The following is a 229,972-nucleotide window of genomic DNA, read 5'->3' as shown; positions in this document are numbered from 1 at the left end:
TCCTGTTGGGAAGAAGAACGAAGGAAAGCATTTCTAAACAATTAAGAGCATATATATTTGGCACGGAGAAGTACATATACGTATGCTAGACGAACAAATATCATAAGCATCTTTTGCATTGAGAATCAGAAGAACTCGAGTCTAACTTCAACATCTTATAACTAAGCTAAGCTTTGTCCCTATAATTCGAGGTCCAATTTCATAAGCTAAACTAATCTGCCGAAGAAACAAGAAAACAGCTGCTAATTATATGACAAATTATCTGAGATGCGTCATAGAAGAAAATCTAAGGCCCCAAAATAATAATGTCTGATTCTAACCTTAAGTTTATGCCACAATACTATTCTTATATTTTTTTTATTCAGATCAATAATCAGAATACAGAGAATATGGATGTGATCCAACAAATATTTGGAGGTTAAGGGTCCATGACTTTTGGCATGCGTATATGCACTCGACTTGCCTTTAGAAACCAACTATTCTTTTTCTTACTAATAAAAAGATGGCATTCGCCAATGTAACTCTCAAGATTAAGATTTTGAAAATCTAGGTTTTGATACTTCTTGTTGATCCATAACGATCACTTGACTCGATTTAGACTACTTTGGGCACTAATATAATGCAAACCACTTTAGCCATTATGGATATCTAGATGGATCACCAGACTCGATATAAACAATTTTGACCACAATGGATAGAACTAGATAGGATTCAGAAGCGGAATCTGCAGCATTAGAAATTCGAATCATGCATCAAATTAACTTCAAAAGGTCATAACTTGGTTATAGTCATATTTATTTTTAGCAATCTAGTTCTTAGTTTTTTTCGTAATTATTTCTGTTGATCGTATTTATTTTTGAAAACTAGTCCTATTCAAACTATAAGAGGAGTTTAACCTGAATTGTGCAAAGTAGGACGTAAACCCTACTTTTGTAATTTTTCTATCCTTTTCTAAATTTTCTAAAAGATTCAAATTGAGTGGGTTGAGACAATCATCCTTTCTCCCCAGCCGTATTAGTTGTGGTGCCTCACTGATTTGGAAATTTTCTGGTTTTTTTTTTCTTTTTTTTGGGCAATGTAGTGATTAATTGCCACCGCTCAAGATTGAACTCAGGACCTCTTCTGTGAAGAGTTGTCTGTGAATCCACCAAGCTGACAACTGTTGCTCGAATATTTGATGCTTCGGTGTAGTGAGGGTAAAATTTGTTGCAGGATTGTCTGAAAATTCTTCCTCATTTGCAAGGCAAACTTGACCATATACCACATTAGCAAAATTTGATTAAACAATCTAAATTGTAATATTGTGCTAACCTTGTCTGCTAAAACCTTTTTAGCTATTTAGCCTTTATGCAAAAGGAAGGATGACTTCAATATAAAAAAACCAGTTGTCTTATCATAAATTAGTAATAAAGAAAGAAGGGAAAAGGTATTCAGAAGTTGGGAAATGAGTGCCCTGATGAGATTACTACTATATAGAAATTAGAATGGGAAGGGAAGGTTGAGTATGGACTAGTGTTTCGTCGGTTCTAGGCTTAGAAACTTCATTTCACAGACGACTTCTCATTCAAACAATTAGAACCTCTGATCCAAGAAATAGAATCCAATGTTAAAATTTGGCGGAGTATAATTAAGTTAATGACTACAGCCATATAACGTTAGGCCAGGAAAGCTTCACTTTATTTAGAGGAAAATATGAGCATAAAATCAAAGAAAGCAGCAGGAGGTATTCTGTAAGTCCTGCTTGAGGGGTGAAGATAAAATTCAGCAGGAGGTATCCATCTAAATTTGTTGAACAAGTTGAAAAGTTGGATGATAAATAGTAAAGAAGCAGTAAACTATAAATAGTAAGAAGCAGTAAACTATATTAATGGGAATAACCCCCCTTTTTTTGAATGACCAGGGGACATTTTGTTCCTATATAATGTTCAAAATAGTTTAGCTATACATATTAATTTAAATTGTGCGTATTTTATTACTTTGCGTACTTCTCTGATGAGTTATTAGGGAGCCTGGTTGAATATATAGATGGGCATTCTTTCAGTGTGTGTGTGTTCGCCCCTTATGTGCAATATGATTTCTTCTTTTCTCTCGTCTACTTTGAGTTCCTTTCCATGAAGTTGCCTTTAGTTTACCTATATTTGATGGATATATAGATAGATCTCTTCATGGATTCAAGGATATCAAAGATAATTAGTTGTAAAAACTTCTCCTTTTATGCATGTGATGTATAATGCTTGAAAAGTAGACTGAATGATTTCTCTAGGCAAAAATATATCATAGGCTATATAATTTACAAACCCAAGTCATTGATCTTGATCTAAATATTTTAAAATATATGCATATTAAATTTCAATTGATTCGGATGTAATGTCCGGGCCCACAACCTACTAGGCCCAATAGAAAAATAGGCCCAGTTAAGGGTTGGGCCCAAATTTTACTGTAGCCAGTATAATGATTATTATAAAAAAAAAAAAAATCATACTGTAGCCAGTACGAAGGGATAAGACCGACAGGGAAGGGTGACCCCCACCCCTGCTGGCAGCCGATGCCGGCGCACCGGAGACAGGGGGGACGGCGGCCATTCCCGGAGAGGGGAGGCATGGAACGGATGGGACCTCTCAGAGGGGGGGGTCTCATCTTCTAAACCACTATTTAAGTCCCTGCCGGCAACCCTAAGTCGGAGGCCCCCAAGAACACTGAAAGAGAGAGAGTCGAAGCCCTGGAGCCTAAGGCGGAAGAGCCCTGAAGCTCCAAGAGGAAGGAGGGACTACGAGGGGGAGGAACGGCCCAACGGTAACCAGCAAAAATCCAGGTGACTTAGGACTCGTCACCAGGACGCAGGAGACCTAGGAGAAAGGCGAATCACTGTAAGTAACCTGTCCTAATCCTGTTATGGATCATATTATGTTATTAATGTTTCCTAAGCATTTATTTTAAGTATATATGTTTCATGCCTGATATGTTACAATGCATAAGTAACTTGCATGATCCCAGAAGCTATGGCTATGTATGCGACATGATGATACTGATATTTTAATCATGCATGTAAGTTTATAAAGTCTTAGTTAGCCAATAGGCACTGTAACGGGCTCAAAGATGCTACTGATCGAATGCAACTGAGCTGGCCTTGCTAGTGGCCGAGAATAACTTCGCTGGCCTTGCTAGTGGCCGAGAATGACTAGCTGGCCCCGCCAGTGGCCGAATGGACTTCGTAGTAGCATCCGAGAGAAAAAGGACCACGGCATGCTGGGGGCACGGTTTCATATGCATATTTTATGAAAAATTTTGTGATTTGCACTACTGCTTTGTTTAAATTGCATACTTATTATGCCAGGATGATTTTTAGATAAACATGCATGTCAGCTTCTCAAAACCCTGATTTACATGTTTAGTCTACTGGTTGATCCGGTAGGATTATGCAGGATTACTTACTGAGCCGTGTAGCTCACATCTGTTTATGTTTCGCTTTCTTTCAGATCCTCACCAGTGATCGCCATCAGACATGTTTTTATTTTGTTACAGAGCTTCGTATTTTTGGAGAAGCTTATATACTTCTGTACATATGAATAGCCTAGAAGTTCTGTATTTTTGGTTTTCAAACTTGAAGGTTGTACTGCAAACTTTTAATATATATATATAAGGATAAATCCTTTTGGCTACCTGTTACCCTGTATGAGGCTGCGTGCTACTGTGGGCGATAGTCGGCAATAGCACGGCCGTGTCACGGAACCGGATCCGGGGCGTGACATCTAGTGGTATCAGAGCCTTAGGTTAAACAATAGAATAACCATAAAATGCCTAAGGAAAAGGATAGTTAAGAATGTCACTGTTATAGAAAATGTTATAATATGCTAGTTTATCATAACCTCACTTTAAAATTTTTTTTTTTTTGACTGCTAGGTGATTATTAGGAAGATATGGATGACGACCGGAGACCACCCTCCCCGGAGCCCAGCGAGCGGTCAGTTTCTCCGGATACTCCACGGTCTGCAGCAGGTCAGGCAGGCCTAGCCGGAGTGTATCAACTTATGGCGCAAGTGCTGCAACAGCAGCAGATGATGCAGTTGGCCGCTATGCCATCAGCAGATTCCTGCTATGAGAGGTTCCGCCGACTGAACCCCCCGACCTTTGAGGGTGGGTCTGACCCTATGGCGGCTGAAACATGGATCCGGGAGATAGAAAAGATGTTCCGAGCCCTCCACTTTCCTGATGAGGTGACAGTCCGGCTGGCGACCTCTATGCTGACAGGAAATGCCGAATACTGGTGGGCGGCCATGGAGACGGCTTATGCCGTTGACAGACTCACCTGGAGGGACTTTAAGAGGATGTTTTACAATCAATACTTTCCGGACTCAGTGCACCTGGCGAAGCAGAATGAGTTTTTGACACTAACCCAGACTGACCAGATGTCCGTTCTGGAGTACGCCAATAAATTTAACGAACTGGGACGATTTTGCCCCCAGTTCATGGAGGATGAGAGAAGTAAGGTGAACCGGTTTGAGCAGGGATTGAGGTACGGGATTCGGTCCCGAATATCCTCCCATTTATTCTCAAGCTACAAAGATGTACTGGACCGAGCCTTGAAGGTTGAGGCTGACCTGATACGGTCCGGGAGAGAGAGGGAGGACCTGAAGAGGACCCGGTCATCAGGAGCACTGAGTAGTGGGGCTGGAGGCAGCAAGGGGACTGTGCCCAAGAAGAGACAGAGCAGAAGCTGCCCCACCTGTGGCAAAAACCACAGCGGTACCTGCCCGAGGAAGACCGGAGCTTGTTATTCTTGCGGGCAGACAGGACACATCGCCCGCAACTGCCCTAGCCGAAAGAAGGACGAGCCCCGACATACTGCACCAGAGGACCAGAGATCGAGGGGTAACCCTCGGGTTTTCGCACTGACTCGACAGGATGCCAGTGCTAGCGATCAAGTGGTGACAGGTACACTTCTGGTCAACTCGGTTCCTGCCCTCATTCTATTTGATTCTGGTTCTACGCATTCTTTCGTGTCGGTTAGCTTTTCCAGACAATTACATAGCACATCTGAGAAATTAGTGGAACCATGGCATGTTGCTACACCCCTTCAGAAAACCGCAATTGTTGACACGAAATATAAAGATTGCATAATTCAGATAGGGGAAAAAGAATTAGAGACAAATCTTTTACAGCTTGACATGCAAGACTTTGATATTATCTTGGGCATGGACTGGATGTCACGGTATCACGCCCACATTGATTGTTACCACAAGAGGGTGGTATTTCGGATACCTGGGGAGCAAGAATTTTTCTTTCAGGGCGATATACCCCTTCAAGATGCTCCTACACTACACTTTATTTCCGCCTTGAAAGCTGGAAAGGCTGTGAGAAAAGGGTGTAAGGCCTATCTGGCCTGTGTAATGGATACCCAGAAAGAGACCAAACTGGAAGATATTCCAGTAGTCAGAGAATATCCGGATGTCTTTCCGGAGGAATTACCAGGATTACCCCCAGACCGAGAGATCGAATTCACAATCGACCTCGCACCAGGAGAGGGGCCAGTCTCCAAGGCTCCTTACCGGATGGCCCCTGCTGAGTTAAGGGAATTGAAGGTACAACTACAAGAACTCCTGGATAAAAAGTTCATCCAGCCCAGTGCGTCGCCATGGGGAGCTCCTGTCCTATTTGTGAAAAAGAAAGACGGGAGTATGCGGCTATGCATCGATTACCGGGAATTGAACAAGATAACCATAAAGAACAAATATCCCCTACCTCGGATCGATGACCTGTTTGATCAGCTGCAAGGCGCCCAAGTCTTCTCCAAGATAGATTTGAGGTCAGGCTACCATCAGCTGAAGATCAAATCTGAGGATGTGCCAAAAACTGCATTTCGAACCAGGTATGGGCATTATGAATTTCTGGTTATGCCTTTTGGACTGACCAATGCCCCGGCTGCATTTATGGACTTGATGAACAGAGTCTTTAAACAATATTTGGATCAGTTCGTGATAGTTTTTATCGATGACATTTTGATATACTCAAAGAGCCGGAAGGAACATGAAGACCATTTGAGGATAGTGCTACAAATCCTTCGAGAGAAGAGGCTGTACGCCAAGCTGAACAAATGTGAGTTCTGGCTGGACAGTGTGGCGTTCCTCGGCCATATAATCTCCAAGGAAGGAGTGTCAGTGGACCCCAAGAAGATAGAAGCGGTGGTGGATTGGCCTCGTCCCACCAACGCCAAGGAAATAAGAAGCTTTTTGGGATTAGCCGGGTATTACCGGCGATTTGTGGAAGGGTTCTCCAAAATAGCTACCCCCTTGACCCAGTTGACTAAGAAACGGGCCAAGTTTATCTGGGACGGCAAGTGTGAGAGGAGCTTCCAGGAGCTTAAACAAAGGTTAGTTTCTGCCCCAATTTTGACATTACCGTCCTTAACTGGAGAATTTACCATCTACAGTGATGCTTCCAAGAACGGGCTAGGCTGTGTGCTGATGCAAGATGGCAAGGTGGTAGCCTATGCCTCGAGACAGCTGAAACCCTATGAACAGAATTACCCGACACACGACCTAGAGTTGGCCGCAGTAGTGTTCGCCTTGAAACTTTGGAGACATTATTTGTATGGCGAACACTGTGATGTGTACACCGACCACAAGAGCCTGAAGTATATATTCACCCAGAAGGAATTGAATATGAGGCAAAGAAGGTGGTTGGAACTCTTGAAGGATTATGACCTGAGTATTAAATACCACCCAGGAAAGGCCAACGTGGTGGCGGATGCCCTAAGTAGAAAGTCAGTTATAAGCTCCGCCGCTTTACTCACCACTCAACCACAGATTCAGAAGGATCTCGATAAAATGCAGGTTGAGGTGGTTACCCAAACTACAAAAATTTTGCTGGCCGCCTTGAGTATACAACCAACCTTGATCGATAGAATAAAGGTTGCCCAGCAGTCTGATGAGCACATTTGCCAGCTCAAGGATGAAGTGGAGAAAGGGTTGCGACCCGAACTCCAAATGCAACCAGATGGCACTCTAAGGTTTGGCCACCGACTGTGTGTACCGGCAAATGTTGACCTAAAAAGGGAAATCATGGAAGAAGCCCACCAATCCCGTTTCTCTATTCACCCAGGCAGTACTAAAATGTACTGGGACCTTCGGGAACATTACTGGTGGAAGGGGATGAAGAGAGAAATAGCTGAGTTTGTGGCCCGATGCTTGACCTGTCAGCTAGTAAAAGCAGAGCACCAGAGGCCAGCAGGGTTGCTGGAACCAATAGAAATTCCGGAATGGAAGTGGGAGCACATCACGATGGATTTTGTTACAGGACTCCCCAAAACGGTGAGAAAGAATGATGCAGTGTGGGTGATTGTTGATCGCCTTACAAAATCAGCTCATTTTCTGCCATTCAGAATTGGTACTCCTTTAGATAAGCTGGCCCAATTATACATCGATGAGATTGTACGCCTGCACGGAGTACCAGTGAGTATCATTTCTGATCGTGACCCCCGATTCGTGTCCAGATTCTGGAAAAGCTTTCAGAAGGCCATGGGTACCGGACTGAGGCTCAGTACAGCATACCACCCCCAGACTGACGGCCAGTCAGAGCGGACAATCCAAACTCTGGAAGACATGCTGAGGGCTTGCACTGTGGACCTAGGTGGAAACTGGGATAGTCACATACCACTGGTGGAATTTGCTTATAACAATAGCTACCATTCCAGTATCCAGATGGCCCCATACGAAGCTCTCTATGGGAGAAGATGCCGATCCCCCTTACACTGGGATGATGTCGGGGAGCGGAAAATGCTAGGACCTGAACTGGTCCAGCACACCAGAGACAAGGTACTACTAATTAAGCAAAGGCTTCAGGCTGCCCAGGATAGACAGAAAAGATGGGCTGACAGAGGAAGAAGGGCCTTGGAATTTTTGGAGGGGAACTTTGTCTTCCTAAAAATTTCACCATCAAAGGGTATTACCCGATTCGGAAGACACGGCAAATTAAGTCCTCGCTACATTGGCCCATTTGAGGTTCTTGCTAGAATAGGCAAAGTTGCCTACAAATTGGCCCTACCTTCAGAGCTATCAGGCGTACACAACATCTTTCACGTCTCCTTGTTACGGAGGTACGTTCCGGATCCCAGCCATGTGGTGCCACCTGAGCCTCTGCAATTAAATAAAGATTTAACCTATGAGGAGGCTCCCCTGTGCATCATAGACAGAAAAGAGCAAATCCTCCGAAGGCGCACCATTCCCTACGTTAAAGTCCAGTGGACCAACCACACTGAAAGGGAAGCTACCTGGGAATTGGAGGAAGAGATGCGACAACGCTACCCTCAGCTCTTCGAGAACCAAGGTATGTTTAATTTCGAGGACGAAATTTATTTAAGGGGGGAAGAATGTAATGTCCGGGCCCACAACCTACTAGGCCCAATAGAAAAATAGGCCCAGTTAAGGGTTGGGCCCAAATTTTACTGTAGCCAGTATAATGATTATTATAAAAAAAAAAAAATCATACTGTAGCCAGTACGAAGGGATAAGACCGACAGGGAAGGGTGACCCCCACCCCTGCTGGCAGCCGATGCCGGCGCACCGGAGACAGGGGGGACGGCGGCCATTCCCGGAGAGGGGAGGCATGGAACGGATGGGACCTCTCAGAGGGGGGGGTCTCATCTTCTAAACCACTATTTAAGTCCCTGCCGGCAACCCTAAGTCGGAGGCCCCCAAGAACACTGAAAGAGAGAGAGTCGAAGCCCTGGAGCCTAAGGCGGAAGAGCCCTGAAGCTCCAAGAGGAAGGAGGGACTACGAGGGGGAGGAACGGCCCAACGGTAACCAGCAAAAATCCAGGTGACTTAGGACTCGTCACCAGGACGCAGGAGACCTAGGAGAAAGGCGAATCACTGTAAGTAACCTGTCCTAATCCTGTTATGGATCATATTATGTTATTAATGTTTCCTAAGCATTTATTTTAAGTATATATGTTTCATGCCTGATATGTTACAATGCATAAGTAACTTGCATGATCCCAGAAGCTATGGCTATGTATGCGACATGATGATACTGATATTTTAATCATGCATGTAAGTTTATAAAGTCTTAGTTAGCCAAGAGGCACTGTAACGGGCTCAAAGATACTACTGATCGAATGCAACTGAGCTGGCCTTGCTAGTGGCCGAGAATAACTTCGCTGGCCTTGCTAGTGGCCGAGAATGACTAGCTGGCCCCGCCAGTGGCCGAATGGACTTCGTAGTAGCATCCGAGAGAAAAAGGACCACGGCATGCTGGGGGCACGGTTTCATATGCATATTTTATGAAAAATTTTGTGATTTGCACTACTGCTTTGTTTAAATTGCATACTTATTATGCCAGGATGATTTTTAGATAAACATGCATGTCAGCTTCTCAAAACCCTGATTTACATGTTTAGTCTACTGGTTGATCCGGTAGGATTATGCAGGATTACTTACTGAGCCGTGTAGCTCACATCTGTTTATGTTTCGCTTTCTTTCAGATCCTCACCAGTGATCGCCATCAGACATGTTTTTATTTTGTTACAGAGCTTCGTATTTTTGGAGAAGCTTATATACTTCTGTACATATGAATAGCCTAGAAGTTCTGTATTTTTGGTTTTCAAACTTGAAGGTTGTACTGCAAACTTTTAATATATATATATAAGGATAAATCCTTTTGGCTACCTGTTACCCTGTATGAGGCTGCGTGCTACTGTGGGCGATAGTCGGCAATAGCACGGCCGTGTCACGGAACCGGATCCGGGGCGTGACATCGGATACCTTTTAGTACTTCAGATGAAACCAAAATATGGTATTGCCTTGTTAAAATTATCTATTTTGTATCGATTTGATGAATAGGGGAACAACCTCAAAGATGCATAACTTTTTGCCTCCGATCATTTTATATAATGTAGACCATGAACACTAGTATGGATTTTGATCTAAGAAGTTCATTACTGATTTCACCAAGGAGGCATTTGAGGCCAGATGCTGATCAGAAGCATTTAACCTTACTCTATAAGCATATTTACAAACCTATGTACATAAGTATGCTCTCAGAAGCATTTAACCTTACTCTATAACCACAGATATTTGGATGCCTTAGTACGAATTTGTTTGACCAACTCTTTCCTGAAGTCCCGATGAAGATATCTAGAGAAAAATAAAAGGATTTACACGTCGCTCTTGTTGACTTGGAGAAGGCAAAATGACATATTGCTATGAAAGATTGTTTCGCAGACACAAAGGCATAAAGAGTTGTATAAAATGTACATCGAAATGGTGACGACATGTGTCTCGGGGCTGTGGCGAGTTATAGAGGTGGCGGCAAGAGAAGTTTGCAGTCACGGTTGGCTGCACAGTTGCCAAGTTAAATTGAGGTCATATCTTTCCAAACTAGCTATAGATGAATTTGCCATTTTAACATTCAATAAGGTGAATGATGTGTATGATACTATGATGGGCAACAAGGAAGAAAGGTGCGCACAAGAGGTGGCATGCACGTTGTGGCAATGACGAACATCATAAGTAGCGGAGAGATAAGTAAATTCCAGTCATGCTCAGTTAATTTTTGGAATATTGTCCATGACTTATTGTAAACCTGTCTCCTTTTGTCATTTGGTTCTCATTGACTTTTTTTTTCTCCTTTTTCTGCTGATAGTAGCAACAAGCAGTGCCCAAAAGGATGATCTAATTTTTTTTTTTTTTTCAGGCAAAACTATTCTATATATAAGCTAAAGAGAAACAATAGGAGAGAAAACAAGAGTAATATATGAGGAATTATCATCAATAACTGCCTTTGTGCATCAACCATTCTCATTTGCAGTGTCGCCATTGAGGTGGTTCCCTGTGCAGAATCTTTTGGAGACAAATCGGAGCTCGGTATCCCTTTTAATGGTTCTGACATGACATCGCCAGTAGCTAGGAAAGTTACCACTTCGATGATTGTGATATCTGGAAGGCCTTTCAGTTTTGAGCCAAAACTGTTGGAGATGGATGCTCTGAATGCCGCTTGGCGACATAGGGGGAACGACTTAGATTCTGCTTCCAGATCATGAGTTTGAGGGAGGGTGAGCTGCAGCGACATGGTTTAAACAAATATGTCGCAAACGGATGCTGTGCATCTGTCGACGTATGACCCCCTGTTTTCACTTGAATTTGGGTTGTCAAAATGGTAGTTGGCAACAAATTTCTGTAATAGTTTGCGTTATAAGTAACACAATTAAATACTGGCCTTCTGCTGTAAGATCTCGAATTGTCTCTGAGCTGATTGTGTTTGTCTTCTAATTAATCATACACAAGTTCGTGCCTGTCGATTGTATCAGTCGCTTCATCAGTTTAACAAACCCTTTTTTCCATTTGGATGCATGCTTCTTGGCGATTTTAATTTGTAGTTGATATTTGTACAAGTTGAGATACCACGTACTGGATGGTTAAAAATTTCATGCATCTCAAACCTTGGTTTATGGTGATGAGTAGTAAACCTATGAAGTAGGAGTCACCAGATTTCTCTTAGTGGCCAATGAAGAAAGCAGGGAACCTTGCGTACCTGCGCTCCAGCCTTAAATCCTCAATCATATACGACTGGCGAAACCCATTTGAAGGGCTCGGAATCAGAATAAAACGGAAAGTTAGGACACGATGTTCAAAAGTATAAAGGTGTTGGACCGCATACGTCGTAATGGCCGATCAAAGCTAGAATAAAGTGGAGCGAAGTGCTTTTCTAATGCAAGTTGCAGAAAAGGATGCAGCATCTTTCCAAAAAGAGTGGCCAGTTTTGTCATTTAGGTTGCAGAGGGAACAGGGAAGACCACTTTGCTCATGTTGCATTGAATCCTCCTTTTTATTGCCCAAAGTGTGGGGCCTAAATAATTTGCAAGTGACTCGCTCGCCCAGGCACCATTCTTCCTGATGGTCGCAGCCACAGCAGCAATGGCAGTTTCAGCAGCGAAAGCAGTGCCAGCTGCTAAAAATGGGAGAAAAAAATATGGAAGAAAAGAAACACCAACCACCACCATCACCACATCCACAGCAGCAAGAGGCTCTACTTTATTCTCGTTGTCGCTGTTAAAACAGCCAAGTCAATTAAGAATTGCCGACAGTAGGAAGCAACTATTCTGTAAGATAATATGGTGGAATCAACATTCACTCAAAGTCAAAAGCTCAGCGGAGCCGATAGGAAGACTTGGGTTGGCAAGCAGAGATGATGCATATGACCCTCCTCAGGCATGCAAATCCACAGGTAAACAACGGGCGATTAGTAAATTGGATGATGACAAATCGACAGAATGTTGGATGCTGCATCTAGTAGGATTTCACTCAGCTCGAGTTCACCTGCTCCACTTGACCCACAATAATATGGATTTAGGCTTAAGGTTCTTAGCTTCTTAAGACCAACTTCCCGACCGCATAACAAGGAAAGTTGGTAAAAGAAAGATTTCAAATCATAAAGTGCAGCATGAGGTTCACTAATTAATTGTCCCATGTAGCTTTCCATCATTAGGTACAGTATACATTATACCAAGATACTCTTGCCGTCTGCTCAAGGAAAGCATGTAATTAATTAGATTAAGATTCCAGTTCAGAAAGAGTTGAGAGAACATTTGAGGCCCACAAACCATGGATTAACCCATAACAAACATACATTCTTTGGCACTAAATTACATACTCGGATGATAAGATAGGCTGCATAGAGATTTGATGCATTTTAGCTAGAGGCAAAAATGAAACAACAGACAACCGGAGTAATATCTTGTGTGTGTTCATCCACTTCTATACAAGAGATCAACCTATGTCCTAGGGTGCCTTCCTGAAGAGGATAAAGAGCGGAACCAGGGAAAGGAGAATGGATGAAGCATGAGATGCTTATCAAGTGGAATGCAGACTCAGCACCAACTATTTTTAATGGTCGAGCTCAGTCAACAATGTCATATTAGAGGATTAAAACAGTAAACCTAAAGACTATGGAGACAGAATCTCTGCATGAGGGTCAAATTCCATCCAAAGAGAGCAACCAGAAGCATTAAGTGGATGCACAAGGGAATACTCTCTGAGTGTGACTAAGACAAGTTGAGCAATGCACATGACACGCATAAACTAGTTTAGCATTTGGGGTCAGAGCCTCCACATTTGCACAAAACCTCATATAAAGTGTAAATTGAACAGGATATCATTGCCGTAGAACTCCAGTTGAGGGTTACTGCAAACAATGAATAGAGAATTGGAAGTATTCCACAAATTAGTAACTACTCTGCAGGATAAAATGGATACAGCAGTAAAAATCTGCGGAGACTCGGACACATCTTTTACCAGAAAAGGTATTTATCCATTGTTTTGAATATTGTTTATAAAAGAGCCAGTGAGAGGAAGATGCCGCGTAAAGCTCAAACTACATAACAATGTGACAAAGGTCAATAAGCCATGACTGCTGCAAATACATATGACAGATGAAATAAGAAATACTAACATAGACAGCTAAATCATTTGACTCTGGACTTTCCAGTCTATCTTTATACCACAACAGCTTACATACAGATCCGCTTAAAACATCTGAGAGACAACAAGCAAGCAACATGACATAGGCCTCCAATTCGTACCTCAACAATCGTACCATGAAGTATGCACATTCTCCACGAATCTGAAGCTAGCTTCTTCTGGCCAGCACCCGAACAGGAAAGGCTGCCATAATACTCCTATGCAGATCTCTTGGAAACTAAGCACTTAACCAAGAGAAGTCTTCATAAGGGGTATGATACCTACACGAGCATGGAGCATTCTAAGCTAAGACTATCAGATGGCAATGCGACATCAAGTGAATGTCTTGATGCCATTATATTCTTGAGTTCTGTACCTTAGAATGGCAAATTATACAAAGAAGAAAAAGAAAAATCATAAGGCCCATCTACGAAAATATCACAGTATTGACATATTGACAGCATTGGAAATACATACTCTATCATTCCATTTCAGCCCCAAAAGGCCTGAATTTAATGATCCAAGTAACCCCATCCCCTCCCCACTCCCCACCCAAAAGATGTCCATAGACAATTATTGTCTACAGGAGTGCACATTCTCCATTTTCTTATCCATGAGGGTGCATTTGAAATAGCATACTATGGTCTGCAACCATTGAATCTTGAAGGATGCCTCTTTGAGAATTTTGAGCTGGTAATTTCATCCCATATGAAGTAATTTCATAAGGTGGGTGCATGAATGGATTACCATGTGCCGATGGGCTAAAGACAGCAGCTGCTTCATTAGGCTGATTTGAATCGACTATGACCGAGAACTGGTCAGAGATTCCAGTGGTAGCAGCAGAACTCGATCGCTTGGCAAGCATGGATGCCTGAGATGGTGAAGGAGGCCCATTGTTCAGCAAGTTGACTGTCGTGATGTCATGGATGCTGGACCTCCTCTTATCTTTTCCACCTGAATTGAGCCTGATGAAATACTTTTGTGCATGGCTAGCCACTTGGGTAGGCGTCCTGGTGGTGACAAAATTGCGTGATATGTTTCTCCAATCCCCTTTCCCATATTTCTGGAGACCCAGTAGAAATAGCCTGCCAAGCAAAATTTTTCACCATCAGCAAATATGATCCCAGAAACAAACTAAGCTAGTATCAGAACTAACATCAAACGTAAAAATCCCATTGTCCCTCTTAAGGACTACTTCCTGCATCCAGATCAAAACATAGATGGATACTTAAATGCACATTAGTAAATTATCAAAACAAGGGCAGCATCTGCAAGATCACATCATTTTAGTTTCCAAAAAAAAAGAAATAATAATTAAAGATGATGATGTACATGGTATAATCTTCTCAAACACATGCAATCATGTTAAAATGCCATGACAAACGGGGTTTAAACGGGAGTTTACTTGTGCTCCTCTTCAGTCCAAGGGACTCCTTTCTTCCTCTCCTGATCCGGCCTCCCTCCTGACCTCTTCCCGCCGACGCAGTAGGATGGCTTCAACCGTTCATACCCATGGCTGTTCTCCCAATCCAACGTAAAAGACGAAGAGCTGTAGCCAGGAAACGGGATCAGCCCAGCTTCTATGTGGCTCACGTCGTCCTCCAAGTCCTTGTAATGGGAGATGATATCCCGCACCGACTTCCCCGGGATCATGGCCGCCACCCTCTCCCATCGGTCGGGGGTGTCCCTGTCGAAGCGCGCTAGGGCATCCTCGAAGCGCTTGTTCTCCTCTTGGGTCCAAGCCCCGCTCCTCTTCGGGCCGGGAAGCCAACTTGAGTTGGGGAAGTACGGGGCCCTTGGGGTGAGAACTTCCATCCAAGAGTTCGTCACCATTTCCAGGTCTTCTGATCGTTTATCTACTCAAAATCAAACCTTGGACGGATTCTCCGATAGCAGAGCACACAGAGGGCAGATCCAGTGGAAGCAACGGGGGAAAGTTATAGTTTTTCCCGAAGGAATCGGAACAGATAACCCACCCTTCCGAAACTAAAGAGAATCTATAAACAAATTCTGCAAAGGATAGACCTCGATCAGAAATCAATCGAATACTCAATTCAAGAACATTTCTTTTACTGAAAACAAGGAGAGAGTCTCAACCATCGATGGATTACAAGGACAAAAAACCCAAAATTTCAAGTCCAAAACATGAACCTAAAGCTCCCACGGAGTACCTATTCAAGAACAACGCGAACCCAAAACCCCTGCAAACCCCCGGACCACCCACCAGCAGAGAGAATTCGATCAGGGTAAAAGACCAGAGAGCAGCAGCAATCGAGTAGCCAAGAGGGTATAGACCCAACTTTGGATGTGAATCCGAGGAGAAGAAGCGAAAAAAGGAGGCGCAAGAGCAATCTTTGGATGTATAAAGGGAGCAGAAAGAAGGAAAGAAGGGGAAAGAATAGGGGTGGGGGATGCAAGGAAGGAAGGGATCCAAACCCCGATCTATTCCTCTCCACCGTCTCTTTATTTTATTGTTTTTATCTTGTTTGGAGATCTAAAAACAAAGAAAGTGGAAAGGAGGGAAGGAAGGCTGCGATTGGGCCGTCGAGGAGTTTGTGGCCACTCATCCACAGATTCTCCCCGCGGTTTCTTTACATGCAGACTGGCGGACGATCATCAAACCGCTTGCTCCGAAGACTGAGTATATATTATTTTGGTTAAATAAATCTCAAATCCTCATATTATTTTATGAAAGATAAAAATTATTTCCTTTCTTTCGAAGATTAACTATATATTATTTCGGTTAAATAAATATCCAGTCTCATGTTATTTTGGAAAGATCAAACTAATTTCCTTTTCGTGGATGACTAGACTAATTATAACTAACAATTATTATTGTTTAACTGAGCACATCTACAATTCTCCCATTAACTGAGCTGGAGAGCAAATTATTTGTAGAAATTGAAGTATCATGCAACATTATATAATTTTTTTAAAATTTTATTTTATATTGGCTCAAGTAATCACCACTTTTTCTTTTTTTTTTTTTGTCGCTTGGACAAGCATTTCACACTTCCTCATCACTACTGTCCCTTCTCCCCACCTATTTTTGGCCTCCCCACCAATATGACAAGATGCGTCCATTAATGAAAGCTCTTATGTTTGTCCTTTGTTCGATAAAATTTAATGAAGGACGGAAGAGTGGATTAGCGAAGTTTGTTCCGTGCATCGCTCAGAAGATTTGGACGTTTTGGCTCGGGTCCTCGCAGTTTGCCTACGTCACCTATTATGAAAAAAAGTATTTCAAAATTTAAATGCTTAACCTCCTTTAAGTTGAAAGATGTTGCAATTGCTGGAATTCAATTTTGAACAAGGATAAAATATCCTACAATCATTATATTTATAATTTTTAAAATTATAATAACTATTACAAATATTAATTATTTATATATATCTAAAACTTTCTTTAGTAATGAAATTAAATTCTTTTACTTCTTTTAGTAATTTTTGCAATTCAAACTTTTCTTATCACAATTTTTATGTTAAATTTTTTCATTTGAACAATCAATACCTTTGAAAGAAAGTTTTAATTTTCAAAATCTAAAATGTATGAATAAATAGATAAATTCAGGATTTTTAGATTTAAAATATTCAAATATAATCTGCATTAGATGCAAGCATAAGGATTCATGGCAATTATACATAAATTACAAAATATGATTGCGGATATAGATTAAGTGGTTTCGAAACATACAAATAATTGGATCTCTTGCAAGTAACGTGGCATTTGGAATTGTTGTGCCAAATATTTATACACTTATGGGCCCTAAAATATAATTCAACACCTGCAAAATACAATAACTGCAAAAAAAAAAAAAAAGCTTTATGAATTCAAATGGTTCAGATTTACATGAGCAAAGAGCCATGCCATTGCACATTTTTGACCTAACAAAATATGTAAGTTCGAGATTACAATATAATAATTTTTATGTATGGAATTAAAACATCAGGTATATAATCTAGAATCAATAAAAAGATATTTTTTTTATTTCTCAGGGTGGTAAGATCACATGCTTAGCTCGTTGGTCTTATGATTAAGTCTTTTTAGTTGAAAGATAACACCTTAATTTTGTTTTTTTTTTGAGCTAAACGTAGACACCACATCATGATTTTAATATTAATCGCCATTTTTTGGGTTCCTAATTTGGTTGGAGCCCGTCCCAATGCTCTCAAACATGAAAAGTTGAGAACCCCATAGTTCGAACATGTGGAGTTCAACCTGGACAAGTTTTGCTATAGGAGAGCCTATGAGCTTCAACAAATCAATCTTTACCTTAAAAAAAAAAAAAACTTCAACAAATAAATCAACCCAAACACTTTGGAAAAACATGATGAATACAGGAGAACTTATATCACGCAGACCAACTATTTTTTACAAGATCAGCAGATATATATGGCAATTTGCCCTATCTCTTTATGTATTCAATCCAACCTAATTTTAATAAGGTGGGTTTTATTTGATATAAAATAAATCTTTATAGTCATGTGTACAGCAGAATTATTAGACGATTAACAATATAGTCATGTGCTAGTGAAGTACATAATAATGAAAGGAAGCGTCAAAACCATGACCAAGAACATTAATGAGTTTGCGTCCTTTTTTTTTTTTTTTTTTTTGCTAAAGATGAGTTTGTGTCCTTTGCAGGCACCATTGGCCGCCATTCTGCTTTGGTCTTTATTTACTTATAACAAAGAAAAGGAAAGGTTATGGAAATTTGTACCTGTATATGAAACTGGGTCAGATTTTTTTTTTTTTATGGAGAAAAGGAAACAAAATGCCAAACAAAACGTATTTATTTATTTATTTATTTATTAAATTATAATCATAAAAATCTTTATAGGGCCGTTGGTGTTTTATTTATTTATTAATTATGAAAACTGGTTATAATAATCTGAATAGGGCCCGCGATGGCATCCGCCCAACTTGCAAGTTCACCGCGTGGCTTTCGAGTCAGAGAATCCATTTAATATGTAGAATGGTAGGTCTAACCGTAACCATTATGAGTTCATATTTTTCCAATTCTAGGTATCGATAGAAGTATACATCGGATGATCGGAGATCCAGCCGCGATGATCGCATTTAATGATTCTGATCATGAATCTCCGGTCGTCCAGATCGAACTTAATACAGGAACTGGGCGATTTGAATGCCGTCCCGTCCCATCCCCACCGGTAATTGCGAGGTCCCGGGTGAATAGGTTAAAGGGCGTGAAGCCCGTGGTCTCTAAATTCGTTGTTCTTTAGCGACCCTCTCGTTAACGAACGGTCAGGAAACCATATGCGTGATGCAGCAAAATGGCAGGAGTGGGCCCTACCTTGTTTCCATAAATGGAAAAGAATCTTTGGTTTTCCGCACACTGGGGACGGCCAAAGTGTCACGTTCGAGCGCGAATCCCCTGCGGTGCAGGATTTCAGTGCTGCAGTCGCCATCAAAAAAAATGGACGGTCATCAACAACAGGCACCGAAGACCGCGGCAACACCGCGCCCCGCAGGGCACCCTGGGCGGTTAGCACTTAGCGCGCTCCGCTAGCCGTGTTTCCGCACTTAAGATCGATCACATTTTAGTAGTTAAATCAATGTTCCTTGCCGCCATCTCTGACCTTATTATTATTTTTTTTTTTTGGTGATGCCGATCTTTGCCACCTCTAAGCTGCTGCCATTAACAGAGTTTCAAAAAAACTAATTGAGTCGGATACAGACATCATTCCATCCATTAAGCTGGGAGTTAAGGTACCATCACATCTAATCCAATAAGACGGGGAAAGGAGAAGATTCCCCTTGCCCGTGGGGGGTGCATTAAGTGGAGGAGGCCACCACTCCAGCTATTCAACTAGAGGGGGGCTGGGGACTCGAGGTGGTCCAGCCTGTTCTCGTTATTGGGTTGGGATCCACTTGGGGAAGGTGGGCGTGGGGTTGCTGCCCCATCATCAGAAAACCATGAAGCCCAGCTCATCATCATCTCCCCACTCTTATAAACGCAGACAAAGGTAAAGGCAAACTCAAACACAGACACCCTCTTGTTCACGAAAAGCTTGTTGGACTTTTGGTGCACTCACCAAATTAAGAGCCTTCTTGGTTGGGAAACAATAGAAACAGCTCGCTTTCCTCGATTTGTTTCACTTCACACCAAGAGATGATGTTCTTCTTTCCTTCCACTATTATTAGCGTAATGAGAGAAGGATCTTAGAATCGTGCCGACGAGTGGGCCCGCAATATAAAAAACTATATTCCAGAGGAAGCCCAGTGGACTCATGGGGATGTGGACACCGAAACAATTTGTCGCCCTAATGCACGAACTGAGTTTGAGATCTGATGCAATTTGGGTTCAAACTAGTCCACTAGCGTACCGTTAATCATAAGAATCCATTTTGTGACAGCGATTCAGCACTCCAAGCCCATAGTGGATGTGCAGGATGGTTTGATTTATTAGGTTGCGTCTAGTCACGGAATAAAATTGAAGAGAACAAAATAGTTGTTCTTTTTTTTTTCGATTTAGAGGATGAAAAAAGTTATTGGGGCACTGACTGTAAAAAGGGGTGGATTTATTCTGCAGGATAAGTGCCTTTTGACATTAAGTTGCAGGGAATAAAGCGAGGGAATAGATTATATTTAATATGCTCTGGAATTCGTGATAATTTTGATTTTTGTCGCAAAGACAAAATTACCTTCCCCTTTTTTCTTGTATACCTAACAGTGGAAAGAAAAAAAATGGAGAGATAATATAGCAATTAGCTTATGATGTGGGAGGAAATGATCTATTCCATCCTTTTATATGGAATAGACTTATTCTTCAAGTGTCGGGAATATCTTCTTATGCATCGTAACAAGGGAATAGGTTATTCCACAGGGTCTAACGGATGGTTCCGCTGGATAAGGGAGCGAATAGGGGAGTTATCCCTCTCTCGTTCCCCATCCAAATGCTGCTTTAAAGTCGATGACTCATGATCATGGAAGTGGTTCGGCTATTTCATTTTATATGACGTATGTAGCCCCGGGAGTTGACTTTAGAACACCGGCCATTACACCGAGATCCACAAGCCAAGTCCATCATACATGTCGCAAAGCCAATCTCATGACAGCTGCAAAAGTACATGGTCCGAGCTGACATAAGATGACAGCATTATAAAACTTGTCAACGGAGCTTTGACCCATCAGCTTAATTACCAAGATATCTCGTCTCCACAAATTAGAAAAGCAACTCTTATTCCGCTATCAAATTCATCAGGAAGTTCGACAGGATGGTAAAGCCCATTTGACCGCCATGCCATCTTCTCGGCGCACGACTGCATGTGCCGGATTTCTGAACTCAAACCGGAGAGGCTGCATTTTTAGCATATTTTTCATATGGATTTTATTGCATTTTTTACTTACCTAATTATAACATGCTACAAAATGGTTTTGGTTTTCTGCTGATAGAAGATGCATAGATGTGTTTCTTAGAATCATTACATAAGGATATATATCTGGACACGAGGCCGTAAATCTCCATGGAAACATGCTTCTTTCGTAATAATCCCAAGTTTGAAGTAGATTTCGCATAAGAAGCATAAGATTACGCATTGATGAGTGTCAATAATGTCTTTCATTATCCTTTAAATTGTTGACAATTGCATTCAAACAACGATCAAATTATATTCGTACATAATTCAATCAATCCAGAAAAAAGGAAAAGAAAAAAGAAAAGCACTCCAAGATTAAAAAGGAGTCCTAGATTATTTCACCCTTGGACCTCTACGACTATTCCCGTCCCCCCTCTTTCTCACGGAACTGAACGACTCCTCTTCCGGACATTGGCTCTTCCCCCGATCCTAGCTTGAGAAAATTAGAGAGCATGATTTTTATTAGGTGGGCTTGGGCCGTCCCTAACAAGGTGGAAGATCTTTCGGGGGCGGTAGCAGAGACTCGTTCGGCCCTTTCCCGTTGTCCACCACAAACGCCATCTTTAGCCCCCACGTTGTGTGCACCTCCAAATGGCAATGCATGAACCAAACACCTGCATCCACGGCAAAGCATAAGAATTATATATATCCAGGCTGAAAACTCCTTCACTAACTGATATAACATGATGATTTGCGAACATTTTACAGACCTGGGTTATCCGCCCTGAATCTTATGGCAGTCCATCCCCCAGAGGGGACTCCGATGGTGTTCCTTTCAACGGGATCGACGAGATTGAACTTGGAGGGAGACCTCTTTGGATTATAATTCCCGAGACCCCTTCCGACCGCGAAGAAATTGAAGCCGTGCAGATGGATGGGGTGGTTCTCCGGTGCGATAATCCCCGTGTCCTGGAGAACCAGTTGCACAGTGGAATTGAAAGGAAGGCGATAGACCCGAGTCCCGGTCATGGTCCCCAGGTTCCTGGGGCCGCTGCCGGTGTAGTTGAAAGCTATCGGCGGCTTGCCCGGGAAGTCGTCGGTGAACACCCCACTTACGTTGAAATAATGAGCTTGGAGGATGGCGGTGGTCGGCATGGTGAAGCTCACGTTGTTCATGTCGGCCACGACCCGGCTCCCATTAACGCACGTCGGGCACGGGTTGACGCCCAGACCCACGGTGAAGAGAAGGGAGTGGTCCACCGTCGATGGCACTCTGGCGGGATACTGCTTGGAGTTTAGGCTGCGGAGGGAATCGATGAAGTTGGAGGCGACAGGGGTCGCATTCTGAGGTGGTGGTTTGATGGCGGTGAGGGCGGAGGCGGCCACGGTGTTGGTGTAGTGCACGACGGCCATGGCGGTCTGGTTGTCCACCGCGATCGGGGAGTCCATGAAAGGGGAGGCGGTGACCAGGTACCTGCCGGCCCCCTGATCGGCGGTGAGAAGGACGTTGGTGGTCTGGCCCGGGGTGATGAGTATGGTGTCGGTCTTGAAGGGCTTGGTGTAGGTGGCATCGACCTCGACGACGGTCATCTGGTGGCCGGCCACCCTGAAGAAGAGTTCCTCATTGAGAGCAGCGTTGACGATTCGCAGCATGTATGTCCTGCCGCTGTCCACTTTTAGCTGGAACCCTGCAACGAGGTCCACATCAGACTAAACTGCTTAAGGTGCATTTGCCACTGATGAATGAATCCCTTCTTCCGGGAAGAACAAAAAAAAAACCCAAGCATGCATACTACCTTTGGAAGCAGGACAAGCGGACATAGGGCCTGGATGACCGTTGATCGTGTGAGCATCGGAGACATTGGGTGCGAGACCGGATTTCAGAGCCTGGTTGATGACGGCTTCCGTGTCCGACTTCCACCATTCACCTGGAGTTTGCAGCAAGGAAACCATTATTAGTGGGAAACTGACCTCTTTTCTGCCAATTGTAATTTTATCAGGGAGGATCGGATTCATAATTCGTAAACGATACGAGGTGTCGACTTACCCAAGATGATGACCTCCTCCTTATGTGGAGTGGGGAAGGGATAGGGAACATGGAGCTTGGGCAAGATGACGATAGCACCGTGAACGGTGACCCTGAGCCATAGGATGTGCGCATGCCAGAAGAGGGTGCCCCTCTGGCCCGTGATGGTGAAGTTGTACGCATAGCTGTTGCCTGGCTGAATCGGGCACTGAGTGATGTAGGCCGGCCCGTCGGCCCAACCTGTCCGAAGCTGCCTCACTCCGTGCCTGCAGGCCCAATTTACGACGCCTCATTAGTTCGGAAAATCTTTTATCATCTGTCTTAAGTGAGCCGTTTTGTGATTCGATCCCCACGAGGACGAAGAGTACTCACCAATGGATGGTAACATTGTACTTGACATGGTTGACAACCTTGACGAGCACATTATCGCCTTCTCTAGCATACAGGGTCGGGCCTGGGAATCGGCCATTCACGGTCACGATCGGTTTGGTGGAGCAGAGACGGGTCGCATTTTTCATCACCACCTGCATAAGGCCCGTCGTGGTAGTTTAAAAACGTTGGTTTTAAAGCTGATCCATGATTAGCATTTGAATATGGTCAGATGTTGGGCTGACCTACCGGCCCAAATAATGGATCGTCCCCTCAGAAAGATGGAAAACAGATGTGGGGTCATGAATAAGAATATGTGGAAGACTTTCGTCACAAAAGGTAAAAGATTAGAGAAAAAGTTCAAAAAGTATGGGCATTGTTAGATATAACAGTCTTTTTTTTAAAAAAAAGAGAGTTAATTTTAATGTTTTACTTGGGTATGTAATACTCATAGGTTAACGAAGCATGCAATTATTATAGTGCATCTTCTCCACCACCAGCGACGCAGTCGGGATCTATCGAGAAGTTATTAATGCAGAAACAACGAAGCATGACATATTGTCAGCAAATTTCATGGCTGCACCTTTACAATGCGACCGAGGTTGGATTTGGAAGGCAACTACTTACATTGAACTTGTAGTGTCGAGTCCTCCCATCAACGAGCACTGGAAGCAAGCATGCCGCCAGCACCAAGGCTCTGATAAAGGACAACATCTTCCCTGTTCTTCTCTCTCTGTGTGTGTGTGTGTGGGGTACAATCGCTTTGCATACGAAGGACCGGCCATCGCATCCTTATAAGAGGATGGGGATTCTAGCTGCCAGGTCATTTTTAATTTTAGGTGGCCGGGAACCTTGATCGACAAGGATTTGGTGGAATAACCAAACACTACCTCGGGATTACTTGAATCCCACATAAAGTTCGTATGTATCTTCGCTGGCGCGTGATGTCGCTTTCCATTGGTTAAAAGATCGGCTTCCTGTCGAAGCAATTCATGTAAACAAGTTAGCATTCACGAGACATGGTTAATTTTGATATTAGGAACCCAATTAGTTCGTGGCAAAAATAAAAAAATAAAAACATGAACAACAGAAAAATTTATATTAGACACCGACAAGTCTAATTTTTACCGACTGCAAATTGGAATATAATATAATATTTTCAATCTTTTAGATAAAATAAAGTAAGATCTTTTCATTTTTTTTGAAAATATAATAGATATTTTATCTTTTTTTTAAAAACATAAATGATCAATCAAATATAAGCCAGTATGCCATTTTTATATGGCCAATCAAACATACAAAAACCATATTTCCGTCATCATATTCTAGCAAAATAGAAATTTTTTCCACGTGTAAAACGAGTCTTGGGATGGCTTGTCTTTAAATCTATTCCCTAGCTAGCTTGATGGTGCACTTGGATGGAAAGAACCGACCCGGTACGTATCACTAGCATGAGGTAGCAATTAGGTCATCCCTGGTTAATTAGTGGCTGCCTTCCGGTCGGTGTCGTCTTCTCGATCGGTAGCTGAACGCGTGGGTGGAAAGGATCAATATATCCCGGCCTGCTCTTCCATTCAAGCAATCAATCGAGCAACCGCAACCAAGATAGAGCTATCTTATCCACAAGAATACAATGATGCGATGGCAAATGTGAGGACTAATATTCCTCACTACTTACTTTCATTTCAGAGGTGAAGCATTGCATGCCCACTGGCCCCGCCTGCCGACTTGTGACAAAATTTGCTGCGGACGGAATGTTTCCTGTGGGAGTTTCTAATGGCTTTGTGCCGTCAATGCATTGCTCGATAAAATATGGTTGAAATGTGCCTATCCGAAGTATACGGGGGAGATTTCGTGCTAGTTTCGAAGCTAAGCTATCCATCTGGTGAAAGCTCGGTGGTGAGAGCTCCTCAACCATTGACGCCACTGACAGAAAACTAACTGGTTGTTGGATCTCACGCTTTGCAAATCCATGCTTCTCAATTGAAATTGTTAGGATGCTCGGACTGCTGGCTGGTTGTTGACTATAAAACAAAATCTCAATTTGGTGTTTTCACACCGACCAGAGAACTATTACATTGTCCCTATATGAAACACAACGATACGTCCCTCTTTAGTTCATCGATTATAATATTAGATAACCTTAAATGACAATAATAGTGTTTTTTTCTATGAAAAGATGTTGGTAAGATATATAGCAATGCACTGCTTGGTGAATTTTCAGGGAGCAAGTGCTCTCAAATGTAACATTTTTAAATAAAGACTGACGTCGAAACTAGAAGGAATCCGAGCGCATTGCGTTCGATTCCAGGCAAGACAAGGGTGCCATGCTAAAATCTCTAGCTCAGCAGTGGCTTGATACAGTGACACATAAATAAACAAGTTTCCACACTTACATGGTGGACCCATTTATCTTTAGAGCAAAATAAAATTCTAAAATGCCGTTTGTGCCACTTTCAATTTTTATATTTTAAAATCAGAAAAATTATATTCATCTTTTTTGAAAATTTTAACTATGGACGTGTTGATATAATCTATTATTTTTAGAAACATAAATATGATGGTGGTGGCAGTGGAACTGCTAGTAGTGTTAAAGACAACAAAGACAAAGATGGTGTTGGCTATGGGGGTAGTAGTAGTATCATGGATGTGGCGACGATTGCTACAATGGCACGGTGATAGTGGTTGGGATATCGGTGAAGCTGCAGAGTCGACAATAATACAACAAAATGAGATAGAGGTGCCAATGATGCGGTAAGTGGAGCAATGGTGGCAATAGTGAATATGATGATGCGATGGTAATAGCAATGGTGGCAGAGGTGATGGCTGTGATGGTGTTAATGCAAGATGGTAATGGTGGAGGCGATATTAGTAATGGTAGTGAAAAATAAGTTTCTTGTTTATAAAAATACTAAAAGTAAGAATTTCTTACTTTCAATTCTATAAAAAAATAAAATATTTTTAAAAATAAAAAATAATATTAAATATGTTTTTGGTATTATTTTTTATTTTTATTTTTTAATTATGAACTAAGAAAACCAATTAGAAGATAGGCAGCTTCATCGTTCCAACACTCCACCTCTATCGTTTGATAGGGGCTAACAGGATTATTACAAAAATACGATGATGAGCAATCTAATTCGAAATCATGCATCTCCACGTGCCGCAATCAACTATTTACTTATTTATTTTTTCCAATAGATTAGTCAATGGAAGCATCCGGCATTAGCGATGTGATATCTATCATTGCTACATATTTGGATCACAATAACTATTCTATAAATCTATTGTATCCATTGTACACAACTAAAATAGAAGCTTTATGACTCAATTGGATCAACAAATCAAAAAAAGATTGGGCCACATTGTCAATTTTTTGCGTATCAAATTTAAATTAAATATATATACTTAAATTAGTAAAATATGTTTTAGTAATTAAATTAGTAAAATATGTTGAGTTGTTGTTTGATTTTCAGACGAGAATTTTATAAAAGCGACATGATCTATTTTATAAGAGTTGATATTAATATGATATCATATGACACGATAATATTATTTTTCTTTTTGCCATCTTCTTTTATTAAGAACAACTAAATTGTCTTTATTAAATTTTGATCATTTTTTATTAGATTTTTTCAAGTATATACCTTTCTAAATATGCGTAATTGAATGAATACTTTTGCAAAATTGCTATTTGCATGTATATCCTTATATTTTTTTTATGCGCGTCTACATATAAGGATATTTTGGTCATTTTAAATTTAAATTATTTATTTTTTAACGATGTTAAATGGTATTGGTACATATATAAAAAAATAAGTATTTTATAGGAGTACACACGCAAATAGTAATTCTATGAGAATATTTATATAATTTTGTATATTTTGAAGTGTGTATATATAAAAAATCTTATATTTTTATATTGTATTTTAAGAATCGTGGGAAGAAAAAGAAAAATAAGAAAACTAGATCACATGCATAGGTCATTCGTTAGTCCTAATCTGATCACTGGCTCCATGCCTTCATTATCGTCCAAAAACTTCCACTCAAAAAATAATCGTCCGAAAACTGGAAATAAATATAAGAGATCGGTTTAGTCCGATCACAACCAGCGTCGAGTTAGGCTCAACGATAGAGTGGGAGAGATTTTCAAACCAGTTTGACTTCCTATCAGTTAAGTCCTACACTTTTTTTTTTTTTTGGCCGTCTCACCTTCCTCGTTAGTCGTGACTCTTCCTCATCCTCTGCCTGTGACTGTCGGCACAGCAAACAAGGCATCCTTCGTCGCATTCTCCCACCACTGCCTCACACGGCGATCCAAGGCTACAACTCAACGGACTTCCAATATTAATGATCGGATTTCAATGCTTCCATTTTTTAAAGCACTGGGTTTGACTGGTCAGTATAATCAATTTCCGTCACCGTCCCACCGCTTCATAGGAACACTACGTTCTCTTCAGTGTCCCATATCCGACTGAATGGAAGAGTGTCGCTCAATTTGAAGCTGAAGCCCTTTTAAAAGGCTTAAGCGCTGACCGGACACCAAAATTCTTTCATGGCCCAGGAATCCCTATAAAAGAAAAGACTTAAAAAAAAAATACCACCTCATATTCCACATAGAATTACAGATACTATTCTATATTTTTTACTACTGCAATATCAATCCCGTATTTTGCATATTGCTATAATATAGTCCACCCTTTTTCCAATTTAGATATAGCTCATCGTATGTGCCTGCTTATGAGTTGATATGGAGTAGTTGTCTAATATGGACTCTTTCTCCTTTTTCTTTTTGAGACAAATGGAAGCTGACATGGTTCTCCTAGCGAAATTCTAACAAAAGAGCGCTCTTCCTCCTCCCCACCGCCTCTCCTCTATAATGCAAGTTCTTATTTCCAAAGATGGCCTCCCAAACCATTAGAATTTAGCGAGAATGAGGCTTTCCTATCCAAATGCTCCCTAACAGCTTTCTCATCCATAGCAAAACCTCTCTCCCTCAAAAGTTCTCATTCTCACCAAGCTCCCAACGCCCCACCACCTGCAATACCTATCAACCAAATCGGTTAAGGTTGTCACGATTGGTAAATATCTCATGATGTGGTATATAGTCATCGACCTGGTCTTGATCTTGGTCAAGGTACCTAAACTTGGTATTGCCGACGTGTTCTACGTTAGAGTTAGCTGAAATACCATCCTAGCCAAACTGAGCAATAGGGAAAAGCCATGTGTTTCCTACTTAAGTCCATTATTTTAAAGATAGTGAATGTCTATGAAGGACGTAGCCACGACCTCGGCACAATCGGAACGATTGTTACCATGTGCCTGACTAGGCAGCTGCTATATAAGAGGACACCGACCCTCTCTATGTAAGAGGAGAAATGAAGGACCATTAGGTATATTCTTTTCTCCATTCTCTCTCCTAATATTTTGACTCCCTCTTAAACCATTTACTATTTTTCTAAAAAATCCAACTAATTTAAGTATTGGAGGGTCTCCTGCAAGAAAACTTTCTTTCCTATTTTGAGATTTACTTGAGGTTATTATGCCCGAGCTCAAGTTTATTTGCCACAAAACGCTTCCACCAACTCTAGAGCTCAAATCGATACACTTACTGATCTTAGCTCCAAGTACAGTTCGATTCTAGCGGCAACATCCCACATCTCCAATAATGAAGAACTCGACAGAATCCTCCAATTTCCCCTCTTTGCACAAGCCTTGAATCAGAACTGCATAGATAAAGGCATTTGGCACGATCGTCGTCAAACTTTGCTGCTTTGCAGAACCCCTCCCCAACCGTTGCATAAGTCACAACATCAGGCACTGTTCACCTCTCGCGCGTTAACCCAAATAGCTTCATTGCTTCTTGAACCCATCCATTTTTGCAGAGCCCATCAAGCATGGCAACTGCATTGGGGATGAGCCCCGTCTCCTTTTATTTTCTCGAAAGTTTCATCAGCATCTTCAGGTGGGGACTCAGGCACCGTGGAGTTAGGTCTAGATGATTGTTTTGATTGCTTCCGAGGAGTTTCCTCCACCTTTCTGTATCCTAGTATAAATATATTAAAAAAAATAAAATACAACAAATTTTGAAATGCTCTAAACAAACGAAGCCAAAATAGTATTATTTTGAACCAAAAGATAAAAGCGCCGGCACTCCGATCCACATTCCGGGAAAGCTCAAAACTAGTCATGGTCCGGTGTTTGTCCCCCGTGAACGCAAGAAGTGGGACGATATGGGATGGGTCCATGACCTGGCCAAGTGCTTTGTAATTTTTTTTCCCCGAAACCAAGATTTCAATTGTCAGTGTTATAAGCGTTACAATGGCGATTAGAACGTTTTTGGTACTCATGTTAATGTTAGACGTGTAATAAGGATGGGAAAAAGATTGCTTTCATGGTGACGTGAGTACTCTTTCTTCTTCTTTTTTTTTTTCTTTTTATCTCTTTTTTTTAAAATAGTAATTTACACCCTGCCAAATTAGAAAGTAAAAAGAACAAAAAAAAAAAAAAAGTCTACTGCGGATGTCCAAAAAATCTTCTCGGAGTTCCGGACGACAAGGAAGTCGATCCAGTCTGTTGTCCTATTCGTCTTTTTGAACACATATGCTGCCTAAATATCGCTCATCTTCTGAGTCAGTCTACGCATATATCGGATGAGAGGATGACCATAATTATATCTATCTACTTTCTAGATCCAATCGATCACTAAAAATAATTTCTCTTGAGATATATTTGCTCGGCACTAAATATCTATCTCGTATAAGATAAATTATTATAAGCTGCTCGAAGCTCTACCGGAACCGGCCCTGCCGCATCTATCGCTGTCGCTACGTTGCATTGAGCCGCGTGTTCAGCGATAGACAGTCGACGTCAGCGTCCCCTCCCTTCCGCCATCCCGTTGCCAGCCGCTATCGGTTCCGTTGGTTTTTCATCTCAAACCAAGAGAATCTCCGAGAGTCGACCGGGCCCCAGAACCAGAAGCCAGCAGGCACGATACCCGCACATAGAGTGAAGTAACAAGTCACCGGTCTGGTTAGAGACTCTATATAATTTTAGGATAGACGCAGTGGCGTTTTGGACTTTTGGCTCGATTACGCGTTACCATATCAGCTCTGGGGGAAGGAAGGGAGAAGGCTCGAGCGGATGCGAAGGAATTCGCTCTCATGGGAGGATGTGGGAATTCTGAATCTGGTAGGGGATTTGAATTTTTCTCTCTCAAAAAAAATTTATGCATACTTTCCAGCTTTACTTTCCTATGGCTTCTATTTCCTTTTTTTTCTAGCGTCATTTTGCCCTTTGTTTCCAAATCAGGAGAGTAATTGGAGGCTGCGGTCGGCCCTTTCGAATCGTAACGAGCCTTGAAGGTTCTATTGTCAGGAAGATTTGGAATAAATTTAGTAACTGGACAGCTAATAGTTTCCATTCCGCTTCACAGGCATCACCTTTCGGCCTTGATATGTCCTGATCGCTCCTCTTTGCATCCGCATATTCGCGTAGGGGAGCAGTAGGGAAAAGTAGTGTTCTCTCCGATTCTGTTTCGCCAGTGGTGATCCTTTGAAAGGTAAGCTGTAGAAAGCCTCCTCCCTCTTGCTTTGCAGCATGCAGCTCTTGCGCTCCAGGTTTGATTTTGTTCACTTTTTTTTTGTGTGTGTGTGTGTGTGTGTGTGTGTGTGTTTGTGTGTGGAATTGCATTTACATTAGAAACTTTCGTTCTGGTTTTCTATATTATCCTTTAAGAATTTTACAGTATTCTCTTCTTGATTTGGGAATCGAACCCCTTTTTCATCATTCTTCAAGATCATTATTCATCAGAGCGTTTTGTTCGCTAATGATTTTGGAAGGACTAAATATCTGATGTTGGCGTACTTTTGTCCTCTTCCTGCTTTCTTTTGCATACTTTTCTGCGGTCTTATTCGCACCTTTTGCCCATTATTTTATTTCATCATGATCCGGATGGCCCGTTGAATATTATACGACAACGGAGATGAGATTTCAGGTTTAATAATAATAATAATAATAATAATTCTAAGCCCAGCCCTCGGTTTTCCCTTGGACTTTGCTTCCGTCGCGTCACGTGTGGGTCTTGCTCGCGTCCACGCTTCTCGGGAGAGGAAGGCAGATCTCCTAGCGCCTACCCATCATGGGCTGGAAGTAGAGAACGAGGCCCAATACGCAGCCTGATAACATTGTGGCCACAACGCCAATTTAGCCCCCGTCAGTTTTTTTGGGTACATGGACGGCCATTGGGCTCTCCGCTGGGACAAATCACCTACCCAAATCGAAACCCAGGTTCCTCGGGGGTTGCATTTTCTTGGCTGGCTCGCGTAGAAAATCGGCAATTTGGTGTTCAGCTGGCCCACGATTCCTTCCGGAGTCGTAATCCTCCGGGGAATCGAACCGTATTCCTTGCTAAATTAGAATATACAGTTACAACCGCCTTTTTCCCAGGATTCATCGAATCCATGAGTCCTCTCCTCGCGCGACGGATCCCTATTCCCTGTGCCTACCTACCGCTTCACCACGCGCTCCTTGATAAAAGGACTCGTTAGTGGGAATGCGCGGTCCCAGCTCTTCCTTCCCAGTATTGTTAGTTCCGAAATAAAAACAAAAAAATCTTCCCCACCCCGGAATCTTATCCACGAGATCCCTGATAATATATCAGCGCATATCAACAGAGCGATTTGATCTGATCTCGAGTTAGTTCTTAATTTCTTCAGGGAGGTAAGTTTGGACATAAACTTGTTCTATCCTCCTTCAAAGTCGCTTGGTATTTTTTTCGGTGTTATGCATCTTCGTCTTGCGTCGTTTATTTCTTGCCTTGATATCTTGATTTCAGGATATTTTTTCCCCTTTTGGAAGGAGGTGGTCAGCTTTTTCTCATATGTTAATTCTTTGTTCGTCTTGATTTGGTTTTCCGTAAAATTAAAAACTTTGGACTGCGTATGATCTGTGATTCTTTGCCATGCACCAGTTCATAGGCTACCTTTACTTTGCTGCAATCTCATTAAGTTTCCATTACTTCGATTACCAGCTTGCTACGATAGGTTTTTTCTTGTAAAAATAGGTTCGGCAGTTCAACCCCTCTGCTTTAGGCCAGCAATTTAAATAACGATTTGCGGTGTAGCCTTTCATCAAAGAAAATTAGTTGTTTTCGTTTTATGGATTTAATGGCAATCAAAATATAGAGTTTCTTTGAAAATCTCTTGACGTAATTCAGTCTTACCGACGGCTATAAAGTTTTTATTCCTTGAGTTACATCCTTCTGCTGGGTATATATGGATCCGTGTTCATTGATTTCAGAACTTTTGCTTGTGATTTAATGCAGGCATAAGTAGCATAGTTTCCTCATGAAATTAGCCTTGTTACAGTTTTATGAATGCACAGTTCTATCCCTTAACAATTCGGAAATTACTGAAATAATGCCTTTGTCAACAATCAATTTATTATTGATATTCCGTATATCAGAAGTTTTCTTTGCGTTAACATATGCATGTACCAGCCTATTAGAAGATGATACAAACTGATGCTTCATACTTAAGAATGTAGCAAATACACTTTTCACATTTGGAAACCATTAACTGTTAGCCTAATGACTCATTACAATTTCTAGAATTTTAGAATCCTCACTGACAAAACTGTTAAGACATCAAATAGTTGTTTGGTTTTTTTTAATTGGAAAAGGAAGCAGCCAGCAGCGACACGCCAATTTTATTTAAAGGAATCAGATATTTACAAACAGAGAGAAGAACAGAAGAATGTACAGGGGAAGACTAGATTCCTCAACTGTTGCTGGTGTCTCGGCTGTTTTTCCTGTACATAAACAGTCCCAGCCACAGAATGTGTAGATTACCTGGATAAATGGATCGGTTTCTTCGAAGAAGAATTTTCTCATTCCTTTCTCTCCATATCTCCTTACAAACAGCTGCAAGAAGCTGATTGCCTGCTCTTCCACCCAATCTTTGTCGATGTCTGACTTTCCATTGTGTCCATAATTCATGAAGGTTCGCTGGCCACCCCCTTAAAGTCAACTGGGTTATGGTGGACCAAATGCTTTTAGAGAATGGACACCTCATGAACAAGTGATTAACCGACTCAGTGCTATTACCGCATAAAGAACATCCGATATTACCAGTCCAACCGTTCTCTGCTAAAATTTTGCCTGTGTGGAGTTTATTCCTTAGTGCAAGCCACAGAAAAACTCTAATTTTCTCGGACACCAAATAGTTGTTGTTTCTGTTTTATTTACTCGAGTGTTTTGCACTTTTTGTAGTTTATTGATAAATCATGCTATGCTAATCTTGTTTGTTTTTTGTTATGCGACCACTGTGGTTTTAATGCAATTTCCATGTAGGCTCACTTGGTTCTTTACTACGTTGACATAATGGATGCTGAAATTGTAGGTGAAATAGTGAGAAAAACCACTCTAGGTAATATCTGAACTGCCAAAACCATGAGGGACGCAGCTGAAGATAAGTACACAAAAGATGGGACGACAGATATTCGTGGAAACCCTGCTGTGAAGAAGGATACTGGGAATTGGAGGGCGTGCCCCTACATTCTTGGTATATCTTAAGTCCTTGTGCCATGTATTATAAAGATAACTTATTTTATGTTCCTTTTCTCTTTCACATCATCATCTAAATACCATTGTTTTTTTATCACTTTGCAGCAAATGAATGCTGTGAAAGATTGGCATATTATGGGATGAGCACCAATCTGGTAAACTACATGAAGGACCGTCTCCACCAAAACAATACTACAGCAGCAAATAATGTCACTAACTGGTCAGGCACATGCTATATCATGCCTTTGCTTGGGGCTTTTTTGGCCGATGCCTACCTTGGACGATATTGGACGATTGCCAGTTTCATGATAGTTTATATCAGTGTAAGAAAGTTGAAGAACCCTCCAATCTATTCTTCACTTGAACCCTCAAACATAAAAACTGATCTTCTACCTTGATTGCAGGGTTTGACATTATTGACTATGACATCATCTGTCAAAGGGCTGAAACCTTCTTGCGATAATGGTGTCTGCGATCCAACAAATGCTCAGACTGCGGTGGTCTTTATAGCACTCTATCTCATTGCATTAGGTACTGGAGGAATCAAGCCCTGTGTCTCCTCCTTTGGGGCTGACCAATTTGATGAATCAGATGAATCTGAGAAGAAAAGAAAGAGCTCCTTTTTCAATTGGTTCTACTTCTCAATCAACATTGGGGCCCTGGTTGCTTCCTCAGTGCTGGTCTGGATACAAAACAATGTAGGATGGGGCTGGGGCTTTGGAATCCCAGCAGTGGTAATGGCTATTGCGGTTGTGAGCTTCTTCTTGGGCACAGCATTATACAGACACCAGAAACCTGGAGGAAGCCCCCTTACACGCATTGCCCAGGTTGTTGTGGCATCTTTTAGGAAATATGGAGTGAACCTACCCCATGACAAATCTTCACTGTATGAGATTTCAGAGAAGGAATCTGTGATACAAGGTAGCCGTAAGCTTGAGCACACGGACCAGTTTAAGTAAGTTTACTGAAACAAGCCTATTTATTGTGGATTTCTTACATCCTATGTAGGTTAGCCACATTTACAAGTGCTGCATCCATCCTTTTGACTTAGGATCCCTCCTATCTCCTTGGGTTTGGCTTTGTGAATTCTTCTTGGCAGTCCTTCCAATTAAGGGTTGCGTCCTCTATCAAGGCAATTATCAAATAATTTCTTATGAGTAAAATTCTTTTTTCTTTCCAGGCTTCTAGATTTTCCAATCTATCTCCATTTACTTATTACACATAAATATTTCCTTCTTTTCTGGGGTAGTTGGAAAGCTGGTTCGCATTAGACTCTTTAACATACATTTTTGATGACTTTTTGAATGACAAAAGCACAGTCATTACTTAATTTCTTGGTTATGATGAGATTGGTCATAATTGCATTTCTATTTAAGGCATAGATTGGGCTTATTTGGGGTAGTGTCGCATTTGGTCTTTTGAGTTTGATGACTCTTGTATTTTATGTGAGACTAGGTTAATAAAATCATTTTCTGCATCGATCATCATCAAATTCACACATGGAAGATTTATTGTTTCATTGTTTGGACACACTTCAGTTTGATAATTTGAAAAAGGAAAAAGAAAAAGAAACTCAGTAAGATATAATTTGCATTTTCCTATAGAAAGAAACAATATTTCTGAATTGTTGACTCCTTACCTAGTCAAAATTCAGAGAGCAAAGAGTATGCACAATAATACAACTGATGCATGTACCTTTTTTTCATGCCAGGATTTTTTTCCCTGGAAGTTTTAGAAGAATGTAATTTTCTAGCAGAAAAACCAGTTTAGGATGGAAATATATTGAGTGGAATGGCAAAAAACAAATCAAATTCAAACATGGAAGATTTATTGTTTCATTGTTTGGACACACTTCAGTTTGATAATTTGAAAAAGGAAAAGAAAAAGAAACTCAGTAAGATATAATTTGCATTTTCCTATAGAAAAAACAATATTTCTGAATTGTTGACTCCTTACCTAGTCAAAATTCAGAGAGCAAGGAGTATGCACAATAATACAACTGATGCAGGTACCTTTTTTTCATGCCAGGATTTTTTTCCCTGGAAGTTTTAGAAGAATGTAATTTTCTAGCAGAAAAACCAGTTTAGGATGGAAATATATTGAGTGGAATGGCAAAAAACAAATCAAATTCAAACATGGAAGATTTATTGTTTCATTGTTTGGACACACTTCAGTTTGATAATTTGAAAAAGGAAAAAGAAAAAGAAAGTCAGTAAGATATAATTTGCAGTTTCCTATAGAAAGAAACAATATTTCTGAATTGTTGACTCCTTACCTAGTCAAAATTCAGAGTGGTGCCTCCTTTCAGGCTGATGTTCTAGAGTGGACAGGCCTACCCAGTGTGAAAGATTTTTCTGAGGACAACGAAGATTTGGATGATTCAAGGTGGTTGGGTACCAGAGTCTGGCCATTAGAAAGTGATGATAGAAGAACAAGTGAGGTGACGATTGGGAAAGGCAGGCCAGACTCATGTGCTTGTGCCTCTCCAGGATCTATAGCCTGCATTAGGTCTCATGTAAGTTCTGCAAGACTTCAACTCCAGTCTGACTTGGGTCAAGCTTTCTTCAGTTGGGAATTTGATGGAATGGGTGAAGACGTTTCCAAGTTGTGGACACATGGGGAGCAGATGTCGATTGACCCTCTTGAAAGACTGAATCCTGAGTCATATTGCATGACTTTCTGGAAACTCGCCGAGAAATGTTTCACGTCCAAGAGCAGACAAGATTTGGTGAGGTATTACTTCAATGTCTTTATTCCAAGACGGATGAGCTACCAGAGCAGCTTGCCATCTGCAGAGGTCAACTCTGAGGAAGATGACGATGATGGCAATAACAATGATGCCAACAAAAATGCTGATGACAATGATGACAAGAAGGGCAAAGCTCTTCAGGCCTCACCCTCCAGGTCTTCTCGAAGGTATTGATAGCATATGAAACTTCTTAGATGCGCTCTATGCTCCTGACCTGAATATCATGCCAAAGTCTTGTTTTAAGTTATAGAGTGCAATTTCTATCAACTATATTATGAGCAATCACACTTTTAAAATGTGATATGTTGCATTCTTAAAGTGAAACATGTTGGGCCATAGGTGGGATAAGTGCCTGATTTATGTATGATTAATAGTGGCTTGCATGTATTCTAGTTAAAACTTGAGACGGCAAGCGTTTCTTAAAATTAGAAAGATATACTGCATTTCATTATGATTTTTCAGATTACAAGAAGAGATAGTATTGTCTTTAGAAGTTCTAACCCAGTCAAGGAGTATTATGCTTCTCACATGTTATTTCTTGGCGTTCTCTTTCAGGTCTAAAAATTCAAAGAAGAAACGTTGAAGGCATATTGTCCGCCATATGGGCATGCTGTAGTGGTGCTTCAGCATGTAGGCTACTCTGAAATCAGACATTCTTTGTGTTTCTTGGCTTGGCGATTAAGAGATTCCAGATGGGTCCAATTTTGCTCATTTTTGAAGGTTCATAACCGGTAAGGTTCAAACAAAGAGCTACTTAGGTAGATGATCCTCAACAGTTAAAACAGATTGGGAAAAACTGATGGGAACCTTGTTGAGTCGGTAACTGTCTGGGGATATTTTTAATAATTTGATTTTTTCAAATGCACAGCATAACTGTAAAAAGAGGTATCACACACTGTGTTTCACAATTTTGGATATTTGGCGTCACAATTGGTTTTTGCTGGAGTAATATCATTTTGGCCCCTTCATAGCAACTTTAGAAATGCCAGATTTTACAGTTACTTTCTGAGATTTTCTTGAAGTTCCACATGTCTGCATCATTCATGCAGTCCTGTAGCACTATATCTCTATTTTAATTCGCCTAACCAAACTAGTTGTACATGTTCTTAGCATCTTGCTTCATGTTTAATTTTCTCCATTTTTTTAAGCCCTAACGGTGTGCAGTGTGCATCGACTTCTGGATTTCTACTTTTAATTCACCTTACACAGATTGTTGGATAATGTTAGTCATGCTTCTACCAGCATCCCTTCGCCATAAATTCTAACTAATCCCTTCGCCATGAATTGGGGTGGAATGATTGGTGCGACGTGCTAAATGTCCATGATTTAACATTTCTTTAATTTTGTTGCTGCATGGTATTGTTGGATGGATGGATAATTTGTTGGTCTGCATTGTCCATCGTTTGTTCTTTGTGGGCTTGTTTGACTAATTTTAATCTTGGTTGGGTTGGGCTCTTGTTTGGTTCGTTTCCTGCATGAGGTGCTTCAATCTTGGTTCCAGAAATCGAGAACCAGATAGAGTTGGTTAAGGATTTTGGTTCTGGGTTAGCCTTTATTCTGAACCCATCCGAGCAGCGTGCACCCCCTGTACAGGATGGTTCATACTGCACAAAGCTAGGCAAGCAGCAAAGGCCTGGCCGACTGAATTAGGGTGTTTTGGGAAAGGGTGTGATGATGCTTCGACGTAAAGCCACGATCATAGGATCAAATCACAAGGATTGAGCGGCAAAGAAAAGATGGCACCTTTTTATCTCGCGAGCAGCTTCTACTTTCTCGTGCTCCCTTTGCCAGGGAATATATGTAGTTCGCTGGACAACACCACCGCTTCTCCATCACAGAGAAGCAATAAATGCAGGGCTTCCCCACTTGGAATAACCTTTAAACACTAGGAGCGATGATTTCCATGCAATCCAATCCCCACTTTATCGTAAAATTCTCATACCATGGGCCCCTTCGTGAACTCCAAGGCATGCCCTGAATAATAATGCAGTCCCTCCGGCCATTTGCGGTGCCAAAGCCGAAGATTTCCTTGGCAAACCGTGAATCCCCGAGGAGGTTTAGCCGAGGAATTGTCCTTTTGCTCGGGCTTCTTCCATGCTTTGTCCCCTTCTCACAGCCAGCCGAACGACGCATTCCTTCATCGGGATTCCCCTGTAATGGGATCTGTACTGTATAGATTAAATAATTGTTTATTGTTACTTTTGGGCATTTGCGGCAAGAATGCTGTCAGGATGTGGGGACCTTTTTTAAGTCGGGCATCATTACTCGATCCAGCGTTTCATTAGAGTTGCTAATCCAAGAGCGGAGTTGCTTTGTGAGCGGGGGCGAGCCTTCGTCTCGGTCGAATTTGCTCGAGGGAAAGAAAGAAGGGGCGCCCGCCCCACCGGGATTTGAGTCTCTCACGAATCGCATGGTATGCCGTTTTAGCATTCCGTTTCCTGTTTATGCATCTAAGCTGTGTCCTACCATTACCTGCATTTCTCCGGCTTTGGCTTTTCTCGGCCAAATTGCCGATATAAAGCCCCGTAAAAGTGCTGCAATGGGGACCCCCATCGACCCATCACCCATATGACAAATACCCAGATTCTCCTATCAAAAGCTTTGCAATACGTCCCAACGAGGAGCCCACCTGCATAGCCGAGACGAATAGCCAGCCGATTCTTCACAAGTTAAGTCGTGTCTATGCCCTGCCGAGCATCACAATGTCTCTTTGTTCGCCTCCAGTTACGAACAAAGGAAAGAATCTTCATTGGAAGATCGAAATTAAACTCGATTCTAATGTATCCATTAATGGATGGGTTCGATGCCTGGGCTGCCATGTTTTGCAGGCGAGGGAGGGAAGACGAGACAAGTGGCGTGGGTCAGTTGGGGGAATAGTGAACGCGCCGATCGCTCGGGTTTGGCCCTTGGTCTCACAAAGCTCCAGACTTGCTGAATGGATGCCTATGCCCTATGGTAGAGAATTGCACGAGATTGGAGGGAGAAGAAGGGGTTCCTGGATATGTTCGCCCCCGGTCTCTGGCTTTATGTTTCCTCGGGATGATGGGGAACGATCATGGATCAAGGAAAGGCTGGCTCTCACGCACCCTGCTTCTTTTAGCTATGTCTATCGCTTGGAGGCGAGTAATGTGGGGCTCGATGGATCTGTGAACTCGCTGCAACTCGTACATTATGGGGAAGAATCTACTCTTGTGGACTGGTCATTTGAACTTGATCCCGTACAAGGGGCGCAAGAGGAAACCATCATCGATTACCTGGCCTTTCTCTACAAGTCTTGCATTTACAGGATTGAGGGGGCCATCGATCGTGCCAGCAAGAAAGAGCAAGAGCCATGGACATAAGTCTCAAATGTAGACATTATACCCTGCACTACACTGCATCCAACCTGTGACAGCGCATGCAGCCAATCACAGTCACTCATTTCTGTAAACTTTATTTATCAAGCACTTATCTCGGTGCACCTCTACAGAAATGAACATGCAGTGTCCCGAGATTTTATGTAGTCCTTATGGTCCATCGGGTAGAGAATATTACAGCATTGGCACAAAGTGTTGCAGATATATACACAATCTCTAGCATATAACGTTTTCTTTTCCTTTGTTTCCCCCTTCCTTCGTTGTCTCCGCATAATTAAATACAGGTGAATCATGAGGGCTCTTACATACACATTAGCATGAGTTTTTAACAGAGCAACAAATAAAGCAGGCTTATCCCTGACAGTACATTATAAATCTCTTGCATGCATAGAATCAACTCAAGAATCTGATGCCTGTAGAGGATTGACTATATGCTATGTGAGAAAAAACTTAGCTCCTAGTACTCGCGAGGTATTCTACATTTAGTTGCACTTCAAAACCATCTTCTTCAAACAAGAAAGAACCAAGAGATTTATCATTTCAAGATTCAAGCGGAGGCGGGGGCGGAGGCGAAGGCGAGGATACAGGTCAGCTACTCTGTTCGCTCGGAATGACTGTCGTGTAGCTGTTTACCTCAAACTTTTACCAAAATTCTTTACACGCGGCAAGCAATGGTTGATCAATTGATCTTAAAGTCTGGGTTTTGGTCTTGCAGGTCGATTCACTTTAGGCCGAGCAGAAAGCAAAATTGAAATTAAGGCACATATGAATCATGTGCTATTGTTTGGTTCTAGAAACTTATAGCAGTCAAAGCAATTTTTGAAAGATACTTTGGCTCTATGAATTTCTTGTATTTTGATTCCAGTCATTTCAGCCTGAAAATTAATCCGAGTGTGCTTAATTATTTCCTTCTGCGCATTTCTCATTCTTAATTATTTTGATTATCCATGAGTTATTTTTTACTTTTTGCCGGTCTTTGCAATGTGGTCCTCCTACTATGAAGTTTAGGATCTTTTACCGTGGTAAAGTCCAACCTAGTTTCCCCATCGATTTGCTCGACTTAGCCCGCTAAGGATCGAAATTGTCATAGTTTAGTCTTTTAAGAAATCTTCGTGATTAAACTCTTCCCTTGGGTTTAATTGGGACATATCATGCTTTCTAATCTATGGAGATGAAATAATCTTTAACAACCATTAAACGTTCTCAATGCCTTCTTGTTCTTTTGCCGGTGGATTAAGGGCTGCAATAGGAGTTGTACTTTCTAATAATAAAAAAAAAATCGGAAATATCTCAAAAGAGAAGGAAACAAAGATGTACATATGAAAAACGAAGGCAAAGAAAGTGAAAGTTCGAACCCCATATCCAAAAGCTCCAGAGACAAATCGATGATACTTTGACTACCCTATCCGAATCTTCACCCCAACGATAAGGAATTGGCGACAAAAACAAAATACGAACGGGCTTGTAGATCTTCCAAGCCTGCTTTTGTATGCGCTCCCGGACGGTATGAAAGTGATCTCCTTCATATCTTCCCATCAGAAAACGTAATTTTCAAAGGAAAACTTAATGAGAAAAAAAAAAAAAATATATATATATATATATAAGAGGATAATTAGCACAGCTCCTGCACTCGCCACTGCCCTCCACTTAAAAATCCTTCTTTAGTCACCATCAAATCATAAAGAAGAACACAATTAAAAAAACTCAGGACTACACCATAATAATAGATATAGATAAGAGTAGTTTCATGGCAGCTAGGGAAGGGGGAGGGCGATATCATGACCCGCAATATTCTCTCATAATCCATGCATAATAATTGAATACTAAGCAGCATCATAAGGCGGAAATACATGTTTAAGTAGGGAGGAGCAGGGCTTTGATGGGCCGCGTTCCAAAGGCGGAGAGCCATTTCCCCCCACCCGACCGAGCCAGGTACGGATCCAGCTAATCCCTGGTCCTAACCAACCTGTCTGTCCTTGGCCAGTCATGCATCTTAGATTGCGCTACACTTTCCCCTCCGCTGTGCGTCCATTATAGCGCTTCATGTTTAAGCTCCAAGCCTTTGATAACTTCTAGGAGGAGGGAATCTCTCTCTCTCTCTCTCTCTTCTCTTTTTCTTTTTGGCATTTGTCTTCTTATGCCAAATACCAGTTCCCGTGACCACCCGGTGCACGAACTCAACTCGCGGGCAAGCGCATGTGTCGCTTGATCGGTGGGGACTGGGAGGAGCGCTGCATGTCCTGTCACTGTGGGTGAGTTAGCTCACTCTGTAGCCCACACAGCACACGAGACAAAAAAAACCTCATGGGGGAGAGAGAGAGAGAGAGAGAGAGAGAGAGAGAGGACAAGAAAGAAAGGAGCGAGGGTGAGAATGGGAGGACAGGAGGCGGCTTTTATTACTTCGAGCCCCAAGGCGATGGGGAACCGGGAACAAGAGAGAGAAAGCTAGAACTAAAACATGGTGCTCCTCCTCACGTGACGCCGCACCACATTCCCCGCATAATTTGCGACAAACAGTGAGCCCTGCACTTACTAAGATCATGTGATCTCCGTGACGGACGACCGTCCTTCCGGAATTATGCCAGGCCCTCTCTTCCTTTTCCCGGGATTGGTAGACACGTGTGGCCCACTGCTGCACTTATTCGTATCAGCATCTAAGTCACGTCCTAGCCGTCTGATCGCATGCATAAAACCAAGGAACGGCAGACAGCTGACGGACTGACGGGCGTACCCTTCCTTCTCGGTTACCCCTCCCTCCTCCATACCACTCAATGCACCGATAATAATATAACTGCAAAAAAAATGCATTCTCAAATAAAAAGAGATTATAAAGCCAAAAAATTTATCAATACTTTCCGGACGGCAAACAGTTCTTTCCCATCTCTCCTTGCAGTTGAATGTGTCCAGGGTACAATATCAATACCATGTGCATGCAGCCATTTTTCTCCTTGCCATCGAATCTGTCGAGATAAACAAGTTCAAATACATACTCTCTTTTTTTTTTTTAATGTAATAACGTAGCTTAAATAGTTCTATTAGCTATAAATGCATTGAGACTCCTAAAAAAATTCTTAGCTATAAATATATTGAGATCTCTAAATAAATTTATTATTATTATTAGTGAGTTCGCCTAAGGCTCTAAATTTATTGAGCCACTTCTGTATTTAAGCATTGTAGGTTTCACATGTTCGTAGAATTGGCTAATTTGCCTGGGTGCCTGAGTTGGATACTTCTCTTAGCAGAATATGAATCCGTGATACGAAAATGTCATAGCTACTTGATTGATTGCCATTTCTATATCTAATATCTTATTTATAAATTGTCAGTAACAAAACTTATGGGACAATTACACTTCAATTATTTTGCCCTCTTTGGAAGCAACGCTATAATAACGCTGAAATTTTAAATAGAAGTGTGATCCATGGGAAACTTAGTTATTTTTTTGAATTTCTCTATTCACTAATGGCACATAGCATCAAATACTAATTAGCAATGAAACTGAACAATCGAACTTTTTTTGCTGGGAGATTTAAATGATGCCAAATATTTTTCTAAATGGCATTTGTCTTACGGTTGAAGAAGTACTTTATCCTACACGAGTAGGTAGGTCGACATGCCAAAGAGTTGCTGGTTCTACATTTCGGGCAAAGCCTTTGGGTTCAATAAGACATGTCCTAAATCCTTCCAAAAGAAAAAGCGTGCGGATCAAGTGATAAATAAGGGCCCTTAAAAGAAAGGAAGGCAAAAAAATATGGGGAGAAAGAAATTTGAAAGGAGAAAAAGTGAAAAAAAAGGGAGGAAAAGTAGATGGGGGGGGAGACGGAGCGTGATTGCTTTTGCTTTTTCTCTTTTCCTGATTTTTATTCATTTAGTTATTTTTCCCCCACTTTACGGACACCTCCTCCGAGTCTCTTTCTCTCTCTCGCCCCTCCTTGAAAAATCCTTTACCCAATCCCCTCACCCTCACTCCCACAACCCCTCCCCCCCTCCCTCCCGTTCTCAAAAATCCACGAGCGTCGAAGGAAGAAGAAGAGCTAAGAAGCGAGAAACATTTTGAGAGGAACGCCGATGTTACCATGCCAAGAATATTAACTAGTACTAGTAGTAGTAGAAGAAGGAGAAGAAGGAGAAGAAGCCGAACCGCCACCACCGCATGCAACGGCGAGGAGACGCATCCATGATGAGTCTCGACGTCCAGGCGACTCATCACCAACTCCCACCGCCTCCTCCCCGCCTCCCGGCCTCCTCCTGCCCCCTCCATCCGGACGAGCACGTCACTGGATTCTGCGCCTCTTGCCTCCGGGAGCGCCTCGCCGGCCTCGACACCTCCTCCTCCTCCACCACCACTACCGCCCGCAAGTCCACTTCCTCCGCCTTCAAATCCCTTTTCTACAAGGCCGCCGGCGGCGGCGGAGGAGGAGCGCAGCCCACCTCCTCCTCATTCTTGCGCCCGGAGCTCCGCCGCTGCAAATCGTTCTCCTGCGGCCGCGGCGACGGCCTCTCCGGTCCCCGCGCCTCCGCTGCCTTCGAGCCCCAGCGCAAGTCCTGCGACGTTCGCGTCCGCAACACCCTCTGGTCCCTCTTCCACCAGGACGACAACGAGAGGGATAAGCAAGGAGTCCGGGACCCCTCCCTGCCCTCCTCCTCTTCGGCTGCCGCCGCGGCGGGCGGAGAGATCGAGGCCGAGTGCCGGAATCTCGTGTTTCCTCCCCCGTCCTCCGTCACGGCTCCCGTCCTGGAAACCCGCGAAGAGGATGAAGAAGAGGAGAGGGAGGAGGAGAGAGACAATGTGGAGGATATCAAGATCGTGGATCCCGTCCTGGTAATGGGGACATCGGGGGAGATCGAGGGAGAAGAGCAGGTGGAGGCGGAGCTGAAGCCGATGAAGGACCACATAGATCTCGACTCCGCCGCCCAGGCCAAGAAGCTCCCTCCCAAAGACCTCAAGGAGATCGCCGGTAGCTTCTGGCTCGCCGCCTCCGTCTTCAGCAAGAAGCTCCAGAAGTGGCGGAGGAAGCAGAAGCTCAAGAAACAGGGCAAGGCGGCAGCGATGCCGCCGGAGAAGCCCCCCAAGTCTTCCCGCCGCTTCCGCGACACCCAGTCGGAGATCGCCGTCGACGCCTTCGGCCGGCGGTCCTGCGACACCGATCCACGGTTCTCCCTCGACGCCGGCAGGATGTCCCTCGACGCCGGCCGGATGTCCCTCGACGACCCCCGGTTCTCGTGGGACGAGCCTAGGGCCTCGTGGGACGGCTACCTCATCGGAGGCCGATCCGTGTTCCCCCGCCTTCCTCCCATGCTCTCCGTCGTGGAGGACGCCCCCGCCCCCGCCCCCGCCGTCCAGCGGTCGGACAGCCAGATCCCCGTCGAGGATGACGCCGTGACCCCGGGCGGCTCCACCCAAACCCGGGACTACTACTCGGACACATCTAGCCGGCGCCGGCGAAGCTTCGAGCGGTCGAATTCCGTTCGGAAGCAGGTGGTCGAGATCAACGAGCCGAAGCTAGCATCCAATGCCAAGGTGTCCCCAGCCGGGAGCACCGAGTTCTTTCCCTTCCACCCGGGGAGCCTCCTTGATAGGGATTTAAGAGATTTGAGCTCGAACTCGTTGAGGGATGATCGCTCCGAGAGCTTTGAGTCGGCTTACAGGGACTCCTGTAAAGGGAGTGCTACAAAGAAGTCCAAGAGGTGGAGCAAGGCATGGAACATTTGGGGGTTTATACACCGGAGAGGCAGCAGCAAGGGAGGAGCCAATGTGGTTGAGAGATCCTTCTCGGAGTCGTGGCCCGAGCTGCGGGCTGGTGGTTATAGTGGCAAGATTTTGAGGAGCAACAGCAGTGTAAGCTCGAGGAGCTCATTCAATGGAAATGGTGGGTTTGGGAGCATGAGAAGGAGCGGCGTCGAGACCAATGGGCATGGGAAGAAAAGGAGGGAGGAGTTTGTGTTGGAGAGGAACCGGAGTGCCAGGTACTCCCCAAGCCATTTCGACAATGGCTTGCTAAGATTCTACTTGACACCCATGCGGAGCAGCAGCCGGAGGAATGGAGGGTCGGGGAAGGGGGGGCACATGAGTTCTCATTCATTCACCAGGAGAATGCTAAGATTGTATTGAGCCATTAACTGGCTCCAATCAGGTTCATGTTCGTAAATGACGCATATTTCTGTATTGTTCTATTTGCTGGGAGGAAAAGCATAATATTTTTATTGGCTTACATTTGTCTTTTTATCCCATTTTGTGTTGGTAACTTGGATAATAATATTTATATTTGTCTTTCTTAATTCAATTTCTAAGAAATGGGATTAAAAATACTAAAGGTGAGTGTCATTTTACTTCAGCTCTAGGTTATAATTCTCTAACATGCACCCGAGGATTAGATCTTGGTGAAATTTTTATCGCACGCAAATTTATTGCTTTAGTTTTGGTCTTCTAATTGGATGCATAACCAATGCTAAACTCACGATGCTTATATTGCTGAGGAGGTATTATGAAGCTTGTAGTCCTGGTGACAGATAGTCTGTAGGACTTGTGGGTCAACATCCTGTCCTTAGCATTACAAAAGAAATGCGACTTTGTGGTGAACCATAGGGTTTTATGACCCAAACCAAAGAAATTCAGGAATTTCAGTTTACCTTACAACAGTGTTGTGCTAATCTTTTTCTACCTTGTTTTATTTGATATATGTCTTTTCTTTGTGCATGCTACTAGTTTACCTATGGAAGTTAGCTGTTTCTAAATGGTGTAATATATGCTCTGTTTGCAAGCTTGTTATCTTCCTTCCCATCTATTCACAATATATGCATCCATACTTTACGCTGTGCAGTTGAACTACATTTACAACATTGCCTGCTACTAAATATTGTTGTTTTAAAACTCATTTTTGGTGGGCTTATGAGAACCATCTACCCTATATTTCCCATAATGTTTTGCTTCCAACCTTAGCAGTTTATGCAACTTTCATTTTTAAGGAACCATTTTAAGTTATAGGATGTTATGAATAGTTGATGCTTCAAGTTATAGATTAGCTTAATTTGAATTTACGGTCTTGAACCATTTTAGAGTGCATGGTTGGTACCTTTGTGATCAAGTTACACTAGCTTTGAAACAACAAAAAGCTAAACATCCGGTGCAGGATTGCACTGCATGATACAAGGTTAGAACCCCTGCAGGCAGTTAGAACATGCTCGAATACTAGCAAGCAAGTCCTCTGTCCTGATAAGTCGAACCCCTAGAAGCAGTCAAAAATTGTGATAGGTTCTGACCTTGTATTTTGGCTCCCCATGTCAAGCTACGCTATTTCGAGATTAATGTCTTCTATCTTGAACAAATGGGCTTACTGCTTATCCATGCTTTTCAGGGAGATCATACTTTTTTTCATCAGTCCATTAGTTTGATCAAATTAAAGTATTAGGCCTTTCAGATCATTGTGTACCACAAACATTACCTCGGGCCCCATCTTGGTCCGGTTCAAATCAGTATAGTCTACTGGACCATTATCTTTATGCAATACTGTCATTGCTGCTTGCCTTGATTGTTATCTTTGGATGCTCTGAGCAAGGTCCCCATCCAAAAGATTGACAACGAAATTTGGAAAAAAAGTAACTTGAGAAACTGGATGACAGCATACTGCGGTTTTTTTTTATAGGCGTGACAGAATTCGAATTTTTACACTTGCAGAGGCTTTAACTGACTTATGAGGAGCAAATCATGGATTTTTGACTGTCTGAGGAGCTAATCATAATATCAAAATCAAACTTTGCAGTTTTGCGGGTTCTAGTTAACTGGGATACCAAGTTCCCGAACTAGACATTTGAACGCATATCTGAACCCATAATTTCTGGATTTTAGGGTCTTTGGGTTCAATAGTTAGCATGAACAGTTTCCAGCTATCAATTTAGTGATGAGGTTTTATGTTTTAATTTCAGTCGCAGATTTACTGCTATAGTACTTGTATGAATGCATGACACCGTGCTTTGTTGCCTTCATTTCATTTTTGCAGGTAGACCAATCTACAGGACAATCTCTAGGCATGCTTCAAAGAAGTTTTCCATTTCCAGCGTTTGTTCACAGATCAATGCAAAATTACAAGATCATATTTCAGACGAAATGGCAGCCCTGGCTCTACGATGACTAAAAATAGGCACCGATGAATGTGGCTGGTCATAGTTTTCGAGTCGAGGGGAGCTGGTGTTGTAGGTGTGAAGATAAGCAACAGCAAAGCAAGTAGGGATTCAGAAAGTGCATTCCAGTACCAGACCATAGCATCTGTCCTCAGCAATGACAAGGATGAATGGACCCAGAAGTTGGTGGTGTCGCCTTGAATGCAACTGCAATCTTGCAGATTTTAGTTAGTGCTCAGGCTACTGAATCTCATATGTATGTTCTAGTAAATTGATGATACCAATCGATCAGAGAATTTGGAATCTGCTGTACTGTTTTTTTGTGGTGAGCTACTTGATCAAGTAACAGAAAGTGGATTCTTTTTGAAAGTGGGGGAGAAAAAAAACTGATAATTGTTACTGACTTTGTGAAGGTAATGACTGTGCTATAAGGCAATTCCAATTGTGCACATGCAGTGCAGGGTAAATTCAATATATAATCAGAAGAATGACATGATCTTTTTCTAAAAAAACCCTCTTTTTTAGATTAAGAAACTAATAATTAATATGATCGTTGTAGAAGAATGTCTTTGAGAACTAATTGTTTTTTCTGGAGTGCAATTCATTTGTATTATTGGATGATGTTTGCATGAACCCTCAGGTAAGTGATGATAGGTAAAAAATTCCAAAAAGAAAACAAAAAAATGACAGCAAAGCAGTTCCTTCTTTCTCGATCGAGCCTTCAGCATAAGATCCATATCCATCAGTTGTCTCCATGGCAAATTTATGAAAAATAAGTTCAGATTTTCTAGCTTTAGTTTCAGGAACCTCCATGCTCCTAGAGTGCAGAGCCCTCCAACTACTAAATTCTTACATAACCCCAAGAAATTACTGATCGGGTCTTAGCATGCAATTGGAATGATATTTAGGAGCCAAGAAAATCCCAAAAAGCCTATGCCGTATGCTAAACAGACCTGGATAGGATAATAAATTATAGATCAGCCTGCTGAGCCTTCTGGATGTAGCCTTCTGGATCGGGTTTTCCTTTTTTTTCCCTCTCCCCTCTCTCTTTCTTCCCACTTTCGAACCCCTCTCATTATCTCCTTTCTGAGGAAAGCCTCCTCTCCTTGTATCATTTCATTGGCATAATTTTCTTTTTTTTTCCTAAAAAAAAAATTTGTTGTTACAGTACTGTCTATGAAAATTAAAATTTCTGTAAGGAATAGCTACAAGGATAGATGGTTAGTCCACATCCGTATATCATAATATTCAATTTGAAGATAAAGCTAGAACGTTGTCTTGATTGGCTGTTGATTGATGAGCTAAAGTTTGAAGTGCTGGAACCTAACAGCATATTTGGTTGCTTTAGATTGCAAGCCTTAACTTGGGTTTTATGGTTCAGTACAGCTTTGTTAAGTATCAATCAGAAACTGGAGTTGAAAATGGAAAGCAATTTGGGTTATCCAGCTCAGTTGGCATGTAATAGTCCTAACTCAGTAAATTACAAGTTCTTTCAGCAATTCCTTCTGACAATAATGCACATTGTCGAATAATGCTTCTGTTAAATATAGTCTCATATTCCCTTTTAGCAGTCAGAAGGAAAGCATACATGTAAGTGAAATTTGGGTCTCTGTCATTTTTATTCTGTATGGTACCATGGTTTATTTATTGATATTCTCTATTTGGAGATTTAAATCACGATGTCATTTTATTATTCCTGAATGGGCCCTTTCAATTTGTTTAGGTTCATGTTTGTTCTACTCCGGGACCCTCTTTCAATGAAAGCTCTCCATCCTCAGAAAACTCCGAACAATGGATAGCGTCAGCGAAATGGATCTCACTGCGGAATTGCGATAGCAACCACTGGAACTTGATGTGGCTGGTTCAGTTGCTGCTCATGCACACATCTGGCATAATGCACCAATTTCATATCCATCAGTTTGTGTGGACACTCTCCTCTCTCATCAATAATTTTGACATCTTCCTATTAGCATGCGTTCTTTCAAGTGCATGCTTAAGTTTGTATACCTAATTTGCATGGAAGAATTTTCATCCTGACATCACCGTGCAAGTGTAATTGTACAAATTGGCTGGTCTCTCTGAACTTTACTAACAACGAAACTAGATTTTTTTTTTTTTGAACGTAACTAGATTGCAGGAAGAAGAGTGTGAATTAGTTTTAAGTCATGGTTAAAAAAAGAACGCTACTATGAAACAAATCATGCTGCTGGATGTGAAATTAGTCAAACTGGGCAGGCTGAATCCTATTCTTCTTTAGGTTGATTCATTTTCAGCAACAGGTTCATCACCTTCAGATTGATACCTTTACGGCAGCCATTTTTGTTGCAGCAGGCTTACGTGCTAGCAACAAATCAGTAATTCTTTTGAGACAGAACGAACAAAAATTCACATATCTAAATCTTCAAATCAAGGAAAGCAAACGCCTAAACATCAAGCTGTGGCTAATGGATGCATGATTGTGGGGAGACAGATTGTGTAACGATAATAAACTCCTTAGCTGTCTAAGAAGATATACTAAGCTGCTAGGAATTGCGACCTTTTATGTAGCTCTCTCGGTTTTATGAATATTGCTGTAGCTGATGAACGATGAAAATACTGAACGAAGTTTCTGCTGAGGAAAAGGATATTGGGGAACAAAAATAATGTCATATCGAGCGTATTAGCTAGAAAATCAACTAATCGGAATTCCTAGCAGAAGTGCCATGTGTCACTCTGGTGAACTTATTAATTCTTATCAAATTTGTTTCTCCTGTGAGCAGCCAAAAGAAGTATGAGCATTACCAAGAGGAACTCAAGAAAGGAGACTTGTTGCTTTTTAGAAAAATACGCTTGACAGATGCTTATAAGAGGAAGCTACTCCTTACCTTCTATTGCCCTCCCTTTCCTTTCACTGATGTAAAGTTGGAAACTGAACTGGTTTTCACTACATCACAACAGTCATATTTGAAAATATTGGCAAGGAAGAGGCTGAACAACCACATGCAACTCAGTTCAGACAACGGCCCCAACAGGTGTACCAGCTGCAACTCTAGAGAAGCCATACAGAGTTTCCTCAAACCGGATGATTTCATTCTTGGATCCATAAGCGACCTGCGTGCGGTCATCAAGATTGTTGATCACCTTGTCGAGGATAGATTTTGTGCCATCACTACTATATCCTCCAGCTTTCTCAATCAGGAACCCCAGGGGAGCACATTCAAACAAAAGCCTCAGCTTAGCTTTAGAAGTTGGAGATGTTACGTTTGTGAAGATGCCTTTCTCTTTTACAATGATCTGGAACACAAACCAGTCAAAAGATGAGCATGCAAAAAAGCCGAAGGTACATGCGCTGATTAGCTTATTCTAATGAATCACTCTCATCCCCCTTTTCTGTGGATCTGAATAAAATCAGCTAGTTATGATATGAGAAAAGCTTCCTTATAAGCGAAACGAACCCTACATATATTACTGCCGGCGCAAATAAGTAATTATAATTTCCTATAATGCGCAATATCATGCAATTAGTGATTTTAAGGGATCCATCTACTGTTTCATTATAAGGTAGAATTGCTAATGATGGTCCCTGATGATTCGAAACATTCCATGAGATCTGATGACATAGGAAACAAAGCCTACTAGTCTCAGAATCATTTGCTCAGAATGATGAGCAATGTGAGAGTTATTACCTGATTGACATCTGGCACCATTCCTCCAGTGTAGCGCAATGTGTACTTCTGTCTTATATAGTAGTTGATCAGCTGCAGGGACACATGTTCATTAGCTAAACCTAGATCCAGGGATGTTTTTGTTAAACAATAAGTTGCGGGTGCGAGAAGTGATAGATGTATTTGAATACCTTATCATAGGCAGGATTATCATATGTGGCCCTTAGATTTCCGGGAGAGAACATCTTCCCTTCACCAATGGATGTGGTGTCTTTGACATGCTGCCACTTGCCTAGACCATGGACCAGTAGTTAGAAGGCCTATCTTTATTCTTCAGAAACAGAGGAGACCAAAACCAGCAACGTTAATTAAATAAATCGGTGGATATGCTATATTATAAGAAACCTACCTTCATCCAGAAGAAGAAATTCGTGGGTTCCAGGGCAATCTTTTAGAGCAATGATATAAGTCGTACGAGGTCCATATATTCCCATAGCTGCAGCTACTTGATCTCTTCCTGTCACACCCGTAAGTTTGTCGCCAGGCCAGACACCAAATATCGTGCCAACGGTGAAATTTGTGTCAACGATGCTGGAGCCATCGAGGGGATCAAAGGCCACGCTAAAACCACCTGTGTTTCAGACGATTGTTACAAAATCCATTCTTTTCTTTTGAGTGTGTCATAGCTGATTAGCCTGGCACTTGAATGTTATAAAATTCTGAAGACAAGATCAACATGAATTTGTCAGAGGAATGAAACCATCCCCCAAAACTAGTGACAGAGTCTTATTAACTTACTTCTAGAAGCTAAAAGCTTAAGCTGTTAGGAAATGAATCAGACGATGTATATCGCACCTTAGTAGTTAAGAGTTCTTATTTGTTGGAGGGAGTTCAGTATTTTTACTGATTCTGCTTGAATTCTGTGATTACTTGCTTAACTTTTTTTTGAATGCTTACATGTAGGTGAGTTATCATTTGAAGAATGGTTTGCGAGCAGTAGTCTGATGGGACTTTGAACTAGTATGTACAAATAATGGAGCGAAGTAATATAAGATTTGTAACAAGTGTCTCATGGATGCCTTACCGACCAACTAGGCGAAGTAACAGAGATTAGTACCGGGTCATGGATCTAAAAAAGTAGGATTAACATATCCATCATTACTGTGAATAATGCAGCGCTTTAAACGTGTCATGAATAAGAAATTCTCATAATTAATAAGCAACAATTTTCAGTCGCATGCCTTCAGCTGCCCCGCCCATGTCTTGTAGCTCAGGAACTTCCTCAGAGCAAGCATATTTGCAGACGTGGGAATATTGCAGAGCCTGGAGGGGTTAGAATGACTGCGGTCAACCAAAAAAAAAATAATTCCAAGAACTGAAAGATAAACAATTAAGAATGAAAAATTGATGAATTATTTAGCAAATAGAATCATTGTTGCTAACCTCAAAAAGCAGCTTGTTGGCAACCAAGTCGACGGCAAGCTGTTCATCACCAAATGAGTTAACGCAAGCAGTCCCACCACAAGATGCAGTTCTCACTTTGAAGGATATGGTCCTCAGCGCCTCTCCCATGCTCATTAGCAGCCTGATTAGGTTCTTATCTGGGGTTGCCTTCGTTAAGAACTCCTCCTGCAGCTCATAGAATCCTCAGTAACATGATGTTCTTCAAAAATATCAAAATCTATACAAGTACAGCTGATTTCAACGCATCACTCTAGATCAAAGTAAGTTTACCAAGCTATCCCCAATCTCACACTTGGTGATGAGCGAGGAGCTGCCGGCTCTCTTTGAAATTCTGGGGGAAGACTTTGACATCACCCGCAGAGATTCACCGAAGAGTGAACTGGATCTGAGACCCTGCATGATTCATATATATATTCCAAAAGAAAAAATTAGAAAAACGAAGTTTGAGCTTGAAGTTGTGCATGAACTATATAGATATGCAACTCTGTGTGCCCTCACATGATTCCTATGCGATCGTGAGAAGGAAGGAGCAGAAGATGGTGCAGCCACGCGTGGGATACGCAACACATCGTGCGGAATTGTCCCGCGAGCATAGCTCGCTACTCCAGCCTCCATTTTCACCGGCAAAAGACGAGAAAACGGAGAGCGTTGGTGGAGTCAAGTTGTATTCTTAGCGTTAACTTTGTTTCAGGGAGAGCTCCCAGAGGGAGGGAAGGAGCGACAAACCAGATAAGCAGTTGTTCCCGCGGTGCCGCGTGTCGTGCATTCAGATAGCGTTACAGGGTGAGGCTAATGCTCATCGTTCGTTGGATTGTGTGGTTCTAGAACGAAGCCATGAGTAGGGCCACCGGCTCTTGGAATCTTGTTTAAAATTTTCTCGCAGGCCAACGAGGATGACAGCCGTTTATTTCTGAGACGTCTGCGGTTCAAAAGTCAAAACAGGATCCAAACTCTGCAAAGCAAATGTAAAGATATTGGACTCAGCTATTGTTTCTATTTTCAATTATTCACATGGAGACTTTGGAGCTGCCCTAGATCTAATATATAGACCTTGACATATCGTGGAACCAACTAAGCCCCAGCTGTTTTATTATGAAAAGTTTTTACTATACATTTGTTTAAAAAACACTTAGGCCCAGCTGTTTATGGCGCTTGATGGACGACAACTCGACAAGGCCAGTATCTTGTTTGGGCTAAAAGCATTGCAGGAAGACAGGCTTTGCTGTTAGCGAGACTTCGGCCCATAGATGCAGGCTAGAGTCCACAAGACTCTGTGGAAAAGGCCCAAGTTTGAAAAGCTTGCAGGCTTCGCCTCGCTTGTGCGGTTATCATTGGGCCTCTAATCCCTGGAGCTTAACGGCTAGCAGGCGTCTCCCAGGACCACGCTACGCACTAATATCGCCGAGGCGTTCCCCGTGGGCCGTGGCCCAAGGTTTCGCTTTTACAGTGAGCCCTGTCCAGCTGATCCGCGTCATGTAATTTCCGTTTAGAGATCCTATATATGTTTTTCATGTAATATTTGTATATTATTTTCTCTGTCGTTTTTATTTTTTCCCCAACCGGTGGGTGGGATACCTAAATAGTCAGCGTACGAAGGGGTTATATGTAAAATGTTCTAATTTCCGGTCTAAATCCAGGCGGCGAGGCGAGGCCAGGTCTGGAGTTGGGTTGGAAGAAAAGGAAGAAGAGCTGATGGAGAAAGCGAGGGAGGCCCTGTCCGTAGGAGCAGGAGAATCGGAGAGGGTGGCGAGCCTGGACGTCCGGCCGCATCGCGCCGGAGACGCTGCCAGCTTCTACGAAGGCTTCGCTCTCCGGGGAATCCGGGTCGACCTCATCCAGCGGGGATCCCTCTCGTGCACCTTCAAAGTCCCTCCTCGACTCACCGTGAGTAAATAAAAAGAGAGAAGTTATGAGAATAGAGAAGCCCCTTCGTGCCTTTGTTGTTTCCTTATTATGGTTTTGTGGCCGAGTGTTCGATTATATTTCACTTGTCTGCTTGTTTCTTGAGATCAAAATTTGGGCTTAATCTGGTTTTGATGATTGAATATGATTTCTATATGATACTCAAATGGATATTTCCTATTCGCCGCCGGGCCTTCAGCTTAAATTGCTTAGTTTATAAGCAGACCAGATCATTGGTTTCTTTTAACAGGACGTGAATGGAAACTTGTCGGCAGGCGCCATTGCAAACCTGGTGGATGAGGTGGGAGGCGCTGTAATGCATGCTGATGGTCACCGCATGAAGGTCTCGGTCGACATGTCCATTTCGTACATGTCAACTGCCAAGGTTGATGTAAGTAAGCTCTTTGTTTGGGATTACTCATTCTTTTGTACCAAAGGTTTTTGCTAATATGAAGAGGTTTCCTGACCTTGAGGATATGATTTGTGAAGGCAGACTTATCTTCAGTAATTGATGAAAAGAATTTGTTTGAACGTTTCAACATAGAGCAATTCAATTGGTGTGCTTCTGGCAGAATTCTAGAATTCATGGATAAGAACTAAAAAATCAAGATTTGAAGGGAGATGAGAGACTTGGAAAATGTTAAAAAAATGAATTTTAGGGCCTGTTATGTATCGTTGTTATATTTTGCATTTTCTTCTACAAATTAGTGAAATACCACATGGAGATTAATGTTGAAGATAGCATTTTTCACGAAACTACTTTTATTCTTTTCTTTTATTTTCACTGTTTTTGGAAGCAAGGAATCTTTTCTACCAAAGGCTCTAAATGTTTTACAAAGAGTTGGAAAAAAAAAAACAAGAGAGTTTTGTCATACGTATTGTTCGGTCTAATTCATTTGTTTCATACATATTATTCACCAGAATTTTCAGATGTTTGCAACATGGATATGAATTAAACCTTGAAAAATCATCTAAATTCTTTGTTTCCTCTCCTTCTTGTATATTTGTTTCTCAGAATTTGATTGGTGAACAGGATGAATTGGAGATCACCTCAAGTGTTTTGGGGCACAAAGGAGCCTATACTGGAACATATGTATTGTTGAGAAACAAAACAACAGGAGAGATTGTTGCTGAAGGTCGACACTCATTGTTTGGTAATCTTAAAAGCAAGATATAAGTACATGCTTTGTATCTGATACACTTTTGAGCTTGGCATGAAGTGGTTTGTAGTTTCAAATGGACATATTTGGGGGTGTTATGCATAAATCACAAATGAACTAAAGTCTATTTAAGCAAATGTGAACTACCATGATTTCTCTTCTTTGATCACAACATACGATCCAAGGTTTTGCCGAACCCGTACTGGAGAGGGTACTAGCTGGCGACCAGTTCGGTAAAATACGGCCCATACTGTGCCATTCTAGGGCGTACCGACATAGAGAGAGCTAGAGAGAGAGAGGGAGGGAAAGAAGGAGAGAGATGGGAAGAGAGAAAGAAGGCAAAGAAGTCGTCGTTATGGGGGGGAGAGGGGGGAGGGAGGGAGGGAGGGACCTCATTGTTCGAAGAGGGAGAGGGAGAGAGGAAGAGGGAGAGAGGGGGAGGGAGAGGGTGGAAGGGGGACCTTGGCAGCGGCGGCATCATTCGGCATATTGTTGAGCATGAGGATGGAAGCCATTAGGGTTTCTAGGGAGGGGGACGGGCGAAACTTTCGATCGAACGGAGAAAAAATGGCGTAGTGGGGCGTGTGAATATATACCAAACCGGTATATCAAACTATGTTGGTAGCAAACATGTCTGGTTTAGTATGCCCGAACCGGCCGTTTGTCACAGTTCGATAGACCTTAATACGATCAGCTGATCCACAGAGATTCTTGTGGATTTCATATTTCTTCAAATTTTATTTTTATTTTGTAATTTTTGCAAATTGTCTGATGGGATTTGTGATTTGAGTTTGTTTTAAGTTACTTTTAAATTGTTTGATTAATCCCACTTTACCATAACTGCAATGTTTTCCTTACTCAAGAAGCCTTCCTCATCTATTTGGAATTTTCTCTGCATTTCCTTCTTTCTCTATTCCGTCAAGAGTTAGATCTCCAGTTAATACCCTCACTGAATCTCATATAATTAAATTTAAAAAGGAAGACTCTGTAGTAATTAAATACCCGACCTTGGTAGCTGATTTAGTGGGCATAGAAGCAGACACAGTAATCCCTTCATGAAATAACCAACAATTCTGATCTTGGATAAAGCATGAATCTATATAATCCTTTGTGACTTTCTTGGATCCATTCTGTAATTGTTCTTTTTGAGTCTTGATTTTGTATATGACTATCGATCAAGAGGTGTCACTTTTTGAGTCTTCATTTTGTATAAGACTATCGATCAAGAGGTGTCACAATATTTCTGCAAGTGCAGCTTGCAATCAAATCCATAAACGGATTGTAAAGTAAGAAAATTGGGAAATCTTAGTAGTTCCCCTTCCACAAACTTTAGTAGCAGGCAAGGATGTGTACCGCAGATATGAGTTCTTTGATGATATGAATTTCATATATATGAAATTGAAGAATATATGGGCCGCATCAACAACAACCATGATGAATAACCTTCACACCACCTGTAGCTTAATACTGCAGATAAATCTTTTCCCAGATATTATCCAATTAAACTGGCTACCATCTAGAACATCTATATGGATGGGAAGAGACTTCTTTCGTTCATGAATCCTAAATGAAAAAGGTAACTTTCCTTACAAATCAAATAATCTAACACCACTGAACTTCTTCCTTTTTGTTTTTTGTGATAAGAAAGTTGAACTATTGCATGATAAGTATAGAATTCCAGCAATTAAGTTGGTACTTGGTATGTTCATACAGCAGAATACAGTGTCTGAAACTTTGCATAGTTTTAGTTGTAGTAAGTTTTGCAGTTATTTTGATGATTTAGCTACATGCCTTGCTGATGCGTCTTCTCCCACCACCGAAGCTTCTCTTACCACTGAAGCTTCTAGTTTGCAAGATAACTTAATTTATCCCTTAGCAGCAGGGTATCTGGACTGAATTCTCGAGAGTTGCAAATGGCTGTTAGGTTTGTATCCACTTCTATCACTGCTAGATTTCCGGCAACAAAGCGATGTCATGCTGCAGGCTTTATATTTCTGCAGGGAATGCAACAGGAGTTTACAAATTTCTTGCCTTCTTCCTGTCTTATGATAGAAATGAAAGGTTAGGCATATGTTAATATGGCAATCTTGCTTTCGATGTTGGCATCTGAAGAAATTCAAGGTTTGACGCATGTTAATAGAGTAACTGCTCTCAGTAGCATCATTGGCATCCGAAAAGTTATTCTCCAGTTTTATGACCTTTTGGATACTCCTAGATTTATATTGATCTATTGTTGGAAAACTTCAACGGGAATATGCCCATAGTTTTATAGCTCGGAGCAATTTAAACTGGTGCAGAAATGTTTTTGCTTGTGCATTTCACTAGTGCACTTTTTTGAAATCTTTTTGCTACTGGAGAGCACGCCAATCTCAATGGAACTGGTTAGTATCTCTGACAAGCTAATATTTCTGTTTGATAAAAGTATGTGCTGGTACTCATTTGTAGTATTAATAAGGAAGTTTTAGTTATATCTTTGACAATAAATGCAAAATCAATACATGCACATATGGTGACTTACATGCTCATCCATCACTATTTATAATCTAGAAAAACTATGCCAAATTCGTGGTCGTTGTTCTTAATTCGCCTCTTACAGGGCAGGGCATGGCTATTAGAATGGTGAAATTTCAGAGGTTGCCTTCCATTAGATGAACCTGCTAGCTAGGGGAAAAGTAATGAAATATAGCAGGAAAATAGAGTGCATGTGTTTAATGTGGTTCTCCCAATGGTCTAGCTCTGCATGATCGAACTTTCCTAAAGTTGCTCGAGTTGAGGAATTTACTTCTGTAGTCCATCAGTTAGTAGTTTATAATTTGCTGGTTGGATTCTGACCTGAGACTTTTGTTCTGTTATGGGCATAAAATTGTTATCCTCTGTTTGCTCTGACATCTTCGCCCGCCTTTGTGATCCATAGGCTCTTAAGATATCTCATTTAGCAGCTTCTTCAGCCACATTGGACAAATGGTTTGCCTTGAGTGAATTTGTATTTGAGTGGCATTTGAAGTTCATCCATTTACTTGCAGATCAGGATGATGATGTCTTTTTTACTGGCAGGATGATCAACTTTACTAACAGCATATGGATAGTTTTGCTACCGCAGTCAAAAGAGGCATGTTATATTGTAATGATCTGTAAATCCACTAAAGCATGATTAAGGGGACCAACATATATGTGTGGAAATTTCTTCGTGGATGCAGGTACTGGTGCGTGACTTTAGCAACTCGCTCTCCTCGTGCTGTCAAAATCCAGTTATCGTTTTTGTTTGGTTTGGGTGCGACCTTAGCCACGAGAGGGCAAAATGAGCTAAGAAAACAGGGATAAATTTTGACGGATCTTGTTCATGCCTTCCACTCCAATTGCTTTGTGTCACTTGACCCTGTAAAGCAACTGTACTCGTACATTAATTTCGTAAGATTTGCCAGGAGGAACTTACATGGTGCTCTTAAATCGACGTCGCTCGTATTGTAAAGAAGCATGCACAAACCGAGGCGGATTTTCTCCAACTGTGCTCCAAAAAAAAGGAGGAAAGAGAGAAAAGCGCATGCATACAGACAGAAATTCCCATGGTTATATATATCACGCGACCACGGTACTTAACGCAGTGGGATTATTTGCACTTTGCAGGAACAATTATATGTTTTGGTCAAAAAGAGGATCGACTGTAGGTTGAGCACGCAAGTCAGTATGTGCTTCCGTGATACTCGCACGCGCTTCTCCCCAAAAGGACGCTGGTATTGGAGAAGTAGGTAAGAGATCAGGGAGCCGTCTCGTGCCGGTCGGATGCGTCTTTTTACCTTCGCTTGTGTGCCATCCAACCAACTACCCAAGTATTGTATTGTGAAGGTAATGAACGGACTCGTGTTTTGGAGTTTGGACACGGTCGTCTTGATCATAGACCGCTTCTAAATTTCTGTACTGGGAAGTGCCGCTCGAACATTTTACGCACTGTCGCAGTTCTTGAATGGTATGGAAAAATAAAGCTGAAAGGGAGCGCTACCGCACGTCCTTGAACCACGACATATGGCGCATTTGATAGCTGGTCAGAGTGCTATTTTAGCTTTCCGATGAAAGGGACCTACTGATTGGTAGAAGAAAAGAATTCTGAGCCCTTCCAGGCCGCCACCTTTTATATTTGCAGCTTGCTAAGAGAATACTTTCCCTCCAAGAGAGGCTCTCCCGAGTCACATCTTCTCTTTCTTCATTGTTGCCTTGTTTCGAGAACTTAAAAGAAAGGAAAAACGATGCCTGCCATTTTTCTTATTCTCTCAGTCATTTTCCTAATAAAAAATAATATAAGATAAATAAATTACGAAATTAGTTTTATCATATATTTATATCTATAATTTTTTAAGAAAAAATTATATCATCTCATGTCGAAGATAAGTGCAAAAGTAGAACAAGGCAGCGTCGGAAGAAGAATGACATGCAGGTAGAAGCAAAAAATAAAAGTAAATGCAAGAAAGTACGAGGATAATGTAAATTCTTTTCTTTCGATTTTTTCAATTGATAAATGTAGTTGAGAGTCTCTCGGTGGGAGAGCAGCCTGTTTTTGGGAGACGTTGAGGCCAGAAACAAAAATGCCTTGTCGCCGCCGCAGCCCGTACGTGCAGCGTTATTTAGGTCTACATGCGCGATGCACGTGGGAAGCCCAGCCTTCCTCGAAGCTGAAATCATGTATTGTGCGATGAACCAGGTAGGGTTGTTTCGTGATGCAGTGGTAGGTAGGGATGGTTGGTGCATTGAATAGAACTTATTTTTAGGACGAAAATGCCCCTTGGGCCCCGTATTCACCTTCCCTCGTTCCTAAGTTCATCTCCTTTTTGACCCCTACGGGCCCCGTGGCGACCTTCCCTTCCCTTGTTCCTAATTTCTTCTCCACCTTGATCGACCAAACTCCCCACCAACAACCCAACCCTTCCGAGTCTTTGCCTCCATTCCATTTTGTTTCCCGAAATTTTGATCCTTGTTCTCGGAGCTCTATCTCGTCGTCATGGCGGTGGTTTCGCCTCCGCCTAGCAGATCTATACCTCTCTCTCGTTCTCCATCTCCAGCCACTTCCTCCCCCTGTTCTCCTTCTATATCAAGCTCCATGGTGTGTTCTTCCAAGAGCCGTCGTGGATCCAGGCTCCGGATCGTCTCCGGATTCGGAATCAAGCTACGTAGTAGCCCGGATCCGGAAGAAGGGAGGAATGCATCGCTGGAGTACTTAAGCGGCGGCCATGTTGTGGGTAGCGTCGGAGAGAAAGAAGACGAGAGATGGATAGGGGGGGATGGAGGAAGAAGGATGAGGAGAAAGAGGAGGGTGGCGGTGATGTGCAGCGCCGGCTTGGAGGGGATCGGGGGGAGGAGCAGAGAGCTGGCAAGGGAGGAAGGGTTCGTGATCCCGGAGAGGGCGAAGTTGGTCTCGCTGGTGGCCATGGCCATGTGCCTCTGCAACGCGGATCGGGTGGTCATGTCGGTGGCCATCGTCCCCCTCGCCTCCAGATACGGCTGGTCCAGCTCCGTCCTGGGGATCGTCCAGGTTATTACGCTCTTCCTCCTCTCCGCATTTCTCTGCTTCCATCTCGCTGCTAGCTAGTTCAACTCCATGCATTTCTTTTGCGTGTTGTATATTGATTAGTTCGACTCCAGATTGGGTTTCAATTTGGTTCGAACGATCGATCCAGCCACAGAGATCATATTCTCCGCATAAATTGATTTATTCTGCCCACTTGCTTTTTCTATAAATAATTCTTTATGTATTGCATATATAATTCTATAATCATAAATTAGATAAGAGGAGACGAAATTAAAGCCCCAGACCCATTTCATGAACAAAATTCGTTCCGTGTCCAGAAATATAAAATAGGCAATATTTGCATCACTTCCACAATCATTATAGAAGAGAATGATTAAAAAAAAAGCCATATGCATGAGATATTGTTGGAATAACTCTTCTAGCATTTAATTTTATCCTTACTTTTTCCATCAAGAGCGGTTGTTGGGAAGATACGTCTGGGAAACATGTTTTTTACTTGCATGCACATGGATATCTACTCACATATATATCATATGAAAAAATTCATCACCGAGTAGGTAGATACCATCCACCAACCCGCTGCATTTGATGCCTTCTTGCAACGTCACCAACGCCATCGCAGTCCATTGGACCGGGCCCGCCAAACTACATCGTATTTTTTGTTTTGCGTCGCGGCCGTTGACCGCATCCAACGGCATGGAATGAGACGCTCCTGCGATGGATGCACGGGAGAATTTAGAGACTTCTGTTCCTCATCTCATCGCGCTTGAAAATTCTCAAAATCTGCAGTGCCTCCTACCTACCTACTGTACCATGTAAAGGGCCCGTAGCGGAAGTAGTTTAAAACCGTGTCTTGATGACTTTGAGAGTGGCTACTCGATCGACATCAACGGTGGATCAAAGCATGCTGCAACAGGAACATAACATAAAGCTGGATGTTGGTGTGATACATGGAGATGCATTAATTAATTATGGCTACAATTGCACGTAAAAAATAACTGCTGCATTTTTTAGCAAAACACGTAATTACAATGCAAAACAAACAATTAATAGATAAACAAGAATACAGAATCGTGACTTACTGCGCATTAGTTGGATGGTTGTAATATTTTGGAAGTTGGCAGTCATCATTTTTATGGGGATACCTGGTCTCATCCATCGTGGGAGGAGCTCTCGCGGACAGATACGGTGGGAAGCGAGTGCTGGCGTGTGGGGTGGCCCTCTGGTCCGTCGCCACCTTCCTCACTCCATGGGCTGCCGACCATTCCACCGCGATGCTTCTGGCGGTCCGTGCGCTCTTCGGCCTTGCAGAAGGCGTCGCCTTCCCTTCCATGAGCACGCTCTTGTTCAGGTCAGCCTCCGTCCGCTTGTAGCCATTTTCAAGTTAAAAAAGAATGGGCCCAATGTGGTCCATGTTAGACATGGGCATGGGCATGGGCATGGGCCTTCATCTTTGTGTCGTAAGTCGAGAAAACATCAGTTAAAGGGTTAGGAGAGATTGATCTTTTGATTCTGACATAATGTTCTCTCATGCGTGCATGATGCAGGTGGTTCCCAGGCCATGAACGAGCTACTGCTGTGGCTATTTCCATGGCTGGTTTTCATCTAGGGAACGTCATAAGCTTTCTCGTCTCTCCAATTATATTGTCGAGGGTCGGGGTGAATGGTTCTTTTGCTTTCTTCGCATCCCTTGGATTCATTTGGCTGTCCTCTTGGGTGTTCGGGATCACAAATGATCCTCGTGATAGTCCTCGCATCAGCCAGGCGGAGCTGCACCTAATTCGAGCTGGGAAGACTGACTCCAAAATGGAGGCCTGCACACTTCCATCCGTGCGGCACTTGCTATCCAGGACCCCGTCATGGGCCGTTATGCTTGCTAATGTTGCCAATAATTGGGTAAGCTCAGCTTCTACTGCTGCTGTAAAATAAGTCATGCAAGCTTGGTTCCTCTTCAGGCAACTGGTTTGATGTATAAGCCTAAACCCATCCATTAATTTTATGACTGCAAAAACTGCAAACGCGCGATCAAGGATGTCTCGCAGCCTGATATAAACCAGCCACTCATAGGAATTCATTATGAATTAGTTCGGTCAAGCTGAAAAAAGCATCTTTTTTCAATGTCAAAACCATGCTCTTTATAACATGGTATTTTACTACCTTGCAGGGCTACTTTGTGCTTCTCTCGTGGATGCCCGTGTACTTCAAGACTGTAAGTATTCTCAATTTGTTTGTGGTAATTTATGCTTTGTTTGGCATATGCCTGATGATTTTCTATTCTTTTTTTCTTCATCAATTTTTCTGGCTTTAGGTTTATAATGTGAATTTGAAACAAGCCGCATGGTTTAGTGCTGTGCCCTGGGGAGTGATGGCCCTGTCTGGTTACATAGCAGGAGCTTCTTCAGACTTCCTGATCAAATCAAGTTGCTCCGTGACACAAGTTCGAAAGTTAATGCAGGTAATTCGCTTGTTTTCCAGCAGAGTTACTGTTTATCATACGAAATTAGCTTTTTCCTCTGTTCTTTAGGTATAATCATGACACTTACTTCTGCTCATAACAAGCGCATAAAGAATGGCCTTTTAAGAGCAAGATAATTATGATCAAGACAGCCAAGGAAAACAGTTTTCAACTGACGTATCTTTCGTTTTGTGGATGTGCTCTTGTTGCAGTCAATTGGTTTCATTGGGCCAGGGGTGTCGCTGTTGTGCTTAAAATATGCCCAAACACCTACGGCGGCTGCCGTTCTCATGACTATTGCCCTCAGCTTAAGTTCTTTCAGCCAAGCAGGCTACTTCCTCAACATACAGGTAACTTTCATGTCAAACTTATGCACGTCAAAATGGGATGTTCTTTCAAATTAGAAGATCTCGTGACTGCTATTTTCTACATAATGCGAGCAAGTTGCCCGAGCATGGGTTGGGTTGTTTTCAACAAAATCTAGGCAAATAATGAAACCTCGGCTGAGGAATCAAGGAATATCTTTGATATATAAATCTGCCATTCTGTTGACATCTGATCTTTATCTGACATAAAAGCTTCTCCATTTGTCTGCTTTGATCAGGATATTGCTCCCAAATATGCAGGATTTCTTCATGGTACGTTCAAAAACCATGAATTCCAACGGTCATGTCTTTCAAATCAATCATAATCAGAAACAATTTAGTTTGTATATATACTCTTTGATGCCTCCTCTACTCTTTCGAACAGGGATAACAAACTCGGCCGGCACACTTGCTGCTATAATCAGCACCATAGGGACCGGCTACTTCGTGCAGTGGTTGGGATCCTTCCAGGCCTTCCTCACACTGACGGCAGTCGTCTACTTCAGCACCACCGTCTTCTACAACCTTTATGCGACAGCAGAACAAGTTTTCTTCTAATTTTTTTAATGATTTCATTTTGCATCAGACAGATGTGTCTCTTCACTTCATCCCTCTGTTTGATAGGATGAGCAAAATCAATAAGTATGAGATATTCTGCCGCAATTTTTCAAATTCTACGTTATAGCAAAACCTGGCAGAGTAATATCATAAAAAGGATTTCAAGGATCAGATTCCGAGAGAAATCGGAATCAGACTGTCAAATTTTTAACAACAACCTAGGATAGCATTCCAGAGGATTTCTTAATTTATTGGAACTACAAGGCTTCAATCGAAACAAGGATGGGTATGACTGCCGATTCAATTCATGGCAGGTTGTTATGTGTGGCCTTTGGATGTTAACCAGAGATAAAAAGTGTCGTTTAGATATTACCAGGTTGGTATAGCAATGTGAAATCTTGTTTAGAGGATTGTGCCGGAGAGTTTTTTTTCTTTTTTTTTAATATATTATTGGTAGAAAGAGAGAAGAAAAGAAAGAGGGAATGAATTCAAAACAATAACTATACTAAAGGGCGACTCAAGGGAACACAACAAGAAAATCGATAATATGTACATGGTATCTGCAAAACTCCTTGAACACTCTCATTTGGAGCAAACAATTCCGAAATTTTTACCAACCAGGATGGGATATTGGAAAAAACACGGTTACCAAAAAATCATCGACTTTCTATTGCCCGTCCTTCGTCACCTCTGAGTCAATATAATTTCTTGAGAAATCTCGAGAATAAAACATCGGAATAACTGAAAGAAAGCAAATAAAGAAACCAGAAAAGTGAAGAAAGGAAGTGGAGGCTCAAACTCATGATCTCTTGCAGCACGATGCGAGTCTTTTAACTTTCTGGAACTAAATCATGATCTCTGCAAAATAACAGCAGTATCGTCCTGGGTTCCTTGTTGATTCACAATTCAGCAAACCCTCGTTCCTAAATCATCACCCGCCCTCTTCACATTAAATCTGAAGTCAATGAAACAACACACTGTTGATCTTTCCTGCGAAAGCAATCTAATTCTTCCTATTCCAGCCATTACCGTCGTCACTGAGGGAAAACATGCTGGGAATAATTTGGCTGTCCAAGTATGACCTGAATTAATCCAGGTTATGAATCATATAGTAAATTAATATTCTGCTTCAGGAGGATAGTCTTACATGTCATTGTTGTTTATCGAAGGGGGTTCCTAGTGTTCAAAAACACAAGCAGCAAAGGGCTTCTATCTACAAAATTGCCAATCATACTAGCTGGATCTTGCATGTCATATGTTCTTTGATGCGAGCTGCAATCTATGTTATTGTATGCTGCGCAGGATCAGATGACATCCTCAGATCCTCTTGGCTGATCAGTTGCGAAATAATAAGCTAATATTACTTCCATCTTTATATAATATAATATAATAAATTGAAAACTGCATTATATTTTATGAGTAATGACAAGAGCAATGCGATATTATGATCTTCATATGACACGATTGTAATAATCAAAACATAAACATGGTAGCTATCGTTTTATTTTGGGCGTTGTATTGGGATGTATGAAGTGCATGCGAAAAGAGGCACCTCAAAACTATCATAATAACCAATATAATGTCGCAGTAGTCGCTAATAGCTATAATTTTATTATTATTATTATTATTATTATTGCTAAGGTGGATGTACCATACAGACCGAGTGCAAATACAACAAAAAAATATCAAAAAATAATACTTCCCGGAGGGCACCAGGCAATTCTCTCTCCTCCAGCCAAATAGTATCTCGGGAGTGGTTGGCCATATATGAAGCCATCTAATCTCTTGCCCTACCAGTATACATGCTTCATATGGAAGGCCAACCCACCATGGGCCATAGCCGGAATATCTCTAAGCAGATAGTGAAAGTCGCCCACACCGCCCTCACATTGCTAGATCCAGCCAATAATCGTCGTTTAGTTTCCCTCCAACATAACAGCACTGGCCTACAGAGTCCGCCAAACATACCTCAGGCCGACCTATACTGCCCTCAACTCAGCCCCTGGAGCTAAGGTATCGAAAATCTGGCAACCACCGGCTACAACCACCCTGGAGTCTAGCCCTTTGATAATAAAGCCGGCCCCGCCCCTCATACCACCATTCAGCACGTATTCATCGAAATTGATCTTGAGAAAACTCAGAGGTAGGGGCTTTCAGGTTAAGAATACCGTACGAGATGCTTTACAAGTAGAAGCAGAGCTCTAAATGTCTCGAGCTATCAAAGGTCCGTCCAACAGATGTGACTGAGCAAACTCAGCCGCCTGAAGCCAGTCCTACTCGATAGCGACCCGCGGTGGGGGGTAGCCCTCACTAAAGGTCTAGACATTTATGGTCAACTAAATATGATAAGCCATATATGTAGCCTAAATAGCCACCTATCGGGTTTGTGAGGCAGAAGCCCTGTCGTTTGATAGCCTGCAATAAGGACGCCGAGCGATACCAAACCTATGGTGGAGTCGCAGCAAACTCCCAAATCCTCCTCGTATGCTGGCACTGGAACAGGGCGTGGTCCACCGACTCATCCACTAGCACTCGAGGCAATGGGGAGAATGGCCAGACCCCTCCTACCCAGCACAAGTCTCACCGGTAAGGCCACTCTCAGGTGCAGTCCGAAATCACCAGATCCATACGCAATTCCCCCTGGGTGCTGCTCACTAAAGAAAGTGCTGAAGATATCGTCCCCTAGGGCCCAAACTGCCCTCCTCATCTCGTTCCCAGATATTGCCCCGACCAAAGTTGCATTCTCCAATGGCCTCACCTCGGTGGTCAGCTGCGAGAAGTGGGTGACGCCCTCAACTCCCCCATCCTCCATCCACCGAGATCTGAAGAAGTCAGTTAGCTTTCGTCTGATCGAACTCTCCTCCTCTAGCTGATGTCCTGCCCCATCTTTCAAAAACCGTATTATACTTCTCTGCCTCCCGATCATAGTCGATCGGTGGAAGAAACGAGTACTCCTATCGCCCTTCTTTGTTCTCTGAATTCGAGACTTTTGTCTTCAGAAAACCTCTTGCAACCTCAACAAGGAGTGGTGCATGATGAAACATATATCAACCTCCAGCAACCCACCCAACTGGTCCTTCCTCCCGTGGAGCTCCACGGAGTCGTCCTATAATTTTCTTCGATGGGGGCTATAAAGAATGCGTGAGAAGGAAAAGTTGCCATGTGACCTCAGGACATTATACCCTCTTGCATGCTCGTTTTCAGTTGCTGCCACGTGATCTCGGTCGTCGCCGTGCAGCGGCATGCTTGCGCCCGTGTTTCCCCGATTTCTTTTTATATTTGTTGCTCGCTTTTCCAAAACCAAAATGTCGAAAATAACAAGAAGGAAAAATTTCCTACCGTCCACGTACACATCCATGCCAGTTCATCTTCCCGCACTTTGTTCCGGAGCTCCGATATTTTTTTGATATTTTTTTGTCCCGTTCATTTGGTGTAGGCCCCAATCGAATCTCTCTCTTGCGTCCGCTTCTCCAGGGACCCGGCAGTCTTCCCGCTCCTTTCGGTTTCCTCTTGAAAATATCAAGAAAAAGGTGGTGCTGCTTACAGTGTCTGGCGATGGTTCGAGAATCTCCTGCCTTTCGCCACGTGACCGATCGTACATCTTGTGACGCTCTTCTTGGCATCCATCCCTTCCTTCTCGAGAGATTTAAAATCTTCTGCGAGCGTCAGTTCGAGAAGGAGAAGGGGATAGAAAGGAGTTTGGGGAACGCGTGTTTAGTTCCGTTGCCCCAGTTCAGTTCGATCTCTTTGTAAGTTTTTTTTTTTTTTTCCTCTGATCGAAGCTGTGACGTTTTCCTTATCCGATTCATAGTTCTTCATCTTTTGAAATGGATTGTTAGTTTCAGGAACTGGTCAATTTGCCCCACAACTCGGAGGATTCTATTTTAGTAACTTTTTTTTATGATTCCGATTCTTGGCACACGAATTCTCACTTTTCTTGCCGCTCAATCCAGATTTCGCCCTTGCTTCGTTATGCTTTTACCCTTCTGAGAGCGAGCGAAATCAAGCATAGTATTTATCTAGAATAATTTCTTTCGTTAAATAGTTTATTTGTAGGATGTTAACCGCATCTATGCTCTCTTTTTTTTTTTTTTTTAGTTTGCGGAATTTAAAGAGATATAATCCATGCCCACCACGAAGGAAACCCTAATTACTGCGACAAATGATGGCGCTAAAGTTCCAGCCGTCGCGCATCCTTTGGCAGAGGAATCGTCGGAAATTGCATCCAACATTGCCTACCATGCTCAGTACAGTCCTCATTTCTCCCCTCTCAAATTCGAGCCGGAGCAAGCTTATTATGCCGCAGCACAGAGCATCCGTGACATGCTGATTCAGGTTGAGTCTTTAGGGGGACATTTCCAGATGGGTTGCAGCAGCCATCTGTTTACCATCTCTTGTTTCGTACAGCAGCTTTGCTGGTTCCTTATCAGTGAATCTCCCTGAAAGCACGGTGTCTTCGCTCTCTTGATTTTTTTTTTTTTTAATCCCCCTTCCATGGTTCTTACTTGCAGAGGTGGAATGAAACGTACCTTCATTTTCACAAAGTTGATCCCAAGCAGACATACTACCTGTCGATGGAGTATTTACAAGGTCGTGCGCTTGCTAATGCTATCGGGAACCTCGGCATACTAGATGCATATGCTGATGCTCTAAATAAACTGGGACATGAACTTGAAGAGATTGCGGAGCAGGTATTGAATCATTACTCTTCTTTTCTTCATAGAATCAGCACATTGGGACGGAAATCCTCCCACAGCCATTTATTTGTTGGCCGCACGTAATTAGAAGTTTAGAACTCTCATTTAATTGATGTAATCATTGTTGATAATTGATATTGCAATAATATTTGGAAGAAAAGAGATGATAATAAAACTAGGTTTCTTTAATTCCTAATTGAAGAGAGTCTTGTATTTCACAACGGACCTCGTTACAAAGAATACTTATGGTCAGCTGATTGCTCTATTCCATACCATTGCCGTTTGCTATCCAAGATTGCTCATTTACAGACAATTTGTAGCTCTACAGGGAGTATGGTAGCTATGGCTGCGCTGATTTTTTCATTTACCATCCTAATTGCATCCTATTGTGTGTATATTTGGTTATCATTGCCGTGATTGAAAGTTGGCATATAATGACTTGCAATTGTTATGAGGACAATAAACAGAACTTACATTTTTTTAGGAGAAAGATGCAGCTCTGGGGAATGGAGGCTTGGGTAGACTTGCATCATGCTTTCTAGATTCAATGGCAACACTAAATTTGCCTGCTTGGGGTTATGGTTTGCGTTATAGATATGGCTTATTTAGGCAGCGGATATCCAAGGAGGGCCAAGAAGAAGTGGCAGAAGATTGGCTCGAGGTATCATCTGCACTGCAAGATCTTTGAAACATCAGTTTTTTTCTTTTTTTTCATTCTCTTCGCTAAGAGGTTTTGTTTGCTGATGTAAATCAACAGAAGTTCAGTCCATGGGAGGTTGTCAGGCATGACATCGTATATCCTGTTAGATTTTTTGGCCGTGTTGAGGTCTCTCCTACGGGATCGTAAGTGCAGATCTTTTGGCACATAGCACAATTACATTTGAGTGCAAGTCATATTAAATTTATTTGTCAGCGAAACCAATTTTTTTCATTCTCAAAGGTACTTTCAGTCAAGTGTTAAAGCAGCAAATGGGATAAGATTTCTTTCTAGCGTTTGTCTTGAATGATCGGTGCTGAGTAAAGTAGTGCAGAAAGTGAACATAATGATCCATCTGATGAGAAAGACAGCCAACTGTTTCAAGCACAAGGGGTTAATCTGGGAAAGGATGTCCAGTAGAAACAAGTTACATTTTATATTTATTTTTATGAGCAAAGAACAACTTGATCACTTCTTTCATGTGGGATGTGTTGCTGCACAAGTATATAGGCTATCCTCTTCAAGCAGTTAAAAGAAAAGAAAGAAAATCAGAGACTGTAGTGTGTTTGTTCTTGTTGCACTTGATACTTCATCACCTTGTTACCCACTAGTTTGTTTCTTTTAAATTTGATATCCCAGCCCAATCATTAGCTCTTCTGTCCATGTCACCAAATGTACACGAGATCATCTTGGACTCCTTTTAAGTTTGCACACCATGAATTTAATTTGTTATCTGCTATGCCCAAAATCATACATAGCTCTATTATAACTCTGCTTTAGTGATACAGAATTCAACTTTTTAGGCCGCAAAGTCAAACTTTTTGGAGAAATCGTCAGTTGTTTAATTCTTCATTTTAAATGCTCCAATCTATGCTGCTAAGAAAGCTGTATTCATTATTGATGTTTCTCTGTGCTGGCACTTGGCAGTCGAAAGTGGGTTGGAGGGGAGATTATTCAAGCATTGGCCTATGATGTGCCAATTCCAGGATACAAAACAAAGAATACTATAAATCTTCGCCTTTGGGATGCAAAAGCTAGCTGTGAAGATTTCAACTTATTTCAATTCAACAGTGGACAGTATGAATCTGCTGCTCAACTACACTCTAAAGCTCAGCAGGTAGGTTATGCAGCGATGCATATGATTCATGAACGTTGTCATATTAGCCTTATCCTATCTCGAGGTAAACCCAATTATGTATTATTTTCGACGTTTAAGAACTATGCAAATATTTACCCCTAGAGCTTTCCTGATTTAAATTATGTGGTTATTGTATTGGTTCAAAGGGGTATATGTTAAGTATTCTAAGTATTCTTTATTGTCTTTATTTGTTGTAGGGATGTGTTATCCTTTTTCTTTGCTTCTGTGTTGCATAATAACAAATTAAATAAGCTTTTGATAATTAAAATTTTCATAAGTGTGATTTTCATTGAGCAAATATATGTGAGAGCTAGGTATCCAGCAAAATCAAATGAACTGAAGGTCTCAAACTTTCGATCATTTTTACTGACTTCTTCTCACTAGCTTTTCTTAAGACTTGACTGTGAACAGGTGGTTGCAGCAACATTGTAATAATATTTTTTTTATTTATTATTATTATTATTATTATTATATATATATATATATATATATATATATATATATATATAACTGTCTTACAAAAACCTGATATATTTGTTCCATTGTAGATATGTGCAGTTTTATACCCTGGTGATGCTACAGAAAATGGAAAGATTCTGCGACTGAAGCAACAGTTTTTCCTTTGCAGTGCATCCCTGCAGGTATGCTATAGGCTACAACTAGCTTTATAAACTCCATATTTCTTCTGTAAATTCCATTCCCTCTACTACTATTACACTGGCGCATTTATACACTAATTCTTTTTTGACTTATACAGGGATTAATTAAACATAAATATATTGAAAAAACGTGTACATCTCAATTGACTTTTTATAATACCTATTGAATCTTTCCTGTAAAGACGTATGAGTGAAGTAACAAAAAGTGACAGTCAATATCATCCCCTAAACTCTTTTTTCTGGTGGGAAGTGGGTTAAATGGCAATGTGTGAGTTTGCAACTTTGTGGCACGATGGAGGCACTGTCATTTAGGGGTTTGTTATGGCAGAAAGGAGTGGACCAAGTTTGGCCTTTTCACAGCGTTCATAATTTGTGTACAAGTAATAGCTATCTAAAGGTATACATGATGAGCAGAAGCATTTCATGGGAATAAACCAATGAGACATGTATATGTTGTGAAAGTTCCATTCTCCTAATGAAATTGTGGATGGGCTTATTCGATCTTTTCCATCGATAGATGCATGCATGAATATGTCTTTTTGTGTGGAGCATTATTATAACAGCCATTATGATTATGGTGTGAGGGCATTGTTCATCAAGTTGTTTGTTCTTTGTCATCTCTAACCATAAAAGCTTATCCCTATTATTCCAGCTTGGGTTTTTATATTCTTCTATGCATCCATGTTACTACTAGTTTGAAATACTTTCTGAATTTCTATTCATGTTATCTTAGATCTATCCTTTCTCTTTCTTGACTTTTCAACACAAATCTGAACCCCTCGTTCTACCACAGCCTCTAAAGTTTCTATATCATCAGGTAATTTGCTGCTTTTGCATAGGTAGTCTTTCAGAGTTTCTTCAGGCAATCTTTCCCAGAGATTTTTTACATCAACTGTTGATACTTCATATGATTGAGACTTGTAAATTGAATTTTCCCATACTTATTTTGGAGATTCAAAGATTGCTGGGGTTGGTGATGGATCATTTCTGACGACCACCTGTCAGATATTTGGAAAGCTGATTTTGAACCTAGCAGTGTTAGGGACTGTACTGGGTTGAGATCTGGTCACATCACTAAAGCTAACATGGAATTGCCTGTAATATTGGACTACTTTGTGATGTTTCTCAAGCTTACAGTAAAATGTAGGAGAAAATTCAGTATAGAAAGTGAGACTCTCCAGATGGCTGTAAAGCATGTGAATGGTGGAGCTTCACATGGTTTCTCAAAGTAATAGAAGCTTTTACAATGGTCTAATTTCATTTTATCATCAGTTGTTTCCAAACACTCCCATCATATTTTCACTAGATATTTACCTTTGTGTACTATGTTTCTTTCTTTTTTTCTTCTTTTAAAGAATGAAAACCATTTTACTGATCATTGGAAAGAACGTGTTTAACTTTCCCCATTTTTCAGTTTATCTGCCAATAAAACCAAGTTGATACATAGTGTCGTTGGGGTACAATACATTCTACAGAATATATGATCTAAAGTGCTTGCTTGTGATTATGTAGAACACCAATTCCACCTTATAAAATCCAGAGTCGTATAATTGATAATAATATTTGGCTCACTATTTCAGGAATATTTGAGCTTAAGCTGTTATGGAGATTTTAGTTGTATCTAAATTAGTGGTGTGACTCTGATACTACTGATAGAACATTGCATAATTGAACAAAACAATTTGCAGGATATTGTTGTGAGATTTAAGGAAAGGAGAGCTGGGAAAACAGCATTACAGTGGTCTGAGTTTCCTAACAAAGTTGCTGTTCAACTGAATGATACACACCCAACACTTGCAATACCAGAGCTGATGCGATTACTGATGGATGATGAGGGACTTGGTTGGGATGAAGCTTGGAATGTGACAACAAGGTGCATCCACTGGTTTCTATGATTGCTTTTTTCACTGACATACACTCTTTTGTTGTTGTTGAATACTGGTAACTAATGAGAAATCAAAGCTTTTATACAGGACTATTGCCTATACCAATCACACAGTTCTTCCTGAAGCACTAGAGAAATGGCCACAAGCTATAATGGCAAAACTTCTTCCCCGTCACATGGAGATTATAGAAGAAATTGATAAGCGAGTATGCCCCTTAACCATTCATTGCCTTCTATATGCACCGTACAGTGACTCCTCAGTAATCAGCTTACAATATCTGTTTGCAGTTTATGGCAATGATACATTCCAGCCGAACTGACATGGAGAGTAAACTCCCATCCATGCGGATTCTGGATAGCTCCAATCCCGAAAAGCCTGTAGTGCGCATGGCAAATTTATGTGTAGTGTCTTCTCACATGGTAAGGCAGTTCCTTTGGTAATGAAGGAATCAGAGTCTTGACTGTTATTCAAGTTCCATGGTTTGACGATGAGATTGCATACAGATATTTCTCAGCAAATTCATATGTGCATTTTTTTTTGTTCAATACCTCATACTGATATTCCTAATGCGATCAACTTCTCTTTTTGAGCCAAAGAGCGTATTGATGTAAGGAAGCTTGACGGAAATAATTGCAGGTGAATGGAGTGGCCCAGTTGCACAGTGACATATTGAAGTCAGAGTTATTCAAGGACTTTGTCTCCATATGGCCTGCCAAATTTCAGAACAAAACAAATGGCATCACACCTCGACGGTGGCTCCGTTTTTGCAGCCCTGAGTTGAGTAACATAATCACGAAATGGCTAAAAACAGATAGATGGATCACTAATCTTGACCTCCTCTCTGGGCTTCGTAAAGTATGTCTTATATGTTGCCGATTTTTTTTCTACAGATTGCCTTGTGCCTGTTAATGTGCTTTTCACATAGTAATTTTATGTCCATCAGTTTGCTGACAATGAGGAGTTACATTCGGAGTGGGATTCGGCCAAGATGGCTAACAAATGTCGCCTGGCACAGTATGTATTGCACGTGACAGGCATTGCTATCGACCCTAATAGCCTCTTTGACATTCAAGTTAAGCGAATTCATGAATACAAGAGACAGCTGCTGAACATCTTGGGAGCAGTGTATAGATACAAGAAACTAAGGGTACAGAAGACTTCTACGTTCTAACTGTTTGAAATTTACATCAGCGTCATTCTTTGCTTTCATAGTATTGGCAGTGTTTCTCAGCATCTGTCTTGCATGCACAGAATCCATCCACTTTAATTTCACTTCCAGCGCATAGGTTCACTTAGCTGTTGTAATATACTTTTGAAATGTTCAGTATCAACAGAACTTACTTTCAGTCATAGAAATATTTATATCTGTATTCTCTTGGATAAGTGCATGGCCATATCTCAGCGAGCTGAATTTCGATCATATTATTTCTCACTGATGCCTGATAAACTGAAACTCCAGCTAAAAATTTGATGTAATAAAGAGATTTTCCTAGTTGATTTAGTTGGCTGATGGCCTGATTGGCTCTTTCTTAACTTCATATTGAAGTGATAGAATTAGACTTTAATTCAAAAGAACTTATCTGAAAATTATACTTTCAATACTAAATTATATCATCATGGCTCGCTTATGTTTAACTCTGTAACTAAATTTGACTGTTGGAACTGATATTTGTAGGAAATGAGCACTGAAGAGAGGAAGAAAATGACACCACGTACCATCATGCTAGGAGGAAAAGCATTTGCAACATATACCAATGCTAAAAGAATAGTGAAGTTGGTTAATGATGTTGGTTCGGTAGTCAACAATGATCCTGAAATCAACAATTATTTGAAGGTATGATGATTTAAGTTTCCTATGGAGGCAACATCATTTCTTTTGCATGTGTTTTTTATTAATAAAATATTTAATTCAAAATTTTGAGATTTTGGAATTCCACATTGGATATTTATCTAAACATAAATCTACTTAAATATAAAACCTTATCTTAGACTCCCAAATAACTTGGTTTTCTAATTAAATAAGATTTAGTTTTTTATCTTTATTTCTCTCTCCTCTCTTAAAATTCTACATAAGATTTAGTTTTTTATCTTTATTTCTCTCTCCTTTCTTAAAATTCTACATACACATCTCTAATTGTTTCTCACGCGTTATCTTAAAAAGAAGCGTAAAGATGCTTTCTCTTCTCACAAGACATCCCAAATGGATGCTTCGCAAACGAACTCTTTGGAAGACTTTCGTAAATGAAGAGATACATTCTCACGAAAAAATGCATATGATATGATGATGATCCCAAGGGACACAACCCTTGATGAATGGATGAATTATGTGAAGGGATGTATTCAACGAAAAGATGCCTAAGCATCTAATAAGTGCCTTGTCATTTCTAAATAAGTTACTACCATATTCCTTCTTCCTTCTATTTCATTCTTTTCATATTTATGCTTGTCTCGCTGAGCCTTTTACAAAACTGCAGCAGAAAAACTGGGGAAATTCCCCAATCAATTTTCATCCTCTTTGGTACTCTGAAGCTCTTTGCTTTCAGGATTTAGTATAACATCAAAAATTGTATCCAACAGTTATTCACAGCTATAAAATTCAGACGGTGTTTTTTTCTTTACGCACTTGTCGCAGCTTACACTTAAACCATTATTACTGAATTATGTTTTTCTTGTTCTTTGTGAGTATATGTTGCTGAACTTTGTACTAATTCTGCTGGTGAAGGAAAATAGAACTTTTGTCTGTATCTATCTTAAATAATTACTAATACCCCAGCTGCTCCTGTAGCGATAAACTTTTGTGAACCATCATGTGTGGATGTAGTTTTTTTTTTTGTTGTTGGGGGGGGGTTGGGTGGGTGGGGGGGTTCAGGGGAAGAAAAGATTACAACTCTGGCTATGTATCAGGAAATCTACTTTTATACTGATCTTAGCTTGTGAAACATATTGCTCTATTCGACAGTCTAAAATTTAAATGTTTTGGTCTTCAGGTTGTCTTCATTCCAAATTACAATGTATCTGTGGCTGAAATGCTTATTCCTGGTAGTGAGCTCTCTCAGCACATCAGCACAGCAGGCATGGAAGCTAGTGGGACGAGCAATATGAAATTTTCTCTAAATGGTTGTTTGATAATTGGGACATTAGATGGTGCAAATGTCGAAATAAGGGAAGAGATAGGGGAGGAGAATTTCTTCCTTTTTGGTGCCAAAGCAGATGAAGTCCCATGGCTGCGCAAGGAGAGAGAAGCTGGACTGGTAATGGTTGTTAAGTGTTAAAAGAATCAACTGCTTAAGCAAATACCTTTCCATCTACCTCGTATGAAAATTTTAAGAAAAAAGCAGTGCCATTTGTTGTCATGATTATATTAACACTTTGCTGTCCTATAATTTTGGGGCTCAACAGTTTTACTGACAAAATTTCAGGGTCATGTCATAAGCTAGATGCACTTTTGCTGGTCTGTTATAGTAACACTTTTGCTTGCAGTTCAAACCAGATCCACGATTTGAAGAAGCCAAAAAACTTATCAGGAGCGGTGCATTTGGTAGCTACAACTACAATCCTCTTCTGGATTCATTGGAAGGAAACTCTGGCTATGGACGTGGTGATTACTTTCTAGTTGGTCACGACTTCCCAAGCTATATTGATGCACAGTCCAAGGTGGATGAAGCATACAAGTAAGTTAATGGACACCTAATTTTTATTTTATTTTATTTTAGTTTGGCTGATGTGATTCGCCATTTCAATATGATGCTTCAATCCATTTATTTGCCAAATATCGAGTCTTTTTGACATGCATAGTATCTTATCTCCAACTGATATAACATGAGAAATGCATCAATGATAAAACTTACCTTCATATAATGCGTTATAATATGATCTGAGAAAAACACAAGCTCAGACAAGGTGAATGAAGAATAAATAGTAAAGATGAAAAGCATGGGACATTGTCATTGTATATCTAAGAAGTAGGTATGCCTGATATAGTAGTGGTGATGCATTTCAGTTATAAGGAGATATAGAGAACTAAAAAGTAGGTATTCCAATATTTCAGTAACTGAAATGGAGAAGAGAACTGAATGATGCAGAAGATTTATAAGGAGAAATAGATTCAATTTCAGTTAAAATAAGAAAGGAATAGCTTTGGTAGAGGCACCATGCCAAATAACCAATTTTTACTAAACTCTCAACATTTTCTTTGTGCTTTATTGTTGTAGTTGGTTACTTTTTTGAGTTATGCTCAATGAGACGGGTATCTTTTTTCCCCTAGGCCTGATGTGTTAACTTCTGCCAACTAAGCAGCAAATTGTGGAAAAAAATGTGCCTTCCCTTCTACACCATGCTGATATGTCTCAGGAACGCCTCTTGCATAACTGCTGAACTTATAAGTCTTTACCATATCAATTGTGATCATCCTTTTTCCTTGCATCTGTAGTTTTGTCACTCACCATAACCTTTGGAAAAGCTTTGTTCCTCAGTACTAAGCAAATTGACTCATAATATATTACCATATGGTTTCTTCAAGTTCTAAACATTTCGAACAAACTCTTCATCTATCTCAATTCAAATATCTATGCAAAAATAGGTCGACCAATGGTCATACAGACCATAGTCTTTTGTACTTCATGTTATGTGACTCATAACTTCAATGCAGGCAAATCAATTTGTATCCATGACTTATAGATCCCTATTTTTTTCGTGTTAGTTTATGCAAAATCCATTGTAACTATATGAGAGAATTTCGCTACACATCTTATTATCATGGTATTACAAATCCATGACATAATTCATGGTATTAGGAGTTCCAAATGTTTGCAAGACTTCATCTGTAAAACAGGTTTAAGTACGCCATACAGTAATTTGTCGTAAATTCCATGTCATTGTTTTGGCCAGTATCAAGTACATCGTTTGTTTATTTTGAAGTGTGGTTCTTTCATAATAAATTTATAGAAAACATTGCTTGCCAATTTAATGAAATCAAAAGATACCTAAGTATTCTTCAATCTGTAGAGTTCATCTCCCTCTCTCACATAAAGTATGCTCTTACTATTGTCTGTTGCAGGGATCGGAGAAGATGGCTGAAGATGTCTATCCTGAGCACTGCAGGCAGCGGAAAATTCAGCAGTGATCGAACCATTTCCCAGTATGCAAAGGAAATATGGGACATAAAGGGCTGCCCTGTGCCATAGCTCTAAAAAGAAGGCCTAGCAAGGCAAAATTCCACCCGTATTGGATATATATAATGCGTGAATAACTACAGCCACAAAAAGGCAATATAATGTTGTCCTTTCGTTCTACTGCTTTACGGAGTTAGCACGAGTGGAATAATAAAACAGTTGGTGAGATATCCTACCCTACATGTTCTTTGTTGTATGCTGTGTCAAGAGAGATTTACATTAACTGAATTCTGGTGGCCATAGCTAGGTCACGTCATATTTTCACAAGCGGAATTAAAATTGGCATATCGGTCAGATATCCTATCCTACATGTTCTATTTGTAGAACTGCTGTGTCATAGACATCATATTACATTAGCCAAATTCTGGTGGACATAGCTGGGGCACATGCTTTCGTTTTGCAAGAATGAGATCAGAAACTTCCGGTATCGTGGAGGATAAAAATACAAGGTATGCTTCGTATATCTAAACCTAGGAGACCGCACAAAAATCAAGCAATACAGATGCCGTTAAAAGGAATTTCCTTCATTTCTTCTCCAGCTCACCCTTTTTGCCCGGCGTTTGATTAATGCAATGCAACCTAAACCGATTAATCAGCCTGAAGTTCCAATTGAGGAAAATAAGACTCTTGTACTTCAGCAGGTAGGTTGAGGGATATGCGGCCATGTCTTGACCTACGAGATGCGGTCAAGAAACAAGGACCACCATCTTCCACCTCTCTTCAGGCATGAGAAAGACCACTTTTTTGGTACAATCTAGCATAACCTACTCGAACGATAGATCAGTTCATCTACAGCCCCTCCACTGATAAGACATCACACCAAACGATTCTATGAATTTCTAAGACCCGCATCACCTAATTACAAAATATACCATCGCGTGCTGCATGACACGTTGAATTCCCATTTAGAATCATACTAAATTAGGATCTGTTAAGCCTACATTCATGCCCGCTCATGACCCCCCATGCTCTGAAACACAAAAGCAGCAGCAGCAGCAACAGAAATTCAAAAACAGAACCTGTGTACAGCACATCTTTTATATTACCACCCAGAAGCAGCAAGCAGCATATCTGTATATGTGCTGAGAGCAAGCTAAGACAATGCTCCAACTAAGAACAGATGACCTCCCAAACCAAGTTGGCTCTGTGCAGCCTAATGAAAGTTCAAAGCCCCGAGAACAAACAGCAAAATAAGAACAGCTGGCAAGCAGCAACATAGGCTACCTCTCCGCATCACAAAAGCATCCTTACTGCAAAGCCGATGGGGCACCAGCGGGCTAAAACCCAAGCCTCCCCAACCACTGGTCCTTTCACCTGCAGATGATTCGCATACTGGCTTGCATTGAGTCGGACAGATCGACATACTCGTTAAACAAAAAAACTGCGGGGGAACAGACAAAGCTAGATGAACATAAGCATAACAGTATGTTACAGTCTACCATCGTCCACACAATCCAGATGACTTAAGAAACAGTTCTTAACCAACAAGTATGTAGCACAGAATGGTTTGTCTTTAAGGTCAAGGCGACCTTGCAGGAGAACTTGAAACAGACCTAGAGTAGCTCATGCCGCGACTATGGGAATAACTTTCTCGAGAATATCTCCTGCTTTTCCTAGGCGAAATGCTGCATGAAGGACTTCTCTTTGTCTTATGGCCAATGGGAGAGTATCCGGGCGAATAGCTTCTCCTCGACCTCCGAACCCTCGGAGAGTAGCTACGAGAATAGCTCCTCCTCGACCTCCGATCGCTCGGAGAGTAGCTGCGAGAATAGCTCCTCCTCGATCTCTTCCTCGGTGAAACACTGCCCGAGTAGCTCCTCCTCGAGCCTCTCCTTACTCTTGGGGAAACACTTCGTGAACGTGACACATAGCGGTGGGCACGCCTGCGATAGCGAGGCGAGACAGAGCGCTCCGAAGAGTACGACCTTGAATCACGAGAGTATGATCGGTGCCCCCGCCTCCTTATAGGTGATCGGCCGTAACGACCGTATGGAGATCTAGAACGCGAATGGGACCTGTACCGCCTGTGGTAGGGAGAGTAGGATCGCCGACTGTAGTACGGTGGAGAGTAGGATCGCCGCCCGTAGTAAGGAGAATAAGACCGGTCCCTCTCAGAGGAGTAGCTGCGAGACCTGTATCGACCCCTGTGGTATGGCGAGTAGCTTGGAGACCGGCGTCGCACTGAAAAAGCAACACAACCTAAGTACAATAGAAAAACAACGAGAAGGGACATGCACTCTCACAGGAGCAGCATCTGACATTTGTTTTTCAGTTATTAAAAAAAAAAAAATTGCATCAATAAAACGTTGATTCGACAATTGGAGTGTCGCGGCCTCCACACAACGCTGATGCTGATTTCGAACGTGACTTACAAAGAAGGTGACTTGCAAAATAATTTACATGGTACAGAAGAAAAAAAGTATTAATGATAGGATTAATGACTAAGGTGGTGGGATGAAGAAGCTTACCATGAACTGTTCTCACACCAAGATATCTGCCTGGAGTTGGAGTTCGCCCACGTCGCCTCCTAGCCTGGACAGATATGAAGAATCAATCGAAGAGAAGAAATGCGCACCAGCTGTAAAGCCAATGATAGTAGGGGAAAAACGAAAGCAAGAGAAAAATATGCATAGCGGAGTAATCTAAAAGAACAGTAATGCAGGGCATACAACCCATTGGTTAAATAGTCGGATGTTTGCTTGTGGTAGTTTGATTTGATTGTGTTAAGGTTGTAGTAAGGCTTTTGAACTTTGATGAAGAGCTGCTACACACAGCTACCCTGCTGCCAAAAAACACTTCAGGCGAACAACATATCTCTCAAACCCCCAGAAGTATCAGCTAAAAGTATCAATAAATCCGTTGCAGATACAACTTAACAAACAACAGACAAAAAACAAAGCAAGCCTAGGACTGCAGCACAACATCTGACAGCAATTTTACCTTTTCAACAGTAATGACCCGACCTTCCAAAACCGACCGGTCAAGATACTTGATGCAGCGATTTGCTTCCTCAACAGTGTCCATTGTCACAAATCCAAAGCCGCGAGACTCCCTTGTCCAAGGGTCAACCACAAGGTGGACGTCGATCACCTGCAAAAATACAACAGATCGTCAAAGAATGAAAAATTGAGGACATTTTAATTTTACCTTAAAGGCATAACCAACTAGTGAAGTTCTCACTAAGTTCTCAATGAAATACAAGGTTCCCATCATCTGTTTCTGCATGATACAAAATTATTCAGCAATTTTTACCAGCAAATAATTTCCTAAAAAATACAGCATATAACAAGATAGAGTACACCACTAAATTGCGTTAACAGATACAAAGGCAACAACACTGCAGTTCAATATCGCAAACAATAGAGAAAAGGACTACTATATCCTTAAAGCACTGCAATTCCAACATTTCGATATATTAGTTCCTCTCTGAATCATAAAGAAACAAATAAATGCAGAAATATCTTTACATCATGCATGCCGGTTGTCAACAAGTGCTTGAAAATAGAACCATAAGTAACCTTGCACCTACCTTTCCTTCACTCGCAAAATGCTTCTCAAGATCATTCTTTGTCAACCGAGAAGATAAACCAGTCACGTACAAGTTATTCCCAGGATTCTCTACATCACTTAATTCCCCACTCCTACAGCAATCAAAGTGACAACAAATGTCAATAAAACCACAACCATCTTGATCAAAATCGAATTCATCATACAATCTGCCTTCCTGAGGCAAAAGGGGGACGGCAACGACACCTTGACCGACTCCTCGACCTTGAGGAGGACCTCGAAACAGATCTGCTGTACCGATATGGTGAACGAGAATGAGAGCGGTACTCATATCTGTATTTTAAAAAATAAACCTTTAAATAAAAGGAAGAAAAATCCATGAAACATGACCAAACAGCAAGTTCAAACATCTCAAGATATCATTGAGAAAAAGTATATCAAAGAGAATGGAAAACTGACCTTGATCTCCTTGAGTAAGACATCTGAAACAACAAAGTAAATGCTGTCACTAAGACAATTGTACAAAATTTGGTAAGATTATATATATGTATGTATGTATGTATGTATGTATGTGTGTATATGTATGTATGTATGTGTGTATGTGTGTGTGTGTATGTGTGTGTGTGTGTGTGTGTGTGTATGTATCCTTCGAAAATACGAACGATACAGGACCCGAAGCAGGAGTGGGACTCTACCAAAAAGAAAAGGTGAAACAATATTTAATCAATTCTTCAGTATGAATTTTGATGTCGATAGCTTGCACTAGTTTAGAGGGCATTTAGTTGACAACTCCATATCAAAATTGAAATGTCAGGGCGAAACTAATATATTGTTGCGAAACATGCGTGCATCTATAAGATCTAATGGAACTGACAATCCTTCTAATAGACAACAGAAGAACCAGCCTAACATCAAAACTGCTATTAGAACGCGATCTTTGCTGGATGCAATTAAAGCAAAAGAGTGATGTGCAAATGAAACACCACTATGATCACATCCAATATGGTGCCTTTGAAGAACTTATACACATCTTGCCAGCAAAATGAAGGATTTTATTGGAGAGTACAGCCGAGTGATCAAGACAATTATACAGATCGATGGCATTAATTCTAACCAGCAAATCCTAGGGTTTCCTCTTCCTCTTCTCTAATCCACCTCTAACCATCCAAAAGAAAAAGAAAAAGATCGATTGATTCAACGAAAATCTAAAGAACAGACAATCAAGAACCAGAAGCTATTAACCTCGCCAGAATCATCGCCCCCCCCCCCCCCCCCCCCCCCCCCCCCAACACAACCAAAAAAAAAAAAAAGAAACACAGAAAGAAAATAATTGCCACCTTGAAAAACTGTCGCTATATTAAAATAATAATAATAAAAAACGATCTTGGACTCGTACAAATAGAAATATGTAGACATGAAATATAAAAGAAAGTACGAGATCAAATCGAATTAGTTGAAAAAATAATAAAAATCAAAGCCAATAATTCCCAAGGGTTACGAGACAGCCACATGAGCTTCTAATTAACGGCATAAGAAACCCTAGAAATGTAAAGATGGAGAGGAGAAAAAGAGGGAGATCGAAAGCCTACCGTGGCGATAGCCAAGAACACAAAGAGGATCGCACGCCCTCGCTCCCGCTTTTCCTCTACGCCCAAGTTCCTTCCTCTCGTGCAGGTTAAAACGTTGAAGGTTCGGGAGGAGGTCGGTTTATAACGGGACGACGGGAAGCTTCTGGAGAGGCGGACGTGAATGGGTACTTAAATCCAGTGAAATCCATCGAGGCGGTCCACGGAGCTTGGACAAGGGGCACGGCATCGTGAAAATTCCGCAGCCCGGCGGTCCACGGAGCTTGGACAGGTGGCACGGCATCATCAAACTTCCACAGCCTGACGGACACGTGCTGGCGAACAGCGGAGGAAGCCGATTCTTTGATAAGCAACGATTGGTGCACAAGAATCCACGCCCTCCAATGACGGCGCCATATTGAGTAGGCGCCATATGTCACGTATCCGTGAGTGGGCGTATATCTGGGTGGACGCGAGTTGGGTATTCCTTTATCCATGTTTCGACCCCCCTGGCCGGGCCAACGAGCCCAGTCCGAGAAGAATTGTGTAAAGCCTACGCAACCTTCTTTTTCTCTGATGAACAAACTGCATACAGAGGAAATACATGCAAATTAAAAGAAAAGTTAGATATGCCTATAGAGTGAACTTCTGTAGTTGGTATATCGGCAGATATAGAGTATCTATAAGAGTGAGTTTTCTGATAATCAGCCTACCCTTCAGCCTGACCACGATTGAGGCGGAGCTTCGAACTACCTAAGAGGGTATCTCTTATATGAAAAGTATACTTAGTACAGATAGTGTATGCCTCGAGGGAGACTCCTCTACGTTGATCGATTGAATACGGAGAGTGAATCGGTAGAGGGATGGTCATCCATTGCTTTGTGAGACCTGCAAACTGATCAGAGAGTTGGGCTCATTTCAGACAGCACATGTGTATCGGAAGCCAAATAAAGCTGTAGACTGATTATCTTTTTTGTTGTTTGGCACTTTGGAGAGTTCATCTGGACAAGTGCAGCAGACATACCTTCTTCTATATATCACTTTTTTTTCTCTTGATTTGGTCGAGGAGCTGTATGAGTTGTCGTTTCTAACCAAAAATAAAAAAATAAAGGGGTCAGGTGGTCAGCGCTGGATGTCCTTCGTGCGGTGCAAGATTCCGAAACAGCTTGCCTACCTATTCATCGAATGGCCAGGAAGTATCTAGCATTCTACCTTAGGCTAAAAGGATGCCTCCAAGACTTCAGACCCCCTGTGCAACCTGGAAGAGGAAGAATATATATTACTGATAATTACACTTTACCGGTATATTTGGCATAAAAAAAAACTCCTACATCTTTTTTTTAAAAAAAATTGTCCACACATGTGGTGTTATGCAATTCTTTCGTACCTGCAAATAGAAAAATCTATGCAAGAGAAATTGATATATAGCCATAAAAGTTAATATCCACCCTCTATCCTGCTATCCACGGATGCTCGCCTCTCGATAAATCTTGAAACTTACACTCCTCATTGTTCGCCATTTGCCAATAAATTTAAATAAATATATTTGGGGAAGTGCCTTATTTCCTCCTTTAAGGAAAAAATAAGCAACTTCTCAACACCCTCATCGCTCTCTCTCTCTCTCAATATCTCTCAACCACTTCCTCCACCCTCTCTCTCTCTCATTCTCTCCCATGAACTCTCCATCTCTCCGTGGAAATGGGAAGTTTTTCCAACAAAAAGACCATGTTTGCATCTAAAGTCACGGAAAAAAGGATCCCGATGGTTTTTAAGTCTAAACAAACTACCAGCTTTGTTGATATCACTGCATCTTCAGAGCACTAGGGTAATCAGGGCCCAAATAGCCCTTCCTATCCAAGTCCGTTAGATGGATACTCCTTAAGTTGCAATGAGGATCAACTTTGATGGAGCGGTTGTTCGGCACAAGGTTGGGACTTTGAAGGAAAAGTACTTTATATATCATACAAATTTGTTCGATCATGTATTGTTCCTCTAGCTGAGCTTACAACTTCATGGGAGGGTATTGAGAATTTGAGATGGCAACTACTTTATTTTCTCCCTCTAGAATCTTTGCTGGGGTGGATTCCATTGGCATTTGGGAGCCATATGATAAATTTTGTTGACCCAATTCTCAAAGACATTTGGCATATAAAGGATAGTATGTTTGGAGTTCCATGCACACCATATTCCAACGTATTGAAAATATTTTATCTAAAAATAGCTATATTTTTATTTTATAAAAATATTATAAAAAAATAATCTGCTAAATTTTTTTTTGAAAATTAAAAAGAGTTTGTCTGAATTAAGGCATGTGATATGCACTACTCTAAAAACATGATTCGTTCTCTATGTGCACGTTTGCGGCAGTCTCGTCTTTAAGATATAATAATTCGGCTTAATTCGATTTTCTACTAACGAGCACGATTGTTGGAGAGACTTGACCCGACAGACTCCTCTAGTTGTCCAGATGAAAAAAAAAAATAAAAAATGTTTGGAAGAAGAGAAAAAAAGAATAAGGAAAGTCTAAATGAAAAATGAAATATTTTTAAAAAAATGGAAGAAAACAAAGGGAGAGAAGAATTTTTTGTGTCACGTCAACAAATAGAGTAGTATTATGGATTGAGTTATTCAAAATACTGTATCCAGAGTCCATTTATATACTCTGTTTAGTGATGCAGTGTTCCCGAATATGCGATGTTTCAAAAATATCGCGACTGGAGAAAAAAAAGAGTTTTAAAATTTTTAAATCATCTAACATTTAGGAAAGAAAGTTGATATATTTATTTTTTAAAATTATTTTTTTTCTAAATTAAAACTCCAACTAACCAGCTAGCTAATCCGATGCGAGTTCAAGTAAAAATATAGTGTAATATAAATTTTATTTGATTTGACCTCTCGCATCTTGTAAGGGGCCAAGGGCTGATGCGCATGTATGTATGTTTTTTTCTCTTTCCACAGGCGATAATTTAGGTCTGCCTCCCTTTGTATCAAAAATAAACTGACTTGATATAACAGAAGTATATGCAGGGGTTTATTAGTGAGCCTCGAAGCAATGTCGGAAAGCTGTAGCGTCTTTTTTCATATAAGCCCTTGTCCAATGTGCGTGACAATATAGTAGATATGCAGTCTACAAGGGCCTATTAAGTGTATAGCGCTTGCTCTGGTCTCGGTCGGCGATTGGGTAGCCGACTTTTTATGTATAAACCCCTGCGGATCAGGCATTCCAGTGGAGCACAGAGATCGGCGAGTCCGGTGTCGCAGGAGTTGGCGGTTGGCTGGCAATCGACTCGGCGATACTCTCACGCTACCGGATTTAGAAACTAGTCTAAACACCGATGCTCTCGGACCACCGTCCTCCGGCCTCTCTCAAGTCCCAACTCTCGATCTTTGTTCCTGGGAACGCGTCCGAGATAAGCTGCTGGCGATCTTGAACCCTGGGTTCGCCGTTCGGGAGGAGGATCTCCAAACCCTAGCTCTCCCTCCGGCGCCCTCCGACCATGGCGTCTGGCCAGGACTCCGCCGGGACGACGCTTATGGATCTCATCACCTCCGATCCTTCGGCGGCGGCCGCCAATTCCTCCTCCACAGCCGCCCCCTCCACGCTCGGCAAGCCGGTGATCACGGAAAAGAAGTCGAAAAGGGCCACCTTGATGCAGATCCAGAGCGACACCATCTCCGCGGCCAAGGCTCTCAACCCCATCAAGAGCTATCCACAGAAACAGAAGAAGAAGGTCGCTTCATTCCCCCCAATTTCCCTCGTCCTCCTTTGTTGATCTTTACCTGTCAGCAATTCCTTTCTTTTGTAAATCTTTAATGGAAGAATTGGGTTCCTCATCTTGATTTACTCATTTCCTTGTTACTTCTGCTCCGCAAGTGTCGGTCTAACAATTTAATGATGTTGATCCCGAGCAGCCGGTGTCGTATGCTCAGTTGGTGCGGAGCATTCATGAACTCGCTGCCACATCTGATCAGGTTTCCACTGCTACACTTCTTTAATCTGAATAGTTTTTAAGGTTTCTGTCTAACTTATTCTCATCGTTCTGTTCAGAAAAGTTCCCAAAGGCAGTTAGTGCACCACGTGTTTCCCAAACTCGCAGTATATAATTCAGTTGATCCTTCTGTAGCTCCATCTCTTCTCATGGTATGCCTTTTGCTTCTTGAAGCGTTCTTGTAATTATTCTTCATCTAAGTAAGTCTAATCTATTAAATGAATGCATGAGCGAACATGCCTAAGAAGTTCTAGGAAGAAAAGAAAATAAGTTTATCTAATTACTATTAGCTATGATTGTTGTTTTTTTTTTTTGACTGTAGCATGTTTGCTGCATTACTGCAAAGATCTAGATGCACTGTTGCAGGGTGCAGTGCTAAAACACTTAAGATGATCTTATAATATTGCATCAGTGACACACTTAAGACCCTCTCATACTTGGATAGGATAAGAATTCATTTTTGAAGCCCCGAATAAAGATCATCAGTTGTTCCTCAAATGACCTCAAGTCTAAAGGTGGCCAGTTGGAGCTGAAATAACTTTTTGTCATATCAAATAGACAGTTGAAACATTGCAAAATCATGGAATATTACTGGATTAGCTTGAGGTTTGCAGGCATGCTTACACAAATTTTTATCAAATTTTAAATTACAAGATTCATAGCTCATTATTGTACAACAACCCTGGTTAGGACAGTGGTAGGAGTTTTTATTAAAATGTGCTAGGTGGAAAATCTAAAACTACTGATATGCATGACATGCATGCGGGACTTATACTTTTCCAAGTAATTTGCGTACCACTATGCATGATTTGGTCACATGCATTTCAATATTAAGAGAATGAAATGTATATTGCTTTCCGTCGCTCTACCTATACAAGCAACGATTGAACAAGTTTTTCAAGAAGAATATAGTCAACTAGTTGAGTTAGGAAGAGTGGTCATTCAAAAATCCATTTTCTTCTACGATACAACTAAGGTTCGTATCATTGAGTTTCAGAATCTTCGTTAGCATGTCAAATAGGAGAAGATCCTTTGCTAGATGGATGATCAGTTGACATCTATCAACAATGATGATGTCTATGACTCCTACACTACAAAAAAATGCAGTGGCTTTGGGCATTCAGAAGCTCTTTAAGGATGAACTACAGATCAAGAGTCAGGAGAATGAAAAAACTAAAGTATCGCTTCATGAAGTGCTTATAATCAATGCTTCTCAATGTAAAGAGCATATGGTTAATGTTCCATCATACAAAGATACTGCAATGGAAGATCTGTTGATTCAGGATGCTGCAAATGTTGATCTATTAGGTATTTTGAAGGTAGAAGGTCACAATGATGAAGATTTGTATGAAGAGCACCTATGGAGAGATTGAGTCTCAATCCTAAAGGCAATGATGGAGATCAAGCAATATTAAGATCCATGTATGATTGATTTGTTGGATTCAATGAAGATTGTTATCAAAAGTATGATGCAGAGCTTGTTGATTGTCAAGCAGCGGACATCAGACCAACCAAAGAGTAGTGTGGTTGTGAGAAAATTTTATATGGGCCTTCATCATCAGATCTTGGAGATTTGATGGTGGATCGAGCTTATGAGTTACATCATGAAGATATCGAGGTCGAGATCTTGCGCAATGGAAGCAGCATATGGCGTATAAAGAAAGTATATTTCATTTTTTGTATTGTACGGAATTTTTTTACGTAATTTTTAGAATTGGTTTTAGTGTCCTATTTTAAGTTAAATTGGTGTAAAAGGGTTATATTAATTATTATGTAGGGCTGACAAGTCCTGAAATCATTAAAATTTGATTTTTGAATGTTTTTTAGGTATCTTTCTATATAGTGTGTTGTTTTTTTTAGAAATATATTTTGGGAATTTGTTACCGGCCTATCAGGATTCTTAGTTTGCTTAAGTCTATAAAGGATCTATTAGGATTGAATGAAAATGTATTGTACATGATCTGTTTTAAATGAATGAAATGATTTCATTATGTCAGGTTTGGCCTTGCTTATCCTTCTCTCTTTCTATCTCCATTCTTTTCTCTATTTCTGTCTTCTTCTTCTTCTCCTTCTTCTTGTTCTCTTATTATTTCACTTTATTTCTTCCCTGCTTTCTACTATTCTGTCTTATGTTTTATGCTAGTCTTCTTCTTCACCAAATTGTTGGCATACAGATTGATTTTCTGTAGGTTATTAAATCAGATCAATGCTAGAATTAGCTTTAAACTGTTTTACCTCTTGCTATCTGACATTGCCTTTGATTTTTAGCATGGGTGATATGTAAGTTAAACAGATTAGTTTTTATATATTCATAGTGTCATAAAGCTATTTTGATTTCCATGCTGTTTTATACTTCTACAGCTCCATCAACAATGTGAGGATAGGACTATTCTGCGCTATATTTACTATTATTTGGCCAGAATTTTATCAGATAGTGGTGCCCAAGGTTTAAGTCCAGGTGGTGGGATTCCCACACCAAACTGGGATGCACTTGCTGATATTGATGCTGTTGGAGGGGTCACAAGAGCTGATGTTATACCTCGAATTGTAGTGCAGCTTACTGCAGAGGCGTTGAATGCTGACACTGAAGGTATCTCCTTTCCGGCTTTCTTGACTTAGATTCATCATCATCTCTTCATTTTATGGTTAGAATCCTAGCAATTCCTTCTTTGAGTTATCATTCAGGTTTTATCATCCCTCATCACTTTTTAGTTAAGATCCAGTTGATCATGATTTTACCTTCCTATGAAGCCAATAAAATAACTGCAGCATTTGCTTATAGGCCATCTAGAACAATACAATCTTCAATGCTTTCTATGTTAGGGAATTTGAGGCACAACTTGGACTTTGGCCCTATCTTATAGTCTACAGGATCCTGGCACAGTTTCTTCGAGCAAGTAGCCTTCACTACTCAGTAGCAACTTTAGCAAAACACAAATCTTTGAATTTTTCAGTACAAATTTGCAAGGGATATTGGCTTTATAAGCTTATTTGAATTTTTCAAGCATCAAATATTTTGATGTTATTTTGATGCGACAAACTTCTATTTGTCCTGCCCTGGGCAGTTCTAGATCTTACCAAATGCCTTTAATTGTGAACAAAATGAGAAACTGGTCTTTCCATTCCTTTGTAACCATAACCTGATCCTTGGGGTGCCATTTTGGGTTTGCTACTAAATAACAATTAGGAGTGAATTTGTTCCCATGGGTAATAACTGTGAAAACTCTTGGTGGCATTGTTTTGAGCATGGATGAAAAACTATATTTTTAATGTCAACATGTCTTTGCTTCTAATATAAATTGACATTCTGGATGCATGGGCACCAACATGATCTTTCTCATGGTTGTAAAACAACACAGTTACAAAAGTGACCTTTTTTGTGCAGTTAAATACCAAATAAAAATTGTTGTAAGTTTACTCTTCCTTCATCTCCTATTAGGTGCCACAAAGGATTTATTCATTTTCTACTATCAATGTGGCTAAGTGGAATACAATATCTTACATTCTTACTTGTATTGATTTTTTTAAGACAGACCAGGCCCATGGTCGGCGGAACCATTCCGAGCCGTCCGGTTCGGGGCATCCCGAGCCCTACCGGCGGCAGACCGGGACGGTTCTGGCAACGAAAATGAGATTGACAACGGAGGGAAAGAAGGAGAAAGAAAAAGAGGAAAAGAGAGAGAGGGGGGAAGGGAGGGAGAGGGAGAGGAAGGAAGAGAGAGGCCGGGGAGCCGCGGAAGAGAGGCTCTGCCTCCGGTTTCCTATTTCATTTGAAACAGGAGCCCAAAGGGGGCCCTTTTTATTTTTGTGATCTTTAAGTAAAAGTCGGCAAACCCATTGCTGACTTTAAAATCGCAAAAATAAAAGCACCCCCTCCCCCCGACCCCTTGTTTCGAATGAAATAGGAGACCGAAGGCGGAGCCCCTACTCCGTCTGCTCCGCGGCAGCTTCTCGGCCTCCGCCTCCTCTGCGTGGCGGCTCTCCAGCCTCCGGCTCCTCCGTGCAGTGGCTCTCCAGCCCTCTGCTAGCTCTCCGCCAGCCTCCCTCAACCTCTCCCTTCTCTTTCTTTTTTTCTCTCATGTTCTCCCTCTCCCCCGCCTCTTCTATTGCGTCGGTACCAGCTCGGCATGGGCCCGTACCGACCCGGGCCGCCAAGCAACCGGTCCGGGGTCCAGTACCGGCATAGCTGACACTGCTGATGCCTGTTTCTATCCCAAAGATGATAACTTGATACTTGTTTGTATTGGTACTGGTTGCTTGGTTATCAAGGATAATGCAAGAGAAATCAAATATATTTATGTTATCTACTATAACTACTATGTGCTTAATTCCTTGGGAACTATTTCTGCTTTCTTCATTTTTTGGGTAAATAACTCCACTTGTTGGTCTTTTGAAGTTCATGCACGAAGGCTTGCAGCTCTGAAGGCCCTTACTGCTGCTTCAGCAAGCAATTCTGAGATCTTGGGCAAGTTGTATGAAATTGTATTTGGCATTCTTGAGAAGGTTTGTCCTGTGCGACTACTCAGATTGCTTTTATAAGATGACTGCGAAGTCTGAAGCTTATGTGAAACAACTGTCCGTGTGTTAAGCTGCCTCTCCCACTTTTATGTTTTAAATGTTCATCATATCAGTCTCTCCATTGTTGTAAATTCTGTCTGTTTGTGGTGGATGGGGAAACTTTTGTTTGGCTCAATTTTCACCCTTCAGTAATCTTCAGGTTGCAGATGCAAAAGGGAAGCAGAGGAAGGGCATTTTTAGCAAAGGTGGTGATAAGGAGGTCAGATATTAATTTATAGTGTATATATATAGTTTTGATAGTTGAATTGAAGCTGCATTCATGGAAGAGTAATATTCTGCTTATATATTTTACAATACATGCCTGTAAAATTAGTTAATTCTTGATTTTTAGTGGTCTAGTAAGCTTACCTATATGATCCCATAATTACTCGACCTTTGTTCCATGAACCACATTATACTTTCTAAAAACTCACTCACTTAACTGTACAAATAGCAATCGGGACCCCCCTTCCCCAATAAAAGAAAAACAAAGAATTTTAAATCACGTCTCATATGTTTGTTGCCTTTGTGCATATATTGCTTTTATATTTCTGCCAGCAATCAAGACAAGTGTTATGTTTTTATTCCATCAACTTCAGAATTGAAGGATAATTTGTTGTAGACATGTACAATGAAGACTCTAAGGAGGCTCTAGTAAGGAGAGTTACTTAAGTTTGTATCGAAGATTATATTGAAGATTACAAGGAAAGGAGGAGAAGACCTATGGATGGAGATTGTGAGAAAGGATATAGAGAAACTTGGAATAACAGTAGAGGTGGCTATAAATAGGAATAGTTGGCGAATTAAGATTCATTAGGCCTACTGAGACAATTGAAAAAAGGCTGGATGGTTATGGTTAGTTTATTCATTTAGCTCCATTGTTTATTTTTCTAAAAAAAAGATGGTCATACAATTGCTAGTTGCTTTATAACTACAGTTATGTTATCTTCACAAGTGCGGATATTAGTAGATATGACTCCCAAGTGGAAAAGTATTGCTGATAGGCTCAACTTTTCACTTTAAAACTTAGTAATAGGAATCTTCCACCTAGGGTAATGCATCCACTTTAGAGTCTTCCTGGAAACTTGAACCAGCACCTATTTCCTACCAATTCCTTCAATTGTTTTTAAAATATTCAAACCCACGCCTCCTGCACCTGCTTCTAATTCTGGCGACTAATATTCAAAATAAACAGATAAATGCGGCTGTTGCATGCGAAGAATTGTTGGTACAAACTTTAGTTTAATCCCTTAGTAATTGCTTTTGAAGAGCAGTGTCCAAACTGATGACTAACCGGTCTCTCATAAATCTCTTATATCTGATCCCAGCGCTGTCCCAACTATTTTGGGTGGGCATTATTAGATTTTAAGTCGCCAAATATCCCTTTTTACAACTTCTAGTATGAGGAGATTCCCTACATTCAAGAATATCAAATTTGGATCCATTTCATTGTTTTGGACATGCGTAACACCAATCCACTGCCTTACTCTTCTGGGCCTGAGAGTGGAATTGGTCTTGTTATTTCTTATTTTTGGTGCAATCATTTTATTGATATATACGAATTGATATCTAGTTCCTATATTTGCAGTCTATTATTCGGAATAATTTGCAGTATGCGGCTTTAAGTGCTCTGAGAAGACTTCCTCTAGATCCTGGAAATCCAGCGTTCCTCCATCGAGCTGTACAGGGGTAAGTAGATCTATCATAATTTCCTGAGAGTTTATTGACAGCAGTGAGTTTGTATCTTCTTTGATTTCACCCTTCTGTGATTCAATCATGACCAGACAGGAAAATACTGTTGTTAGCAAGCTGTCAGCTATTGATGAGAAGGAACATTTCCTAAGAAATTTTGTTGATACTGACGAACATGTCATACATACATGCATGCATGGATGTGTCCATAAACTGAAGCTTTGACAAGTAGACTAAAGATACTATATGAAGAATCTGAAAAATATGCATAAAGTAAAGCTTGGACATAATGTAAAGGCTTGACAAGTAGAATTAAAAGATAGAATATGAAAAAAATGAAAAAAAATGCTTAGCAAGAGAGTAGGAAAAACCTGTAAATATAGAATCCTTTTACAGCTTAACCTAAATGTCATGACTCATGATTAGATGTGCTGCATGTTGTAATGAAATTTCAACTCTAAGTTTGCTCGCAAATTTATTACTTGTCAATTTCTTGATTCATAATATCTTAAGCTTGATATGACTGCAGGGTTTCATTTGCCGACCCAGTTGCTGTAAGGCATGCACTGGCAATCATCTCAGATTTAGCTGCAAGAGATCCCTATTCTGTTGCTATGGCTTTAGGTTAGTCTTTTTTTTTTTAACTTGACACTGTTATGAAATTGTTCTTCATGTCTCAAAAGTTCCAACATTTACGTCTACATGTGTAATTGCATGCATGAGGGTCTATCGCTGTGTATCTTGGCAAAACTACACTCAATGTGAAAGGTTATGTCTGGACAAATAAATTATGAATGTCGGTGGTTCTAAGCATAGTATCCTTGTAAGTGCGCTGTATGATGTCCCTTTATTTGTTTAACTAATATTATACTTTTTTTTAATATTTCCCAGGAAAGCTTGCACTACCTGGAGGTACATTTCCAAATCTTGTCTTGTCATTTCCAAATGCTCAAGTTTTCTTTGCTGGATTTGCATAGAAGTTTTATGCTATATTGCTTATTCTGTTCAGTTGTAACTTGTATATGATCATGCAGCTTCGCTATTTATAGTTGCCAAAGATATGCCTATGAATTAAGGTTTTAGATTCTTGGATTTAGAGCGTGTTTAACTCATGCTACAAACTGATGCATATAATATTCAGACTTCTTTCTGAAATTGGAAAAGGTCACTATTTAGATTTTAAAAATGAAAGAAAGAAGATAAGGTTCTAGACTTGGTAGAGAAGATGAGCTCTTTCAATTTAAGACTGTCAAGATGCCACTGTTATGACGTGGATGTACAAGTTATCATTATTGACACCAATGATTTTGCACATTAGAGTTTTCTATGTTTCTAAAAAAGGAGGCATTATAAAGATAAATGCAGGAAGACAAGTGGATTCCTAATCAGACTGAACCAACGAAAGGGGTGGCACTAAACAGCTACTAGTCCACATAAATGAACTTGGTGTTGATATTCAGGACTTAATGTTGGAAAGTAGAAATATGGAGGAAGACTACAACGAATAAGGGCTTGAAGATCAATATAACTAAAAAAATATAGAAATCCAATTTTTGTAATAAAAAAATGAATATTCTGCCTAGTAAGAACTGATGGCTAAGAGATGCCATTTGGAAATACCAACCAAAATCATTACCTATGAAGCTTTGTCATATCTATCCGGGTTTGGCTTTATGAATCCAACATAGCCAATCATTTCTTTAAAGAGTACATTTATTCTAACTGCAAACTTTTGCGACCGCTTTGGCAAAACTTTCACCCGTCTATATTGACATAATAATGCAATGACTTTTTCTACATTCTGGCCTAAACTCGCTACCTACTAGTTAGTGTCACTGGAAAGTTGTTATTGCCATATTAACTGGAAAAAAAAAACTTTCCTGAGATTATGTCTTTCATATTTTCGCTGGTCATGCATCTGCCATTTCCAGTTGATATATGCTAAGCAAAAGCAGGTGTTATATGAAGCAGGTGCATTGCAGGATGTTCTTCATTTGCATGATGTACTTGCTAGAGTTTCCCTTGCTAGACTGTGTCATACATTATCTAGAGCCCCTGCATTGAATGGTATGTGCGTTCAATTGTCTCGCCTCCAAATTCTCTCTCTTTTTATTTTTGTTTTTGTAATTTTTTTTTTTTGGGTGCAGAGAGGCCGGACATTACATCTCAATATAGTTCTCTCCTCTATCAACTTCTTCTGGATCCTAGTGACAGAGTGTGTTTTGAGGCAATACTGTGTGTTTTGGGAAAATTCGACAACACAGAAAGGTGTTTGCTTATTTTTTTGTAATAAATTGGATATTGATTATAGCATGGTAAGTTCAAGTGTGATGAAACAACTTTTTATACTTTGATTTCTCTGTTGTAGGACTGAAGAGCGAGCTGCCGGATGGATTCGATTAACAAGAGAAATTCTCAAGTTGCCTGAGGCTCCTTCAGTATCATCAAAGGGTAGTCAATTGAAAGATGCCCTTCCACCAAAACCAAGTAGCGAGAAACCTGCTTCTAAAGTGAGGCGTCCTCAACCTCTTATCAAACTAGTAATGAGAAGGTTTATGGAATTTTTTGCTTTATGTTATATCCTTTGCCGAAAATGCATCTCCAAGTTTTTGCTATTTGTTAAATGCAACAGCTCACTTTTTACTTGTTTTTTCTTTCCTTTCCTTTTTTTTTTCCATTTTAAAGATTGGAGAGCTCTTTCCGTAGTTTCTCTCGCCCTGTGCTTCATGCAGCTGCAAGAGTTGTTCTGGAAATTGGAAAAAGCAGGGCAGCAGCATATGCATTAGGTGTCCGTGACATTGATGAAGGATCTCAGGTTCATGGATATGCTGAAAATGTTGAATCCCTTGATTCAGATCCACATGATGGTTCACAATCTGAAGGTAGACTTTTAACAATTTTATTATATGCTCATATACCAATCCAAATAACACAGGTGGAATTCCTGTTCAACTTTTATTTATAAGGTTAACTGTGAAATTGAATTTCCTTGTGGTTTGTGAGTGGAAGAAATATTGGATCACTTTGGAAGATATAGACCTCTGATAAGGTCCCATGTTGGACTGAGCAGCTGCAGAACTTTTCTGTCTCTAATGTAGAATGGAAGAAGGTTGTTAAAGAACTGAAAATTACAGAGGAGATTGACACTCATTTATAGGGACAAATCAGGGGTTGATTTTCTTGCTTTTTCACTTTCTCTTTTCCTTGTCATTGAAAGGTTGGGGTCAATAAACTAAGGTACTTCACAATAATGTTTTGTAGCCACCATGCAAGTTAATTCATCATATTGTACCTCGTGATAAAACTAGCAATTTGATGCTGACATCATGGTTATAAGGCTATCATGAGGTTGGGAAGGGGAAGTGAGTATCCTAGGCAATAAATATGGGAATGGGATAGTCCGGTGAAGTCAAGAATGAGGATTTTAAATAGGCATTAGGTAGCGAAAGTTGGAGAATCTACATCTCCAGGGAGCTATTGAAGGCTCTGACATAAGTGACAAATACTTGTTCCTAATTGTTCTTTGCATCCGAATGGGCTAGAACATTTATTGATTAACTTGTTCCAAGTATGACATTCCACACTGTTTCGAAATTTTAAAAAGGGCTTGTATACTGGGTTATGTAGGAAATTAGAAGAATCTGTTGGCGCTTGATTTTCGGAGCTGTAGATATTGCTAATCTTCACAAGTTCCAAATTTTCATAAGTCTGCTTTAGTTTGCAATGTAAGGTTGGATTGCTAGAGTGGGTGAAGATAGAATGAGTAATGGCTTCCATCATGTTGTCAAACACCAAAATAACCAGAAGAGCCGGTGATTGGTGGCATTGTTAGCAGTGACAGTTGCAACACAAGGAATAATGATCAAAGAAATTGTATATAGATGAACATGTAACTAAAATAGCCAATAAAGGGTAGCATGCCACTTATAGGAGGCAGATATTGACAAGTAACTTGTCTAGGGTCTGTCTAGTTGTTTGAACATGGATTAGAATGTGAGATGAATATCTTGTTTTCTGACTATTTTTTAAGGCTAAACTCTTGTATTTGGTAGTATTTGGGGCTGACCTCAATGAGGATTCCTATTTCCTATGCTTCTTGAACCAACATTCTCAGTTTTCCTACTGGAATCTCTTGCATGTTGTCACCTTGTAGGTTAAGATCTACTTTGACAGGACTCTTCATCAAGCGGATGCCCGGTCAGGTTTTACCTTTCAGATTGCTATCATCTTGATCCTTCAAGTTGCTTTGGCTTATTCTCCCATGTGTTTCGTCCCTCAAGTAGAATACGGAGAAGCTAGAGAAACATATATGATGATGGTGGAATCTCTGCATACCACTCCATTTGGGTTGAAGGGGTTTTCACTGCTGTGCTATTGGCCTTTCTTGCATTGTCAGAGCGGTCATGCTTGTGCTCCGTGCCACCCCTTTCTATTAGATAAATCAGTCAAAGAGGTCATGCTTGTGCTCGCTATCCATGAAGCCAAGTGGCTCGTTGATTAGTTCGCTGGTCTTGCTGTGCCGCTTAGGTCCATTAATTACCCTGCTTAGACATGGGACCTTGGTTGGGCAGACCTTGTTAATCAGAAGTCACCCTTGGGGCATCGGTATACTCTGAGTCATGAATAAAGCTTTTATTTCTTCCCTTGCATGCCCTTTTCTTTTCTTTTCTTTTCTTTTTTTAATTCACTTGCAAATCTAACTTCATTTTGGGTTGCTTTACATTTGCATATAAAAAATAGAAAACAGATGCCACGTAATCCTAGGTGCAATATACCATAAGCAAACGATTTCTGTGCTATCATGGGGTCAGCTTAAGGGGTCAAAGTAGGATCTACCAAAGTATGCAAAAATTTTGTTGTCATCTCTCAACCAGATATCAACCATCTAGAGTGGTGAGGCTTTTGGACTGGAGAGTGCATGGCATGAAATGCATGAGCTGATCGGCAAGTGGGGACCCCGGCCTTCTTGATCACATGATCAAGCAATATTGTGAGGTTTGCCTAGGTTTGGAGGAAGTGTTAAAAACATACAGAAAATAGGACAGCTGATGGTCAAGAGTGTTAAGATGTTTACTTTTATGTTGTTACCTTTTCATATGTTGACAAAGATTTTGAAATGAAAATTTTTCAGGGAATAAGAATTACATCTTCTCATGGTGATAACATTCACAATATTGCTTTCTGTTGGCACTAGATTTTTCTATTTAGCATTTGGCAACATCTATTACATGAAAGTGGCTATTTTCTTTCAATTTAATGCAGATGTTGTTCTTTATTTTGTTTGCAGCCACTCGCAAGGCATCACCACTGTCAAATGGGGCAGGTCGTATAGATACAATTGCAGGTTTATTAGCTTCACTAATGGAGGTAGTGCGCACGACTGTAGCATGTGAATGTGTCTATGTTCGAGGAATGGTAATAAAAGCTTTGATCTGGATGCAAAATCCACATGAGTCATTTGAAGAATTAAAATCCATCATTGCGTGTGAGCTGTCTGATCCTGCTTGGCCTTCAGCACTATTGAATGATATCTTACTTACTTTGCATGCTAGGTTCAAGGTACTTTTCACCCCCTGTAATCATTTATATTTGTTCTTTTATCTATGTGGACCGTTGGTGATTAAAAGGAGTTGATTGTTGTGATACCAGTCAAGTGCTTTGTCGTAACCTTTAAGTCACTAACCAATTGCAAAGAAAATTTTAGCTTGTTTCAGATCAGCATACTTTTAATGATGCATTTACTAATGTCTTTTCTTATGTTGTATCTGTTTACATTTTCAAGCATTGCATTGAAAAAGTATTTTGCTGCGCTCAGTGTATGCATGTTGTTATCTGATATAATAATCACATAAAATTAACCAACTATAATTATAAGATATCAGATAACCTCTTACATTTTGATTCCTAGCTTATTATTGTTTCTGGTTATTTACTATATGTTGCATAAGTGTTCCAATTTTAGTTATTTTAGTGAGCTCCAGAATATGTAAAAGATTGAAAATTTGTTGTATTAGACACTATTAGGGGTGGCAATATGCTGTGTTCGGTTGTCAAATTCAGATCAAGTCAAAAAACTCTTAACCCATACCCAGACATTTATAATAGGGTTCAAAAGAGTAAATTCATTTATCCTATATAGATCCATACCCAACCCGTCAACCCAATTAGAGTTTCACTTTTCAATAATACATCTTAGTAATTGAAGAAATGATCAAAAAATAGAGAATTTAAGTTTGAAAATTCAGACAAAATGAGAAAAATTAAAGTGGAGAAGAAAACATGATAAACCCTAAAAACAGTGTTCCCTCCACTTTTCGCTTCAGTATATTTTTTACATCCCCTTAGTCATTAATTCTTCAACCTTCCTAATAATCTGAACCAATTCTTGACCCGGCCAGCGTCTAGCACGCAGTTACCACTATCGTGGGAGTAAGGAAATGGATTTTAAGCAAGGTTCCAATCCCAATCCTATTATTAAAAACTATGGAACCCATTCATTTCGTGGGGTTTTGGGCTGGTTGGCAGGTTCAGCCAGAAATTGCCACCTGTAGATACCAGCCGCTGATATTTTAAATATGCTGCCGGTTCTTGGTTGCATGAAGAAGTTTACTCTATATTGCAGTCTTGCATTTTTTTTTAAAAAAAGAAAGGACTTCAGCAATATACTTCGCGCAGACATAAGACCTCTATGCTGGCGAGGTTTTGATTTAAATTTGAGACCACATAATGCTCATTCAAATTTTCTTAGAAATTGAAAATAGTTTCAGGTACTTGGTAATTCTACAATTAAATGAGCATCTCTCTCTTTATTACTGCTCTCGAACTCAAACAGTTACCTTATCACTGCACCCCCTCTGTAAAGTATGATAAATGTTCAGATAAACATGCCATAGCAGCTTATAAGCAGGAGAAAGTGACATTTCAGCAGATGAAAGTATTGGTCTAAACTTCCTGCAAGTTTTTGCGCTTAGTATTTTGGGAGAACTGGTTTCACCGCATGACATCAACTTATATTTCACCTTTTCTAATCTTTCTTATGCTCTTTCCCTTTTGAATAATTTTCCATGTGCAAGACCATTTTGTTTCTAGATGGGTAGTCTTCAGTCTCTGATGTTTCTCTTTTACATTGTTCTGTATGACATAATAGTGTCTCTTTCATGTTTGACATACCAGGCAACTCCCGATATGGCAGTCACGCTACTTGAAATTGCAAGAATATTTGCCACTAAAGTCCCTGGAAAGATTGATGCCGATGTGTTGCAACTGCTTTGGAAAGTAAGTTCATACTTTGGAATCTCTAAATTTTGTCCAGGGTAAACTATGTTGCTTTTTACTTGCATTTCATGGATGAGTATCTCAATAAAAGTAAATCAATTACCCCAAATTTCTGCTATATCCTCCAAAAAGTGCCTTCAAATTGCTTCTTACTATCTCCATCAAAAATTCTTTCATTTCACAGCTTTTTATTTCCATTCCTCATGCCTGATCTGTCTTTGTTTCATAATCCACATGATGCTGAATGAAAATACTTAAGAAAAAGTTGCAAAAGGGATACGAGCAAGGTTCGCCGTCTTGGTACCAGTGCCACACTAGTACCGAGTGTCGGTACGCCACCCATACCGAGTACCGGTTCCAAACCGGTTTGGTACGGTACGCCCTGAACCGTTCGGTTTGGGCTGGTACGGCGTACTATGGATAGGAGAATATGAAATCTTGTTCGATGAAGGTTTAATATTCAACATTAATTGGATAATTTTATGGAAATGGATTTATCCATAATTCTCTATAACTTGTGGTTTATTTGTGAAGCATGCCAATATCAATCATGGAAAAGGGAGCAAAATCTATTACTTCTATCTGAAATACTTTTGATAGCTTATAGAATTATGCAGAGATGGTGCTTATTTACAACTTGCCACTGTTGGCATGATTATCACAATGTATTAGCAAGTGATTTTGCTTATCATTTAAATGTTTATTTGTACACTAATCTAATGCATCCTTTCACAGCCTTTTGTGCTTTGTATTTCTGTTGAATGATCTTGATTGTTTAGGTGTAATCTTATATTCTTATAATGGACTTCCCAGTGAAGTTTGAGAAGGTAGTATTGCAAAAATTTCTTTCCTGAATTTCTTGTCCATCCTCCTTTCTCCATATGTATGTTATGTGTCCCCTCTCTTTGTGAACATGTAATCTTGTGTTATTTATTTTCCTAATATGATGATGGGATTAAACAAATATGCAGAATATGTTGCATTCACCTAAATTATTTCTTTACGTTTTTTTCCAGACATGCCTTGTTGGAGCTGGACCAGATGGGAAGCATACAGCCTTGGAAGCAGTCACAATAGTTCTTGATTTACCACCTCCCCAGCCTGAGTCAACATCAGGACTGACATCTGTTGATAGCATATCTGCAGCCGATCCAAAGTCAGCTCTGGCATTGCAGAGATTAGTGCAGGCTGCAGTAAGGAATTTTGTCTTTTTTGTGGATTGTCACGAATTCAGGACTGAATTTGTACAAATATTTAACTGCAAATAGTATTCATATTTAGTTGCTAATGTTCTGCACAGGTATGGTTTCTTGGTGAAAATGCAAACTATGCTGCATCTGAATATGCTTGGGAATCTGCAACACCTCCTGGCACTGCACTGATGATGTTGGACGCTGATAAAATGGTGGCTGCTGCCAGTTCGCGAAATCCTACTCTTGCTGGTGCATTGACTAGGCTTCAAAGGTGTGCTTTCAGTGGCAGCTGGGAGGTGCGTATTTCTTACAAATTTCTATATATAGTAAGGTTCGCTACCTATTCATACTGCCCCATACTGGGTGTACTATACCATATGAGTATTGAACCGAAACTTGGTATGAGGGTGTAGTGAGACTTGGTACACCAAACCGACCCCCGTACTGGGCATACCAACATTGTGCCAGCATGGTATTGGTATGGGGTCCCATATCGAGATGACGACCTTTGATCTATTTATTTTTGAGTCCTCATTTATTGGTAGCTAGATGATAGTATGTTTTTCTCTGATTTTAAGATTATCTGCTCAGGTTCGAATAGTTGCTGTTCAAGCCCTAATTACTATAGCAGTCAGATCTGGGGAGCCTTACAGGCTACAGATATATGAATTTTTACATGCTTTAGCTCTAGGCGGTGTGCAATCTCAGTTCTCAGAAATGCAACTTAGTAACGGGGAAGATCAAGGTGCCAGCGGTACGGGTCTTGGATCTTTAATTAGTCCTATGCTTAAGGTTCTTGATGAAATGTATAGAGCACAAGATGATCTTATTAGGTAAGTAGAGAAGCATCAAGTTCCTTTTCTGAATGTCAAATTTTATTTTTATCTCGATATATGTTTTTCTTAATATGTTGCTGTGCAGAGATATGCGCAATCATGATAACAATAAGCAAGAATGGACAGATGAAGAACTCAAGAAACTATATGAGACTCATGAGAAACTCCTTGATTTAGTTTCATTGTTTTGTTTTGTTCCAAGAACAAAATACTTACCTTTGGGACCAACCAGGTAATGTTTCATTATTGATTGTTACAACTTACTACCATGAAGATTTAGAGCAGTTTTGGTACTTTGTTTCATGAAAAAGAAAAGGAAATGTTACTTACATACATGACTTTGAGATGTCTTAAGTCTTATTCATGATTGGTCTTGTGCTGTGCTCTCACATGGAATACTCATTGTAGTGTCTATGATGCTGATCCTTGTTTTTTCATGTCAGATATCAAGTCCTGCCTTGAATTAGGCAAACTATTAACCTTAGAGAAGAGGTTTTGTGGTTCATATCTCATGTTAATATAGCAAAGCTGAAATTAGAAACATTTTTAATCAAATTTCATTATCTATATCTGGCTTATATGCATGCTTAAGACACTTAGAATGATTTTGACATCCCTTCTTCTTCTTTTTTTGAAAGGAAGGGATGATCTGGAATCCACCCTAATTATTGAATGAATGATTTTGATATCATTTTCTTGAAGAGTATATCCCATTTGGGATAAGAGTCCTGCTGGTCTTCCAGGATGTTATGCACATAATGGATGGGAATACTCAGGTCTATTATATGACTATGTCCATGCAATTTTAAGACTTCCAACTGTAATCTCATCAAAGATACATGACCAATATTTTATAAACAAGTAATCGCATTGGCAGGTTATGGAATATTTTAGCTCAATTAAAATTTGATAGTATCAAAAATTATGAGAGAGGAAATATTTTGGGTATAAGAAAATCAAGATATTGTGCATCTGTATAAAAGAAACTTTTGATTAAGCAAGATAAGGTAACAAAATCAAGTGAAATATAAAATTTCTAAAAATTAGTTTGACATATGGTTCTCTCTTATGACTGATGATTCAGTAAAGAACTTTATATTGAGTCCATTATGAATGTAGTGTCTGAGTATTAAATCTTCCTGGTTAGACCGATTGCCAAGAGATAAACCAGCATCTGATCATTGTTGTTATCTTGAATCCATTATGCAGTAGAAAGAAGGGATAGACGAAGGAATATCTAGAATTAGAGATGAATGGATGAAGTGAACATTGGTGTTGGATGGAATGTTGGATGACAGAAAAGGTTCAAGGCTTTCGCTATCCAATACGAACATGACATGGATGAAGATGCGAAGGTGGATATTTGGTAAAAGTAAGGAGGGTGGGGAGGAAGAACTCATGGCATTTTTTATCTAAGGGTTAGAGAAGATAAGGCAAAAGAGTTGAATTAAAATGGGCAGAAATCATGGGGAGGATTTGGAAACCTAGTGGATAGCAATTTTTCCTAATAAGATTGACTAGTGAAGAAGGATTCATGAAGTCAACCTCAAACAACTGGAATAAGGCTTGACAATTATGGTTATAGACAAATGGAAATCACAACCCAATTACCATTACCTGCGCTGGAAGATATTTTGTTCTGATTGTTTTCCATGTCTTCAAGATACTATACTAGATGGTGAATGGATTGTGGAACAGATAATGGTGGTGCTATTTTCCTTTTGGGGTTCAAAAGAAATCCTCTGAAGATTTTGAGGCTGGTAATGTATAGATAAGAATGCAATGCAATGCAAGAGGTCTTGGAGCATGATTCTGATACTGTGTATTTGGTTAAGTGAACTGAAAACTTTGATCAATATCAGATAGCATTCTTTCAGAGCAAGTTAACCATCCTTGTTACCAAGTAACACGTGCCTCAGAGCAGTTTAGAATGTGATCAGCCATGGTACGGAATGTGTGTAGTATTGTATTTGTTTGTGACCTGGCTTGCTGCCCTTATAGGATTTTTTTTTATGATCAAGATTCTTTTTGAATCTTTTGTTGTGCTTAGAATTTGAAAATTTGCATTCTTGAAATGCATGTGTGACAATGTTTGAACATAGCATCTCCTTCAAAGATCCATATTAACACCTCCAACCGTATAAGGATTATATGGTTTTGATTTTGCAACAAAGCTACCAAATTTTCATTCAACTCGAAGTATTCCCAGTTATTACAGTTTTATGCGGGTGATCTTACAATAACAATCTTTCTGATTCAGTCTTATGAATTTTGTTCTTGGATTTTGTTAGTTGTTAGCTTAACCTAAGGTACAGTTCCTCTAAGATTTGTAAAATAAATTGGGAAACATGCTTTGATCCTAGTTCTTGGAAATGTTGCTTATTTTCGTACATGTATATGGGGTTGGTTTGTCATACTCAGTTGGCCAACCGAGACTCCGGCTTGTGCACACCTTAAGGGCCTGTTTGGGAAGTTCCTGCTGGATCCTGTGGGATCAGCCCTACAAAGCATTAAAGCGGAAGAGGGGAGGGAGAGCATGGGGGTAGCTGGAGTCAACCCCTGCAGGATCAAGAAAAAGGACCTCTCAAGGTCTTTTTTAATTCCATGGGGATTGGGCCCTGCCTATTGCTCCCACCCCCAGGCTCTCTTCAGGATGATCCCACTGGATCCTGCGGGAACTTCCCAAACAAGAACTTAAATGGCAAAAATTACTAATTCCACAGGCTTATGCTTCCAATGTGGTGGTCTTTTGGTTATTCAGAAGAATAATAAGTTACTCTAATATATCTTATGGTGTGGAGCAAGTTTTTGTCTTAACCAAAATTTCCAACAAGAGAAGCTGCGAATACATATTTGGTGTTCTTGGATGTGAGTTCATAAGTTTTAGATGGCTAGCTTAATTCATGTGCCTTTCCATGCATACTCCCATGGCCTGTATGTTTATTTTACTTATTTTGATCTCACTCAATGTTTTCGTGGACTTTGATGACAGTGCTAAACTTATTGAGATCTACTGTAGCCGACATAACATCAGTGCATCAACCGGTCTGAAGGATCCTGCTGTTGCTACGGGGATATCTGACCTGGTATATGTATCTAAAGAAATGCCTAAGGAGGCTGAGACCATTGATCCTGATTTAGCAATGGCCTGGGTTACAGGTTTAGAAGATAGTGCATGGGGAAGCAATGTACCGGCAATGGAAAAGGTGAGATAATTTACCTATTTACTTTCAAGTTTTTTATGATGTTGATTTTGCATGATTTCTAATACAAAATATGGATAAACTGGATTAGCTACTTCAGTATGAGTACTGAAAAAAATATTCATGCTTATTAATTTTTTTATACTATAACAACTAGTCTATTTTACTAAGGATGCATTTGTATACCTGCTGCTGGGTATGAGTGAACCTCAGTTGCAGCAGGTGGCCCTTTTTCTAGTGTTTGGATTATTGTAGGTTGACCAAAATCCTGTAAGTCAGACTCATTTGGGGGCTCTTTTATAGTATTGTATTACGGTCAAATTTGCTGTAAGCCAAACTACTGCAATTGGAAAAAGCTTTAAAGGTGTCGGGTTTAAATCCCAATAAGGACAATGGTTGGTGGAGACATAATTAATACTACTTTAATAGTACAATCAAATATGGATACAGCTTATAGGCAAACAAACTTGAGATTTTATTTTAGTGCAACTACAAACTCACTGAACCAAACAGTAGAAATGTAGTTGCGAATGCAGCAGCAACAACCACATGTAACCCCAACTACATGCATTTCCCAACTAAAGGTATCCAAACACCCCATAAGCTGCTTGCATTTTTCCATATCCTGTTGTGATAGGTATTTGTTGTATAGACTATCAACAAGTTATATGCTATTGATACTATCATTGTAGGTGAATGAGTTTCTTACTGGTGCTGGGACCGATGCTCCTGATGTGGAGGAGGAGGAGAACATAACCTCCCGGCCATCTGTCACTTATGAAGACATGTGGGCTAAGACGATTCTAGAAACTTATGAAGCAGAGGTACAAATTGCATGGTCCTTTCAAGTATTGGTCACTGATCGGCATTCTTGAAATAAAAGTTTAATGGTTAACCTATTGGTTTCAGGAAGATGATGCAAGATCATCCGGGACATCCTCTCCTGAGTCAACCGGTTCTGTTGAGAGTTCCATATCTTCCCATTTTGGTGGCATGAGCTATCCTTCCTTGTTCAGTTCACGTCCATCAGGCTATGGAGTTTCACAGCACTTGGTAATCAGTCCTGAAATTCATGTGAATACATCTTTCTTTTCAGTTTAGATTCTGTTGTATTGGATGAATGTAGCTCTTACTTTTCGATCTTGTCTTGGACTAACGCCTACACTACTTTGGTTTACTAATAATCTTTGCATTTTAATAGGTTATTTGAGAAATGGATGTGCATAAGTACCTGCATGCTAACTCTATTACTTGATATCATTGCCTTTTCACCAACTGAAATATTTTATGACCATTTGAATTCTGAAGATACGAAATTCAAATGTGTAGTTCAACAATGAGGGTTTAGTTGCAGAAACCTTGCTGCAAGTGTTATACTTCAGGAACTTGCTCCTGCTTCTGGATGCTTCCAAACTACAAATATTAACATTATATACATCACTCTGAGTTTATGTATCTAAGGTGTTGCATGTGCTCCAAAAACTCGCTTCCAGATTTGGATCCTTCTAAGTTTCCTCCCTTCTTGCAGATGTATCTTGCTTTTAAAAATATTATGTACCCCATATTTTGCCTTTCTAAAAAGATGACATATCATTCTGTTCATGAAAACTATCCAGAAAGCTTTGTATTAAAAAATTTGTTATAATTTTTCCTTTAAATGCAGACATCTATTAAGACCCACGCATGCGTATCAATATATTTTAAGCCTCTCCTATGTCTTCATCTTTATTTATGGCCCTACCTCCAATTAGTTTTCTGCAGCATTTAGACCATGCTTTTTTAGAATGTAATGGTAATGTGTATGTCAAGCAAGAAACATATCAAGTACATAGATGGATGTCCCACCTTTTTTTGTATTGATGATCAATTACTGCTCAACTTGTATGCATCTTCACATTTATGCATGCTAAAAGTCAAGCTCAGTTAGACAAATGGTGTGAAATGCCAGGCTTGTGTTGGAACAATTTGCCCTTCGATACAGAGCAGAAGTATACAAATATGATGTGAATTTCGCCTTGATTCATTGAATTTAAACCATCTTGTGTAGTGAAAAAAAAAGATACAAATAGTGAATTTTACTCGCAGAACTTGTTATATTACTGTGTGAATCACATTCAGTTCTCTCTATGCCCCTACTGTGCTTGGTTCTGTAATCAATTATATTGTCACAGATGCATAGGTAGATCATATGAAAATTTCTGAAGTTTTAAGATTAACCGGCAAGGTTATTATAATTATATGTTGTATTGGCAGCATAATATTCTAACTGTAGCCAACTGCCCATCTAGGATATGAGGGACTTAGGGACTTAGGGACATGATACAGGAATAATGCAAGAATTTTTTTCCAAAAAAACTCTTCATTGTTTTTTTCTTGATGCGAAAGTTCAAATTTCATCATAGTTAATCCTTGCTCGGTTGACCTATTTGCATCTTGTTAAACGTAGAACTAAACCTTGTCTAATCTACATGGCATGAAGCTTGTTTAAATGTAGAACTGAATCTTGTCTCATCTACATGGCATCAGCTTGGTTTGAAAATAGGCATGAACACCTAATTTTCAACCTTATATTTGCATAATGTGAGTACAAGCATTATTTCTTGCAGTTTGGGTAGCTTTGTGATATAAATTCACTGCCATGTGAGATAAAGTTGATACTATTGCGGTAAAATATCAAGCACTTCAATGGAGACTTACCTCATAATTAAACAAAGAGAAATTTTAACCCATCTGAACTTAAATCCAATCAGGAGCAAAAGCCGGCAACCACGTCAAGTAGACTCAGCAACACTTCCTTTGGTGGTCCATCATCAGCTTATGAGGGTCTAGGATCTCCGGTTAGACCTACTTTCAAGTTTCAAGTTGTATCTATCTTTTCATATCCAGTTGAATCGTCAAGTTATAAGTTTGCTCCATGTTCAGATCAGGGAAGAACCGCCATCATACTCAACATCTCTACAGAGATTTGAATCCTTTGAGAATCCTTTAGCAGGGCATGAGGCTCAGACTTCTAGATCTCAGGACGCTGCAGATGGTTCTGAGAATCCACAGTTTGGGAAAGCACTATATGACTTCACTGCTGGTGGTGATGATGAGGTAAGTCCACATTTCGATGGGTAGATTCCTCCAAAATTTCCATCTCAGTTCTGCAGAAATGCGTGCTTCTTAGAGAAGATGCTTGGTAACCTCGATGCTCTGCTTTCTGCCTTCATGCAATAATTTTCTCTTGGTTTCTTATGTGTATCTTGTAGTAGATTAAACACAATTTTCCTGAAAAAGATCGCAATTCTTAAACTGTATGTCACTTTTACAGTTAAGCTTGACTGCTGGCGAAGAGGTTGAGATTGATTATGAGGTTGATGGTTGGTACTACGTAAGTATATAAAAGTCATTTCGTTTTTCTGTGATATGATCTGACACTAAGAATGTAGTGGTCAAAACTAAAGATGGGATCTAAAGCTGGATCATGGTTGTTTTCGTCATAGGTGAGGAAAAAGCGGCCTGGGAGAGATGGGAAAATGGCTGGACTTGTTCCAGTTCTCTATGTCAGTTCATCTTGATGTCTATTAGCCTCTCTGCTGAAGCTGGTACCCTGCTACTAGGATAAATTTGGAATCAGAAGTCCTGCATCATGGTTCTCATAGTCTGGCGTCTGTCCTGCTTTGCCTTTTCTTGGGTCTTATTGGTCAATCCATTGTAACACGTCAACAGAAGATCATAGCTGCACTTTTATTCCTGTTGCCGGTGAGTTCCATATGATGTTTATTGCGGCACACTTGTAAATGAGTTTTTTTTTCTTTTTCATGGTGCCTTTTATTTTTTTTCCCTTAGTGCCCCCATCCCAATGGTCTTTGCTGGATTAGTTCATACCGCTCAGGAGGGGTGCTTCTTCTGAACCTATGATAATTGCAGACGCTTTTTTTTCCACATTAGGGTTTGGCAAAGGTCTGTGTAAACCTTATTCTCAGATTAATCCTTCATGTAACCACCGCAAATCAAATGATTTTTGAACTACTTTTTTGGTACTCTCATTCATTAATTTTCCTGTCTGGAATTTCAGATATAGGGAATGATTGCATGCAATTGATTTTCCTTGAATTTTAAATTATGAGTCTATTCTCTCCCCCAGTCTTTTTTCTTTTCCATCTATCTATGCAGCCTGTTGTGGTGGACATTAGCACAAGGAGCTGAAGGGCGGTAGGGTCTCCAATCTCAGGATTGAAATTTTCTTTCTGGTTGAGATCAACCTTCGTACCTGTGAAGGTTGAATTGGGAGAGAGATAATTGTGCGGCATGGAGGTTTGATAGGAATTGTGTGAGGCAAGTAAAACAAAACTATTTTGGTTTCTAGTGTAATATTCCTAGCAGCATGCATTTAGAAATAATGCGTTTGGATGGTGTGAGGCAACTCTGATAAATCACCGGTAGAGTTGCTATCCCAGGAGGAGGAGGGCTGATTCATATCACCAAACTTTGTAACAAAGCCAAGTCCTACCGCAAGGGGCGCGTAACAATAGATGCAAGATATCGCTCGAGCTCCTGGAAAAGGCGTAGTTATCTTACATGATACCCTCGAAAAGAAACTTGCGCCACTCTTCAATGGGATAGCGTTACTAGGCGGCACCTGCTTTTATGATTCACCATGGCAGCTGCTATGTCTGCGATGCTGGATCTGGCATTCGCCTTGCACATCTGAGACCATACTGTCGCCCATTGTAAAAATACTGGCTGCTACTTGCAATCAGCTACTCTTTGCATGCAGTTGCCGCCCATTGTAAAAATATAGAACATGATGATCTGCATATCACTGCCGGAGCTTTAGCTACAATTCAGATTGGCTTTTTTTTTCACTAAAAAAGAGAGGTAGGGGGGAGGAAGGGACAAGCCCACCCCCGCGTAGCAGCCCCCACTGGGCTTCCGCCCTGCCAGGAGAATGTTCGATGCGGGCATACAAGTTTTACTGATATCCTCTCCATCCAAGGGTGAGTACATTACACCTGGCACCACTAAAGCTACCAGCGGACCAACAAGCGTTCCTAGATCCTATGTCCAAGCAGTGTCACCATATTTTAATTGACGCGCAGGACGATTCGAACTTGGAACCATGCGGTTAGAAGACAACGCCTAGTTTCACTGAGCTATCATCTTAGTGGCATTGGCTTTTTCTTCCATGAAATGATAACCACTTAAAAATAAGTCGGGCAGCACGGTAAGCAGGGTAACATGCCCGAGCCGGAGTCGCAGCCGGAACGCTCGAAGCAAAACGCTCCTCCCGAGAACCGGCAAATTAGCGAAGTGCGACACCAGGTCGTCGTGATGGGTCACGCTCTTAGCGGTCATGCCCAAAACGAGCCAAGACTTTGGGGTGGCTCGAATCTTGGATTTCGTCGACGGTAAAATAACGCTGTCTTCCGCCATCGCGTCAGCAGTCAAACGATGGCTCGTTTACCCGGAAGTCGCGTGTAATGTAAGATGTCCTCAATGAAACCCGAGAGTTCGTCGCAGCGGATAAGGCTTACGGCAGGCAGCCCGGGGTCAAAAGGCGGTGGAGCGAGAAAGATAGGAAAGAAGGAGATGAATTTCCGGAGCCTGGAGGAGTTCTGGGCGTATTATGTGAGCCAGCACTCGAAGGCGTCGACCCGGCGGTGGCACTTCTGCGGCACCCTCTCCGCCCTCCTCTGCCTCCTCTCCTCCCTCCTCCTCCTCAAGCCGTGGCTCCTCCTCCTCGCCCCCTTGTGCGGTTACGGCCTCGCCTGGTACAGCCACGTCTTCGTGGAGCGCAACGCCCCCGCCACCTTCTCCCACCCTCTCTGGTCCCTCCTCTGCGACCTCAAGATGTTCGGCCTCATGCTCGCCGGCCGGATGGACCGCGAGATCAAGCGCCTCGGCAAGAGGCCCGTCCTGCAGGCCTTCTGATCGCCTTCTCTTCTTCTTGGTAATTGTTCGCACTCAAATTGCTGTCGCCCGATCTTCCACCTGTAATTATTATCATATCCGGATTTACTGATTAATTTTGTGCGATGACGACGGCTCTTCTGGAACTTTGATGGATCGGTCTGCTGCATAAATCTTTCGGATGAAGTTTTCTTTTCTCTCTCTCTCTCTCTCCCCCTCGCTGCTTTTGTATCGATTTAGTTTAGATCTTAATAATTGGATTCCCCCCACCCCCTTTCCCTGCCCCAATAACACCATGCCTTTGGTCCCTTCATCTCTGGAGCGAATTTTAAGTGCTCTGCCCTTTCCTTCTTTTCAAGGAAAATAGAACTACCGAACTTGATCGCAAACAAAGAAAAGGTCTTGGAGTCCATTAGCATCCTTGCTTGCAATTGTTCCTGGCTCCTGTTCCATTCCTTCGTACAGTATCTGAGGTTGTCTTCCATTCGTTTCCAGGACTTCGTTATTCTTTTATCAAATTGCAAAGAATGACCGAATGGAGAAAGAGATCTCGACAATGACATAAGCCAGAATAATGGGCTCTTTGTTACAGAAATATAGTATATAGAGGAACTAAATTGCCAATAATATCTATCGATTCCAATAGGACAGAGCAGAACGCATTTATTTCAATCTATCGCCAACGCTCGAAAGTATTGTCAACTTAATAAGAGTTTATCAATAAAGAAAGCGGATTGTTGGCAGCACCATAGTTTGTATGCACTAGTCTTTGAGCAGAACTTCTCTTGTGATATGAAATTTTCTTAGCTGACTTTAGATATATTGACATTGATGAGTTTGGCGCAGCACTGTTAACTAGTGATGGTAATTAAGCCCTGGGTCATTATAATTTTAATATTGCTTTCCTTGAAGCTTTTCAGTTCCTTATCTCAAGTGATCTTGTTGTTCAATAGTTCTCTAGTAAAGGTTGGGTGAGTGAGACGACAAATCTACTTTGTCTACTCTATATCAAAGAAGCAAGATGCAGAGTGAAAACGTTAGACTTCAATGCCTTTTTCCGAGCATTTATAATGTTCTGAAATTGTTTTTTTTTTTTTTATTTAGGTATGGTTATTTAGAGAGAGGGTCTTCTCATGCACAAGCAGCTTGTGTTAAATATACGAGAATATCAAATGCGACTCTCGCAGCTAATGAATGTAATTCTTGGGGAGCATATATTTAGAGGCTTTTATTTTTAACGCGAGTGTTAAGAAAACCTATGATTGGGTGGGTTTGTCTTCCCTTGCTTAGATATTTGAAAGAAAATGTTTGAAACCATTTGATATATCTTGTTTTCATATTTTAATCAGCAAAGGGCTTATGATGATACTTTCAAATGAAATTTTCAGGTTAGTAGTTGTAGATGTAGCTTCAGATTTTAAGAATGCCACTATCAAATCTTTGATAACATGAGATGTGAAAGGTCCTGGCGGGTTAAAAGGCTCATGTACATGAATGGAAAATTTAAGAAACGTTAATTACAGCAGCACTTCTGAATAAATCACACCAAATTTAGAGCACTTCGTCAATCACTTTTTTTTTTATTATTCTGTTATGGCTATTTTTTGCTAAAAAATTCTTATTAATGAAACTTTAAAGTATCAAGCTCCTATGAATCTCTTATCTCTTGTCCAGATGTCTTCATCACCAGTCATCATCTAAAAACTTTAAGTAACACAGTAGGTGGTGTGTGGTCCGTGGTTACCTGTTTTAGTTTGTGCATTAAACTGTTGAAATGGATTGCCCGCTTCAAGCATAGACAGCTGAGTTTATTAGCTAATGTTTGGTTCTCTCTTGTGGCCCCTGGTGTTGCTGCTTTCCGATCTCCACTTAGACAGCATATATAAGGGCATGTAGACTTTTGTTTATAAATATCAACTATTTCCATACTTCGACTTAACCCAGCCTTTGTCATTATATACCTGGTCATTGTGTTTTGCCTCCTATTTTTCTTTTGTAAGGTGAACTAACTGATGGACCCTAGCATTTTATTATACTACCCATTTCTCTGAGCTGATGTTAACATTATCGAGTTGTGATGTGTCCGGATCTGCAACCTGCTGAAGACCTAACGATTTGACCTGCCTGGACCAAAAAGTAGGAACCCACAACTATAATGGTGGAAGATATTGCATGGGTTTTTAACAGTGTGTCGTTTCTCTGTTTTGATGGGGCTTACTTTGGTCTTCTGCTGTTGGCGTTGCATGCTTAAATACCGAGAAAACAAGTATACCACTTGTTCCACTGTTTTTAAGATGAAAGTCTACGTTGAAAAATGTATTTCTAGATCTGTGTGATTTATTATCTCCTCTCCAGTTGGTGATCTCTCTCCTGTTAAGAATGTGGAGGTCACAAGGTCAGTATAGAAGATGCCCTGAGACAGTGAGATGAATGCAGAAAACCTCTCTCTCTCTCTCTCTCTTCTTTGATGAATCGTTTTTGGTGCAATCCAATGCCATTCAAGGGATTCGTGTACAGTAAATGAGGATGGCGGAGTCTGCGTTGCCATTGTTGGTTTGGTTTGGAGATCACTCCTGCCGAGCTCTGACTGTTCCTCAACTGCTACCAGAATTTTGCGGGTTTTTCTTCTTCTTTTTTTTATCGCAACGATATCCTTTGATCTCCCGGCCATGGAATATTCAAAAATCCTTGAAAATACTTATTAGATGATTTGGGAAAATGGAAAAATACTGTCAGAGGCGCCTGATATTAGAATTATGATCTTAAAAAGGCTATTGGTTTAACACCACATGTATCATGACAGGTGGTGCAATCTCTCGTATTGCCCTCAAATGTTTGTTTTTTTTTTCCAATCCAGCCGTTTAATATGACCCAAAAAATCTTTTGATTCTCATCACTAGAGAAAGGTCTTTTAACCTTGCTTTCCTAAATTCTTAAAACTTTCTGTAACAACATGAGTACCAAAACGAGAAGGGAGAAGGCTTCAATCCTTAAATCTGATCGAATACAGAGCGGATACTAATATATCCACATCTATATTTTATTTGACGAATACGGATATCAGTAGAGTACAAAAATTTATATCTATATTTGTTTTAACTAAATACGAATACAAATCAGATACCCAAAATATGAACATACATATAAATATAAATCAGATAATTAAATATTATTTCCATATAATCAAACATATTACTAAATAAATAATAAATCAAGTTATTAGCATATTAATATGATCATTTATTTTTCTTAAAAATTTATGGTACTATATAATATTAAATAAAATTACAAATCAAATATTCAGATATGAATCACATAGATGTCTATCTCCATATATATATATATATCAAATTTTTTTTGATGAATATAGACACATATACGGATATTAGTCCAATGTTTAAATTGCTATCTATATTCAGATAAATTTGGATACAAATACAGATTCAAACAAATATTATCCGATCCACTGTCATCCATAAAAGAGAGGGCTCATAAGAAAAAGTTTTATGCAATTTGTTTGAATTTAAATGATACGTCAGTTTTTGCTATTGTATAATTAGAAAATCAAAAACTTACTTATAACTGCCCTTTCCTAGTATTAACTCTACAAAAAGCCGCTAATCTGCATTCCGTGAGAAGGATGGCAAAGGTGCACCCTCCTGCGGGCGGAGAATGACGAGGACGCCAAACATACCAAGCATTGGCAACACCACAAGCCACTTTAGTAGCTTATAGAAATGCAGATGGAATGTCAATGAGAATTCATCGGAGAAATATAGTCCATTCTTGTCAACCATCTCCACCAGCACAGTACCTGTTGTTCGAACAGGCACCGTTGGCAGCTTCACTCGCTGCTTCCCTGGCTGATCGTAGACCTGATTGACCACTATGCGCCTCTCTCCTTGGTAATTCCCAGGAACTAATAAAGTTGTCTGCATGTTCAACATTAAAAAAGAAAAAGAAAGGCATCATAAGATTATAATGGTCGATTAAACTGAAAGAGAAGTCATTGAGGATAGAAGGATGGATCTTACTGTAACATTGTAAGGTCCTTGAGACCCGGAGGGCACCCTGTATTTGTCTACAATCTCCATCTCCACCCAGAAATGTTTGCCTTCTTCATCACGAAAAGCCCGGGATGAATGTGAGACATAAATTCCTTCGCGATTATATCGGTATGCAGCGTTATTCCTACCCTGGTTTGGTGATCTCCATTCCTGAAAGGACACGGCAGAAATAAGATCCCAAAATATATTGTGTTGCAGTAAGACTGAACACCTGCAAGTTAGGCTACTTTCAGCAGTGAAAAAAAGGCCAGGAAGAAGAAAGGTCCTTTGCACAGGCTAAATAGGTTAGCAACATTCTGAATTTGAATTTTTATATATTATGCCGAGCATTACACTTATTCATTTTCACATGTGATAACAAATGAACAACATCGTCAGGCATACAACAATAGATGGAGATTTTTTGTCATTCACATTAAAGAAGAAACTCCACCGTACCTTTAGAGGATGGTGTGGTGAGGGGGTTGAAAAGCAGAAAACATTGCCGTTCATGGTACTAACAATTAGATCAAGGTCATCTCCACCATCAACATTATCAGCCAAGACCATGCTGTATCTGTGCATTGTAAAAAACAATATCAGTACAGCATTGCATGGATATTATTAAGCCAAGCTTTTTCTTTCCCTGAAAAAAGGGTTTATATAATTGATAGATCAAGTGGAGACATACGATGTCTCGCCAATGTCAACAGCATCTGCACATGCTGTGGCTCCATCAATCAAGTACAAGTAACCATCAAATGAAGTTGTAACAAGAGTCAGCCCCTTCGACTTTTCATCACGTGTGCTTAGATCAACTAAAAGAACTGGACTCATCACCCTCCCATGTGTTCGATACGGGAAGGGACGAACCAGCGAACCATCTCTTCCACTGAGAACATATATATTTCCTGATACTGTTGGGATTACAACATCGGTGTGACCATCTCCATTAACATCACCAATGGTGGGACCCTGTCACCAATTTGAAAAATATCAAGCATAGCTACTAGTGCAATATAAGCAAAATAAGAATATGCTGCAGCAACAACCTCGCTAACGGACATGTTACCTCAACCAATATGCGTGTACAGGAGCATATGTACAAATATGACAAGATGTCCAAAATGATATTGAAGATAATAAGTTCAATGTTAGATGAGTGAAATAATGTCATAAAGGGAAAGAAGATGCATTGCAAAACACCTGCCAAGAAGCGGGTCCACTTGTGCACCCTAGTCCTTGAAGTCTGAGGGAAACCGTACACCCTATACATTGTACTAATGTCATGTAGAAAAGTTTTTGTTCTAGCTCCAATATGTATGCATAAAACCAATGAAAAGGTATAATTTCCAGAAAAGAATATGCATCCATTAGTTGCCAAGTTTGACTAATGACAATGAACGGCACCAGACCTATGAACATATAGTTCAAAAGCAACAAGCAATTTTAGAGCCCTTTTGTTGGATAGGATTTGTTGGTTGCAGCATTTTGCAAACCAAGATCTTAACTACCATAATTGGAGCTATTAATTTGTTCCATTGCAAGAAGGAAATGTGATCTAGGCAAAAGTGGTTCTTTCATAAGAGAAACAAATTATATAATCCAATACATAAGAGGTTATCCAAATTTTAGTTTTCTTTTGCTCATAACTTAGTCACAACTTGATCATATAATCATGCCATGGATGGACTAACGTAGCACTCTATTGGAAGACTGAGACCAATAACTTTAACAAATCTTACTACATCATTCAGTTTTGGAAATCTTGCTTCTCTAATTGTTTTTTGCAAAAGGGCATATCCTTGGCAACTAAGGCATAGTCAAAAAATTCTTTCTCAAGATTAAGTGAGGTAGAGCTTAATTTGGAAATAACTAAATTAGATATCAGGGTTTGGACCAGGCTCATACATAAGCAGCTTTCTCAATAAGCCAGATTGGGTGATATGCTGGTCAAGATTCCAGTTCGTTGGCACATGGTGAGTGAGGTTGTTTTGGACTAGGCTAATCAGTTCGAGCAAGTGGAGTCACATCCAGGTAACAAACTGATGTGCTACATGCAAGTGGAGCCAAATAGGGGAACCAAATGCAGGAACCCGACCATGAATTGACTTATATGATGCAAATGATGTCAGATAATTGTGAGTTATGGCCTAATCAATCCAACTGCTCACCTACTGTTTAGCACTAATTAAGGTTTTCTTGAGTCTCTCCTTTCTAAGCACTAACTAAAATGGCAAATATCATAGCTAGATGTTTATTATAAAAAATACTTGCCTGTGGTATGAGACTCTTAAGATGTACTTCCCAAATTTCATCTCCTTGGGCAGTCCATGCAGCAACATTTCCATGGGTATCAGCTGTCACTATTTCAATTTTACCATCATCATTTATATCTGCTGCCACCACTGGTCCCTGAATCTCAGCCATCTCGAGTGGAAATTTCTCTCTCACCTTACCTAAAGGGATAAACAATATCAGAGATGAGTCAATGCAGTGCGGGTTTTACCTCAGACTACTCATTCATAACACAAGAGGCTTACATCAAGGACTGCAAACAAGCAAATGATCTGAGCTGCTCATTCACAACTCAGGATCAGCTCAACAGGGATTCAATTGAGCTTGGCTCAGCTAGAAAATGAACCAAGCTCAAACAGATTTCAAAGCACAGCTCATTTGCCTGAACACTAGTGGATTGCAAAAAGAAAAAAAAGGACTTCAGCTTGATTAAGGGCATGTTCAGTATTGCTTCTGCTGTGTAAAAAGAGGAGGAGAAGATAAAAGGCTAGGTTTTCTAGCTTCTTCTAAAAGTGGTTTTTGACTTCTTGTCAAAGCACTTTCCAGATGATTTTACCAAACACATTTTTTTTGGAACTGCTTTTTTTGCCTTAGAACTCACAAAGCACTTTTTTGAAGCAATACGAAACATGCCTAAAGCTCAGCTAAGACCTTATACAACATGCGCTCGAACAAATTTTATTAATCTCAGTTCGATCTAGAGCAGAGCTTGAGCAGCCCCTTTATATACTGAGTTGAGCCTGAGCAGCCTAATACTCAGCTCAGCTCAGCTCATTTGCACTCCTACTTACATCTGCAAATTATAAATGAATCACAATTTACCTGTGTGCAATCCAATCAACAGGTGATAAAATCATTCGCAGCTGCAATATTAACAGAAATACAGAAAACAAAAGTTGCATAGTTGACTGAACTGTCATACACAAAACATGACCAAAGCAATGTATAAAGAGATCCAGACAACCTCTAACTGATATACTTTAGCATGAAAGTTTTAAAAGGCAAAAGGCTAAACCAGACTGCATATTGACTATACCTGGAGAAACCATAAGTAGATAATTTTTGTATCGATAATAAACACAACCAAAGCACAGAAATGATTAATAGCAGATAAAACAAAATTATGTCATAACGCCGAGAAACTTACCATGATGATTCAAAATATAAAACAAGCCATATGAAGTGCCAACAAGTATGTCCATATTTCCATCACCATCCAAATCAACAACTGTAGGAGAAGAATATATATAGGCAGGGAAGCTTCCAGTATCCATACTCAGATCAAGATCAGCAGTCCATTTGACTTGTTTCGTATCAAGATTGAAAACAACGATGCCAGTCGCTACATATTTTTCAATATCAATGCCACCCAAATCTGCTGAATGTTCTGGGTTATCATAGTACCTGTCATACAAAATTATTAACGAGAGATGTCGAGGTTTATTAAGGAATCCTGTTGCAAGTTAAACCAATGCATAAAAGTGATTTGCAAGCTGACATAAAACTTTAACAGATAATGAACAGGTAGAATTAACAGTTAACAAATGAAGTTTTGGACATATGGAAGGCCCAGAAAACCTGGAGAAGAATGATGCCTGGCACAGATGTTAACTGGAAATTTTTCCTGCATTAGCTTCTACTTAAGCTTAAGAACTCTAAGGTGATGATTTCAAGGACACATTAGTCATTGAAGAGTCCGCTGATTATCACAGTACAGTCTCTTTTGCAGTTGGCAAGGATGTTTTCAAGATAAAGTTATATCAGAGGTGCTGCATCCCTATCTAGTTTTACATCCTGATTCGTTCTAGGAATTACTTTTACCGATCTTAGTATAAACAGTAAGAGATAGATCGCTCCTTTCCGATCCTTCGAACCCATCCAACACAATTCTTTCAGGTAACCTCAACATGTATTTTTTTTTCCATCCCTAGCCTAATATCCTTATAGACTTTATCCTAACAAAATAGTTATTCCCAAAATCCAGCTTTTAAATCTCTGTCTTTAACTCTATTTGACATGAATAGGCAATTCTGGTGCCACTTTTGGTGTCAAAAATCAAGTTTGATTCTGAAGTGCTGCTCTGCAATTCAGCTTTTAAATCTTCATCTTCAACTCTATTTGACACAACTAGGCAATTCTGGTGCCACTGTTGGTGTCAAAAATTGTTTGATTCTTAAGTGCAGCCATCGAGAGAAGCAAGAACATATAAATCAGTAACATTCCCGCTAATAGCATTAATCAACAAGTTAAATTGTTGGGTTATTAACCTGGAAAGGCAACTCACTGATAGCACTAATGGTGTCAAGTGGGCCAAAACAATCAGCAAGCAGTTCACACAATTGCTTGACCACTCGTAAGGGGTGTATGGCTTTTCATCAGGTTAACAAGTAGTGAGATGCTTCACTCAATGACATCTTTGAGCAAGAAGGAAAGAGTATGTCTAGTTGAGTTACATAAGGAGAACCATAAAAGACTAGATTAAGTAGTGCGAATACACATACATTGCAAACTCAACAAGCAGTTCTGTATCCAATGGATAGAGTGGTAGGTTGCATTTCGATTGGAGCAGCCAGGAATCAGATATCAAGAGCAGATGAATTTGTGACTTTAAGGAAAAGCAAGGAGAAGCTTTTTCCTCTTCAATATAGGCAACATTGAAGTCAAAGAATGCAAGGACAAGATGGACAAGTTTATCGTTCAATATCAACTTGATGGCAATAATAATGATAGGCAAGCTTGACTAACCTTTTTTCTGAAAAAGAAAAGTAGATTGTATTTGATGCATTCCACATGTATCTTCAACATAATCATTGATAGTGGGAGCAACTCTAAAAAGAATAATTTATTACAATATAGTAAGAAGATGATTCTTAAGAGAATCATAACCTAATACCGTAAAAAAGGATGGAGATAAGACACCTAAAGATGACAGATCAATTAGAATGTAGAACTTCTTGTTTCAAGTCCAAAGAGGTAGGAACAATCTGAACTAAACTTATCAGCAAAGATCTGTTAGATTTTGCCAATCAAAATATCTTATAACATTTAAGAAGCAGATTAAGCACATTCAAACAATCTTCAACAATTCAAAGTAGTGATTAACATGTTGCTAAACCGGAGCACTTTCTAAACAATCTTCGTAGATACGAGGAGAAAATGAACTACATCCAACAAACAACATTCTATATATCAAGGATCAGCTCCAGCATTCATTCTTTACCATTTGATTCATATAGAAGAATATTATACAAGTGAGTGGGGTTGGGGGAGTCTTACTCGCGATCGAAGAAGTAGGAGACAGCAACAATCATTTCTTGTGTGCCATCATTGTCAATATCTGCAATTACCTAGAGAAAATAAGCAGAGTTTCAGCAAGATTGCTAGAGACTGGATAAAGTCATTTTTAAATCATTGCCCATTCTTAGTTATGCAGATGACAAAAGCATGTCACACTTACCGGAGTGCTTAGGATGTGCGAATCAATGTTCACATAATCTTCCATTTTCTCATGTTCCAACTCTGTCCATTCTTCATCTCCCCACATGGATTCATCAACGTAATCATCATAATCATATTTATACTCATCAGCTAGATCTTCTGCATTCCGGAATAAATCAAAAGATGAATCAGCATCTTCTTCCAGAACCTCATTGTTTTCCACAGTTGCTGCTCGTAAATCATTATCATTGGCATGAGACTCAGAAGTTCCTTCTTGAGCCCCATTTGACTCAGTGTCTTCAAGAAGTCTCCGTTGAGAGTGTGTTGCATTCTCTGCTATAGCACTTCCCAGTGACTCATTATGCACAGTGGTATTATCCAAATTGTTCACCATCCCATTATCTTGCCCTGCTTGAGCAGGATCGTGTTTTCTTTCATCCTCTCGCTTGGATACATTCATTGATAAGCTATTGTCGCCAACTGTTGTTGCAGCAGAATTATTTAACCCAGATGTGCTTCCATTAATATCTATACAAAAATCAATACATGGACCATCTGAAACATTTGTGTGATAGTTCTATATATAAAAAAAAATCATTGTTATAAGGATAAACTGAAAATGAAGTGATATCCCACATATCCAAATCTAACAGACTAACACACTTTAGGAGCAGAACCTGATGCTAGGTATGGTATTGATTATTGAAACTATTGAGATAATGTTGGTAACATGAAGTTATTGCAGGAAAAGAACACAGAGACACATATAGACTTTCTGGATATGCTTATCCGATATGGAAGCACAGATTTCATGTGTTTAGCTTTGGCAATATCATGCAAATGAGAATGGACAGTGGGGCACTGTTATGATATGAGGATTATGATAGTATCTCAGTATCATGCACACACACAGGCAGACAAAAAAAGAGAGAGAGAGAGAGTGTGAGACATATATATATATTATACAGATAGATATGTGTGATATGTTCAGCAACATATCCACAGAGAAAGAGAGAGAATGTCCGATACATATATCCATATAGATATTTTCAGCAACATCAGGGTCCATGCAAGACTCCATTTATACATGTTCATCAGGCTAAGAAAGTGAGAGAAAGAGATGATGGGAAGTGATATATATATATATATATATATATATATATATATATATATATATATATATATATATATATATATAATGACATCATTATCTCTCTCTTTCTCTCACTTACGAAAGAGATAATGGGAAATTAGATAATTGGATCAGCAGTCAAAATAGAGACATCCATGATCACTCACGAGACATTGCACTCTTAACAGAAGCCTCCTGAACTAGCAAATCATCATGAACATCTGGATGAGAACGGTCCACAGGCTCTTGATGCAATCCAACATACCAGTCCTTACGAACTTTTCTACGAGGCACTTCTAGTTTGTCCATCATCATATAGCCTGAGGCCCTACATAAAAATCAAATCAGGCTTCAAACGTACAAATCCACCAAGCAAAAGATTAGATTCACTTACCTGAAAAAGTTAATGACACCATTGTAAGTAGCCAGAGCTATTTCTCTCGTACCATCCTTATCAATATCATATAAGAGAGGACTCGAATGAACTGTTGATTGGTGGAAGGCAGGCCAGCCTTTAAGAGAAGAGGGAAAAAAAGATTGCAGTATAAATGTTAGATGCCAATCGCCAACCTATAATCAAGATGTCTGATGAATGACAAAGTGTAATTTCAAATAAATTTAATTTCTTCTTGAAATTTAAATAATTTACCAGTAGATGTCAAATGATATTCATAACTTAAATGAAATGCAGAAGGAAGTAACTACAGGAAAATTTTACAAACGAAAGATTCTGAATTCAATAACCATTCATGTGATGTTCAATGATTATTCATTTGGTGTTACTACCAACCCATGCCAAATGAAGGATGTCATAGAAGAATCAAGGCAAAAGAGACATCAAACTGCACCTGGTAGTTTATCTCCATCGGAACCTTCCAGCACTTCCAAATAATGAACAAACGATGGTACCACCACCTCAAGCTTGCCGTCACTGATATTATAGAAAAAGTGTCAATACATTCAGTACACATCTTCAGACAACTAAAACCACAAACATGACAGACTGCAATGTTGGAAACAGAAAAACACAGAGTGGTTCACAGCTCAACATCAAAGAAAAAGATGCAGATGCTCATACGAACTAAACTCGTTCTGATAATATGTGACACATGGGCAAACTGATGTTTATATTACAAATTATATGAAGAATAAAAAAAATGCATACATTTTAGGTCCATGATACAACATCTCTCCGCTTGTGCATATGAACTAAAGCAGCTCATAGACAGCAATAAAGTTATAGAGATTAAACATGTTGCATTGGCTTACATCGGTACAAAGAAAACGGCTGAAAATAAAAGCCAAAATGATTCAAGTAACTGCTTGATGTTCTTATATGCTACCATATAACCACGTAAGAAATAGAAACGAAATAAACAAGAAAATAATCAACAGGCATGTTTCTTGAAATAATCCAAAAAGCAAGTTGGTGCGATCGAAAATTTTGACCTGTTAATATCGGCAATCAAGGGGGTTGCATAGACGCTGGAGCTAACTTCAGCCTGCCATCTCAATTCAACGTGCTTTGGACATTTGGTGTTCAACAAAGAATCTTCATCTCTACGAGAAAGAAACAGCCAATCACCACATTCTTTTAGTCATCTTGGAATCACAATTCTCGATCAAACCAAGATAACTTCATCGGTGCGAAATTGTAGGAAAGACAAGTAAGACAACTGCCTTTGATCGTATTCACTTGGGGGCAAAAAAAAAAAAAAACCCTTATTGCTAAAATTGGTCAGAAACGGAACCAAGCAGCAACGCTAAAGGCTGGATTGCTGCGGAGACAAAATCTATATCCGAACCAGATCAAAAAAATTCCATAGATTTGGAAGGGTGTATCGATCTCACATGTTGGGATATCCAAGCATATCATCGCTGGCTTCGCGTTCCCGGAACTTGTTGGGCTTGTTCACCTCTCCCGAGCCGGAGGCACCGTGGACGAAATCCCGCGATGCGCAGAGCACCAGCAAGGAGGTGAAAAGCCCGGCAAGGAGCCTCATCGGCCCTTCTCTCCCCACGAACCAGAGCTAGGGTTTAGAGATCTTTGGAGATCCGGAGACGAGAGGGGAGGGCCGGAGGGGAGAGTGCCCGAAGGGGAAACCCACCGAACTGCAAGAGGGCCACCGTTTGTTTCAGGTCAGAGTTACTTGATGAACCGGTTCGGGCCAGCCTTGGAAGGTCCGAACAATTATGACGCAATGGACCTCTTGGTCAGTCCAATCAAAATTCTATCCAATATCATGAAAGATATAATTTTTAAATATATATATATATATATATATAACAGCTGAATTATCGAAATATATGCAACCCGGATCCGATAATAAGCGGGTTGTGAATGAATCTTGGGTTGGGTCTGGATTTAAAGTTTTAGACCTAACACAATTTGAAATCGCATAATTATCCAATTTATTACATACATACATGAGTAAATAAATACGGATAATATTGGTATTATTTATATATATTTTAACATCCAGAATCTTAGTATATAAAATTTTCTTCTATAATTTAAAGGTCATAGAGAATAAAAAGTAATAATTAGAATATATTTGGATAGATTTAGACTTGACTTTAAGTCAAGTATATCCTTTTAAAATTTTATTCAAAACTTGTTATATAATTAGATATCGAGTGCTTGTTATTAACTTCTCAAAATATGGATTAATTTAGTTTGATTAACTTTTCAAGATACAATAATTGAAATATGATGGATGCCTAAACATGGTCTCCACTTGGCCCAATCTTTCAATCAACCAAGTATAGAATAAAGGTTAGATTCGGAGGCTCGATGAGTATGAATCCGGAGTTAGTGAAACTCAAATTGGGGTGTTAGTGGCTCTAAATCCATACCACCGTCCAACATCGTCGTCCTTCTTTCTAATAAATCTCATAGAAAGATGATTAATTATTGCATGATTATAGGGAAGATGAGATTGTTTTCTTCCTAAACTACTGCGTTTGGAAATCTCCTGCACCACTTTGACTATTTATAGAGCTTAATAAGAGCACTCTAATCATTCATAATCTAATCCTTTTTCTTTAGAAGATTGTGTCCCACGCAAAAACATAGGCCAATGCACCCATCAACTAGAGCTAGCTATATTGAGTATCACAAAGATAACATCCATGAAGATAATATTAGAGAAGTTATTATTTATTACAAGAGATAGTTGAAAATTGAAAAGTTCATGTTTATTGGAGAAGTTATTTAATACAATAAGTTATTAATTATTTGAGAAGTTTAAAAGTTCATGTTTCTGGATTCAACTTCAGATCTCAAGCTGAAAGACATGGATCTTGCGGAGAAGTACCATGCATATAATAAACTATTGCAGCGGATGGCTGAAAACGATTGCCATGGATGTGTAAAGTTGAAGGAGAACATTATGTTGCTCAAGGAGCCAAAGAGGCACAAAGAAGAAGTCAATGCTCTAAAATATCAAATGTCAGATGAAGCACTTCAGCAGATGCCAGATTTTCAGTGGCGGGGATCTATTTGGGGTGGATTTTACATTGATCCAAACCTGAATCTACTATTAGTTTACAAATCTGAGCACAGGTCAAAATATTGATATAGGAGGGAAAGAAGAAAAAAAAGAAAAGATAGAAAGGAGGGAAAGATGAAGAAAAGGAAAAGTGAAAGGAAAGAAGATGAAAAAGGAAATTAAAAAAAAAAGAAAAAAGAAGAAAGAAAGAGAGAAGAAAATGAATGAAAGGAAGGAAAGAAAGAAGAAGAGAAGGAGAAAAAAAGAAGAAAAAGGAAAAAAGAAAAAAGAAGTAGAGGAAGGGATAAGAAAAAGAAAGAAGAAGAAAAAGAAAAAAAAGGAAGATAAGGAAAGAAGGAAGAAAGGAAAGAAAGAAGAATAAAAAGAAGAAAAAAAAAGTAAAGGAAGGGATAAGAAAAAGAAAGAAGAAAAGGAAGATAAAGAAAAAGGAGGAAAGAATGAAGGGAAAAAAAAAAAAGAAGAAAAAAAAAAGAAAAAAAGTAAAAGAAAGGAAAGGGAAGAAAATGATAGAAGAAGGTGAGAGAGATAGAGAATACCTATAGGATCCTCGTCCGAGACGAGACAAGACAATGGAGCATCCCATTCTATGGGGAAAACAAAACATCCCATCCTACAGGATTTAAAACCTTAGATAAGAGTACCTAAGTACAGCAGATTTGGACAATTTATAGGTACATTTGTTTGTTGATATTTGATCATGAATATTTCTGGAGGTTAGTCTTCAGAAGTTGGAGAGATTTGGAAACAAGTTAATCCAGCTGGTAACCAAATTATTATCTTTTTCTATTATGTTATTATATTCTATTTTGTTTGATACAAACATATTCCAAAAAGCTTCAATAACTGTGTATATATAAACGTTTTCTTTAATCAAGGCTGCACTTCACCACTTAATTGAGTAAGGAATTCCATTGCATTTTAGAGCTTGTGTTGATATTGATTGGGCTGGAAAATCCTTTAATCTTTCATCTGACTCAATTTTGTATAGCTACAATCTTTAAACTCATGTAGTCGGACAAGTGCAAAAAGAAAAAAGAAAAAATGTTGCTACTTTCAAACTGTGTCTAATATTTTTCTCATGACACATGAAACAAAGATATGAACTGGGTAAAATACATGCTTATTCATGCCTATACCTGCATTAGATTGTATAACACAGCAAGTAGATCTCAAGTTTGGCTTGTTGAAGTTGCCAATGAATGGGCAAAGGTTCTTGTCTATGCCAAGAAAGACTTAGCTCTTTGACATCAAGTTAAAATGCTAATGCTGCCTGATGTTTTCTTTTTATCATGTATGCTGCAGGGAGCTCCTTTCGCTGATACTTGTGAGCTTACTGACATACCAGAGGGTCTATCTGTGAGGACTACGGTAAGATTGGATGAAACATGCCTTCAATGCAAAAATGCAGCCTCAGAAATGGGCAACCCTGCACTTCATAAAAAGATGGAGCCTGCATCTAATGCTATCAAGTGTGACATTGTTTTTGCAGCTAGTCTGTATGTCACAGGAGTTTGAATCCGCTTTAAACCTCATGATGCCATCTCTCTGTTGCCTCTGTACTTTGTAGATGATCAAGATAGAAATACACTCTACAATATGGACCATCCCTTACTCTGAGATATCTGGGTGATGATTAGGGATAGAGGGGCCTTTCAAGCCAAGCATGTATTTAGAAAGGCTAATGGGGCTGCGGACTGCGTGGCTGCCTACATGACTAATCATTTCAGAAGTTCCATGTGGACTGGGAGGGGAGTCGACTCGAGCACTCTGCAATCTTTTGTTTTCTAATTTTATTGGGTGTATTCGTACATATACTGTATGAAATACTTGCTTTGGCCCAAAAAAAATAAATAAATACACTCTGCAGCCATTGTTTGTTATGCTGAGGTAACTGTGTATTATGTGATCTCTTGTTAGGGAATTCTGTAGTTCAATGTGCAAGCAAATAGTTTCAGATGCTGCAATATAAGGTGCTGATAAATGTCATTGCCTAAAACAAATTTTTTTCTGACCAAACTTTATTGCTTTGATTTTGGTAGAATTCCTATATTGAGATCCAAATATCCACTCCGGGATCATGCAGGAACAAGAGGTTCTCTTTGATTGCATGAGGGTCTCAGAGCTGAGAACCAGATCAAGTGGTTTCATGACACTCACCCTCAACATTATCTGCAACGCATATATCCACATTATTCTTTGTATTCTGTATTTTTTTTACGATGAAAGGAAAAGAAAAAAGAGAAGAAAATATTACTACGAGACCAACACTTTATCAAATGTAATCTTTTGACTATACATTTTTTATGAGAAGGCCTGTTTTTTAATAAAACTTTTGTTTTTGAACAATGACATAACTTTCCAATTTCGATGAAATAAGCTTTGCAATAGTAATTAGATAACTATTTTTTAAAATATTTTATTCACCACCACCAGGCATCCGGGTTCAGGCGGAATGTGTGAGATTTGATGCATTTTAAAGGCCAATTTATAAAGTTTTCATTCTTTGCATGATTAATTACATGTTGCATGTGGTAGCAGCGTGGTTCTAAGATTTTCATTAGAGATTAGAGGATAAGGGTTGTAGAGAGCTGTAAACTCACCATAACGTTCATTTCATGAAGCTGCTTTTTTGCTTGCTCATGAAAAGAATTACCCGTGCACCCCGCCAATCGCCGATGCCTATTTCCGTATACTAATCGCCAAAATAAATATATGATAAATAAAATTTACACTAATACATGCAATATATATTTTTTTAGATGTGATTTATGGAACCGTAAAATTTTTAGTTGGATCTAGGGCTGTTAACGAGCCGAGCCGAGCCGAGCTCGAGCCTGGGAGAGCTCGGCTCGGCTCGTTTCACAGAAGCTGAAGCTCGGGCTCGGGCTCGGGCTCGGTAACGAGCTCTATATTGGGCTCGAGCTCGGGCTTGCTTGGCAAAGCAAAGGCTCGGGCTTGAGCTCGTAAAGCTCGTTTCAATTACGAGCTCCAAAACGAGCCCGAGCTCGGGCTCGTAATCGGACTCGAGCTCGGGCTCGGGTTCGATAACAAGCTATTTTTCTCTATGTGGTCAGATTTTTATGAATTATGGTGTTGAAATAAGATTTTTCAGTGGGAGACTAGAGCTCGTTTGGGCTTGTGAACTGCTCGGACTCGGATGTAAACGAGCCTCATATTAGGCTCGGGCTCGGGCTCATCTGACTAACGAACCGAGCCCGAGCCGAGCTTTTACTGAGCCGAGCCCGAGCAGCTCGGCTCATTAACAGCCCTAGTTGGATCAGATTCACTGTTAAACTGATTAACCAGTCTCATCAGAAATTAACCATCTTTAAGTATGTTTGTGATCTAACCAATAATTTCTACTTATAATGCAATCTCTGGACGGCCCTCCAATTATTCAACCAAAAGAGCTGTAAACTCACCATCATGATCTTCCCATGAAGCTGCTTTTTTTGAAAAGAATTATTGGTGCACCGCGGAAGCCTATTTCTGTATACTAATCACCAAAATGAATATATGATAAATAAAATTAACAGTAATACATGTAGTAGAATATATTTTTTCAGGTGTAATTTATGGAGCCATAAAATTTTTTAGTTAGATCAGATTCACCGTTGAACTGATAAATCATTTTTATTAGAAATTAATTATTTTTATGTATGTTTGCGATCTAACCAATAACTTTTTCGTGATCTGACATCTACTTATTATGCAATCTCTCGACCGCCCTCCAAATTATTCCACCAATCACGTGGTGCAGGCCTAAGTGCCTAACCTCTACCTCACCACGCATGCATTCGATGCCATGACACGCGGAGGGGAAAACCAGATCAACCGGGCCGTCATACGGTCGAGAATTAAATTGGAAATTTCCTGCCGACGCCCATGCCGGCCCGTGGATGTACTCGCGTTATCACGATGGGCGATTTCAGCACCCACATTAAAAATATCGGCCCCTTCTCTCTCTTCCCCTCCGGGCATGGAGGGTGATATCGAAATCTCGACAACGAACTTCATAATTATAATAGGCTAAACGAAAGCGAAGGAAAGATATTAGTAACTGCAATTATTGCAGCCTAAATCCACACGGAAAAAATATTACCAAAAGTATATCAATAAGGGAAGGGGAAGGGGAAGGGGAAGGGGAAGGGGAGGACAATTCTAGCACCGATGGAAGGATGCAGAGGTTTCTGTTCACGGGCTCTTGTTTCCTCCGGTCATCCGCCTTCGATGTGGTCCGTCAGGGCTCATAGCCTCTTCGATCTTGCTCTCAGGTATCATTTCCGTAATCCCACATCTCACCCTCTGCAAACGTTTTCGAGCAATGACTCTATTGATTTCCTTAGGATTTTTAGGGTTTTTCTTTTACCATGTCTAGATGGATTACCAATTTCCTTTTAAATCTATGTTTTCTGTTGATAATGCTTTTAGAATAATGGATGGGATGAAATATGGGAGGAAATTTTGAAAAAAGAATCAAGATTTCTGCAATTTCCTTTCCGTTGTTTCTATACTTTTTTTGAGTTCCACGCAATCTTTCTTATGACTTCAAGAAAAATATAATTACTACTTTGCTATCTTCTTTGCTTTCTCATGAATTTGTTTGGTTACAACTGACACCTACAGTTCTGATATGACGGACTCTCTAATTTCTATAACTCATCCTCTCTATAATTACTAATTTTTTTTAATAAAATCTTGGTCGACTTTTGCCTCCCTTAGTATAATATATATATATATATATATATATATATATATATATATATATATATATATATATATATATATATATATATAATTACATCAAAGAAACATAAAAGAGTGATAGTGTTATTTTTCTTATTGGTTCTTCAGGAAGTCCATTTTCCATTCAAAAACTTCTGCTTACATCTGTGACTTGATGTTCCTACTCTTGAAATCCATGAGTTATACCTTTTTCAGAACCCTATTAACTCCATAGTGAAATCTCTGTGACTGACTTGTCATGGTTCGTGTTATATATTATTGCATCCACAATCTAAACCAAAGATTATATTTCATGATTATACAGGTAGAGAAGCGGAATAAAGAGGTGATTTCCCACGGAGATACTTCAGCTCTGTCCAAAGAGTTGAATGCTTATTTATTTTGCTCTGACATCGGTTGGTTCCGTGCCTGCTTTTGCTGACCAAATGGAGTCAGGGGACTCAAGCCATAGTCTTTTGAGTGGAAGACATTCTGGTACGAGACTGTTGCTCAGCCTTATGCTTTCTTGCTTTTTGCCATGATTGTGCTGATATGACTTCTTGTGGGCAAGCCTATGTTTCTATGCAAAGTAAAGATTCTCTTTAGTTATACATTTGTAGACCTTTTCGCTAGCTTCATGCTATATGAAGGATAAACTGAATTCTAGAGCTGGGGTGCTATTTTCAGGTGGTTTGATAAGGTAGACATAGTTTACCAATGAATGTACATGTATAGTTTCCATCTTATCTGGGAAGTTCTGATAGTGAATATTCATGTTACACATACTCCCGAGCCCGTAAACATCTTATTATGCAGTGGTCTCTGCTAGTAATTCTAATAGGCTTTTCCTAAAAGGACTTATTGTGGAGAATCATAAACAACTAGCCTGATATGGACATTGGAAGCAAAAATTGCTGATATATGGTTCAGATCTCCTGTATGGGCAGTTCATTCCCTCTGCCTGGCTCCTATTCTCTGTGCCATTTTTTAAATACAACATTGAACTTAACTATTGAATTTCGCTCTTGTTCCCACACCAAATTCCTAGAGAAATAGACAATATAGGTCAATAGATTTGGAAAGAATTTAATCTAGATTAGGAACACAAGATAGCTAACATAGAATATCTCTTATCAATAGTCCAAAGAGGATCAGAAGTAAGATGTTTTGGAGCTAGAAGAATAAGCATTTTTAGCCTTTTCTCTTGTGCTCTTCCATACCTTGCATGTCTGCAGCGTGGATCAGTTTCTGGTCTTCTTTCTGACAAAGAAACTTTTCAGTTATAAAAAAATTAAGTGTGCACGCTAATGGTCTAAACATTAATAGATCTTGGATTCTATGAGGAATCAAGTGCTACAAATCATCTACACTATATAGATTCCTTTTTATGCATTAAAGGGTGGTGATTTTGAATAGTAAAATCTTCCGCATTGGACCATGTCCAGACTTCATCAATTACATCAGTGACAAAGGTCATCCAAGATATGTCCAAGCTGACTGGGTTTAACATCACATGTGTTTCTGCTAATCTATCTTAGTCATCATGTCCTTATCTCCTTGCTTGCGAATTCTCATGATGATTTTCATCAGTCTTCCCACCAGCCCATTTTCACAGCCATCAGGGCATGAGGGCTTGATTTGTGATCGAATTACTTAGACTGGAACTCCTTCTGAGACACCATCAAAGACATGAGCATGTGCGAGTTTACACATGATTTACTCTACTTTTTACTTGGCCTTTTACTAACAGGTGGAAGTCATAGTTTCAATCCTAAAAGAGTAGTAAATATATAGAAATATTTGGATGCAAGTTTAGGTTTTCTGAATCATTTATCAGAATGTCTTTTATCAAACATTAGCTAGCAAGTACCAATAATCCTTGCCATTCTCAATCTTAAATTTCTGTACAGAAATGGGAAGCCGCTACATTGTGGAGTCTGGTATCTACATGTCATCTTTTGCTGCAGCCATCTTTATTGCTGCACTTGTGACCATTGGAGTTCTACTGCTCACTTTGCTGATATCTCTGACTGTTATGTTAGAATCCTGTCAAAGTAGCCACTCTGGAGTCTTTAAGCAAGTTAGAACAAGTGATCGGGATGACTATTGCAATATTTTTGCTTTCCATGCTGAGCTTAATAACTTGGAAGAAGATGAATTTCCCACAATTTGCCAGCAGCATGCTCGCCAATATATTAATAAAGGTCGATTCTTGCGAGAGTTAAATTTGACAGTTCAGGTGGCAGAGAGCTATTTCAATACCATGACTCCCAGTGATGATGGTCTAGATGTAATATTGATGGATGCAGATGACATATTCTTATCAGAAATTGCCTACAACGGAAGTTCTGCTCTACATTGGTAAGCTATCATACATCTTGTAAATGTACACTAGCAATTTTTCAGCTTTTGATCTGGTACTGTTCTAGCTTTTTCTCATGCATGAACTTTTTATATTAGGACTAACCAGGTTGAAAACATGAGACATTTGGCCCACATGATTGTTTCTAGATTGCTCATAAAACTCCAAGCTGGTGGCTGGTCTGTGAGTTTCTTTACAAGAAGGCCTATGAGAAATAAGAATGCCACCATGGCAAGCCTCACCTCTGCTGGTTATGGAGAGTGGTCTTCATTGATCATGAGGTATCTGCTTATTTTCTTTTGATACCTGAAGTTAAATACTCTGCTAAAGGATTCTCACAAACCTAAGAAAATGTATCTGCACATTAGAAAGGCAGTATGATATAATGGTCACCAATTATAAAATGGTGATCAATGATAACCTTACTAAAATCTTGGAGTTTAATGCCTTTATGATTGCATCATATTGCATTTCATAGCAGTACTCTCATAAAGATTTTTCATATTTTTCTTTGCGCAGCAGAAGATTATTGTTGAATGCAAATGATCGCCAATATGAATTCTTCTAAAATTCTTTAAAATTCTATATTTATAGCTTTATTAGTTTGTAGGAAAGAGTTATAAATTTTTTTGATCCACAGTTTTGCTGCCCTTTTTTCTTGAGCAAATTATTTTGCTGTCTTTAACCAGCTTTATTGCAATGACAGATCTATGAGGCACTACTGATATAGCTGTCATATATGGCGTAGAGAAAGCCATTTGTTATTTACTATGTACAGCACAAACAACCTTGAGGACCAGGGGGATCTAGACAAGGTCCCTGCCATGGTGGCCGTATGCTCAGTTTTTCTTGCTTTTTTTCTTTTCCTTTTTTTTCCTCCCAGTTTACCATGATGTTTCTCTAAAAAAAGAACCTGCATTAATAACAACCACCATATTGGAAATATATGAGTGGTAAGAGCGGCCTAATTACAATCATTTTAGCACAACAAAACCTGGAGTTCCTAAAGCTATAGCAAGATGTCAGATTTGACTATGTTTCTTGTTTTAGAAGTTTCTTGTAGTTCCTGTTGTTTTTTCCATTTAATCAATCGCTTTGGATCATTGCCTTGCAGGTCTGATGATGAACTTCTAAAGGAGAACTGGGAATACATCTCTCATATAAGAATGCAGTTGCGGGATCAGGGATTCCGGATTGCGAGTGTGATTAGCAGCCAAATGGATGCCCTACAAGGACCATGTTTAGGAAAGCGTAATTTCAAGCTTGCTAGTCCAATTTGTTACAAAGTTTGAGCAGCCTGAAAATGGTGTATGACTGTTTGCAGAAAGATTATTTTGCCAGGGTATCTGGTTCTATTTCTCCCGAGCGTATAATTGAGATCTTTTTATTCCTGGTTGGGCTATTCAGATTTTTCTTTTTTAAACCAAACGTCCATTGGAGTGCATATTGTCAATATTCGATTGGACCGGGTGCCACGCGTGGACATGTTTGTTTCCTTCCATGCAGAAGGAAACAATGAGATTGGAGGAAAGACATGCAAAGATTTTCATGGCAATGGGCATGGTGGTTGCAAGTTCAGTGTACAGGTTTATGAAAAAAAAGGGAGTACTTAATACATTCGACAAAACATTCAACAGGGAAACATGTGAATGCAGTTGAAGCAAGCAGGTTTCAGCTTTCAGAGTAGACTGTTAGAAGTCAGAACAAGTGAATAGGTAATGGGTCCCCTTGTAAAATTGTTTTATCATCAAAGATTGCACCAAGATCCGTGTGTTGTTATTAATTGGAAGTTTATATATTATCCGATCACAGCAGGAAATTGTAAATTGCTAACCTCTAATGTGATCCATGAAAATTTACCGGAGGTTATTATTTCATCTACTTTAACATCTCTTACGTTATTGATTTTCGATTTTCATTGCTTTTTCATGTTCCTTACACTATATGCTACTCAAACTAATCTCCTTATTACTCCCCACCATTTTGGTAGATCTATCTTTAACTTGTTAGCTTTTTCACTTGATCAGTCAAGATTTTCTGTTGTATGTCTTCATTGCCCGAGATCAGGAGATAGACGGCGCTCCATTTCCAAATCGACACTGTTTTAGGTTTCTGGAAGCAGGATCGTTTTCTGTTTATTCTTAGGTGAACTGCAGCAGACACTAGGTATCAAGGTGATTTAGGCACCTAGTTGGCCCTCGTCTATGGTAATTCTAAGGTTTTCATTTCTCCAAGCTGGTCGCAAGCAAGGGATATACGACCAACATCAACCGTACATGTCACCAAAGAAGCTTGTGCATCTTTGTTAAAAGAAAAGGTGTCATTTTTTCGGAGACAAAATAATCATGAGAGGATGGGGCGTTTAAGCCGTTTCTAGCAGACCAGCGCCTGCATTGCTCGTTTTATATTATTTTATCGATAATTAGGAAGAGCTAATTTTTTAAAAAAAAATAAATATTTTTTAAAAAAAAGTTAAAAATGAATGTTTTTTTTTTTTGGGTCGAAAAAAGTTTCATTTTCATTTCGATTTCAGAAGAAAATAAAAAAAATGCTCCAATTCTTCAAAACATAATTTTTATTTTTTTCCTAATATTCTCATTTGATTTTGATTTCAACTTTTATTGCGGGCCAATTACATTAGAAAATATAAGCACTCTGATTCTAATTTTAATGGACACAAATCAAATGTGCAAAGTTGTTTAAGTTGTTTCACTTGCTTCCAACAAAAAATAGAGAAAAAAGATATTAAGAATTCCCTCGCTACCCAATACTGAGAGAGAATGATTTATTTATTTATTTTTATTTTTTTTAGTGAAAAGGATGCAACAAAATAATAATAATAATAATAATAATAAATTTCAGAACACCGGACAATGATTTATTGATTGCATGTTTTTTCCTCACTCCATTACACCGAACAAAATTTCATCGCTAGATCGAAGGTGAAAGGTGGGATTGTAAAAAGAAAATCAGCTGAATCGACCCCTTCTAGAAGCCAGCGTCCGCAACGGATTCCGCGTACATCAGTAGACGAAGGGCACGACGGCTTTCCTGGACCTGGGGTAGTCCTCCCCGAACTTCTCCAGGTACCACTGGTGATGCGCCCTAGCCCTGGGCACCAGGTTGGAACAAGTGTAGAGAAAGAAGGCCAGCGCCGCCGGAGAGCAGGCCACCACCGCCCATCCCAGCCACTCCGCCGCCTCCCCCATGTAGTTGGGGCAGCTCACCCACTCGAACCACCCGCCCCGCGGGATCCTGTACCCTCCCCCCTCCGCCTTGAGCCTCAACAGCGCCAGATCCGACCGTATGTTCACCGACATGCCCCAGAAGAAGATCCCCATCCCTACCAGAACCCGCAGCCATACCCACAACCCGAAGGCGAAGGCGGAGGAGGCCGCCGGGTACTCGGCATAGTGGGAGGCGGAGCGGGCCTGGAGGTAGGCGTTGAGAAGGTTGAAGGAGAAGGCGACGAGGGCGATGACGAGGGGGAAGCCGGACTTGGACTTGGACTTGATGGAGAGGCGGAGAGGGTAGACGACGGTGCGGTGGATGTAGTGGAGGAGGTAGAGGGCGAGGATGGTGAGGGCGAGGGGGTGGGAGCGGTGGCGGCCGCGGGGGAGGAGGAGGAGGGTGAGCCACAGGGTGGGGCTCTCCATGAGGGCCCAGGCCAGGGCCGCGGGGAGGGCGGGACCCCACCCGGAGCGGGCGTGGCGGCCGTAGGGTGCGGCTAGGAAGCGGAGGGAGAGGACGGTAAGCGGGCACATCACGTACAGGGTCACGAGAGCCGTCCCGAACAGGGTCTCGTCGGATAACGATGATTCCATCCTCCTTTCGACTTCTTCTTCGCCTTGGCCGCCCGAAAAGAGGGAGGAGGGCTTTGGGACTCGGATCGCTTTTAAAATAGCGGAGGATGGGCGAGAATCTTCACACGTGCTGCCTCGTCGTCTGCCGTCCATCGGATGCCGAGACCGTGTTCTAGATTTTGTGGATTGATTAAAAATTGCCATAATCGGACATGCCAAAATTGTCCACAGTCTGTTGGATGAGCAGGGAAGGGGGGAGTTAATCCAATGTCAAATTACTTTTTTTAAGAAAACATAAACATTACCAAATCCAGTGGAAATCATGGTGGAATTAAACCCCTGTGGCTAATATTCAACACTAATTGACACCCTTGAACTCAACTCTCAAATTACAGCTTCCCTGGATGCAGCAGCATACGGAAGAGAAACGCATCCAATGCCTAAATCTTTGCCTGCAATAATGCAATCATCTTTACCATAACCAAAGCGATTCACAGAATTCTGATGAGGAACAACATTTTCATGAACAAGCTGCAAGTTAATGGAAAAGCTGCAGTACACAATGCCGCTAAAATTGAACTGTTCCAGCTCATATTCATATTTAGGGATCAAAAGTGACAAATCTTAGCTGCACATAGGTGTCTGTATCTTTTGGGAACCACAACACAAATGTCACTTGCACTCAAATGTTTATAGAATACCATGCCAAATTGCTGATAGAGATCTCTTGACGATAGGGATCCATAATTAAACAAAGTCATATATCACTCCTATTAGGTAGGTTCGAGATTGGAGCTATCTGGAACAAAAGAACCGGACTAAGTTTTCCGAGGACAAAGATGGGGTCAGTGATCACTAAAAAAGAAAAAAGGTCATGAATTTCTCATACCGTGTCATGAAGATGGAATCCATTCATTTGTTGCTGGATTTCCCTTGCAAGACACATTGCGGCCAGATGCAGGGGAGACTGGTCCCAGGTCAATGCAGCTGCCATTGGATTTCTCTATCTTGATGAACCCTGTTCCAGTCTACAAGGCCAGTACATGTAAAAAATATATAAGCACGAGAGGCAGAAATCCCAACTAAATATTCAGGTGTTCCTTGACAACTTCAAAACAAAGGGCTAAAAGCATGATTGACTACAGAGTATGGGTGTATGGCAAAGGATGAGCTCAGCTGTACCATGCGCATATCACTAGTTAATATATTGTGATATGAAATTTAAAGTTATTCAATCAGGATTAGAAGGTTGTAACAATGAACTGAACAAAGAAAACAGTTAATATATATGTTCGATCATTCATTACTGAAAGCTAGAGAAGCAGAGGTTTTTTTTTAAGCATTCGGCACAAGGTAATATACAACATGAAACCTATACTTAAAAGTGTATATCATTCAGCATGATAGAGACAAGGATATTAGCTAAAGACCTCTTGGGTATTTTTGCTGTTTTTGTGTTTTTTCCCTAAAAATAAGTGATGGAGATTGATGTCGCAGATGGCATTTGCATGGAACTTCTGCCATTCCTTGCTTTTATTTTCACTGGTTTTTGGAAAGCAATAATGCTTTGCTGCCAAAATCTCTAAAGGTTTTACAAACAATTAAAAAAGCAAAAGAGTTTCATCATACACTTTGTTAAAGTCTAGTTCAATTTTCTTCTTAGAATTCTGAAAACAGACACAGAAAACTATAACAATAAGAAATGGGTCCTAAAATAATCAAATAATAGAGCGAATATATTGAATTACATAGGATATCAGTTGCATGGAGACAAGAATGCAGTTCATTAAACTAAAACTATATCCTGTCAGAGAGGCCTACAATGGCACCCATCTTAATCAAGATAAGGTGAATATGCCCATGAGCATGCAAGCATCAATCAATTGACAGCCACTAACAATCTGTATTAAAAGCTATTTTCTCTCAAATCCAAGTGGCCTACAGCACTTAAAAGAGTAATGTTGCTACAATTTTTAGAGAGAGAGAGAGAATAAAGGAAAGCTAATTGCACAGAAGATTACAGATTTCAATTCCCAGAGCGACAATGACCAAGCAAAGCCGTAACAGACTAAATATAATTATCATCCATGAGACTGAATTTTCTTCAAACAAGTACAAAAAGGATGGCGAATGTGATGGCCAGATATAGGTAAGCTGTGCAAACACTGAACCAAGGTGTAGAGTTTCTAGAGGAGAGAAGAGAAAAGAGAGGGGGGGTGTTGCCCTAGCATGATACAAATTAGAACACAGGGAAAAAAGTACTTTTTTGCCCAAAAAAAAAACCCATCTGACCAGATACATCTCTTGTTTGACGCATATCCGCAAGGTGCATATTTTGAATTGGTGAAGCAACACCGTTATGCATATTAGCCTAATAACTTTGCTGATTAAAAGATAAAAGAAAGTTAAAAATGAACAAGTTAACTATAACAGCGTTAGTTTTCTAAAAGGAGAAAAAGAAGGGGGAAAGAAAAAGGAACAACAATGGAATTAGACAAGATTAGACCTCGATGCATGAAGCAATGGGCAGGAACTAAATGATCCAGGCAATTGCATATCATTTTTATGAATCACAATAAGTGAATAAAATTTACATCTATATTGTTCATTTGTAGTGTGCACATGGATGTAAATCTATGAAAAGATGCACAGGCGTTAGATACAATATAACATCATCGTATTTATATCATATTTATATAAGATCATCATATAATACACAATCTATACTCACAGATGCATATCAGTTTTATGAATCACAACAAGTGAATAAAACTTATATCTGTATTGTTCATCCTTAATGTGCACATGAGTGTAAAGCTATGAAACGATGCACAGATGTTCGATACAATATAATACACAATACAAAATCTATCAAACGATGCACAGGTGTTAGATACAATATAACATCATCGTATTTATATCATATTTATATAGCATCATCATATAATACACAATCTATACTCACAGATGCATATCATTTTTATGAATCACAACAAGTGAATAAAATTTATATCTGTATTGTTCATCCTTAATGTGCACATGAATGTAAAGCTACGAAACGATGCACAGATGTTCGATACAATATAATACACAATACAAAATCAACATATCGGTCTATTTCGATCCGCAATATCACATTAATAACTACGTTGGCTTGACCAGATGCTGTGAAAAATCGGGAAAAGGTTCAAATATCTGATTGAATCGTAGAAATCAATAAGTCATGACATCAAATCACAAACCCTTCGATGCAGCAGCAAATCGCACGACAAATAGCAGAATTCTTGTGAGGAAGCAAATAGATCGATAGATACCGTGTGGTGTCGCTTGTCGATGCAATTCATTTCCTTGTAATACTCCGTCTCCGCGTATTCCTCTACCGCCTCACCTCCATCGTAAACCAGTTTCTGCAAGCTTGCAAGCAAAAATTCTATCAATCAAGGGAGCAACGCCGCAAAATTTAATCGGTACATGGCGGAGACTAGGCTGGATCAGTTGGAATCAATAAAGACAGAAGGCACCTGGGGATCGGCCTGGAGATCTCGGAGCTTGTCGATCTCGGGGATCGAATCTTCATCGGAGGAGGGGAGGGTGTCGGAGTAGACGGGAGAGTATTCGCTCCGAGAGGGCTTGGAGTGGCGCTTGGGGGCGATTCCTTGGAAATACTCCTGCGCTTCCGCCTCTCTCTTCGCCGCCTCCTCCGGTGGCAAATGAACGTCGCTCCGAGCCGGCCTCGACATACCTCTTCTCTCTCACGCTCGCTCGCTTCGCATTGGGTAAAGTAAACGAGATCCGGAGTCGGAATGAAAAACCAGACACCGGCTCCGGCCGCCGATGTAATAAAAATATAGAATAAATAAAGCTGTACAAAACCGGTCGCGGGGGTTGTTGCTGAAAATTAAAGCAAGAGCCAGGTGCGTGTAACTCATTTAAGTCGGTATGGCCATGTAGGTGGGCTGTCGCCTGTCGCAGCTTTGCGGTATTTTGATATTAGCAGGAGGGTGTAGCTTTTTTTTTTTTTTTGGTAAATAGGTGTAGCTTTTTTTTTCGAGTCACTTATATCTACCGAAAAATAAATAGCACGGTTAATTAAATAACTTTTTTTTTTTCCAATGACCATGCTGGAGAGTTTTTTTTTTGAGATAATCAAGCATCTATTTCTTTCTTTCTCCATCAACTCTTTTTCTGATTTTATTCACTGTACTCATATTTATATGAAGCATCGCTAAAAATAAAAAAAAATAGTTTTTTTTCTTTTTTTTGATAAAAGAAAAGGTAGCAAGTCTTTTAATGATGAAGATGGTGAACAAGAGTGTCGATTAGGTGTCGACGCTTAGGTGTGAGATATATGAGATTTTATCCGAGAGTGCAATTTAGTGTCGACGCTTACAATAAAAACGAATCATCTGGATCATCCCTAATGGGTTGGTCAGGCAATCGCAGCTCTCCATAATTTGCATGTTTAAGGTTCCATATGTTGCATGATACAGGTTGCTCTTCAATGTACCATGTGGGGTTCACACAATTATGATAACCTTAGCTATAAAGATACTCATTGTCAATAGCTGCAAGATTGGATCTCTTCAAATCAATCCCTAACGCGAGAGTATTCGAACACAAGATCCATCCATCATGTATCTTGACACTGCTAGCGCGCATCTCACAGTCTACTGAAAATATGTAATCTGGATGGCAAGGATTATTTTTGAGACGGAGACTCTGCAAGTAGCATGATATTGTACAACAATAGCTCAATTAAACATCTTATCATATATTGAAATGAACAATGAAGTAGGTGAGATTTGCTTTGATGTACACATAAGTAATAAACATTATCCGCAAGCTGCCCTTCTACTAGGATTTTGATGCAGTAAAACTCTTTAAATATGTCCTTGTGTAAATGACAACACAAGTAAAACAATTATTAAAGAATGAACATAAGCTCATAATGAGAATGGTTTTGCTACTGTATTCAGAGATTCTGGAAGAAAAAAAAAATCTCCTAATAAGCATTCACTTTTATTCTGTACATGACTTAAATATTGATTACAATATGAGTTTACAGTATCCTGAAACCCAAAACCTACAGAGATCCCCTAGTAATTGCATAAAATCTAATGCATCTTTAGGCACAGACTCACAGCTCTAGATATGCTGACTGCTAAAGTTGGAATAAGAACTTGAAAATATTTTCAGAGGGAAAATTCAGCAGTATAATTGTCTGTGATCCTCGTTCCTGCAATCATGGATCCTTGCCATGTCCAAGTGAACAAATTAGCCGGCACACTGGAGCCTTGGGATGCATCTTGACTAGTTTCCTTGCTGGCTCTTTCACAGTGATATTCCACCACCTGCATTGAATGCATCAGAGAAAGGTTAAAGTAAAAGAAAAAAAAGCTAGATAGAGTCAAAATAAGCATCATAAAACTCCAAACTACCACATATAAGCAGCATGACTACCCAATTACAAGACAACCTCAACATGCTTCACCACCATTCTCCATGTAGAAATTAACCAAAAAATATTTGAGAATATTCTCATTTGGATGGTTGTAGAAGGCACAGCGATCTATATGTCCATATACGTACCATTTTAAATAGAACTCATAGGGTTCGGAGAATGGTCGTAATGAACCCTAAAACATGTCGCTGGCGCTAGAAGAGCAAGGCCTAGAAAATCGTCTATAGCACTATATCAAGAAAGTGGGAAGATCATCTCTTTTAATTGAGAAACAATGGTGATTAAATAGGCTAAATAAAGTTTCCAAGTCTCTAGTAAATGGCCTCTTCTATGTTTGTTGGCCTTTTCAAATAATCCTTTTCGCAAGTTATTGTTTCATGAGTGTGTGTCATCACGTTACTTTATGCTTCCTTTAAAGTTGCTATAAATTATAACCATTCCAATGCTTCTGCTATCATCTTTAAGATGCTAGGCTCATGTGGTCGAAAACCCTCTTGTTGCCCAAAATTCTTACAAACTAAACTATGGAATAATCATCCGAGCTAGAGAAAAATTTCTCTCAACTGGGCAGCAGCAGTAGTAGTAAGTTTTCACTTGTCTCTACAGGGCAGCAATACTGAGAAGTCTCAGGGTGATTTAGGTGGAAGGGAACTTGTGATCTCGCTAGTGAGGAAACCTAACCAGCTTCATCCTCAAACAACTTATGGCCACCTCCTCAAAATAAAACATGCAAAACATGAGAGTGGCAGGGTTTTTATTGAATCCCTTTTATATCAAATCACAAGCCATATCTACTTTCATGTTATTTTCCGACTTTCATCTCGATCCGTTCTTCCGGACTCCATGGTTTGGGCCATCCATCAGCGAAGGACCACATGCTGGATGGTGGGGGTTCGCCGTAATTCCAAGTGCGCTTATGACAAGGCTAGCACCGATGCAACATGCCATCCATACCGTCGACGTGACCTAATGCAAGTGTTTAAACGCTCGCTTCCAAAACTCGAACCATTTGATGGGATGTATTGCGAAATAGAAAGCCCATCGCTGCTCCCCCTACTCCGCAGAAAACAAGCATAAGGAAACAAATCGAGTCTTGCGCCTCTTGACCGCACGACCTTGCATATTTTCGACGCGTGGATCCGACCTTGGCCTCCCCCTTCCTTTCCAAGAGTTCATAAACCCCTCAGAAGGTCACGAGATCGTGGTAGTCAATACCGAAGAGATCTGTGGTTTTCAGACACCAAATATGTTGCCTCAGATATGCTTCAGCTTCGATAAGCTTCTGCCCAGGTGAGTTCTGCATTGAAAGCTTAGGATTGTCATTCGAGCACCCAGTTTTTGCATCTCTTAAAGGGCAAGGTTGCAATTAGGCGAGACAAATGATTTTTTCCTGCAACCTATGATTGGTCCAAGACCACATCCGTGTCCAACCCTTGTAATCTGAAATCACTCCCTCGGTCTACGAGTTGGCACCTTTGGTGCTTGCTTGCCAGGAGCCTTGCCGTTTGATGCTCGTCACCAACCTTCCCCAAATCACTGAAAAATGCCTGCAGACACGGTTCCTACGCGTAACTGGGGGCACTCAGTTCTTCTATGTTGAGGTGTTCTGCTTTTCTAGAGTCTGAACTTTAGTCCATCTGCATGGTTTCATATCTTATTCTCGTATTTATTGTTTTTACAGTTTCTGTTTCAATTGGTGTTTTTTTGATGATATTAATGGTATGGTACTTCAGAAGAAGAAAGAAGGATGCGCGTAGGACGATGGAAACCAAAATGGGCGGCGGGGATCTGCGATATGCCTCCGTTACCTGCGCTAGGAAGCCAGATTCGAACACAATAGGGTTCCCCCTCCGGTCCGAGAGAAGAGACAGGTCAGACACCGATTGCTGTCTCATTAATTAGTCCGCATTCTCGAGATCACTAAGCTAGACTTCAGTTCACTATTATTGTATCATCGACCCGAGCACCCTGGTATCGCCATGTGGGCACACCGTGAGCCGTACCTGGCACATCATACCGTGGACCAGGTGTTCTTCGTGAAGCGCAACCATTCCATGGTCCTGATCGCTGGATCATGCCACCATGGGTGGCCGAGGACCACTCCAAATGATCGCACACCCACCCCCATCAAATTTGTAGTAAAGTATTTGAAACGTTGCGCGACAGGCAAAGGAGGACGTACAGCAGGCTTTCATTTTGTTCGTTTTTTCTTCTCGAACTTCTAGTTTGCACCATTGATTGGAATAAATAAGCATTGACCGCCATCTCATGCACTGCAGCTTGGCGAGAAATTATTCTCGACACCGAACGCAGCCAATCACGGCCGCCCATTTCTATCATTCCCATTTATCAAATACGTATTTTGATGCACCATCATAAAAACCAGCGGCTGTGATCGATAGGCTGTGATCGATCTCTCGAAGCCTTGGCTCTTGAGAGCTAATAAGGATCTCCGCTAACTTAATAGCAGCTCTACAGGAACGAAGAGATCAGAGAGAGGAAGAAGGAGATGGCGAACAAGGTACCCCATATCTCTGACTTGATCCACCGAGTCGCCTCTTCTTGTCTCACGCACCATCTCCCGGGAGCCCATGGACTCGAAAGCGGGAACGATGTCGATGGGGAAATAGAAGAGGAGGAGGACGCTGTGGAGAAGGAGGAAGAGCAGGAGGAGGAAGAGGAGAATGAGCTCAAGATATGGGAAGAAGAGAAAGGGACTGGTCCTGGTGGAGTCTCGGAGAGGGTGAGGGAGATGGAGTACCTGATGGGCGAGGTGTTCGACGCGGTTTCGGCGGCGAAGAGGGCCTACGCTTGCCTCCAGGACGCCCACCGCCCGTGGGACACGGACAAGATGAGGGTAGCCGACACAGCGGTGGTGGCGCAGCTGAGGCGGCTCGGGAGGCTCCGCGATCGGTTTCGAAGAAACGGTTTTGGTGCGTCGGCCGCCGCGGCGGCGCCGCTGAGGGAGGTGGTGGCGCCGTACGAGGCGGCGCTAGAAGATCTAAAAAGGGACCTGAAGGCGAAGGAGGCCGAGGTAGAGAGTCTCAAAGAGAAGCTCCGGAGCACCACTCTCGGTGGTTCTGGCAAGAAGAGCCGGCTTCTTTCCAGCAAAAAGGTCGCATGCAGCAGTATTTTAGGTCAGACCCCTGAAACTCTCTACATTTAGTAGGACGCCCTTGAGTAATCATCGTATTTTGGCCAATCTATTGTCCGGTGAGACCGACTCCCGATCCTATGACAGGGGCACCCGGGATGCCGACTGCGGAGCTGTTCGAGACGTACATGGAGCAAGTGAAGTCGGCGTCGAAGTCCATCACCGGCCACCTCCTCTCGCTGATGCGCTCCGCCCACTGGGACATCGCCGCGGCCGTCTGGTCTATCATCGATGGCGGCGGCGACGGCGGCGCAACCGACCACAATCCCCGCCACGCGAAGCACGCGGTGGAGTCGTACGTGAACCGGAAAGTATTTCATGGGTTCGAGAACGAGACCTTCTACATCGAGGGGTCCCTCACGTCGCTGCTCCGGCCGGCCGAGTTCCGGCGCGACTGCTTCGCCCAGTTCAAAGACATGAGGGGGATGGACCCGGCAGAGCTGCTGGGCGTGCTCCCAACGTGCCAGTTCGGCCGGTTCGCGGCCAAGAAGTATCTGGGCATCGTGCACCCGAAGATGGAGGAGTCGCTGTTCGGGGGAGTGGAGCAGCGGCGGCAGGTGATGGGCGGAGCCCACCCGAGGACGGGATTCTACGCGGAGTTCCTGAAGCTGGCCAAGGCAGTGTGGCTGCTGCACCTGCTGGCGTTCGCGCTGGTCCCGGCGCCCAGCCACTTCGAGGCGACCAAGGGCGCGGTCTTCCATCCGGCTTACATGGAAAGCGTGGTCCGGTTCGCGGGCGGCCGGGTCCCGCCTGGCTCGGTTGTGGGGTTCTCGGTCAGCCCCGGATTCAAGCTTGGCAATGGGTCCGTGGTCCGGGCGAGGGTCTACGTCGTCCCGAGAGCCCACGGGGTGTGAAATCGCTGCCTAAAGACCTCCTGTTTGGCTGCTAGTTTAGACTACTCATTGTTTGTCCGATCGGTTTGTCCTTATTTCGGAAGTGGATGCCATATCCTTTGTAGTCATTCGAGTGTGGCATTTTGACGTGCGAGTAAACTTAGTAGCAGGTGCTGCCTCTTATGTGCAACTTCCGGCGCTACCGGGGTTTATTCATGCAAATCAAGCGTTTTCATTTGTGGTGCAATCCCATAAACTATAATTTTCTTGAGCATATGATCCATAAACGCATCCTTTGTTATAGGGCATGCATATGGATCTGTTTTTCCTATTTATTTTTAGAATTGTTGCTGTAAAAATCCAATCCAACTTAGGTGTGCTTTGAGATTGGTGCTTGGTCAGCTCGGTCAGAGATCGGAATTGATTGGTCGGAGCAATAGGTCAGACGGGTAGGCGAATGGTGGATGATCGGTTCTGCTCAAATTGTATCTTTTCGGATGAACTGTCCTATTTAGAGTTAAATATCCAACCTACAAACAAAAAAGTGAACACCGAAAGTTGCTAGATTTTATCTGGAGGGAGATCGTCCGATGCCCAAGCAGATTGGATTCTGAGAAACAGTGGAAATCCAAGCAACATAAAGTGGAGGAGAATGTTAGAATGAGCGCGAGCGCACCTAGAGGTCTGCCATATCTTGTCCATATAGAGTGAGAATCAGTGTAAATTACTAGAAAGGGTGAATATGCATCTTAACTGCTCGGCGAGCAATAATTGTCTACACGTTACACATGTCGTGAGATGTAACTGTGATGAGGAAAAAATCAATCGTCCAGCGCACAACTAAAAGGCCGCCCAGTTTCGGCCTAGTAAACATCAACGACAATCGACTGAATCTTCACTTCGACTTAGGGCCAGCTCGTCCTCGGAACTCTGCAGAAAGCTCCACCAACTCCAGGCATTCGCCGACTCTCCCAGCCAAGCTCAGGGTACCTCCAGACAATCGCCAACCGGCCCCAAGCTTGGTCGGGGCGGCGACCCTAGCGATACGCTCCGACCCTCAAGCTCGGGACGCTCCACCGAGCACATCTCGGAATCCGGAAAGCCAAGCTACTCCTAGCACCCGCCAAGCCGACCTCGTCAAACGGATGATGCGACTACTTAACAAGCTCGGCCTCGCCAACGACCACACCCATGTGCGGGCCTACGCCCATCTACGTGGCCGTACTTCACCACACTACTGTGACATGTCTCCATAACTGGTTAACAACAGTCAGACGGCACCTTGACTACTTCGGTCATACCCTGCTGTGACTATAAACATCCTACCGTTCTCAAGAACGGGCTGTACCGCACGTCACCAGCCAGCCTGGGTTGCATGCCATCTGGCTCAGAGCCATGCCCGCTCATAATGAGGGCTGATAGTACCTCCGCCACCTGAGCCACTCCACCGAGGCTATAAATAGTTCGGTCAAGTAATTTCTAAGGAATTTTGGCTAGACCAACTTTACCCCACTCTAACTTGATCGTTGGAGGACCCTCACTGGAAATACCGGTGAGGCTTTGTGCAGGTTCGCGGCTGTCGCGTAGGCTGTGGTTCCCGTCTTTCTCTTTCAACTACCGGCAGTTCCCTCGGCTCCACCAGCGTGATCACCCTCGGGCCAAATTTGAACCACAACAAACTGCATGGGGCATGCGTCCATGGACTCAGCAATAACCTCTGCCTGTTAGAGGAGCTTTAACTGACTTTATGGTGCATTTAGTGGAGGCTACATGGTGAGCTCCTATTGATCGACAGGGGTCGGATCCAAAGCACATTACTTGCCTCCCATGTTTGAGATCGAGCCATTTTCTTTGGCTCAAGCAAAGAAAGTAGTCAAGCCACCTCGCTGAGCTGGCCTAGTGAACTAACCCACCGAGTTGAGGAAAGATAGATAGGCAGCTCTAAAGCAAAGGAAGAAGGAATGAAGAACTTTGCCCTAATCTTCTCAATGTTGTCCTCATCCAAAACACTTTTCTCGATATCCGAAGCAAGGACAACCTCGAGAAGATAGCCCTTCAAACTGTTGGGGGCTCGGTCGAGCGGTGATCGAGCAACAACTTCATGGTCCGACCAATTCTCAGTCGATAGGCTCAGGATTTCCGGCTAAGCTAAGAAAGAAAAAGAAAAAGATAAGAAGGAGACCAAAGAAAATCCTAGGGAGACGAAGAAAATGCCCTAAGGAGCAAAAAAGGCAAAAAAAAAAGCAAGAACCGATGAGAACAACAGAAAGGGGGAGAAAAAGATTTACTTAAGAGCAGCCTAGAGGAAGAAAAGAGAGCAAAGAAGACCTCCAAGCACAAGTGTTTGCGACGAACAAAAGGGAGCAGCTTCAGTAGAAATACTTCCGAGTCGCAGGAGAACCAAAATGATAACAGATGGGGGGTAACTCGCCTAATGTAGAAGCTCAGTCGGCCCATATCAATCACCGCTCAAGCCAATCTTTAGCCTTGTGTTGCTGCAGCATACTGTATATAGATCGTCGTTTCAAGAAGTTGAATTGATCTGCCATAAATGATGGAGCCTTGGGAAGAACATTGGAAGCCCACCAAGTAACAAATGCTTCCATGCTAAATCGAGAGCATTCAATAAGTTGGGTGGAAAGACTCTCTTTATATTGACGTCTGCTTGCTTATGCAATCCAAGCACATTACTTCTCAAGCCATCTAATACATGGGAGCAAGAAAATAAGGGAGTCATGTTCCTTATGTTTCAAATTGAAGGAAACGTCTACCACTTCTTCAAAGCCATTTAGGAAATATGCTGATTCAAAATTATTAACCAAAAAAAAGGTTCCTGGGTCCCATTTTAAAGTTTATTTTTTATTTTTATTTTTCACATGATGAAGATCCAAGTTCAAAGTTCAAACTATTTAAATTTCTTGCGAGCGGACTCAAACGTCTCTCCCGAGAATGGCAGATCCGTCCTCCAAGACCCTCGTCCTCCTATTCTCCTCCCTCTCTCTCCTCCTCGCCTCCGCTGCTCCTCGCGGCCCCGCCATCGGCGTCACCTACCGCCCCTCAATCCCCGGCCTACCCGCCCGCGAGAGCGTCGTCGACGCCCTCCGCTCCGCCGGCGCTACTCACGTCCTCCTCCCCGATCCCGACCCGGCCACCCTCCGCGCCTTCCTCTACTCCGGCATCTCCCTCCTCCTCTCCCTCCCCAGCTCCCTACTCCCTGCTCTCGCGTCCAACCGCTCCACCGCCCGCCGCTGGCTCTCCGAACACGTCCTCCCTTTCCACCCTCGCGCCCGCGTCGCCGCCATCTCCGCCGGCCACGCCGTTCTCTCCTCCTCCTCCTCCCCCGGTCTCGCCTCTTCCCTACTCCCGGCCGTTCAGAACCTCCGCTCGGCGTGCCTCGACCTCGGCCTGCGCGAGATCTCCATCTCCACCACCCACTCCTTCGAGATCCTCGACCCGGCGCTCCCCCCCTCCGCCGCGCGATTCCGCGAATCCCTGGCGGAACCCTACGTCCGCCCGCTGCTGGACTTCCTCTCGGCGACCGGATCGCCGTTCTTGATCGATCTGCACCCGTACGAGATGTATCGGAAAGACCCCGCGATCCCGATTGGGTACGCGCTCTTCGAGGAGGCGTCTTTTGGCTTCCGCGAGGACCCGGGGTCGAGCCTCCGGTACCGGAACCTATTCGACGCGATGGCGGACGCGGTGATCGCGGCGGTGGAGGCTATGGGATACGGGGAGCTGCCGATGGTGGTGACAGGGACCGGTTGGCCGAGCGGCAACGGCCTGCGGGAGGCGACGGTGGGCTACGCGTGGAGGTACAACCACGGGCTGGTGGAGCACCTGAGGTCGGGCCTCGGTACGCCGATGAGAAGAGAAGGGGTGGCGGCGGTATACGTCTACGAGCTGTTCGACGGTCCGACGAGGCGGGCGGAGGAGTATTGGGGGATATGGTGGGCCAATTTGAGCAGCAAGTATGAGATCGTCTTCTCCGGATCGGGTGGTGGTGGGCTGGGCACGGTGGCGCTGGGCTTGGGCTGCCTGGTTCTAGTTTTACTACTCTTCTGATGGTAAGATTGATTCGGTGTTGGGTCCCTCTCTTTCTTAAATCCTTGTGAACGTAAATAGTGGTAAGCCGGAGAAACCATAACCATGGAAGAAATCGCAGGCGATGTGCCCTATAATCAGATTGGCGATTCAATTGAATGTAGATGATCATAACGACTCAGCGTCCTTAGGGCTTTCATCTGAGTATGAATCTTTAACTCTACCGCCTAATATGCAACGGCCGATCTCCATATGTTGCTTTCAAATATTGTCCTCGTTGCGGCCCGTAAGCACAAAAATAGCTTAACATTTCTGAAATGGCATCCTGACCGTAAGAGACGGGTGAGCCACCAAGTGTCTCTTATCATCCTAATGTCTAGCTACTTTACCTTAGCCTTGGTGGAAATGAAGGTGTCGCCGCTTGAAATTCATCTTGATTTCAGTGTTACTGTTGCATTGCAGGGTTGGAGAGCTCATCTGATCGTCCGTTCACGGCGATAGAGTTGGCCTAGGGTCACTACTGGTCTCTAAGTCGTGACATCTTGAGCCGAGGTGGGAGGAGCTTTTTAATAATTCTCGCCAAGAATGAGGGCTCGATCGTGAAGTCGACATCGTTCTCGAGTTTGACGTTGTGGCCCCTCAAGGCCTCAAGGTGGATCCATCTCCTCGATCTTGCGATCGAGGTCGACCTCCCTCCTGTAAGCCCTTTTTGATAGACGGAGGATGAACAATCCAATGTCAATCCTTTTAAAACTGTAGCCTCAGTGATCGATGCCTCATGTCTCATCCTTAGCGTCACGGACGAGAGTGATGGCTTTGTTGAGCTCGTTTTGGGCTTCGAGGACTAGAGCGATGGCTTGGATGGGATCATTCTAGGTTCCACGGATGGGAGCGGTGGCTCGACTACACCAAGTCCTCGTGGTCGCTTGGCGCACGAGCCTCCTCCAGCTGTTATTGGTTGGCAGCCGTTTCTTGCACGTTTTGGTCGGTTGTGGTCAGTGTCTGAACCTGCTGCACAAGCAGTTGTAATTGCTCAACAGTTATCGCCGATGCTTACTGCGACTCCTATGGTTGCGAAACTCTCTATAGGCTCTACAGAGAGCCATCAAACTTTGAGTGTACATTTTGCTATACAGTTGTGGGTGCTGATGATGTTCTTTTCGACTTCATAGATGCAAGTAGTATGCTGATCGGCCAGACCTCTAAAAGTAAGATCACAATCCTCCCTTTAGCACCAAACTATTGTTGCTGAAATCTAGCCTAACCTCTGTGCTGAGCAAGCTGTAGGGCTGGAGAGTTCACCTATTCAAGTCGGTAGGGTCAACCTAGGGTCACTACTGGTCTCCAAGTTACTGTAGAAGAGTTAGATGATGACGGTTGCGCTTGGATCGATGCTCTTGCACCTGGTCCGATCTAAAACAGAAAATACATAAGTCCACTTGCTAGAGAGTATCCGACGGAGGATCCTTCGATGTCTAAGTCAAGCATTGAGCAAATTGGGCATGGGTGTTAGCTATTTTGGCAACAACCTGCACATCTTGTCAGAGGATCATGCCTGAGCATCTTGCTTGCATGGATAGTCTCCATGTTCGATAGTCTCCATGTTGCGCACATAAGAAAACTATTCACGATCATGGACCAAACTGTCACTAGCTGGGAAGAGTTTGAAATTTGGAGGATTTTCTGCACGTCTTTTAGGTCGGCCACGCGGGCTCTCAATGGTCGACCTATAGTAACATTGTGAGTTCTTATTGATCAGTTTTCCACATCAGGTATGTCACGAGAGTACCCAACTTTCTCCCGCAAGAAACTAAACCCATCTTCGCACAGATGAATCTGGTTTACAGGTGCTTGAAAGTCGAATAAAATTACATCTACAGTCCCTTCCATCTCGTTTCATAAGAAAAGAGGTAGATCCAAAGCAAAGCCATGCGATCAAGGCAGGCTAGCTCATCCTGAGATGCACATTGGATGCTTTAAAGCCTGTGCAATCGGCATCTTGAAGATGCGTGCACACATCATGCTAGACGCATTCACTCCCGCACGCCAAGGACGTATTAAGCATTTACTTAGCAAAATCAAACACGACTGGTTAGCATGACATTGTTTCAGACAAATTAGACGTCTGGCTGATGTGTAACTAAGTTATTGCTTTGGTTTCCGAGCTGGCACTATACGTACGGCCAAACTCGGAAACGTTAGGAGAGCTGTCTGTTCGTTAAAACATTCTACACCTTTTAATTAAAAAAAGAAAGAAAGAAAGTAAAGAAAATCCCGGGCCATGATGTTTACGTTACCACGTCCAGCTCGGAAAAGACTGGAAGTCGAATTGAGCAGAGGATGAAGAAAAAGGTACGTTGGAACAGCAGTGATAGCACAGTGATGTTGCGCTTCCGTCTTCTGTTTTTTTTTTTTCTCTCTCTCTCTCTCTCTCTCTAAAACGGGAACCAGCCTTCTCGCTTTTTGTTGTTTTCAACTCTGGGAGTCAGATTCCAGCAGCCCCACCCGACCTTTCCTCCGTGAAAACCACTCCATCGCGCACCCCGCGCAGCGCAGACCAGGAGACGGAAAGGGCAAGCCGTTTTTCACCGATTCTCCACCGCCGAGTTCCAGATCCTGGCTCACAAGATCGGGTTCATGGACTCCTCTGCTAGATTGTTTGGGAGGCAAAGATCCGTGCATCGGATCCTCGGAGGAGGAATCGGTAAGTGAATTCGGAACTAATAACGCAAAGCTCTCTTGAGAGCGTCCTTAGATTACTTGTTTTGATCGGTTCAGTTTCTGGTCTTCCTGATGGCTTGGAGTTTGGAATTAGGTTGTTTTTTTTGTCCGTTTTCTGAATTAAAGCGTTTTCGCTTGTAGGAATTCGAGTCTAATTGGATAATGGAGGTAGTTCTGCTGATTAATGTTTTCTTCTAGCACAATATGATCTTTGTATCAGATTACCAAATGTTTGATCTCTTAGATTCTCCAGAGTTTTGAGGGCCTTTATCAGCATGCGATCTCCAAAATTTTTCATTCCAAGCTACAAATTCCATTTCTCTACTCTTGTTTACTTTAGATTCATTGTTGTTTGAGATAGCTAAGGATGGCAATCCACATTTATGGTGGAAACTACTGTATGAATTTGCCTTCTGGCTGTGGTATTTATATGTTTCGATTATTGGACTGAGCATTTATGCCGGCGTGTCTAACAGTTGCAGATGTGGTGCTATGGAGGAGAAGAGATGTAACGGTCGGGATTCTTCTTGGATTGCTGGCTGCTTGGTTGGTCTTTGAAAGATCCGGTTATACTCTGCTGTCCTTTGTTTCTAATGTTCTGCTGCTTTTGATTTCCATCCTTTTTACGTGGGCTAGGGCGGCTGCAATTCTTAACAGGTTATTGAGTGTTTCATGGAGCACTTATGATGAATCTTTGTTTTGATCCAACGTAGCTTGTTAGCATTTCAATATTCACTTGTATTAATGGGTGTTATCGGTCTTTGGCATGGGGTCAAAAATTTAATATGCAGCATAAAGCATCAATTTTGTTTATGTCCTATGTTATGCGATAGTGAATAAGAAGTAGAAATGCTCAGGATATTTCGTCATCACAAACTATTATTCATGATCTTTGGAGTTAGGATGCTGCTAAAGCTGATGCACTCCCATCACAGAATGCACAAGTTGAGCAATGGTGTCTGGTTAACTGTGAGCAACATAAGGAGTTTATACATTCAAATAATAGTATTTTTTCATATTAAGGTGCTGGTTCGTTTTTCCTCTCTTATTATGCTAAATCATAAATGTACAGCTTCTTGTCGACCCAAATGCAGGCCGCCTCCACCCATACCAGAGATGCACCTCACAAAAGAAGTCATGAATGAAGCAGCAGTACTTGTGCATTCTCATGTGAATATGGCACTCCTGGCCTTTCATGATATCGCGCTTGGAAAGGACTCGAAACTTTTCTACAGAGTAGCCATAAGTTTATGGCTGATCTCGGTCATTGGCAGCTTGACAGATTTTCTTACTCTATTTTACTCAAGTAAGTAGTTATTAAGACAAATTTATATTTTGAGTATCAGCCTTAAATTAACTGCATACTTTAACTCTATAGAGAAGTAAATTAGAGTTCCTTGGCTTAACATGTGGTGAGTTATCTCCATGAATTGAACTGATGCAAAATAGTACAGAGCTAACTGTTAGGAATAGGCCGGAGTGCTGATGGTTTGCTGATTTCTCATCAACTTGGAAGGTTCAAGTTTCAGTATAGAAAAATGTTTTTTTTTTGTTTTTTTTGTTTTTTTGTTGTTGGGGGTGGGGGTGTCTACAGAATGATCTGGTCATGGAAACCTGCAGTAGAAGCAACTACTTATCAGTCTCTGATCATCTGAAATATTGGAAATGAGCTGATGGCATCAAATATCAGAAATAAGTTTTTACTCTATGGCATTACAGGTTGTTTTATCGTAAAGGTTAAGCTTTCAAGAATGAATGAACCAGGATCATTCTTCCAGAATTATCACCACCTCACTAACTGTTCTTAAGTTCAGTTTCCTTCTTTTCTTCCTTGCAGGCCTTGTTATTGTCTTTACTATCCCTGTGCTGTATGAGAGGTATGAAGATGATATTGACAGATATCTGAAATTGGCTTATGTGGAGATGCAGATGTGCAAGGGAATATATGCCGAGCATTTTCACGAGGTTAAGAATTGGATTCTGGGGAAAAAGAAACCAGGCTGATGGTGTCTGCAATTTTTGCGATCGACCAGGGCTTCTATCCCCTGTTTTGCTTTTCTTCTATGTCAAAAGCTCAAAGATTTTGACTTTTTGAGTGCATTTTATGGGATCCGGCTCTCTCCAATTTGTGAGCAGTTATTTTTGGCATCATAAGAAGAATTTGTAGGGTTTCTTCTTTTGTTTGTTGGACTTTTCAAGTACATGATATGAACCTAGGAAACAAGGAGGAGATAGAGATATGTGATTCACACAAAATTGTATCTTCAGCAACTGATCCAACAAGTTTTACTCATGTAATTTGTGTCGAGTTCTGTTTCTACATTCTCACGTTATCCAAGTCTACTTTCTTTTATTGAAGTCATTCCTTTCAATTACTGGTAGACCTCCACATGAAACTGCTAGATGAAATGGGTCTCTTAGTTTGGTCATGTTAGTATGAGTAACCGTGGATAGCTATTATCTGACTGCGGCTAGCTCCAACGGCAGGTTCAATAGCAGATGGTGTTGTGTGATTGCCCATGAAAAAAAAGATGACTTTTCTCCTCTTTCCTGACTTAAAATTCGAGTTTCATGATCTCCTTTTCCATCAGTAATAACTAGAGAAAGGGAGCTTCTATATTGCATAATGACAACAACATAACAAGATTTTTAGTTAGTTTAACTTATTTTCTAGCATACCTTGCAAACACATCGAAAATTATCAGAAAGGGTAGGTAAGGGATATACACGCAATATCGCGATTTCATAAAGCAGGATTATTGTGCTGATGAATATATTGCTGAAGATATTTTAAGCAACAATAAACAACATCGAGGTATCACCACGCACACAAATAAATTAGAAGAGATCTTATCCTTTTCCCTTTTTCTTGTCCTCAATCAGCTGTATCCTGTTAAATATCTTGTCTAGCCTGTTAAAATTATAATGTCATAACCATTTAGTAGCAGCATTTGATTGCAGCTTCAAGGAAAACCATTACATGGAGAACCATTGGCATTCTAAACCCCTTATTTGATGTTTCGACATGAAGAATGCTCCTCTATACACAAAATGGTGATGTTAAACAAGCACTGGAACAAAAACGAAGATGCAAATCCATGAGATGAATTGAACAAAATTTAGGTTCATATATAAAAGCTCGAATTAGCTCTCTTTCTGACTTGTTCTATGCACAAGATTTGTAACAAGATTATAGCCTATATTTCCAGGTTATATGATTCTCTAGTTCGATAAAGGTGTCTGCATACGATCAAGAAAGCCTCCCCAGTAATGTAGAGAAAAATTCTGTCATGAAAATTTTGCTGGTCACACAAATGATCAAGCGTCAGGTTATATCATGTTACCACTTGCCTACTATTGCCTGCAACATACGTGCAGGTGCCAACTTATCCTTGTTCCATGATGTCTGCTTGAGTAGCAGATCCAACCCATTCACCACTTGATTTGTTTCCCCTTTGTTTGAAAATTAGATCGGACATAATTGTCAACGTCTATTAATCTAGTCCAGACTCGAAGCAATCTAAATTCTCCGAACCACAGTCCAAGAGGAGAATTGCATATTGTATCCAAGCAAGGCCCCAGAAATTTGGGGGGTGCAAAATTTTTATTAGACTGGTCTGGTTATTTGGTTTGAGCAACTGCAAATGTTGGTTCGCAATTGGGCATTTTGCACCCTAAGATGTGGATTCATGATCCATGCTAGACACGCGACCTGGGTCTGAACGAATACAAACCCTAGCTTATAATTGGTATTTTGTGCCTCTAGATGAGGATATATTATCCACACCATGCACGTATACATATACATACACACATATGTATGTATGTATGTATGTATGTATGTATGTGTCGATAGGATTTATAATCTTGGATTACAAATTGATGTAGTAGTGACATAGGTTATAACTAGATGGATCAACTTTTGTCCTCTTGCTCTGACTTTTTAAGAATGCTATATTTTTGAACTCAATTTATGCAGTGCCATGTCAATTCAATTCATTGGTTGCTTCATTTGACTTTGGTACTATAATTTGCTATTTGTCATTCGCAATGAATTTGGTTTGCCTAAAATAGTACAAGAATTTATGGTTAGGCAAGACCATACTATTTTAAAGTTTATTTTGACTTGTAAAAATTCTTATATAATTGTCCGATCAAGCTAGATATTTTTGAAGAAAATAAAAAATCTTTGATTTAGCAAGGCACATAGCAAAATTAATAAAAAGATTTTTTATAAAGAATTTAAAATAACAGATATTAGGAGAAATCGCGGAACACATGTGGTCTGCATAACTCCGTGCATTGGATCAACTTGTATCTCCATCGTTTGTATTGAATCAATTCATTTGGAAGATTTTTTTAATAAAAAAATTAGAAACTCTCAACATATTTTTATTTTAAAAATTCTTATATATATATATATATATTGGGCTGAAATGGATAATTTCATACAACTCCAATATGAATGCATTCAAAAAAAAGTCAAATAGGAACCGCGGCAAGCACCTACGGCGTCACGCCCTCTCCAATGTCACAGCACGGGCTCTCGTCCGTCCAATCGGCAAAACAGGATGAAATCGAGGCCAGCATTCATTGGACGGACACGATTAAATCGCCTGCAGAACGGATGACGTCTTACGAAACGGAAGAACCAACAAAAAAAGCCTGCGCATCGGCATAATTCCACCGCATCGAAGCGGTCGTGGACAGGACCAACCAGTAGAATAGCGCGTGCCAAGCTATTCCATTAATCCATTATTTATTCCGCGAAAAAAATAATCCCAAATATAGAGTCAGCCCATCCCGCTGCGGACTTCCCAACTAGAAAGTCCCATAGGCTCCATTCTAGCTCACAAGGCGTGGCTATCTTTCCAAATACACGTCGTGCTTCATTCAAAATTGCCACGCGTCATGTATGGAAATTCGCATTCTATTTCTCTGTGCTGCTATCAAACTCCAGATCTCCACCTCCAACGGGATACTTTTTATCCCGGCATGCCTGGGTGATCATGACGAGCCCTTTTTGCTGAGTTTTCTCGACCCGCTCCCATCCTTTCCATCATTTTTTATTCGCGGCCTCCGCTCGCGGCGAAAAGCGCAGAGACCGCCTCCGTCCTCATCTCTTTCCCATTTCCTCTGTTCCAAGTTTTATTCCCAGTTTTTGCTCGGAGCTAAGGGCAATCAGGGAGGTTTCCGAGGTTCCAATCCTCGATCGATTGCGTTGTCCCGGCGTCCGCCATTTCGCTCCCTCATTTTTCTGTTCTTTTATCATATTCTATTACGTTTTGAGGGTTGGATCTGTGGATTTTGGTAGCCACCGGTCTCTAGATCTCTGGACGCGGGTTTAAGAGGTCGGAGAAGTATCAGGTCGTGTAGATCGCGGACCGTCTGATCGAGAATCGATGGCTTTCAGCGGCACGCAGCAGAAGTGCAAGGCCTGCGACAAAACGGTCTACTTGATGGACCAGTTGTCCGCCGATGGGATCGCCTATCACAAGTCCTGCTTCAAGTGCAATCACTGCAAAGGCACCTTAAAGGTTCGCCGTCTTTGCGTTTGTTTCTTTAGCTCCTCGATTCCTGTTGTGGTTCTTGAGAGGCACTTTCTGAAAAATTACATGCATTGATTCTGGGGTAATAATAATTTTCAATGCGCAAATCAACTATTCGAGGTTGTTTTTTTTTTTTTTTTAAAAAAAAGTTGGCATAGTTCGTACCTGATTCTTCCCCAAGTGGTAGATGATTCCGGCAAGAGTTCGAAAAGGAAACCAAGGTTTATTTGACGTCTTTTAGATCAACAATAGCCTTTTGATTTCGTTTGGTCATGCGAGTTCTATAAGATGTTGATATCAGATCGACGACACACAATCTATTCTTGTGCTATTTCTGGGCATGGCTCTACCGGTCTCCATTATATGGATTTCACAACCTAGAATATAAGAGGATCGATCGCTGGATGCATCGATGCATGCAATGTGCCGAATTATCTCTGATCTATATTGTTGAATACGGGTAAAAAATGCATGCCGCTCTTTTATGATTTAAAAATTCTTCTTTCATGCATGTCACTTCGATGCATATGATATTTCCCTCTCTCTATGATGGTCAATTGCTCTTCATTGCTTCAGTTTTATCAAAATTACCAGCGTGTTATGATGATTCAAATCATTTTTTCTAGAATACACTCCATGGAACATTAAGCACCAGTCTTAGGCAAGATTCTTAAATTGTCATGCTTTGAAACATGCATTGAATGTTATTTGGTTATATCCAAGATATGATTAAATGTTTCTCAATAATCTTGTGGTTTATTTTAACCCGGCCAATGCTGTGGACAAATTTAAGTGCGTGCTGACTTAACTAAAATATCAGAATGATTATCCAACACCAGCACCTAGCATGAGCAATTGATGTGTATGGATGCGTGCAATAGTGTTGTCCTCAACTTCACAAGGCGGGCTTTTCTCGATTTCATAATAACCATATGGTACTGCATTAGCAAATGTACACTCTTGCCTAATTTGTGCTGCACTTAGAAGCTATTTGATATCTATAGCAGGAGCAGGGATAAGAATTGATAGAGGGATCGGTAATCTTATATTGCACATGGTTCAAAATGGTACAGGAACAAGATTAATAGTAAGTTTTGCTTATTAGACATACAATAACAAGCCATTGCCCTTTTAGATGTTGTTAAACAAGTCATGCATTCTTTCCTTGTGTCATGCCAATATCGTAAGCATTGTGGCCTTGCTAGCAGGCCAACTTGCTAGATCATAATGATGCTATGCAAAGAAACCTAACCGGGCCTATGTGTCAAGGGCACACAGATTGTCTTCTCTGGAGATGTTTTATAGGTTTATCACATGTGCTTAACCATGTGGTGCTCAAAACATCACAATTCCTGATGGGCTCGAATACATGGCGAGTCGGAGACCCAACATAGTGTTGGCTTCATGGTGACCCCAAAATATGTTACTGCTGGGCAGCCAAGGCTAGATCTGTTAAAATCATAGAATATTACTTCAACGAATCAGAAGATACTACCTTTAGTCTGTTCTATTACAAAACCACTTTTGTTCTGCTAATCTATATAGTATAAGAGCTTCATGTGTTATAAGAGCAACATCAGACTTTTGACAAACTCTAGGGAGTAATAAGCAATTCTATGCACATGCACTACCTTAATTATGAGACAAGAAATAGAGAGAGATCCAAAATAATGATTATTACTTAATTTTGTTATCATTCTTTTTCAGCTGAGCAATTATTCTTCACTGGAAGGTGTCTTGTATTGCAAGCCTCATTTTGAGCAGCTCTTCAAGGAGACAGGCAGCTTCAACAAGAGCTTCCAGTCACGTGAGACTTCATTTCAAGTTGGTTAGAGATAGTTCAATTATATTATCCACACATAATCTCAGCGTTTGATTGCTCAATATGTTTTGCTCTTTTACAGCTGCAAAGCCAGCTGAGAAGCCAACTCCAGAACTGGTAATTTCAAAATTTTTCTTTGTTTGTATCTGTCGTGATGTCCTTTACGAAAAAAGCCTATAATTCAATCCAAAAAAGCATATAACTATCGTGCAATGTCAACTGACATGTCTTGAATTCAGACTAGGTCTCGTAGCAAAGCTGCTGGCATGTTTTCAGGAACTCAAGAAAAATGTGCCACTTGTGGCAAAACAGCATATCCGCTTGAAAAGGTTTGACTACAGAAAAGTTATTTGTTATAATCATCCGCTTCACTATATACTTTTAGTTAATGCTCCATAATCCTTTTTGCGATGTGTTGTTTCATAAATTGTTTTAACAACAATGTTTTCAATTATTGCAGTCCTTTGAACGTGTTGGTAGTGAATATAAGTCATATAAAATCTAGTATTGGAGGTTGGCAATTTTCCAAAAGTTTGTAGAATTTAATCAGGTCATGCTGTAGTTATTAGAATTAGTTTGCTCCATAAAAAGCTTTGGAGCACATCTTCAGATTTCCTTGTGATTCCCATGTAGAATAAGCATAGATTGTTCTTTGTACTTTTTCAACTACCTACGCTGCTGTGTGATTACCTTTCTACAAATAATTTACTCCAGAACTATCCTACTTTCTGATACTGACATTCTCCTAAAAGAATACATGTGGAGAATTAAGAATAGACTCATCCAAGAGTTGGGTTTTTATCTCTTCACAATTTTGTGGCTTGGTCTGCCTAATTCTTATCCTCCTTGGTTTTCTTTTTTAGAATCTATTTTGACATCCATCTTGCCTAAATAAGCCTGTTGCTTGTGGCTGCCTAGCTGCAGTTGCCAATCTTGAAGCTGAACTGCTACGGCATCATTTTGCTGGCTAATAGATCCTTGGGTGCTCCAAATTATACAATTTTAATCCATGGGAAAATTTAAATATTATAAGTTGTATTTTTACCGAAGAAAAAGGTAAAGTAAAAGTGTTCTTAATTTCTTTTTTTTTTCTTAGTTTCATATGAAATGACAATATCTCTGTTTACAAGCATCTTTTTATTGTAAAACAACTAGATTTAGTTTTAGTTTACTAGATGCATCCAAAATAGATAACATCCCTTTCACTTTGCATGGTTGTGCTGTGAATGCTGTCAGGTGACTGTCGAAGGACAAGCATATCACAAGTTTTGTTTCAGATGTTCCCATGGAGGCTGTTCTATAAGCCCTTCAAACTACGCAGCCCTTGAAGGCATCCTCTATTGCAAGCACCACTTCTCTCAGCTTTTCAAGGAGAAGGGGAGTTACAACCATCTCATCAAGAGTGCTTCCATCAAGCGCACAGCGGCATCCACCCCAGATCTTTGAGTTCGTTCTGTTTACTGCAGTGGATTCACACCCAAGCTTACCATCTGAACTTATTATATCTTTCGTTTTGGATGTTTTCATCCTTTCTGATTGTTCAATCAAGGAATTGGCGAACTTGCATTCCTCTGTTTTGCTAATCCTTCTTGTGTGTATTCTGTAGCTATGTCAAACCATAAAAAGCTGGTATTCCATATTCCATGCATTTGATTTGTGTTTTCCAACAGGATTTGCAGTTAAGCTTCATGTTTATGTGAAACCAGGTGCGGTATATAACATTATGCTGTAATACCTATGGCCATGCCCCTGATCATTCCTAGGAGGGGATGGTGCCTTCAGTAATTTCAAAGCTCTGTCTTTGTTGGCGACTTGTTTACTTGTAATTTTCTTGTATCCATGCACATTTGATCTGTTTCTAAGTTCATATTTCTGGGTTCTCGTATTTGTGTTGAGAGGCCTTTTTTAGAAGTTTGAAGAGAATGCCATCTTCCCTTTGATCAATGACAAATGATGCTTTAGGGTTAAATTCACGACGATCTTGTTAATAGGGTCAGAATGGATCCAAGAAACCGAGATATATACCTGTTCATAGACCATTTAGCCAACAAGAATATCGTATAACAGGATAACATCCATAGAATGTTTGGGTGAAATTAGTTTAAGTGCCTAAACATGGTTAGGAATATATACCTTAATAGCAAAGAGAATGATCCTTGTTTTTTTTAATTTTTTTGGTGAAAATTGATTTTTGGTTTATTGGACCGGAAGAGTTGTAATGAAGGCGCACCGGAAGAGTTATTTTTATGATTTAGAGTGGCGCACTGGAAGCATGGTGGATCCATAACCCACAAATCCCAGGATCGGCTTTTGATAGAAGGCTTCCAGTGTGCCTTGCTTTTTTTTTTCAGCATAAGTTTTAATTAGAAATTCTTTACTGTATTGATTACATATTTTCAAATTTATTTTCTTCATTTAATATATGTTTAATTTATTCAAAGGTAATTTTTTTCTTCATCTAGTAGAGGTTTTTACTGAAAAATCTTTTCTTAACTTATTACATTTTTAAAAAAATATTTCTTCATTTTTTATTTAGTTATTTTCTTCATTTACTTTTTGCTAAAAAATCTTTTCTTAACTTACTGCATTTTTAAAAATTTATTTCTTCATTTAATAGGTGTTTTCATTTAGTTATTTTCTTCATTCACTCAAGTGTAATTACTTTTATTTCTCTTCTTCATTTAATTCAGGGTAGGTTTTAATTGTTTTCATCATTTAGTCAAAGGTATGTTTATCAATTCAATAACAATAAATCATCTTCATTTAATTCAGAGTATTTTGCCACACCCACGACAATAAGTTCCAATAGTTTAATCAAATGTATTCGTGCCAATTCAATTATATTAAATTCTTTACGGGCGATCAATGGTATTTTTATAAATCTATTTATAATAAAGTCCAATCCATTTAACTAATGGTGTTTTAGTCCATTTAGTTGCAGCAAATTCTTTTTATCTGATCAAGGTATTTTCATTAATCCTGTTACAATAAATGCTGGTTATGATGCATATGAAAATGCACATGGTTATTAAAACTGAGTTTTGTATAAGATGTTTTTTTTAATAAATAGCATGAATTAGGTCATAATATATTTTTTTGATATTATTTAAGATTTATTTGATACATTATATTTGCTAAGAAATATATTATATTTTCAATTTAGATGACCTTAAATTTTATATACCAATAAATCATAATTAATTTAAATTTTGGATGATGTTGGGCTCTTATTACATGCATCATAAACATCGACTCCATTTATTTATTTATTTATTTTGGTGAGCATTTATTTATTTACTTTTTTTTAAGTATCAAATGGAGTTTTTTTTTCTTCTCTTGGCGTGTTTGTTTTGTTTTGTTTTGCTCGGTTTCCTAGCAATAAATTAAACCTCTTAAAAGAGTCATAGTTGGGGCTTTTTTCCTTTTATTTCACTCCGAAAATTTGAGCACACAAAATTGCAAACTGTATTTACATATACATAATTTAAGGACAAATAAATACTCAAAGGATATTTTTTCGCTTCGCAAAAAAACCCATGACTATGAGAGAGTTACTGGAGCCTGGAGGACCCTATGAGGCGCGAAGATCGCGAAAACCCGAGGCGGGAAAGGAAATAAGTTCCCGCCAGAAACGCCAGCAAACCGCTCCTGCCCTTTTTACCCTGCCATTTTCCTGTTCTCCAAGGCCCCAACCCGCCTCTTATCTCTCTTTCCCAGAGAAAACGGAGGGCTCTTTCTCTCTCGAGAGAGACGATGTTGGAGCTCAGGTTGGTGCAGGGAAGCCTCCTGAAGAAGGTCCTGGAGGCGATCCGGGAGCTGGTGAACGATGCCAACTTCGACTGCTCGGCCACGGGCTTCTCCCTCCAGGCCATGGACTCGAGCCACGTGGCGCTGGTGGCTCTCCTCCTCCGATCCGAGGGCTTCGAGCACTACCGCTGCGACCGCAACCTGTCCATGGGCATGAACCTCAACAACATGGCCAAGATGCTCCGCTGCGCCGGCAACAACGACATCGTCACCATCAAGGCCGACGACGGCAGCGACACCGTCACCTTCATGTTTGAAAGCCCCAGTAAGATCCAAAGATCCCATCTTTTCCTCTTTTTCTTCCTCAGGATCAGGGTTTCCTTCCGGTCTTTCTGCACATTGCCGCAATTTGTTTACGTCTTTGGAATTTTATACATTCTTCACTTTGCTATTACTTGAGCTGGCTTTCAATTGATCTTCTGCTTATGTTGAAGGATTGATTGAACACGTATAAGCCTCATTATTTTGTGGATTGGGGCAGATTCAAAAGAAACCTGCTGGATTAGTATTCGTTTCCCACTCGTTGCAAGTGCTTGCATTTCAATACTTGCATCAATTTTTGTTTTGGCCAGATCAAGATAAGATTGCGGATTTTGAGATGAAGCTTATGGACATTGATAGCGAGCATCTCGGCATTCCAGATGCCGAGTACCATGCCATTGTTCGAATGCCATCGGCGGAATTTGCAAGGATTTGCAAGGATCTCAGCAGCATTGGTGATACTGGTATGCTCTTATTCCCAATTGAACCCTCATTTATCTTGTACATGCATACATTCTGTCTGATATTTCTTGTGGTTTTGGGATGGCAGTTGTTATTTCAGTAACCAAGGAAGGTGTGAAGTTTTCAACTGCTGGAGATATCGGAACTGCAAACATTGTTTGCAGACAGAACAAGACTGTCGACAAGGTACCTACTAGAATCAGTGTGTCTGCAACTGTTATTCCACTTCCATGTATTTCACTTGCCAATCAAATTTAGACAAATCAGTGTTTGCTTTTCCTACATAGATTGCTCTGCTGCATGCGATTCAAATCTATGGGGGTTGCTCACAGATGTTCCCTGCCCTTCTCACTTGAGATGCTTGGTTAACTAACTGTTCTTCCAACTGCTGTCTCTCAAACAAACAGAAAAAAGGAAAAGAAAGAATCTCTCGACATTTAAGTTCGACTTAGAGTAGTTCATCTGTTGATTTATAGAGCAGCATGTTTGCTTGCTACTCCCTTTTGCTTAGGACTGGATGATTATTCTTACAACTTTTAGTAATGTCCTAGAATTGCGGTCTCCTAATATTCTTTTAAACTAAACTGCTCTTCTGTCGCATGCAATACCTCAACAAGTTGCCTCTGCCTACCATCCATTCCAATGCCTCATTTTGTTTGATCTGTGCAGCCAGAGGAAGCAACCATCATAGAGATGCAAGAGCCAGTGTCCTTAACTTTTGCTCTGAGGTATATGAACTCCTTCACCAAGGCAACGCCACTATCTGAAACTGTGACCATCAGCCTTTCTTCGGAGCTTCCCGTGGTTGTTGAATACAAGATTGCGGACATGGGTTACATACGGTTTTATTTGGCTCCCAAGATTGAAGAGGATGAGGAGGATAAGAAGCATTGAGCATAATTTATTTGAGTTTTTTTCTTTCCCATCTCTGTTTCTTTATGTTTTTTCTCTGGAAAAGAGTTGGTCTGCTTACATTTGTACGGTTTTCGTAAATTTCTAGTAGACTGATCATATTTTTCTGAGTTCTTAGTGGTAGATTTTTGCTGTTTTTTTTCTCCTTGTCGTGAAGATCCATGAGCTATGACGGACAAGCATGGGAGTCCCGTGCCGTTCTGCAAGAAAATTCGAGAGTGCTTTCAAATGATGATCATCTTACCCCAATAGCCGTTGCTGCCTCATTTGGTTGGGCAACTAGAGGATGTGCATCGAAAAAATAGGAGCTTTTAGAGCAGTTGGGGTTAAGATAATTTCAGTTATATGATGCTCTTTGGTTGCGTATGTAACTTAGTGATGCAACTTAGTAGTTCGTGCAGCTTCTTATTTGACTTAGTGATGCCAGTTTTGGTTGCATGGTCTGCACTGGAACTGATAACAAATAATATGCTAATTTGCCGTAAGTGGTACAAGTGCATGGTCCGGTGTAATCCATGCCCCCATGAGCTTCCTTCATGGTGCAAGTTAATGGTGAGGAAAGAACCCTTATACTTATGGACTGAAACCAATCCTAAACATCCTAAGCAGTTGAAGTCTTATTTAAGGTTACAGGCTTGCAGCGAGTGTTCTGGCATCAAGAAAAAAAGTTTCCATGCTCTAGTTAGATCACCGAGAGGAGAAAGTATAAACTTGTAGCTATTTCCATGCTTCTGCTAAAGAATGGATAATTTGCCCAAGGTTGCAGTCTATGTGCATTCTGATGCTTAAGGGTATATCTGTAAATTGATGTCGAACAAATTAACTGATCAAAAATACCTGGACTTTTCAGATTGGTCAACAAACTACGCAGATGGCCTTGCTATCTTGAGCCTATAAACTCATGTACTCAAGAATTTCAAACTCATTTTTACATGCAAAGCCACCGCATTCAATCACATAAAGGTTCGGTACAACTACCAATCTCAATAATTCACTGAAAACTGAAGGCATCTTTTAACCTCAATCAGTTTTCAACCAACGACTACAGTGTGAAGAATTCAACTCAAAAAACTTGCACAGATGTGTTCAACCTATTAATGAAACAAGAAGCAAGAGATTTGGATAAGAATATCATGACCTTGATCCATATAGCTTCATGAGATCATATGCAGAGCAAAAATGTAAAAATGAAAACCTGCTGTATTATGGCTGTCGCCAGATCACTCCAGCATAAGCAGCTTCACTTCAAGTTCTTCCTCAATTCTAAGTAGCTGTAGGCAAAAAAAAAAAAAAAAAACAAACATTGAGAAGTCATCGTGAGAAAATTAGTGACAGGAAAATTGAAATTACTAGTTGAAACTAGACTAGCCTATACAAATCATGTATATGTATGATTTCGATTTATCAAAGAGCAATTTGGGGCATTTGGAGCAGTATCCAGCATGCACGCACATGGCACAGATCTCATATATGGAAAGGCTGCTACCTAAAATGACATCAATGTCTAAATTACAGTATTTGTGGATCATGCATTTAGCAAATGAGCATGCAGATGCGTGTCTAAAATAACATTACAAGTAGCCCATTTTTGAAATTTGGCAATGCTCTCATAAATCAATGCCTGATTCGAAGACAAATCTGATTGTATTTTGCAAGTCGTTCACCACGAGGCGTAACTCATTGTAATTGGATAAGTTCTTAGGAATATGACGGAATGAAAGACAAAGGAAAGCTCCAGCTTTAATCTGGCTGGTTGGAAGGCCAACTGCTAAATCAGTAATGAAAGAATCTTCAGTCTGCTTCTGTGAGATACGATCACTCCCCAGCGAGCATCTTTAGCCCATTTCACAACTTCTATAGCCTCTGTGACAGTTCCAACCTAATTTACCTGGATTTATATTGGTATGTTTTATCATCATTTTGAGGAAAACCAACAGAAGTTGATCAAACCAAAAACTTAAGTGCTCAACTACGCATGCACGTCACCAGATTAACATAGGTCGTGCTTGGACAGCTAGATTATTCCCAGCACGTTTTCCACCACTACTGATGGTGATGGGTGGAAGGGGAAGGACTGGATTGCTTTTACCAGAAAGATCAACTATATGTTATGTAGAGAGGAACCTGCAAGATCAAACAGTCCAAAAAGAATCAGAATTATGAAAGCAAAGGAAACTAAAAAAATTAGTAGAAAAGATATCATGCCTCCCTTTTTCCACAGCACCAGCTTTACATGCAACAATTGATGCAGCTAACATAGCATTTGCTCCAAGTTCAGCCTGCAAAATGTTGCCGAACTCTTACATTCTGCTACTTAAATTATATAAGTTGCACAATGAAATTATAGGGGAAAAAGATGAAGTTTCCTCTGCAAAATATCTCTATTGACAAAAAATAAGATCATATTGAAATGTTAAATGCATTAAATCATTTATTACTTTAGATATATTTGCATTCAAGATGAACAAATAACTTATGAAAGCAAGTAGAGTTCTCCGTTGGTAATAGACAAATGTGATTTGATACATAGTGCAATATAAAATACAACAGGACTGGAGTAAATGAAAACCTAATACACCAAAATGCAAACTCAAGCAATAATCAACGAAAAAGCAGAGTCGGCAATTCCTTAACAACTTTACAAGTCTGTTAATTGTGCTACTCCATTTTGCTTTTCTTTATTGGTAGAGGGGACGAGGTTGTGGGACAGCATTGTTTATTTACTGTTATTATTGGAAGGATTGGGGGAGGGTGTGCTTCATGAGATAAACTGTAAACAACTTGATGAAAACTTAATGAATTAAAAGATTTAAATAAAAAGTAATGTAGAACCAGGAGTTCCTTAATGACATAAGAGTAAAAAATAAATTGGAGACGGTAAAGAAGTTTGCGCATAAATACAAGCCAGTATTGTGCACTGCATTGCAATTACGAGGAAATATTTCAAGTACAAAAGGCTTTTTAAGGATTAAATGTAGAGAGGCAAAGCATATGGAAAACGTTGACAGGAGAACTTGCCTTATTCTCATTTTTGTCCAAATCCATCATTGGTTGATTGATCTGGGATTGAAGTACAGAGTCCATGCCAATTAAAGCTTCAGAAATATTTTCATTAGTAATATACACTGCTCTTGGAACACCCTTTCCAAGATATTTACCTTTCTCACCATCACACAATTCAACAGCCTCATCATAGGGTCAGTAATTAAACCGAAGCCCAATAACTTGACTATAGATCAGCGATCAGGTTTTGCGTACATATAAAAGCAAATGCGGTTGACATTTCAAAACAGCGCAAACCACTAAAGACAAATCAGGCATTGAGATTACATATGCTTCTATTTACTAGTGCTGCATAATAGTAAGCTAGTATCATCTACATAAAGAAAATGAATGCAGAAACATAAAAGCAAAAGCAGAACAGCTAAGTATCATAACGGACAAACCGCATGAAGAAAGTCAGAGAATAGACAGCTTCATGCGGTCCACTAATATGGGTTATGATATTGCCTACATGGCTTTTCACATTCCCAGATGGTGATTCACATAATGAAAAGGCAACAATTCCTACCTCTTGAAGGAATATAAGAACATAGCAATGTTAAATAGCCAAATATGCTTTCAAGACATATTCTAGGGCTGCACTTCCATGTTTCTTTAAAACATTTGTAAAGCCTTTCCCTGTAGAGAGTTTCATTGATCCAAATTTCTCACAGTTATCTTCTGGTTGTACATACTACCAACAACGCTACTCCTCTTCTTGATTCTTAACCAAGTAAGCCTCTTACCGTAAATTAAAAATCTAATCTCCCATCAATCCCAGAGCATAATTATATCCATATATATGCAAAATAAAACAACTGGAGAATTAGATTTTAGATGATTCGTCTTCTACCCTAGCTCGGATATTTCAGCACAGCAACTCATTCCAAAGAAGCCAAAAAAGTCTAAGTAAAGCAGGCATAAGAAAGACAAGCAGCTTAAATTCCAGCAGCGGCACCGCTCGGAACCGAGTTTCGATGCGTCCCCTTGTTCGTGTAGAGATGCACTTCCACAGTAGGGATCCCCTGCTATCCAAGATCCGCCGCGCTTTGATCTTTGTGATCGCAGAAAGAACAGCTTTCTTCATATGATAAAAAAAAAAGGGGAATTTGCTTCGCGGTCCAAATTTTGACCCCTGTATAACGAATAGTCCCTGTTGACTGTGCATTTAATAAGCGGTCCAAAGACATATCAAATCTCAAAAGGAGACCAAAATACCCCTGACCTGTTTCCTCTTCCGTCGTTCCTCGTATGCATGTCTTCATTTGAACGAGCCCTATTCAAAGTCCCTCAATTCCAGCCCTCGTTCGTCCCCAATCTTCGTATCCTAATCCTCTCTTCCGACGGAAAGAATTCCATAAAAATTTCGCCCGATTCCGCTTGATTTGAACGCCTCGGTTTCGAACCCTAGAACTGCAAATCACTTCCCAACGGTACTCGATCTTCCTCTTTTCCCCTGTTTAGCCGTTCCCCTTTTGGAAAAGTAGAACCCTTCCGATCCGATTCTGAGGAGCAAGGAGATTATTTTCTGTCCCCTTCGAACCGACTTCGCCCTGTTCGTTTGTAGCGGAAGCTTAGGCGGAAGCAAGGAGATATTTTCTGCATTCCTTCAACAGGTTTGTCACCGCATACTTTCTCGAATAATGTATTGAACACGGACGTGATATGCAGTATTGTACGGCATTCCAGGTAGTTGTTGGAATGGTCCAGTGGTTTTGCGGGATTAATGGACAGAGAGGTTGTGGTAGCACATTTGAGAAATTTGTTGTGGAAAATTTCTTCCATTCCGTGCTAATTGTTTACTTTGTTTTAGTTTTTAGGATGATTTATTTTTTGTTGATATTATCAAAAACATAATTTGTAACTATATTTGTGATGCAGAAATCTAAGATGGCCCCAAAGCAGAGTATCGGCCAAAAATCCTCTGTTGGCCCGAGTACTATGGTTAATGGAAGATGTTATTTCAACCACTTTGTAAATTTTATGGTCACCCTAATCCCATTCATGTCTGATGAACAGAAGGAAAGAATACGTGGCACTCCATTTGGGCACATGCTAGGTCTACCGTATATAAAACAGAGTAGGCCTGTCTTGGACACATTGCTCTCCCTTTGGGATAATGTTGAGGAGGGTTTTTGGTTTGGTAGGGTTATAGTGCCTTTTGTAGGGACTGATTTCGCGCTAATCCTTGGTTTGAGTGCGACGGGTGATGAGGTGCAACTGCATAGGAAGGGGAGGGTTACGTGTGACCTCATCAACCGGTTTTTTGATGGTGACCACCAGAAAGCCAGTAGAGATGCAATTAAAAGTAGATTACAATTCCTTGTCGGTAAGAGCAGTCGACAAGATGTGGAGGATTTTACAAAATTATGGGTTCTTTATCTTTTTGGGACCATCCTCTTCCCAACCGTACGCTACTATGTCCCTAAGACATTATGTTCATATGTCGATGATTTAGACCGCTTAGGTTCGTATAGTTGGGGTCTTGCCGTTTTCTCTTTTCTTCGGCAGCAAATACCTAGTCTAGCCGATAGTGTGAAGACTAGGAACGTCACAGGCAAAGGGGTTGGTAGATACATGGATGGCTGCACGGTCGCCTTGGTGGTAAGCATCATAAGATGTTTTTTTTAAATTTCATTGTTACGATATATATATTTAGATGTAATTTGATGTTTACAATAATGAATGGCAGGTATGGGCTGTTGAGCATGCTAACAGCATTGTTGGAAGGCACCAGCCACCGTTCATGTATCCACGTCTCGTACGCTGGAACAACACCCCATTTCCCCGCAGGGTGGACGTGATTGCGGATGTTATGAAAAATTTAAAACGATTTGAGGTTTGAATGTTGAATTCTTACATTGGAAATATTTTAACTTGTACGTTAATTTAACTGTTCGAATGCTTTAGGTTATTGAGAAGTTAGAACCAAGAGAGGAGGAGTTGCACCTTCTCTCAGCTGGAAGGCCACAATTACGTGTGCCTGATGAGAGGCGTACGGAGACAGAACATCAACTATCCGTGCACGACGGAACTCAGGTATTAGCAGCTTACTGTGACATAGCATTTACAAACACAAATATATGCACTTTTGAATTGGCATGCACTTTTCACTTGTCGGCACATAGTTCAAGTCTGCACACATTGATGTATGCCTACAGTTTGTTCAATTCATACAAGCTAATTCATTATTGTGTTGTTTTAGATTCCGTCATCCAGCCAAAGTGATCGACATCCACTGCGGAAAATTCACACACGTATCACAGTGCTTGAGACGTGTTTGGTACAACATGGTTTTAGTTTAGCAGACCCTCATCCTATTGTGGATGTTGAGAATACCCGCATAGAACAGCTCGATAAGAGGGTGTCGACAATAGAGAAGGTCCTACGAGATAAGGGCCTTCTGGTTGATGACAAACCTGGTGGGCATGCTACTGTTCCTCCTGAGGTAAGCATGCTTCCTCTGTATAAGGTCTGACAAGTTAACTACCAGTTCTAGTATGAATCGACTTGCTTGATTTAAACAACCTCTTCCTTGGTTACGTGAAGGAGCATACTACAGTTGATCCACCTATTCACGACGATGCTCTTCATAAAGATCATATGCAGCATAGTGCTGATTCGGTGGAGGTATGTAATTTTTTGGTACGTAGTGTTCGCAGTTTTGAGAATGGTAGTATAAATTGTCTTGAAATGCATTTTCAAATCAGGTTATTTCGTCCACTGATGCTGAAGCTAAGAAGAAACAGAGAGCTCCCAGGTCATATGTGTCCTCCTTATGCAAGCGCGTGAAGCTGGGAGCACGCGAGCGCAAGCCATCGGAGAAAGCGAAGGCCATATCAGACCAGCCAAAGACCTATAAAAGGGCTAAAAAAAGGGTCAAAGTTGCCGAAAAAGGTGAGGTTTGTACGGGAATTACTATTGTGTCCGAGGATTCGCCCGCTCGGTCAACCAACATATTCGACCCACTGACAAGTTCATTAATGGAGCTCCAAAAATCGGCTCCAACATGGGAGGAAACCTCTCCCCCGGGAGCGGTATAGAATTGTTGTCTCGTCCATATGTGTTTATTTATCCATATTGAATTTACTAAGTCTATACAGTTAAGTTTCCTAACCAAAATATCTGTCGTCACCATTTATTTAAAGTTAACGATGTTCAGAGAGTGGCACTGAAACGTAGCTTTCATGGGAAGGGGACAAGTATACTCCCTATTAGGTATGAAGAAGCTATTAAATTCTTCCTCGAAGAACATGAGTTTGGGTAAGTTAATTATATTAATTGACCGTTTTTGACAATTATCGCATTTCAAGTTTCTTAAACATAACTGTTTTATGTAGGGATATAATATGGGAGGACGAAGATCGTACCAAACCTGCATGCAGCCCTGATGCCTTAGTGCAGCTCCTGCATGACAAGGCTCTACGGAGTGACGTATGCTCCTACAATGAACTACTACTGCAAATTGTAATTTGGTACTGAGTGCGTACTTCTTTTATTGCGTACAGGTAATCAATGTGTACTTTCGCATTTTGGAGCTTCTGCCTCGTGCCACTAATGAGATTATTGACAATCCATGTTTATATTTGCGCTGCGAGATCCAGGTTTTGAATTACTGCTCATGATGTCTCGTTCTTACATTTTTCCAATTGAAATTCAGCGTGCCATCTAAGCTGCGTTAAATAAATTGTATGCAGGCTGCCGTGCTCCAGCATCTACCATTGGATTACCTCTCAATTACCACTGATGTTACCAAAAGAATCATAGAGGCATTGCTGCCCAGTATTCAAACATGGCTTCGGGAATTCAGATGTGCCGATCTTCAAAAGTGTAGATATCTCTTCATTCCGATGAATACGGGATGGCATTGGTATCTACTTTCTCTGGACTTGAAGGACCAGCGTTTCGAATGCTACAACTCCTTGTGGAGTTTCGACGTTGGGGAGGACGCTGTTAGATATGTTGGTATCACTTGTGAAACCTAATATTACTGAGAACCTTCTTTAGCAGGCGTATGTTCTTAAAATTTTGCATTCTTCACATTATTACAGGCTTCTTTTGTGAGATCGTGGCTAAACGACGTTGTCGGATTTCGTATCCCAGAATTAGCATATTCTGAAATTCGACAATGTGCACAACAACGAAATGATAGTGTTGACTGCGGGGCATACATGCTTATGTTTGCAGAGGGACTTACCCGAGGCAGCACGAGACCATTAAAGGAAGAATTGAAGGATCCATCTTTATACAGGAGTTGGGCTGCAGGGAGTATTCTATTGCATTCCGGGAGCGTTGCCAGCGTTAGGTTTAGGTCAATGTACCCTGGGAAGACTTGTATAGAGAAATCGTAGACTACGTGTTGTAAAACATGAATGCAAATTAGTTGTAAAACTTGATTGTAAATGTGTTATAAAGGATGTTTGTCCAACTGTAATTTTCTTGTTCTCTGTAATAAAACATTTTCAGACATAATATCATTATTCCGTGCAAAGTCCTTATGTATTGGCAATTTTTCCAACTCCCTGTCATGCTCATCGCTTAAACGAAAAGTCTACGGTGACTTATTAAACTGAGCCACCTAAAAATTGATTTATACAGTACGAGTTTATCGTAACAATATCATCCTGCACAAAAGTAACAATGATATGCATCAACTTTGGTGGTTTCATAAAGCGTGTCGGAGTTTGAGAAACTGTCGACTAACATTCATGTGGTTGAATCCTAAATTCAGAGGTCGACACTGGCACACCACGAGTCGAGTCTGGCACAGCATCCTAAATTCAGAGGTCGACATTTGCTCGCGACGAGTCAAGCTAACTCACCAGCCACTCTTAAGGGATGCAAACCTGAATGTCCGGAGGTCGACTCTGGCACACCAGCCACTCTCTGTGTTGGCTCTGTGCCACTTAAGGGGTCGACTCGCCATTCACTGGGGTCGACTCCCTTAGACTGGAGTCGACCCCAGCACACCAGGCACTCTTAAGGGTCGACTCCCTTATGTCCAGAGGTCGACTCCAGTCTGCCTGAGGTCAACACTTAGGCTCTGGCTGTTTTTGGGTGCTCTCTGTCTTGCCTCTGTGCCACTTAAGGGGTCGACTCGCCATTCACTGGAGTCGACTCCCTTAGACTAGAGTCGACCCCAGCACACCAGGCACTCTTAAGGGTCGACTCCCTTATGTCCAGAGGTCGACTCCAGTCTGCCTGAGGTCGACACTTAGGCTCTGGCTAACTTTGGGTGCTCTCTGTCTTGCCTCTGTGCCACTTAAGGGGTCGACTCGCCATTCACTGGAGTCGACTCCCTTAGACTGGAGTCGACCCCAGCACACCAGGCACTCTTAAGGGTCGACTCCAGTCTGCCTGAGGTCGACACTTAGGCTCTGGCTAACTTTGGGTGCTCTCTGTCTTGCCTCTGTGCCACCTAAGGGGTCGACTCGCCATTCACTGGAGTCGACTCCCTTATGTCCAGAGGTCGACTCCAGTATGCCTGAGGTCGACACTTATGCGTCGCTGGCTGTTTTTGGGTGCTCTCTGTCTTGGCTCTGTGCCACATAAGGGGTCGACTCGCCATTCACTGGGGTCGACTCCCTTAATCTAGTTAACATTTATTTCTTTCCCCTTTTTTAGCAATCTTCTGGATGTTACGAATACACAATTACCATAGAATCAAAATATCATTATACAAGCCATGTTGGTCAAAAATAGAACATTTCATTGCAATTGTTGACATTACATAAATATATTACAATGAGTCTCCTCGAGACCTATTAAACTCTTGCAAACAAAATAACCTTAGTTTCTACGAAAAGAAGAAATCATGGGGCAGTGAAACTCGAAGAAGCTCTTGGCAGTCTCCCCATTACAAGACCCAGAACTTCTGAAACTTTCTGCAGAATGGCTGCAACTTCAGAGTTGGACTGGAGATAGGACTTGTTCAGGTCAGCTAAAGTCTGATTGATCTTATGAAGTGATTGTAGAAGTTTGTCGCATACATCCTGTGCATTTTCATTCAGATTCTCCATGTCCTTTCTGACAGATTGTTGAAGCTTTTTGGTCTCCTCTTCTATGTCCACAAATCTCTGGTACTGTCCTTGAAGAAGACATCGAAGACTGACCATTTCCGCCCTCATTTCAGCGACCAATTCACACACGGTTGCATTGGAAGGTACCAAGTCTGTACAAGCAACATCTCTAGAATTTCTTAGCTCTTGCACGATATCATCCCTTAGTGCTCTGAACTGCTCAGCACTAAGTCTAACTTCAGTGGGCTGCTGAGTTTGGGCAATTGGTTCTTCAGTGGAAGGATGAAATGATTCTTCATTTTCGACAGGTCGCTGCTCTTCTCTATGGCACGCACTGCTCTTCCCTTCATCTTTTCTTATCCACTGACCATCTTTCTTACGAAAACCCATTCGATGTAGCGACCGGTCATTGTAAGTATCCCAATGACCAAGAGTTGTAGATGGTTCCCCTTCAGTATTTACACCGAACTCCTCGAAGACTAAGGTTAAGAGCATTCCATATGGCAAGGATGCCCTAGCTCTAGAGGCAGACTCTACCATGTGTCTAATAATCAGGTGAGGTAAACTAAGGGGGCTACCGTTCAGAATGTGGAAGATAACAAGAATATCTCTTTCGGACACAAAATCAAACCTACCTGTTTTCGGAAAGAGGATTCGGCTAACAATATGATGTAATAGTCGATTTTCCACACTAAGTCGGTTGGCCGAAATTTGCTCAAGTGGACTAACATTTTCTGTGCCAAGAAGATATTGAATGCCCAACACTCTATTTTCTAAAAAATCTTCGGTTGAACCAGAGGTTGGGATGTTCACAAGACTCCCTAGGGTTTCCGGGTTTAGCAGAATTGGGGTTTCCTTTACCACACTTTCAATGGTAGCAATTCCGGTTTTGAGATTGGCATAGAAATGGCGAACAAGGTTCGGGTACGTCGGAATGTCAAGGGAACATAGGGTTTCCCAACCCATGGCTTTCAGCTTCAGACCTATGGTAAAACCCTGGGCTTCTAAGAAGTCGAAATCTATTTTCCTACCGAGAGAAACACGACGAGTCACCAAGGGGACTTGCCTAGGAGGAGATCGAGCATGCGGACGAGGAGGAGGAACGTCGTTTCTTGCCTTGGACCTTCGCTCGGTTGCTTCCGGAACATTACTTCTCTTCTTTGAAGGCCGCACGACCTGCTTCCTCGGCATGGCGACGGATGGATGATAGATAGAGAGGAGGGAAGTAAGGAATTGGACGAACGAAGAGACGCAAGGAGCACGGGAAGGGAACTTAGGTCGACTCCACGAAAATAGAAGGGAAGAGGGAGTCGATTGACCTCAGGTTTTATTTCCTTATTGGAGTTACGGGTCGACCTCAGGCAAGAAGATATCGACTCCTACGAAATGGAGTCGACTCCATCTTGATGAGAGGTCGACTCGTAGCTTGGCTGCGTACACAGGCGCTATTTGGAATACTCTGAGAGAGTTATGGGGTCGACTCCAAATATCAGTCGGGTCGACTCAATCGTAATAACTGTGTTCCCAGAGAAGCTAACTGTGTTCCCAGACAAGCTAACTGTGTTCCCAGACAGCATGCTAACTGTGTTCCCAGACAACCTAAGTGTGTTCCCAGAAACAAGCTAACTGTGTTCCCAGAGAAGCTAACTGTGTTCCCAGACAAGCTAACTGTGTTCCCAGAAACAAGCTAACTGTGTTCCCAGGCAAGCTAACTGTGTTCCCAGAACCAAGCTAACTGTGTTCCCAGAGAAGCTAACTGTGTTCCCAGACAAGCTAACTGTGTTCCCAGACACTCCATAACTGTGTTCCCAGAGAAGCTAACTGTGTTCCCAGACAAGCTAACTGTGTTCCCAGAACCAAGCTAACTGTGTTTCCAGAGAAGCTAACTATGTTCCCAGACAAGCTAACTGTGTTCCCAGACACTCCATAACTGTGTTCCCAGAGAAGCTAACTGTGTTCCCAGACAAGCTAACTGTGTTCCCAGAACCAAGCTAACTGTGTTCCCAGAGAAGCTAACTGTGTTCCCAGACAAGCTAACTGTGTTCCCAGACAAGCTAACTGTGTTCCCAGAAACAAGCTAACTGTACAAGCTAACTGTGTTCCCAGAGAAGCTAACTGTGTTCCCAGAGAAGCTAACTGTGTTTCCAGACATCAAGCTAACTGTGTTCCCAGAGAAGCTAACTGTGTTCCCAGACAAGCTAACTGTGTTCCCAGACACTCCATAACTGTGTTCCCAGAGAAGCTAACTGTGTTCCCAGACAAGCTAACTGTGTTCCCAGAACCAAGCTAACTGTGTTCCCAGACAAGCTAACTGTGTTCCCAGAGAAGCTAACTGTGTTCCCAGACAGCAAGCTAACTGTGTTCCCAGACAAGCTAACTGTGTTCCCAGACAAGCTAATTGTGTTCTCAGAGTTTTGAGTCGACCTCACCGAGTTTTGAGTCGACCTCCGTGCAGTGGGAGTCGACTCCGGTGAAAGACGAGTCGACTCCTTAGGTGGCACGGAGCAAAGACATACATGCTAACTGTGTTCCCAGAGAAGCTAACTGTGTTCCCAGAAACAAGCTAACTGTGTTACCAGAGAAGCTAACTGTGTTCCCAGACAAGCTAACTGTGTTCCCAGACAGAATGCTAACTGTGTTCCCAGAGAAGCTAACTGTGTTCCCAGACAAGCTAACTGTGTTCCCAGAAACAAGCTAACTGTACAAGCTAACTGTGTTCCCAGAGAAGCTAACTGTGTTCCCAGAGAAGCTAACTGTGTTCCCAGACAGCAAGCTAACTGTGTTCCCAGAGAAGCTAACTGTGTTCCCAGACAAGCTAACTGTGTTCCCAGAAACAAGCTAACTGTACAGGCTAACTGTGTTCCCAGAGAAGCTAACTGTGTTCCCAGAGAAGCTAACTGTGTTCCCAGACAGCAAGCTAACTGTGTTCCCAGAGAAGCTAACTGTGTTCCCAGACAAGCTAACTGTGTTCCCAGACACTCCATAACTGTGTTCCCAGAGAAGCTAACTGTGTTCCCAGACAAGCTAACTGTGTTTCCAGAACCAAGCTAACTGTGTTCCCAGACAAGCTAACTGTGTTCCCAGGCAAGCTAACTGTGTTCCCAGAACCAAGCTAACTGTGTTCCCAGAGAAGCTAACTGTGTTCCCAGACAAGCTAACTGTGTTCCCAGACACTCCATAACTGTGTTCCCAGAGAAGCTAACTGTGTTCCCAGACAAGCTAACTGTGTTCCCAGAACCAAGCTAACTGTGTTCCCAGAGAAGCTAACTGTGTTCCCAGACAAGCTAACTGTGTTCCCAGAACCAAGCTAACTGTGTTCCCAGAGAAGCTAACTGTGTTCCCAGACAAGCTAACTGTGTTCCCAGACACTCCATAACTGTGTTCCCAGAGAAGCTAACTGTGTTCCCAGAGAAGCTAACTGTGTTCCCAGACAGCAAGCTAACTGTGTTCCCAGAGAAGCTAACTGTGTTCCCAGACAAGCTAACTGTGTTCCCAGACAAGCTAACTGTGTTCTCAGAGTTTTGAGTCGACCTCACCGAGTTTTGAGTCGACCTCCGTGCAGTGGGAGTCGACTCCGGTGAAAGACGAGTCGACTCCTTAGGTGGCACAGAGCAAAGACAGAGAGCAGCCGAAATAAGGGAAGCCTAAGTGTCGACCTCACCGAGTTTTGAGTCGACCTCCTTGCAGTGGGAGTCGACTCCGGTGACGGACGAGTCGACTCCTTAGGTGGCACAGAGCAAAGACAGAGAGCAGCCGAAATAAGCGAAGCCTAAGTGTCGACCTCACCGAGTTTTGAGTCGACCTCCTTGCAGTGGGAGTCGACTCCGGTGACGGACGAGTCGACTCCTTAGCTGGCACAGAGCAAAGACAGAGAGCAGCCGAATTAAGGGAAGCCTACGTGTCGACCTCACCGAGTTTTGAGTCGACCTCCTTGCAGTGGGAGTCGACTCCGGTGAAAAGCGAGTCGACTCCTTAGCTGGCACAGAGCAAAGACAGAGAGCAGCCAAAATAAGCGAAGCCTAAGTGTCGACCTCACGGAGTTCTGAGTCAACCCCAGGGCAGTTCGAGTCGACCCCAGTGAAAGGCGAGTCGCCCCGTTAAGTGGGACAGAACAAAGACAGAGAGTGGACCTTAGCTCAGCCAAGCCTAAGAGTCGACCTCTTTTCCTACCGAGTCGACATCGGGACAGATCGAGTCGACTCCAATATTTTCGGAGTCGACTCGTTAAGAGTCTCAGATTAGGCAAAGTCGAAGGGAAGCCGGGAAACGGGATTTTAGGTGTCAATATAAATTTTTCCACGCCATATTCAACTATTGTAATTGTCAGAGCTGACGTCGAATGCTATGCCAACCGTTGATTAACTGTGTATCATTACATGTTTGTAACAATTTTTTAACTGCATTCCGGTTTGAAGTAACTGAATTAAAATCTAACAAAAAATCAACATATACAATTCAGTTTGCACTTTATTAACATCAATACAAGAGTTTTGTTCTTAATATGCTGTGACTAACATGAAAATACATTGCAGGTATCTCGATACATTCTTCATAATATCCATATTCTTTACTTGATGACCTCATTACAAGTCCTTCTATTGTGCCCAACCTTCCCGCATCGTCCACATCTCATTTCACGTACTGACTCCACTTGCGAAGGTCTTCTCTTCTTTTTAGGCCTGCCAGGACGTGTCTTTCTTATAGGGGGTAGAATGTGAATCTCTTCAGAGGCACTTTGGGGTTTCTCCATGTCAGGAATTGGACTGATTGCTTCGGCATATGTTACTCTATACAATTCAGCTTGGAAGCAATTGTCGGTGAATTGGTATAGTGATCTGCCGTCCTTCTCGATGCATGCACAAGCATGCTTACATGGCATGCGGAAGATTCGCCACTCGCCACAAGAGCAGCTACACATATGCAGGTCAACTTTGCATGAGTAGTTGGTATCCTTTACATCATATATCATTATGTTGGACGTAAATACAGCTAATCTCCGACCATCTTCCGCATTTTTTTGCAACACTTTCTCCGCATCAGGACAAAGTTGAGATTGAATGCTATATCCTCGATTACGCCGTTGATGCATCATCTGCATTATTTGGATCCTTATATGGTCAACCATCTGAGGCACAGGGAGATGACGAGCCTCCAGGATCCAACTATTAAAAGACTCTGCCACATTCGATGTCATGATGCCCCAGCGTGGACCTGGAAATACAGTATTCGCCCAATGCTCCGGCTTTGCATGTAGGAGAAAGGTGGTAGCACCAGGGGCTTCTGATGTAAGCTTTGCAATTAGCTTTCGGAATACAGTAAGCCTTGGTGTATAGGCAGCAGCATTTAGTAAATCAATGAGCCTCTTTCTCTCAGCTGCACGATAATGGACAAGGACCTGCATTGATAATTAAAATCAAATATACCACATGCTACATTACTTAGATACTTTGTAGTTTAAATTATTCATAATATGACGATGCAAACCTGATTCTTGAAGTTTTCTTTCACATGACGTATACAATATGAGTGGTAAGAATCAGGAAAGTACTTAGGCACGGATTTAATAATGCCCTGATGTCTATCCGTCATAAATGTGAACTGTTGACCACTATACTCAGTACAACTATGAATAGCTTCTTTCAGAAACCGGCAAAACCATTCCCAATTTTCATCACATTCTATATCTACAACACCATAAGCTATAGGAAACATATCATCATTTCCATCTTTGGAAGTGGCTCCAAGCAATACACCTCCATCCTTATGCTTTATAAATGTGCCATCCATAAAAATCAGAGGACGACATCCTTTTATGAAACCCATTAGTGAAGCATGAAAACAAATGAATAGACGTCTGAATCGACCATCAATTGTTTCGTACTCTGCAATGCTGCCGGGGTTGGTCTGACGAATGGCATCGCAATACCAGCGAATCCGTTCATAAGATAGCCGGCTGTTACCATAAAGATCCATCATGGCCACCTCCTTACCACGCCAAGCTTGATGATACGGCAATTCAACACCATATTGTCGTCGAATATCCTTTACAATATCACTCGGCTTATATAACGGCATATCTTGAAGTTGATCTTTAACAATTTTGGAAACCCAACGTTTTGAAGCCTTTGGATGAGACCGCACTTGCAATCCTCCTCCACATGTGTGGTTACAGTGCATTTTTTTAATTGCAAACTTTTCACCATTCCCAAGGCGAGAAGCATGAATACGCCATTCGCAACCTTCATAAACATATTCTACAGTAACTCGATCACGATCGTTCTTCACGAAGACAAAATCCCTGCAAATTGCAATGCAATAGTTGCGAATGGTGTCACGTAGAGTTTCCACATTCATGAACTCCTGACCAACACCCTCTATACTATTTTTCCAATCATCCAACGAATTTTTTTGACTTGCTTCCTCTTCAATTGCGGCTCTTGTTTCTTCAACAACTTGACCAAAATTACTTGAGCTACCCTTCGAAAAATTTTTCCCTCTCGAACTGATTTCAGCACAATGCGATGAGCCACTGTTCATACAATAGGATAAACATTATTTTAGCAAACTTACTAAAATCCGTTGCACAAAACAATATTTAAAAAAGGGAATACCTCTCAATTACCACAGCAGCACCTTCGATCAAGGTTGGAGAATGAGTAACAACCATCTCGATCACCTTGGCATTTAAGTTGACGTGTATTTCATGCATGTTACGAACATCCTTATCGCTCATGAGCGTAACAAGCATTTTAGACTTGTTTGGAATATAAAACTTAACTTCTATCATTGTAGAAGATAAATGTCTCCACCTTTCAACTATTTCCTTAAAAATTTGATCAAGAATTGTGTCTTTTGAGATGGAAATAATCACAGCTTCACTACCATAAGAACAAATGGCCATAAAAACAGAGCTACCAGTATCTTCCGAAGCCATGACAATGGAAAAAAGAGGAGGCAATGAACAGATAATTCCGAATTGCAAACAGACTTAGGAATATAGTGGAGCAGAGTCTCACTACACAGAGAAAGAGGGACTATCAGCGTTCTCTCAAACAGGAAACCGGTAAAGAGTAAGATGTAGTCTCAATGTTTTTAGGTCAACACAAAGGCTCGACATGCTCTCTCCCTATCCATCTAGCATCCATCCTAATGGGTGTTTGTCTCTTCCCAGACCAAACAATCTCCATTGGCAAAGACAAAACAGAGAAGAACGGAGACAAAACGCATACCCTGTTGCGGCCTATTTTTACACCTTTTTCCCGTCTCAAAATCTTCCTCGAAAGCCATCTTCGGTAAACACCTTCCGTGGGATCACCAGGGGCATCCACGCTTAAGGGCTGCAAGTCGGATTTTTACTTCGGAGCATCTTCGGTAGACAAAAATAGAGTGTTTCCGGTTCCAAAACAGAACGCGGTACCTATTTTTTTCCCGCTTCCGGTAGCCTGGGGGGTACTTAAGTAACCTGGGGGCACTTTGGGTACTATATTTTAAAGCAAACAGTAACTTGGGGACCGGGAATTAAAGATCCATGAAGCGGTGGACCGGAAGTTTGTTTTTGGGTCAACCGGGACCTCTTGTTCCAGCGGGGTCTTTTGAGGGACGGGAAAGTAATTTCCCGTAAAAAAAAAAGAGCAGGGTAGAGTTTGTCACATGCAATGCACGTGATAAGCATCGATCCTATGGATGGCTGTGACGGCATTGCCGGTTTCAAGGAGTAAGGGGTAAATTAGTCATTTTGACGGACTAGTTAGTAGTTACTGAAATCGGCTGCGGGGCGGACTGAGAAGACAGATGTCCAGAAACAGTTGCCGACTTCAATTTAAATATGTTACCCTAAATAATCTGAACTAGTTGCGGGAATTGAAATTTCGGAATCAGCTCAATCTCAATCTCGACTAATGACAAGACCTGGAATCGCACGGTAAGTAGTTTACATATGTAATATGTTAGGAAACATCAGCGAACCTACCGCCGATGAGGTGGAATCACAGCCATTCATCACAGATTATTCTCGTCGTGTTTTAGGGGAGCAGCACCTGCCTAAGTTTTCTATATTCCGCATTCGTTTTTCGCCCGCCACAAGACCGGCCCTCTACCCTCGCGTCCTCTTTGTCGCCCGATTAGGGTTTCCCTCCCTCCCGCATGGCCGCTTCTTGCTCCAAGCCGTGGATTTCTCCACGCGCTGTCGCGAGATTTTCTGATTCCAAGAAGTTTCCGCGCGTCCTTCCTGTCCGCTACGTCTCCAAGTGCCACGATCTTGAACGCAGGCGAGTTCTCTCTGTTCGCTGTAGCCGCTTCGACGGGGACGCCGGGAATGGCTTCTCCGACGCGTACCCCGACAGGGAGAACCAGCAATTCGTGGGCTGGTTTCGCCAGGCGTGGCCGTATATAAGGGGCCACAGGGGAAGCACTTTCGTCGTCGTCATCTCGGGGGAGATCGTGGCTAGCCCGTACTTGGATAGCATTCTCCAGGTATATCTATGTCGATCTTTGTCTCCTTCTTTGTGCTGTTTTCATTCATGCACTAATTCATTCCAGACGTAATAGAATTGGATTGTTTGTTTGCGGTGAACTTGTGCTGGAGAAGAAATTAATTGTGTTTTTTCATTTGTTGGATTCCATTTTATACTCATGGAAGGTTCAGGAAAGGCCTGAGCTCATGAAATTTTTGGAAAGAAAATTTCGTTTAAACAATTTGAGCGTCTAGGGCCAAATGAGATTCAGTTTTCTAGGTCATCTCATTCCCCTCGGCTGAAATGGGCCCAAATTACTGGAAGATAGTATCGGCATAAAGCTTAACTGTCAAATTTATAGTCGTGCGACCCTTCGAAGGTGCACTTTCGTGATTGAATGAACTAAGATTCAAGGTTTTGGAGTCATGTGTTGCCTCTTAGAACTCCTCTATAATTTTTGTCCAAGCTCATTAGTAATTGGAAGCCCTTTTGAAGCTTTCACAGGCTCCATGTCAGGTAAGCTGTATATAATTAACAGACATGAAAAAATAAGCCCTGTCCCATCCAAGTTGTTATATTTGAGCATCTTTTTGCTTTCTTTGGATTTAATAATTGTTCCTCTAGTTTTTGTCAATATGTTTCCAAAATTATTTGATTGATCTGTAGTGTCTGCAAAACTGTTACAAGATTGACAAAACTGATATAAGATTGTGGTTAGTCATACTTCTGCACCCCCACTCCTTTTTTTTGTGTCATCCATTTTTCTCATTACTAATGAAGACATATGTTCACGTAGCAAAGTTGGTCAAGTAAAGAGCTTGTTACTTTATGGTGTTAATAATACACACTCAGTCTATCTAGGATCCACATGCAATTTATTTAGGCTGCTTCTTCCTCTGCATTAATTAGGAAGCAATTATGCCAGCCTGCAGAAGAAAGCAGCTAAGCAGCACATGCTTCCTTGTCTGATCCATTCAGTTTTTTATTCAATATTTGGTTAATAATCAATTGACTGAAATTGCATTTCATAGAACTCCATTAACTCATATTTCATACATCTTTGTTTTTTGTAGTTGTTGACATACATCTCAATTGATGCCTTTTTATTCCTTTTTGGGAGAATTTTTGAACTGAGAAAACCTGTAACTTGTAGAGAAGCCATTGCTGCAAATAACTTACACTGATCATAATTTTTCATGCATCTGTATTCAGGATATTTCACTCCTCCATGGTCTGGGGATCAAATTTGTCCTTGTTCCTGGGACTCATGTCCAAATTGTATTTCATAGAACTCCATTAACTCATATTTCGTACATCTTTGTTTTTGTAGTTGTTGACATACATCTCAGTTGATGCTTTTTTTTTCCCCTTTGTGGGAGAATTTTTGAACTGAGAAAACCTTAATACTGGTAGAGGACGCCATTGCTGCAAATAACTTACACTGATCATATTTTTTCATGCATCTGTATTCAGGATATTTCACTCCTCCATGGTCTGGGGATCAAATTTGTCCTTGTTCCTGGGACCCATGTCCAAATTGATAAGCTCTTGGCAGAGAGAGGTAGGTGGAAAATTATCACATCTAAGGTAGATTGGTTCTTGCATGATTGCACTTCTTGGGCCTCATATCCATATCGATAGTCATTGTTCCTGGATTTTTTCATGTGCTTGTGTGTTCATGTTTTTCTTTCTCCAAAGCATCATGATGAAGCCAGCTTTTCATTCAATCTTTCTTTTTCTTGAAATAGATCTTCATCTTTTTTATTTATTTACTTATGCTTGTTACAACATAAGAATGTTGAAGTAAAGGAACTCGTGGGCTTTGAGTCAAACTGTGACTTGTGCATATCATTGGCTGATAAGAAGACCCTCGGTGCACAACTTAACTATCTATTCTTGGTTTCTCTAATAGAAAAGTCAGGGCATACTATCGTGAAAGAATGAATTTTGATCCTACATTATTGCCCAAAACTAGCAGCAATTATTTAACATAATATAAACAATTAAAGCAATAAATCTGATATTATTTTGTTGTGTTGCTGTATTTTAATGGAAAAAAACTGATATAGTAAAAACTCTCATGTTAACTTTCTTATTCCTACTCTATTTTTTTTTAAAGAATATCTATAGGACTAAAATCCTTGTCAGATTTTTCTGAGGCAATGCTGCAGATTTTCACAACTTTGCCAGAATTTTATAAAAATCTCAATTTTCAAATTTATGAGTTTTCAACTTTGTAAAGTTCGACATCTAGTACCCATTTGATGTTCATAGTTCAATGCCATCTAAATATGTTTGCTTGTAGAGCATAACAGAAAAATGTCTGTTTGTATTTGTTGTTTTGGTGCTTACTTCATGCTATGCCTTTATGGGTGCTTGCTGTTCTAGTGTCATGTGATATGCTCTCACGTGTTCTTCATATACTCCATTATCTTTAAGGAAGCAAGGGCAAGTATGTTGGCCGGTACCGAATCACGGATTCTGATTCGCTAGAGGCAGCAATGGAGGCTGCTGGGAGGATTCGTCTTACAATAGAGGCAAAGCTTTCTCCAGGGCCCCCTATATTGAATCTTCGCCGGCATGGTGATAATAGTCGTTGGCATGAACTTGGTGTTTGCGTTGCAAGTGGCAATTTCCTTGCAGCTAAGGTGATCAATATTGCATAGCCTGCCAGAACTGAATCCTAGAATTCATGCTATTGTTCCTAAGATCATAGGATAAAGACATTCATCTCTTGTTACACAAGTTCTTAAAACCTTTTTTTGTTAATAAAAAGGATGTTGTTAATAAGAAAATTCTGAAGGAAGTTGTGATGCCTTGAAGATGTCCTCTCATGGCATCCTTCAAACATTTTGCTGAAATCCTATGGATAAAGTACTACATTAGCTTTCTGAGCTTAGAACCTACACTCAAACAATTCTAAAATTAGTCTCAGTAATGCTCTTGGGAACTTTACTGTTGTCAGATGTGATGAACTAAGCTTACCTCCATGTACAGTTTACTGCATAGACTATTCTGTGCCATTTCAGTTGATAAATAACCTGAGAATTTACAACCAATCAACCATGGTAGTCAATTGATCTCCAGTGGGTGATCAATAACTTACTGCTTTATGAAGTTGATAGTAGTTGATTTTGTTAGATCAGACATCTGCTTATGGGATTGTAATCTGCTTCCAGATTTTCCTCATTTTGGACTTTCTTCACTATGTTCTTGCATAGACATTTTCTGACAATGTAAGACAGACTTACTATATATAACTGTGTTCGCATCAGGTGTATTATCAAGATCAAATTATAATTTTGTTCAGAAATGACTAAATATTTCAATCCTGACACAAATACTTATTTTCTGGAATTCTTTGCTTCACTGCCCAGGAGGAGTAACCAAACAATGCGGCTTCCTGTGCCGTACAAATAGTCATAGCAATTATCCTTTTTAGTCCTTTTCAACTGGACCCAAACAATTGAGGTCTGATCAACTTTTTTGGTTTATCCATGAATTCAGCATTTTTCCCCCTTTCTCCCTCTTTAAAGAATTAACAAGTAGGGAGTTTCTTCTGGTATAAGAGAGAGATGTGGGGCATAGCACAACAAGGTTCTAAGGAGGTTACCAAGACAGTGGTGGCATCACAACATTAGTAAGCTAGTAACTTCCTTAATTTACCAGTTGTTTTGCAACATCTTGACACTCATGTGGCCGTCGATAGATATATTTTAGACCTGATAATAAATTTGCTGTTAATGTTCAAAAAGGTAGTAATTTTAACTGTAAATAAATCTAAGAGATTTCTTAGAATGGTTGAATGTTTTCCACCTTCTTTCCCCTTTCCCATGTCTAGTAGACTTATATAACTTTTCTTTTCTGACAGAGAAGGGGTGTTGCTGAAGGTATTGATTTTGGAGCAACTGGTGAAGTTAAAAAAATAAATGTTTCCATGATACGAGAAAGGCTTGACAGAGATTGCATAGTTATAGTAAGCAATTTGGGTTATTCCAGCTCAGGAGAAGTTTTAAATTGCAAGTATGCTGCTTAGCTTTCTTTTTTTTTACTTGCTTTTTATATTTAATATCAAGGACCTGTTCTATCTTCCAGGAGGGTGATAGATTTTGATTTGTTTTGTATATTCAATGTACTTTTTTCCTGTAAGCAAGAAAAGTATTATTTTCCAATTACTATGTCAATCTAATTAAATTTAAATATATGATCACTGCATTTGCATTATCCTTTTAAATCACAACTTGCCAGTGTCTTGTTTCAGAGAAATTTACATCCTTTTTATCAAATTAATTTAGATTGAATTTTGATTTTTCATTTTCCCTTCTAAGTTCTCTTCTGGCTCTTTGTAAAAAATTCTTGACTGTGATTGGTTATCTCAGTTCCTTATTTGAACATATTAACACTACCTATATATTCTTGTTTTTAGAGATTCCGGACACACATAACCTGTTATGATTGAGGGCTCACCTTTTATTTTCTTAATAATGCTTCAGCACTTACGAAGTCGCTACTGCTTGTGCCTTGGCTATTGAGGCAGACAAATTGATTTGCATTGTAGATGGTCAGATTCTTGATGAACATGGACGACTTGTTCGTTTCATGACTCTCCAAGATGCAGATTTGTTGATCAGAAAGAGAGCTAAGCAGAGCGAGATAGCTGCAAACTATGTCAAAGCTGTAGGCAAAGAAGATACTAATTGTCCAGGTTCTGCTGATGCATATAGAAGTAACAGCACTTCTTGGAACGGGAAAGGCTTCAGTGAAAAGTATAATGCAACATTTCAGAATGGTCTTGGATTTGACAATGGCAACGGTCTATGGTCGGGTGAGCAGGGATTTGCTATTGGCGGTGAAGAACGGTTGAGCAGATTAAATGGTTACCTTTCAGAGTTGGCTGCTGCAGCATTTGTTTGCAGGGTAAGGCTACTTCATATCATGTTATGCTTTTTTTTAAAGGGTTTCTCTTCTTGTTTCTGGTTGAACTTTGTATATGTTTATTAGAGAAGAAGTTGTTTAATAGATTCTTTCTTTCATTTATCAAAGATATCACGAAAGTAACACATTCTGCGGGGATGACCACTTTTTGCTGATACTTGTTTGGTCCCTTTTGTCCTATATGAAGGTTTGATGATATCAGGGATGGAACCATCGGGGAATGAGGGGAGCAATGGCCCCCCAAGGCCCAAGCAAACCTTCTTAGACACCCCATATTTTGTCTCGTGTGGCCTTCCTAGCCTAATACCATGGGCCTCCACCATTGCATGATAGCCTGCCATGCAAAAACACCCACATACTTGGTACTCTTGTTCTTCATTTCATATATATCATATAGTTTTTATTATTATTTTAATTAGGACTACTTAACATATCTCTCCATTTAATAGATTGTGGCAACCCAATCTCCTAGCTTACCTGTTGGCTTACAACTTACTTTCTGTAAGAGGCCTTTGCCAACTGAATCAACTGCCTTTTCACTCTTCGTTGGTATGGAAATGTAATTATAAAAAAAAGGATACAAGCTAACAGATGAGCATCAGTTTTTCAGTCTAGAATCGGTAAATGCAGTCGTAGTTCTCCAATCTCACAGATTGTGGAGATGAGATTGTAGCTGTTACTTGCCAACATTGATTTTTTCTTTAAAAAGTAAAATAAATAGTTGTCACAATGACCATATCAGCCTTGTAATAAAAGTAAAGAAAAATATTGTTTGCTCAAATTAATATTTATAGTATAAAATGTATATTGAATATACACAATATTAATGTTTAAATAACAAAATAGGATATCTTTAATGGGATATGGGGATTTAATTTTTAATATAATATTTTAGTCTGATGCATAGTGAAAAAATGATTGAATGAGTGCTATGGGATTATAGGGAAACAACATCCATCATTGAAATCCCCGGTAACACAAAACATATTGCCTAACAGGAGGCAAGAAAATTGATATCATATCCATTATAACATTATTTGGACAGTCAATTTAAAACATTAGTTTCTTCAAGCATACTAAAGATCAATATTGTTAAAACTTAGTCTTGCATGATCATTCAAATATAACAATTTAGTTAGTACTTTGGCCCCCTAGTAACAATTCCTGGTTCTGCGACTAGACAATATTTTTGTCCTCTGGGAAGATTTGTCTTGTTACTGTTTCTTCTTGAACAAATGATGTTCAATAAGCTGTTTCTTTACACTATTGACCATTTTGTTGGCTTTTGTTTTGGTTTTTGATGCCTGCCAAGGCTTGTGGCTTGACCTGCCATGGCACATATCAATAAACTACAATTACACCATGGTTCTCAAAGTATATTCCAGATCATCACCACATGGCACCATTTTTATAGTTTGCTCTGTGCTTACGTGATTATGTGGTTTCACCAGTCATAATCCATGATGAGCATATGACAGGGTTTGAAGGGCCTGTCTAACAGTTTGATGACTGGGATTTCTTAGATACTATATACCTCCATTCATTCTTTTGGCATTGATCTTTGTTTTTCCACTTTACAGGGTGGAGTTCAAAGAGTCCATTTAGTAGATGGTACTCTTGGTGGGGCCTTGCTTTTGGAATTATTTACAAGAGATGGAGTAGGGACTATGGTGGCTAGGTATGTGACCATCTGAACGAACTTTTTTTTATTTTACAAATCTACTGATCTTATATCTGTAATGTCTGTAATGTGATTCTTACAAAAAATTGAAACTGACTAATGACTTTTGTTGTCTTCTTATGCTGGCTTTACTTTGAGCTTGCATCATTACATTGCTCTATCCGGCCAAATAAAATATGTCTTACATCCTTCTAGGCATTGCTCTACCTTTTTCCCCTTTATTCAAGTGATTTGTTGTGTGCTATTCTCGTGACCTGGCTGATTTGCCTTTTGTTTTTGTCCCATTGTATTGAAGCTCCAATAATTTGTAGATTATTATCTCTCTTCTTTGTTGAGTCTTGATCTATATGTCCACTAAAATACTGGTAGACTTTTTTTTTCACATTTGATTCATGAGAGAGTTATTCATGTTTGCTGACACTATTGTCAGTGTGGAATATCAGAAACTCATCTGTTTAACTTTTGTATTCTGAGGTTGAGGCATCATTATGATATCCTTATTGGTATATGCTGTAGGAACGGGTTCATCTTTTTGTTAGACTGCTTTCTTTTGTTGGACTGCTTTCTTTTGTTGGACTGCTTTCTTACAAAGTGCTATTCATCTCCTGATGTGTACCTTTTTTGGCACAAGTGAAATTGTTAGTGCCTAGTTCATGACAGCTTTGTTTTGTTAGTGCATAAAAGATTCATTTTTCTCTCATGTGTGATCAGAAATATTTAGATGTTAGGCCACGAGGTAATTTAGTTTGACTATGTTGTATGACTGAATTGTTCTATTGTGTCCATATTTATTTTTTTATTTTAATTGCATGGTTGCTTGGTATGATTTGGCACCTCTCTTAGTAATTATTTTCATTCCTATAGTGATTTATATGAGGGAACTCGGAATGCTACAGTGGTAGATCTTCCTGGTATAAGGCAGCTAATTCAACCTATGGAAGAAGCTGGCGCATTGATTCGAAGAACTGATGAAGAGGTCTATGTTGTCTCATATTCTATGTTTTATTAATAATTTCAAATATACTATTTGCAATTATTTATGTTATCCTGATTCCTTTTAGATCATGCAATGTATATAAACAATCCAAGTATCAGAATTGTTTTTCGCTAGTCATACATACATACATACATGTATGCAACATTGCCTGAATGATTCTAACTTGATATTTCTTCTCAGCTCATCAAATCATTGGATTCATTTATCATTGTGGAAAGAGATGGTTCAATTATCGCCTGTGCAGCACTTTTCCCTTTCTTTGAGGATAAATGTGGTGAGGTTGCTGCTATTGCTGTCTCCCCAGAATGCCGCGGGCATGGACAAGGAGACAAATTGCTTGGTAAACTTTTTACTATATGCAAACTACTGGAGTCTCTTGTCTTGTTCCTGTTGAATGCAATGTCTTGATTTATTTGAGAATGTATATACATGCAATCACGTGTCAGCTAGCAGAGTTATCAAAGTAAAACTTACGATCTTACAAAATCCAGACTGAACTTTTAGTTTTTCCTTTCTCTTCTCTCATTGTGGATGTTTTATATTACAAAAAAATGATGAGAAGCATAAAGAAAATTCCACTTTCTCATTAAACAGGAGTGCAATATTTCTCCATGGAACATGTCTTTTTTTCTGTTAGGTCTAAGCCTGGTTCAATTTATTAAACACATGAAAGTTGCAGCAGTTAGCCTAGGCTGACCAAAGTATGGGAGAATAGAAAGCAGAGGAGCGATTTGCCTCATCTTTTTCTCTGATCATTTACTTGTCCAACCTCTGGTGATGACTTTGACTACAACTGCTTATACCTGCCACTTACGTGCCCTCCATAACCTCACTATAACCTTTTTGTAAACATTTCTTCCTTTACCAAGTTACCTACTCTGTTTCTCCATCATTATTTTTTTCATGAAACATGAATCTTTCTCCTCAGTAGAACTTTGGTTAATTCCTAACCAAGAAACCTGCCTGACTTATTTTTGATATAAATTCGTTTTAGGATATTGCTGTTTGAATTATTTTCACAATGCCCTAGTTTTCACTATGCCAGTCAGATTAATTACCAGACCTATCCTTGTTTTTCCCATGATTTTTGAAACTTTTGATATTTTTTCCGATCCTGTCGCACTGTTCTTTTACACCTTCTTCGAAGTTTTCTTATCCAGATTTTATGGCAATTTACTTGCCTTATTACCTAAATTTATTTATTTATTGATTTCTATTTGTAAATGTTAGCCTATCAAAGTATTTATTTGACAACTTTAACTATGCTTTTCATGATCTAATCAACCTTTACTGAGATTTTAAGTTCCTTGGTGCAATATCTGAATGATGTTCTTCGGCTTTTCCTCTTTGATGAAATTGTAAATCCCCAATTTACAAGTGATTTTCCATATGTTGTGCCATCAAAACCTAGCATACGAGAAGTTTACATGCTGATGCGTGAGAGATATCTGCAAGCACTGTATGCATTAACATCTTTGGAAAAACCACTGCTTTGTGACTGCTTTCTTGTTTTACTGTCAATAAGAAGTATTGATCGATATCAAACACATAGATGCTATAACTCTGAATTAATTTTGTTAAATTTTGTTTTTTTTATCTTTATAATTCTGTTTGATATCAGCAATACACTTCATTTATGGATAATTCGTTATCATTCATCAGCATTCATAAATGTACATGCACATGTTATTTGTGTTTAAGTACAAGGTTTTGTTTTTCGATACAGATTATATTGAGAAGAAGGCATCATCCATTGGACTAGAGAGACTTTTTCTGCTTACAACACGTGCTGCAGATTGGTATATTACTTGTACCTGCCATGTTGAATTCCTAAACAGCTATGCTAGCTTTCATTACTGATGATGGTTGCCTGAAACCACTGACAAATAAACTCTTTTGCAGTTTGTTTCCTGCTGTTTCTTTTTGTTGTCTTGCAATGAATGTATGTATATAATAAGCTATCCTCTTCATATATACAATAGTTAAGCCAGTGCAGTGACTTCTTGGTGCTCCTCTTTAAGAGCATTTGGAAAACATATTGCAATTTGGCTATCTAGGTGATCTCTGTTGGTTGTTTTCATTCTCGAGTTTGATTCAAGAAAATTAGAATTTTAGTAATTTGTGGTATTATTTTATGTTGAATTCTGCAGTATATTTTTAGGATTTAAATATAAAGAACAATGTTGGAATGCATACCGCGTCATTTGAAGAACTAGAGTTTTTGGTTATATTTTCCTGTAATAACCAAAATAATAAAAAAATAATGTATTCCATGGTAATCAAAAACAGTAAAGAAACAATGGATCATGTACCAGTGTTGCATAACATATGGCAGCCGAGCAGTTGATTTTATGATCTTATCAGTATAATTTGATAGCAGTATTCATATGATGCAGGTTTGTGAGACGTGGCTTCTTGGAATGTTCTATTGAATCCATTCCGGAGGAGAGGAGGAAAAAAATCAATATCTCACGTGGCTCAAAATATTATATGAAAAAGTTACATCCAGAGCTAGGTGGAATCACTGTCAGCAGCGCTGCCTTCAGATATTAGTGAACGGTGTATATCTTCAGCAGCGCTTCCTTCAGATATTAGTGAACGGTGTATATCTTCGGCAGCGCTTCCTTCAGATATTAGTGAACGGTGTATATCTTCCTGCTGATTCACCTTTACATGGTGCATCTTAGCCATTTGTGACTAGGGCATTCTTTAGTGGGTAGCTAAATGCATCCGGCGGATGGTTGAACAAGCAAGCACAGAAGATAGGAAGAGATTTGCGGGAGATGTACTCTTTCCAATCGATGAGATGTAGAATCTCTTTTTCTAAGATACCTGTGGGCATCTGTATTGAGCAGGAATTAGGACCTCATTTCTACTATTTTAGAAAAAAGAATGTGTGAGAGAATTTTGTGGTTGAAGTAAATTATTTGATTATTCGATCAACTAACGTATATGCATGTTTTGTCAAAATGGCCGTTGAAGGTGCGTGGTTTTGCTTTTGCATTTGCATACTCCGCCTGTGCTTAATTTGGATGCCACTTTGTACTGATCGAATGGTTAATGCTAAGTTACAAGGTCACTTGTACTCTCTTTTGTATACATATTGGGGTGGGCCTTTGGTCTCACTAATTTTTTTTATCTTCTGATAGTGATCTGTTTTGAAATATCCTCCTCTGTGCCGCATGAAACTTTCAGGCTTCAGGTCCGGCCCAATGTCGGACTCAACGGGAGAGGATCCGAACTTCGGTGTCATTTCATGCCCACCCAGACATCACAGGTAGTGTGTACTGACGTGTTATAGGGTTTTGTCTACGTCAAAGTGCTTCTCATAAATCTGAACTAGTTCCCTCGGTCCATGCGCCGGGACTAATTCAAATCTAATAGAAGAATTATTGTTAATAAATATGTACTCACTAATGCTAGCAGAAAAAATTGTATTTACTCGTAATGCTTCTGTTAAATTTGAATTTTCGTCCCGGCCTGGCTTAGTTAAAATAATAACGGCATAGATAGAGGTTCTGGAGTATGTAAAAATTATACCATACATCATATGGTACTGTTAAACGAACTAGTCCAGGCACCTCAACTGTGGGGACTATATCAAGTTCAGTGGATCCATCGTTGCATATAACCCCTAGAGAAAAATGAATATTTATATTGATAAATCCCGCGCGTAAAGTACTCTCTTCTCGGCCGCCGCATCCACTTTTGGAGAGAGAGAGAGAGAGAGAGAGATCTGTTCCAGATTCTTAGCAGACGAGTGTGGAGGTGGAAACCTTATAGCTGATTTAGGAACTAGTTGTAGCTTTTTTTGACTCAAGAAACAAGAAAAATCTACATCACTTCATAGTCAAGGTTCAAGTATGAACTCAGTAACAGCAAATCGCAAACTTATGAGGGAAGCAAGGAGATGCTTAGTTCTAGAATCGAGCCTCGGAGCTACAACTGCAAGAGCCACATCTAAGAAGCTAAACCAGACAGCATTCAGCAATTGCCAAGGCTTACGGAATCCTGATGGTTAATTCTTCACTTCCAAGTACATGTGATTTTTCTGAATAAGACACCCAGGAAAAGTTCATAAGCCCCCCTGTCAGGTTCATAATGACTTAAAGGAATAGCAGAAGAGTTGCCGATTGTGGAAGGAAAAAGAAAAACATTGCCTTCTCCTACATGTGATGTTTCAGAACAAGACTCCGAGGAAAACTGCTCAAGCCCCGGTCATGTTCATTATGTCTCCAGGGAATGGCAGCAGATCTTCCATCAATTTGTTTATGTTGAAGTAGGCACTCTCGGCACAAAGCATTCCCTAGCTGGTACCCAAGTATTCATCTATTCGACTTGCAAACATCTGACAGATAAGGCAATAGATATCCCAGAGTCAACTTGCCAATCGCTCTTCAGCTGCGACAGGGCAAACTATGATGTAAAACAACAGCGTCTACAGCATCTTATTTCATCCAGACGAGCACCATTCCTTCAGCTTTTTCTTTGTCAGCAGTGACTGTTAATGCAGTTCAGAACCAGTGGTAAGTGGCTTATGTTTCCTTCTGGCAAAGATGTGAAGGAAATTACTTCTTGTTTATATACGATAAAAGTGGTCTTCCCCGGGGTGAGAAAGAGAGGGATTTCGACCTTCGTTTTTCGGGAGAATGAAATAGGGGATCTTTGACTTTCCGGTAAGGAAAGATATGGGAACTCAGACGCGAAAGCTAAATAACTTGGGAAGCTGGAAGACCACTAGATCCTGCTTAGTAACTTCAACAAACCCAAATCCTACCCTTCCCGCCGTAGACGCAACCCGGTCCGCTTCGAGATCAGAATTGCACTATCAAAGAAGATGTGAAAGACAAGTAGATATCATAATATAGTATAAAAACTGATTGGGTCAAAAGACAAAGACCAAGCAACTAGTATGTACAAGATGGAAGGACCCACATTATGCCATCCACAAAGAACAAAGCCTGAACACAACCTGAATCAAGTGTCATTGCATACCAGCATAATAGGTACATCAAAAGCAATAACACGTCAAACTATTCTATCATCAGGTCTAGAGCCTTCAAAATCCTGCTGTTTAGTTCCAAATAAAACCTTTTGATATACGAAGTGTGGAGTCAGATACTAATAATTTCAACCAAACAAACTTTCATTGCCAAAAGTCATTCCACCAAGCAAATGATAGACAGCTCATCTTTGTGTTTGTATAAGCAAAGTTTGTTCTTGCATGTTGCAAGAAGGACCTCCATATAGTCTTCTTGTTGTTGCCATTGATGTGATGATATAAGGCCAACAGTCAATGTTCAAAAATCTTGCTAGCCTCCTACATTCTTTCCTTCTCTTTTGCTGGATCCCCTCCTTTGCCTCATTAACTTACTACAGAATCCACTTTCATCAAATTAAATTCCTATAGATTATAGTAACTCCCCTTTTTAACTCAGTTATACCATTTTTTGCACCACCTACTCATTTACCCACCTCAAATGGAGATCCCTATACATAAGGCTACCAGAAATTTGTGATTTTAAAGTTGTAAGAAAAAGCTTAGAAAAGGCCAGAGGTTATATAGTTTATTAAATTTTAATCTGTGATACTTCTTTTATGGGGTTAATACAAGGTTTTCTATGCCTATCTAAAACTGTGGCAGCATTCCTGTATTATAGGCAAAAACAAGACCTGTAGTACCATTAATGTTACTGAAATCTAGCTCTTATGTGACCCCTGGAATGTTGTAAACCTCAGGAGTACCCATTCCTGTACTAACAGATAGATCATGTAAGTTACAGAGAACTATTTTTTCCTATAGTCATTTCTGTGGCTTGCAGTAATTATATGAAAGAAATTAATGGCAAAAAAGGGAAGAAAACAGTATTAAAGGAGCCAAAAGAATGCTGAAAAGAATATATGGTGTTTCCTGTAATAATAAACCAATCATGCAATCAAAGAGCATTGATTCACCAACAGTTATTTCGTTTTGCTGTCACTATCAGTAGTATCAAGAAGAATATTATTTGAAAAGGAATTGCCAGAGAAATGCTTGAATGAATATAGAGGGTCCTGTTGACAGGCTGATGCAGCAAGCTTAACTTGAGTTGCCGGAAGTAAATTCCGCAGTCTGTTCTACTACAAATAGAGATATTCCAACATCAAAGAATAAGCAAGTAGCTGCAGGAGAAAATAGATGAGCAGAAATGGCATGTTCACTCCCACTGGAAAGGTATCATGTTCTAGTTCCAAGCTTATTGTCAACGAATCTATAGAGCAAAACATCTCTTGGTTCTTAAGGTATGTAATCAAAACATGCATAATTTATTCTGTTTCACTATTCCTATACAATAAAAGTTTGTAATATGTTCTCCTATTGATTTAATTTTGCATGACAATTGCCCTCCAAACCATGTAACTTCCTCGAGTTGATTGGGTAACACATCCACTATAAATCAGAAAATTCCCAAATTTCAGTGAGTTGCAAAATTTGAGAAGATCCTGACTCAATAGTCAGAAGTTCAACTGCTAAATCAAATGATTATTTTTTGCAGTACTGGCAGATGCTCCTTAGCTTTCACCCAGGGGGGAAAGGGAAATAATTTGAAATCTTCTATATGCTTGATTATATAATCAGAAAATTAACAGGTCAGCTATTATCTATTCTTAGACTGACTTAATTCCAGTCTGTGATTTGTTTCTCCATATTTGTACATGAATGCACCGAAATGGTTAGTTGTCATAAATAACAAGTTGTTCTCTTCCAACAAAATCACCAGTAGTCCTTACATGAGCATATACCATCCTCAAAATGATGAAAACGACTAGAATCTCTGACAATTATCTTACGGTTAGTGATCTTTGAGACTAGTTTTGTGACCGTGTGGCAATCTCCACAAACGCGGAGGTTTTTTATTATTTGGATTGTCATCCCTGGTTCTGTGCTCAAAAGAGCAAAGGATATGGCTAGTCTCTCACTATGGCCATGTAGGAAGGATAATTTCTCCTCTTCCTCCACATTATGAAGCACTGAACTTGTGTCTGGGACATAACCCATATTCTCCATCTTTTCAAGCAAGCCATTCCACAGATTACACATGCTTTTGTATTGTGGGTGGGATTGGTCACCAACTCTAAATGCGTGAATGGCATTATTTATCTCAACCCAACTACAACCAGGTGTCTTGTTCAGACCTGTCTGATTCATTGCTACTCTCACCTTTCTAGCATCAGCCCATCTTCCTGCCTGAGCATATATATTAGCCAGAACAACATAATGTGCAGCATTCTTCGGCTCTAATCTAACTAAGCGGTCTACTGCCATTTCTCCCATCCATACATTAGAATGCAGTCTGCAAGCACCCAATAGAGCTCCCCAAATACCAGCATCAGGAGTCATTGGCATTCTTTGAATCAAACCCCAAGCTTCATCCAATCGACCAGCACGACCTAGCAAATCTACCATGCAGGCATAGTGTTCCAGGTCAGGCTCCACGTCGTATTCAGATTTCATGGATTCAAAAATCTTTCTACCTTCTGCTATTAAACCCCCATGCCTGCAAGCAGACAAGGTGCTAATAAAGGATACTGAATCAGCTTTGATGTAATTGTCTTTCATCAGTGAAAACAACGAGATGGCATTTTCACCAAGCCCATGTATGGCATATCCAGCAAGCATCACATTCCATGTTACTGTATCTCTATTGTCCATTTGATTGAAGAAGTCACGAGCATAATCAAGCCTTCCACATTTCGAGTACATGTCAATTAGACTGTTTGCCACAAGCACATGAGATTCAAACCCTATCCTGATCACATATGAATGGAGAGCCATGCCTTCTCTTAAAGAAGCCAAGTATGAAGCTGCTGGAATTACACTCATGAGAGTAACAAAATTGGGCTTAAGATTCTCAGCTCTCATTAGGTGGAAAGTAGTTATTGCTTCACTAGCAAGCCCATTGTGCATGTATCCTGCTATCATGGTATTCCACGATATCACATCATTATATAATTTGGTCTCAAAGAATAAGATCCTGGCAGAATAAATATCCCCAAACTTGGCATACATATCAATAATTGCATTTTTCACATGAAGATCTGAATCAAACCCATTCCTGATAACCAGTCCATGTATGCAAGCACCTTCATCTTGGCATCTTAAGAGAGCACAAGCTGGAAGCACACCAACTATGGTTCCAGGGTCCGGTTGCTGTCCGAATGATCGTAATTGATAAAACATCTGCAAAGCCTTACATGCTTCCCCCATCTGTGCATATCCATTGATCAATGCATTCCAAGTGACAACATCTTTGTGATCTAAGCCATCAAACAGAATATGTGCTGAGCTAAAAGATCCACACTGAGCATACATTGCTACCAGGGCAGTTGCCATTGTAACATCTAGACTAATCTTTGATTTTAAGGCATAGCAATGCATGCTTCTTCCCAACTTCAGACTTAACAAATCAGCACAAGCTGGAAGTAGACTGACAAGAGTCACAGAATTAGGTGTAATGCCTGCTAGTAGCATCTCTCGAAAAAGGTTCACTGCTTCTTTGGGATGGCCTGTTTGAACAAATGCTGAGATCATTGCAGACCAAGAAACAATATCTTTTTCTTGAATACCATCAAACAATGATTTTGCCATCTCTACGTCCCCACACCTAGCGTACATTGTCACAAGCATTGTGTTGACTGCAATATCCAAATCTGATTCTTTGTTTATTGCATAGTTGTGAATTTCAATCCCCCTCCCTAGGTCTCCTATCTCAGCTGCAGCTGAAAGAGCACTTACCACCGACACCTGGTTCAACTTCAGGTTCTCTCTTGTCAGTTCATCAAAAAGCTCCAAAGCCTCCAGAAAACACCCATTGTGGACATAACCAGAGATCATGGTCCCCCATGAAACATCATCTTTAGAACTCGACATCCCATCAAAAACCTTACGAGCAATGTCAGTTCTCCCACATTTGCAGTAAGCATCAATCAACCCATTAAAAACAGCAGGCAAATGATGCTTCCTAATGACAAAACCGTGAACAGCCCTGCAAAGCAAAAGAGCAGACAGTTCACAAATAGCCGGAAACAAGTTAAGAACGGTAACTGAATTGGGGACTTCACCGACCAACTGCATCTTCCGGAAAAATGCTAATGCTTCATGAGGATCACCGGTCTGAGACAGCCCAGCAATCATGGCATTCCACGAGACAACATCCAACACCTGCATTGACTCAAACACCTCGCGTGCAGTATCGATCATGCCCAGTTTAGAGTACATGTCAACAAGGCTAGTCCCAATAAAGACATCCTTTCGTAATCCTCTGCTGACTATCTCGCGGTGAACCAAAATGCCAGTATCCGAGTCGAGCGCCCCGGTGCAGGCCTTCAAAAGAAAGGTGAAGGTGTACTTGTCGGCTTCGATACCTCGTCCCACCATGTCTTTGTAGAACTGAATTGCCTTGTTATGCTCCCCCGTTCTGGTGTAGCATCTGATCATGGAGTTCCACAGCATGACGGTGGAGTAGGGAGAGGATTTGAAGACGGAGAGAGCGGAGACGGATTGGTGGAAGGTTGAGTAGGAATTGAGAAGCAGGGCGCGGATGGAGTCGTCGGATGCGGCTCCGAGGACCACGAGGCGAGCGTGGATTTGGAGGAGGGAGCGGAGATCTTTGCACGAACGGAGGAGGTGACGATAGTCCAAGTAATGAGTGGGGTTGGTGGAGAACGGCGTGGGGGTCCGGGCGGATGCCGCTGCCGCCAGGGAGCTGAAGGGACGAAGGCGGCAGCACGCGGGCATGCTCGATTTGGATTTTTCTTTCTCAATTTGTTTTTAAGAATTAGGAGGAGAGGAAGCCTCATAGAAAATCAACTTAAATGCCGAATTCATTCATTTTCTAATCAAGACAACCTGCCACAGAGTACATTCGAAGAAAGTCGCGAGGATAATGGCTGGAGTCGTCGCTACCGCGTCGAGTGGGCCCCGCCCAGGCCAAAGCTTCTTAGCCGCGAAGAAAGCGAAAATAGCCTTTGGGATGTCCGACTTTACGAATCAAGTCACCGGCTCGGCATTTTGGCATGTACTATGTGGGCCCACGCTTTCCAACGGCGATCAAACGCCGCACGGTGTATAAACAGCGCAATGGTCATAGGACTCGTTACCCGTTCCCCCTTGGAGGAAAAAAAAAGGCAATCGGTGGTCCGCTATGGAGCAGCCACTGGTCTCTGGTACTGTACATCCTCCGCTTTCTCTTTCTCTCTCTCTTCGTCTCTGATATTCCAATTTCCACTGACTACTAACGAGCTGTTCCGCTTTCTAATTGATCCGGTGATCAGAAGTGGAAGCGGGAGAGAAAGGCGAGGAGGAGTGGAGGGCCTACCAGTACGTGGGTAGGAGCGCGTCGGTGCACGTAGGACGAGGTGAGGAGGTGAGCGTGGAGGAGATCCGATCCGCCTCCGCCTTCTCTGATCCCTACTATCCTCCTTCCATCCACGCCGCCCTCGTCAGCTCCCCCGAGCCTGATCATCCCCAAGGTACAGCAATCTCATCATCTCTTCCTTAGCACCAGATGGCGGGAGCTGACGAGGATAGATTGATAATAAAAAAAATTGTGAGAATTTTAGGCTTTTTTTTCTGGATTACTTCCCTAATTTGGACAATGATGCTACCTGTGCAAATCGGAGCAATTAATTTGATCTGAAGTTTTTGGCGAGATTAGGTCCAAGGAGACGCACTTGATTTGTTTCTCACGTGCGGAGCAGGAATTGAACCAACTTGGATTCTTTAATGAAAAGTGGGAAGAGATCTATAAATTCGGCAATACTGCAAACGCTACATAAAGTCGAATCTTCTTTAGGGAAAAAGAGAATACCACATATTAACTGAACTAGGCGGGTATTTCAAAAAAGGAAAAACAAAATTCGGTTCAAACTGATGCCCATGAGATCGCCAATGAGCTGTTATATTGAGCCTGGTTTTAGGCTACTTTTGATCAAATATATTGAACCGCAAGCAGGCTGAAACAAGTTACGAAGTTCCAATTTTAATCATGCAACAAACTGAACTTTATCGAGTTTGATGATAAGTAGCAATCATTTATATGCTATTTGCCCTTCAAGATCCGGAAACCAGAATGTGTAGACAAGCAAATAGTTGCATGAATAACTAAACTATTCTTGGCCATCAGCTGTGGCATTTTCAGAGTTAAAGAAGCTGCAAAAAGCTGATGAAGGAGATTTTAGACTAGGTATTTCTCCAATTATATCATCCTAATCAGCTGGCATTTATTGGGCCATTTCTGAAACTGAACGATATCATTGTATGGAGTGTCTGCTTTCAGTGTTGGGCTTGTAGCTTTGTAAGACAAAAACATAAGGCCTGCGTAGCGTCGCTTCTTCTTCTTCTTCTTCTTCTAGTTTCTGTTTTAAAAGGCAAAAAAAAAAAAAAAAAGAAGACCAAAAGAATGTTTCGTACTTCTATTTTCATTTTCCATTTTTGAAAATATTCTTTAAATTTCTCAAAAAAAAAGAAGTGAAAGCAAGAAGATCTTTCTTTCAATTTTCTACAAACTGAGAACTCGAGCTTTTCAAGAAAACCCCCTTCCCCCCTCGATACCATTTTCACTGGTGCCACCGTTGTTGCTGCTTCTACCACTGCCGCTGCTGCCACCACTGCAAAAGGTTGTGCAGTGGCCGGTTTTTGTGTATATGAGTGTGTTTAAAGAAATAAAATTGGTTACCTACACCACACATGTTTATGTCTTCTGATTTTTTTTTTAAAAAGGAAAAAATTCTGTTTTCTGTTTGCAGAATATGAAAGAGAAAATAATGCCAAATGCAATCTTGATTGTAATTCATTCTATAGTTGTTTTTCACCATTGTTCCAGCACACATTTAGAATATTAATTAGCTCACATGTGCCGAAAATGTGAATGGAAATTTTGTACTCCTTGGATCATGTTATGTGCCATTTGGTTTGCCACTCATGAGTTCTGCACCCAAGAACTTCGAAGAAGCTGGTGGTCATATGATTCTTACAATGTGATGACATTGTGTAAGGTTTTGTTAGCTTTTGCTGGACATAATAGATGAATGTCATAGGGGACAGTGGTCATGTTATGATATTGTTTTATTGTTATGTTCACTGTTATCATCATTGTCACTTGTCCAATATTTTGCCTTTGGTACCACTTATTACAGATCAAGCAGTTGTTTATCAAGGAGGGTATGGTGGATACCCTACTGGATACACTTCAAAGGAATATGGAAGGTGAGTCTCGGCAAGATGGTATTGCTTTTTCTATTTTAATACACATTCTACTGCCCTTTTAATCATTGATTCTTTGTTATTGTCATATTTGTCCATCCTGGTCTTGTAATTGATGAAGAGAATCTCCATCCATGTTGAGTTTTCCTGCCAGTGATGCTGTTATGTTATTTGGTTCCATAGTGTTTATTTTGATGGGCCTTCAGAAATTTATCCTCCTCCTCTCTCTCTCTCTCTCTCTCTCGCTCGCTCGCTCGCTCGCTCGCTCTCACTCACGCTCTGCGGGTGGCGGAGGGGTTAATAAAGCATTGCATGCCAAGGGTGTCAATAGCTGACTATTTTCCACTACAAGAATAGGTTTAGAGAACTTCTGCCTTTCCGGTGCTTGCTCATCTCTATCTGTCCTCACAGATAGCAGATAATTGAAGCAAAGACCATCTATTTGTGATTTATATTCCATCTGCAGGTGCTAGTTTAACATGAGGTTCTTATGGTGTATTGTAATTTCACTGAAAATTTACTGTTCTCTTGTTGAAGCTGTGCTTTGCATTCTAATCAGATCACACATCTGAAGTTTTACACCCTGACTTGTACACCATATGTTGCTAAAATAATTGATATGGTAAAAGGTTTTTGCCTTTACACTCTTTAGCAATTTTACTTACGTCTTTTAGTTTCATAAAATCGTTTTTCTTGAATTTTCCAAAAATAATATTCTCATATGATGCATAAAATAATATCTTATAGGGAAATTTTGGATGAGGTGGAAATTCGGCAGTTACTTATGGATCACGTTGGGCATCGTTGTTGCTGGGGAAGTCGACCCGCCCGGAGATGGAAAATTTGTGCCATCGAAGACTGCAATGTGTATATGGGGACTCTAGAAACTTTCATGGAAGAGAGAGAAATTATAAGAGAAACAGAGCCATACCTGGGTGGGAAAATTGATGGCAAAGATAGGGGGCCAGAACTTGGCATATGGGAATTGGATCTTAGGTCCGAATTTCCACTTCTCTTTGTGTCACACAAAGAAACAAAAGTTAAGATTCCTCATTCTGAAGCTATCGAGAAATGCTCGGGTAAGAATCCATGAACTGATACTTCAGATCGTAGCATATACTCTGAAAGCTTTGTTGTAAAAATTCATTGGCTTCGCCAGTTTCTGCATAAGTTTTACAGTTCAAGGTATACTCTTCATATTCGTGACTAATTGGGTTGACATCATTTCTGGGAAATGGCAACATTATTTTGAAATTTTCTTAACCATCAATTTTTTTATTATTAACTGTTAAAGCTGACATTTGGGAGGAGGAATATGCCAGCCTTTTATATAACGAAGTATATACAGAAACAAGTACTCCTTTTCCTTTAGTTTGCAGCTGTCTTTTTGACTGCTACGCAACCATATCTACCTGTCTGAAACCAAGTCCTCCAAGGTGAAAGTATATTCAAGTTATTTCATCCAACTCTTCTTTGATCTTACAATCTTCTTTTTTTACCCCTTCAACTGCTATGCAAGATCACGCCCCCCCCCCCCCCCCCTCTCTCTCTCTCTCTCTCTCTCTCTCGTAAATCGATGCCACCTTATAGGCTCTAAGATCCTTTTATATGCTGAGACTTACTCCTGTTTATCCTTTTCTACCAGACTTCCACCCCACAATCCTCATATTTTTGCTATTTTCATCTTGTCCTTGTGGGCTAGATGTAACTTTTCTAAATGGAACAAAACGTAACTGCTTTTTGGAACAAAAGGGCATGAACGAGATGCAACATAGTTGACGATATCCTTGACTAGTAATATGTTTAATATACGACATAAGATAATATATCCTAGTGGACTGCTGCTTGCGTTATGCTAGTCATCTTAGTGTTGAGTGGTGCTGATTATGAGTTATGACTGATAGGGTAAGAGTATCGCATTCTTATATTTCTAGCTACTTAATGTTACTTTTATGTGGTGTGCATTCATTTTTGAATATACGTCTTAAGTACTTAATGATAACCCTATTTGGTAAATTCCCTGACATGTAAAACTATTATGATCTTATTCTCAAATATTTTTTGCATTGAGTTTTTTTTCCTTTTTGTTTTAACCCTATCATCCATGTTTATCAGACTGAGTATAGCATTTAATAATTTTAATTTCTTATTTTTAGCGTAAGTGCTCTTTAAGGGGCAGGACATATGATTTCAGGTTAAGTGACATGTATCCTAAAACTGATATGTCAAATACATGGCATGGTACATTATATTTATGACAATTAAATACAAAATCATCATATATTTCTATTATTCAAGTTTGAAAACTTATGAGGACATGGTGGCTTATGTCCATGATCAAAATATCAACCTAAGAAAAACTCAAATGGGAGAAGAGAAGAGAAGAAAATATCAACCTAAGATCAAAATCCTGAGGCATGCCAGATCTGAATTTGGGCATTCAATATTCTGAATTCCTTTTTTTTACTGAAATCACTTACATTGTGTTGATCCCTTCATTACTCTCCCTAGATGCCCAAAACAAATATTTTTTAAAAAAAACTTAAAATGGGCTAAATTTTAGGAGTCTGGTTAAGGATTGGCATGTCTTATTTGAAACAAAGTGTAAAGAGTGATTCCTTCCTTTTTTGTACGGTTTAGACTTGATGTTCTGTTCACCCAATAAAAAACAGTTTTTATATTCTTTTTTACAATTTTGACATCTTTCTGTAACTGTAAAATATTGAAACACTTATCAAATTGTGGAAAACTGACAGGTTGTGATAGTCGAGGTGAGATAGCCTGCCCAACATGCAATGCTGGCCAAGAACGTGGATGTTACAAGGAAAATCAGATGACTCAATGCCCTGCCTGTTATGGGAGGGGTTTAATTGCTCATCGAGATGGATCTGATACAGTGTAAGCTTACTTTTCAAACATTCTGAGAAAAGGGCCTATGTTTCAGCAGGTGTCATATAGATGTTTGATTTTCTTGAATCTATCTGCAGATGCACAAACTGCAACGGTAAGGGGATGCTACCTTGTGCAACTTGTGGATCACGCGGGCTCGTAAAATGTCAGACATGCAGCGGACAAGGTTCCCTCCTCGCACGCAGCATTGCTCTTGTTAAATGGTATGTGTGCTACATTATGATGCCAAAATTGTTGTACCATGTGAATGGTAATACTTGAACTATGTTTTCTTAACCGGTGTACTCCTAGATATGTGAATGCATTAGCAATGCTACTGCATCTTGGTTGAATTGTTCCTATGAAGACTGCAACTCTGCACTGGATTGTTCTCTCTATTTGCTTATCATCTCTGTGTGTGTGTGTGGGTGTGTGTGTTCGTGCCTAGTAGGTAGCTTAGTAGTGTCATTACGTAATAGATATTAGGGAGCCTATGACTTGGTAGAGCAACCTGTGACTCTCGTATAGTGCACCTTGCTGGCGAGCATCCAAGGTATTGTTTGTTTGATGCATTTAGCTTTAACCTGCATGTTATATTGCTAAAAATATAATAATGTTGCTGAAATATGCAAGACATCATGTTCTGATGTTTTCTTATGATAGATTTGGTTATATTTACAAAATATAACATGAGAACAGTTCAGATTCATGCTTCTGTGGAAGGATTCGTACTGTTCCTAGGAGACATTCATCTCTTCTTGCAACCTAGTCATGAGCCATTGGCCATCAATGATTTAGTTTGGGACTGATAGAGATTCATTGATCTTAACAGCCGCGGTGGACCTTCTTGTGACATTATGCCTAAAAAAATATTGATAGGCAGCTACAAGAACTATGTCATGTCCTACTGCTGTAAATTTCTAGCAAGTGGGTTGGTACTAATATTGTCAGATGATACCGTATGGAACAAAAGTTTATTGGATGTTGATATCATACATGGTCTCTGCACATACTTATCTCTTGCATGAATGACCAGAAGCATCTCATCTTGTGTGCTTGCCCACACGCATATATACTCATTCTTGCAAGCAGTCGACCACATTTAAGGAGGAACAAGTGCCTGGAGATATGTATATCTATATGTGCTTATGCATTAATACGAAAGCAACTGAAGAGCCAATTTTGTCATTTACTTTTGGTTCTATATGCAGGAGGACCCTTTCAAACCGAAAAGTTAGTGCTGCCAGTGGTGCTGCCTCGGTTCCTGATGAGGTGTTCCACGGAGCCAGAGGTGTCCAGCTGTGCAACATACAGGCATACCAATGCACGCCTGCCTTCTTTGCTGACTCTTATCTCCTGAATAGGTTCTCTTCAGAAGTTATTGCCGGACGGTCTCCTGTTCCCCCTTCTGCTAGGGTCATTTGTGAGAGGCACATGATCTCTGTTGTCCCTGTCACACGTGTGACAATGGCTCATGGCAACCGATCTTTCAGTTTTTATATCATTGGGTACAGCAGAGAGGTTTATATAAGGGACTATCCTGGGAAGCTTTGTTGGGGTCTCTGTTGTTGCTTGGAGTGGTTGAAGATATGAGAGAGCTTCATCGATATGGAAAAATGAGAGAACGATGGCATACTCTTTCACACTGTATCCCCGTCCTATGGGTCAAGGTAATGTGCTGAGTGTAATTGTTGTTGTTTGTACCTTCTTGTGCCTTATGAATCAAATAAATGCCCTGTCGTGTGCTAGGTATATTGGCTTTTGCATGGTAGCTTCGAAGTTCCGAGTTTTATTTTTTCTTGTGTTAGGTAATTGCTGTTGAGTGTATTGCCCATGACCGGCATCCATCCACTCCCACCATCCGCCCTCCGACTCCTACTAAACCTCATAATTCCGACCATCTTAGGTTGTTCAAAGTTGTTTCAAGTCCAAATCGATCCGACCGATGAAAGAAATCGGAGAGATCACACATGACCGTCCTCATCCTTGATGCACGCCCATGCGACGTTTTATGGTGACAATAAGGAAGAAGGGATTGATGCTTTATTGAAAAATACAAGAAGGAATGATGGCATCGTTTTTTTTCTCTTGAAGATCTTGTTATACGATTGCCCTCCCTTAATTTGTCGAGGTATCATCACTCCCCACCCAACCAGGAAGCAGAGGTTGAAGATGCTAAAAACAGAAGCTATGGGAAACGTGGATTAAGGAGCAGAATCCCGTGAATACTTCGCAGAATAGAAGGAATCAGACGTTACAATCAGCCACTCGATGAATTCATCAAATGACCAGCAGTTCAATCATCGCAAAAGATCTGCACTCTAGAGATCAAATCACGGTAGACATACAATTCAAACGGTTCGATGAACAAAACAGAACACTTTACTATCAATCAAGAAAAAAAAAGTGGCATCCATTCACGTTCAAAATTTACATAGGTTGCAACTGACATTCCAGAAAGACAAAACCCACCACGAAGCACGACACAGCAGGGGGACGTAGGTGCTAAGGTGGAAGACCCTTCAGCCTGTTCACACTAATAACAACAAACGACCAGTCACACTTAACTGAGGACTGAAGACAAACAGGGCGCCGGCACTAGACCTTTTTCCTTCAAAAGGACCGTCAGCCGGAGATCTCGATGGATTTCACCTCCGACTTCTTGGCCTCCTCCTTGGGAACGGTCACCGTGAGCACTCCGTTCTCCACGGCCGCCTTCACCTGGTCCATCTTCGCGTTGTCCGGCAGCCGGAACCGCCTCAAGAACTTGCCGCTGCTCCTCTCGACGCGGTGCCACGTGTCGGTCTTTTCCTCCTGCTCCCGGCTCCGCTCGCCGCTGATCTGGAGGACGTTGCCCTCCTCCACCTCCACCTTCAGCTCCTCCTTTTTGACGCCAGGGAGGTCGGCCTTGAAGACGTGGGCCTCCGGGGTCTCCTTCCAGTCGATGCGGGCGTTGGCGAAGGCGGATGACTCGCTAGGAAGGGAAAGACGAGGGAAGGAGGAAAGGGAGGTGTTGAAGGGGAAGCCCTCGAAGGGATCCCAGGGATCGAAGATGCTCGACCCAAAACCCCAGCCGCGAGGGATAAGCGACATTTTCTTCCAAACGATCGGCCAACTAAAGCAAAGATAGAGAGGGAAAGATGATCGAGACGACGGATGGCTTCTGCAAGACGAATATGCTTAGGAACTTCTGCGGATGAGGAGAGGGAGAGAGAAAGAGATATTTATAGAGCGAACAGATCGTTCGCGAAGCTTCTCTGCCCTTCTCGCCTGGCGAGTTCGCGACAATTCTACGGTCTTCCAGAGAGACTTGCTGCGGAACCGGCGAGTATGATGGGATGGGCTGGGTGGGCCTAGGCCCGAGGCAAGCTCAGAACTCAAAGATCAGGCTAGAGCGCGGCCTCATCTGTAGGGGTGCGACCAAGCCTGCCAAGATCCATCCCCAATAAATAAAGGTTGGCGACTAGTTAATACTAAATTAGAATTGATTGCGAATAAATGACGAGCGGTCCATTGTGGCGGAGCTCGGACAAAAAGATCCAATCCGAAAGAAACAGAAATAATACTGAAGGTCCGTCTCGCAAAGAATTCTCTGATGCCTAAGTCCGGGTAGAAATTTCGGGGAACAATAGAGACTTAAGAGTAATAAAAGAGCATCGCATAAGAACAAGGATCCTTTGAATGCATTTTATATAGGATGACGTTAATGCCAGTTATTGAGATAGGCGGGCATACACTTTAACATCTCGATAAGCAATAACTACCTGTGCTATGATAAGCTGTAACTGTCCCATGCCTCATATGTGCCCAAAGTCATAATTGTCTCTTTAATGAGCTTTAAATTTCTTAAATATATTTTTTTTTATACAACGGCCGCTCATACACGAAGTTTGCAACAGGGCATACTTCCTGATCTCGCAGTTGGGAGAAGAGTGGAAGACTTCGCACTTGGGTGTCTCCTCTATCATCTTTCCGAACACCAGGCCCATCCTGTCTTGGATAACTGGGTCATTTCAGGGTTAGGCACGATGATGGGGATGGAGTAGGCTGAAAATAGAATTTTGACACAAAGATGGGGCTCCTTGGCCCTTCTGAGATGAATTCCCTGGCTCCTAACTAAAAGTAAACTGAACCTTCTAAAAGCTGGGACCCATAAATATCCCAATGAATGAAGCAATTTTAAGTGGAGCTATTGGCCCGGAGTTGCTTGAAATTGAGCCATCCCGAAGAAGATGTAGCAGATTGAAATGGCGTCATCTTGACTCAGACGGTGGCTGCTTAATCTATGGTTTCTGGTTTCTGTGTGCCCGTTCATTTTGACCGGTGCATGAATTAAGATATCATGCGACCGTGGGTTAGACAGGGTAGATTGGAAAGGATCCGACTCGGGTCCAATTGTCTGTATTTTGTTGAAGAAGTGGTAGGTCTAGGCCAATAATATGTTGAAGAATTGGCCGCATACAAAAGAACATAACTGTCATAATCTAGAGCATTGATATATGAAACCACTTATGCAGTGGCATGATAACCTTCACAAATTAAGATTACCTAAGAAAATGAACTAAGAAACCTTCAAAGATCAGCAAATAGATGATAGGTTTTTGAATCAACAACAATAAGCCTTAGGGCAGCGACAGCAGCAACCACAGCTAAGCAGCTGAATCCAACAATATTCAGCCAATGGCAAACCTTCCTGAAGGCTGACAACTGCTTCTTTTTCACAGTCAAAAACATGTGATTTGCCAGAACGAATGTAAGTGGGAAGACGCTCAAGGCCCCCGTCAGGCTCATAAAGTCTCCAAGGAATGGCAGCAGAGCCGCCACAAATGTGTTTACTGTAAGGTAGCCTCCTCTTACAAGGACCCTAAATGACACATTATGGAAAGAGAAAGCGCTCCCTTTTCCTCTCCCATACTCTGTATCCAAGTACTCATACATCGGACTTGCAAATATCTGACACAAATGAAAGATCGGTGTTAATAAGCTAATAGCCATTCAAGAGCCAAGCTGCATGCAAAAAACAAGAAAATTATATGAGAAGACATTTATATGAATGTCAAAGACTATGAGTTCAGCAACATATCATTTTTTTTTTTTTATGACAAGGGAAGCAAGGAAATGCCACCCGATTTTATTACTGATGGAAGCAATGTATCATATATGACTGGCCTATTTGCTCTCTGGTCAAGACATCGGATACAATGACTATAATTAATTACATGCAACATCCCATGAAAAAAGCTACCATGCTGCCAGCAAACAGAGAAGAGACTAGGTTTTGAGGGATTCCAGAGCACAACTATGAGCTTCAGACAATAGAATGCAATATCATACTAACCTACAGACTAATTAACCGCAGTCAACAGTTTTCAAGGTGAACTATTATCTTCTTGAACTGCCTGGTGGATACTCGTTTTCTCAATTATGAAGAAAATAAAAGCAAAAAATAATGACAAGGACGAGGGAAAGTACATGCAGAGCAATGACTGTATGTAAAAAGGCTGCAATGTTGGCCATTGCCTTGACCCAAGTTGGGCCATTGACGCTATTGAGAAGATATGCTGATGTTGAAGAGCCATAAGCCCAGTATCCCATAAAAGTAACAGCATATAATGGCAAGACACCAACAGTGAACTGAAACCAAAGTGCTTTATCCATGTTCTTGATGACAGGTGGTTTTATCGTTGCCTGTAGTAAGAAGAACAAAAGAGTATGAGAAAGAGTTGTTATGATCTTGTTATAACAATATTTCAAAACATATGTCATCATCTTGTTATAAAACAAGACAATGGAGATTCAGAAAGATAAATTTTCAATCTTTTCTTTTTAGCAGAGATACTGGGGTGAGCATATTACCATTACAAAAATTTGGTACTTTATTGTAAGCAAAATCGGTGGGAAATATAATCTGGGTAAGCTGTGCATATTAGTCCTCAAAATAATAGCTAAAGCAAAATTCAGTTTTACAGCTTATTGTATCATTAAATGAACATAACTAAAGCAAATCACTTCTACATAGATACGGTGTGCCTACCCTACAGGGTTTGACATCAATTTAAAATATTGGCAGACCAATGTTTCAGCATATACTTTGCTTAGCCTCAAGGCCTGCCCATCCAACTAGATATTAAACCTTAGCCCTAAATCAGGAAGCAAACTTATCTATTGCCCAGACATCCAAAGGTGATCCAACATCCAAAAATTAAATGGCATTTTCTAACCTCATTACAAGTGCTTACAAGAACTGAAAAATAAACAGATATTCATTGGTTCATGAAAGAGTAACGTACTTCAGATTCATTTTTTGACAGTTCCGAGATAGGTGGATTAAGACCAAAAATAAGTGGTAATTTGTCTCTTTGTCCTTATTGAGAATATTTATGTCAAATTGCATTATCAAAGAAAAGGGGGAAACACTAGGACGCCAAAAATAACTAGGAATTTAGAATTAACAATATAGTATTAGAAGAACCAAACAAATTAAAAGAATACAAGCAAAAAAATAGGTTTAACATTGCATTACTTCAATAAGATGAGTTGTCATTCACTACCGTTTTACTCAAAAAAAGAGCAAAAATGTAGAAAGTTCAAGGACCCACATTAGGTCATCCACAGACAGTGCAACCTAACACACATCTAGTTCAATAGGCTTTATCAACCAGCTTAACAAAATTATCAAAAGCCACGACCCTCCAAGTCCATGCCTCCTCAAGCATAGAGACCTCAAAAATCATATTATTTTATTCCCATTTATTCCAAACCTGTTAATGTACAGCTTGGGGGATAAGACATGGATGATTTTAGTCTTTCTTAAAATAAATCTCTTACAACCGGTGCCCAAGCAAATGACAGAAATCATCCTTGTCCTTTGTGTTTGTAGAAATTTTATGGTCCCTAATAAATCCTCCAGAAATTAGACTGCAAGATGCACAATAAAGTTTCAAAATCACTTTCACAAGCATGATTGATATGGCTTGCCATTAGGTGAAAAAAAAGCCCATCAGTGAAAGTCACATTAGCCTCCCATCTCCAAACTTTTCTCTGTATTCTTGCTATCTATTTCCATTGTCTCCATTCCATTCATGTCAACATGTCACTACAGAATTCTATAAGGATCCACAAACCTGTTAGCCTGTTGCAAGTAGAGATTATCATAGACAAGGATCTCGGCGCTATGCAATTTTGAGTTTGTAAAATCCAGTTTAGAAAAGGAAAGGGATTCTATATTTTATTAAATTTCAAGACTGAGATTTATTTTGCTATTTTATGGGCTTAACATGGGATTTGCTATGCCTACCTGAATCTCTGGCAGCATTCCTGTATTGTAAGCAAAAACAAGACTTGCAACAGAACCAATGGTAGTGAAAATCTTGCTCACATGTGACCCTGGAATGCTGTAATCTCGAGCAGGAGTACTTAATCCTGTATGAAAAGATAGATCTTGTAAATTGCAGGACATTAATTTAATTTATAGTCATTTCAATGTATTGGAGGACAATTACCAGAATTAGTAATAACAGATAGAAGAGAGGATATTAAGTTGCAAAAAATGCTTAAAATAATATTATTCTTGAAATAATAACCAAAAACATAATTTCTCTTACAGACACTTCCTTGCAGTAGTCTTACTAATATCCAGAAAAATGTTATAGAAATAACAATTTCCAAAAGATGCTTGAAAGCACATTTGATTATTAATAATGTGGCTCAATTCAATACACTGATAAGTGATGCAGGACAACTACAGGAAGGAGAGGGAAGGGGGAAGAAGAGGAGGGGAAGAAGAAGAAAGAGGAGAGGAGAGGGGGAGAAGAAGGGAAGGAGGAGAAGAGGAGGAGGAAGAAGAAGACCAATTTTCATTCATTAATTCATTAAACCCTAAACATGAGGATGGACCCATATATATAGGGTCACAAAATAACAAATAAACCCCTACAAATAAAATAATTCCAAAAAGCTCCTAAAATGACAATATGCAAATAAACCCAAATGACAATATGCAAATAAATCCAATCAACATAAAATAAATCAATCTAAAATAAAATCAGGCTGGCTGAATCGGCTGGAATCCGCTGAGCTGGCTGGATCCTGTGGCGACCGGCTGACCTGGCACTAGTGTCCGCACCAACTCTCCTCGGGTGGAAAGAAGTCGACCTCGACGAAAGCGGCTCGGTAAAGCCCCGGTAGTACTCCAACAAGTCCGGGTCAATCGGCGGTATCTCCTCGCGCTGGATCCAAGTGTAGCCGGACCTTGGTCGTCCTCGCCAACGAACCAGAAAATGTTGGATGCCTCCATCACTGGTAAAAACTATTTGCTCGGCTAAAATAGAATCAATATACTCTTTTTGTGCTCGATGGAGGGTAAAAGGAAACGAAAATGGCATGGAATCAATAATAGGATAAACATCAGGCGCATGAGAGTGTGCAGCAAAAGAGCCATCAGGGATTGCAACCAAATCTTTAATATTAATAGTAAGGCTATGACCGAAATCAAATGGAAAGTCAATGGCATAGGCGTCAGTGCCATCCTTGTGCAACACCCTAAATGGTCCAATACTAAGAGACTGCAATTCCTTAAGATGGATCATTACGTAACCCCAAGTTTGAAATTCTTTAGCATGGAAATCAGCTTGCATCTTATACTGAGCAGTACATGCATGAATGCCCTTATGGATTTCCTGATACAACTTATGAATGTGTTGTGTAAATGCATATGCAGGCTCAGAAATCCTAACATCAATTTCGATGGGTTGTGCGAGGGCATTTCCAATTACACTCACGGTAGACTGGTCAGACTCGTTATCTGACTGTGCAAGCGAGCTAGGTGGAGTGTGGGTGCATCCTAGGGTTTCAGGTTTGTCATCACACTCTTCCTCAATGTCCTGAATGTCATCGAGGTTTGGTTCATAGATTTGCTCCTCTAAATCATCTATGTCACCTCCCTGCTCTTGCTGAGCAATAACGAAAAATTTGTTTGCACATTGGGAGGTATCGTGACCAAAACCTTGGCATTTGTAACACCGAATTTTGGAATGTGGTTTGGGAGGCTCACCAAGCATTCCCTTGCCATTAGTGTCGCGGCCTGTGACATGGGCAGTAGGAGGGGGCCTATGAGTAGTGGACCCTACAGAAGGTTTGGACCCTAAGGAATTAAGGCCGGTGGGAGTGCTTCGTGTGTCAGGGCGCCTTACAAATGTGGACTTAGTGTTCCATCGATTTAGGAGATCGTCTTGGTAGTTAAGGGGCAGGTATTTTTCTTTAAGTCTCTCTTTCATCTCTACCCAATCAGTTACTTCATGTTGATGTCTCCTAGCTAACAGATGTTCGGTACTTTGCCAGAAAAGTTTAGCTCGACCAATGAGTTTCATTCTAGCGAATCGAACTTTTTTGTTCTCAGACAGATTGTACCACTCAAAGAAGTGGTCCATTTCGTGTAACCAATCGGAGAAGACTTTCGGGTCAAGACGACCGTCAAAAGTGGGGGCTTCCACCCTAATGCCTCGCATTATATCTTCATCAGGGTCACAAGGTTCTCTGGGTTCTACGGTATGTCGGTGACCTTTATCAACATGAGGAATGGGACCAGGTCCTCTAGGGCGAGGGTAGGCATAATGGTGACCTGGAACAGACCTATGATCAAAGTTTCCCTGCCGAACCGAACCTTGTTGTTCTAGGATTTGTTCTAGGGTATCGTCCTCATCAAGACCCGGTAAATGGGGAGTACTAACCTTTTGGGATTCAATAACCCTTTGAAGTGAAGCCTCCATTGAATCGAGTCGGGCATTAACCTGGGTGGACATTGTGGTTAGGTCATGAATTTGGGCATTGTTTGCTTGGACTTGAGCATTCGTATTTTGGACTTGAATATTAGTTTCATGGATAGCTTTTAATAGGGCTTCAATTTTGGAATCCATGTCTAGGGGGGACTCAAGATGAGATGCGACACGACCACTACGTAGATGCATAAAATGAATGACAAAATGTATTAGCCGACCAACTATAAAGGTTCCTAAGTAGACCTAATGCATGAAATGAATTCACAATTGCAAAGTAGATGCTCAATATAATCGGAAGCTAACTCAAGCAATTGAAATTGGCTTTGAATTACGTAATAAATTCAGATAAGAAGTTGCAGTCAAATAGTACTAGTTTTCAGTGTGTTGCAGGGCTGCACAGAGCCTAAAAGAACTCCCAAAGATTAGATAGCCCTAAAATTAATAACAAAGATAGGCCACTACTAGGGTTTTGGTGTTGTTTGGAGTGGATGTGTTGAATTTTCAGGAAGCAATATCAATAGAGCACTTAAGAGTTAATTAATTCTAAATTTAGACAAACAAATAAAATTTGCAGTAAAGGAAGAAACCTGACCTGGGTTGGGGTGACGTCCAGAAATGCTGCACAGTAAGTAGGCTTGTCAAACGGCTCCAGTTGGGGTTGATCTCAGCAACACGGCAGGTCGAAATGGGCTCTGCAGTGGCGTTGCAGGCCGACGGGCTTGGGCCTGTGAGGAGGAAATCGGATTGGGCCCGGTGTTTAGGGCCTGAGAGTCGGGCCCGGTGGATTCTTTGGGAGTGCGGGCGCGGGCCCGATGAGAGAATCGGCTCGAGAGAGAAAATGAAGGTGGGGTGGGAGGTGAGGTGGGTTCGGCCGTGAAGGAAGAAGAAAGGGGAGGAGAGATGGGGTTACCCTTGATCCCACAGAGGGGAAGGGAGGGTGCGATCAGTGGAAGAAAGAGGAGAGGAAGGGTTAAGGGAATCGTGGCACGGGGGAGGCGCTGCGTGTGGGTGGCGTAGGAAGGGGGCGGCGCTGCGGTGGAGGCGGAGGCGGTTGCAGCACGGGGGCGGCACTGCGGTGGAGGCGGAGGCGGTCGCAGCACGGGGGCGGCACTGCGGTGGAGGCGGAGGCGGTCGCAGCACGGGGGCGGCACTGCGGTGGAGGCGGAGGAAGAGGGCGGCGCTGCGTGCGGGCGGAGGCGAAAACAGCAAGGCGGCGAGGGCGGTGCTGCACGGGAGGTGAAGTGGCGACAGATCTCAACGATGGCAGGGGCGGCGAGGCCGGAGGGGCGACGGCTGCAGCGGCTAGGGTGGAGCGGCGCTTCACGGGCGGCGGCGACGGCGAGCGAACAGAGGGAGAAGATGAACAGAGGTAAGTTTTTTTTTTTTTTTTTTTGTCACGTGCGGTCACGTGTGTACCTTTTTTCTTTTTTTTTCTTTTTTTTCTTTTTTTACTTTTACTTTTTTTTTTTCTTTTTTTTTTTAACTCGGATCCGTTAGGATCCGGGTTATCGGGTTTGACCCGACCCTATACCCGTTACGGGTTTGTCACGTGAAATCACGTGCGCTTTTTTTTTTTTTTTTTTTTTTTTGGCATCCGGGCTACCGGATTCGGGTTAACGGGTTTTGTGACTTACCCGTTAATCTGTTCTTCAACATCCCGATGGGTTCGAGAGGGCAGGCCGATCTCCGCGGCGGTGGCTGCGGGCAGGGGCGGAGGGTCGCGGCGACTGTACTGGCGACGGGAGACTCCGGCAGACGGCGGCGTCCGGTGGCGAGCCGACGGCGAGGCGGTCACGGCTCCGGCAGCGGCTTCCGGCAGCGGCCCCTCTGCGGATCCGACGCAGGTGGCTGATGGCGGTGGTGGGCGCAGCGACGGAGGACCTCAGGCGACGAGCTGCGGCGATGGGAAGGAACGGCGGCGTTGCCCCTTCGGGTCCGGCCACGGGCGGTGGCCACAGAGGCGCGGCCGATGGCTCTCGTGGGGTCGCGGCGTCTTCTGTTGGTGGACCAGCGGCGGGACGGCGCTGCGAGGTGGAGGCGACGGTGCCGTGCGGTGTAGCCGGCGGCGAGGGGGGGGGACGTGGTGGCCGCGAGCTTGGCGGCCGGTGGGACGGGCCCGACGAAAGGGGTTTTCCCCTTTTTGCCTCTGATGAGAACGGATCGAGGCTTTAGCAGCAGGGGCAAAGCCAGCCTGCTCTGATACCAAAGCTGATGCAGGACAACTACAGGAAGGAGAGGGAAGGGGGAAGAAGAGGAGGGGAAGAAGAAGAAAGAGGAGAGGAGAGGGGGAGAAGAAGGGAAGGAGGAGAAGAGGAGGAGGAAGAAGAAGACCAATTTTCATTCATTAATTCATTAAACCCTAAACATGAGGATGGACCCATATATATAGGGTCACAAAATAACAAATAAACCCCTACAAATAAAATAATTCCAAAAAGCTCCTAAAATGACAATATGCAAATAAACCCAAATGACAATATGCAAATAAATCCAATCAACATAAAATAAATCAATCTAAAATAAAATCAGGCTGGCTGAATCGGCTGGAATCCGCTGAGCTGGCTGGATCCTGTGGCGACCGGCTGACCTGGCACTAGTGTCCGCACCAATAAGGCACTAATAACTCAAGTTACTGGAAGCAAATTACACAATTTATTCCACTTTTTTTTTTCTGTTTTGAAACCACAATCAGTTCTACTGTAACAGAGATAGTTTAATGTACAAGATTAAGCACACGAGAACTGGGAATCGTAAAAAAACAAAATATGAATAGATTCAATAGAATTGGAAAGTTCATTCCCAGTGAATAGGAAAACAGACATGCTAGTTTCAAGCTTAATGCTATGAATCCATAGTCCATACACAGAACACAAAGTTTCCTGGGTTTTAAGGTAATAATCAAAACAAGAACATAAATGTTGAATCACTACTTCAATGTGAGAAATTTTAGTATATTCTTGTACGCATATTCAGCATAAAAATAGTCTCTAAACCAATTCACTGCCTTAGAGTGGATACAGCAAGACAACGTGAAGGATAAATTAGGAACCTCCCCAAATTTCTGTCTTGTTTTACTCTACACCTAAACTCATTTGTAAGCATTATCCAGGTTCAGGTTGATGAAACAAAGTTGATCCATCAAAATTTGAGAGCTATGTCAAACCTCTAATAATTGGTTCCAAATTCTTAACAAGGCAGCATTTTGCAGGAAAGTGGTCATCACAACTCCTAGAATATCAAGCATCAGCAAGAGAATTCTTCTTTGTTGTCTATGTAGCTTAGACTCATATAATTATATAATTATGAAGACAATCCAAGATTTCCTTAGGATTAGAGGGAAAAGAAATATAAACAATAATGCTAAGCCATGATACATTTACCAAACAAATAAATCTACTCCACGATCTTGCTTTGAGAATTGTAACTAGCAAGACTGTTTCCCTGCCATTATACAAGTTTTATTATGTGTTTGACCAGCATGGAAAATGTAGAGATTAGAACAATAAAATATCTTGATATCTGGAAGTTTGAGGGGTGCCAGTCAATTTGTTATACCTATCAACCAGCTAATAAAATTTATGATGTCTGTCTTCCACTAAACAAAACCAGAGGGGATTATAGAAAAGTCAGGAGGCCTTGCTGAAATTTCACCCAATATCTCAGAGCCACGTAATAAAATTAAAGTGACCACCGCATGGTTTCAAAAGGCAAACTTCTTTCATCTGAATAGTAAAATATTTCTAACCTCTACAAATCTTATGTAACAACTAGATTCGTTCTCTTCTCCTGTCTCTTTGTGTGTGCCTTAAATATAGATAAGTGCAGATACTAACTATACAGCATAGTCTAAACCCTCTTTTCAAGGAGTTGACTTGTTCAATGTTATAAGAAATTTGCTGATGAATAGTTGAATAATTATAGAAGTGATAAATGTAGGGAGTATTTAATTTCAAGTTAGAATGAGAGTCTGAGTAATATGCAGCATTTTATCTAGCTGGTAGTCTGGAATTCAAGATCAGTCATGGTTTGAAGGCAAATGTGACAATTAGATTGGTACCATCCTTAAGAGACAAAACGAATGCTACGATGATAAATATGAGACAAAGAAAAGTTGAAACGCCCAGCCAAATCCTCAGCGCTGATAAATGGGGTATCCCAAAGGCAAACAAAGCACAGACAAACCCAGCAATAGCGATACAGTAGGGAAGCTTCAATGCATTATCATCCCTATAAAGAACACAAATGGCCTGCACAAAAAGAATATGGAGGTCAAGAATAAGGTCAGTGGGCAACAAAACATGCATTTTAAGTAACAGAGGAGGTCAGCTTTCCTGATACTTTGCCGTAAGATTGTAATAACATAGCCATCAACCTTAACTATAAGCCCATATGATTCAAACCTCTCTAGCAAAACTTTTGCAGATGCTTGTATTGTAGAAAGTTTAATCTTCTGTGAGTTGATAATGATTTAAGATGACTGAACATAAGCATGTTAGGAGTTCATTGTACAGAAATAGAGCAGCCACTAGTCATAGAGTGATCGACTGAAGTATTTTATGCAGTCATTCACCTGCTTCTTGTTGGAAAATATATAATTTTATTTGATATTCTTCACAAATGTGAGTAGTTGGGTGTCCACTTCTTTGTCAGTCAAAATAACTGAACCAATATGCAAGTCCATGCTAATATAATCCCATGGGATAGGGGTGTCTCGATTTCTCTATTTAACAGGATGCGCTGCTGTCCCGCCCCATCCCAGTGTCTATCCCATGCTCAATCTCTCTCCAGTTCTTCTTTCATTTATTTCTTTTTTCTTTGTTCGTCTTTTTTCTTCTTTCCTTCTTTTGCTTCTCTCCTTCCTTTATTTTTCTTCTCACATCTTTCCTTTTTCTTCTTCATTCTTTCCCTTCTTCCCTCTTTCCTTCCTTTCTCTCTTTTATTTTTCCTTCCTTTCCTTCTTACTTTTCTTGTTCTTTCCTTCCTTCCTCTCTTTCCTCTTTCTTTTTCTTTCCCCATGTGGATGCTTTCAGAGTCTCACCCCCTTTCTAGTTCCATTTTCTCTCAAGAAGCTGGGCCAGGCGGCCGTTGCAACCGGGTTGTCCTTGGGCCAGGGCCCAAGCCCGATGAAGCGGGCCAGGAGCCCGGCTAAGTCAAATCAGGGTGCGAGTGGGTCGGCTAAGAATCTTCCCAGATTGGCCTCTTCTTCTTCCTTCGACGACCTGACGACTCGTCGGAGGGGGGAAGGGAGGAGACACTTCCGGAGCGCCTCCCTGCCCCCGGTGAGAGCCCCCAGTCGACCACTATCGGCGGGTGCTGCTACCGGTGGAGCAATGGCGACCACACTGACCGTGGGAGGTATTCCCGTGCCGAGCGGGATGCAAGCGGCGGAGAAGGTACCACCGCCGCGGACAGCAGCGACTAGAGGTGGAGGGAGGGCTCCGGCCGAGAGGCGGGGGCTGGATGGTGGTGCAACGGTAGAGGACACGGAGGAGGGTCCGGTACGGTGCTCTGATATGCTGTCAGCTGGGTGTTCTCAAAACGGGATGGCCTCTTCATCTAAGCCAGCAGGAAAGGGGAGGCCTGGAAAGGGGTACTCTGAGGCGTCGAAGTGCTCCATCCCAGGGACGATGCGGTTGCCATCGACATCAGGGGCAATGTTGAGGAGGGGCATGGCTTGTGGCTCGAGACAGGGATCGTCTTCACCGATTTTGGAGCATAGGAAGGTGGTGGACCTGCTAAGGGCTGCGATCCAGGAAAATGATTTGGCATCAGGGGAGTCTCCTGCACCGAGAGTGAGTAGCCCAGGGAAAGAGGGCCAAATTTCTTCTCTCAATTTAGAATGAAGGTACTCGCTTGGAACTATAGGGGGCGGCCAAGCCGTCCTTCTTATCGTCTTTCAAGAGATTAATTTAGCTTCATTGCCCGGATATTTGCTTTCTTTGTGAAACCCAGGTGTCGGGAGATGGGTCGCATCATGTGCAGCGGCGCTTAGCAGGTGATTGGGAATCTTTTGCAATTGAATCTCAAGGCTTGTCTGGGGGCATCCTAGTGTCGTGGAAGCGGGGGATAGCTTCTGTAGATATTATCTACAATTGTTCTCAGCAGGTTGTAATGGTAATTTCGGAACTTAATGACCCTCCGTGGGTTCTGTGTGGGATTTATGCCAGCACCGACTACCGAACTAGGAGAGTCCTTTGGGATGAATTGACGAGTCTGTTGACCCAAAGAGTGCCGACTATGGTGGTAGGTGATTTTAATTGCATTTTAAACTCCAGTGAGAAAAGAGGAGACAGAGCCTACTCAGATTCAGTGGGCAGAAGCATCTAGTAGCCTGTAAGAGAGTATGTTTGCCTTTGCGGGAAGGTGGCTTAGGGGTGCAGTCACTTCTGGCGCAGCGCGAGGCTCTTCTGGCGCAGCGGGCAGTGCAGGTTGTTTTGGAGCCACATGGATTTTGGAGTCAGATCGTGATAGCTAGATATGGTCGAGCCGGATTTATTGCGCAAGCGGTAGGCGGCCGGAAATGTTCTTTCATGTGGCGAGAGATTGGGAGGTACTTGTCGATGGCTTTGGCGCATTCCAGATGGTTGATCGGCGATGGACGGAGCATTGATGTGATAGAGGATCCGTGGGTGGATGCACTACCATTGAGATTATGGCCGACGATGTTTAGTAGTGAGGGGGCAGAAAGGCTCCAGATTTCTGACCTTCTCAAGCCGGGGGTGGCGGAATGGGATGGTGACAGACTAGACCAGCTGTTTGGAAAGCATTTGGCAGAGCGGGTTCGGGTGCTCCCCATTCTGAAATCTGCAGGTCCAGATGTCAGGATTTGGATCACTACTTGTAGGGCGAGTGTCGGGATCGGTGATGTTTTCCGAGCTATTCAGCAGGCGTCAGAGCCGAGTTTAGACTATGGCTGGGTGTGGAGATTTGGGCTACAGCAGAGGGTCGCTCTCTTCCTCTGAAAGGTAACCTGGGAGCGTCTGCCGACATGCTCAGTGTTGAGTAGACGAGGAGTGAGTCTTTTCCCCCTATGCTCGGATTGTGGGGTAGACGAGTCGGTGGATCATGTGCTCTTCCAGTGCGATTGGGCAGGGGGTGCTTGGAGTTTGACTGGAATTCCGGAGGACGCTTGGAGCCGGAGGGTTTGTTTTTTGGAGGTGGTTCGGCAATGGGCTAGTATCCCTCAGATGCGCAGCAGGGCATCTTGTACAGCTTATCAGATGTGGCTGGCCAGGAACGCCCGAATTTTCGACGAGGGCAGCCCATCACCACGGTTCGTGATGGAGCGGGCTCGAGCTCAGGCAGCAGAGATCTTGCATGCAAACCTAGCCCATAGACCTTTGACAGCTCGGGATATCTGGGGCCCCCATACTGCTTCGGCTGCTCCATATAGGGTATTCTTTACCTGGGAGCCCCCACCCCCGAGCTTCCTCAAAGTCAATTTTGATGGCTCGATCTTGGATGGAGATAGGAGAAGAGGGGTTGGATTCGTCATCAAGGGGCCGAGCTCTGGTGTGATGGCAGCGGGTGGCTAGCAGATCTTTGACACCTCGGTTCCTGGGGCAAAGCTGCGGGCGGCCTGGATGGGTATGTGTTATGCACGGCGAGTGCTTCAAGCGAGCTCAGTCTTACTGGAGGGAGATTCGTCCACTGTGATCAGCTGGGTCCGAAAGGGCTCGAGCAGCTATGGGGGCGTTCACCCCTTGCTCCGCGACATTTGGAAGATGGCGAGGGAGTGTGTTACATTCCAGGCCATGCATGTATATCGCGAGGTCAATGGGGCGGCCGACTGGGTGGCGGCATATGTTGCGAACCACTCAAGAGGTACCCTATGGGCTGGAGAGAGAGAGATGCCTGGATCACTTCGAGGCCTTTTGTTTTCCGATTCCATTGGGTGTATTCGTACCCGTGATGTATGAAATGCCCGTTCTAGCAAAAAAAAAATACGAGATGGAATAGCGGAGATGCTCCCAGTCCTACCAAGATTTAAAACATTGACTATCATTTAGTAATCATATGTCAGAAAGTGTTTGACGGATTTCGATTCGTCATGCTCGTTGAAGCCATAACCATAAAAAAGAGGATTTCCATAATGCCTAAAGTCACGGGAACCAAGAAGACTCTAAAAGCAAAGTATAGTTTTTTTGTAAATTATGTCCATACAAGTAGTTTAATGATTGAGACAAATGTTTTCTACATTACATCAAAAACAAATGTTTCCTATAGTATAAAATATAAGATATTTTGTCTCTCAAATATCGAGATGACATCATTCTAAAGAAATAGGTTGCCTCTAATGGGGTTGAATCCTCACATCTAACCCAAGCAAATTTGTGAAAACCAATGAGAATCCTACCTTTAACTATAGCAGCATAGATATATTGACATGATTAAGAAGAAGAAGAAGAAGAAGAAATATTTTAAAAAAAATAACTTTTAACTATATGTTTTCTAATAAGTTTAAAATGACAATGGGCAGCATTTATCCTACCTTCAATGCCTGCCCAGCCAAAATGATATATCCAGTGTTGATCATGAACAGATTAACATATTGTAGTGCCCATGTAAGACGATACATTTTTCTACCTGCAATCATCAAAACAGAAGAAATCATTGAATATCCAGAAAAAAGAAAAAAGTCCAACTTTCTAGTGAAGGAAGGGAATAAATTCTAAAAACTCATGTTATACGAAGATGTGAGATGTCATCTAGAAAGAATGTGTGCAAAGAGAGAAGATTATGTTGCTTTAAGTTTGCACATTCTTCAACTCAACTTCCTGCACAAGAAATCTACTTTAAAATAAATAAGAAAAATCCTGCATGAGAAACTTTTGAATGAAATGCAGAGCATTCAAGAGAATATACCATAGAGATAACCAGCAAGATCTCTGTATCTAATCCGCCGTTTACCGCCAACTTCATGAATATGGGCAAGAAGAGTATTAGCATGCAAGGATACAGCAGCCGCCAAAACCAAACCAAGTATACCACCTAACCAACCCAAAGAAACCATGATTGATCCAGAATATCCCAAGACATATGCACTGTTCACTCCTGTTGTGAGGACGAATGCAACTTGATACCAAGGATCTGAACAACCGGTGCACAAGGAGAATATAACATGCATCAGCACATGCTTTAAATATAGATCCAAAGAAAAACTTGCATTGGGAACTTAAAAATAAAACTCTTAAATAATCATGATCACCGTGAATCCGTGAACAAAATTCTACCAAGAAAAAGTGCATGCAAACTGGTGCACATCAATGTTCCTGCATAGTCACAGGCAATTGGGAACTTTTATCAAGTTCAATAGCATAAGGAATCAGACTATCCATATATAACAGCAGTCAGTGATCCTTAACTTCAAGTTTTTCAAATTTGATGCAAGAAAAGAAACTTCAATAACCGGTAAAAGATAAAAGGATTAAAAACAAGGTTTGAAGACCTGAGATTTCCTCATCCGACCTGCTCCCTGATCGATACCAGGTTGAGGACCATGATTTCAAAACCCTGAACAAAATAATAGTTGTACCTACTTAAACTTTTCAAAATTTTGTTATCTATAATAGAACAAGAAAATTGTCGTGCCGGTGCCATCCACCTTACAAAACACATCGTTTGCTTGGTATTGGAAAAGATTTGGCTTGAAAAACCATTGCTGACATTTTCCCCTGTGAGTTGCATAGACTGATGATTGTCCTGCTCGGGATTTAAACCTTCTAAAATATCATATCGAATTGAAATCCACCACATGTTAACAAGTAAAATTGCAATCAGCAAATTTGAAGTATTGGAGACAAATCTGAGGGAAACCAAGAAACCAGATGCAAAGAACTAAAAGGCATGAAAAGCACCGAAAGAAGAAGTCATATTCGAACAGCATAACTCCAAAATGCGAACCAAATAACGAATTTTCGATCGTTAGCTCGTAGTGTGAATCAAAAAAAAAATCTCAAAATTGGTAATTAAAAATGCCGATTCAAGTAATGTTTCCCAAGTATTCGAACAACGCGAAATCCAATCTCCACCAAGCATTATTCATTCCCATCTCCCCATTTTCCAAATTAATCCTTCTAATTTCTGATATCAGACCATAAATTCGAATGACTAGTGCTCAGAGAGAGGGGGGGGGGGCGTAAAATTAAAATACCATGGCTGATTTTGTGAGCGGTGTCATCAGACGCTTCGATCGCTGCTCCCTCTTGGTAGCGGCCGTTAACCTCCGGGACATCTATCGCCGCCATCATCGATTCCTCCTCTCTGCCGCCGCGCCGTCTCTCCCTCGGTACTGTTTATCGGGAAGAAGGCGGCGGCGGCGCGTTACCCCCTCCGACCTCAACCCCGTACAGCGTTCCCCCTCCGACCCTCCTTTTCCATAAATAAGCAACGGGGCTTCGACAGCAAGAATTAATTGCCAATTAATGCCCTCCACGAACAAAAACCAAAAATAGTATAGCCTGCATTCATTCATTCTCCTGTTGTATGATAAGAAGATATTCGGGCGGAAGAGAAGGGACGGATCTCGGAATCGCTCTCCTCTCCGAAATTGTCGCGATTTTTATTCACGAGCCAGTTCTCCACCGCCTCTTCCCACGTCGGGAGCGTATAATCCTCATGCCGTTCGATGGTCACCGTTTTCCCTGATGGCAGCCTAGTCGCAGAGAAATGCCGTGGAGCGCGGCTTATTTTCCCGGCACGGACCCGTTTGACGTGATGACGTGTCTCCGTGGTTGATCTTTTCTCCCTGCTCTGTAGCTCCGGCGTCTTTGTATTCTCTTATTCTCTCTAATTTTATGGGCTGCACCCATATTTCGTTGTGTGTGGGTCGTTACTACTGTACAAAAAAGAGGGGGGGGGGGGGGGGCGCGCAGTGCCAATGACAGCGAATGTAGAATAATACGTGCCGATTACTTAATCGACCACGTTAACGGGGTCCAGAAATAGACACAGCACAAACTTGGACACAACCTGTTTGGAGGTAGATATAACATATGTATGAGTCGTTGTTTCATAAACTCTATGTTCGATCCTTGATAACCGAACTTCGAAGAAGCGAAGATGCTTAGTGAGCTGGATAATTACATCATGACATGTAGCTTTTTTCCCCCTACCCCCACCTCTATCTATATTATTATCCAGAAGGATCGTCATATGGATACATTCTTTTATTCTTAGGGTATCTTTTCCAATGCCAGACAAATTAGGCAATATGAGAGCAATTATTTTGTAGATTGTTTTTTTTGGAAAATAAAAAACTTACTGCATTGATTTTTTTATGCGTCCAAAATGTTTCATAGGTTATTAATTTTTATTTTCTACCAACCAATTTTAGTTTCCAAATTACAAGGCAGACATGTACATTCCACTTGCCAAATTTCTAGCTATCTTCTTAAATCAAGACCTTAAAATAGGTACATATTTACTCTTTGGTTTGCTCCACCATGTCATATATCCAACCTAACACTTTTCAATTTTGTTAATAAAAGAATAAAAGAGACCGAGATAGCAAAAAATCCTATAATGTGAAAAAATTGGAGCACCTCCATCTCATAGGATTTAAACTTTGAATAAAATTTCATGGAAGATGATACCACATTATTGTTAATTCTACA

General features: G+C 40.9%; 28 protein-coding genes, 1 long non-coding RNA gene and 1 pseudogene across 56 annotated transcripts; 18 read left to right on the top strand and 12 right to left on the bottom strand.

Moving 5' to 3' along the window:
• Positions 1-13,349: 13,349 nt before the first annotated feature.
• Positions 13,350-16,080, bottom strand: LOC103704058 (transcription factor DIVARICATA). 3 transcript variants are annotated; one of them, XM_039125115.3, is made up of 3 exons: positions 15,623-16,067; positions 14,857-15,461; positions 13,350-14,536 (listed from the first exon to the last, which is right to left on the bottom strand). In XM_039125115.3, the coding sequence occupies exons 2-3, from the start codon at positions 15,282-15,284 to the stop codon at positions 14,059-14,061; spliced, it is 906 nt and encodes a 301-aa protein (XP_038981043.3). In that variant the 5' UTR covers positions 15,285-15,461; positions 15,623-16,067; the 3' UTR covers positions 13,350-14,058. The 3 variants fall into 3 exon arrangements, with proteins under 3 accessions (XP_038981043.3, XP_008785421.3, XP_089781273.1); XM_008787199.6 differs by having other exon boundaries at positions 13,350-13,732; positions 14,199-14,536; positions 14,857-16,066; XM_089925147.1 differs by having other exon boundaries at positions 14,857-16,080.
• Positions 16,081-21,011: 4,931 nt separating this feature from the next.
• LOC120110323 (laccase-22) lies at positions 21,012-23,943 on the bottom strand. The gene is made up of 6 exons (XM_039125113.3): positions 23,794-23,943; positions 23,170-23,321; positions 22,819-23,063; positions 22,568-22,699; positions 21,542-22,459; positions 21,012-21,445 (listed from the first exon to the last, which is right to left on the bottom strand). Exons 1-6 carry the CDS (start codon positions 23,878-23,880, stop codon positions 21,315-21,317), a joined length of 1,665 nt encoding a protein of 554 aa, XP_038981041.2. The 5' UTR covers positions 23,881-23,943; the 3' UTR covers positions 21,012-21,314.
• A 7,803-nt stretch (positions 23,944-31,746) lies between these two features.
• LOC103704060 (protein NRT1/ PTR FAMILY 8.1) lies at positions 31,747-34,670 on the top strand. The gene is given in 6 exon segments (XM_089925145.1): positions 31,747-31,887; positions 33,567-33,728; positions 33,836-34,053; positions 34,135-34,592; positions 34,594-34,635; positions 34,637-34,670. Coding segments are annotated over 5 exon segments (849 nt in total). The 5' UTR covers positions 31,747-31,887; positions 33,567-33,616; the 3' UTR covers positions 34,656-34,670.
• Positions 34,671-35,123: 453 nt separating this feature from the next.
• On the top strand, positions 35,124-37,453 carry LOC120103897 (inactive DNA gyrase subunit B3-like). The gene is made up of 2 exons (XM_089925146.1): positions 35,124-36,646; positions 37,035-37,453. The coding sequence occupies exons 1-2, from the start codon at positions 36,315-36,317 to the stop codon at positions 37,060-37,062; spliced, it is 360 nt and encodes a 119-aa protein (XP_089781272.1). The 5' UTR covers positions 35,124-36,314; the 3' UTR covers positions 37,063-37,453.
• A 1,728-nt stretch (positions 37,454-39,181) lies between these two features.
• LOC103704179 (uncharacterized) lies at positions 39,182-39,944 on the top strand (annotated as a pseudogene).
• A 3,644-nt stretch (positions 39,945-43,588) lies between these two features.
• Positions 43,589-48,365, top strand: LOC103704062 (protein OCTOPUS-like). 2 transcript variants are annotated; one of them, XM_088703769.2, is made up of 2 exons: positions 43,589-45,969; positions 47,833-48,365. In XM_088703769.2, exon 1 carries the CDS (start codon positions 43,989-43,991, stop codon positions 45,945-45,947), a length of 1,959 nt encoding a protein of 652 aa, XP_088559895.2. In that variant the 5' UTR covers positions 43,589-43,988; the 3' UTR covers positions 45,948-45,969; positions 47,833-48,365. The 2 variants fall into 2 exon arrangements, with proteins under 2 accessions (XP_088559895.2, XP_038981039.3); XM_039125111.3 differs by having other exon boundaries at positions 43,741-45,975; positions 47,833-48,259.
• Positions 48,366-50,744: 2,379 nt separating this feature from the next.
• Positions 50,745-53,818, bottom strand: LOC103704063 (sedoheptulose-1,7-bisphosphatase, chloroplastic). Its single transcript, XM_008787209.5, has 8 exons — positions 53,560-53,818; positions 53,332-53,454; positions 53,041-53,226; positions 52,839-52,920; positions 52,007-52,228; positions 51,789-51,889; positions 51,619-51,690; positions 50,745-51,226 (listed from the first exon to the last, which is right to left on the bottom strand). The coding sequence occupies exons 1-8, from the start codon at positions 53,674-53,676 to the stop codon at positions 50,945-50,947; spliced, it is 1,185 nt and encodes a 394-aa protein (XP_008785431.1). The 5' UTR covers positions 53,677-53,818; the 3' UTR covers positions 50,745-50,944.
• Positions 53,819-54,671: 853 nt separating this feature from the next.
• On the top strand, positions 54,672-56,260 carry LOC120103715 (Thioesterase superfamily protein). 2 transcript variants are annotated; one of them, XM_039122582.3, is made up of 3 exons: positions 54,672-54,945; positions 55,214-55,354; positions 55,979-56,260. In XM_039122582.3, the coding sequence occupies exons 1-3, from the start codon at positions 54,754-54,756 to the stop codon at positions 56,138-56,140; spliced, it is 495 nt and encodes a 164-aa protein (XP_038978510.1). In that variant the 5' UTR covers positions 54,672-54,753; the 3' UTR covers positions 56,141-56,260. The 2 variants fall into 2 exon arrangements, with proteins under 2 accessions (XP_038978510.1, XP_038978511.1); XM_039122583.3 differs by having other exon boundaries at positions 54,688-54,945; positions 55,997-56,260.
• A 4,559-nt stretch (positions 56,261-60,819) lies between these two features.
• PHT4;2 (phosphate transporter 4;2) lies at positions 60,820-65,124 on the top strand. Its single transcript, XM_008787212.6, has 8 exons — positions 60,820-61,644; positions 62,766-62,992; positions 63,189-63,537; positions 63,806-63,850; positions 63,950-64,096; positions 64,309-64,446; positions 64,701-64,734; positions 64,847-65,124. Exons 1-8 carry the CDS (start codon positions 61,114-61,116, stop codon positions 65,017-65,019), a joined length of 1,644 nt encoding a protein of 547 aa, XP_008785434.4. The 5' UTR covers positions 60,820-61,113; the 3' UTR covers positions 65,020-65,124.
• A 3,396-nt stretch (positions 65,125-68,520) lies between these two features.
• Positions 68,521-79,575, top strand: PHS2 (alpha-glucan phosphorylase 2). The gene is made up of 16 exons (XM_008787214.5): positions 68,521-68,768; positions 69,118-69,354; positions 69,531-69,710; positions 70,201-70,377; positions 70,474-70,559; positions 71,341-71,530; positions 72,100-72,192; positions 73,899-74,083; positions 74,184-74,301; positions 74,384-74,515; positions 74,733-74,951; positions 75,040-75,243; positions 75,772-75,930; positions 77,084-77,347; positions 77,577-77,767; positions 79,153-79,575. Exons 2-16 carry the CDS (start codon positions 69,145-69,147, stop codon positions 79,277-79,279), a joined length of 2,535 nt encoding a protein of 844 aa, XP_008785436.2. The 5' UTR covers positions 68,521-68,768; positions 69,118-69,144; the 3' UTR covers positions 79,280-79,575.
• A 1,074-nt stretch (positions 79,576-80,649) lies between these two features.
• Positions 80,650-84,662, bottom strand: LOC103704068 (uncharacterized). 6 transcript variants are annotated; one of them, XR_016396323.1, is made up of 9 exons: positions 84,364-84,662; positions 83,234-83,256; positions 83,021-83,107; positions 82,797-82,908; positions 82,448-82,486; positions 82,208-82,357; positions 81,940-82,062; positions 81,736-81,799; positions 80,650-81,448 (listed from the first exon to the last, which is right to left on the bottom strand). XR_016396323.1 is itself a non-coding variant. In XM_088703768.2 (8 exons), exons 2-8 carry the CDS (start codon positions 83,254-83,256, stop codon positions 80,787-80,789), a joined length of 1,137 nt encoding a protein of 378 aa, XP_088559894.2. In that variant the 5' UTR covers positions 84,364-84,662; the 3' UTR covers positions 80,650-80,786. The 6 variants fall into 6 exon arrangements, 2 of the variants coding, with proteins under 2 accessions (XP_088559894.2, XP_038981038.3); XR_016396325.1 differs by having other exon boundaries at positions 81,940-82,046; XR_016396324.1 differs by having other exon boundaries at positions 81,372-81,448; positions 81,937-82,062.
• Positions 84,663-87,378: 2,716 nt separating this feature from the next.
• LOC103704067 (uncharacterized) lies at positions 87,379-111,098 on the top strand. 2 transcript variants are annotated; one of them, XR_603551.6, is made up of 27 exons: positions 87,379-88,070; positions 88,252-88,311; positions 88,388-88,480; positions 90,690-90,918; positions 92,725-92,831; positions 93,046-93,105; positions 94,474-94,574; positions 95,107-95,201; positions 95,469-95,489; positions 96,549-96,644; positions 96,725-96,845; positions 96,946-97,128; positions 97,263-97,459; positions 99,865-100,136; positions 101,751-101,852; positions 102,869-103,045; positions 103,153-103,341; positions 103,637-103,878; positions 103,967-104,113; positions 106,874-107,087; positions 107,777-107,908; positions 107,994-108,137; positions 109,835-109,921; positions 110,007-110,180; positions 110,398-110,457; positions 110,570-110,828; positions 110,916-111,098. XR_603551.6 is itself a non-coding variant. In XM_008787215.6 (26 exons), exons 1-26 carry the CDS (start codon positions 87,837-87,839, stop codon positions 110,642-110,644), a joined length of 3,612 nt encoding a protein of 1,203 aa, XP_008785437.4. In that variant the 5' UTR covers positions 87,379-87,836; the 3' UTR covers positions 110,645-111,098. The 2 variants fall into 2 exon arrangements, 1 of the variants encoding a protein (XP_008785437.4); XM_008787215.6 differs by having other exon boundaries at positions 110,570-111,098.
• Positions 111,099-112,463: 1,365 nt separating this feature from the next.
• On the top strand, positions 112,464-114,221 carry LOC103704069 (uncharacterized). 2 transcript variants are annotated; one of them, XM_039125109.3, is made up of 2 exons: positions 112,464-113,019; positions 113,167-113,252. In XM_039125109.3, the coding sequence occupies exon 1, from the start codon at positions 112,557-112,559 to the stop codon at positions 112,998-113,000; it is 444 nt and encodes a 147-aa protein (XP_038981037.1). In that variant the 5' UTR covers positions 112,464-112,556; the 3' UTR covers positions 113,001-113,019; positions 113,167-113,252. The 2 variants fall into 2 exon arrangements, with proteins under 2 accessions (XP_038981037.1, XP_026659238.1); XM_026803437.4 differs by lacking the exon at positions 113,167-113,252 and adding an exon at positions 114,084-114,221 and having other exon boundaries at positions 112,465-113,019.
• A 2,250-nt stretch (positions 114,222-116,471) lies between these two features.
• LOC103704071 (protein DEFECTIVE IN EXINE FORMATION 1-like) lies at positions 116,472-126,093 on the bottom strand. 3 transcript variants are annotated; one of them, XM_008787219.6, is made up of 13 exons: positions 125,745-126,093; positions 125,343-125,453; positions 124,742-124,824; positions 124,288-124,405; positions 124,061-124,221; positions 122,781-123,289; positions 122,600-122,670; positions 120,471-120,727; positions 119,303-119,484; positions 117,717-118,000; positions 117,485-117,602; positions 117,014-117,196; positions 116,472-116,911 (listed from the first exon to the last, which is right to left on the bottom strand). In XM_008787219.6, exons 1-13 carry the CDS (start codon positions 125,894-125,896, stop codon positions 116,597-116,599), a joined length of 2,544 nt encoding a protein of 847 aa, XP_008785441.4. In that variant the 5' UTR covers positions 125,897-126,093; the 3' UTR covers positions 116,472-116,596. The 3 variants fall into 3 exon arrangements, with proteins under 3 accessions (XP_008785441.4, XP_026659237.4, XP_089781270.1); XM_026803436.4 differs by having other exon boundaries at positions 124,061-124,213; positions 125,745-126,058; XM_089925144.1 differs by having other exon boundaries at positions 124,288-124,463; positions 125,745-126,009.
• Positions 126,094-131,212: 5,119 nt separating this feature from the next.
• On the top strand, positions 131,213-136,373 carry LOC103704072 (HAD superfamily, subfamily IIIB acid phosphatase). The gene is made up of 5 exons (XM_008787221.5): positions 131,213-131,679; positions 132,456-132,625; positions 134,041-134,491; positions 134,591-134,773; positions 135,607-136,373. Exons 2-5 carry the CDS (start codon positions 132,520-132,522, stop codon positions 135,782-135,784), a joined length of 918 nt encoding a protein of 305 aa, XP_008785443.1. The 5' UTR covers positions 131,213-131,679; positions 132,456-132,519; the 3' UTR covers positions 135,785-136,373.
• Positions 136,374-137,348: 975 nt separating this feature from the next.
• On the bottom strand, positions 137,349-138,499 carry DET2 (3-oxo-5-alpha-steroid 4-dehydrogenase family protein). Its single transcript, XM_039125106.3, has one exon. The coding sequence runs from the start codon at positions 138,497-138,499 to the stop codon at positions 137,516-137,518; it is 984 nt and encodes a 327-aa protein (XP_038981034.3). The 3' UTR covers positions 137,349-137,515.
• On the bottom strand, positions 137,349-142,163 carry LOC103699352 (uncharacterized). 3 transcript variants are annotated; one of them, XM_039125107.3, is made up of 4 exons: positions 141,817-142,163; positions 141,610-141,702; positions 139,185-139,323; positions 137,349-139,094 (listed from the first exon to the last, which is right to left on the bottom strand). In XM_039125107.3, exons 1-3 carry the CDS (start codon positions 142,033-142,035, stop codon positions 139,189-139,191), a joined length of 447 nt encoding a protein of 148 aa, XP_038981035.3. In that variant the 5' UTR covers positions 142,036-142,163; the 3' UTR covers positions 137,349-139,094; positions 139,185-139,188. The 3 variants fall into 3 exon arrangements, with proteins under 3 accessions (XP_038981035.3, XP_088559893.2, XP_038981036.3); XM_088703767.2 differs by having other exon boundaries at positions 137,349-138,747; positions 141,817-142,099; XM_039125108.3 differs by having other exon boundaries at positions 138,865-139,090.
• A 2,630-nt stretch (positions 142,164-144,793) lies between these two features.
• Positions 144,794-147,999, top strand: LOC103704180 (protein GRAVITROPIC IN THE LIGHT 1-like). Of its 2 annotated transcripts, XM_026803416.4 has the most exons (4): positions 144,794-145,046; positions 145,490-145,627; positions 146,235-146,893; positions 146,998-147,999. In XM_026803416.4, the coding sequence occupies exons 1-4, from the start codon at positions 145,003-145,005 to the stop codon at positions 147,762-147,764; spliced, it is 1,608 nt and encodes a 535-aa protein (XP_026659217.4). In that variant the 5' UTR covers positions 144,794-145,002; the 3' UTR covers positions 147,765-147,999. The 2 variants fall into 2 exon arrangements, with proteins under 2 accessions (XP_026659217.4, XP_088559892.2); XM_088703766.2 differs by lacking the exon at positions 144,794-145,046 and having other exon boundaries at positions 145,288-145,627.
• A 2,523-nt stretch (positions 148,000-150,522) lies between these two features.
• LOC103704181 (Glycosyl hydrolase superfamily protein) lies at positions 150,523-153,089 on the top strand. The gene is made up of 2 exons (XM_008787372.6): positions 150,523-151,810; positions 152,250-153,089. Exon 1 carries the CDS (start codon positions 150,693-150,695, stop codon positions 151,806-151,808), a length of 1,116 nt encoding a protein of 371 aa, XP_008785594.3. The 5' UTR covers positions 150,523-150,692; the 3' UTR covers positions 151,809-151,810; positions 152,250-153,089.
• Positions 153,090-154,165: 1,076 nt separating this feature from the next.
• LOC103704074 (reticulon-like protein B12) lies at positions 154,166-156,881 on the top strand. The gene is made up of 4 exons (XM_008787225.6): positions 154,166-154,491; positions 154,985-155,165; positions 155,603-155,814; positions 156,346-156,881. Exons 1-4 carry the CDS (start codon positions 154,425-154,427, stop codon positions 156,510-156,512), a joined length of 627 nt encoding a protein of 208 aa, XP_008785447.2. The 5' UTR covers positions 154,166-154,424; the 3' UTR covers positions 156,513-156,881.
• Positions 156,882-159,522: 2,641 nt separating this feature from the next.
• On the top strand, positions 159,523-163,542 carry LOC103704075 (LIM domain-containing protein WLIM2b). Its single transcript, XM_008787226.6, has 5 exons — positions 159,523-160,045; positions 161,765-161,864; positions 161,962-161,996; positions 162,119-162,208; positions 163,116-163,542. Exons 1-5 carry the CDS (start codon positions 159,911-159,913, stop codon positions 163,323-163,325), a joined length of 570 nt encoding a protein of 189 aa, XP_008785448.1. The 5' UTR covers positions 159,523-159,910; the 3' UTR covers positions 163,326-163,542.
• Positions 163,543-165,540: 1,998 nt separating this feature from the next.
• Positions 165,541-167,438, top strand: LOC103704076 (DNA sliding clamp PCNA). Its single transcript, XM_008787227.6, has 4 exons — positions 165,541-165,951; positions 166,259-166,411; positions 166,498-166,595; positions 167,079-167,438. The coding sequence occupies exons 1-4, from the start codon at positions 165,633-165,635 to the stop codon at positions 167,301-167,303; spliced, it is 795 nt and encodes a 264-aa protein (XP_008785449.1). The 5' UTR covers positions 165,541-165,632; the 3' UTR covers positions 167,304-167,438.
• Positions 167,439-168,067: 629 nt separating this feature from the next.
• On the bottom strand, positions 168,068-171,449 carry LOC103704077 (uncharacterized). 5 transcript variants are annotated; one of them, XR_016396322.1, is made up of 5 exons: positions 169,527-171,449; positions 169,292-169,445; positions 168,943-169,209; positions 168,517-168,592; positions 168,068-168,412 (listed from the first exon to the last, which is right to left on the bottom strand). It is a non-coding gene; the product is annotated as an uncharacterized LOC103704077 (long non-coding RNA). The 5 variants fall into 5 exon arrangements; XR_015968474.2 differs by having other exon boundaries at positions 169,308-169,445; XR_016396320.1 differs by having other exon boundaries at positions 168,943-169,445; positions 169,527-169,600; positions 170,340-171,449.
• Positions 171,450-174,372: 2,923 nt separating this feature from the next.
• Positions 174,373-175,714, top strand: LOC149753087 (uncharacterized). Its single transcript, XM_089924982.1, has 6 exons — positions 174,373-174,400; positions 174,467-174,626; positions 174,704-174,797; positions 174,872-174,967; positions 175,061-175,324; positions 175,415-175,714. Exons 1-6 carry the CDS (start codon positions 174,373-174,375, stop codon positions 175,712-175,714), a joined length of 942 nt encoding a protein of 313 aa, XP_089781108.1.
• Positions 175,715-181,948: 6,234 nt separating this feature from the next.
• Positions 181,949-184,458, bottom strand: LOC149753086 (uncharacterized). Its single transcript, XM_089924981.1, has 3 exons — positions 183,994-184,458; positions 182,858-183,911; positions 181,949-182,777 (listed from the first exon to the last, which is right to left on the bottom strand). The coding sequence occupies exons 1-3, from the start codon at positions 184,314-184,316 to the stop codon at positions 181,950-181,952; spliced, it is 2,205 nt and encodes a 734-aa protein (XP_089781107.1). The 5' UTR covers positions 184,317-184,458; the 3' UTR covers position 181,949.
• Positions 184,459-185,349: 891 nt separating this feature from the next.
• Positions 185,350-196,418, top strand: LOC103704078 (putative amino-acid acetyltransferase NAGS1, chloroplastic). Its single transcript, XM_008787228.5, has 10 exons — positions 185,350-185,854; positions 187,309-187,396; positions 188,275-188,483; positions 189,707-189,858; positions 190,329-190,752; positions 192,351-192,448; positions 193,316-193,427; positions 193,629-193,788; positions 195,175-195,247; positions 195,845-196,418. The coding sequence occupies exons 1-10, from the start codon at positions 185,525-185,527 to the stop codon at positions 195,999-196,001; spliced, it is 1,803 nt and encodes a 600-aa protein (XP_008785450.1). The 5' UTR covers positions 185,350-185,524; the 3' UTR covers positions 196,002-196,418.
• A 3,614-nt stretch (positions 196,419-200,032) lies between these two features.
• Positions 200,033-203,354, bottom strand: LOC103704081 (Pentatricopeptide repeat (PPR) superfamily protein). The gene has a single exon (XM_008787230.6). The coding sequence runs from the start codon at positions 203,224-203,226 to the stop codon at positions 200,203-200,205; it is 3,024 nt and encodes a 1,007-aa protein (XP_008785452.4). The 5' UTR covers positions 203,227-203,354; the 3' UTR covers positions 200,033-200,202.
• A 104-nt stretch (positions 203,355-203,458) lies between these two features.
• On the top strand, positions 203,459-210,333 carry LOC103704080 (chaperone protein dnaJ-like protein). The gene is made up of 7 exons (XM_008787229.6): positions 203,459-203,654; positions 203,763-203,960; positions 205,626-205,695; positions 206,440-206,771; positions 208,449-208,590; positions 208,680-208,805; positions 209,793-210,333. Exons 1-7 carry the CDS (start codon positions 203,633-203,635, stop codon positions 210,172-210,174), a joined length of 1,272 nt encoding a protein of 423 aa, XP_008785451.4. The 5' UTR covers positions 203,459-203,632; the 3' UTR covers positions 210,175-210,333.
• Positions 210,334-210,962: 629 nt separating this feature from the next.
• Positions 210,963-211,674, bottom strand: LOC103704082 (18.1 kDa class I heat shock protein-like). Its single transcript, XM_008787231.6, has one exon. The coding sequence runs from the start codon at positions 211,672-211,674 to the stop codon at positions 211,207-211,209; it is 468 nt and encodes a 155-aa protein (XP_008785453.1). The 3' UTR covers positions 210,963-211,206.
• A 1,382-nt stretch (positions 211,675-213,056) lies between these two features.
• LOC103704083 (putative proline transporter 2) lies at positions 213,057-229,125 on the bottom strand. 8 transcript variants are annotated; one of them, XM_088703764.2, is made up of 10 exons: positions 228,511-228,707; positions 227,962-228,079; positions 227,806-227,870; positions 227,566-227,629; positions 227,223-227,447; positions 226,849-226,943; positions 222,415-222,604; positions 215,879-216,003; positions 214,054-214,269; positions 213,057-213,534 (listed from the first exon to the last, which is right to left on the bottom strand). In XM_088703764.2, the coding sequence occupies exons 4-10, from the start codon at positions 227,603-227,605 to the stop codon at positions 213,154-213,156; spliced, it is 1,272 nt and encodes a 423-aa protein (XP_088559890.1). In that variant the 5' UTR covers positions 227,606-227,629; positions 227,806-227,870; positions 227,962-228,079; positions 228,511-228,707; the 3' UTR covers positions 213,057-213,153. The 8 variants fall into 8 exon arrangements, 7 of the variants coding, with proteins under 7 accessions (XP_088559890.1, XP_026659241.1, XP_088559889.1 ...); XM_026803440.4 differs by lacking the exon at positions 227,566-227,629 and having other exon boundaries at positions 228,511-228,744; XM_088703763.2 differs by lacking the exon at positions 227,566-227,629 and having other exon boundaries at positions 227,962-228,031; positions 228,511-228,744.
• Positions 229,126-229,972: the final 847 nt, after the last annotated feature.

The sequence above is a fragment of the Phoenix dactylifera genome, chromosome 8 (genome assembly GCF_051530095.1).
Source record: "Phoenix dactylifera cultivar Ajwa chromosome 8, Ajwa_hap1_PhDact_Kaust_v1.1, whole genome shotgun sequence".
Classification (NCBI taxonomy): Eukaryota; Viridiplantae; Streptophyta; class Magnoliopsida; order Arecales; family Arecaceae; genus Phoenix; species Phoenix dactylifera.
The sequence above is the reverse complement of the archived record's forward strand: the minus strand, read 5'-3'. Positions and strand labels throughout refer to the sequence as shown.

What these genes read in the sequence shown, in the direction of transcription:
- LOC103704058 (XM_089925147.1), bottom strand. Translation starts at nt 15,284, where the DNA reads ATGGTGACGAACTCTTGGATGGAAGTTCTCACCCCAAGGGCCCCGTAC. An exon ending in TGGACTGAAGAGGAGCACAA is followed by an intron (nt 14,537 to 14,856) that starts GTAAACTCCCGT and finishes TTTGCTTGGCAG; the next exon opens with GCTATTTCTACTGGGTCTCC.
- LOC120110323 (XM_039125113.3), bottom strand. Translation starts at nt 23,880, where the DNA reads ATGTTGTCCTTTATCAGAGCCTTGGTGCTGGCGGCATGCTTGCTTCCA. An exon ending in CGCTTGTCCTGCTTCCAAAG is followed by an intron (nt 22,460 to 22,567) that starts GTAGTATGCATG and finishes ACCTCGTTGCAG; the next exon opens with GGTTCCAGCTAAAAGTGGAC. An exon ending in ATTCAGGGCGGATAACCCAG is followed by an intron (nt 21,446 to 21,541) that starts GTCTGTAAAATG and finishes CCGTGGATGCAG; the next exon opens with GTGTTTGGTTCATGCATTGC.
- LOC120103897 (XM_089925146.1), top strand. Translation starts at nt 36,315, where the DNA reads ATGGGTGAAGACGTTTCCAAGTTGTGGACACATGGGGAGCAGATGTCG. An exon ending in CCCTCCAGGTCTTCTCGAAG is followed by an intron (nt 36,647 to 37,034) that starts GTATTGATAGCA and finishes GTTCTCTTTCAG; the next exon opens with GTCTAAAAATTCAAAGAAGA.
- LOC103704062 (XM_088703769.2), top strand. Translation starts at nt 43,989, where the DNA reads ATGCAACGGCGAGGAGACGCATCCATGATGAGTCTCGACGTCCAGGCG.
- LOC103704063 (XM_008787209.5), bottom strand. Translation starts at nt 53,676, where the DNA reads ATGGAGGCTGGAGTAGCGAGCTATGCTCGCGGGACAATTCCGCACGAT. An exon ending in GTGAGATTGGGGATAGCTTG is followed by an intron (nt 53,227 to 53,331) that starts GTAAACTTACTT and finishes TATGAGCTGCAG; the next exon opens with GAGGAGTTCTTAACGAAGGC. An exon ending in TGGTGCCAGATGTCAATCAG is followed by an intron (nt 51,227 to 51,618) that starts GTAATAACTCTC and finishes TTTGTGTTCCAG; the next exon opens with ATCATTGTAAAAGAGAAAGG.
- LOC120103715 (XM_039122582.3), top strand. Translation starts at nt 54,754, where the DNA reads ATGGAGAAAGCGAGGGAGGCCCTGTCCGTAGGAGCAGGAGAATCGGAG. An exon ending in AAGTCCCTCCTCGACTCACC is followed by an intron (nt 54,946 to 55,213) that starts GTGAGTAAATAA and finishes TTCTTTTAACAG; the next exon opens with GACGTGAATGGAAACTTGTC. An exon ending in TGTCAACTGCCAAGGTTGAT is followed by an intron (nt 55,355 to 55,978) that starts GTAAGTAAGCTC and finishes TTTGTTTCTCAG; the next exon opens with AATTTGATTGGTGAACAGGA.
- PHS2 (XM_008787214.5), top strand. Translation starts at nt 69,145, where the DNA reads ATGCCCACCACGAAGGAAACCCTAATTACTGCGACAAATGATGGCGCT. An exon ending in TCCGTGACATGCTGATTCAG is followed by an intron (nt 69,355 to 69,530) that starts GTTGAGTCTTTA and finishes TCTTACTTGCAG; the next exon opens with AGGTGGAATGAAACGTACCT. An exon ending in AAGGTGGATGAAGCATACAA is followed by an intron (nt 77,768 to 79,152) that starts GTAAGTTAATGG and finishes TGTCTGTTGCAG; the next exon opens with GGATCGGAGAAGATGGCTGA.
- LOC103704068 (XM_088703768.2), bottom strand. Translation starts at nt 83,256, where the DNA reads ATGTCTTACTCAAGGAGATCAAG. An exon ending in AGGTCGAGGAGTCGGTCAAG is followed by an intron (nt 82,909 to 83,020) that starts GTGTCGTTGCCG and finishes TGATTGCTGTAG; the next exon opens with GAGTGGGGAATTAAGTGATG. An exon ending in TGTATTTCATTGAGAACTTA is followed by an intron (nt 82,358 to 82,447) that starts GTGAGAACTTCA and finishes GTATTTTTGCAG; the next exon opens with GTGATCGACGTCCACCTTGT.
- LOC103704067 (XM_008787215.6), top strand. Translation starts at nt 87,837, where the DNA reads ATGGCGTCTGGCCAGGACTCCGCCGGGACGACGCTTATGGATCTCATC. An exon ending in GCAAAGGTGGTGATAAGGAG is followed by an intron (nt 93,106 to 94,473) that starts GTCAGATATTAA and finishes CTATATTTGCAG; the next exon opens with TCTATTATTCGGAATAATTT. An exon ending in AGAGATTAGTGCAGGCTGCA is followed by an intron (nt 103,046 to 103,152) that starts GTAAGGAATTTT and finishes TGTTCTGCACAG; the next exon opens with GTATGGTTTCTTGGTGAAAA.
- LOC103704069 (XM_026803437.4), top strand. Translation starts at nt 112,557, where the DNA reads ATGTCCTCAATGAAACCCGAGAGTTCGTCGCAGCGGATAAGGCTTACG.
- LOC103704071 (XM_008787219.6), bottom strand. Translation starts at nt 125,896, where the DNA reads ATGAGGCTCCTTGCCGGGCTTTTCACCTCCTTGCTGGTGCTCTGCGCA. An exon ending in TGTTAAGAGTGCAATGTCTC is followed by an intron (nt 123,290 to 124,060) that starts GTGAGTGATCAT and finishes ATTTTTGTATAG; the next exon opens with ATATTAATGGAAGCACATCT. An exon ending in TCCTACTTCTTCGATCGCGA is followed by an intron (nt 120,728 to 122,599) that starts GTAAGACTCCCC and finishes TTTGTATGACAG; the next exon opens with GTACTATGATAACCCAGAAC.
- LOC103704072 (XM_008787221.5), top strand. Translation starts at nt 132,520, where the DNA reads ATGCTTATTTATTTTGCTCTGACATCGGTTGGTTCCGTGCCTGCTTTT. An exon ending in TTTGAGTGGAAGACATTCTG is followed by an intron (nt 132,626 to 134,040) that starts GTACGAGACTGT and finishes ATTTCTGTACAG; the next exon opens with AAATGGGAAGCCGCTACATT. An exon ending in TGGTCTTCATTGATCATGAG is followed by an intron (nt 134,774 to 135,606) that starts GTATCTGCTTAT and finishes ATTGCCTTGCAG; the next exon opens with GTCTGATGATGAACTTCTAA.
- DET2 (XM_039125106.3), bottom strand. Translation starts at nt 138,499, where the DNA reads ATGGCAATTTTTAATCAATCCACAAAATCTAGAACACGGTCTCGGCAT.
- LOC103699352 (XM_039125107.3), bottom strand. Translation starts at nt 142,035, where the DNA reads ATGTCGAGGCCGGCTCGGAGCGACGTTCATTTGCCACCGGAGGAGGCG. An exon ending in ATCTCCAGGCCGATCCCCAG is followed by an intron (nt 141,703 to 141,816) that starts GTGCCTTCTGTC and finishes GCAAGCTTGCAG; the next exon opens with AAACTGGTTTACGATGGAGG. An exon ending in TCGACAAGCGACACCACACG is followed by an intron (nt 139,324 to 141,609) that starts GTATCTATCGAT and finishes CTGGCCTTGTAG; the next exon opens with ACTGGAACAGGGTTCATCAA.
- LOC103704180 (XM_088703766.2), top strand. Translation starts at nt 145,398, where the DNA reads ATGGTTTCATATCTTATTCTCGTATTTATTGTTTTTACAGTTTCTGTT. An exon ending in CGGTCCGAGAGAAGAGACAG is followed by an intron (nt 145,628 to 146,234) that starts GTCAGACACCGA and finishes GCAGCTCTACAG; the next exon opens with GAACGAAGAGATCAGAGAGA. An exon ending in CGCATGCAGCAGTATTTTAG is followed by an intron (nt 146,894 to 146,997) that starts GTCAGACCCCTG and finishes ATCCTATGACAG; the next exon opens with GGGCACCCGGGATGCCGACT.
- LOC103704181 (XM_008787372.6), top strand. Translation starts at nt 150,693, where the DNA reads ATGGCAGATCCGTCCTCCAAGACCCTCGTCCTCCTATTCTCCTCCCTC.
- LOC103704074 (XM_008787225.6), top strand. Translation starts at nt 154,425, where the DNA reads ATGGACTCCTCTGCTAGATTGTTTGGGAGGCAAAGATCCGTGCATCGG. An exon ending in GATCCTCGGAGGAGGAATCG is followed by an intron (nt 154,492 to 154,984) that starts GTAAGTGAATTC and finishes CGTGTCTAACAG; the next exon opens with TTGCAGATGTGGTGCTATGG. An exon ending in TCTTACTCTATTTTACTCAA is followed by an intron (nt 155,815 to 156,345) that starts GTAAGTAGTTAT and finishes TCTTCCTTGCAG; the next exon opens with GCCTTGTTATTGTCTTTACT.
- LOC103704075 (XM_008787226.6), top strand. Translation starts at nt 159,911, where the DNA reads ATGGCTTTCAGCGGCACGCAGCAGAAGTGCAAGGCCTGCGACAAAACG. An exon ending in ACTGCAAAGGCACCTTAAAG is followed by an intron (nt 160,046 to 161,764) that starts GTTCGCCGTCTT and finishes ATTCTTTTTCAG; the next exon opens with CTGAGCAATTATTCTTCACT. An exon ending in AGAAGCCAACTCCAGAACTG is followed by an intron (nt 161,997 to 162,118) that starts GTAATTTCAAAA and finishes TCTTGAATTCAG; the next exon opens with ACTAGGTCTCGTAGCAAAGC.
- LOC103704076 (XM_008787227.6), top strand. Translation starts at nt 165,633, where the DNA reads ATGTTGGAGCTCAGGTTGGTGCAGGGAAGCCTCCTGAAGAAGGTCCTG. An exon ending in CAGCAGCATTGGTGATACTG is followed by an intron (nt 166,412 to 166,497) that starts GTATGCTCTTAT and finishes TTGGGATGGCAG; the next exon opens with TTGTTATTTCAGTAACCAAG. An exon ending in AGAACAAGACTGTCGACAAG is followed by an intron (nt 166,596 to 167,078) that starts GTACCTACTAGA and finishes TGATCTGTGCAG; the next exon opens with CCAGAGGAAGCAACCATCAT.
- LOC149753087 (XM_089924982.1), top strand. Translation starts at nt 174,373, where the DNA reads ATGGGAGGAAACCTCTCCCCCGGGAGCG. An exon ending in CTCGAAGAACATGAGTTTGG is followed by an intron (nt 174,627 to 174,703) that starts GTAAGTTAATTA and finishes TGTTTTATGTAG; the next exon opens with GGATATAATATGGGAGGACG. An exon ending in GGGAGGACGCTGTTAGATAT is followed by an intron (nt 175,325 to 175,414) that starts GTTGGTATCACT and finishes ACATTATTACAG; the next exon opens with GCTTCTTTTGTGAGATCGTG.
- LOC149753086 (XM_089924981.1), bottom strand. Translation starts at nt 184,316, where the DNA reads ATGGCTTCGGAAGATACTGGTAGCTCTGTTTTTATGGCCATTTGTTCT. An exon ending in GCTGCTGTGGTAATTGAGAG is followed by an intron (nt 183,912 to 183,993) that starts GTATTCCCTTTT and finishes TTGTATGAACAG; the next exon opens with TGGCTCATCGCATTGTGCTG. An exon ending in TCAAGAATCAGGTTTGCATC is followed by an intron (nt 182,778 to 182,857) that starts GTCATATTATGA and finishes TTATCAATGCAG; the next exon opens with GTCCTTGTCCATTATCGTGC.
- LOC103704078 (XM_008787228.5), top strand. Translation starts at nt 185,525, where the DNA reads ATGGCCGCTTCTTGCTCCAAGCCGTGGATTTCTCCACGCGCTGTCGCG. An exon ending in ACAAGGAGACAAATTGCTTG is followed by an intron (nt 193,789 to 195,174) that starts GTAAACTTTTTA and finishes TTTTCGATACAG; the next exon opens with ATTATATTGAGAAGAAGGCA. An exon ending in ACAACACGTGCTGCAGATTG is followed by an intron (nt 195,248 to 195,844) that starts GTATATTACTTG and finishes CATATGATGCAG; the next exon opens with GTTTGTGAGACGTGGCTTCT.
- LOC103704081 (XM_008787230.6), bottom strand. Translation starts at nt 203,226, where the DNA reads ATGCCCGCGTGCTGCCGCCTTCGTCCCTTCAGCTCCCTGGCGGCAGCG.
- LOC103704080 (XM_008787229.6), top strand. Translation starts at nt 203,633, where the DNA reads ATGGAGCAGCCACTGGTCTCTG. An exon ending in CGAGCCTGATCATCCCCAAG is followed by an intron (nt 203,961 to 205,625) that starts GTACAGCAATCT and finishes CACTTATTACAG; the next exon opens with ATCAAGCAGTTGTTTATCAA. An exon ending in AGCATTGCTCTTGTTAAATG is followed by an intron (nt 208,806 to 209,792) that starts GTATGTGTGCTA and finishes TTCTATATGCAG; the next exon opens with GAGGACCCTTTCAAACCGAA.
- LOC103704082 (XM_008787231.6), bottom strand. Translation starts at nt 211,674, where the DNA reads ATGTCGCTTATCCCTCGCGGCTGGGGTTTTGGGTCGAGCATCTTCGAT.
- LOC103704083 (XM_026803440.4), bottom strand. Translation starts at nt 228,607, where the DNA reads ATGATGGCGGCGATAGATGTCCCGGAGGTTAACGGCCGCTACCAAGAG. An exon ending in CGCTCACAAAATCAGCCATG is followed by an intron (nt 228,080 to 228,510) that starts GTATTTTAATTT and finishes ATGATATTTTAG; the next exon opens with AAGGTTTAAATCCCGAGCAG. An exon ending in GTCGGATGAGGAAATCTCAG is followed by an intron (nt 227,448 to 227,805) that starts GTCTTCAAACCT and finishes CCGGTTGTTCAG; the next exon opens with ATCCTTGGTATCAAGTTGCA.